This window comes from Thalassophryne amazonica, chromosome 10 (genome assembly GCF_902500255.1).
Source record: "Thalassophryne amazonica chromosome 10, fThaAma1.1, whole genome shotgun sequence".
Lineage (NCBI taxonomy): Eukaryota > Metazoa > Chordata > Actinopteri > Batrachoidiformes > Batrachoididae > Thalassophryne > Thalassophryne amazonica.
This window is the reverse complement of record NC_047112.1, coordinates 67228581-67516938: the sequence shown is the minus strand read 5'-3', so window position 1 is coordinate 67516938 and position 288358 is coordinate 67228581. Positions and strand designations below refer to the sequence as shown.

Sequence of the window (288358 nt, the reverse complement as noted above, 5' to 3'; positions counted from 1 at the left end):
TCCCATTGGCCGTTCAATTGCTGGGTGATGCCCCTCGGAGTCCATGACGCTGGCCGAGATATCCTGTTGTGAAAGTGTAGTGACACGGACCCACAACAGGGGGCGTAAATGAACGGACAATAGAAGGAGTTAAATTTGAACACTTTACTGTTGTGAATGCCACAACCACACACAGCAGATTATAGAATAAATGCAAAGTCAATGGATAAAGGTGTCGTGTGGGCAGGCTCGCCGATAGGAGACGTCCGTCTAGAGAAGAACCGGAACCACACGATTTCCTCCGCCACCGAACCCGAAGGATACTGGAGCCGCCAGGTCCCGAGTCCCCCAGGTGGCCACCGTCTCCGCGTGTCGGATCTGGTACTGCTTGCGAAGAGCAAAGACAGTCAAGTGTGGGTGTGTGTACACCCAGTAACAACAACGGTGGGAATTCCACCTCTAACACACACTCGTGCAGCGTCTGTCTATTCACTTATCTGGCGGAAAGCAGAGCGAAGCAGTCGCGGGCCACGCCGGTCCTCCGGGCAGACAGCTGCAACAATGTATCTACTGGAATCAATATCGGAATATTCAGGCTGAGAGTATTACCTCCGTAGAAGAACGATATCTCGGCGACGTGGTGGAGGTGTCATCCTGCTTTTATCCGGGGTGAAGTGCAGATGATCGTTGACAGCTGTCATAGTTGATGAGTGACAGCTATCACCTCGGCTGTTCCTGTGAGGCGGCAGGGCCCTCTTGTGCCTGAAGCCCGCACTTCAGGCAGGGCGCCCTCTGGTGGTGGGCCAGCAGTACCTCCTCTTCTGGCGGCCCACACAACAATCATGTATTTATAAATTCTTTAGGTTTCTGTTATCATATACACACTGTTAATATTATCATTATTTTTGTTATTATTAGTATTATCTGTATTATTAATATTGTTATTTTCTTTTAGTATTGCATCTATTTTGTCATTTGATTTTAAATGGACCACAGTGGAAATAAGTGTGTTCACTTTCTTGTGTCATCCATGTATTTTTAATATATTTACAATTATATTGTGTACTCACAATGAACACACTAAATAAACTTACACACACTTTTAATATTGGCATGTGAATGATGTGCGTTCAAACATTTGTAATAATTCATTTAATTTCCTGGGTTTCGTCATCATAATAAAGTTATCCTCACGATTACGCATCTTAATGCAGTTCAGGTTATATGATCGGTTGATCTCATTGTCCATTCAAGGAGGACGGAGCGCATTTGTTTTTATTTCTCCTCCCCCTTCCATTACAACCAATCACAAGTCTTAGAGGACTGCATCATACCTAGCAATGAGGTCAACCCCACCTCCTCACAAAGATAGGAGTTTCTGTCCCCTCCTTGCTCAGAGTTGCTCTCAGACACCTGCTGGCTCACTATTATGCTAAGATTCCTTGCCAGGAAATTTTAGGCTAAAGCCCCTTTCACACTTGCGTATTCGTAGAGCTGCGTATTGTGGCATATCCTCTACACCGAGTTGAGCAACTCTACGCCCATTTTTAGCAGCTCTATGTCGAGTTTTTTCTCCCTATGCAGCAGTATGTTGAGGGCTATGTGCGTAGGACAGAAGAAATTAAACATGTTTAATTTTCTTTGGCATAGAGCACTGGATACATAAAATATGCAGTTTTAAACAGGTCTGCGCAGCACGGCATTACTGCATGCAAGTCTGTGCAACACACCATTCCAGTACACATCCAAAAACTGAGTGCATGCACCCAGAGTCAGAATCAGCTGGAGGACAGGATCATGCAGCCCACAGTGCCTCTGTGTGCTCAGAACAGCTGATGTAACTGATGGACGTGTGTGTGCTCAGAACAGGTAATCAAACCTCAATTCAGAAATCCAGAAACAACAGAAACAGCAGGTTGGACTCTCTCTCTGTTGCTCTCTCTCTTTCTCTCTGTTTCTGATCGAACCTGAATCAGCGCTGTGACTTTAAAATAAAAGCCTTGTCGCTGCATGCCAGTGCGCTCATCAGATGTCATGATCGATCAGGTCTGATCAAACCTGAATAAGCGCTGTGACTTTAAAATAAAAGTGCCCTTGCTGCATGTCGGTGCAATCATCAGACGACCTGATCGATCAGGTCTGATCAAATCAGCGGACCTGATCGGAGCAACCACAGCTTTAAAAGTTTAACGAGTCACAGCGCTTCATTCACAGCAGCCTTTACCACAGCCAGATTCAGCAGCATCTGTACACAATGAAAATGATCCACCAAGACAAATAATAATAATAATAAAGAAATAATAATGTTAAATGACTCTGTTTCTGACGTGCACCACGCCGTGCAGTAGAGAACAGAGCAGTAGAGAATAGCACCTTTGGCTACATACATGGCAGTGGTTCAACTGTAAAAACCTCATGATACAGTCCACTGTTTTCCAAGCACAATGATGTGTTCTGCACAGCTGGCAGGAGTGAACTGGTTTTAAATAGCGGCAAGATACACACGACTGTGTGCACACATTACGTAAAAAGCGAACACACGCAGCTGCAAGCAGATCTACGAACACGGAAAAAGGCTGAGTAAGTGCACATTTCAGGCGTACTTAAATGAAACGCAACGCCGCAACACGCAGCTCTACAAATACGCCAGTGTGAAAGGGGCTTAAGTTAGGAGCTCTTTAAGAGGACTTTGAGTTGCTTTGTGTATATGGGCCCTGGAGATTTGTGCTCAGCCATACTTCCAACTGATTGTGTTGTAATCCATGCAATGTTCTTAAAGTGAGTGTTAAAGACCCATCAAATGCACGTCAAATTTCGAGGACTACTCCATCACACCTGCACTTTACACACAGCAGCACTTGGTGTTGTGTGTCGCCCCCTACAGGCCAGGTCACGCAGACTCACCATAGCTGAATTTTTGCCCTTCAGACTCCTCCCACCTCCTGACTGCTGGCATCCACACAGTCATTGCCATAGAAACGGTCATTCCTCGATGAATGTTGATGTGCACCTAACCCCCTGCTGTGAGGAATTCAATAACACATTATTTCAAATGCACGTCCACGTATATGTATGTGATTCTGCGAACACCTGAAATTTGCGGTGAAAACCGTTTGGTGTAGTGACCATCGATATGAAAAGGATTAATCTCGGACCAGTTTCACTGGTGTGTTCTTGAAATTATTGCTTTGGAGGCAGAACTTCTCAGCCAACCCTTGCTTATAGGTTGAAACATTTTTTACACCTTATGACACATGAAGAATGTATATAGTAAGTCCCTTCGGCTGCTCCCTTGTTTGCACTCGGGGTCGCCACAGGAAATCCAAGGTGGATCTGCATGTTGAATTGGCATAGGTTTTATGCCGGATGCCCTTCCTGACGCAACTCCACATTACATGGAGAAATGTGGCAGGGGTGGGATTTGAACCCGGGACCTTCTGCACTGAAACCAAGCGCATTAACCACTTGGCCACCACCCCTACATGAAGAATGTATATAGTGAGCGGAATTCTCTCTCCCTGTCATTGTGACAGGGACACCAGGTAGAGATATGGGGGGAACATTTGGTCAGTTGTCCCCAAGCTCTGGGTCAAGTGGGAGGCAAAAACAACGTCAAACATTTAAATAAGCTGACTGAATAATAATTTGTCAAAAATGGAGTTTTGTGAAAGTGTTATGTAGAGGAGGAGGAGGAGTTTTTAGGAATCCGCTAGCTTAGTGCAGCTACTAGCTCTTAGCTGATTTAGCATGACGGCTTCTCCTGTCTCTCCCGCACTTTTCTGCTCTGGGTGTGAAATGTTTAGTTATTCCTTGGCCTCCTTTAGCAGTAATGGTACTTGTAATAAGTGTAGATTATTCGTAGCTTTGGAGGCCAGGCTGGGCGAATTGGAGACTCGGCTCCGCACCTTGGAAAATCCTACAGCTAGCCAGGCCCCTGTAGTTGTTGCGGACCAAGGTAGCTTAGCCGCCGTTAGTTCCCTTCCAGCAGATCCTGAGCAGCCGGGAAAGCAGGCCGACTGGGTGACTGTGAGGAGGAAGCGTAGCCCTAAACAGAAGCCCCGTGTACACCGCCAGCCCGTTCACATTTCTAACCGTTTTTCCCCACTCGGCGACACACCCGCCAAGGATCAAACTCTGGTTATTGGCGACTCTGTTTTGAGAAATGTGAAGTTAGCGACACCAGCAACCATAGTCAATTGTCTTCCGGGGGCCAGAGCAGGCGACATTGAAGGAAATTTGAAACTGCTGGCTAAGGCTAAGCGTAAATTTGGTAAGACTGTAATTCACGTCGGCAGTAATGACACCCGGTTATGCCAATCGGAGGTCACTAAAATTAACATTGAATTGGTGTGTAACTTTGCAAAAACAATGTCGGACTCTGTAGTTTTCTCTGGGCCCCTCCCCAATTGGACCGGGAGTGACATGTTTAGCCACATGTTCTCCTTGAATTGCTGGCTGTCTGAGTGGTGTCCAAAAAATGAGGTGGGCTTCATAGATAATTGGCAAAGCTTCTGGGGAAAACCTGGTCTTGTTAGGAGAGACGGCATCCATCCCACTTTGGATGGAGCAGCTCTCATTTCTAGAAATCTGGCCAATTTTCTTAAATCCTCCAAACCGTGACTATCCAGGGTTGGGACCAGGAAGCAGAGTTGTAGTCTTACACACCTCTCTGCAGCTTCTCTCCCCCTGCCATCCCCTCATTACCCCATCCCCGTAGAGACGGTGCCTGCTCCCAGACCACCAATAACCAGTAAAAATCTATTTAAGCATAAAAATTCAAAAAGAAAAAATAATATAGCACCTTCAACTGCACCACAGACTAAAACAGTTAAAGGTGGTCTAATAAACATTAGGTCTCTCTCTTCTAAGTCCCTGTTAGTAAATGATATAATAATTGATCAACATATTGATTTATTCTGCCTTACAGAAACCTGGTTACAGCAGGATGAATGTTAGTTTAAATGAGTCAACACCCCCGAGTCACACTAACTGCCAGAACGCTCATAGCACGGGCCGAGGCGGAGGATTAGCAGCAATCTTCCATTCCAGCTTATTAATTAATCCAAAACCCAGACAGAGCTTTAATTCATTTGAAAGCATGACTCTTAGTCTTGTCCATCCAAATTGGAAGTCCCAAAAACCAGTTTTATTTGTTATTATCTATCATCCACCTGGCCGTTACTGTGAGTTTCTCTGTGAATTTTCAGACCTTTTGTCTGACTTAGTGCTTAGCTCAGATAAGATAATTATAGTGGGTGATTTTAACATCCACACAGATGCTGAGAATGACAGCCTCAACACTGCATTTAATCTATTAGTAGACTCAATTGGCTTTGCTCAAAATGTAAATGAGTCCACCCACCACTTTAATCATATCTTAGATCTTGTTCTGACTTATGGTATGGAAATTGAAGACTTAACAGTATTCCCTGAAAACTCCCTTCTGTCTGATCATTTCTTAATAACATTTACATTTACTCTGATGGACTACCCAGCAGTGGGGAATAAGTTTCATTACACTAGAAGTCTTTCAGAAAGCGCTGTAACTGGGTTTAAGGCTATGATTCCTTCTTTATGTTCTCTAATGCCATATACCAACACAGTGCAGAGTAGCTACCTAAACTCTGTGAGTGAGATAGATTATCTCGTCAATAGTTTTACATCCTCATTGAAGACAACTTTGGATGCTGTAGCTCCTCTGAAAAAGAGAGCCTTAAATCAGAAGTGCCTGACTCCGTGGTATAACTCACAAACTCGCAGCTTAAAGCAGACAACCCGTAAGTTGGAGAGGAAATGGCGTCTCACTAATTCAGAAGATCTTCACTTATCCTGGAAAAAGAGTCTGTTGCTCTATAAAAAAAGCCATCCGTAAAGCTAGGACATCTTACTACTCATCACTAATTGAAGAAAATAAGAACAACCCCAGGTTTCTTTTCAGCACTGTAGCCAGGCTGAGAAAGAGTCAGAGCTCTATTGAGCCGAGTATTACTTTAACTTTAACTAGTAATGACTTCATGACTTTCTTTGCTAATAAAATTTTAACTATTAGAGAAAAAATTACTCATAACCATCCCAAAGACATATCGTTATCTTTGGCTGCTTTCAGTGATGCCGGTATTTGGTTAGACTCTTTCTCTCCGATTGTTCTGAGTTATTTTCATTACTTACTTCCTCCAAACCATCAACATGTCTATTAGACCCCATTCCTACCAGGCTGCTCAAGGAAGCCCTACCATTAATTAATGCTTCGATCTTAAATATGATCAATCTATCTTTATTAGTTGGCTATGTACCACAGGCTTTTAAGGTGGCAGTAATGAAACCATTACTTAAAAAGCCATCACTTGACCCAGCTATCTTAGCTAATTATAGGCCAATCTCCAACCTTCCTTTTCTCTGTGAGAAATCTTGGAGTCATTTTTGATCAGGATATGTCATTCAATGCGCATATTAAACAAATATGTAGGACTGCTTTTTTGCATTTGCGCAATATCTCTAAAATTAGAAAGGTCTTGTCTCAGAGTGATGCTGAAAAACTAATTCATGCATTTATTTCCTCTAGGCTGGACTATTGTAATTCATTATTATCAGGTTGTCCTAAAAGTTCCCTGAAAAGCCTTCAGTTAATTCAAAATGCTGCAGCTAGAGTACTGACAGGGACTAGAAGGAGAGAGCATATCTCACCCATATTGGCCTCTCTTCATTGGCTTCCTGTTAATTCTAGAATAGAATTTAAAATTCTTCTTCTTACTTATAAGGTTTTGAATAATCAGGTCCCATCTTATCTTAGGGACCTCATAGTACCATATCACCCCAATAGAGCGCTTCGCTCTCAGACTGCAGGCTTACTTGTAGTTCCTAGGGTTTGTAAGAGTAGAATGGGAGGCAGATCCTTCAGCTTTCAGGCTCCTCTCCCGTGGAACCAGCTCCCAATTCAGATCAGGGAGACAGACACCCTCTCTACTTTTAAGATTAGGCTTAAAACTTTCCTTTTTGCTAAAGCTTATAGTTAGGGCTGGATCAGGTGACCCTGAACCATCCCTTAGTTATGCTGCTATAGACTTAGACTGCTGGGGGGTTCCCATGATGCACTGAGTGTTTCTTTCTCTTTTTGCTCTGTATGCACCACTCTGCATTTAATCATTAGTGATTGATCTGTGCTCCCCTCCACAGCATGTCTTTTTCCTGGTTCTCTCCCTCAGCCCCAACCAGTCCCAGCAGAAGACTGCCCCTCCCTGAGCCTGGTTCTGCTGGAGGTTTCTTCCTGTTAAAAGGGAGTTTTTCCTTCCCACTGTCGCCAGGTGCTTGCTCACAGGGGGTCGTTTTGACCGTTGGGGTTTTTCCGTAATTATTGTATGGCCTTGCCTTACAATATAAAGCGCCTTGGGGCAACTGTTTGTTGTGATTTGGCGCTATATAAATAAAATTGATTTGATTTGATTTAGAGTTCAAAAGTCACAGAAAAGTTTTTTATCTTTTTAACTTTCCTTAACATGGTGATTGAAAGCAATCCTGAGCTACATTGTACCTCTACTTCCCTGAATACCAGTCCTATCTCTTTAGAGCAAGACAGCGTGCCTCTTCTCAGACAGCCAGTCAAGCCAACAGTCTCCAGCTCATTGTTTCAGTGATATTCTGTTTGCCCATCTGATTGGGTCCAGGGGTTCACCCATCCACCTGGTCATGTGCAGTGTTCTGGTTTCTGTCATCTGAGAGTTTCTACAACACAGACTGGTGTGTCTTTGAAGCTGCATCCACAGACATTCATGGACTTTGTGACACTGACATCTTACATCAGTTGTGAGGAGCTGTGTGTGCAGACCAAAACCTTCCGCACATTCAGCAACAGCAAACTTTAGTTTACTGGGAAACTGAGGCAGCTCCGCTACACCAAGGATGAGGCCTACAGAAGTGGAAACACACTCCTATACAAGAAGGCCAGGAACACACTGACAAAGGAGACCACAATAGCTAGGAGGAGTTACTCTGATCGGCTGAAAAAACAATTCTCAGCCAACTATCATGCAATAGTATGGAGAGGCCTTAGCATGCCACCAACTACAGGAGACCAACCCCTCAACCTGTGGAGAACCCCCGACTGGCCAAGGCACTGAACCTGTTATACACCAGGTTTGAAAGAGACCCTCTCACACACACCTCACCCACCCCAATGACAATGGACTTCCCCCTCCCCTCTGCAACACCACTCGCACGAACGATTTGTGAAGAGGAAGTATGCCAGCACTTTTGCAAACAAAAAGATCAAAAAGGCTCCAGGACCTGATGGTGTCTTCCCCTCATGTCTGAGAGCCTGTGCTTATCAGCTGGCACCCACCTTCACCCGGATTTTCAACAGATCTCTGGAGCTGTGCGAGGTTCCCTCTTGCTTCAAACGTTCCATGATTATCCCAGTTGCAAAGAAACCCTCCATAAAAGGATTAAATGACTACAGGCCCATCGCCCTGGCATTTATAGTCTTGAAGTCTTTTGAATGGCAGGTGTTGAGCCACGTGAAGGACATCACAGGTGCCCTGCAGTTTGCCTACCAGGCAAACAGGTCCGTTTAGGATGCAGTCATCATGGGTCTGCATTACATCTTGCAACACCTGGACTCTGCAGACATGTACGTGAGGATCCTGTTCGTGGACTTCAGCTCGGCGTTCAACACCATCATCCCAGACATTCCCCACAAAATCTCCTCAACCCCTCTGTGCCAGCTCCTACCCATTAGTGGATCTCCCACTTCCTGACTGACAGGACACAGTAGGTGAGGCTGGGGAGTATCACATCCAGCACATGGACAATCATCACTGGAGCCCCTCAGGGGTGTGTGCTCTCTCCGCTGCTGTTCTCCCTCTACACAAACGATTGCACCTAAGGGGACCCCTCTGTTGACCCCGTTGCTAGGTATGACACAGTCCTGTGAGAGCTGTGATTGGTTGTCACGGAAAGGGGAGGAGAAATTAAAAAAACAAACAAACAAATGCACTCTGCCCTCCTAGTCATGAGTGGAGAATGAGATCCGATCATATAACCTGAACTGCATTAAGACGTGTAATCACGAGGATAACTTTATTATGATGATGAAACCCAGCAAAATTAAATGAATTGTTGCACAGATTGAAAATGTTTGAATGAATGTCACTCACATGCCAAATATCTATATATTAAAAGTGTGCGTGAGTTTATTTAGTACGTTCAGTGTGTGTACATAATATAATTGTAAATACATTAAAAATACATGGATGACACAAGAAAGTAAAAACACTTATTTCCATAGTGGTCCATTTAAAATCAAATGACAAAATAGATGCAATAGTAGAAGAAAATAATACAACCCCAATTCCAATGAAGTTGGGACATGTTAAATGTAAATAAAAACAGAATACAATGATTTGTAAATCCTCTTCAACCTGAATACACCACAAAGACAAGATATTTAATGTTCAAACTGATAGATTTTATTGTTTTTGTGCAAATATTTGCTCATTTTGAAATGGATGCCTGCAACACGTTTCAAAAAAGCTGGGACAGTGGTATGTTTACCACTGTTACATCACCTTTCCTTCTAACAACACTCAATAAGCATTTGGGAACTGAAGACACTAATTGTTGAAGCTTTGTAGGTGGAGTTCTTTCCCATTCTTGCTTGATGTACGACTTCAGTTGTTCAACAGTCTGGGGTCTCCATTGTCATATTTTGCGCTTCATAATGCGCTACACATTTTCACTGGGTGACAGGTCTGGACTGCAGGCAGGCCAGTCTAGTACCCGCACTGTTTTACTACGAAGCCACGCTGTTGAAGCACGTGCAGAATGTGGCTTGGCATTGTCTTGCTGAAATAAGCAGGGACATCCCTGAAAAAGACGTTGCTTGGATGGCAGTATGTGTTGCTCCAAAACCTGGATGTACCTTTCAGCACTGATGGTGCCATCACAGATGTGTAAGTTGCCGGTGCCATGGGCACTAAAACACCTCCATACTTTTTCCTCTTTTGTCCAGAGGACACAACGTCCATGATTTCCAAAAACAATTTGAAATGTGGACTCATCAGACCACAGCACACTTTTCCACTTTGTGTCTGTCCATTTCAAATGAGCTTGGGCCCAGAGAAGGCGGCGGCATTTCTGGATGTTGTTGATGTATGGCTTTCACTTTGCATGGTAGAGTTTTAACTTGCACTTGTAGATGTAGCGACAAACTGTGTTGACTGACATTGGTTTTCTGAAGTGTTCCTGAGCCCACGGGGTAAGATCCTTTACACAATGATGTCAGTTTTTAATGCAGTGCTGTCTGAGGGATTGAAGGTCACGGGCATTCAGTGTTGGTTTTCGGCCTTGCTGCTTACTTGTAGAAAGTTCTCCAGATTCTCTGAATCTTCTGATTATATTATGGACTGTAGATGATGGAATCCCTAAATTCCTTGCAGCTGAATGTTTAAGACTGGGAAAGTTGATGAATGCTCAAAGAACACCTAATTGGAAACAGGTGAGTTTCATGATTGGGTATAAAAGGAGCATTCCCAAAAGGCTCAGCAGTTCACAAGCAAAGATGGGGTGAGGATCACCACTTTGTGAACAACTGCATGAAAAAAATAGTCCAACAGTTTAAGAACAATGTTTATCAATGTTCAATTGCAAGGAATTTAGGGATTCCATCATCTACAATTCACAATATAATCAGAAGATTCAGAGAAACTGGAGAACTTTCTACACGTAAGCAGCAAGGCCGAAAACCAACACTGAATGCCCGTGACCTTTGATCCCTCAGGCAGCACTGCATTAAAAACTGACATTATTGTGTCAAGGATCTTACCGCGTGGGCTCTGGAACACTTCAGAAAACCATTGTCAGTAAATCCAGTGGAACACTTCAGAAAACCATTGTCAGTTAATCCAGTTTGTCTCTGCATCTACAAGTGCAAGTTAAAACTCTACGATACTTAACATTTATTGGTTTTTGGTCATTTCTTTCCATTGGCATGTTATGTTGTTCACTATTGTTTTTTCTCTCTCTCTTATCTTTTGTCACTTTCTCACTGCAGTAGTCTCTGTATTTTGTCCTTGCTGTTTTTCTTTCTTCCTCAGGATTATCTTTTGGTTTTTGCTGTTCAGTCTTTTTGCACTTCGTCACGCCCACCTGAACTTTCCTGTTTGTTCTGTTTGCCACGCCCCCTTCTTGATTCTTCCGACACACCTGTTCTCACTTTCCTCATTTCCACCCTTGTTATTTAAGTCCTCTGTTTTCACTTGAGCCTCACCAATTCATTGATTTTCACAGTCCTCATACCAGCCTTTTTCATAGCTCTGCCTTGTCTTGCCGTGTACTGACCCTGTTCTGTTTTGTGACCTCGTCTTGCTACTGCCCACGTACTTTGTTTACCTATGTAAAAGATCTGAGCCTGTCTTTTTGACAACGCCTTTGCCTGCCAACTACCTGTACCTCTGCATCGACTGTCTAACTGTGTACTGAATCCCAGCTCATTTTGACCTTATAAAGCCTTTCTACTTCAACTCCACTGTGAGTTTTTGCATTTGGGTCCCACAACCTTCTGTGCCACGTCACCTCGAGTTCATGTCAAAAGATGGCATTGACCATGCCAAAAGGTCATGACCTTGATCTTTTTACAGCAATGCCAATGTCGTAGTTGAGTTTGTCATACCCAAAAACATAGGAAACCATGTATCATTTGTTGTTATACCATTTTTAAGATTTTCAGCTATCTCACTATTCTGCTTTGGTTCGTCCACAAAAATTTTCTCAACCTTAGTTTACATTACATGTGATAACTTGTAACAACTACTCTTCTCAGATGACCATCATATATCACTGAAAAGCTGAGATTTCAGGCTTTCAGAAAAGGTATGGTAGCTTTGCCACTTTCTCAGTAACGACCAACCCCTTTGGCTCACGGTCTAATCATCTTCTACACATCCATCATCCAGTCTGTCCTGTGCATCTCCATCTCTTACTTCCCTCTGGCTCCAAACATGAGAGACAGACTTCAACCAACTTTCAGGTCAGCAGAAAAAAATAAAATCATCGAGCCAGCCTGACCTCCATCCAGGACTTATATCAGTCCAGGAAGCGAACTGGTAACATCTCTGCAAACTCTGCAAACCCTCCCACCCTGGACACACCCTGTTTAAACTCCTCCCCTCTGGTCGACGTCAAAACAACCAGTCACAGGAACAGTTTCTTTCCACAGGCCATCACACTGATGAACAACTTAACCAGCCAAAAACTCACTTATTCGTGTACAGCTTCAATCTGTTCGTCTGTTTCACACATTTTTCCCCTCTTATTGCACTTTTTTACTTGCACATTTCATTACTGTGAATTATTCATTGTATATTTCTACATGCTGTACAGAGAGACTGCAGCTGAAACCAAAGTCAAATTCCTTGTATTCTGTGGATACTTGGTGAATAAATGCTATTCTCATTCAGATGTGAGGTCACTGTCAGTCAGGAACTACAGCCAAAGTTCACCTGTCGATCTGTTCAGTCAGGCACTTTTCTAGTTTCTGTTCTAAGGTGTTCTGAAAACTCACTCATGTGATGTCACTCCTGCAGGTGGATGCACTGCTCCCGCATGTCAATGAGACTGGTTTCTACCTGGAGCAGGCTGGTGTGGGTTTTGGAAGAGAAGAGTTACAGCGGATCTCTCTTGCACTAAAACAGCTTGTTGAGTCCCAGTTGCTGCAGCGCTGCCGACTATGGGGGAAGATTCTGGGCATGGAAAGCAGCTACATTGTTGCTGAAGCTGAGTCTAAAGAGGCTGAAGAAGATGTGGAGCAGAACACAGAGGAATTGGCTGAAGAAGAAAGTGAGGGGGATGCTCAGAGGAATGAGGTGAGGAAATGAGGTGAATCAAGTGGCTGAATTCCCTCCTCAGTATGCAGTCAAGTTCTCCAGAGTGCTGCTAATGACCTCAGGTGTGTTGAAGCAGTGATGCGTCTAAAAGTTACAGGACACTGGCCCTCGAGGACTGGAGTTGAAGACCCCTGCTCTATAGTGTTTTACTTGGATAGCAAAAGGTAGAGCAGGTCTAGGAACTGTACGGTACATAACATGGTAAATGTTATGTACCGTACAGTTTTGTCCCATACATTTCCTTCTTTTGAACAATTCAATTTTGCTTTTCCAATTTGCGTTTGTTTTACCTGTGCACCTGAAACAGGTGATTTCAGGTGCACAGGTAAAAGAGACACATGGTTGGATGTTACCCACCTGTGGGTGACAGGTGAATCCTTACATCCAGGGTCTTCTAAAACCTTTTGATTCATAAATACTGCTGCATTTGTTCATGAGTAAGCCTGCATTTAAAAAAAAAAGTGAAACAAAGGATGAGGGTGTAAACCTCCTCTGTGAAGAATGGAATTACTTTTTTGTTAGCTTTTATGTTAACTCTTGTGGTGGATTTGTTTGTAGATTGATCCACTTCCTCAGTCAACCTATAAGCCTCCATTGATTGTGCCAAAAGAAGCCCCTGGAACAGGTGCAAACACATTTGTATACTATGTGTGCAAAGAGCCAGGTCTTCCTTGGGTGAAGCTGCCTTCAGTCACTCCGGCACAAATCAGAGCTTCTCGACAAATTTACAAGTTCTTCACTGGGAACCTGGATGCTCCAGTTGTGAGCTACCCGCCGTTCCCTGGGAATGAGGCCAACTATCTTCGATCACAGATTGCCCGCATCTCTGCTGGCACACAGGTAAGCCCTCATGGGTTCTTCCACTTTATGCAAGAGGAAGGGGTTGAAGAAGATGAGGCACCCAGTGACAGCTATGAAGTCAATCCTGATTTTGAGGGCATTCCAGCTGTTGAAATGACTGAGTCACTGGCGACCTGGGTTCATCATGTTCAGCACATCCTTCAGCAGGTACTAATATACCACGTTCAGCATGTTGGCATCATCTTTCCATGATCTTTGAAAGTTAAATATGAATTCCTTTAGGGACGGTGTACATGGACTAACCCTGCTTTAATACCAGGGGAAAAGCCTAATGAGGAAGAAGAGGCTGAGGACATGAACGAGGTGGTCGAGGATCCCGACGTAGAAGTGGGACCACCTCTGTTGACTTCTCTTTTGCAAGACACAGGTGAGCCAAGCAGATCCAAGTCTGAATCTGCACATATTCCCTTCAAACACATAAGGACTAGCAAAGCACTTACCTCTTTAATGGAGTTAGTAAGGTTAGGTCTTACCATTGTAAACAAGGCTTTGAACCAGTTCATGTAATGAAAACCAGGAACTTTTGGTATTTTGCTAGGAACAAAAACTAAACCAGAAACTTTATATTTATTTACTTATTAATATTTTATGTTCCAGAACAGAACAGTTTATTTAAAATAATGGTAACCAGTTAATACTGTTATTTTTCCATTATTGAAAAGATTTATGTTTACAATGACCCAGTGAGGACATCAGACTCCATTAGCGCTATACGCCCAAACAGTTGGTGGTGGTAATGCACCGTGTCAGTTTGCAGGCTGCCGATAAAGTTGACGGAAGAAAAAGATGATGGTGAGATTCACTTCTGCCTGTTGTTGGCAGGACAAAGCGCTGTTGTCCTGTGTTTCATACTGAGAAACACACCTGGCACAGACAAACACTGAGGGACTTATTTAAAAACACTGTTTTTTCAATAATTTTCACAATAAGGAATTAAAGTATTTCCCAGACATCATCTTCTAAAACAAGGATGTTTTCTCGTCAGGTTGTGATAATGAATCCGGCTGAAACAGGTCAGATTAAGACTTTATTATATTTACTCATTGCATGAATGGTTTAGGAAGTGGCTATTCATACGTAGCCATATTACTAACATTCATACGTAGTGCAGCTTTGTTATGTTTAGGGGTTATTTTATGGTTATGGGTCATTGTTATAATTAGGGTCATTTTTATAGTTAGGGGTTACTGTTATTGATGGGGGTATTGTTATTGATAACGGTTACAGTTAGGGGTTATTGTTATGGATAGGGGGTATTGTGGTTATTGTTAGGAGTTCAATTCACTTTATATAGTGCCAAATCACAAAGTTGCCTCAAGGTGCTTCACATAAGCATGGTCTAACCTTTCAAACCCCCAGAGCAAGAACACAGGCGACAGTGGTAAGGAAAAACTCCCTCTGATGATTTGAGGAAGAAACTTCAAGCAGACCAGACTCAAAGGGGTGACCCTCTGCTTGGGCCATGCTACCGACACAATTGACAATACAAATATACAGAGAATTTTGGGAGTCCATGCTGGTGTCCAGGATGAGAGGCTGGCTGGGGATTGGGAAATGGGGTTGGTTGACAGATCATGTCTATTTCATGACCATTACAGAAGAAGACACTCACTTCAACTTCTGGATGGAACCGCACCTCCAACACAGAGGAGAAAAAAAACAAAAAACAAAACAGAATCAGGCGGCAGAAAGACAACAAATACAGTATAATTTGTCAGCATTAAGCAACAACAAAAACAAAAGAAATACTAAGGTGATCGCTGGCCACTAGGCCTAGGAGTTATTTTTATGGTTGGGGATTATTATTGTGGTTAGAAGTTATTTTTCACTCCCATAAAATCCCTGGAGGACTGTCTTCTATCAGTGAGAAGTTGGATGTCTAGTTACTTCGTACTTTTAAACTTTGATAAGACTGAAATGATGGTTCTTGGTCCAGCGAGACATCGACATCAGTTTGACCAGCTGGCGCTCAGCCTGGGTTCCTGTGTCATACATCATACGGACAAAATGAGGAACCTTGGGGTAATTTTTGATCCCACGTTGTCTTTTGACCTCCACATCAGGGATGTTACTAGGACTGCTTTTTTCCATCTGAGAAATCAATCAATCAATCAATCAATTTTTTTATATAGCGCCAAATCACAACAAACAGTTGCCCCAAGGCGCTTTATATTGTAAGGCAAGGCCATACAATAATTATGTAAAACCCCAACGGTCAAAACGACCCCCTGTGAGCAAGCACTTGGCTACAGTGGGAAGGAAAAACTCCCTTTTAACAGGAAGAAACCTCCAGCAGAACCAGGCTCAGGGAGGGGCAGTCTTCTGCTGGGACTGGTTGGGGCTGAGGGAGAGAACCAGGAAAAAGACATGCTGTGGAGGGGAGCAGAGATCGATCACTAATGATTAAATGCAGAGTGGTGCATACAGAGCAAAAAGAGAAAGAAACAGTGCATCATGGGAACCCCCCAGCAGTCTACGTCTATAGCAGCATAACTAAGGGATGGTTCAGGGTCACCTGATCCAGCCCTAACTATAAGCTTTAGCAAAAAGGAAAGTTTTAAGCCTAATCTTAAAAGTAGAGAGGGTGTCTGTCTCCCTGATCTGAATTGGGAGCTGGTTCCACAGGAGAGGAGCCTGAAAGCTGAAGGCTCTGCCTCCCATTCTACTCTTACAAACCCTAGGAACTACAAGTAAGCCTGCAGTCTGAGAGCGAAGCGCTCTATTGGGGTGATATGGTACTACGAGGTCCCTAAGATAAGATGGGACCTGATTATTCAAAACCTGATAAGTAAGAAGAAGAATTTTAAATTCTATTCTAGAATTAACAGGAAGCCAATGAAGAGAGGCCAATATGGGTGAGTTATGCTCTCTCCTTCTAGTCCCCGTCAGTACTCTAGCTGCAGCATTTTGAATTAACTGAAGGCTTTTTAGGGAACTTTTAGGACAACCTGATAATAATGAATTACAATAGTCCAGCCTAGAGGAAATAAATGCATGAATTAGTTTTTCAGCATCACTCTGAGACAAGACCTTTCTGATTTTAGAGATATTGCGTAAATGCAAAAAAGCAGTCCTACATATTTGTTTAATATGCGCTTTGAATGACATATCCTGATCAAAAATGACTCCAAGATTTCTCACAGTATTACTAGAGGTCAGGGTAATGCCATCCAGAGTAAGGATCTGGTTAGACACCATGTTTCTAAGATTTGTGGGGCCAAGTACAATAACTTCAGTTTTATCTGAGTTTAAAGCAGGAAATTAGAGGTCATCCATGTCTTTATGTCTGTAAGACAATCCTGCAGTTTAGCTAATTGGTGTGTGTCCTCTGGCTTCATGGATAGATAAAGCTGGGTATCATCTGCGTAACAATGAAAATTTAAGCAATACCGTCTAATAATACTGCCTAAGGGAAGCATGTATAAAGTGAATAAAATTGGTCCTAGCACAGAACCTTGTGGAACTCCATAATTAACTTTAGTCTGTGAAGAAGATTCCCCATTTACATGAACAAATTGTAATCTATTAGACAAATATGATTCAAACCACCGCAGCGCAGTCCCTTTAATACCTATGGCATGCTCTAATCTCTGTAATAAAATTTTATGGTCAACAGTATCAAAAGCAGCACTGAGGTCTAACAGAACAAGCACAGAGATGAGTCCACTGTCCGAGGCCATAAGAAGATCATTTGTAACCTTCACTAATGCTGTTTCTGTACTATGATGAATTCTAAAACCTGACTGAAACTCTTCAAATAGACCATTCCTCTGCAGATGATCAGTTAGCTGTTTTACAACTACCCTTTCAAGAATTTTTGAGAGAAAAGGAAGGTTGGAGATTGGCCTATAATTAGCTAAGATAGCTGGGTCAAGTGATGGCTTTTTAAGTAATGGTTTAATTACTGCCACCTTAAAAGCCTGTAGTACATAGCCAACTAACAAAGATAGATTGATCATATTTAAGATCGAAGCATTAAATAATGGTAGGGCTTCCTTGAGCAGCCTGGTAGGAATGGGGTCTAATAAACATGTTGATGGTTTGGATGAAGTAACTAATGAAAATAACTCAGACAGAACAATCGGAGAGAAAGAGTCTAACCAAATACCGGCATCACTGAAAGCAGCCAAAGATAACGATACGTCTTTGGGATGGTTATGAGTAATTTTTTCTCTAATAGTTAAAATTTTGTTAGCAAAGAAAGTCATGAAGTCATTACTAGTTAAAGTTAATGGAATACTCAGCTCAATAGAGCTCTGACTCTTTGTCAGCCTGGCTACAGTGCTGAAAAGAAACCTGAGGTTGTTCTTATTTTCTTCAATTAGTGATGAGTAGAAAGATGTCCTAGCTTTACGGAGGGTTTTTTTATAGAGCAACAGACTCTTTTTCCAGGCTAAGTGAAGATCTTCTAAATTAGTGAGACGCCATTTCCTCTCCAACTTACGGGTTATCTGCTTTAAGCTACGAGTTTGTGAGTTATACCACGGAGTCAGGCACTTCTGATTTAAAGCTCTCTTTTTTAGAGGAGCTACAGCATCCAAAGTTGTCTTCAATGAGGATGTAAAACTATTGACGAGATACTCTATCTCACTTACAGAGTTTAGGTAGCTACTCTGCACTGTGTTGGTATATGGCATTAGAGAACATAAAGAAGGAATCATATCCTTAAACCTAGTTACAGGGCTTTCTGAAAGACTTGTAGTGTAATGAAACTTATTCCCCACTGCTGGGTAGTCCATCAGAGTAAATGTAAATGTTATTAAGAAATGATCAGGCAGAAGGGAGTTTTCAGGGAATACTGTTAAGTCTTCTATTTCCATACCATAAGTCAGAACAAGATCTAAGATATGATTAAAGTGGTGGGTGGACTCATTTACTTTTTGAGCAAAGCCAATAGAGTCTAATAATAGATTAAATGCAGTGTTAAGGCTGTCATTCTCAGCATCTGTGTGGATGTTAAAATCGCCCACTATAATTATCTTATCTGAGCTAAGCACTAAGTCAGACAAAAGGTCTGAAAATTCACAGAGAAACTCACAGTAATGAGCAGGTGGACGATAGATAATAAATAAAACTGGTTTTTGGGACTTCCAATTTGGATGGACAAGACTAAGAGTCAAGCTTTCAAATGAATTAAAGCTCTGTCTGGGTTTTTGATTAATTAATAAGCTGGAATGGAAGATTGCTGCTAATCCTCCGCCCCGGCCCGTGCTACGAGCATTCTGACAGTTAGTGTGACTCGGGGGTGTTGACTCATTTAAAGTAACATATTCATCCTGCTGTAACCAGGTTTCTGTAAGGCAGAATAAATCAATATGTTGATCAATTATTATATCATTTACCAACAGGGACTTAGAGGAGAGAGACCTAATGTTTAATAGACCACATTTAACTGTTTTAGTCTGTGGTGCAGTTGAAGGTGCTATATTATTTTTTTCTTTTTGAATTTTTATGCTTAAATAGATTTTTGCTGGTTATTGGTAGTCTGGGAGCAGGCACCGTCTCTACGGGGATGGGGTAATGAGGGGATGGCAGGGGGAGAGAAGCTGCAGAGAGGTGTGTAAGACTACAACTCTGCTTCCTGGTCCCAACCCTGGATAGTCACGGTTTGGAGGATTTAAGAAAATTGGCCAGATTTCTAGAAATGAGAGCTGCTCCATCCAAAGTGGGATGGATGCCGTCTCTCCTAACAAGACCAGGTTTTCCCCAGAAGCTTTGCCAATTATCTATGAAGCCCACCTCATTTTTTGGACACCACTCAGACAGCCAGCAATTCAAGGAGAACATGCGGCTAAACATGTCACTCCCAGTCTGATTGGGGAGGGGCCCAGAGAAAACTACAGAAATATAGCGAGGATCCGCCCCATCCTGTCTATGGCTGAAGCTGAGACCCTGATTCATGCTTTTGTTTCTTTTAGACTAGATTATTGTAATGTTCTATTTTCAGGGTTACCACAGTCCAGCATTAGGGGTCTTCAGCTGGTTCAGAACACTGCCGCCAGACCTCTCACACGTAGCAGAAGGTCTGAACATATCACACCCATTTTGGCATCTTTGCACTGGCTCCCTGTCTCTGTGAGAGCAGATTTTAAGGTTTTGTTATTGACTTATAAGGTTGTTCATGGACTGGCGCCATCTTATCTGGCTGATCTGGTGGAACTCTACGTGCCGGCCCGGGCTTTGCGGTCGCAGGGTGCGGGACTTCTCTGTGTTCCCAGGGTGAAGAAGAAGTCAGCAGGTCAAAGAGCCTTTTCGTATCGTGCACCCACCCTGTGGAACAGTCTTCCTGTGACCGTGAGGCAGTCTGAGTCTGTGGAAATTTTTAAGTCAAGACTCAAAACCTATTTTTATTCCCTTTCTTATGGATAGTTTTTATTTTTATTTGTTTTATTCTTTTACTTCTGTTTTTATTTATGTATTTGAATTTTTTATTAATTTTTAATTATTTATTCAATTTTATGTTGACTTGTTTTATGTAAGGCGCCTTGAGACGGCTTTTGCTGTGATTTGGCGCATTATAAGCTAATTAAATTAAATTAAATTTTTATTTTTCTACTGTTTATTTAATGCAGCCGGTCTGCTCTGTGTCAGCCTGATCCCGTCAGATCTCAGAAGCTAAGCAGAGCAGGATCTGGTTAGTACTTGGATGGGAGACCTCTTTGGAACACCAGCGGCTATGTGTGTTTCTCCAGGTAAAACTGGAGTTGCGTCAGGAAGGGCATCCGGCGTAAAACTTGTGCCAATTACCAATGCGGATCTGGTTGTATCCGCTGTGGCGACCCCGAACAAAAAAAAAAAAACTGGGAGCAGCCGAATGAACAACAACAATACTTTTTATTTAACAGACTTTTCAAAAACAACAGTAACACATGAGCTAACACATCAAATCTATCATTTTGCTCTAAAATTCAGGAAAAAGCGGCTTCACAGCAGCCTGTGAACCAATTTACTGAGAATAGTCTTTTTGAGCCACTGCAGTCTGCTTTTAGAAAATATCATTCCACAGCGACAGCTCACTGAAGTGGTGAATGATCTTCTGCTTGCAATGGATTCAGACACCACTACGGTTCTGGTACTGTTAGATCTCAGTGCTGCATTTGATACCATGGATCATCATATTTCATTAGATAGGCTGGAGAATTATTTTAGGATTACTGGGATTGCCCTTGCGTGGTTGATGTCATACCTGACCAGTCATTCTCACTGTATTTTGTACAATAACACTACCTCTAACCGACATGAAATTTGGGGTTCGACAGGGATCCGTCTTACGCCCCCTGCTTTTCTCCCTTTATATAGCTCCTCTTGGGCACATATTGCAGCGTTTTGGGATTACCTTTCACTGCTACGCTCATGATACATGCCGATAATTGCTGGTAATCTCATCCACATAAAATCCTTAGAAGATTGCCTTGCATCAGTGAGAAGCTGGATGTCTAGCAACTTCTTACTTTTAAACTCCAGTAAGACTGAAATAATGGTTCTTAGTCCAATGAGACATCGGCATCAATTTGACCAGCTAACGCTTAGCCTAGGCTCATGTGTCCTACGCTGTCCTTTGACCTCCACATTAGAGATATTACGAGGACTGCTTACTTCCATCTGGGAAATATAGCAAAGATTCATCCCATCCTGTCTATGGCTGATGCTGAGACCCTGATTCATGCTTTTGTCTCTTCTAGATTGGACTACTGTCCAGCATTAGGGGTCTCCAATTGGTTCAAAATGCAGCTGGCAGACTTTTGACAGGAAGCAGAAAGTTTGACCACATTACACCCATGTTGGAATCCCTTCACCAGCTTCCAGTCCCAGTGAGATCAGATTTTAAGGTTCTGCTGCTAGTCTATAAAATTGTTCATGGACTGGCACCTCCCTACCTAGCTGACCTAATTAAACCGTATGTTCCGGCTCGGGCTTTGCGTTCTTAGGGTGCAGGACTATTTTGTGTCCCTAGGGTGAATAAAAAGTCTGCGGGTCACAGAGCTTTCTCTTATCGTGCCCCTGTTCTGTGGAATGATCTCCCTGCATTGATAGATTCTGACTTTCAAGTCGAGACTTAAGACACACTTATTTTATCTTTTGTATGGCTAGCGTAGTATGTTACTATGCTTGACTTTTTTACTGTGCTTTTTAAAAATCTTTTAAGTCATTTTATTTTGTTTTCTGAATTGTTTTATGTAAAGTTTATATTAAATTAAATGGAACTCCTGAACAAGCTAAAATCTTGTGGATTAAAGATGAGAATGATCTTGATGTGTTTAATTGATGTAAGTGTGATGAAATGCTTAATAATGATATGTATTGGTTGATTGTGATGACGAAATAATCTTAATATAATTTAATGATCACGGTTAATAATCAGGTTACCTCTGTAAAGGAGCTTTGTTTGGAAACATTTGATCATAGTCATTTTGCCTCTCGCCATTGTGAATTTGAATCAGATCCAGATTTTTTCTTTAATGATAATATCGATCAACAATGTAATTATTTTACAGAAGAACAATTTAAGGACTATAAAATTAATGATGGAGATTTTTCAATGATACATTTTAATAGTCGAAGTCTTTCTCGGAATTTTTCAAGAATAAATGATTGTTTAGACACAATTAGCAAAAGTTTTTCAGTGATCGCTATATCTGAAACCTGGTTAACTAAGGATAATTATGATTTTGTGCAGTTGAATGGCTATCAATTGTTTTCTGTAAATCGATCGAAGAGAAGAGGCGGTGGTGTGGCATTATATGTTAGGTCTGATTATGACTGTGAATTGGTTTATGTCATTTACAATTGATAATATCATGGAATGTGTTACAGTTAAGATCACATCTATAAATTCAAATAATAGGATTGTTAGTTGTATATACAGAGCTCCTGGAGCAAATATTGATAATTTTGAAGAAGTAATTATGAATATGTATAATAAAATAAATAAGAATTCTCATTTATTTATCTGCGGTGACTTTAATATTGATTTTTTAAATCCTCATAATCATTCACAAACTATTTCATTTATTAATTCGTTTTATTGCATGGGATTATTTCCGACCATCATTCATCCAAGTAGAATAACTTCGAATACTGCAACCCTTATTGATAATAATTTAACTAATGTTATAACTTGTAATCTTAATGCGGGAATATTGTTAAATGATATTAGTGATCATCTGCCTGTATTTACTGTCCTTGCATCTCAAGATCGAGGCTCCAAAAGGATTGCAATAGAAGGAGTAGGAATGTAACACCAAGGACTGTTGATAATTTTAGGGAGGATTTATTATGTCAGAATTGGAATAATGTTTATGTTGAGGATGTTGATGAATCTTATGATGGGTTTATTTCTATTATTTCTAAGTTATATGATAAACATTGTCCTCTTGTAAATAAGTTAGATAATAATAGATTTAGTAATAAACCATGGATGTCTAAGGGTCTTCAGAAGGCATGTAAAAAGAAGAATCGATTGTATAAGCAATTCATTAAATTGAGAACAAATGAAGCTGAAAGTAAATATAAAATGTATAAGAACAAATTAATTCATATTATGAGATCTAGTAAGAAAGAATATTACGGTGAGTTACTTGTTAAAAGCAACAACAATATAAAAAATACATGGAATATATTAAATGATATAATTAAAAAGAATAAAAAAGGTAGAGATTATCCTTCTTATTTTCTTTTTAATAATACTGTGATAGATGATAATGTGATGATTGCTGATCATTTTAATGAATATTTTGTTAATGTAGGTAGAAATCTTGATACTAAGATTGATCCAATGAGTGATAAATTCATTGCAAATAAGATAATATTTAATAAAAATGTGTCAATGTTTGTTGGTGCAACGAATGAAAAAGAAATTATTGATTTGGTGCAGAACTCAAAAAGTAAGAAATCTACGGATTTTAATAATTTGGATATGGCTCTTTTGAAAAAAATTGTTGATTGTATTGTAAAACCTTTTACTTACATTTGTAATAAATCCTTAAGTTTAGGTAAATTCCCTTCACGAATGAAAATAGCCAAAGTAATTCCTTTATTTAAGTCTGGTGACAAACATATTTTTTCTAATTATAGACCTATTTCACTTTTACCTCAATTTTCAAAAATATTGGAGAAAACATTTGTTAAAAGGTTAAATAATTATTTACTTAAGTATGAGATATTGTGTGAAGAGCAATATGGGTTTAGAAAATCTAGGACTACTTCACATGCACTGATGGATTTTGTGGAAAATATTGCGACTGCAGTTGATAATAAGCAATATACTGTAGGTGTTTTTTTTATTTGCAGAAAGCGTTTGATACTGTTAATTATGAAATTCTGAAAAATTGGTGAAATATGGAATCAGAGGTTTAGCATATGATTGGATTGATAATTTACATGGTCGGTATCAGTATGTTCAATATAATAGCATTGATTCTGAATTCAGGGAAATCACGTGTGGGGTGCCTCAAGGTTCGGTGTTAGGTCCTTTGTTGTTTATTTTATATATAAATGATATTTGTTTGGTTTCACGGGTATTGAGGTGCATTCTTTTTGCTGATGATACGACTGTGTTTTGTAGCGGGGATAATCTTGAACAGCTTTTGGACATTATGGAAGATGAACTGGGGAAATTTATGGCTTGGTTTAATGCTAATAAATTGTCACTTCATCTTGGAAAAACTAAATGCATGATTTTTGGAAATAAATTTATGTCCAAATGTAAAAATGTTACTATCAATAATATCGAAATACAGACAGTATCTGAGTATAAATTCTTAGGTGTTATAATTGACAATAGACTTTGTTGGAAACCCCATATAAATTATATAAAGTTAAAAATGTCCAAATCTATTGCTATTATGTATAGGGTTCAGGACATATTGTCCCAGGTTGGGTTACTTACATTATATCATGCTTTAATTGTACCATATATGATATATTGTATTGAACTTTGGGGTAATACCTATAAATCTAACACTAATCCTGTATTTCTTCTACAAAAACGTGCCATCAGAATTATTGGTAATATACATCATTTTGAGTCAACACATTCCATGTTTAGGAATTTAAATTTATTGAAATTTAGGGATTTAGTGGATTATATTCTGATACAAACTTTGTACAAAGCTAATAACCAGGCTTTGCCCTTTTATGTCCAGAACTTGTTTAAGAGTAGGGAATTGGGATATAGATTATGTGGTTGTATGGTATTTAAGAAGCCTCCTGTACGTACTAATGTTAAGGGGTTTTGTGCTTCAGTTAGAGGGGTGAAGATTTGGAATGAATGTCCTGTGGAAATTAAATTATGTGGTTCATTGGCCTGTTTTAAGAAGTGTTATAAAAAATTAATAATTTCTGGTTATAATAATGGTGAATAATATATTTGTTTCTTTTTTGCCTTTGTATTTTGGTTTGTTAATAGTGCTACATTTGTATTGTGTGTGATTGTGTTTGCATTTAAATATTGTATGATGTACGGGGTGGGCGTTTATAAGCTTCTGCTTCTGCCCACACCCTTTCAGTTGCATTGTTGGGTTATTTGTTTATTATTTGTTTGAGTTTGTTTTATATGTTTAAATTTTTTGTGTTTTTTGATGTGTCTTATAAATTACAGACTCTGTTGCTGTTGTAGTTGCTGCAGTTGCTGCTGATGCTGCTGCTGCTGCTGCTGCTATTTCTGTCGCTGAATAAATAAATAAATTCAAAAAAAAACAAACAAACAAAAAAAAGCCCCTTGAGACGACTCTGTTGTGACTTGGCACTATATAAGATGAATAAATTGAAAAAAAAAGGAAATTAAATTGAAACTGGGGGAGAATTTCACAGTCATATTCTTTATCAAGTCTGTTGTGGCTGGAACGTGGTCTTGAATGCAGTGCATTTCTTCCATTTTTTCCCCGAAGTCCTCTTCTCTGATTCTCAAGCGAAAAGTTAATCTTCCATAGTATATATCTCCTCCTCCAGCCATTGTTTTGTTGTTGGAATGTTGCTTTTCAGCCAGTTCCTCGTCAAGGCCTTTTTAGTAGCAATTCACAGAATTTTGAAAAGGTATGTATCTTTCTTTTTAATTATTTCACCAGGTATCAGTCCCAGATACACAGTCTGTGGATCCCTAGGTATTTTAGAATTTAAAATTTCCTCCTTCAATTGAATTACATTGTTCCAAAATGTATTTCTGCACATGACCAAAAGATATGGGAGTGATTGGCGTTCTCATGCCCACATCCTCTAACATTTCTGCTACTGCTGTAACTGTTTGGTCTTTATATGTAGGGTAATAATAAAAAAAGTATGACATTTTTCCATCCGAATTCTCACCATCTTCTCAAAATAGTTGTGGATTGTTGTGTGTTGCACTTGGAAAGCCAGTCACTTTCAGACAGTGATACATTAAATTCAAGTTCCCAATTTGATTTTACATATAAAGAATTCATATCATTGCTCTTGAAGACAGTTATACAATCTTAATGGGAGTTCTTTTATATGCATCTGTCAAAAATAAAATTGTGTCATTAGTCTCCACTGACAAGTGCTTCTGTACTTCCTTTTTCGTAAAAGTGTCGTAGCTGTAGGTACCGGAACAAATCTCTGTTTTCAAGTTTAAACTCCGAAGGTTATCCCTTCAACAAGTGTGCAAGTTGCTGTTATTCCCCTCTCTGTCCATTTGGTGAACATATCGTCAAGCATATTTGGGCCAGAATTCGAAGTCAGACAGGGCCATATCAGTAATTTACTATCTCCTTCCATTTTGTTTTTCTTAATCTCACACCAGGTTTTCAAAGTTTCTCCTAAAATAGTGTTAACTCCCTTATGGTCTGTATATTCTTTCCCTGATAATTTAGCAGGAGGTGGTACCTTACGTAAACTGAACTCAATATGTTTCCACCTTGCATAATATGCAGGTGAACACGAACATACCATATGTCGCAACTGGTCTGCACACTAATATTGTTTAAAATCAGGCAGGGCGAGACCTCCCTGAGGTGACTCATTATCTCTTGACAGCTGTCACCCCCGGCTGTGTCCGTGGCGGCAGCGCCCTCTCGTGCCTGAAGCCCGCACTTCAGGCAGGGCGCCCACTGGTGGTGGGCCAGCAGTACCTCCTCTTCTGGCGGCCCACACAACAGATCAGCTCTGTGAACACATTTAAAAGCAAGTTACACTTGCTATCAAGCAGGTTGCAGCAGTGTGACCTGCAGAACTTTCCACACATGGACACAGAACTTAAGTATCAGGGCAGAGACTGTGCAGCGCCTGAGAGTGCATATTATGCTGAGCAACTGCAGAGCATCTTGTCAAAATTTTACAGGTGCTTTACTGACTTTGCATCCATTGAACCTGTTCTCATTTTTCTCTGTTTTCCATTTGGGGAAAATATAGATGTGGATTGTATAATGTCCAAAGTGGCATCACTCTGCAACCTGGATATCTGTGCTGTTGAGAATGAGATCCTCACACTGAAAAATGACTGAGGTGAAATCCAGAGCAACACCTGACATAAACATCCAATTTTGGAATCTAATGCAGAAAGAGAAACACCCCAACCTCAGACAAACTGCACAGAATTTGACTGTACTTTTTTGATCAACATATTTGTGTGAGTCTGCCTTTTCACACATGAAAATCAAGTCAAAACACACAGATCCAACATGTCTGATGACCACCTTGCAGCCTACTTACGGCTGCACTCAGCTCCTACTGTCCAAAGTATGATGAGAGACGAGCTGCCTCCTCTCAGTGCCAGAAGTCCCACTAATGCTGCGTTTACACATAACGACGACAAGTCACGAATGCCACGAAGTACACATTCTTGGCTGCTGATCACGAATGAGATTATTCGGGGCAGAGGCGTCAGGTGTCCTCAGGAACTGCTGCAACCTGTTACCACACGTTACAATTAATGGCAGGTGTTGCTGGATAGCTGGGTCAAGTGATGGCTTTTTAAGTAATGGTTTAATTACTGCCACCTTAAAAGCCTGTGGTACATAGCCAACTAATAAAGATAGATTGATCATATTTAAGATCGAAGCATTAATTAATGGTAGGGCTTCCTTGAGCAGCCTGGTAGGAATGGGGTCTAATAGACACGTTGCTGGTTTGGAGGAAGTAACTAATGAAAATAACTCAGAACAATCGGAGAGAAAGAGTCTAACCAAATACCAGCATTACTGAAAGCAGCCAAAGATAACGATATGTCTTTGGGATGATTATGAGTAATTTTTTCTCTAATAGTTAAAATTTTATTAGCAAAGAAAGTCATGAAGTCATTACTAGTTAAAGTTAAAGGAATACTCGGCTCAATAGAGCTCTGACTCTTTGTCAGCCTGGCTACAGTGCTGAAAAGAAACCTGGGGTTGTTCTTATTTTCTTCAATTAGTGAGTAGTAGCAAGATGTCCTACCTTTACGGAGGGCTTTTTTTTATAGAGCAACAGACTCTTTTTCCAGGCTAAATGAAGATCTTCTAAATTAGTGAGACGCCATTTCCTCTCCAGCTTACGGGTTATCTGCTTTAAGCTGCGAGTTTGTGGGTTATACCACGGAGTCAAGCATTTCTGATTTAAGGCTCTCTTTTTCAGAGGAGCTACAGCATCCAAAGTTGTGCTCAATGAGGATGTAAAACTATTGACGAGATACTCTATCTCACTCACAGAGTTTAGGTAGCTACTCTGCACCGTGTTGGTATATGGCATTGGAGAACATAACAAAGAAGGAATCATATCCTTAAACCTAGTTACAGCGCTTTCCGAAAGACTTCTACTGTAATGAAACTTATTCCCCACTGCTGGGTAGTCCATTAAGGTAAATGGAAATGTTATTAAGAAATGATCAGACAGAAGGGGGTTTTCATGGAATACTGTTAAGTCTTCAATTTCCATACCATAAGTCAGAACAAGATCTAAAGTATGGTTAAAGTGGTGGGTGGACTCATTTACATTTTGATCGAAGCCAATTGAGTCTAATAATAGATTAAATGCAGTGTTGAGGCTGTCATTCTCAGCATCTATGTGGATGTTAAAATCGCCCACTATAATTATCTTATCTGAGCTAAGCACTAAGTCAGACAAAAGGTCTGAAAATTCACAGAGAAACTCACAGTAATGACCAGGTGGACGATAGATAATAACAAATAAACCTGGTTTTTGGGACTTCCAATTTGGATGGACAAGACTAAGAGTCAAGCTTTCAAATGAATTAAAGCTCTGTCTGGGTCTTTGATTAATTAATAAGCTGGAGTGGAAGATTGCTGCTAATCCTCCCCCTCGGGCCGTGCTACGAGCATTCTGACAGTTAGTGTGACTTGGAGGTGTTGACTCATTTAAACTAACATATTCATCCTGCTGTAACCAGGTTTCTGTAAGGCAGAATAAATCAATATGTTGATCAATTATTATATCATTTACTAACAGGGACTTAGAAGAGAGAGATCTAATGTTTAATAGACCACATTTAACTGTTTTAGTCTGTGGTGCAGTTGAAGGTGCTATATTATTTTTTCTTTTTTAATTTTTATGCTTAAATAGATTTTTACTGGTTATTGGTGGTCTGGGAGCAGGCACCGTCTCTACGGGGATGGGGTATTGGGGGGATGGCAGGCAGAGAGAAGCTGCAGAGAGGTGGGTAAGAGTACAACTCTGCTTCCTGGTCCCAACCCTGGATAGTCACGGTTTGGAGGGTTTAATAAAATTGGCCAGATTTCTAGAAATGAAAGCTGCTCCATCCAAAGTGGGATGAATGCCGTCTCTCCTAACAAGACCAGGTTTTCCCCAGAAGCTTTGCCAATTATCTATGAAGCCCACCTCATTTTTTGGACACCACTCAGACAGCCAGCAATTCAAGGAGAACATGCGGCTAAACATGTCACTCCCGGTCTGATTGGGGAGGGTCCCAGAGAAAACTACAGAGTCCGACATTGTTTTTGCAAAGTTACACACCGATTCAATATTAATTTTAGTGACCTTCGATTGGCATAACCGGGTGTCATTACTGCTGACGTGAATTACAATCTTACCAAATTTACGCTTAGCCTTTGCCAGCAGTTTCAAATTTCCTTCAGTGTTGCCTGCTCTGGCCCCCGGAAGACAATTGACTATGGTTGCTGGTGTCGCCAACTTCACATTTCTCAAAACAGAGTCGCCAATAACCAGAGTTTGTTCCTCGGCGGGTGTGTCGCCGAGTGGGGAAAAACGGTTAGAGACGTGAACGGGTTGGTGGTGTACAGGGGGCTTCTGTTTAGGACTACACTTCCTCCTAACAGTCACCCAGCCTGCCTGCTTTCCCGGCTGCTCGGGATCTGCTGGGGGACAGCTAACGGCAGCTAAGCTGCCTTGGTCCGCACCAACTACAGGGGCCTGGCTAGCTGTAGGATTTTCCAAGGTGCAAAGCCGAGTCTCCAGTTCGCCCAGCCTGGTCTCCAAAGCTACGAATAAGCTACACTTATTACAAGTACCATTACTGCTAAAGGAGGCCGAAGAATAACTAAACATTTCACACCCAGAGCAGAAAAGTCTGGGAGAGACAGGAGAAGCCGCCATGCTAAACCGGCTAAGAGCTAGTAGCTGCGCTAAGCTAGCGGATTCCTAAAAACACACAAAGTGAATAATGTGTAAATAATTTAGAGGTGATTCAGCAGAGGGAGTGCTTTAGTTAAGGCACATGAAGATTACTCTGTGAAACAAATCATTATCTAGTTATCTAGATCAATCTAACTATGCAGATTAAACAGCTAACAGATACAGCAAAACACCGCTGTGCTCCGGAACAGGAAGTGATACAATACTGCAGTGAGAGCCAACCACCAGTAGAGGCAAGCAAGAGCAAGCCGTCATGCATGCAGTCACAAGAACAGACTCATTCTCCCACTCATCGGTTACAACAGCAGGTGGAACACCTGCAGGAGAGCGCTGAAGAGCACTGAAATTACAGTTTTAGCCGACTTGGTGTCAGCAATCAAACTAAATGCGGTGCAGCAGGGTTTAATTGTGCGCACGCTTCTTCCTCTGCCGGACTGGAGGAGGTGCAGAGATGTCGGGCAGCACGTGAGTCTCCTCTCACTCCTCTGGTTCAGACTCGTTCTCCCGCTCATCGGTTACAACAGCAGGTGGAACACCTGCAGGAGCGTCCTGAGGAGCTTCAGCAGGAACTGTGGAACGACATTTGGAGCCGAGTTTAATTGTGCGCACGTGACAGAAAACTGATTCGTCGTGGCGCGCAGTGAAATGTGACACCGCATTACAAGTCGTGTCAAAACTTGACAGTTTCCATGTCACTTCGTAATAACGCGTGACAGTTTGGGCTCCAAGAACCATCACAGGAACCACTACGAACGTTGTCATGTTCTATTAAGGATCACTAATCATCAGGACGGATCAACACGCTCAGTTGCGACCTCCACGACACGAAATGAGGGTGGTGTGTGACATTCGTGCAAGATTTTTTGACAGGCAAAAACATGCTTCACGAAATTCAAGAATATCACGCACCAACACGCACTATTAAGAAACCTATTCAGATGCGTTAAGTCACAGATGCGATAAGAATGTTAGGAATGTGTCACGAATGACAGAAAAATGACATTCGTAACGCGTCTTGGTTATGTGTAAATTGCACCTTAAAGTAGGGAGCAACTTTTCCAACTTGAATTAGGCGTTGTATTTTTTGGGTTGTTTGTTGTTGTGTTGTTACAGGCCAGTCCGAGGCCTACCTGTGCTTATTCTTTGCACCACTCACATTCACTGCAATAATGTAATATGTACGAGGTCTGTTAGAAAAGTATCCGACCTTTTTATTTTTTTCAAAAGCTATATGGATTTGAATCACGTGTGATTGCATCAGCCAAGCTTGAACCTTTGTGCGCATGCGTGAGTTTTTTCACACCTGTCGGTTGCGTCATTCGCCTGTGAGCAGGCTTTGTGTGAGCACTGGTCCACCCCTCTCGTCGTTTTTTTATTGCGAATAAATGTCTGAATGATTTGGAGCTTTGCTGCATCAATTTTTTTCCAGAAACTGTGAGAGACCTCCAGGTGGACACCGTTCAGAAAATTAATATGGCTTTCAGGGACGATTTTATGGGGATTACACAGATTAAGGAGTGATCCAGGCGGTTTAAAGACCGCCCACAACTGCTGAGAGCGCGCCGCGCTCCAAGCGCTGATCGACAGGCTCAAACCCCGCTGAAACAACCAGATCATTTCCAACGTGAAGGCTTTGTTGATCCGGGACGTCGTCTGACTTTCACAAAAAGGCAGAAGGCGTGGATATCAGCACTTTTTTGGCACATTCCACTGTTACAGGAGTTTTTTTCATGGAAAGAAAAGCGGAGGGACGCGCCACGGAGCCGTTCATTACGCGGCACAAAACCACCTCCGTGTTGGTCTCACAGGACGGCTTTCAGGTGGATTTCAGACGGCTGTCGGTTGCTTTTCAGTCATGTGATTATCCGAGAAATTGAGCATGAGCTGGACATGCCCCAACATGTCCTGTGAGGCTTCATCACGGCGTTGCTTTGCGCCATGCGGCTCCACCGCGACGCGCGGAACTCCTCCGCACGTCTGTCTCAATGTGCCGAAAAAGTACTGATGTCCACGTCTTTTCACAATTCCTGTGCTAGTCAGATGACATACCGGATCAAGACAGCGTCCAGTTTAGAAATGAACGGCATATTCCACTGTTACAGGAGTTTTTGTCATGGAAAGAGGAGCGGACTTCAATACAATACAATAAATAAATAAATAAATACATTTTCTAAAAGTATCTTCCTCAAACTCAAACTGAAAGCAAATCTCTAAAACTTGATAAAACCTGTAAATAATAATCAGTTTTATTGCCAGTTTTCTTTAGACAAGTCAGGGGATGGAAACATGAACAATATGTCTTGGACTTTATTTACATTAATTATGAAGAAATACAAAAATTTCTTTCACCAAAACATCAAATCTAGGCTTTCATCACAAATGTATTTTCTGTCAAATTGTAGCTGAACTTTCAGGTCTTCTTTTTAAGAAAATCCTCCTCTACACCACTTCATCAGGAAGCTGGATTTTACATTTCTATTTCATTTATATCAAGTTGTAGAGATTTGCTTTCAGTTTGAGTTAAGGAAGATAATTTTAGAAAAAATGTATTTGAAATAGAATAAACAAATTAAAATGCGTGAAATACCAAGTGTTCCAATACTTTTGAGGGCAATTGAGAAACACTGAGAAGCAGCATCTTACTTTTAATATATAGTGCAGCAGATAAGAGAATATTTAGAGTGGAATCCTGCAAATGGTGATACAAACATCAAATATGGCACAAATAATCCATAGACATGAACTCTTTAAAAAATAAAAAATAAAACTGATTGGCCACTGATTGGTCAAAATCAGGGGTGTGCAACTTCTTCCAGAAAGGGCCAAGAGGGTATAGGTTTTCTTTGCAGCCACTGACTCCAACAGGTGATTTCACTCATTAACTGATTCCATCTGCTCAAAGTGATATAATCAGTCTTTGTGAATTCAGGAAAAAAAGTTAAAATTTTAAAAACGTTGGAAAATTACAGAAAGAGGAAAGTTTCTGTAATTTCACTATTATTTTGAAAAGTTCAGCTCGGAAGTTCTCTTAAAAATTCAAAAGACTTGATGCACCTTAAAGCGTCAGATTAAAACTTTGTTAAAAGTTTGTCAAAGAATAAAGGATGAATGAATGCCACGTGGTAGCCTTAGCTTCGCTTAGCTTAGCAATGAGGCCTTGTTGACCCAAAAAATAAAAATTAAGCATTTCAAAGAAAGGAAGAGTGTTGCAAGAGGCGAAGAAGCGAGAGAGACGAGTGAAGAGACAAAAAGAGAGAGACCAGCACTCTGTTCTAACTTTTTAAGGGGGACTGACATCACCAAGCTCCACCCATTTAGGGTTTAAACACACATCAGTTTAAACACACATCATTTACAAGGAACACATGTCACGGACATGAACGAGCGACTCTCTTCAACATCTCACCATGTCATTTAGGTCCTTCAGAGGTTTATTTTTTTTTTTTGAGTAAATGCTCCAGGGGAGCATGAGCATGGCAAAAACCTTTCAGCTTCTGGGGGGGCTCCACCCACCCCAGACCCCCCACCTTTTTAATCATGTTCTTTATTTTGCCTTTCAGCTTCTGGAGGGGCTCTGCCCCCCCATACCCCCACCTTTTTAAGCATTTTTTTCTTTTTTTGCCTTTCAGCTGACCCCCTAATTACAGCCCTCTTAACCCCCTCCCACTTTAAGCATTTTTTAAAATGTAGATGTAAATTAATATTCAAAGATTTCAGCTAGTTGACAGTAGGGCTGTACAGTATGGCCAAACTATCGTATCTCAGTATTGTCATATCAATATGATATACGATATGACTATGATTTGACACAAAGTGCAGCAACAGTGAAAATTAAACATTCTTAAACAAAACAGTAATAATACCACACTCATTTTGCACTCATCATAAGGATAGGATACTAGTAAGTCCCTTCGGCTGCTCCCCTGTTTGCACTCTGGGTCACCACAGCAAATCCAAGGTGGATCTGCATGTTGAATTGGCACAGGTTTATGCCCTTCCTGACGCAACTCCACATTACATGGAGAAATGTGGCAGGGGTGGGATTTGAACCCGGAAACGTCTGCACTGAAACCAAGCGTATTAACCACTTGGCCACCACCCCTGCCCATCATAAGGATAGGATACTGTGCCCTCCAAAAGTATTGGAATGTTTGGAATTTCACACATTTTAATTTGTTTATGCCATTTCAAATACAAGAAATACAAAATAATATAAAGAATAAAAAATTGTAAAATTATCTTCCTCAAACTCAAACTGAAAGCAAATCTCTAAAATTTGATAAAACCTGTAAACAAGTCAGGGGATGGAAACATGAACATTTCCAAGTCACTGAATATGTGTTGGACTTTATTAACATCAATTATGAAGAAATACAAAAGTTTCTTTCACCAAAATATCAAATCTAGGCTTTCATCTCAAATGTACTTTCTGTCAAATTGTAGCTGAACTTTCAGGTCTTCTTTTTAAGAAAATCCTCCTCTACACCACGTCATCAGGAAGCTGGATTTAATATTTTTAATTCATTTATATCAAGTTGTAGAGATTTGCTTTCAGTTTGAGTTTAAGGAAGATAATTTTAGAAAAAAAATATTTGAAATGACATGAACAAATTAAACTGTATGAAATACCAAGTGTTCCAATACTTTTGAGGGCAACTGAGAAACGCTGAGGAGCAGCATCTTACATCTCATATATAGTGCAGCAGATAACGAGAATATTTAGAGTGGAATCCTGCAAATGGTGATACAAACATCAAATTTGACACAAATAATTCATAGACATGAACTCTTTAAAAAAACTGATTGTCCACTTGAATTTTCAATAGGCAGCCAGGTAGGGGTCAATTGAAGAGTTACACAGGGGTCAAAATTAAAAGATGCTCCAAACATATTGAAAACTACCACATTATTTGCCTGATCATAAAGCAGGTATAGTTTGGACAATCTGTGACTGAATGTTATGGAGTTATGAGGTAAAAGCAGCAAGAATGGTGACAAAGGTCAGTTTCAGTTTGTACAGGGGTCAAAAGTTAAAGTTGCTCCAGTTGTGGTACAAAATGATGCAAATTATTGGTTGAATTAATCGGGTTTTAAAAAGTAAGAATGTGCATCGTGTCATGCTTAGATCGTGTTACAGGGTAACATATGTCACATGTCATAGAATCCAATGGACATTGACCTTGTTTGACCTTTACTTTGGAGACCAAGCATTCAACACTGTCAAAACTATTCCATTTATTAATCTTATTAACTCAACCAATAATTTACATCACTTTTTACCAAAATTAGAGCAACTCTTTAACTTTTGACCCCTGTCCAAACTGAAATTGACCTTTGTCACTATTCTTGCCGTTTTTACCCTAAAACTCCATAACATTCAGTCATAGATAGTCCAAACTACACCTTTTTGGACTCTTTATAATCAGACAAGTAATGTGATGTAGTTTTCACTTTGATTGGAGCATTTTTATATTTTGACCCCTGTATAATTTTTTAATTGCCCCCTACCTGGTCACCTATTGAAAATTCAAGTGGCCAGTCAGTTTTTTAAAAGTGCATTTGTGCTGAATTTGATGCTTGTATCACCATTTGAAGAATTGTTTCAGTTATGTGCTGCACTAATAAGCCAACAGAGCATGAACCAGCTGCTGTCTGTTAGCTTAAACGTGTATATAACACCCCCCAAATTCAAGGAGAAATGCTGCTTTTAACAACCTGGACCTCATTTCTGGCATAAAATACAGTCATTTACTCACCAATATAAGTTTCGTGTGATTAGAAGTCCAAGGTTCAAATGATGTGTTCAGTTCAAATCTGAGGCAAACATTTTTCTTCTTCTACTAAGGTGGATTAGAACTTTTTGTGTACACAGCACAAACTACTGGACAGGAGGAACCTAGCAATGTGACTCATTGATTACAAAAAAGGAGCTCTTTCAGCCAGATGTGTAGCGCCATGACATGTCATTCATCTGTGTCCAATCAAATTTCAAGGGAGTCCAGTGAAACCCTGGCCTCTGCTCTAGCTCCACCCATGCCAGAAGTGTTCAACATTTGACATTTCCTGTTTCACTGTTGACTCAAAATTTGGCACTTCCTGTTTGAGTGTGAGCTTGCCAGTGAGTTCCCATGAGATTCCATGGGATCTCATCTGTCAATCCAGGAAGTGTTTGACATTTCCTGTTTCACCATGGATTAAGAATTTGGCACTTCCTGATTGGGCCACAGTGTACCATGGGCGAGCTTCGCGCCACTTTGCTTGTATTATTACTGTTAAATCTTTATATTTGTGCCAGAAAATTGTGTTATTGTATTTCTGCACAATAAATTGTGGCTACGCTGTGGTGTTTGACATGGCTTTGGTAGATCTTTATATACTGTCAACTTTAAAAGTAGATCTCGGTTCAAAAAAGACTGGGCACCCCTGATTTAGGTCATTTGTCTGGTGGCAAAAAAAAAATCACCTAGTCATCAGTTTGGTGGAATGAGAGTGTGCAGCGTTTCTGGGGTTTGAACAGAAGATGAAACTGTCTATCAAACGTCCACTCCTCAGATACTGACCAAGTATGGGACAAAAACAGACTAACGGATGTCTAAATTTTGTTTCCTCAAGCCATCACAGTGTGACAGCTGCTTGAGCCACCGTGATGCCTTAAGTGCAAATCTATGAAATGATTAAACATATGAATTTAGCTGGGGGGGGGGGGTGCTGGTTCCAAAAAAAAAAAAAGGAACAAATGTATTAAACAGTAGTTCCCATTGGGTTTATTGACAGTGCAGAAAGTATTAAACAAATAAATATAAAAACCAGACATGTAATATAGTTTTAATAATGTAATTAATGAATTTATTCTGGCATGACCTTGCGTGCTTGTTGTTTTTATGTCATCTGTGGAGTTCACTTGTTGGATTAATCTGTAAATTTCTGCAGGAACAAATGTATGATTTTAGGCTTTGCATATGTTTTTGATTGTTGAAGTTCATTCAAAAATGATAGCAGCAATAGATTCAGGACCCAGGGCACTGAATGTAGCAATGATGCTGGACTTGACCCAAATGTCTACACCTCAGGTTGGTAGGTAGATCATTTTTGTTAATTTTTCATTGTGCCGTACAGACTTGTTTGACACTCCTCCTTGGAGCTCAAAGATGTCGTCCACTCTGATCCCGCAGCACGCCATCGCCGTGCTGCGTTCAAACCTCTGGCCAGGAGCCTGTGCATACGCTTGTGGAAAGTAAACGAAAAGATTTTAACTCATCATATTCCTATTTTCTCTTAGACCCCTGAATTTAACCTTCAGATTAAAACTGTGCCCTGCTTCAGGAAATTTGAGAACATCTACATTGGTTGGGGCGTGAAGTTTTCGGGTGAAGGATACGACCCGCCTGTGCCACCACCTCCACAGCAGCAGCACGCGAGTGGACCAGAAACCAGCGAATCCCTGGATCCAACTGTGGAAGAGGAGCAGGCTCTGAGAGAGGCCTTGGAGGAGAAGCACGCTGCTGAAGAAGAGATGTATGACACAGAGGAAGAAGATGACGACTAAATAAGGAGAGTTTTACTGCAAATAAATAAATCAGTTTCTTCAGCTCTTTGAACGTTTGTCATTTTAGTTAAGGTTAATATATTTGAAGGCAAAATGTCAAGTGGAGGCAGTGTGCTTACATTAAAGTTCTTGCTTTTGTGAATAAAGCATGAGCAGGTTCATTAATGGAGGATGAGAAACAAACCAAATCTATGTTTTGTCAGAATGTTTTGTGAACTAGATTTGTTACAAATCTAGTTGGCCTGAACCATGGTAATTAGATAACAGTAATGTAAATGCATCATGTTGACCCAGCAAATTTACACTTTGGTCACTGAGCAAAATTGTTTCTGGCTACATTAACACATTTTACTTGGGTGGAAACACTTAATACATCATTTTTTCACATTTTCACTGAGCAAGTTGTTTTTTTTTTTTTTTTTTTTTTTTTTTTTTTTGAGTGTGGACCGGGTCCCGAAGGGGTGGAGAGCAACAGACAAGTGATCAAATTGCTGCAGTTGAATGGTCAGTGGGAAGAGGATGGGATCTACATCGGTCTGGGTCCTCAGCCCCACACCCCTCTGACAAATGACCCTCCTCTGCAGCCCCACGACCCTGTCAACCCATCACTCCACATAATGGCAAGGACTATATTTTAATGATAAATATTACCAAAATACTACACCAGGTCAAACCAGTTGTTGTGAGAGATCATGTTATGAGGCGGATGAGGTGAGTCCTAGTGATGGTGCAGAGGATTCTGGCACTGATCCATGTATTACTGAGGAAATACAGCTGCGGAAGAGAGGACTGGCAGGGGCGTGGTCACAGCATCGGGGAGGAGTGAGGATGGAGGGAATAGTGAGGACACTGGCTACAAAAATAGCAAACATGGACATTTGGGCAAGAAACTGCAGTGGAGACGAAGGTGAGAGAAAACCCAAATCGGATCGAGACCATCCTCCAGCACGACTCCCTGCTGAAACTGCAGCCCAGAGGAAAAAGTCACGCACAGGCGCCACATGCACGTACAAAAAAAAACAAAAAAAAAAACAATACACAAACATAGAAAGTGAAATTTTGCTTTTTTCAAAGTATATTCAGTCACATGAGTTGGAGTTTGAATGAATAAAAGTTGATTTAACTGCACTTACATCATCACAGCAGCTCATTAGAACATATAACAGTTAGTCATGATTTCAGTCATCAGTAAAGAGAATAGAACCCCAAAAATGCAGATCTGCCAAAACACAAAGAACAGTTCAGAAAACTACAGGAGTTTATTTTCCACTGAAGAACAAAAAGCAGTGCAGAAATACTCTGGAACCCACACAAGGTGAAGAAAAAAAAACAAACAGGAACTACAGGAGTGGGAAGGCACAGACAGAAACACAATGTACAACCCAAACCCAGGGTGAGGAGGGAAAAAAAGCCACCACGAACAGAACAGAAAAAACACAAGGGTGCAGCAAATACTAAAACATCCACAGAAGGCTGAAGACAAGATAAAAAGCAAACAACATGAATGAACAAAACAACAAATGCAAGTAAAAAAAAAAAAGAAAACACTGATAGGGAACATCACAGCGACCCGGAGGGACGGAGACACGTCCGCAATCGTAGAGGAAGCATGTGCATGCCACGCTCACGCAAGGTGAGGCAGGGAACCAGAGACACACGTGACAAATGACCCACAACAGCAGGTGCACCTACAGACCAGACAGACGGATGAGGACAGAGGGGACATAAAAGATCAACCCACAAAAAGACACCAGCAGGCAGTGGAGCACAGACACGCAACAGTTTGAGTGTTAAGGTGGTGTAATCTGGCATGATGAAATATTGTTTGTCATTTCACCGTGATTGTGCACTTCTTATTTTTATTGTCACACGACGAGTGATGAGGTTACAGCAGTGGAGGCATTTGCTCTGTACCTCAATGTGCAAACTCACAAATAGTGTTACAGTTGACTGTTTAATTACTGACGAAATGAACCCCAAAGCAGGACAGCCGTGACACAGGTACGGATACAAGAACAATACTTTAACAGATAAGTGAGTTCAACTCAGGAGTAGTTTTCTTCAAACAAACAGGGGGCGCTACTGAGTAATCAATCTTCATTCAAAAGGTGAGTAAACAGAGGAATCTTCTTTATAAGGGTTTAAAACTACTGAGGAGTAGATTTCATACAAAAACAGTGAGTTCAACACAAATCATCTTCCTCACAGAAGGTAATCCAACATAAAAATTCCTTCTTCTAAAAAGGAGGGTTCTCCATCCATCCATCCATTTTCTTCCGCTTTATCCGGAGTCGGGTCGCGGGGGCAGCAGCTCAAGCAAAGCCACCCAGACCTCCCGATCCAAACACACCTCCCCCAGCTCCTCCAGGGGAACCCCAAGGCATTCCCAAGCCAGCCGAGAAATGTAGTCCCTCCAGCGTGTCCTGGGTCTTCCCCGAGGCCTCTTCCCAATGGGACGTGCCCGGAACACCTCTCCAGTGAGGCGTCCAGGGGGCATCCGGAAAAGATGCCCGAGCCACCTCAACTGACTCCTTTCGATGTGGAGGAGCAGCAGCTCGACTCTGAGCTCCTCCTGAGTGACCGAGCTCCTCACCCTATCTCTAAGGGAGCGCCCAGCCACCCTGCGGAGGAAACTCATCTCGGCCGCTTATACTCGCGATCTCGTTCTTTCGGTCATGAGCCAAATCTCATGACCATAGGTGAGGATCAGAACGTAGATCGATCGGTAAATCGAGAGCTTTGCCCTCCTACTCAGCTCTCTCTTCACCACGACGGTCCGATACAGCGACCGCATCACTGCAGATGCTGCACCGATCCGTCTATCGATCTCACGCTCCATCCGTCCCTCACTCGTGAACAAGACCCCGAGATACTTAAACTGCTTACCACTTGAGGCAAGGACACTCCACCGACCTGAAGAGGGCAAAGCACCTTTTTCCGGTCGAGAACCATGGCCTCGGATTTGGAGGTGCTGACTCTCATCCCGGACGCTTCACACTCGGCTGCAAACCGCCCCAGTGCACGATGAAGGTCCTGATTTGACGAAGCCAACAGAACCACATCGTCCGCAAACAGCAGAGACGAGATTCTGTGGTTCCCAAACCAGACCCACTCTACACCCTGGCTGTGCCTAGAAATTCTGTCCATAAAAATAAACAGAACCGGTGACAAAGGGCAGCCCTGGCGGAGGCCAACGTGCACTGGAAACAGGTTTGACTTACTACCGGCAATGCGAACCAAGCTCCTGCTGCGGTCGTACAGGGACCGGATAGCCCTTCGCAAAGGACCCCGGACCCCGTACTCCCGGAGCACACCCCACAGGGTGCCCCGAGGGACACGGTCAAACGCCTTCTCCAGATCCATAAAACACATGTGGACTGGTTGGGCGAACTCCCATGAACCCTCGAGCACCCGATGGAGCGTGTAGAGCTGGTCCAGTGTGCCGCGACCAGGACGAAAACCACACTGCTCCTCCTGAATCCGAGGTTCGACCATCAGTCAAATTCTCCTCTCCAGTACTCTGGAATAGACCTTACCGGGGAGGCTGAGAAGTGCGATCCCCCTATAGTTGGAACACACCCTCCGGTCCCCCTTCTTAAACAGAGGGACCACCACCCCGGTCTGCCAATCCAGAGGCACTGTCCCCGATCGCCACGCGATGTTGCAGAGGCGTGTCAGCTAAGACAGTCCCACAACATCCAGAGACTTAAGGTACTCAGGACAGATTTCATCCACCCCAGGAGCCTTGCCATCGAGGAGCTTTCTAACCACCTCGGTGACTTCGGCCTGGGTAATGGATGAGTCCGCCTCTGAGTCCCCAGTCTCTGCTTCCTCTTCAGAAGACGTGACGATGGGATTGAGGAGATCCTCGAAGTATTCCTTCCACCGCCCGACAACATCCCCAGTCAGGGTCAACAGCTCCCCACCCGCACCATAAACAGTGCTGGTGGAGAGCTGCTTTCGCCTCCTGAGGCGACGGACGGTTTGCCAGAATCTCTTCGAGGCCGACCGATAGTCCTCCTCCATGGCCTTCCCGAACTCCTCCCAGACCCGAGTTTTTGCCTCTGCGACCGCATGGGCTGCAGCACGCTTGACCTGCTGGTACCTGTCAGCTGCGACAGGTACCAGAGACCTTGTGACCACAGCTATGAGCGGCCGCATCAACAATGGAGGTGGAGAACACGGTCCACTCGGACTCCATGTCTCCAACCTCCCCCGGGATCTGGGAGAAGCTCTCCCAGAGGTGGGAGTTGAAGACGTCACTGACAGAGGGTTCCGCCAGTCCTTCCCAGCAGACCCTCACGATATGTTTGGGTCTGCCAGGTCTGACCGGTTTCCTTCCCTCCCAGTGGATCCAACTCACCACCAGGTGGTGATCGGTCGACAGCTCTGCCCCTCTCTTCACTCGAGTGTCCGAGACATGTGGCCGAAGGTCAGATGATACGACTACAAAGTCGTGCACTTATGGACACCCTTGTGCTCGAACATGGTGTTCGTGATGGACAAACTGTGACTAGCACAGAAGTCCAACAACTGAACACCACTCAGGTTCAGATCGGGGAGGCCGTTCTTCCCGATCACCCCCCTGCAGGTCTCACTGTCGCCGCCCACGTGGGCGTTGAAATCCCCCAGGAGAACAATGGAGTCCCCAGTCGGAGCGCTATCTAGTACCCCTCCAAGAAGGTCGGGTACTCTGCACTGCCGCTCGGCCTGTAGGCCGAGACAACGGTGAGAGACCTGTCCCTGACCCGAAGGCGTAGGGACGTGACCCTCTTGTTCACTGGAGTAAACTCCAACACATGGCGACTGAGCTGGGGAGCAATAAGCAATGCGACCCCAGCTCTCCGCCTCTCCCCATGGGCAACGCCAGAAAAATGAAGCGTCCAGCCCCTCTCCAGGAGTTGGGTACCAGAGCCCAAGCTGTGAGTGGAGGTGAGCCCGACTATCTCTAGTCGGTATCTCTCAACCTCCCGCACAAGCTCAGGCTCCTTCCCCCCCAGCAAGGTGACATTCCACGTCCCAACAGCCAGGGACTGTGAGCATGGACCGGGCCGCCGGGCCACCCGCCCTCCACCGCCACCCAATCCTTTCTGCACCCGACCCCCATGGCCCCCTCTGCAGGTGGTGAACCCACAGGAGGGCGGGCCCACAACGCTCTTTCGGGCTGACCCCGGCTGGGTCCCATAGGCTAAGGCCCGACCAGTTAAACTAACAAAACACTAGAGGAGACTTGAGGGTCAGGACAGACTAAAACATGTAGGAATAAAATTAATCACCAGAGGGGGCTAGTGAGTCAGATAAAAGATGACAGGAAAAAGTGAGGAGATCAATAATGAGACAAAGGCTGAAGTGAGAACAAAGACTGTGTGACAAGAACAGACATGACACAGGAGAGATGACGGGGTGCAGCCACAGAAAAGAAGACTGGAATTAACCATGACGTAGGATACGAAGGGGAGAGAGAGAAACAGAGCAGGGCTGAGCGAGAGCGACGCTCACTCATAGACCAGAAAGAACAGGAGCGTAGACGACCCAAAGGGGCCAGAGGGAGAACACAGAGGCAGCAAATCCCCAAAACAACCCTAACAGTATTAGTAAGACACATTATTATGTGTTAGCCTGTTGGAGGTGTTTATGTACCTTGAAGGGGCTGCGAGGTGACGGGATGTGTGACTTCATAAAAACGATGCAGAGAACCGCTCTGGATGTCATCTGCACTTTTGTACAACTTGTTTGCTTGCATCATTTTGAATAATCTCAAATTTTGACCAAGTAATTACTTATGGTAGATTATTAACTTGGATTGTATTACTTACATATTAAACTTTTGTTAATTGATTGTTAAACTCAGTGATAGTGTTGGGATCAGGAAAAAAAAAAATCTGGTGGAAAAAAAAAAAACAGCAGCTCTGTGGATGAAAAATTGCGATTTTCCTCATGTCTGCAGGACAGAACCTCATCCAGTCATCCCTTGCTTGCTTGTCTTTGTTGACATAACACATTGTGTTTCTCCAATTTCACGACTAAGTATCTGATCGTGGCCCAGACTAGCCAAGGGCCATGTTTGTATTATGATTTTGTTTTCATTACGGCAGAGGTCCTAACACAGCTCTCTGAGTGTGGAAAGCCAGAAGGCTCAGTGGGTATATTCCATGCGGTACCAATTGAACTTCTCCAGGTGCATCGGTTTATGCTTCAACCAAAAATAAATCTCTGCATTATGTCTGACTCCTGAGTGCTTCTTCATCGCCTGTCTCATTTTATGCTGACATCATCACAGAAATTCCACATCAGATTGTGCGCGGTCGTTGAAGTCAAACATTCCTCTTGGTCCACAGCAGATGGTCCCCTGCTGAGTCTGGTCTGCTTGAGCGTTCTTCCTGTAGCCCAAAAACCCTGAGGGAGATTTTCCTGACCAGAGTCATTGATGTCCCTGGTTTTAGCGAATGTGTGGCTGCTCACACTGCCATCTACTGGTAATTGTGTGTTATACCAACCAACCAACCACTGACGTCAGGAAACTAATGTACCCATAATGCAATGCGGCATGTGTGTCTAATCACGAAAACCTTCAAAAATTAGTACATTACTTTAAAACATACAGGTGCTGGTCATATAATTAGAACATCATGAAAAGTTTATTTATTTCAGTGATTCCATTCAACACAGACTGATATATTTCTTTTAATTTTTATGATTGTAACTGACAAGTAATGAAAATCCCAAATTCAGTACCTCAGAAAATTAGAATATTACTTAAGACCAATACAAAAAAAAAAAAAAAAAAAGGCAAGTTTGCTGGCCAATTAAGAACAGGGATACCATGGTCCTTAAACCAAGTAATGGTAGCTTTGGCACTGTGTGCAGGTGCCAAGTACTGTTGGAAAATGAAATCTGCATCTCCATAAAGTTGGTCACCAGCAGGAAGTATGAAGTGCTCTACAACCTCCTGGTAGACGGCTGCGTTGACCTTGGACCTCACAAAACACAGTGGACCAACACCAGATGACATGGCACCCAAAACCATCACTGACTGCGGAAACTTTACACTGGACCTCAAGCAACATGGATTCTGTGCCTCTCCTGTCTTCCTCCAGACTCTGGGACCTTGATTTCCAAAGGAAACGCAAAATATACTTTCATCAGAGAACATAACTTTGGACCACTCAGCAGCAGTGCAGTCCTTTTTGTCTTTATCCCTGGCAAGACATCAAGTCAGCAGTCTTCGCCATGATTAAGTAGCCTATAGAACTAGATTGAGAGACCTTTGCAGGTGTTTTGAGTTAATTAGCTGATTAGTGTGACACCAGGTGTCTTCAGTATTCAACCTTTTCACAATATTCAAATTTTCTGACACTGAATTTGGAGTTTTCATTAGTTGTCAGTTATAATCATCAAAATTAAAAGAAAAACATTTGAAATATATCAGTCTGTGTAATGAATGAATACAATATACAAGTTTCACTTTTTGAATGGAATTACTGAAATAAACTTTCATGATATATGACCAGCACCTGTATAGCTGATATTTTCACTTTGTAAAACGACAGACGTGATGTTAATTTCAGCAACTTGTCCGGAATTAGTTTGTTTAAAATTTATAACCATAAGTCAAAACTGTCTTCCTGTGCAAGACTCCAGTGAAATGACCGGTAGGTGTGTATGGTGTGAAGAGAAATTATCCCTTTTTTTCCTCTCTCCTTTCTATCTGGTCACCAGGTCTCTTTTGCTGAGAAGGCCGATCCGAGTGAGAAGCGCTGACTCGTTGTGTCAGTAGCTGCCGTGTACTGAAATCATTACTGAAAGTTATTTGTTTAGCTTTTATCTGTAACTTCCACAAAACTTTTAGGAATTTATCGGTTTAGCTTTATAAGTTAACTTTTCAGTTAGCAGATTAACGGTTATTGAAGCTAGCTTTTTGGTTAGCTGTGCCCAAAATGGAATTTAGACGTCACAGTCACAGACAGGACTTTAACAAGTTCACAAGAACCAGAATAAACCTTTACTAATGGCCGGGCCAGCCCACAGGCAGTCCAGACAATTGCTAAGGGCGCAGTCCATTCAGGAGGGGGTGCCACAAATAAGGAAAAAATAAAAAATAAAGTCAACTTTTACTGTTACATTAAAAGTAGTCAATACAATTTCCGCGTTAGTATAAAATACAACATAAACCCATATTGATTTAACTACAAAGCAGAACCTATTAAATAATGATAATAGCTGCATGGAAGAACAAAGAACAACTTGGCACTTTTGTCTTTTCTGCACTCTGCTACAAGGAGGTGCTATTATCTTTGCACACAACACAGAGGGGGAAGTTTTAACATGACACTCAAACTGACTAAACCGATTTTACTACAAAATGCAACAAATCAGCAACAACACTAACAACACTTTTAACCCCAACTCCCATAATGTATTGTTTTCCAGGTCATTATATCACTGTAACATAACAACAATGTCAAATGGCCAAAACTGTCTGGTGTCCAGGGGAGGGAAAAAGAAGAGGATGGAAAAACAGGTCCAAGACAAAGGTAAAGTAAAAATAATGAAGCGATCGCTAGACTGATCGGTTAAGACTGTAAATTGTTGTGCTGCAATGCATTATGGGAGTTCGGTACCCTAAGTGTAACGTGGTGTGTTTTATGACTTCTGCTATTGTTTCTGTCATGTTGTGTGAAAAGGTAACAGTGCCTCCTTGTGAGAGTGTGGAAATTGCAAAAGCTTTGGTCTTAGTTTTTTTAAATGCAGCTCCCCTCAATAACATGATGAATTATTTTTGGGGGGTACCATTAACAATATTGCCTCGGGCGACAAATTGGTTAGGGCCGGCACTGCACAGGGGTCAAAATTTAAAAATCCTCCTATTTGAAAACCACACATTATTTGTCTAATCATAACAATTCCAAAAAGGTATAGTTTGGACTATCTATGACTGAATGTTCTGGAGTTATAGAGTAAAAACAAGAAAAATGGTGACAAAGGTCAGTTTCAGTTTGTACAGGGGTCAAAGGTAAAAGTTGCTTTAATTTCAGTAAAAAGTGATGCAAATTATTGGTTGAGTTAATAGGGTTTTAAAAAGGAATAGTTTGCACCATGCGTCATGCTTAGTTATGTTACAGGGTAACATATGTCACATGTCATAGAATCCAATGGACATTGATCTTCTTTGACCTTTACTTTGGAGACGAAACATTCAACACAGTCAAAACTATTCCATTTATTAATTCTATTAGCTCAACCAATAATTTGCATCACTTTTTACAACTGTAGTTTTTTTAAGTTCTGACCCCTCTTGACCTCTAGCTGGCTGCTTGTCGAAAATTTAAGTGGCCAGGCAGTTTTTTGTAAGGCGTTGGTGTCTGAAGAGTATTCGTGCTGAGTTTGGTGCTTGTTTCACTGTTTGAAGGATTGTTTCAGTTATCTGCTGCGCTAACAGGAGCGAGTGGCGTTCTGTTATGCTGCTGATTGTGGTTCTTTCTCTCTAAAGCTTTAAACGCCACCTTCCACTGCGCCTGGTTTCAAACTGCACCAGCTGCAGCTTACACAGAAACGTGCCACCAGGGGGTGCGTGTCGTAAGTAGCACTGATAATGTGGCTCACCCACAACATGAAGTGAACCTTAGTTTGTTCATGACAAACAGGGTCTGGTTTGAAATGTGACCCTGTGACAGGCCGGCGTCCCGTCCGGGGCGAAGCACGCCTCTCGCCCTGTGACTGCGGTCTCCAGCCCCCCATGACCCCTGAGTGGAGTTAGTGGGTGTAGAAAATGAAGGAATAAATAGTCTGAAATGAATGAGTGAAGAACCTCAGTGCTGGACACGGTTTCAAAAAGTGCTTTAAGCAAACATTTAGATTGACACTTCAGTTTTCCACAAACACAAGAAGCTCCAATGTCCCCGAGTTCAGAGTCTGTCGGACCTCCAAAGTCCAGTTTGGGCCTCAGATTTTTTTTAACTACATATTTTATGTCTTGACTGTTATTCGGCAACATGGTCTCAATGTCCCACGTGAAGCCAGAGGACCTTCACAGGACGTCTTCTTGATCCCTGTACTCTCTGAGCCGTGATGTCCTTCAAACCTGCAACCTGACGAGTCCATCCGCGTACTGAAACTGGTCATTATTTTCATACTCCAGCATGTCCAGAGCCACTTCACAGCTCTCTTTGACGACACGCTCTCCGTCTCCGAGGTACTGCTGCAGCACTGCCAGACACTCCTGTTTGCCGATGGATCCGAGCGCCTCGGCTGCCTCGTGCCGGACCATGGGGTTTTCCCCAGGATGCTCCAAAGTCGCACACAATGCTGGGACCGCCGCAGGGTGCTGCATCTGACCCAAAACGTAGCCGATCTCATGCCGAAACAGAGCGCTGGAGCACTGCAGGCCTGAGGGGTCACAAACACAATCAGTCATCATCACAATAACCATAATCTGAATAATTAAGAAGCGCCATCGGAACTATAAAAACACGAGCACAAGATCCCCCACTGGCAAATACTGCTTTGGTACAAGTGCTGCTACAGTCTGATAACATTTCAAAATATGTGAGGAGTTGATTTCAGAATGCAGGCACCAACTCATGAAACTAATGGAGCCTAGATTTGTTAATCGAGGGTCATAACTGTCAAAATGTGCCACTCTTCTACAATATCAAACTACAACAAGGACTTTTACCAAGTTTCATGAAATTCTTCCTAAAAATGTGAGAGGAGTTGATTTCAGAACACTTACATCCTTTTCGGGACGGATGGACAGAGAGCAAGTGAGGACATAATCAGCCAGAGAGGGGGAAAAAAAAAACCAACACGAGAAGACACCAAATACCACCATACAGGACGTGTGCGCACTGGGATGGCACAGCAGGAGAAGGGACGTAAGGCTCCGGAGGCTCAGACAAGTGGGTGCACAAACATTCAGAATTCATACAGCAGGTCGCATGAACTTGTGTTCGTCCAAAACTTGAGGCGCGTTAGCGGTTCACTCTCCTGTCAGTGCTTCCTTGTGCTATGTCGCAACAACTTGAAACCTGGTGAGCGGTCAGAAAAGAGCTTCCGTCCCACAGAACAGCATTAAAATCCTTCATTTGTTAAGTGTTGGGTCACATCATAGATTCCTGTTTCACTGTGAGTTTTGCCTGCAGACACTGACTTGGTGGTGTGGAACTTCACACACTCGTTGAATGGCTCCCTCCTGACTGGGTGGAATCATTCAGGTGACCCGAGTATCTGCGTGCTTATTGGTTAGAGAGACACAGGGCTGACGGATGAGGACGGGAAAAGGAGCCGCTAAGCCACTGGACCTCATTCGCCAATATGACCGCAGAAATGTTCAGACCTTCAAACCAGAGCCGGATTCAAGACCCGAACACAGCAGCCCGGTGTCTCCTCCCCGCTGTGCACGGCTGTGAACAGACAGGCACGTTCCCACGAGAAGCAAAACAGAAGAATTTCACCACAGAAGAAAGTGAAATCACTGCGTCACAGGGATGGGTTACAAAAAGAAGCCGAGCGCTCTGTTAATCACATCTGCTAGAAAACTACTGTGTGATGTCATGTCACCTACTGATGAGGTCATGTTACTCCTGTGCTTTGTTTCAAATTCAAGTTAAAACAGATCCAAACCAGGTCAAAACTATTTTTACTTGCAAAATAAAATAAAAAATTGGACAATCTGGCAATGCTTTCTCCATGTAATGTGGAGTTGCGTCAGGAAGGGCATCTGGCATAAAATCTGTGCCAATTCAACATGCAGATCCACCTTGGATTTGCTATGGCGACCCTGAGTGTAAACAAGGGAGCAGCCGAAGGGACTTACTTTGGCAATGCTGTGCAAACACTCCACTGAGGGGAGCTAACGCGGCGTCCTGAGGGGCGCTAACTCAGCATCCTGAGAGGCGTTAATGCGGCTTCCTGAGAGGAGTCCACCATTACTCTGGCATACAGAATTAAGCTAACAAGGAGCTCTTAGGGGAGGTGATGGTCTAGTGGTTAAGTGTTGGGCTTGAGACCAGAGGATCCTCTGTTCAAATCCCAGCCTGACTGACTGACTAAAAAAAAAAAAAAAAAAAAAAAAAAAATCAGTAAGGGCCCTTGGGCAAGGTCCTTAATCCCCTAGTTGCTCCCGGTGTGTAGTGAGCGCATTGCATGGCAGCAGCTTGACATCGGGGTAAACGTGAGACATTATTGTAAAGCCCTTTGAGCCTCTGATGCAGATGGAAAAGCAGTTCATTTACCATTTAGCTCTGTGCTACTCACAACTCAGCTAACTGGTCTCTCTGCTAAAAGGTGTGAATGGTTTTCTTCCTTCCACCTGCACAGCAGTGAAGATGTCTTCCTGAGAACAGCCGCACAGAAAAGATGAAGGCTTCTGAGAGAAAGACCCTCAGCAGGAGAGAGAGAGAGAGAGAGAAAAAAAAACCTAATGACACAGGGCCATTACCTCCAGAAAGACTGATGCTTATCAATTTATTTGTGATCCAGGTTCAGATCATTAAATGGCCTAGGCCTAGCTGGTGCCCCCTAGCAGGCCTTCTTGGGCACTGACCCCTCATCTGTGTCTGTCTGGACTTCCCACATGGACTGTTTTTGAGAACGGACGGTTTTGTCTGTACAGAAATGGACTGTGAGTTCAAGCTACCTAATGAGTTGTGGTTCCTACCTTCTCCCAGTGCCAGCACCGCATCCTCACCGCCCAGGTTACGCAGTGCAAACATGGCCCGGTAGCGGTCAAATAGTGGCAGGCTCTCATTTAAAAGACATGAGCGTAGCTCTGGCACACTCTTCCTTACTGCCGGGGGGGCCGGATCCACCGAGCAGTAAGGATTCTGGTCTGTGCTTCCATCCTCCAAGGGTTTCTCTTCTTGGGTCTCCAGCCACTCCAGCCTTCCAACAGCCAACTGACACGTCTCTGCCACCTACAGGAGGGACGGGGCAGAACACAGTTTAAACATACAGCTGTGGAGTCAGAAGAGTGATGTCACCCTCATGATACCAGAACAAGTCAAACCCACAGAGACCAAAGATTAGAGTGGACGGGGTCATTAGCTAGGACAGGGAGCTTTGGCTGCCACCTTGTGGAAGGAATTGGGCAGCGCAGTCTCGTTTGAGAGCGGGCACTAAAGGGGTAAAATATGATGCACAAGATGTAACTCTTCTAATTCCAGAGACAGAAACACAGCATTTTCTCTGAGTTTTTGGACAAATTACACGCAAACAAAGTGAAAATGCAAAGAAAAAGTGATGATGCAGTGGAAAGTGGACATGTGTTGCTGTTTGTTTATGACCCAGAGCTCAAACGTGTCTAGGCAGTTTTGCAGGCGAGAGAATGCAGCTACTCTGGTTAGCTGTGTAGGCTAACACTTACCGACACGACGTTTCCCCACTCACCTCGTCTTCTCATCTCCACTGGGAACCAAAAAATGGCTTCAATAATTGCAGCCGAAAACAAAACAGTCCACCATTTTCCTGTTAGAATTGATGCTGTTTGTAGGAAGACACTAATCCCCGGGTGGAGTGTGAGAGTGTCAGCACAAACCATTCGGGGGATGGGGTTTCAGCGGAAACCATTTTAAACCGGCACGTCTGCTAGATGACAGCGAGTATGCTTTTGAGTTTACTGAACTGGGCTGAATGGTTTGTGCTCAAACCAGGATTCTCTGCGGTGTTTGTGCCAGCTGTCCCCAGATGTGGTCGAATCCTGCGATATCACGTAGGGGTTCAAACGAGACAGTGCTGCCCTACTGAATGGAAGTTTTATTTTTCGCTTAATAAATGAAGTTTTCATTTGAGTCAATGTTGTGAAGCACGATACAAATAAACATTATTGTTATGATGTGATGTGGTTCGACCTCACAGCACAAAAGCAGCAGAAGTGTTTGGAACATCCAGGCCACCAAATTCTGCTGCAAACAAAAGAACAATTCAGGTACAAAACACTGATTGGAGATCAGCTGTTCTCAGCGACTCGCCTTCACTGACTGTTCACTTCATTTTCTTTTGTTACTATAGTGAATTCTTTATATCACTTTTTCCTGCAAGTGAGTGAGATTAAAAGCAACTTCAAGGTCCTCACCAAGCACATTTCAACAGAACAACCGTTACACCATCACATGTGATGCTGATATTAGGGCAGACAGACTGATGACAGACTGGCGTCCTGTCCAGGGTGAACCTGCCTCATGCCCTATGACAGCTGGGACAGGCTCCAGGCCCTCGTCACCCTTAAATGGACTAAGTGCTTGAAGAGGAGTGAGTGTTTGCTGCCTTGCATTCTGCTGGAGATAAGCTGTGAAGATCAACATGTGTCACTAAAACTATCAGTATGATTAGGACACAATGTGCACATTGTGCAGTGACCTGGCTGAGATCAGACAGATCAGTGAGTGTCTCTTGTCCTGAGTGACACAAAATGCATTTCTTGGTGGCTGACACTCTGGAGCGCTTGTGTGTGTGTGAGAGAGAGAGAGAGAGAGAGAGAGAGAGAGAGAGAGAGAGAGAGAGAGAGAGAGAGAGAGAGAGAGAGAGAGAGAGAGAGAGAGAGAGAGCGAGCTCTGTGCACGTCAGAGCAACTAGCTGACGTGGTAACCTCATGGCTAAGAGAGAAAGAACTGGAAAAAGCCTCCCTCATCATTTACATCATGTGTGCTGGATGGACAGAAGTGGTACAGTGTATCATATGAACATGGCAACACGTGTGAAGCAACATCAGCCTGATGTGTCAGTAACAGGACCAAGAGACACACCAGCGTCTCACATTGACATTTAATCAAACCGGCCTCAAGCTGTTAGTAAATCTATCAGGATGCTTTTTACCATGTTGACAAAGGATATTTTTGTTCATGAGTAACGCTCATGTTACAATTTTTAGTGTAACAGTTAAATGTTAAGCATTCTATTTTATATTAGTTAAACAGTGAATGCCTTGTTTTCATTTAAAATCGCATGCAAAGGTTCCTTGTTTTTTTGTTCTTTAATAAACAGAAGCAGAAATCTAGGCGAGAGAGAGAGGAGGAGCCAGACGGAGAGAGAAAGAGAAGGCAGAAACTCCCTCCTTTTATAGCTCCCCTAACAGGAAGTCTAATCAGCGCCTCCCAGGTGGCCAAGACCCCAAGACACACAACAGGGACATTAAACAATACACAAATACATTAAGACGGCAGGCGCCGTCACAAAATTTAAACCACGTGATCAAAGAAGCGTGTGAGATCGCCACAGCGGCAGCTCTGCCTCTCTCTTGATTGTGGCACGTAAAATAACGTCCATGAACTCCTGGAAATAATGTATTCTGATTTCTTCCAATGTAACAAATCCATCTCTGTGTCCAGACAGTCTGTTCAAAACAGAGTCAGATGTCCACAGCTTCAGTAAACCAGCAACCACACAAACAGCATGTCACCACACTTTAGGCTCCAAAATCTGACACTCCGAAAAAGTTAAGAGTTTCAGGGTGAAGCGTGTCGTCTCCTCTCTGGAAATCCGAGCCATCACTTTCGAACAGCAGCTCAGAAGCTTCGTTTTTGGACGGAGCAGGTTCGTTTCCCTCTGTCTGTCACTGAGATGTTTTTGTTTTGCTAATAAGGACGTCACACACTGAAAAATGCAGGATTGCCGAGTGAAACGTTTTCCAGAAATGCACCTGCTAACGATCAGAGTGAGAGCGATCACTAATTATAAGCACGTGTACAGAGACACTTACAATCATGAGTGCTTTTATGTTGTCTTACTAACTGGGACGTTAAAAAACATGAGACATGTCCTTTAAAAATACATGGATGACACAAGAAAGTGAAAACACTTATGTCCATTGTGGTCCATTTAAAAATTAAATGACAAAATAGAAGTAACAACAAAACGATAATAAAGAACCTAAACAAGTTCTAAATATATTAAGACAGTAAATTAACATTAGAAAATTATGTAATTAACAGAAAATAAAAGGGTTGCATTCTTCTTCTAAAAGCTGTTGAGTTCTAAGGTTTTAAAAACATTCTGGACTCACACACCATTCATACTAATTTATTATACATATTCTTAATTTATCACCACCCTTAAAAAAATGTCAGCTACATATTTTATAAACACGACCCAATCTAGAGCCCATGGATCCCCACGGACAACACGCTAGTATATATATATATATATATATATATATATATACACACACACACACACACACACACACTCAACAAAAATATAAACGCAACACTTTTGGTTTTGCTCCCATTTTGTATGAGATTAACTCAAAGATCTAAAACTTTTCCACATACACAATATCACCATTTCCCTCAAATATTGTTCACAAACCAGTCTAAATCTGTGATAGTGAGCACTTCTCCTTTGCTGAGATAATCCATCCCACCTCACAGGTGTGGCATATCAAGATGCTGATTAGACACCATGATTAGTGCACAGGTGTGCCTTAGACTGTCCACAATAAAAGGCCACTCTGAAAGGTGCAGTTTTAATCACACAGCACAATGCCACAGATGTCGCAAGATTTGAGGGAGCGTGCAATTGGCATGCTGACAGCAGGAATGTCAACCAGAGCTGTTGCTCGTGTATTGAATGTTCATTTCTCTACCATAAGCCGTCTCCAAAGGCGTTTCAGAGAATTTGGCAGTACATCCAACCAGCCTCACAACCGCAGACCATGTGTAACCACACCAGCCCAGGACCTCCACATCCAGCATGTTCACCTCCAAGATCGTCTGAGACCAGCCACTCGGACAGCTGCTGAAACAATCGGTTTGCATAACCAAAGAATTTCTGCACAAACTGTCAGAAACCGTCTCAGGGAAGCTCATCTGCATGCTTGTTGTCCTCATCGGGGTCTTGACCTGACTCCAGTTCGTCATGGTAACCGACTTGAGTGGGCAAATGCTCACATTCGCTAGCGTTTGGCACGTTGGAGAGGTGTTCTCTTCACGGATGAATCCCGGTTCACACTGTTCAGGGCAGATGGCAGACAGCGTGTGTGGCGTCGTGTGGGTGAGCGGTTTTCTGATGTCAATGTTGTGGATCGAGTGGCCCATGGTGGCGGTGGGGTTATGGTATGGGCAGGCGTCTGTTATGGACGAAGAACACAGGTGCATTTTATTGATGGCAGTTTGAATGCACAGAGATACCGTGATGAGATCCTGAGGCCCATTGTTGTGCCATACATCCAAGAACATCACCTCATGTTGCAGCAGGATAATGCACGGCCCCATGTTGCAAGGATCTGTACACAATTCTTGGAAGCTGAAAATGTCCCAGTTCTTGCATGGCCGGCATACTCACCGGACATGTCACCCATTGAGCATGTTTGGGATGCTCTGGCCCGGCGTGTACGACAGCGTGTACCAGTTCCTGCCAATATCCAGCAACTTCGCACAGCCACTGAAGAGGAGTGGACCAACATTCCACAGGCCACAACTGACAACCTGATCAACTCTATGCGAAGGAGATGTGTTGCACTGCATGAGGCAAATGGTGGTCACACCAGATACTGACTGGTATCCCCCCCCCCCCAATAAAACAAAACTGCACCTTTCAGAGTGGCCTTTTATTGTGGGCAGTCTAAGGCACACCTGTGCACTAATCATGGTGTCTAATCAGCATCTTGATATGGCACACCTGTGAGGTGGGATGGATTATCTCAGCAAAGGAGATCAATCAATCAATCAATCAACTTTTTTTTTATATAGCGCCAAATCACAACAAACAGTTGCCCCAAGGCGCTCCATATTGTAAGGCAAGGCCATACAATAATTATGAAAAACCCCAACGGTCAAAACGACCCCCTATGAGCAAGCACTTGGCCACAGTGGGAAGGAAAAACTCCCTTTTAACAGGAAGAAACCTCCAGCAGAACCAGGCTCAGGGAGGGGCAGTCTTCTGCTGAGACTGGTTGGGGCTGAGGGAAAAAAACAGGAAAAAGACATGCTGTGGAGGGGGGCAGAGATCGATCACTAATGATTAAATGCAGAGTGATGCATACGGAGCAAAAAGAGAAAGAAACAGTGCATCATGGGAACCCCCCCACAATCTACGTCTAAAGCAGCATAACCAAGGGATGGTCCAGGGTCACCCGATCCAGCCCTAACTATAAGCCTTAGCGAAAAGGAAAGTTTTAAGCCTAATCTTAAAAGTAGAGAGGGTATCTATCTCCCTGATCTGAATTGGGAGCTGGTTCCACAGGAGAGGAGCCTGAAAGCTGAAGGCTCTGCCTCCCATTCTACTCTTACAAACCCTAGGAACTACAAGTAAGCCCGCAGTCTGAGAGCGAAGCGCTCTAATGGGGTAATATGGTACTACGAGGTCCCTAAGATAAGATGGGACCTGATTATTCAAAACCTTATAAGTAAGAAGAAGAATTTTAAATTCTATTCTAGAATTAACAGGAAGCCAATGAAGAGAGGCCAACACGGGTGAGATATGCTCTCTCCTGCTAGTCCCCGTCAGTACTCTAGCTGCAGCATTCTGAACCAACTGAAGGCTTTTTAGGGAACTTTTAGGACAACCTGATAATAATGAATTACAATAGTCCAGCCTAGAGGAAATAAATGCATGAATTAGTTTTTCAGCATCACTCTGAGACAAGACCTTTCTGATTTTAGAGATATTGCGTAAATGCAAAAAGGCAGTCCTACATATTTGTTTAATATGCGCTTTGAATGACATATCCTGATCAAAAATGACTCCAAGATTTCTCACAGTATTACTAGAGATCAGGGAAATGCCATCTAGAGTAACGATCTGGTTAGACACCATGCTTCTAAGATTTGTGGGGCCAAGTACAATAACTTCAGTTTTATCTGAGTTTAAAAGCAGGAAATTAGAGGTCATCCATGTCTTTATGTCTGTAAGACAATCCTGCAGTTTAGCTAATTGGTGTGTATCCTCCGGCTTCATGGATAGATAAAGCTGGGTATCATCTGCGTAACAATGAAAATTTAAGCAATACCGTCTAATAATACTGCCTAAGGGAAGCATGTATAAAGTGAATAAAATTGGTCCTAGCACAGAACCTTGTGGAACTCCATAATTAACTTTAGTCTGTGAAGAAGATTCCCCATTTACATGAACAAACTGTAATCTATTAGACAAATATGATTCAAACCACCGCAGCGCAGTGCCTTTAATACCTATGACATGCTCTAATCTCCGTAATAAAATTTTATGGTCAACAGTATCAAAAGCAGCACTGAGGTCCAACAGAACAAGCACAGAGATAAGTCCACTGTCCGAAGCCATAAGAAGATCATTTGTAACCTTCACTAATGCTGTTTCTGTACTATGATGAATTCTAAAACCTGACTGAAACTCTTCAAATAGACCATTCCTCTGCAGGTGATCAGTTAGCTGTTTTACAATCAAACAATCAATCAACTTTTTTCTTATATAGCGCCAAATCACAACAAACAGTTGCCCCAAGGTGCTCCCCTCTCAAGAATCTTTGAGAGAAAAGGAAGGTTGGAGATTGGCCTATAATTAGCTAAGATAGCTGGGTCAAGTGATGGCTTTTTAAGTAATGGTTTAATTACTGCCACCTTAAAGGCCTGTGGTACATAACCAACTAACAAAGATAAGTTGATCATATTTAAAATTGAAGCATTAAATAATGGTAGGACTTCCTTGAGCAGCCTGGCAGGAATGGGGTCTAATAAACATGTTGATGTTTTGGATGAAGTAACTAATGAAAATAACTCAGATAGAACAATCGGAGAGAAAGAGTCTAACCAAATACCGGCATCACTGAAAGCAGCCAAAGATAACGATACATCTTTGGGATGGTTATGAGTAATTTTTTCTCTAATAGTCAAAATTTTGTTAGCAAAGAAAGTCATGAAGTCATTACTAGTTAAAGTTAATGGAATACTCAGCTCAATAGAGCTCTGACTCTTTGTCAGCCTGGCTACAGTGCTGAAAAGAAACCTGAGGTTATTCTTATTTTCTTCAATTAGTGATGAGTAGAAAGATGTCCTAGCTTTACGGAGGGCTTTTTTATAGAGCAACAAACTCTTTTTCCAGGCTAAGTGAAGATCTTCTAAATTAGTGAGACGCCATTTCCTCTCCAACTTACGGGTTATCTGCTTTAAGCTACGAGTTTGTGAGTTATACCACGGAGTCAGACACTTCTGATTTAAAGCTCTCTTTTTCAGAGGAGCTACAGCATCCAAAGTTGTCTTCAAAGAGGATGTAAAACTATTGACGAGATACTCTAACTCCCTTACAGAGTTTAGGTAGCTACTCTGCTCTGTGTTGGTATATGACATTAGAGAACATAAAGAAGGAATCATATCCTTAAACCTAGTTACAGCGCTTTCTGAAAGACTTCTAGTGTAATGAAACTTATTCCCCACTGCAGGGTAGTCCATCAGGGTAAATGTAAATGTTACTAAAAAATGATCAGACAGAAGGGAGTTTTCAGGGAATACTGTTAAGTCTTCTATTTCCATACCATAAGTCAGAACAAGATCTAAGATATGATTAAAGTGGTGGGTGGACTCATTTACTTTTTGAGCAAAGCCGATAGAGTCTAATAATAGATTAAATGCAGTGTTGAGGCTGTCATTCTCAGCATCTGTGTGGATGTTAAAATCGCCCACTATAATTATCTTATCTGAGCTAAGCACTAAGTCAGACAAAAGGTCTGAAAATTCACAGAGAAACTCACAGTAACGACCAGGTGGACGATAGATAATAACAAATAAAACTGTTTTTTGGGACTTCCAATTTGGATGGACAAGACTAAGAGACAAGCTTTCAAATGAATTAAAGCTCTGTCTAGGTTTTTGATTAATTAATAAGCTGGAATGGAAGATTGCTGCTAATCCTCCGCCACGGCCCGTGCTACGAGCATTCTGACAGTTAGTGTGACTCGGGGGTGTTGACTCATTTAAACTAACATATTCATCCTGCTGTAACCAGGTTTCTGTTAGGCAGAATAAATCAATACGTTGATCAATTATTATATCATTTACCAACAGGGACTTAGAAGAGAGAGACCTAATGTTTAATAGACCACATTTAACTGTTTTAGTCTGTGGTGCAATTGAAGGTGCTATATTATTTTTTCTTTTTGAATTTTTATGCTTAAATAGATTTTTGCTGGTTATTGGTGGTCTGGGAGCAGGCACCGTCTCTACGGGGATGGGGTAATGAGGGGATGGCAGGGGGAGAGAAGCTGCAGAGAGGTGTATAAGACCACAGCTCTGCCTCCTGGTCCCAACGCTGGACAGTCACAGTTTGGAGGAACCAAGAAAATTGGCCAGATTTCTAGAAATGAGAGCTGCTCCATCTAAAGTGGGATGGATGCCGTCTCTCCTAACAAGACCAGGTTTTCCCCAGAAGCTTTGCCAATTATCAATGAAGCCCACCTCATTTTTTGGACACCACTCAGACAGCCAGCAATTCAAGGAGAACATGCGGCTAAACATGTCACTCCCGGTCTGATTGGGGAGGGGCCCAGAGAAAACAACAGAGTCCGACATTGTTTTTGCAAAGTTACACACCGATTTAATGTTAATTTTAGTGACCTCCGATTGGCGTAACCGAGTGTCATTACTGCCGACGTGAATTACAATCTTACCAAATTTACGCTTAGCCTTAGCCAGCAATTTCAAATTTCCTTCAATGTCGCCTGCTCTGGCCCCCGGAAGACAATTGACAATGGTTGCTGGTGTCGCTAACTTCACATTTCTCAAAACAGAGTCGCCAATAACCAGAGTTTGATCCTCGGCGAGTGTATCGTCAAGTGGGGAAAAACGGTTAGAGATGTGAACGGGTTGACGGTGTACACGGGGCTTCTGTTTAGGGCTACGCTTCCTCCTCACAGTCACCCAGTCAGCCTGCTTTCCCGACTGCTCGGGATCTGCCAGGGGGGAACTAACGGCGGCTAAGCTACCTTGGTCCGCACCGACTACAGGGGCCTGGCTAGCTGTAGAATTTTCCACGGTGCGGAGCCGAGTCTCCAATTCGCCCAGCCTGGCCTCCAAAGCTACGAATAAGCTGCACTTATTACAAGTACCGTTACTGCTAAAGGAGGCCGAGGAATAACTAAACATTTCACACCCAGAGCAGAAAAGTACGGGAGAGACAGGAGAAGCCGCCATGCTAAATCGGCTAAGAGCTAGTAGCTACGCAACCTAGCGGATTCCTAAAAACACACAAAGTGAATAATGTGTAAATAATTTAGAGGTGATTCAGCAGAAGGAGTGCCCCAATCAAGGCACCAAACAGGCCATGAAGCAGCACAGGCAACGCACGACAACAGCGAACGCACGACAACGGTGCTAAAATAAAATAAAAATCGACTAAACACGCTGTGGAGCAGCACAGATAACGCACGACAACAGTGCCAAAAAAAAAAATAAAAATAAAAATAAAAACGAAAGCGTTAGCAAGCTAGTTAGCTTGCCAACGCTGATGAAAGTTAGCTGATAAAAGTGCTCCGTCGCGATGTTTCGACCGTTAGAGGTCTTCCTTAGGCGTTGGAGCACAGTAAAAAAGTTTAAAAAAAAAGTAAAAAGGTAAAAAAGTCTTGAAAAAGACTGTGCTCACTATCACAGATTTAGACTGGTTTGTGAACAATATTTGAGGGAAATGGTGATATTGTGTATGTGGAAAAAGTTTTAGATCTTTGAGTTCATCTCATACAAAATGGGGGCAAAACCAAAAGTTTTGCGTTTATATTTTTGTTGAGTGTATACATATATATATATATATATATATATATATATATATACACATAAATAAATTTTGCTGATCAAAAAAACAGTCCAATTTGTGGACTAAAAACTGTGACTCGGTCCAAACCCAGGTTCGCGATCAGTGACACCCCTAATGGACATGGATATGAAGGCATCAAACCGAGGAGACTTATAAACTCAAGTCATTCAATGAGTAGATCTGTGAAGAGAGCAGGCGAGGAAGGGACAGTGCACAAAGAACAGTGACAAGCCAAGACCAGGAATGAAACACAGCGGTACGCAGGATACCACGTCTTTTTAAGGCACGGATCAGATACATTTAGAAGAAACAGGTCACCAAAGTCCAACAAAGGAAGAAAAGTTGCAGAAGTCAAGCATTTCCTTCAAAGAATTTGTATCTGAAGAAGAAGCCTATTTTAAGTTTTAACTTTGAGATGAGATTTTTAATGTGCAACTGATACAAGTTCGGATCAAGTATGATTCCTAAATACTAATATGTTGTGACCATTTCAATATGGAGCCCCTGAGCAGTTGAGATCTTTAGAAGATTCTTACAGCACTTTGGCATCTTGAAAGAGTGCGACAGCCACACTGATTCATAAATAAGAGAAATTAAGAAATCAAGAGCAATCACAGAATTCTGGTGTCCGCCAATCCAGATCTGGATCACCTCCAAAATTCTGTGGAGTCTTCCATGGTCTAATATCCATCGGTGGTGCAAATTTGGTGAGAATCTGTGAAGAGGTTTTTTTTTTTTTTTGAACTTTTTATTTAGCCGTTTAAAACATTGAACAGAACAATTCTTGACATCTCATTTCCCTTAAAATAAGAGGGTACACTCCATACATATATGATTTAGGGGTATAGTGAATAGAGTCTATACATGGTGCCTAGGGTAAACTTTTCACAATCTAATGGGGAGGTAATATTTTGTTACATTTCTCGTCAAACCTCCACGTATCTCGAGATGCATGTCCATTTTTGTTCAAAGATGTCCATAGATAGCTGGAGATTTGCAGTCAGCCGCTCCATTATGTACACATTTTTCAGTTTCTGTTTCCATTGTTCTATAGTTGGCGGTTTTACCTCTTTCCAATTTACCGTAATCATTTTCTTTGCTATCAGCAAGAGGATCCTCAATATGTATCGCTGATTAGTATTATATAGGTCTCTAGGAATAACTCCCAGTAGGAACAACATAGGTTCTGGGGTAATATTTATTCCTAGAATAGTGTCTATCTCTTTTTTAATGTTGTCCCAATATTCCTTTATTACCGGACAATCCCAAAAAATATGTGTTGTATCTCCTATATTTCCACAGTTCCTCCAACAGAGTGCTGTGGTAGGTTTCTTTGCAAATGAAGAGGTGATAAGAGGGGTATAAAAATATCTAGTTTTCGCTTTCCAGTCGAATTCCTTCCACAATTGGCTGTTAATTCCCTTATGGCAACCTATACATATATCATTCCATGTGGAATCTTCAATTATTATATTCATTTCCATCTCCCATTTTTCTTTGATATAGTTTGTGTTTTGTAGAGTGTCTGTTTTCAACCTTTTGTATATATTAGATATGTGTCTTTTTGTTGGAAAGTGTTTTTCCACAATGCTGATAAAATACTCCTCCATCTCATTTGGGGCTTCACTAATCATTTCCTTTTCTTTGTGGCTTGTAATATAATGCCTAATCTGAAGATATCTGTAGAAATCATTCGACGGAAGGTCAAATTGTTCTCGAAGTTGGGAGAAGGATTTGAGTTCTGTTTCTGTAAAAAGTTGGTTAATTATATGGAGGCCTTTTTTCTGCCCATCTTCTAAACCCATTGTCAAACACCGAAGGGGGAAAATCAATATTTCCTACTATAGGCATAGCCCTTGAGATTGACTGAGGCCCCCCAAGCGCTTTTTTAACTGTTGTCCAAATTTTTAAGGTGTATTTTATCCATTCATTCTTTAATTTAATCTTTTTGACTGACTTTGTGTCCATAAAGGGTAGTATTGATAAAGGAACACCCTCAGTTGAATTTTGCTCTATCTGAGTCTATATTGTTTCCTGATCATTTCTAAGCCATGCCACAATTGCATTTATTTGTGCTGCCCAATAGTAGTTTTTAAAATTTGGTAAACTCAGTCCTCCTCTATCCTTAGGCAGATGGAGGCATTTCAGTTTTATCCTCGGCCTCTTCCTTTGCCAAATAAATGTTGATATTAGTTTATCTAACATTTTTAAGGTGGAAGCAGGTACTCTTATTGGGAGGGATTGGAACAAAAAAAGAAGTCTGGGCAGTAGGTTCATTTTTATTGCCTCTACTCTACCAAATAAAGACAGGGGAAGCACCTCCCAACGTGTCACATCTTTCTTTAATTGTCTAATTAATTTGTTATAATTGGCCTCAAACAATTGAGTGGAGTTGGGTGTAAGAATAACTCCTAGATATCGGAATCCTTGTTTGGACCAGTGAAAGGAGACACTATCATTCAATTGTGTAGGCCAAGTACCCGAGATCATCATAGCTTCTGATTTAGTCTCATTAATTTTGTATCCCGATACTGACCCGTATTTATGCAAGCATTTTATAAGTGTGGGAATGGAAAGGACAGGGTTTTTTATAAAGAGCAAAATATCATCCGCGAATAAGGCTATTTTGTGGATTGTCCCTCCTTCATCTGCTATCCCTTGGATCTGCGTGTTTTGGCGTATTGCCTCTGCCAGAGGTTCAATACTTAAGGCAAATAAAATGTCTCCCTGTCTCACACCTCGCTCAATCCTGAAGGAGCTAGAGCAATGGCCATTGACTCTTACTTTGGAACGAGGTTCTTTATATAGAAGACTAATCCATGTCACAAATTCCTTTCCAAAACCCATTTCTAACAATGTCTGTCTCAAAAATATCCAGTCAACTCGATCAAATGCTTTCTCCGCATCTAAACCGAGAAGCATCGACGATTGTTTCTCCCTTGCTGCAATTGTTTGCAAATTCAGGGCTCTTCTAATGTTATTTGTTCCATGACGTCCTGGTATGAACCCCGTTTGTTCTGGGTGTATTAATTTCTTAATATTTTTTGAATTCTGGTAACTAATATAGAGGTCAGGATTTTATAATCCACACACAAAAGGCTTATTGGGCGGTAACTAGCACACTGAAGAGGATCCTTTCCCTCCTTATGTATAACCGTTATCATGGCTTCTGACCACGAATTTGGGGGATTTCCTGATTTCAGTGCTTAATTGTATACTTTACATAATACAGGAGTGAGTTCCTTCATAAATATTTTATAATATTCACCTGAGAAACCATCTGTTCCTGGTGATTTATCATTTTTCAGTTTAGTAATAGATTCTTTAATTTCATTTTCTGTAACAGGTTTTATTAATAGTTCTGCTTCCTCACTTGTTAGTTTATTCAATTTAAGTGGCTTTAAGAATTCTACGCTCTCCTGTCTCCTAGATTCTGATTCATCTGTCCTATATAATTGTTTGTAATATGTTGCAAAGGAGTCTGATATTTTAATTGGGTCGGTTTCTATCTGGTTAGTTTCTGGGTTCCTTATCTTAGGGACTGCGCGGTTAGATTGGGTTTTTCTAAGTTGGAAGGCCAGTAGCCTACTGGCTTTATTACCCATTTCATAGTATTTTCTGTTGGTGTATCTAAGAGCTCCCTCTGCCTTATATGTCAAAAGTTCATCTAATTGTTGTCTAACCTTTTTTATTTTGTTTAGGGTGTCTTTATTTCCATATTGTTTGTGTTCCCCTGTTAATTTTTTTATTTCTGCTTCCAATCCTTGTTGTTTTACATGCCTTTGCTTCTTTATTCTAGATCCTATAGATATAATCTTCCCTCTAATTGTGGCTTTACTGGCGTCCCATACAACTGAGGGTGAAACACTACCATCATCATTAATAGCAAAGTATTCAGTCAGAGCTTTTTGTATTTCTTGTCTAATATTTCATTTTCATTCATTCATTTTTCATTTATTTCATTCATTTAAAAGAAAGAAAAAAAAAAAACAGAAAAGCAGAAATAAAGCATCTCCATTACCAGAATGAAAAGGAGCAGAGAGAAGAACAAGTCTTATATTTTCTGCCCCTTTTTACAATATCCAGCGCCATTTTTCAACATTATTTAACAGATTGTATTTCTTTAACTTGTCACATACCACTGACTTATTTCATAATTATGACCATTATTAAATAGATTACATCTCTGACAGGTTACATTTTTAAACTTAAAACATTTTATACATTATTAACAAATTACATTTTTTTTAACTTCCTTACAGCCCACTAACTTATTTTATAGTTTCATACTTACTTAATACATCTAGTTTAATACGTTTTTTAAATAATTTAAGCGACCTTAATTCTTTAATTTCTTTGTTGAGATTGTTCCATAATTTTACACCATTTACTGCAATACTCCGTTCTTTTACTCTGGTTCTGTATCTTGGTTTTCTAAAGACTTCTATTCCTTTCAGTTTATAACTACTTACTCTTTTCTCAAACATATTTTGAATGTTTGTTGGTAAAGTATTTTTATTTGCTTGGTACATTGTTTGTAATATTTTCAAATCGACCAAATCACGAAATTTAAGTACCCTGTACTTAATGAACAGTGGATTAGATGGATCTCTAAAACCACTGTTGCTAATCACCCTTAAAGCCCTTTTCTGCAGAATAAACAAAGGTTGTATATAAGTTGTATATGTTGATCCCCAGATTTCTACACAATAAGTTAAATATGGGAAAATCAATGAATTGTACAATGTTAATAAACCATAACTATTTAATGAATATTTTACTTTATGCAAAACAGCAATGGCTTTCGCTATTTTTCCTTTTATGTAATTTATGTGTGACTTCCATGTAAGATCTTCATCAATTATGACTCCTAAAAATGTCATTTCTTTTACCCTTTGTATATCCATTCCATCTATTTGTAATGACACATTTTTTTTTGCTCTGTCATTAAACAATATGAAATTTGTCTTATTAATATTTAGTGACAGTCTGTTTATATCAAACCAATGCTTAACCTTTTCCAATTCTGTTTTTATCACTTGTGCTACTTCCTGTATATCTGATCCAGAGTAAAACAGCGTTGTATCATCAGCAAATAAAATGCTACCAAGCACATTAGATACATTCACAAAATCATTGATATACAAAATAAACAGTTTGGGTCCAAGTACTGATCCTTGTGGTACTCCATAAGCAATATTACACAATTCTGATTTGATATTATTTATCTGAACAAACTGTTTTCTGTTTTCTAAGTAGCTTTTTACCCACTGATGTGCAATACCTCTTATTCCATATTGTTGTAACTTGTGAAGCAATCTTGAGTGGTCAATAACATCAAAAGCTTTTTTCAAGTCAATAAAAATACTTACAAAATAATCCTTATTTTCTATTGTTGTTGATATTTTCTCTATTAATTCCATAACTGCCATAGCTGTCGAATGTTTTGTTCTGAATCCATACTGAGCATTATTTAAAATATGATGTTTCTCAGTGAATTTATCCAACCTTGTCACGAAAACCTTTTCCATAATTTTAGAAAACTGTGGAAGCAATGATACTGGCCTGTAATTAGAGAACTTATGTTTGTCTCCATTTTTATATAATGGGACTACCTTGGCAATTTTCATTTCATCTGGAAAAATCCCTGTTGACAGAGACAGATTGCAAATATAAGTAAATGGTTCAATAACAGTTTCTATTATACTTTTTACAGTCATCATGTCTAAATCTTCATGGTCAGTTGATCTTTTGCTTACACAGTTTTTTACAATAATTCTTATTTCTTCTTTTTCCACATTGTCCAGGAAAATACTATTGACCGTATTTACAAGTGTATGTAATGTATCTTCTACTATTGGTTTATTTCCCACCAGAGTTGATCCTACATTTGAAAAATAATAATTAAACCCATTTGCCACTTCTTTTATGTCATATATCTCTTTATTTTCTTTGACAAAGTAATTTGGAAAAGTTGCTTTCGCTCCATCACTTTTAATTACACTTTTTATAATTCCCCATGTTGCCCTCATATTATCTTTATTCTTATTTAATTGTTCACTATAATAATCTTTTTTTGTTTCCTAATTATTGTCAATAGTTTATTTTTATATTTTTTGTATCTGTGTTCTGTTTCCTTTGTTTGCATTTTTAAAAAGCACCTGTATAAATAGTTTTTCTTTGCACAAGCATTTTTTATTCCCTTTGTCAGCCATGGTTTATTTACTCTTTTCTTACTAATTTCTATTAATTTACAGTTTTTATTATATGATTTCATCAATATTTTCATAAATGAGTTATATGCTACATTAACATCACTGACATAAACTTCTTCCCAATTTTGATTTTTAAGATCATATTTTAATGCCTCTAAGGCTTTTACTGACTTGTCTCTTTTAAAGTTTATAACAGTTTTTTTCTTGTACCTATTTTTATATTTAAATATTGAAAAGACTGGTAAATGATCACTAACATCTGTCATCAAGATCCCATTCCTGATAATTTCATCTGTTCTATTTGTAAATATATTGTCGATTACCGTTGCACTTTGCGATGTGATTCAGGTTGGTTTTGTTATCAAGTGGAATAACCACAAACTATACACTGAATTCAAAAAATCACTTATTCTTTGGCAACTGGAGCTCTCTATGTTAATGTTAAAGTCTCCACATATAAAAAGCGTTTTGTTTTTAATTTGATGGAATAGCTCTATTATTCTATCTGTAAATTTCACAACACAAGTGTCTGGTGCTCTGTATACACAACTGAGTAAAATATTTTTAGATGTTTCATGTACAAGTTCCACTGTGAGTCCATTAATAATGAAACATTAAGTCTCCAGTGTTTAAAGTAGTTTTCTGCTCCCAGGTTAATTTTCATGGTCACAGGGCCAAGATCCGAAATAGTTATTGGTTCAATTGTACACTCTTTTACCCTGTGGAATTCGGTTTTTGATAAGCAGAAGAAGTCTATCCTCGAATAGCTTCCGTGTGCTTGAGACATAAACGTAAAGTCTCTCTCATTAGGGTGAAGTTGGCGCCAAATATCTACGAGGCCCAGTTCTTTCATCATGTCCGTCAGCCCCTTAGCCATTTTGGATTGAGATAATCTTATTGTAGGTAGCCTATCTAGCTTTGAATTTAGAGTGCAGTTAAAATCACCCCCTATCAGTATGATCCCCTCGCTTTTCTCCGCTAATAAAGCTGTTATTTTTTTAATAAAATGTGGACAGTCTTCATTTGGGGCGTACACATTAACTATAGTTATTTTCTTTCCTGCAATCGTGCCTATCACCATCACATACCTTCCTTCCTCATCTTGAAAGAGTTTCTCATTATTATAGTACACAGATTTGTGAAACAATATGGCAACCCCTCTCTTCTTTGCTCTCTCGCATGATGAGCTATAAACCTGATCTACCCATTCTCTCAATTTTAAATGCTCCACCGTTGATAGGTGTGTTTCCTGTATCAGAGCAACAGAGCAATGTAGTTTCTTTAATTGTCCCAGAATTTTTTTTCCTCTTGATCTGGTTGTTGATTCCTCTTATATTATAACTTATGAAATTCAACTCAGTCATAGTCCCCATAGAGTCTCACCATATAATTCTCTACCTGTTCACCCTTAAACATCATATTGAAGTTAACCCCAAACCAAGTGATATCAGTTATGTATGTCAAGAGAACCAAAACACAAAGAACATAAAAAAAAGAAAAAAATGCTTCCAATACATCAATCTGACATATCAGCTGAGCTATGACCATGTCAGATCCCCGTTGGTATTGGGGCAGAGAGGTGTGACCTACCTTCTCTGTGGAAAAAAGTACATACAATGCAAATGTGACCAATGTTACACTAAACTGTAAGAGAGGTCCAGCAGAGTGTATACCACTCATAGGGTCAGCGTATCCGCCTTGGACCATCTATCATATATCCTTGTTTTGTGACAACAAAATATACTCAAATCATAGAACATAGTGATGCTTATTGTGTTCCTTTAAGTCCGTTAGATGTATCTACTATAAGTCCAGAAACCTTATCTCTATGCTAGTTAGAATATGCTTATTGTCCACCTTAATGGTAGGGACCCTTCAGTCTTCTCCTTGCAGAAAGGTTTTGAGATCAGCTGAAGACAAAGGCATCCCTCTCCTTCTCCTTTCTTTGCTCCTCCATCCATCCTTCAGTTCTTCCTCAATGCGTTCCTTCTCCTCGTATCGCCCCTCGACCCCCAGCTCCTTCAGCAATGTGGCGGCGCTCATTAGTGATCTGAACGTCTTCTCTCCAGTGCTCAGCTTAATTTTCAGTTGTGCCGGGTACACACACTTTGCCTGGATGTTCTTCTTTTTAAGTTGTTTGATAACTTCAAGGACCCTCATTCGTTTCTGTTGCAGATCGGGAGAATAGTCCTGGTCGAAGTAAATCATTTTACCTTGGTAGACCACCTTCCCCTGGCTCCATGCCTGCTTTATAATCGTGTCCTTTATCGCTGCATCCAGGAATCTCACTATTATCGACCTCGGTGGGGCTGTTGGATCCTTGGGTTTGGCCGCCAGGGAGCGGTGTGCCCTTTTGATTTTTATGTCTAAGTTTGGTGGTAGTTTAAGCTCTTTCAGGAGCAAGTCTTTAACAAAGCCAGCTACATCCCCTCCTTCACTATCCTCTGGGATTTGAAAGATCCTGATATTGTTTCTTCTCAATCTGTTTTGGAGGTCATCACACTTTGCTGTAAGCTCAATATCGCGGTGCAGCAAATACCTCAGTGCTCTGTGGTGACGCGTCTCCGTGTCCTCCACTGTGCTAATTCTCTCCTCCAACCTCCCCATTTGTTGTTCGTGTTCAGCCAGTTGGTTTTTTTTTTTTTAAATCGGAAATAGATTGTTCCACACGGTTAAGAGACAGTTTAGTTTGACTGTGTCCGTCTTGGTTTTCTTTTCGAAGTTTTCTCAGTTCTTCCAGTACCATTGTATCTGGTTGATTTGTGCTGCTACTAGCCGAATTCTTGCTAGTTGGGCTCGGCGGGTTCAGCTTGTTATCGTCTTTTCCTCGTGTGGGGTCAAGTTTCTCCTGTCTTCTTTGTCCCGCAGAGGAACTCATGTTTTAGTATTCTGTTTCTAACGTTTCAGCGTCGAATTATTATAGTTGTCACCTTTATTTTCTTTTATGTCCGGCGGAGCTCCATTACTTTGCTACCGCTGCATCCACGACGTCACCGGAAGTCCCCCTGTGAAGAGGTTTTGACATAATCCTCCAAAGCTTATATAAAGTGAAATCTTGATCCAGAATCCGGATTCGGATCGAGATCACCTCCAAAAATTATTGTTGTCTTTCATGATCTAATATTTATCCGTGGTGAAAATTTGGTGAGAATCCGTGAAGTGCTTTTGACGTAATCCTTCAAAGCCTATATAAAGTGAAACTTGATCCAGAATCCAGATCCGGATGCAGACTACCTCCAAAATGTAATGGAATCTTCCATAGCCTAATATGTATCTGTGCTGAAAATTTTAATCAAAATCCATAGCTTTGACATAATCCTGCTAACAGTAATCCCTGAAAGCCTATATAAAGTGAAACATGATCCAGAATCCAGATCACCTCCAAAATTTAATGGGTTCTTCCATGACCTAATATGTATCTGTGGTGAAAATTTCATCAAAATCCATGCAGTAGTTTTGACATAATCTTACTAGCAGACAGACAGATAAATAAATGCCAATGATTTTATTATGTCCTTGGCGAACGTAATAAAATGCTTTTTACAGTTTAAGAAAAGCATACATTTTGCCTTATCTGCATTTAACACCAGATTAAGTTTAGTTAAGTTTGACTGTACAACATGGAAGGTTGATTGCAAGAACTCTGGAGTTTGAACAATGGAGGCGAAGAACAATAGGCAACTGTATCATCTGGATAAAAATGGAAAGCAACATTTGATATGTTGTCAGAGATTATTTGTATATATGGTGAAGAGCAGAGATCCAAGTATGGAGCCCTGAGGTACACCCTTCAACACCAAGAGGAAAGAAGAGTAGCAGCCAGCAAACTGGGCAAGGTTCAGGTGCTGCTGACTGACATGAACTCTGTGGCAGAAAATTGACCAACTGCACAAATTACATGTCTCTATATAAAGAAATCCTGGTGAGAACCCTGAACTTTAAAGCTCTTCACTGAACTTTGATCATTCATGACTCACCAATACTTTAATCAATTGAACATAACGAGCCAATGTTTGCTAAGTATTTGGAACAATGTACACAGAAAGGAAGGAAGCAAGGATGCAAGCAAGGAAACATGGAAGGAAGGAAGTGGGCCTTCTAATTTGGCGCACTGTCTTAGATATCACAGGTATGAAAACATGACGGCAAGGTCATATTTTACACCAAAAGAACCTCCAAAGGTTTGTAAAGGGGGGGGGGGGGGGGGGGGGGGGTCACATGCCTCTGAGCAAGCTGACCCAGGTTAGATTTCAAACTCCACGTAACACGGACACTCCACAAAGCAAATTTAACTCTAAGAAAATCCCCTTTATGCCCTTTAACCAAGACTTCCTGTTTATGTGTGTGTGTGTGAGTGCGCCCTGTGAGAAGTTCAGCGTTCAATCCATACCTCGATGACCGGATCCAGACTGTACTCTTTCAGGAGATCCAGGACCCCAGGGTCACCAATGGCTCCAAGAGCCTCCCCTGTAAACAGACACACGGCTGTTGTCAGTGCTCACATCTTCAAACTCATCAGTCCACATACAAGGACAACTCTGAAGACTGATCAGCACCGCATTTACAGGCTCACTGTGTGGATGTGAGAACTGGAAGCCAATCAGTGACTACAGCTTTGAGCACACGTATCAGGCTGATCCTTGGCTGTCTAATGCAGGGTTCTTGTGGCTGGTTCTCCATTAGCTGTGGACCACCAAACGTTGGTGAGATCACACAGGCTGTGAAACAGCTGTGGGTGGGGAAGCTCCAGAGATCTGCGGTACTAGAAACGAACTCCTCCAAGGAGTTGGGGGTGGAGATATTGTTCTCCGACACTACAAGTCTGGGAGCATGTGGTGGTGCTGCACTTCACTGCATCCACAACACCACAGAAACACCTTGGGTCCTGTATGGCAACTACCCAGGGAAACAACCGGTTCATTCCCACATTTCTAACATAACCATCTGTCTAAGGCAGCCAGGTGAAACAAGGGCATGTCCCCTGTCCTCCTCCAGCCACGGGGGCCTAGACACTCCGGATCATGCATGAGAAACAGGCCACAAGGTCAGAATGTCGAAACAGATACTCCTCATCCTAGTCTCTCGCAGTGAATGCTTCTTTGACATATTCATTCCAGTGGAACCCAAGGATCCTTCGAAGACAGCAAGTACCAAAGGCATCCAGCCCAAGCTCATTGGTTAGTCTCCATGTCTTGCAACCATACAGTAAGACAGGAAGCACCAGTTTCAATTTATATAGCACCAAATCACAACAAAGCTGCCTCAAGGCGCATAAAAACAAGTAAGATCTAACCTTACCAACCCCTAGAGCAAGCACACAGGCGACAGTGGTAAGGGTCCCTTCACACAGAGTGTGAATTTGGTCGATTTGCGCATAAAGTGCGCATGAAGCAGGAATCGTGTAAAATCGCAGCTGTCTCTTACACCTGTTGCTACAACTATTTGAGCACACCAGCGGCTGAAAGACAAAGTGTGCACTGTGAGAGCCCATCGAACCCTCTCCCACAGGTGTCGGCCAAATTCCAGGTGACACATACAAACATCTAACACCGCTCACATGGCACTTAGAAAATGTGTGGCCAGTTGCACTCTTGGGACGACAACAGACTGCAGACAATCACTGTCGTACTCTCAGTGAAATCTAAGTGCCCCAGGAGTGTGACTTTGCAAACAGACACAATGACACATTGGTGTGTGCGCTGAACTGACAGGAGGTGTGGTTGTCGACAGAAACAGCTGTGGAGATCTCTAGTTCTGGAAATCCCAGCGGGACAACACGTACTGTGTTTGGACAGATATGAACTAACTGCCCACTGTGATGCGCATGTCTGCTTTTTGTCATTACTTGGACATAAATAAAAACATATACCATTGTGGGGACGGGCTGTAGTGAGCGAGCACGCGCATGGCGCGGACACTGACAGGCTGCTCCCAGGTTTAAACGGACAGTCAGATCAGAACACGCAGCAGGCGATCTGACTGTCACCCCACCCATGTGAGCTCTGTTTCACATGATGCGGTGTCAGTCCTGCGGCACAGCGTCCACAAGACATGCGTGTCGGGCAGAACACATGCACACAGCCGGCTGGACGCACTGGACCAGTAGATGTGGACATGAGAAGAGATAACTGCTTCATCATTCATGTCATTTCATGACTGTATGTCTGTGACTATGGGTCATCCACAGAGGAACAGATGGATCATACTTGTATTGTCCGGTTGATAAGAGAGATTCAATATACGAGGTCTGTTAGAAAAGTATCCGACCTTTTAATTTTTTCAAAAACCTGATGGATTTGTTTCAAATATTGTTATTAGAGGCATGAACAGTATTAAAACATGCATTTTGACAGTTGCAGCGAAATTCATCGGCAGGAAGCTGATGGCACAGCAAAAGCGCCTTCGTGTTGAAGCCTCACAGGACATGTTGTGACATGCTCACCTCATCCACAATTTCTCGGATAGTCACACGACTGAAAAGCCACCAAAAGCCATCTGAATCTTCCGAAGGACCAAATCCAGGGTAACCCGTGTGTTGAACCCTGAATGCATTGCCGGAATCCTAATACAGCCATAATGTCCATAAATGATTTGCAGAGAGGGTCACAAGGCTTATTTATATGACTGTTGAATTCACCAATAATCAGAATTCTATCTGCACGGGTTGACAAATTACATATAAACTCACTAAATTCATCTAAGAATTCAGAATATGAGTCCGGGGGCCTACATATAGTGACAAAATAGCATAATTATTTTTATTCTTCTGACCTTGGCTATATGTAGTATCCTGAGCAGCACGTCAGATGTTCAAAGAAATTATATTTTAGACCCCCAACAGCCAGTAAATTAAACCCAGATTTAGAAATTAGAGCAACACCCCTGCCTTGCTTTGGGTTCATTTAAGGGGAGGACAGCAGTAGATTTAAGCCAGGTTTCACATAAGCCAATCATATCTAATACCCCCACCACACTAGAGACAGAATGAGCCCGAATCCCGTCCGAATGAAAAATGCAACCTCCATTCGGGCAAAGTCGAGGCGCATTCGAAAACGTCTGACAGCATTCTGAGTGCACTCCAAAGGGTTGGTCACAGTCATGCGGCCAGCCCGAATGTAGAGCACATGCTCTCTACTTCTGAGGTGCGTTTTGGGGTGGGAAAAATATCGAATGGCAGTCAAGGTGGCCTCTAACTGCATTCTGAATATTCTCACGGTGTCAAACAGCATTCGGAACAGTCTGATCATGCTTGAGAGACATTCGCCATGGTCAAACACATCAAATCCTGCCAGCATGTCCAGGACCGCACCCCCAGTACATACCGTTTGGGATGTGCAAAGAAAATATTGTAATGTGTAAAGTCTGTGGCACGCATTCATTTTGTGAAATAGATGTTAATATTGTGCAATCATACCAAAAACTCTGTGTGTCACTGTAGGTCAATGCGCCTCAGAGCCACGCACACATCTGGACAGGGTGTTACATCCACAATAATCATATTATCAAAGATATATTGTCAGTCCCTCTCATGGGTTAGACAATGTTTCTGTAATATTATGGACATCATACATAACACCATGTGCAGATGCGCTGTCATACACCGCTGCACCACAGTGAGGCAATGCGTTTCGGCAGCATAGCATGTTTGACCGGGGTGTCACAGCTGTAATAAACATATTACGACAGATACACCAACTAACACAGTAGAAGGAATGACTGTGCAACTATTTCACCAAGCCATTACAGTATGAATAAACTAATCACCATCAGAATGGCTCCAGATGCAGATCCCACCGCTCTGCACACACCAGCCAGCCTGCAGCCTGTGTTATAATCCATGCGATCCTGGGAGCGTCGTGAGATGGCTTCATTTGTGCGAAGCGTGACGGGGCCCTAAGTGGTGTTCCATAATTACATCATTTATCAACAGTGATTTTGAGGACAGTGACCTTATGTTAATGAGACCCAAACTATGGACCTCACTGGGGTAGACTATTGGGATTTGGGGGTGGTTCCAGAGTAGTATATATAAGATGCCTAAGAAATTAGGTTTGGATTTAAAAAGTTCCATGCGGATTGTAGGTAGCAGACACAAAATATTTGACGTTGCAGGAACAGCCAGTGGGGCATCCTCAATTTTACCATTTCCCAATGTAGTAATGGGAACTAAGTTTGCAAAACATATGCCCCTAAGCTCTTTATGGGTACATCTGCAGAAACAGGCCACAGTCTCAACTTGAAAAACTTCACCAGGACCTGAAACACTTGAACCTTCATTCACCTGTGAAGATAACAGCATCACCAAACAACTCTGACCTCATGACTCCATAAGATCTTCCCAGGTGTCTCTAGATCTCAAAGACCGAGGACCCAGAGACATGTATGTCACTGCCGAGATAAGTGAACGTCTCTGCATGTTCAAGACTTTCACCTCATACTGATACACTTCTGATGGGCGACTCCTGGAACTCACTGAATGCCCAGATCTTAGTCTGGATCCAGGACCTTTGCAAACCCAGACACTGATTCCTCACTCAGCTTCTCAAGTGTTGCAATCACACTATCCATTGATTGCAGAAAAATCAAAGCATCGTCTGACTGCCTGACTGCAGGGGATGCAACACATTTTACCCCCCTTGAAGTCTGTCCAAAGGGGATGTGACATTGTTTACCTGCTTCATGTCGGACCATAGGCTCTTGCTTGGTGTCTTTAAGCACTGAAATCAAAATGGGTATGGCCCGCCTATCCTGCATCTGTCCCAGACAGTAGGCCAGTTCATGCTTCAGAAGGGCAGACTCATCTGTGAACGTCCTGCTCATCCACTCAATAGCTTCGGCACCTGAGAGCACAAAACAAACAACAAAAATGCAAAAGCAGACCCCTGTTACAAATCACGATCTATGATACAGTCCCCACAGAGCCACTCCATGGCTTCTGTGGATGTGATGGCAGAAAATGCAGTTTAACTTTTGTCTTTTGCATCCTCAGTTATCCAGCTTCATGATGGAGTGGAACAGAGATGATGTGAAAATTCAGCTAAAGTTTGCCGGAAGATTTGTTGATGTTTGTCTTAAGTTTGTCTTTCTGCTGAAATGTTTGAGTGTCTGAGCATGCATTACCTCCAAGATTCCTCAAAGTAAAGAGAGCTCTGAAGCGGCAGGCCAGGTCCCTTCCTGGGTCAGCCAGGACTCGTCCTATTGCGGCCACCTGTTCACAACTAGCCATGCTGACACACAAGGAGACAGAGACTCATCAGCTTTTCATCCACAGTCAGGCAATCTGCAAACATTATCGGCCGGCACACTCACACAAACACAAGCGATCGGGAAGGGGAAAGGCGTCAATGAGACACTGTCCTCATGTCAATTTCATTGTAAATGAAATGGTCAATATTGTGGCAATTTATTTAAAACATCAACTTTCAGATGATAAGTTGTATTTTGTCTTTGTTGATAATATGCTCGACGTTCTGCCATGGTGCTCACTTGCTGTGCCAGGAAAGTTGGGAGTCAAATCTACTTGGCACACGGCAAGTAAACCAACTGAACAAGATGCTTGTTGACAAACCCAGAAGGTGAGACCTCTGTTATGTGGGCCTCCCGAAGAGGAGGTACTGCTGGCCAACGCCAGAGGGCGCCCTGCCTGTAGTCGGGTTTCAGGCACCAGAGGGCGCAGTCACCACCCAGGAGCCAGGACTACCAGCTGTCAGTAATCATCATCACGGCACCATAAAAGCCTGGAGGAGACACCACATCTCTGCCGAGATATCAGTTTACCACTCAGGTAATTCTCTCAGCCGTTGTTTCTGTGCCGAACGCACATACCTTGTTTGTTCTGAACTTTTTGCAGGAGTACCTGGAACTCTACTTACAGCTGGAGCTGGATTTGTGGACGGTGGGGGAGTGACGATCTTCACTCCTCATTCCACTTACGTTAAGTAGTAGTTCAGGCTCTGCCGTTAACTGGTTCCAGAGTTGGAGGTGGAGGTGTTCCCTCCAAGTGGATAAACATTGTGAGTTGCTGACTGCTTACTGGGTGTCCACACACCCACCATTAACCTGTTTTTGTTCCTGCCAGCAGTACCGGATCTGACAGCTGAAGTAGAGGCCACCTGGGGACTCGGGACTTGGTGGCTTCGGTGTACTGCAGGTCTTCGTTGGCGGCAGAACCTTGTGGGCCCCGGCTCTTCTCTGGATAGGCGTCTCCTACCCTCGGGCCTGCCCACACATCACCTGTTGTATTTTGTAATTGACTGTCAAAAAGCAGTATTCGACCTGTTGTGCACATTTGCCACAATAAATTGTATTTATTGGACTATCTATTGACCATTCATTTGCGCCCCCTGTTGTGGGTCCGTGTCATTACACTTCCCCAACAACCTCATTCATTAAAACCACCAGAAACTGGGTTTCACACAAACCTAACATACCCAATCCATGATCTAACCCCAGACCACTGAGCACAATCATCTGATGTCCAAATGTAGCGTCACTACTGACTGTGTAACGCAGAACATTGCTGTCAGTTAAGGACATCAGTTTTATCTTTATTTTGAGGGAGGTGATGGTCTAGTGCAGGGGTATTCAACTCCAGTCCTCAAGCGCCGGTATCCGCAACATTTAGATGTGTCCCTGTTCCAAGACACCTGAATAAAACGGTTGAATTCCCTCCTCAGTATGCAGTCACGTTCTCCAGAGTGCTGCTAATGGCTTCATTAATTCACTCAGGTGTGTTGAAGCAGAGACACATCTAAAAAAGCTGCAGGACACCGGCCCTCAAGGAATGGAGTTGAAGACCCCTGGTCTAGTGGTTAAGCATTAGGCTTCAGACCAGAGGATCCTCAGTTCAAAACCCAGCCAAAATCACCCTTGAGCAAGGTACTTAATCCCCAAGTTGCTGCCGGCGTGCAGTGAGCGCCTTGCATGGGAGCACCCTGACATTGGTGTGTGCGTGTGTTTGTGTGAATATGAGGCTTAACTGTAAAGCACCTTGAGCTTCTGATGCAGATGGAAAAGCGCTATATAAATGCAGTCCATTTATGGTCATCAGGTTCCTCTGTCTGAAGGTTTTAAATCTGGGGGACAGACACATAATAAATGGACTGCATTTATATAGTGTTTTTCCATCTGCATCAGACGCTCAAAGCGTTTTACAATAACGCCTCACATTCACCCGATGTCAGGCTGATGCCATGCAAGGTGCCCATTACACACCGGGAGCAACTAGAGGATTAAGGACCTTGCCCAAGAACCCTTAGTGATTTTGCAGTCAGCTGAGATTTGAACTGAGGATCCTCTGGTTTCAAGCACAACACTTTAAACACTAGACCATCACCTCCCATAAATACTGCACAATACACAATACTGCAGACAGCCAGTACCTTTGTGGTTTCAAATCCAGCTGGGGTGAGTGTGGTTTTTTTCTACCAGAAAAAAAAAAAGTCAGTTTGACCAACCACATGGACACACAGCTGAGCCTGTTTGTGGACAGTCATCACCCTTAAAGTCTGTCACACTTTAAAACCAGTCAGTCTGAAATTAATCTCTTACAAATAGGACTGTACGGTATGACCTAAAATTCATATCGCGGTATAAACTGAATCCCTTCAAGATAACGGTATCGCGATATAAACTTAAGTGTAAAAATTATGTGTTTCTGAATGTGTCCCTTAGCAAAGGTAAATTGATCAAAAATAGATAAATAAAAATGACAACAAAAAATAAAAACAGATAAAATGTAATTCTGAAAACATTTATTGTGCAGATCTCAAAACTACTGGTACAATTTGCCAGAAGGTACATCTAAGATGCAAACCTAGATCTGATGTTTTGGTGAAAGAATTAAATTAATTTATGGTCAGTGGCTGAAGTTTCATCTCTTGAACACTAGATGGCACACCCGCTCTGAATACATGAAGTGCTTTCAGGACAGTAACTTCCTCATTTACAAAACTCAACATTTTATAAAAAATACCTAATTTACTCATATTTGAAGTCAGTCTGGGTAAAGTGACATTACTTGGCTGATTTTGTCTTTCTAATCCGGTAAAATCACCCTTGTGTTATTTAACGTGGTGCTTTCTCAAATGATTGATTCAGGTCATGACAGAGCTTCCGCCTTCCCCCACTGCGTCGGCTGAAATAAATAAACAATGGCTTTGCAAATATCAGCGACAGAACAGCCCTCTCCGCCGCAGCAAACTGGTCCTCACACACACAGCCGCTTCACAGAGGAGTTTTTTTTTTTTAATCGAAAAACTCAGCAGGCGTTATCATGATTAGTCGGTGGAGTCCAAATCTCTACCGTCGGCCAAAATTATATCATGTACCGGCTAAACTGTGCTGGCCTACTTACAAACCACATTCCACTGAAGTGACACTTGTCTTCACAGAGGACAAAAGTTATTTTAAGTGCTACCCACTGACATGAGGCTTCTTTTCTCCACAGCAATAGTGAGGCAGCTTAAGTCAATATAACATAAGAATCTTTCACTTGGTGATACAAGCACCAAATTTGAAGTACTTCAGGACCTCCTCTCTTAGAAAAGGTCGCTATCCAGGTGAAAAAACAAAATGTCTGACATTTTTCAAGATGGCTGCCACGTTAAAGGTGAAAAAGGGTGTTTTCAGCTCAGAATGTCAAGGAATCAAAACATCTGAGTAATGCAAATATCAAAATGTATGTATTCTGACCAGGAGAACTTAATAGTATCAATGTCATTCCAAAATGGTCACCATTTTTAAAAATGGCAGCCATTTCATGACTGAAAATGCATATTTATGACACATCCAGCTGTCCGATCACGTTATTACATATTACATACAAAACCTTGCCATCATTGTTGTAATACAATGTTAACTAGCTCTTGTTTTCAATATTATGAATCAGAGTGATGCCATAGCACAACCAGGGCACACTGGTGGCATCACTGCTGTGAGACTCAGCATGGGGTTCAGTGTCGGCTTGTAGTACAGTAGCTGTAGTTTACTAACTATTGTAGTAGTATACTCACTACAGTTTTCAGTATTTCAGTGTCCCAAATGCTATCTAATAAGCCCCTGTATATAGCTTAACTAGAAATTTAGTTAGTTGAATCGACAGGATGTGCCAGCGTGGGAGAGCCGAGCCAAGGGTAATGGGGCATCAGTTACCCGGATTCTGTACAGATCGCATGGGACTTAAATGGCACTGGATGAACGATCGGGCTAGGTGTAGGGCACAAGAGGCCTGAACCTTGTTGTATCCCATACCTCAATGTGCTTTGATATTTCATACGGCTGGGTGGTAAAAGGATAGCCCCTCGGCCTTTAACCGTATTACGCAAGATGTCTACAAAAAATCCATTGAGTTGCAGTACTAGAACAGACTGGAAGAAGTGCTGCCTCTGTCAGACAGATACAAAAGAGGAGCTGAAATCTCCCCCTACTCATTATAAGTGTAGTTCTGATGGCTATTCCATGACAGCCACAAACATACCACTCTTTCAAGAAATCAACCTGCTGACAAGATAGTATCCCTGTGTGCTGAAAATGTTGTAATTGTGACCAAAGGCAAAGAAGCTCTGTCCAACAAACCCATCAGTCTGGAGAGCTTGAGCCCATGCAACCATGAAGAAGCTGACACCAGAATCTTCACACATGCTCTTGATGCAGCCAAGCAAAAGGCAAAATCTGTGTTAGTTAAGGCAAGTGATACAGATATTCTTGTTGTTGCAGTCATCAATTTTGCAACTCTCCAGGATGCAGGATTGGAAATGCTGTGGATTGAGTTTGGCCATGGTCATTCCCTCAGGTGGTTGCCAATCCATGACACTGTGTTGAATCTTGGCCCAGAGAAGTCCAATGGTATGCTGTTCGTCCATGCCTTCACTGGCTGCGATGTTGTATCATCTTTCCGTGGCAAAGGCAAGAAAACAGCATGGCATGCATGGGACTTTTGTCCTGAAGTGACCCATGTCTTCAATAAGCTCAGTAAATGTCCGGCAGTCATAGAAGATGTTGACTTGAACATTCTTGAGAAGTCTGTCATCATTATGTATGACAAGAACAGCACTGCAAACAAGGTTGATGAGGCAAGACTGGACTTGTTTGCTCAGAAACAGAGACCGTATGATGCCATTCCACCAACAAGTGCATCCCTCTTCGAGCATGTAAAACAGCCTGTCTTCCAAGCTGCCTGTATATGGGGCAAGGCTACTGTGTGTGAAATGCAAATTGAAAGCCCTGCCAACTGGGATTGGATAAAAGATGGTGAGATCTGGAAAGTTTTGTGGTCAAAGCTTCCTGCAATTGCAGAGAGTTGCCAGCAATTGACAAAATGTGGATGCAAGACTGACTGCCGAGGAAGATGCAAATGCTATCACTTCAGCCTCAAGTGTACACAGTTATGTTCCTGCAAATGTGATGAATGAAAAGAACTTATGCAAACTGTACATCAACAGAGACTTTGTTTCACACCAAAGCAACAAACATGTAATCATTGGTGTTATGTTTTTAGGAAATTTAGCAGATTGCAAACATCATTGAACGAGTGTTCATTTATATCGTTTACATAAAATGACCTGATTTTTCAATATTTTTTGTTTTTTGACTGCATAATTGGATTTTGTAGGCTCCAAATCATATATTTCCATTGCTACATCTTCCAGATATGGTTATTCAATTAAAATATAGGTAAAACAAGCTTAAAAACAAGTTTGATTGGTGGCCATCTTGGAAAATGGTGGCCATTTTGTTTTTTTACCTGGATAGCGACCTTTTTTAAGAGAGTAGGTCCTGAAGCACCTCTGTTCCAAATTTAGTGCTTGTATCACCAAGTGAAAGATTATTTGAGGTATATGCTGCACTACAAAGTTCAGTTTAGGGTTGCACCCTTTACCGATTCCTGGAAGCCTTTAATGATATTCTGCGTCTGTGAGGAACACTTGCTCCAATGTTGGCTTTCGGCCTTGCTGCTTACATGTAGAAAGTTCTCCTGATTCTCTGAATCTTCTGATTATATTATGGACTGTAGATGATGGAATCCCTAAATTCCTTGCAATTGAACATTGAGAAACATTGTTCTTAAACTGTTGGAGTATTTTTTCACGCAGCTGTTCACAAAGTGGTGATCCTCGCCCCATCTTTGCTTGTGAATGGCTGAGCCTTTTTGGGATGCTCCTTTTATACCCAATCATGACACTCACCTGTTTCCAATTAACTTGTTCACCTGTGTAATGTTCCAAACAGGTGTTCTTTGAGCATTCATCAACTTTCCCCGTCTTTTGTTGCCCCTGTTTCAGCTTTTTTGAAATGTGTTGCAGGCATCCATTTCAAAATGAGCAAATATTTGCACAAAACAAAGTCTATTAGTCTGAACATTAAATATATTGTCTTTGTGGTGTATTCAACTGAATATAGGTTGAAGAGGATGTGTAAATCATTGTTATCTGTTTTTATTTACATTTTACACAATGTTCCAACTTCATTGGAACTGGGGTTGTAAAGCGGTTGGCTTTGGTTTGTCACACCCAGGGATGTGTGTAAAACTTAACACCATATTACAGAGTAGGCAGCAAGCAGACGCTATCACCACAGCGCTCCACACCACGCTGAGCCACCTGGGAGCTATGTGAGGATGCTCTTCCTGGACTTCAGCTCAGCCTTCAACCACATCATCCCGGAGATCCTGGTCCAGAAACCGACACATCTGGGCATCTCCACCCCCATCTGCCAGTGGATCAAGGACTTCCTCACAAACCGCCCACAGTCCGTGAAACTTGGCCCCCACCTTTCCGCCACTATCACATAAAGTTTGCGGATGATACCACTGTGGTTGGGCTCATCTCATGGGGGGATGAATCTGATTATAGAGATGAGGTCAACCGACTGACAGCATGGTGTTCAGCTAACAACCTGCCGTTGAACATCACAAAACAAAAGAAATAATCCTGGACTTCAGGAAGGGCAGGGCTGACCCAGCTCTACATCCATGGGGACTGTGTGGAAAGGGTCAGCTCCATCAGGTTCCTGGGAGTGCAGCTCTCTGACAGCCTCTCCTGGACTGCCAACACCACAGTGATGGTGAAGAAAGCCCATCAGCGACTCCACTTCCTTAGGGTGCTCAGGAGGAACAATCTGGAGGAGAAGCTGCTGGTGTTGCTCTACAGAGCCATCATCAAGAGCATCCTGACGTACTGCATTACAGCGTGGTACGGGGGGTGCTCAGCAGCAGGCAGAAGAGCACTGCAGAGTGTGATCAACATGACCCAGGGGATCACTGGCTGCTCTCTGCCCAGCCTGGAGGACATTGCCAGCTCTCGTTACCTCAGCAGAGCTGCCAGCATCAGCAAAGACACATCCCACCCCAGCAACCACCTGTTTGACCTACTACCCTCCGGCCGACGGTATAGGTCAATCAAAACTAGGTCAAAGACTCAGGGACAGCTTTCTCCCCAGAGCGATCACTGCACTGAACAATAACAAACCAATTTAATCTGCACTTTTCAAGTTTCTTGTGCAATAGCTGTACCCATGTGCAATATTTTCCAGTGCAATATTATTCCACAGTTGTACATAATTCTCGTTTTACATTTTACTTTGGTCCACATTTTTAATTTAGTTGGACATATATTTAAATTATTCATTTGTTAAATTTCATTATCTTTTATTTGGCTAACAATTATTAGCACCTCAGAAAAGCACCTTTGGAGTTGCACTCAAAACCCGTCCTGCCTCAAAGCAACCACAATAATACCTGTGCCGAAGAAGTCTTCCATCACCAGCCTGAAAGATTACTGTCTGATGGCCCTTACTCCGGTAGTCATGAAGTGCTTTGAGAGACTAGTTCTCCAGCACATCAAGGTCTATCTTCCTCCAGACTTTGACCCTCACCAGTTCGCATACCGTGCGAACAGATCCACGGAGGATGCCATCGCCGTAGCTCTCCACTCTGCACTGAGCCACCTGTAGCAGCAGCAGAGCTACGTTCGGATGCTCTTTGTGGATTACAGTTCAGCCTGCAATACAATAATCCCGGACATTCTCACTACAAAACTGGCCATTCTCGGCCTCCCCCCCTCACATGTGCCTGGATCAAGGACTTTCAGACCAACCAGCCCCAGACTGTGAGACTTGGCCCCCACCTCTCCTCCACCTGCATGGTGAGCATCGGCTCCCCACAGGGCTGTGTACTGAGCCCCCTCCTATACTGCCTCTACACCTACGACTGCAGTTCGGCCCACCAAAACAACCTGGTCATCAAGTTTGCTGATGACACCACTGTGGTCGGACTCGTCTTTAAGGGTGATGACACAGCTTATAGAGAGGAGGTCCTGAAGCTGGCAGCACTGAACACCAAGAAAACCAAGGAAATCATCATTGACTACAGGAAGCACAGCATTGACCCAGCCCCCCTTTTCATCAATGGCGAGCGTGTGGAGAGGGTTCACACCTTCAAGTTTCTCGGTGTCCTCATCTCCGATGATATCTCCTGGTCTGTGAACATCACAGCAGTCACCAAGAAGGCTCAGCAGCGGCTACACTTCCTGAGAGTCCTCAGGAAGCACAAGCTGGACTCCAACCTGCTGCTGACCTATCGAGCATCCATGCTGACATACTACATCACAGTATGGTACGGCAGCTGTACTGCTGCAGACAGGCAGAGGCTCCAGAGAGTCGCAAAGACAGCCCAAAAGATCATTGGCTGCCCTCTCCCCTCCCTGATGGGTATTTACAGCTCCTGCTGCCTTAGCAGAGCCCTAAACATCACTAAACACAGCTCCCACCCTGGCTTTGAACTGTTTGACCTGATGCCCTCAGGGAAGCGCTACAGGTGTATTAAGACCAGAACAAACAGACTCAAATACAGTTTCTTTCCCAAAGCAGTAACCATCCTGAATTCCCACATGCACTGACGATAATGTGCAACATTCCATCCCATAATGTGCAATATTTAAATTTTTAACAATGTATGTATGTTTTTCCTCCCAAAATCAGATGTCTTGCGTTCTTTATGAATTATATTGATGCTGACGTGCAGCCGGCTGAGTTCAGCCGGCTGGAGTGACATTCATGCCATTAATGTCTGAAAGGAAATGCTTTTGACAACAACTACAGATTTTGTTTATTTCTATTTAAATCCTGGGCTCAAGGATCCAGTGGCCAATTTTATGTGAATTTACTTTAAAACTCAATAAAATGTTATTGACATAGAAAACCTGTAAATGCCTACTTTTAATACACAGAAAATTCACAGGAGGTATTGATAAAGGAATCGATAATGGCATCGATAGATAAAATCTTATCAATATGTTTAGCCTGTTCACGTGTCTTAATAAGAAAGAACTGGCTCGTTTGCAGGTTGTGCAAAACTCCGCTGCACAGCTTCTGACCTGCACCCACAGGAGAGCCCATACTAGCCCAATACTCAAGTCCCTGCATTGGCTCCCTGTCTCGTTTAGGACAAATTATAAAATCCTGGTGCTTACATTTAGAGCTCTGCATGGGCATGTATTTGTATTTATTGATTTTATCATGTGAAGCACTTTGTGACCCTGGTCTGTGAAAAGTGCTATATAAATAAAGTTTACTTACTTACTTAATATCCATCCCTATGTAAAAATGTGTTAGTTATGCCAAAAATATTTTTTTAAAAATGTGAGATGTTTAAAAAAAAAAACAATGTTTAAAATATGACAGAAGGTAAAAATGGAAGACAAGAAAGTTCTTTAAAACCATGTTTAAAATGTTTATAAAGGCTGTAAAATGTGTGAATGCATACAGTTCCTTATAAACACACAAATACTTTTAAAATGTGTTTTAAGATGTGTTAAAGAATAAAAGGAAACACAAAGATGTTGAATTTGTGTGTATGTGTCGGGGGGGGGCAGCTATTCATTTGTTCTCTGAGGGGGGCACACTCTCCCACACTTTGAAAACCCTTGCCCAAGAGCAAGCACACAGGTGACAGTGGTAAGGAAAAACTCCCTTTGATATTGAGGAAGAAACCTCAAGCAGACCAGACTCAGAGGGGTGAGCCACTGCTTAAGCCATTGTAACAGTTACAAGGTTTTTACAAAGTTTCATAAAGGTGAAGAATCAGAAAACAGGAAAATCAAACAACATAAAAAATAAAAAGTGCAGTTGTTGAGAATAGAATAGAATGCCTTTTATTGTCATTATACAATGTACAACGAGATTAAAAGCCAACTCCAAAATCAGTGTAGGCAAGTAACAAGAAAAGCAGCAATATCAAATAATAAGTATCAAAAAATATATATATGATGTAAACATTAGAAGGTAAGGTGCACGGTCCTGGATGGTATGTACATTGCAGAATAAGTATACATACTTATTCTTATATACAACAGACCTAAACATGTTTAGGTCTGTTGTAGTTTGTTGTCTGTGTTCCAAAGTTTGGAAAGAGGTGTCATTTGATTTAAAATGGCGATTCGCTTTGAAGTTATTAATTCCGACCGGACTCTAACTTGACTCGGCAGAGATCGGAGCAGCGTTTGGAGCTGTGCGAACAGAACAGAGGACGATTCTTGTTTCTTACCTGCAACAAGATCCCAGTTAGCGACTTTAATGCGCACAAAAGTGACTCACGATTGACATCTTTAAATGGCTTTGAGAGGGGTTAAGAAGCGGACTTGCTGCTTCTGAAAACCATCGAAGCAACAAAGCAGTGCTCCGGCCCACTGCTTCGTTGGTTCAGGCTTCAAGAACAGCCGCTGCAGAAGAGTTTGTTTACAGACCTGCTGCAGGGTCTGTAATCTAGTAGACAAATGATCATTTTCCTAGTACAACACCCTCAAAAACAAAGACTGCTCTGAAGGACCAATAAGGGAATCATTAAGCAAAAAGGCTATTGATGTCAGGAGAGCGAATCATTTCTTTATGATTCTCGAAAAGAAGCGGGCCTTGATAACCATTCCTTCCACCCCCACTGAAGAACTCTGGCGCCCCTCAGGGAAGGCGTGCCTCACAGTTTGAAAACCACTGCTCTCGGGGTTGGTAAGGTTAGACCTTACTCGTGTGAAGCGCCTTGAGGCAGCTTTGTTGTGATTTGGTGCTATATAAATGAAAATAAATTGAAACAGAAAAAAGTAAAGCCCGGGCTTTTAATAAAGAAAATACTGTACACTTATTTAACTCTGTCTTTTATTTATCAATTTGACACAATAAATGTATTCTCAAACTCATTCATCTGTCAATTATCTCACTAACGTTGTTCGACGTGGATGGGAACAGCAGGCTGTTTGTGATACAATGTTTCAGGTATGTGAGAGGCAATAAAAGAAAAATGCTTAAAATGGCAGGGGGTCAAAATTAGTACCCTTTTGGGTAAATATTAATCTTGGTGCAAAAAAACAAACAAAAAAAAAACACAGAAGATAAATAACATCCCTAGTTCTCAAGACCAGGCACCTAAGTGGCTCTACTCTTTTCTACTCTCCTATTTTAGTCTTTTTAGATATACCTTTGTATACTGGCATAGTTCCACCTTAGAATTGGAATATAATATACACCTTACTGAATTTTCATGTAAACTAAGTTATACAAACTAAATGTGTAAACAAAGCACATGATAACCAAAATACAACAAAGTATATTGGAGGATGAGTTTGAACCTTTTGGCATCCGGTAGATCCTGTGTCACTGTTACGTCACAGGCGGTACGTAAGGGTCGAGGGGCACAGAATCTTCTACTGCATCGACTGAAAATCCTTCAGCCGCGTTTCACGGCGTTCTGGCAGTTTGGACGCCCGTTTTTACATCGTTGTAAAGACACTTTTGTCATTAAATTTACGTTTTTAACCTGAGATTGTTAAACACTCACCTTCTGTGAAACGATCCAAAGCACACACGTTCGTTTGTTCTTCTTCTTCTGTCGGTAATGGCGGAGAGCAAAAAAAAACTCACACAGCGCCACCTGTTGCGCTGGAGCGTATAATTACATGGCTGCGTGTATATGGGAATGCGCATGCGCGACCTGGCTGGCTCAAAGGTCGGGAGGTGTAAAAACTAAGACGCTTCGTCGGTCAGTGACAGCCATACATGTCAACCTATATGGATTGTCCGTAAATTATACGTATTTTTCCGAGTTTCAGAGTCATACGGACGAACAAATAAAGTCTTACGGATATTCCGGGTTTGGTCTGCAACGGGTCTGTAATCAACCGTTTCTGCAGCGCGACTCCACTTTGATGCGTGAGCCATTGAAGCAATGCTTCGAACCACTGCTCTTCAGAAGCGGCAAGTCCGCTTCTTAACTCCTGTCAAAGCCATTAAAATATCGTGAGTCGCTTTTGTGTGGATTAAAGTCACTAACTGGGACTGTTGTCATGTTGTGGTCAAGAAACGAGAATCGTCCTCCGTTCCGTTGACACACAATTGCCGCTTTAAATAAAATGACACCTCTTTCCAAATGCTGTAATACAGAAAATAAACTACAATCGACTAAATCGACGTTTTTTTCTTCCCAAAATGAGACGTCCTGTGTTCTTTATGAATTAAACTGATGCTGACATACAGCACAGCCAGCTGTAAGAGCTCAGCTCATATGGAAAGACATTCAGGCCAAAATGAAAGGAAATGCTTTTGACAAAAACTACAGATTTTATTTCAGTTTATGTCCAGAGATCAAGGATCAACCATATAGAGTTTATTATGTCCAGAGTTTAAAGATCCAGTGACCAATTTCATATTTATTTACTTTAAATCAAATCAAATTAATTTTATTTATATAGCGCCAAATCACAACAAACAGTTGCCCCAAGGCGCTTTATATTGCAAGGCAAAGCCATACAATAATTACGGAAAAACCCCAACGGTCAAAACGACCCCCTGTGAGCAAGCACTTGGCGACAGTGGGATGGAAAAACTCCCTTTTAACAGGAAGAAACCTCCAGCAGAACCAGGCTCAGGGAGGGGCAGTCTTCTGCTGGGACTGGTTGGGGCTGAGGGGAGAGAATCAGGAAAAAGACATGCTGTGGGGGGGAGCAGAGATCGATCACTAATGATTAAATGCAGAGTGGTGCATACAGAGCAAAAAGAGAAAGAAACACTCAGTGCATCATGGGAACCCCCCAGCAGTCTAACTCTATAGCAGCATAACTAAGGAATGGTTCAGGGTCACCTGATCCAGCCCTAACTATAAGCTTTAGCAAAAAGGAAAGTTTTAAGCCTAATCTTAAAAGTAGAGAGGGTGTCTGTCTCCCTGATCCGAATTGGGAGCTGGTTCCAGAGGAGAGGAGCCTGAAAGCTGAAGGCTGTGCCTCCCATTCTACTCTTACAAACCCTAGGAACTACAAGTAAGCCTGCAGTCTGAGAGCGAAGCGCTCTATTGGGGTGATATGGTACTATGAGGTCCCTAAGATAAGATGGGACCTGATTATTCAAAACCTTATAAGTAAGAAGAAGAATTTTAAATTCTATTCTAGAATTAACAGGAAGCCAATGAAGAGAGGCCAATATGGGTGAGATATGCTCTCTCCTTCTAGTCCCTGTCAGTACTCTAGCTGCAGCATTTTGAATTAACTGAAGGCTTTTCAGGGAACTTTTAGGACAACCTGATAATAATGAATTACAATAGTCCAGCCTAGAGGAAATAAATGCATGAATTAGTTTTTCAGCATCACTCTGAGACAAGACCTTTCTAATTTTAGAGATATTGCGCAAATGCAAAAAAGCAGTCCTACATATTTGTTTAATATGCACATTGAATGACATATCCTGATCAAAAATGACTCCAAGATTTCTCACAGTATTACTAGAGGTCAGGGTAATGCCATCCAGAGTAAGGATCTGATTAGACACCATGTTTCTAAGATTTGTGGGGCCAAGTACAATAACTTCAGTTTTATCTGAGTTTAAAAGCAGGAAATTAGAGGTCATCCATGTCTTTATGTCTGTAAGACAATTCTGCAGTTTAGCTAATTGGTGTGTGTCCTCTGGCTTCATGGATAGATAAAGCTGGGTATCATCTGCGTAACAATGAAAATTTAAGCAATGCTGTCTAATAATACTGCCTAAGGGAAGCATGTATAAAGTGAATAAAATTGGTCCTAGCACAGAACCTTGTGGAACTCCATAATTAACCTTAGTCTGTGAAGAAGATTCCCCATTTACATGAACAAATTGTAATCTATTAGACAAATATGACTCAAACCACCGCAGCACAGTGCCTTTAATACCTATGGCATGCTCTAATCTCTGTAATAAAATTTTATGGTCAACAGTATCAAAAGCAGCACTGAGGTCTAACAGAACAAGCACAGAGATGAGTCCACTGTCTGAGGCCATAAGAAGATCATTTGTAACCTCCACTAATGCTGTTTCTGTACTATGATGAATTCTAAAACCTGACTGAAACTCTTCAAATAGACCATTCCTCTGCAGATGATCAGTTAGCTGTTTTACAACTACCCTTTCAAGAATTTTTGAGAGAAAAGGAAGGTTGGAGATTGGCCTATAATTAGCTAAGATAGCTGGGTCAAGTGATGGCTTTTTAAGTAATGGTTTAATTACTGCCACCTTAAAAGCCTGTGGTACATAGCCAACTAATAAAGATAGATTGATCATATTTAAGATCGAAGCATTAATTAATGGTAGGGCTTCCTTGAGCAGCCTGGCAGGAATGGGGTCTAATAGACATGTTGATGGTTTGGAGGAAGTAACTAATGAAAATAACTCAGAACAAATCGGAAAGAGTCTAACCAAATACCGGCATCATTGAAAGCAGCCAAAGAGAACGATATATGTCTTTGGGATGGTTATGAGTAATTTTTTCTCTAATAGTTAAAATTTTATTAGCAAAGAAAGTCATGAAGTCATTACTAGTTAAAGTTAAAGGAATACTCGGCTCAACAGAGCTCTGACTCTTTGTCAGCCTGGCTACAGTGCTGAAAAGAAACCTGGGTAGTAAGATGTCCTAGCTTTACGGAGGGCTTTTTTATAGAGCAACAGACTCTTTTTCCAGGCTAAGTGAAGATCTTCTAAATTAGTGAGACGCCATTTCCTCTCCAACTTACGGGTTATCTGCTTTAAGCTGCGAGTTTGTGAGTTATACCATGGAGTCAGGCACTTCTGATTTAAAGCTCTCACATTTAACTAACTGTTTTAGTCTGTGGTGCAGTTGAAGGTGCTATATTATTTTTTCTTTTTGAATTTTTATGCTTAAATAGATTTTTGCTGGTTATTGGTGGTCTGGGAGCAGGCACCGTCTCTACGGGGATGGGGTAATGAGGGGATGGCAGGGGGAGAGAAGCTGCAGAGAGGTGTGTAAGACTACAACTCTGCTTCCTGGTCCCAACCCTGGATAGTCACGGTTTGGAGGATTTAAGAAAATTGGCCAGATTTCTAGAAATGAGAGCTGCTCCATCCAAAGTGGGATGGATGCCGTCTCTCCTAACAAGACCAGGTTTTCCCCAGAAGCTTTGCCAATTATCTATGAAGCCCACCTCATTTTTTGGACACCACTCAGACAGCCAGCAATTCAGGGAGAACATGCGGCTAAACGTCACTCCCGGTCCGATTGGGGAGGAGCCCAGAGAAAACTACAGAGTCCGACATTGTTTTTGCAAAGTTACACACCGATTCAATATTAATTTTAGTGACCTCCAATTGGCGTAACCGGGTGTCATTACTGCCAACGTGAATTACAGTCTTACCAAATTTACGCTTAGCCTTAGCCAGCAGTTTCAAATTTCCTTCAGTGTCGCCTGCTCTGGCCCCCAGAAGACAATTGACAGTCACCCAGTCGGCCTGCTTTCCCGGAACTAACGGCGGCTAAGCTACCTTGGTCCGCACCGACTACAGGGGCCTTGCTAGCTGTAGGATTTTCCAAGGTGCGGAGCTGAGTCTCCAATTCGCCCAGCCTGGTCTCCAAAGCTACAAATAAGCTACACTTATTATAAGTACCATTACTGCTAAAGGAGGCTGAGGAATAACTAAACATTTCACACCCAGAGGTGATTCAGCAGAGGGAGTGCTTTAGTTAAGGCACGTGAAGATTACACTGTGAAACAAATCGTTATCTAGTTAACTAGATGAATGAATGAAAATGAATGAAAACTGTTTATTTCGAACATTTGAAACAACAATAATTACAAGATAGATCAGTAAAGACAACAAAAAAGTTCCTACTGTGTACCCAACATGTCCGAAAAGGGGTAGGGTGAAGCATCAGCTTATTTATCTCTACCCCCTCTTCCCCACAACCAGTAATACCCTTTGCCACATATACACATAGATTCCTACACACCTAAACCGATATCTATCTATCTATATATATATATATATATATATATCAACATACATACACACATATATACATACATACACACATACTCGTATATATACACAAACATAAATATACACCTACACATACCTACTTACATACAAAATACTATATATTTACAAGCCGAAGCAAAAAACAAAAACACCCTAACCCTCATTACCCTTCCTCCTCCCTATACCTAGAAAAAAAACATATTTTTGTACCGCTGTTTGAACTGGTTCATGCTTGGACATTGCTTGAGCCCCACTCCCAATCTGTTCCACATCCTCACCCCACAGACAGAAATACAGAAACCTTTTAATGTTGTTCGTGCCCACTGATGCTTTAAATTAAATTTCCCCCTCAGACTGCAATCCCCTGATGTTAAAAAACATATTTTTAATATTTGCTGGAAGTAAATTGTTTATTGCTTTATACACGATTTGTACTGTTTGAAAATGAACCAAGTCTGTGAATTTTAAGAATTTGGATTGTAAAAATAGTGGATTTGTATGATCTCTATAGCCAGTATTATGAATAATTCTTATAGCTCTTTTCTGCATTACTGATAGTGATTGTGTTGTACCTTTATAAGTATTACCTCATACATCTGCACAGTACTGTAAATATGGTAAAACCAGTGAGCAGTAAAGAATGCGGAGTGAGTTGTGGTCCAGAATATGTTTTGCTTTGTTTAGAACTGAAATGCTTCTTGACAGTTTACTTTGTATATGTTTTATATGAGTCTTCCAGTTTATCTTATCATCTATTATCACCCCCAGAAACTTATTTTCATGTACCCTTTCAATATCTACCCCCTCGACTTGTAACTGAACCTGTATGTCTGTATTACAATAGCCAAATAACATGTATTTTGTTTTACTGAAGTTTAATGATAATTTGTTTCTGTCAAACCCTATTTTCAGTTTTCCCATTTCTATACTGATCCTCCTCAGTAACTCCTGCAAATCCCCCCTGAACAAAAAAATGCTTGTGTCATCTGCAAATAATACTAATTTTAATATTTTGGAAACATTGACAATATCATTTATATAAATTAGAAACAGTTTTGGACCCAATACTGACCCCTGTGGGACGCCACAAGCATTGTCCAAGCAAGATGATGTATATTCCCCCAACTTCACAAACTGTTTTCTGTTACTTAAGTAGCTTCTCACCCAGTGCAACACCAACCCCCTAATCCCATACTGTTCAGGTTTATTGATTAATATGTCATGATTGATTGTATCAAAAGCCTTTTTAAGGTCTATAAATATTACAACTGAATGTAATTTGTGGTCTATGGCGTTTGTAATCTCCTCAACTGATTATATTAATGCAAGTGATGTTGAACTATGTGCTCTGAATCCATATTGACTATCAGTAAGTAATTTATGTTTATTTATGAATTTGTCTAATCTATTATTGAATAACTTTTCTAATAATTTGGAAAATTGTGGAAGCAAAGAAACAGGTCTATAATTTGTGAAGTGGTGTCTATCCCCAGTCTTATACAGCGGCACAACCTTAGCTATTTTCATTTGATTGGGAAATTTACCGGTTTGAAATGATAAGTTACAGATGTATGTTAATGGTTCTACAATCCATTCAATGACCTGTTTTACCACCACCATATCAATTTCATTTAAATCGGTAGATGTTTTATATTTACAATTATTCACAATGTCTGTAATTTCTTTTCCATCCACTGCTGTGAGGAACATTGAACAGGGATTTCTTTCTATGAGATTATTATCCCAATCCTCAGGTTGGGAATTGGGAATTTTTTCTGCCAAGCTTGGTCCAATATTTACAAAAAAATTATTAAAACCGTTGACTACCTCATCCTTATTTTCCTTCTTGACATTATTATCAATGAAATACTGAGGGTAACTCTGTTTTTTATTACCATTTTTGATAATGCTATTTAATATATCCCATATTCCTTTAATATTGTTTTTGTTATTATATAATATGTTACTATAATATTCCTTCCTACAAACCCGTATAATATTAGTTAATCTATTTTTGTATTTCTTATATCTATTTTCTGCCTCTTTAGTCTTTAGTTTTATGAATTCTCTATACAGTGTATTTTTCTTATTACATTAGATCAATCTAACTGCGCAGATTAAACAGCTAACAGATACAGCAAAACACCGCTTTTGACTCAATAAAATGTTGTTCAATTCAATTTCAATTTAATTTGCTTATAAAGTGCCAAATCACAACAAAAGCCATCTCAAGGCACCTCACATAGAACAGTTCAACATAAAAAAAATTAAATAAATAAAAATAAAAAAATTTAAATACATAATTAAAAACAGAAGTAAAAGAATAAAACAGATAAAAAAATAAAAACTATTCATAAGAAAGAGAATTAAAAATAGGCTTTAAGGCTTGACTTAAAAATGTCCACAGACTCCAACTGCCTCACGGTTGCAGGAAGACTGTTACACTGAGCGAGTGCACGATAAGAAAAAGCTCTTTGACCTGCTGACATAGAAAACCTGTAAAGCCTACTTTTAGGACACACAAAAAAAAAAACAATTTACAAGAGGTATCGCTAAGGAATCGGATCGATAATGGTATCGATATATTGCAGTACAAAAGGCTGCAATATATGGTATCGCCCTGTGTTGAAGATCATTGACATGCCTGTCTGCAACATTGGCACTGGCGAGGCGATTATCGATACACTTGAAGTTCTGAGGTATGTTTTATTTTGTTCATTATATTCGATTTATTTTTCATGATTTTATTAATGTATTTCCACTAGTGACAGTTCTTGTTTCTGTAAAAAATAGCTAAATTTGACACATTCAGTTCTATAAAATTCAGCTTGACGCATGAATATTAGATCTCTATTGTTTGAAATTCAACTGCGGAGGAAATACTAATATACTACCTGACTTTAATGTCATTGTGGCAACTCATAATATGTGGACAAAAACCCATTTACGTGATACCGCTATGCGGTTGTGCGTACTGTAATAAAACTCATTTTGGTGCGATTTGGAGGTTATAAGGATTTTGTGCTGATTTTATGGATTTTCTCGCTTGGTTATACAGGTGGACCCTCAAAGGGGTTGACATGTATGGACAGCATCATTTAAGCAACTGCTAAATCCATAATAAACACCATTTTACAGATACTTATAAGAAGGAGTGAAAACGTAAGACATTGCAATATAAATAATATAGATAATCCCAAACGTGTTCTCCACCTCATGAAGCACACAAGAAAAGCTGGAGCTGACACAACCTGTTTATTATACGGTTTGGAGGATTTAAGAAAAGGCCAGATTTCTAGAAATGAGAGCTGCTCCATCCAAAGTGGGATGGATGCCATCTCTCCTAACAGGACCAGGTTTTCCCCAGAAGCTTTGCCAATTATCTATGAAGCCCACCTCATTTTTTGGACACCACTCAGACAGCCAGCAATTCAAGGAGAACATGCGGCTAAACATGTCACTCCCGGTCCGATTGGGGAGGGGCCCAGAGAAATATATATATATATATATATATATATATATATATATATTGGTATATATATATATATATATATATATATATATATATATTGGTATATATATATATATATATATATATAGATATATATGGGTATATATATATATATATATATAGATATATATGGGTATATATATATAGGTGGTTGGCTCTCACTGCGGTATTGTATCACTTCCTGTTCCGGAGCACAGCGGCGTTTTTCTGTATCTGTTAGCTGTTTAATCTGCGCAGTTAGATTGATCTAGTTATCTAGATTACGATTTGTTTCCCAGTGTAATCTTTACGTGCCTTAACTAAAGCACTCCTTCTGCTGAATCACCTCTAAATTATTTACACATTATTCACTTTGCGTGTTTTTAGGAATCCGCTAGCTTAGCGTAGCTACTAGCTCTTAGCCGATTTAGCATGGCGGCTTCTCCTGTCTCTCCCGCACTTTTCTGCTCTGGGTGTGAAATGTTTAGTTATTCCTCGGCCTCCTTTAGCAGTAACGGTACTTGTAATAAGTGTAGCTTATTCGTAGCTTTGGAGGCCAGGCTGGGCGAATTGGAGACTCGGCTCCGCACCGTGGAAAATTCTACAGCTAGCCAGGCCCCTGTAGTCGGTGCAGACCAAGGTAGCTTAGCCGCCGTTAGTTACCCCCTGGCAGATCCCGAGCAGCCGGGAAAGCAGGCCGACTGGGTGACTGTGAGGAGGAAGCGTAGCCCTAAACAGAAGCCCCGTGTACACCGCCAACCCGTTCACATCTCTAACCGTTTTTCCCCACTCGACGACACACCCGCCGAGGATCAAACTCTGGTTATTGGCGACTCTGTTTTGAGAAATGTGAAGTTAGCGACACCAGCAACCATAGTCAATTGTCTTCCGGGGGCCAGAGCAGGCGACATTGAAGGAAATTTGAAACTGCTGGCTAAGGCTAAGCGTAAATTTGGTAAGATTGTAATTCACGTCGGCAGTAATGACACCCGGTTACGCCAATCGGAGGTCACTAAAATTAACATTAAATCGGTGTGTAACTTTGCAAAAACAATGTCGGACTCTGTAGTTTTCTCTGGGCCCCTCCCCAATCAGACCGGGAGTGACATGTTTAGCCGCATGTTCTCCTTGAATTGCTGGCTGTCTGAGTGGTGTCCAAAAAATGAGGTGGGCTTCATAGATAATTGGCAAAGCTTCTGGGGAAAACCTGGTCTTGTTAGGAAAGACGGCATCCATCCCACTTTGGATGGAGCAGCTCTCATTTCTAGAAATCTGGCCAATTTTCTTAAATCCTCCAAACCGTGACTATCCAGGGTTGGGACCAGGAAGCAGAGTTGTAGTCTTACACACCTCTCTGCAGCTTCTCTCCCCCTGCCATCCCCTCATTACCCCATCCCCGTAGAGACGGTGCCTGCTCCCAGACTACCAATAACCAGCAAAAATCTATTTAAGCATAAAAATTCAAAAAGAAAAAATAATATAGCACCTTCAACTGCACCACAGACTAAAACAGTTAAATGTGGTCTATTAAACATTAGGTCTCTCTCTTCTAAGTCCCTGTTGGTAAATGATATAATAATTGATCAACATATTGATTTATTCTGCCTTACAGAAACCTGGTTACAGCAGGATGAATATGTTAGTTTAAATGAGTCAACACCCCCGAGTCACACTAACTGTCAGAATGCTCGTAGCACGGGCCGGGGCGGAGGATTAGCAGCAATCTTCCATTCCAGCTTATTAATTAATCAAAAACCCAGACAGAGCTTTAATTCATTTGAAAGCTTGACTCTTAGTCTTGTCCATCCAAATTGGAAGTCCCAAAAAACAGTTTTATTTGTTATTATCTATCGTCTCTGTGAATTTTGAGACCTTTTGTCTGACTTAGTGCTTAGCTCAGATAAGATAATTATAGTGGGCGATTTTAACATCCACACAGATGCTGAGAATGACAGCCTCAACACTGCATTTAATCTATTATTAGACTCTATTGGCTTTGCTCAAAAAGTAAATGAGTCCACCCACCACTTTAATCATATCTTAGATCTTGTTCTGACTTATAGTATGGAAATAGAAGACTTAACAGTATTCCCTGAAAACTCCCTTCTGTCTGATCATTTCTTAATAACATTTACATTTACTCTGATGGACTACCCAGCAGTGGGGAATAAGTTTCATTACCCTAGAAGTCATTCAGAAAGCGCTGTAACTAGGTTTAAGGATATGATTCCTTCTTTATGTTCTCTAATGCCATATACCAACACAGTGCAGAGTAGCTACCTAAACTCTGTAAGTGAGATAGAGTATCTCGTCAATAGTTTTACATCCTCATTGAAGACAACTTTGGATGCTGTAGCTCCTCTAAAAAAGAGAGCTTTAAATCAGCAGTGCCTGACTCCGTGGTATAACTCACAAACTCGTAGCTTAAAGCAGATAACCCGTAAGTTGGAGAGGAAATGGCGTCTCACTAATTTAGAAGATCTTCACTTAGCCTGGAAAAAGAGTCTGTTGCTCTATAAAAAAGCCCTCCGTAAAGCTAGGACATCTTTCTACTCATCACTAATTGAAGAAAATAAGAACAACCCCAGGTTTCTTTTCAGCACTGTAGCCAGGCTGACAAAGAGTCAGAGCTCTATTGAGCTGAGTATTCCATTAACTTTAACTAGTAATGACTTCATGACTTTCTTTGCTAACAAAATTTTAACTATTATAGAAAAAATTACTCATAACCATCCCAAAGACGTATCGTTATCTTTGGCTGCTTTCAGTGATGCCGGTATTTGGTTAGACTCTTTCTCTCCGATTGTTCTGTCTGAGTTATTTTCATTAGTTACTTCATCCAAACCATCAACATGTTTATTAGACCCCATTCCTACCAGGCTGCTCAAGGAAGCCCTACCATTATTTAATGCTTCGATCTTAAATATGATCAATCTATCTTTGTTAGTTGGCTATGTACCACAGGCTTTTAAGGTGGCAGTAATTAAACCATTACTTAAAAAGCCATCACTTGACCCAGCTATCTTAGCTAATTATAGGCCAATCTCCAACCTTCCTTTTCTCTCAAAAATTCTTGAAAGGGTAGTTGTAAAACAGCTAACTGATCATCTGCAGAGGAATGGTCTATTTGAAGAGTTTCAGTCAGGTTTTAGAATTCATCATAGTACAGAAACAGCATTAGTGAAGGTTACAAATGATCTTCTTATGGCCTCGGACAGTGGACTCATCTCTGTGCTTGTTCTGTTAGACCTCAGTGCTGCTTTTGATACTGTTGACCATAAAATTTTATTACAGAGATTAGAGCATGCCATAGGTATTAAAAGCACTGCGCTGCGGTGGTTTGAATCATATTTGTCTAATAGATTACAATTTGTTCATGTAAATGGGGAATCTTCTTCACAGACTAAAGTTAATTATGGAGTTCCACAAGGTTCTGTGCTAGGACCAATTTTATTCACTTTATACATGCTTCCCTTAGGCAGTATTATTAGACGGTATTGCTTAAATTTTCATTGTTACGCAGATGATACCCAGCTTTATCTATCCATGAAGCCAGAGGACACACACCAATTAGCTAAACTGCAGGATTGTCTTACAGACATAAAGACATGGATGACCTCTAATTTCCTGCTTTTAAACTCAGATAAAACTGAAGTTATTGTACTTGGCCCCACAAATCTTAGAAACATGGTGTCTAACCAGATCCTTACTCTGGATGGCATTACCCTGACCTCTAGTAATACTGTGAGAAATCTTGGAGTCATTTTTGATCAGGATATGTCATTCAAAGCGCATATTAAACAAATATGTAGGACTGCTTTTTTGCATTTACGCAATATCTCTAAAATCAGAAAGGTCTTGTCTCAGAGTGATGCTGAAAAACTAATTCATGCATTCATTTCCTCTAGGCTGGACTATTGTAATTCATTATTATCAGGTTGTCCTAAAAGTTCCCTAAAAAGCCTTCAGTTAATTCAACATGCTGCAGCTAGAGTACTGACGGGGACTAGAAGGAGAGAGCATATCTCACCCATATTGGCCTCTCTTCATTGGCTTCCTGTTAATTCTAGAATAGAATTTAAAATTCTTCTTCTTACTTATAAGGTTTTGAATAATCAGGTCCCATCTTATCTTAGGGACCTCGTAGTACCATATCACCCCAATAGAGCGCTTCGCTCTCAGACTGCAGGCTTACTTGTAGTTCCTAGGGTTTGTAAGAGTAGAATGGGAGGCAGAGCCTTCAGCTTTCAGGCTCCTCTCCTGTGGAACCAGCTCCCAATTCAGATCAGGGAGACAGACACCCTCTCTACTTTTAAGATTAGGCTTAAAACTTTCCTTTTTGCTAAAGCTTATAGTTAGGGCTGGATCAGGTGACCCTGAACCATCCCTTAGTTATGCTGCTATAGACGTAGACTGCTGGGGGGTTCCCATGATGCACTGTTTCTTTCTCTTTTTGCTCTGTATGCACCACTCTGCATTTAATCATTAGTGATCGATCTCTGCTCCCCTCCACAGCATGTCTTTTTCCTGGTTCTCTCCCTCAGCCCCAACCAGTCCCAGCAGAAGACTGCCCCTCCCTGAGCCTGGTTCTGCTGGAGGTTTCTTCCTGTTAAAAGGGAGTTTTTCCTTCCCACTGTAGCCAAGTGCTTGCTCACAGGGGGTCGTTTTGACCGTTGGGGTTTTACATAATTATTGTATGGCCTTGCCTTACAATATAAAGCGCCTTGGGGCAACTGTTTGTTGTGATTTGGCGCTATATAAAAAAATTGATTGATTGATTGATTGATATATATATATATATAGTATATATATATATGGTAAATGGACTGCATTTATATAGCGCTTTTCCATCTGCATCAGACACTCAAAGCGCTTTACAATTATTATGCCTCACATTCACCCCGATGTCAGGGTGCTACCATACAAGGCGCTCACTACAGACCGGGAGCAATAGGGGATTAAAGACCTTGCCCAAGGGCCCTTAGTGATTTTCCAGTCAGGCGGGGATTTGAACCAAGGCTCTTCTGGTCTCAAGCCCAACACCTTAACCACTAGACCATCACCACACACACACACACACACACACACACACACACACACACACACACACACACACACACACACACACACACACACACACACACACACACACACACACACACACACACACACACACACACACACACACACTAAGCATACTGTGCAAGGAAGTGGTAGAAGCCAAAGAGGCTTATCAAAGACCCACTTCCAAACAAAAATACAAAAATATCACAACAATAAACAAAAGTATTATATCGATTCACAAAGTATAAAACAGTTAATAAAACCAAGTAATAGGTTGACATTATAAGTACTCATACTTTTACTTTTAATCCACTTTTGTATCTGTATAAAGTGATGGGTGGATTTAGAATTTATACTGTATCATTCCAAGATTTAACACCATGATATCTGATTTGACGCTGATAACGAGTTGTTCTATGGAAAAATAAATGCAAATATGAGGTCTGCCTTGTCGGATAATTATGAATTTGATGGTTGATGGTCATTCCACAGAAACAGCTCTCACTAAAATGGTGAATGTCCTGCTTTTCAATCGGCGGTCAGGTAGGGGTAAATTGAAGAATTACACAGGGGTTACAATTAAAACATGCTCCAATCATATTGAAAACTATACCACATTATTTGCCTGATCATAAAGATTCCAAAAAGGTATAGTTTGGACAATCTGTGACTGAATTCTATGGAGTTATGGGATAAAAACAGCAAGAATTGATGACAAAGGTCAGTTTCGGTTTGTACAGGGGTCAAAAGTTAAAGTTGCTCCAATTTTTGTAAAAAGTAATGCAAATATTGGTTGTACTCATTGGATTAATAAATAGAATAGTTTTGACAGTGCTGAATGTTTGGTCTCCAAAGTAAAGGTCAAACAAGGTCAAAATCCATTGGATTCTTTGAAATGTAACACACAGTTGTATGTAAAAGTTTGGGCACCCCTGATGATTTCCATGATTTTCCTTTATAAATCATTGGTTGGATCAGAAATCTCAGTTAAATATACAGAGTGATATTTGAGAAGTGAAATGAAGTTTATAGGATTTAAATATACAGAGTGATATTTGAGAAGTGAAATGAAGTTTATAGGATTTACATAACGTGTGCAACAATTCTTTAAACAAAATTAGGCAGGTGCATAAATTTGGGCACCCCAACAGAAAAAATACATCAATATTTAGCAGATCCCCCTCCTGCTGAAATAAAAGCCTTGAAATGCTTCCTATAGCTTCCAATGAGAGTCTGGATTCTGGTTGAAGGTATTTTAGACCATTCTTTACAAAACCTCTCAGGTTTGTTAGTTTACGAGCACGGATAGTCAGGTCTGGGGACTGAGATGGCCATTCCAGAAAGTTGTACTTGTTCCTCTGCATAAATGCCTTAGTAGATTTTAGCAAGATCCAGCCCCAGCACAACTTCAACTTTGTCACTGATTGATGAACCTTGTTCTCAAGAATCTGCTGATATTGACTGGAATACATGTGACCCTCAAATTTAACAAGATTCCCAGTACCTGCACTGGCCACACAGCATGATGGAACCACCTCCAAATTTTACTGTAGGTAGCAAGTGTTTTTCTTGGAATGCTGTTCTTTTTCAGCCATGCATACCACCGCTTTTTATGTCCAAATAACTCAATTTTAGTTTCATCAGTCCACAGCAGCTTATTCCAAAATGAAGCTGGCTTGTCTAAATGTGCTTTAGCATACCTCTAGCAATTCTGTTTCTGGTGTGTACACAGAAAAGCCTTCCTCTGCAATACTCCCTCATCCAGCATCTGTTCAAAGTGCGCTGTATAGAACCCCAATTCCAATGTGTTGGGATCCAAGTTGGGACCTTGTGTAAAATGTAAATAAAAACAGAATACAATGATTTGCAAATCCTTCTCAGCATATATTCAATTGAATGCACCACTTAGACAAAATATTTAATGTTTAAACTGATAAACTTTAATGTTTTGTGCAACTATTTGCTCATTTTGAAATGGATGCCTGCAACTGTCCCAGAGTTTTTGAAACTCTGGGACAGTGGTATGATTACCACTGTGTTACAACACTCCATAAGCCTTTGGGAACTGAGGACACTAATTGTTGAAGCTTTGTAGGTGGAATTCTTTCCCATTCTTGCTTGATGTACAACTTCAGTTGTTCACAAGTCCAGGGTTTCCGTTGTCGTATTTTGCACTTCAAAATGCGTCACACATTTCAAAGGGTGACAGGTCTGGACTGCAGGGAGGCCAGTCTAGTACCCGCACTCTTTTACTATGAAGCCACACTGTTGTAACACGTGCAGAAGGTGGCTTGGCATTGTCTTACTGAAATAAGCAGGGACGTACCTGAAAAATATGTTTGGATGACAGCATGTGTTGCTCCAAAACCTGGATGTACCTTTCAGTATTGATGGTATCACAGATGTGTAAGTTGCCCATGCCATGGGCACTAACACACCCCCATACCATCACAGATGTTGGCTTTTGAACTTTGTGCTGGTAACAATCTGGATGGTCTTTTTCCTCTTTTGTCCGGAGGACACATCCATGATTTCCAAAAAACAATTTGAAATGTGGACTCAGACCACAGTACACTTTTCCACTTTGCGTCTGTCCATTTCAAAGGACAGAGAAGGAGGCGGTGTTTCTGGATGTTGTTGATGTATGGCTTTCGCTTTGCATGGCAGAGTTTTAACTTGCACTTGTAGATGTAGAGGCGAACTGTTAACTGACAATGGTTTTCTTAAGTGTTCCTGAAGCCACGCTGTAAGATGCTTTACACAATGATGTTGGTTTTTAATGCAGTGCCACCTGGGGGTTTTCAGCCTTTCCGCTTACATGTAGAAAGTTCTCCTGATTCTCTGAATCTTCTGATTATATTATGGACTGTAGATGATGGAATCCCTAAATTCCTTGCCAGTGAACATTGAGAAACATTGTTCTTAAACTGCTGGACTATTTTTTCATGCAGTTGTTCACAAAGTGGTTATCCTCACTCCATCTTTGCTTGTGAACGGCTGACCCTTTTGGGATGCTCCTTTTATACCCAATCATGACACTCACCTGTTTCCAATTAACCTGTTCACCTGTGGAATGTTCCAAACAGGTGTTCTTTGAGCATTCAACTTTCCTAGTCTTTTGTTGCCCCGTCCCAACTTTTTTGAAATGTGTTGCAGGCATCCATTTCAAAATGAGCAAATATTTGCACAAAAACAATAAAGTTTATCAGTTTGACCATGAAATATGTCTTTGTGGTGTATTCAGTTGAATATAGGTTGAAGATTTGCAAATCATTGTATTCTATTTTTATTTACATTCAAAAAAGTTGGGATGGGGCAACAAAAGACTGGGAAAGTTGATGAATGCTCAAAGAACACTTAATTGGAAACAGGTGAGTGTCATAATTGGGTATAAAAGGAGCATCCCCAAAAGTCTCAGCAAAGGAGTGGCTCCGTAAAAAGCATTTCAAGGTCCTGGAGTGACCTAGCCAGTCTCCAGACCTCAACCTCATAGAAAATTTGTGGAGGGATGTTTCTGTGTAGGCTCTCAGTTGTCCAGGTGGTTTCCATAGTAGAGAAGCTCGAAGATTCAAGCTTCTCTACTTTGTGGAGGGAGTTGAAAGTCCGTGTTGCCCAGCAACAGCCCAAAAACATCACTGCTCTAGAGATCTGCATGGAGGAATGGGCCAAAATACCAGCTACAGTGTGTGCAAACCTGGGGAAGACTTACAGGAAACATTTGACCTCTGTCATTGCCAACAAAGATTATGTTACAAAGTATTGAGTTGAACTCTTGTTATTGACCAAATAATTATTTTCCACCATAATTTACAAATAAATTCTTTAAAAATCATACAATGCAATTTCCTCAATTTTTTTTCTCATTTTGTCTCTCAGTTGAAGTGTACCTATGATGAAAATTTCAGACCTCTCTCATCTTATTAAGTAGGGGTACTTGCACAATCAGGGACTGACTAAATACTTTTTGGCCCCACTGTAAGCAGCAAGGCCGAAAACCAACATTGAATGCCCGTGACCTTTGATCCCCAGGTGGCACTGCATTAAAAACCAACATCATTGTGTATAGGATCTTACAGCGTGGGCTCATATCAATAAAAAGTTATTTATAATTTAGTAAAGCTTGGTCTCAGCCGTCGTATACAATGGCGTCGGCCCCAGAGGGTTAAAATAACAAAATTAGAAATTTTACACTCTTCTATGACCCTTGTAAACATCTAGTGGTTATTCTGAGCATATTGAGTACCTTTGAAAATCTATAGCTGCTGCAGTTTAGAAAATACAGCTATATTTGAAATAACACTTGGGATGAGTGGTCGTTTTCTGGCTATTCCATGCATGTCTCAGCAAGGTCCTAGATTAACTTTGTTCATGTAAATGTGGAGCTGATGAGTAGGATTGAGAAAGAAGAGCCCAAAGTCCATCAAACAGTTGCCCTAAAGCCCCTTTCACATTGGCATATTCGTAGAGCTGCTCATTGCAGTGTATCGTCTACACTGAGTTGAGCAGCTCTACGTCGAGTTTTTGCTCCCGACGCAGCAGTATGTTGAGGGTTGTTTAATGTTTAATTTTCTTCTGCGTATAGCGCTGGACAGTTTTAAGCAGGTCTGAGCAGCAGTGTTACTGCATGCAAGTCTGTGCAACACGGTGCTCCTGTACACAACCAAAAACTGAGTGTGTCAGCTGGAGAACATGATCACACACAGCCCACAGCACCTGTGTGTTCAGAACAGGGAATCGAACCTCAACTCAGAAATCCAGAAACACAAGAAACAGCAGGTCAGTTGCTCACTCTCTTTCGAGCGCTCGCTCTCCCTCACCCTCCCCCCCTCTCTCTGCGTGTCTGATCAAACCTGTGACTTTAAAATAAAAGCACATTCGCTGCATGTCGGTGCGCTCATCAAATGCCCTGATCAATCAGGTCTGATCAAACCTGTGACTTTAAAATAAAAGCACACTTGCTGCATGTCGATGTGCTCATCAAACGCCCTGATCATGGCAGTAATGTAACTGTAAAAACCTCATGATACAGTCCAGTTTTCCAAGTGCAGTGATGTGTTCTGCACAGCCGGCAGGAGTGAACTGGGTTTAAATAGCGGCAAGGTACACACGACTGTGTGCACTGATTAAAAGAGCGAACACACGCAGCTGCAAGTATGAAACAAACACAGAAAAAGGTTGAGTATGTGCGCACTTCGGGTGTATTTAAATGAAACAACGCTGCAATACGCAGCTCTACAAATACGCCAATGTGAAAGGGGCTTAAAACACGTTCAGTTGAGCGGGTAGTTTTTTCTCCTTCCAGATTCCTCTGGTGCTGCTGTTGCATGTTGTCCAGGAAGGATCTCTGCTGGGCTGACTGATCACCCAGGAACTTGGCATCACCAGAACGATGACTTTCGTAATAGAAAGAATGTATAATTTCAGTTTGCAAAGAAAAAAAAAGTTCTTGTTTTTCTCTTTGTGGATCTCTCACAGTCTTGTATTCTACCAAAGAATCATCCTGCTTCTGTATTCAAATATGCTGTAACTCATCCACATGGCTTTTGATTTCACAAAGCTCAAAACAGGAAAACAAAATTGAAATGAAAATATGTTTGTGTCTCAACTGTCTAAACGACATTAACCGTCATATTCTGCTGGAACTTTGTAATATTACCACTCACTCACTCATCTTCAACCGCTTTTCTGGGCTTGGGTCGCGGGGGCAACAGCTCCAGCAGAGGACCCCAGACTTCCCTTTCCCGTGCCACATTGACCATCTCTGACTGGTCACCTTGGTTTGTGATATTCATGGACGGGATATTGAGGCGTAGTCGGGTGGACGAGGGTTTCCGGTTTGGTGGGCTCAGGGTCTCATCACTGTTTTTTGCAGATGATGTGGTCCTGTTGGCTTCATCGTCCGGTGACCTCCAACACTCACTGGATCGGTTCGCAGCCGAATGTGAAGCGGCTGGGATGACGATCAGCACCTCTAAATCTCAGACCATGGTTCTCAGCAGGAAACCGATGGATTGCCTACTCCGGGTAGGCAATGCGGCCTTGCCCCAAGTGAAGGAGTTCAAGTACCTCGGGGTCTTGTTCACGAATGAGCGGACAATGGAGCGTGAGATTGGCCGGAGAATCGGCGCAGAAGGGGCGCCATTACATTTGCTTTACCGTACTGTTGTGACGAAAAGGGAGCTAACCCAAAAGGCGAAGCTCTCGATCTGCTGGTCACTCTTTGTTCCTATTCTCACCTATGGTCATGAGTGTTGGGTCATGACCGAAAGAACTAGATCGCGGGTACAAGCGGCCGAAATGGGCTTCCTAAGGAGGGTGGCTGGTGTCTCCATTAGCGATAGGGTGGGGGTGTAATATTACCATTTCTAAAAAATAAAGCTCTCCAAATAAATAAATAAATGTGCAGTGACTTTGTACAATATTTTTTCAACAAGTTTGACAGGAAATTTCAAGAACCCACCGTGGTTTTATTTTTGCATCATATTACTCTTAAAAAAAAAACACCCTTTTTTTGGTCTTGCGCATGTCTGTTACGTCACATCATGACGTAATCCAGCTCTGTGTCGTCTTCAGGTTGTGGAGAGCTGCTGTCATCATCTCCTCCGACATGCTGTTATCATCTTTATATATGAGAGCAGTAATTAACGTGATACACTAAAGAGAATGAGGATAAAGCGCATTAACTCGATGACAGGCTGTTCATGCACTTTACAGTATCACTCCATTTTAGTCAGTGAACCACTCCGCTAATAAACTCCTGGGATAACTTAACATGAATCACCAACATTAACTTGAACTAAATCCACACATTTACATGGAGCTGTTTACATGGCACGATTTTGATCCGATTGTTCAATCAGATTACTTGTGGTCCATGTAACCGCAGCTACTGAGTTCATGTTTCAGCAGATATTTGTCAGGTCCCTGGAGAAAATATGTTGAAACCCAGAGTGGGAGCCACTGGGCACCTCTCACTTTTTAAACCATTTGAATAATTCAAACAGGAAGACTGCAGAAAACGCAGCACGCTGCATCTCTTCCCAGCTTGTGCACGCACATTTTCCGGTTATTGCACATTGGGTTCAGAACTGCACACATGTAGGATCCAGTGTAAACACCGGTGGAGTTGATTTTTGGTCATCAGTTGTAACTTCCAGTCTGACATGCTGATGGAGCGCGAAGACAAACGCAGACAGCGACTTTAGTGGCGCAAACAAGCACTCCGTTTGTCACTGGTTTGTTTTGGCATTTTTTTGGGGTGGTTTGTGATGTATAGTCCAGAAACAGACAGACCGCAAGCATGTAGTAACGACAGAGTAATAACAGCGTGGCTGCAGCTAGGCTGTGCAGCAAACATGTAAAACCAATTATTGACATTTGTCAACAGATTCAGAATCGTCTACGTCTGGAAAAGTGAAAACCAAACTTCAGCTCCGTCAGTGAGATTTTGTTGTTTTATTGGTGAAACGTCAGAGTTTGACTAAATTTCACAAACTTTACTGATTAACAGCATAAAAAGCACAGCTGCTTTAAGCTTTTACACTTCAGACTGGACCTGTTTGTAAGGTGCAGACCAAGCACCGGAAAAAGAAACATGAGGAAAAAAACAAAACAAAAAAAACCCACACACAATGAAAATGAGTTTCCACCGACTAAACAGTGGCCTCACTCAGCCACACTCCACTGGTAATGGGGGGGGGAGACGACTCGCGTGGAACCACACAGAACCAACGGGGCAGGTCCCGATCGGGTCCGGATCAGTCCGTGGGAGGGGCCTCTTGAGGTTCTCTGTTGACTGAATGAAAAACAACAGTTAGATTCCAAAGAGTGTTTGAGAAAACAGAATCAGAATGACATTAAACCACAGATGGACAAATTATTTCACAATGACTGTTAGAAATGAGTCTTTAAAAACCAGAACTCAATAACAAGAAAAACCGCCAACACCAACAAAAATCATCAACACCAAAAACCACCAACCCAACATCAGAAACCACCAACACAACAAAACCCACCAACACCAAAAACCACCAACCCAACATTGAAAACCACCAACACAACTAAAACCACCAACCCAACATCGAAAACCACCAACACAACTAAAACCACCAACCCAACATCGAAAACCACCAACACCAAAAACCACCATCCCAACTAAAACCACCAACACCAAAAACCACCAACCCAACATTAAAAGCCACCAACAGCTAAAACCACCAACCCAACACCAAAAACCAACAACTCAACATCAAAAACTGCCAACACAACAAATAAAACCACCAATACCAAAAACCAACAACAAAACCCACCAACACAACGAAACCCACCAACACAACTAAAACCACTAACCCAACATTGAAAACCACCAACACAACTAAAACCACTAACCCAACATCGAAAACCACCAACACAACTAAAACCACCAACCCAACATCGAAAACCACCAACACAACTAAAACCACCAACCCAACATCGAAAACCACCAACACAACTAAAACCACCAACCCAACATCGAAAACCACCAACACCAAAAACCCCCATCCCAACTAAAACCACCAACACCAAAAACCACCAACCCAACATTAAAAGCCACCAACACCAAAAACCACCAACCCAACATTAAAAGCCACCAACAGCTAAAACCACCAACCCAACACCAAAAACCAACACCAAAAACCAACAACCCAACATCAAAAACTGCCAACACAACTAAAACCACCAATACCAAAAGCCAACAACTACAGCTGCCACAACTAGTTGACTAGTCACAACTACGTGAACTATTGAAACCACCGACAACTAATTTAGTAGTCGACGAGTCATTTATTTTAAGTCTGTTTTTCTCTCAATTCATAGTTTTAGGGCAGTGAGCTGCCCTGCTGTCATTTGGACGTTCAAATTTTGAAAAAGACGGCCGTCTTGTTCAAAGCTGTCTAAAATGCGCAGCTTACCGAAGGAGCTGTCGGTGTGTGTGCGTGCGCGTGGAGTCAACTGGCTGCAGACTGCAAGGGAGGGAGATTCCGGAGGCAAGAGATGTTACATTCTGCTGAGAATCATCAGTGCATGTGCAATAGCAAACATGGAGCAGAGAAAGAGGATTTTAACCCAAGTGAACGTTAAAAAACCAAACCAAGCCAAACCATGGAGCTGCCTTTACTTCTCTCTACACTTTCTCTACCTGTGCGGTTCTGATGGCACTGTCCTGTTCACACCATGTGCACATGGTATGCTGAATTTATGAGATCATGAGATGAAATAAATGGTTAAATATCCTTAAAAACATCCTTAAAAATGAGAATATATAAATGAACTGAGCAAAAATTACACATATGGATTAAAAAAAACCCTGATGTAGAGAAGCTGTGCAGTGATGTTCAGAGGCACAGATCACATAAAGCAGGTGAGAACACTGAACTTCACCAGCTGTTATTTTCCAAAAGTATTTATTTGTTCAATCTTAAGCTTAATGTAGTGTTCAAGCACAAAACGTGACTGATGAGGAGGGAAAAAAAAGGACTTAAAAATGACTTCATCACACTAAAATGAACTGTAGTCAGAATAAAAATACAAGCTGCTGATTTTTGTTAGTTTTCAATGTTATTATGAGTTGCAGCTATATGTTCTATTCATTTTAAAGTGAGTTACCTCTTATTTTATTCTGATTTATACAAAAAATATGGGGAGTCAAATCAGCCTGCACTGTTCTGTTCAGCTTATATCAAAGTTTGCCTGCACGTCTATGTATTTTTTCCTTCTTTATAAGAGTTTGGTGTTTACATTTGCTCCACAAAGTTTTAAAACACAATAAAATGTTCACGTTTCTTTATAGCAGTTCTGTAATTTCAGAAATGCAACAGAAACAACCACAAATCAGAAAAAGTTGGGACTATATGTAAAATGAAGATAAAAAATAAAAATGTTGCACTATTTCCAGTTTCTCCACTCACAGAAGCCAAAAGTTCTTCCAGAGCTGTGTCTTGGTAAACTTCCCTTACTTGTCTCCTTCCAGCATGGACATTTAGTTTTGAGAACTGCCTACCTGAGACAGATTTACTATAAAGTACTACCAAAGTTTCTGAATTACTGATGTAAATGAAGTCTAAGAAATGGTCATTGATTAGGAAATGTTCATGTTTCATCCCCTGCCGTTTCTTGGAAAATGCTGCAGGCTTTAAATTTAGGAAATTACGTATGATCCGACTAGTCGTCTAATCGCAAAAATAATCGTTGACGAGTTGAGTATCAATATAGTCGTTTGTGGCAGCCCTACCACTAACACCAAAAACCAACAACCGCCAACACAACAACTAAAACCACCAACACCAAAAACCAACAACCAAACATCAAAAACTGCCAACACAACTAAAACCACAAACACCAAAAATAACCACCAAAGACAACAAATGCAAATCTCCCAACACCAACCCAACACAAACTGCCAATACGAACTCAACAAATCCACCAACCACCAAAAACAGAAAAACACTAAAAACACTAACCCAAAGTCAAAATCCACCAACACCAAAAACCATCAACCGAACACAGCGGCACTGTGGCTTAGTGGTCAGCACTGATGCCTCACAGCAAGAAGGTCGTGGGATTGATTCCCAGCCTTTCTGTGTGGAGTTTGTGTGTTCTCCCCGTGTCTGCGTGTGTTTCCTCTGGTTTCCTCCTACAATAAAAAAAAAAAAAAAAAAACCTGCTTATTTAGGGCCTGCTCATTTCTCTGCCCCTGACCAAGGCAGCATCTCTACATCTGGAGTTTGTCCCCGGGCACCGGACTGTGCCTGCCCACTGCTCCTAGTGGTTGGATTGTGTATAACTGTAATTAGGATGGTTAAATGCAGAGGACAAATTTTGTTGTATGTATGGACATATGTGAAATGACAAAGTTTCTATTCTGAGTTTCTATTCTATTCTGTTCTGAACAAAAACCACCAACACCAAAAACAAAAAACTACCGAATGAACACCAAAAACATAAAACAAACAACAACAAAAAAAACCCGCCAAAAAACCCACCAACACCAAAACAGCAAAACAAACAACAACAAAAAACTGCCAAAAACCACCAAAAACAGAGCAAAAAAAAAAAAAACAAACAAACAAAAAACCCCCCAGCAATAACCACCAATACCAACAAAAAAACAGCAAAATAAGAGTGCTCTGAGAGCACAATATCCCCATTGGTTAGAGGTGGGTGGATCGATCCTAATATAGATAATATCAATACCAACGCTGGTATTGATACTGAACGATCCTTGTGTAAAAAGATCGATACTCAACTTTTTTCTCTCCCGCACGCACTGACTGTTGTGTGCACAGATTCATCAAAGTCTACTCTCTGTCTGTAAGAGCAGTGCTGCGCTGTGTCACACAACATGGAGCAGCGTACTCTTGTATTGTGGTTTGTCAGCCCCCTGCCTCAGATTTTGCTTTAAGTTGTGTTGAGTGATATTTTTTAAACAAAAATGTTGATTGTGATAATAAAGTATTTTGTTGTCACGTACAATGTTTGGCGAAATTCTATCCTAGGTCTTTTGGATCGTTTGGATCTATGAAGCTTAAATATGAAAAAGTATCGTTATCGATATCGGCAATAGTGGGCCTGTATTTACTTGGTATCAGATCAATACCAAAATTCCCGGCATCGCCCACCTCTACCATTGGTAAATGCTGCTTTGCTACAGGTGCTTGCTGCATTCTGATAACATTTCACGGTATGTAATAGTTGATTTTAGAATACAGACGCCAACTTATGATACTCGGAGTGTCTTGGATTGTTAATCAAGGGCCGTAACTCTGCCAAAATGTGTCAGTTATTTACAATATTACAATAGGTGTATTATCAACCTATAACAAGGAACTCAGCCACATGGGGTGTGCATCCAGTACATTCTGAGTGCCGGTCCCAAGCCCGGATAAATGAGGAGGGTTGCGTCAGGAAGGTCATCCGGCGTAAAACAAGCCAACCCAACTATGCAGACTAAGAATCGAATTCCCATACCGGATCGGTCGCGGCCCGGGTTAACAACGTCCGCCATCGGTGCTGTTGCCCAACAGGGTGCCGGTGGAAATTGGGCTACTGTTGGGTGAAGACAACGAAGAAGAGGAGGAGGAGAACGATGCCACAAACAGCGGGAGAAGAAGAAACTAGAAGGGTGGAAATGAGAGTGGGGACTTTGAATGTTGGTAGTATGACTGGTAAAGGGAGAGAGCTGGCTGATATGATGGAGAGGAGAACGGTAGACATATTGTGTGTGCAAGAGACCAAGTGGAAGGGAAGTAAGAGCAGGAGCATCAGCGGTGGGTACAAGTTGTTTTACCATGGTGAGGACAGGAAGAGAAATGGTGTTGGGGTCATTTTAAAGGAAGAGTATGTTAAAAGTGTGTTGGAGGTTAAGCAAGTGTCTGACAGGGTGATGAGTGTGAAGTTGGAAATTGAAGGGGTGATGATGAATATCATCAGTGCATATGCCCCACAGGTAGGTTGTGAGATGAAGGAGAAAGATGATTTCTGGAGTGTGTTAGATGAGGTGGTGGAGAGTGTGCCCAAGCATGAAAGAGTGGTGATAGGAGCGGACTTCAATGGGCATGCTGGTGAAGGGAACAGAGGTGATGAGGAAGTAATGGGTAGATATGGTATCAAGGATAGGAATGGGGAAGGACAGATGGTAGTTGATTTTGCAAAAAGGGTGGAAATGGCTGTGGTGAATACCTACTTTAAGAAAAGGGGGAGCACAGGGTAACATGTAAGAGTGGAGGAAGGTGCACACAGGTGGACTACATTCTTTATAGGAGATGCAAGCTAAAAAGAAATCAGAGACTGTAAGGTGGTGGCAGGAGAGAGTGTCATTAGACAGCATAGGATGGTTGTTTGTAGGATGACTTTAGAGGTAAAGAAGAAGAGGAGAGGGAGAGCTCAACAAAGGATCAGATGGTGGAAGCTGAAGGAGGAAGACTGTTGTGTAAAATTCAGCGAGCAGGTGAGAGAAGCACTGGTTGGAGGGGAAGCAGTTTTGGACAACTGGAAAAGTACTGCAGATGTGGTGAGAGAGACAGCTAGGACAGTACTGGGCATCACATCTGGACAGTGGAAGGAAGACAAGGAGACTTGGTGGTGTAATGAAGAGGTCCAGGAAAGCATAAGGAGAAAGAGGTTGGCGAAAAGGTTTTGGGATAGTCAGAGATGAAGAAAGTAAACAGGAACACAAGGAGATGCGGCGTAAGGCAAAAGGGAAGTGGCAAAAGCGAAGGAAAAAGCATATTGGGAGCTGTACAAGAAGTTGAATAGTAAGGAAGGAGAAAAGGACTTGTACTGATTGGCCAGACAAAGGGACAAAGCTGGAAAGGATGTGCAGCAGGTTAGGGTGGTAAAAGATGCACATGGTGATGTGCTGACAAGTGAGGAGTGTGTGCTGAGAAGGTGGAGGGAATATTTTGAAGAGCTGATGAATAAAGAAAATGAGCGAGAGAAAAGGCTGGATGATGTGGTGAGAGTAAATCAGGAAGTACAAGAGATTAGTAAGGAAGAAGTGAGGGCTGCTATGAAGAGGATGAAGAGTGGAAAGGCAGTTGGTCCAGATGACATTCCAGTGGAGACATGGAAATGTCTAGGAGAGATGGCAGTAGAGCTTCTAACCAGATTGTTTAATAAAATCTTGGAAAGTGAGAGGATGCCTGAGGAGTGGAGACAAAGTGTGCTGGTTCCTATTTTCAAGAACAAGGGTGATGTGCAGAGCTGCAGTAACTACAGAGGCATAAAGCTGATCAGCCACAGCATGAAGTTATGGGAAAGAGTAGTAGAAGCCAGGCTTACAAAACAGGTGAAGATCTGTGAGCAGCAATATGCTTTCATGCCAAGAAAGAGCACTACAGATGCAATGTTTGCTCTGAGAATACTGTTGGAGAAGTACAGAGAAGGACAGAAAGAGTTACATTGCGTGTTTGTAGACTTAGAAAAAGCTTATGATAGGGTGCCAAGAGAAGAGCTGTGGCATTGTATGAGGAAGTCTGGAGTGGCAGAGAAGTATGTTAGGGTAGTGCAGGACATGTACAAGAATAGTGTGACAGCGGTGAGATACGCAGTCGGAACAACAGACTCATTCAAGGTGGAGGTGGGATTACACCAAGGATCAGCTCTGAGTCCTTTCTTGTTTGCAGTGGTGATGGACAGGTTGACGGATGAGATCAGACAGGAGTCCCCATGAACTATGATGTTTGCAGATGACATTGTGATCTGTAGTGAGAGTAGAGAGCAAGCTGAATCTAGTCTGGAGAGGTGGAGATATGCTTTGGAGAGAAGGGGAATGAAAGTCAGTAGAAGCAAGACTGAGTACGTGTGTGTGAATGGGAGGGAGCCCAGTGGAATGGTGCAGTTACAAGGAGTAGAAGTGGTGAAAGTAGATGAGTTTAAATACTTTGTGTCAACTGTTCAAAGTAATGGAGAGTGTGGTAAAGAGGTGAAGAAGAGAGTGCAGGCAGGGTGGAGTGGGTGGAGAAAGGTAGCAGGAGTGATTTGTGACTGAAGAATATCAGTAAGAGTGAAGGGGAAAGTTTACCAGACAGTAGTGAGACCAGCTATGTTGTACGGTTTAGAGACGGTGGCACTAACAAAAAGACAGGAGGCAGAGCTGGAGGTGGTAGAGCTGAAGATGTTGAGATTCTCTTTGGGAGTGACAAGAATGGACAAGATTAGGAATGAACATAGAGGGACAGCTCAGGTGGGACGGTTTGGAGACAAAGTCAGAGAGGCGAGATTGAGATGGTTTGGACATGTGCAGAGGAGGGACCCAGGGTATATAGGGAGAAGGATGCTGAGGATGGAGCCACCAGGCAGGAGGAGAAGAGGGAGGCCAAAGAGGAGGTTCATGGATGTGTTGAGGGAGGACATTCAGGTGGTTGGTGTGACAGAGGAAGATACAGAGGACACGGTGAGATGGAAACGATTGATCTGCTGTGGCAACCCCTAACAGGAACAGCCGAAAGACAAAGAAGAAGATGATCAACCTATAACAAGGAATTGTACCAAGTTTCCAAAAATTCCTCCTAAAAATGTGAGAGGAGTTGATTTCAGAATATAGATACCCTTTTTTGGGATGGACAGACAGACAGACAAGGAAACTGGCACAACATAATCCTCCTTCGGGCCATTGGCCAGCGGGGAAAAGAAAACCAAAACACAAAGCGGGAAAAAAACAAACAAACAAAAAAAACACACACACTCACATTGCCCCCTCCCCACAAAATAAACACAACAACAACAAAGTTGCTGAGAGAGTTGAGGTTATAACATCTGAATTTGCTTGACTAAAAGAGGGCTGGACCGTCCCAAGTCCCAGCAACAAAAGTTGCTGGGACTTGGGACGGTGATCAAGATGGCGCCTGTGTTTGGCTTCGCCGTCGCTGCTGTCCGCGTACCTGTTGTGTGTGTGTTGTTGATTGTCATCCTGCTGGTCTACGATGGTCTTGCTGCTCGCTGTGTGTATGACCGTCAGGCTCTGCTCAATATCCGAGCTTCTATGGAGAACTATGGGGCTTCATTCTCGTCTTCTTTTGGTGATGAGCTCTTTCGGTGGCCTCCGTTTGTGCCGTTAGCCGGTGATGCTAGCGCCAGTCAGCGCTACAGGAGCTCCCGCGGATGCAGACGAAGGCGGGGGAGAAGAGCCGGTGTGCAGGTGAGGCTGAGGCTGTTCTGGAAACGCGGAGTTGTGGGAAAATGTCGTCGATCCCGTTTGATCAACTTGCTTTCTCCGGACGTGTGGATGTACGGCCCATCTCCCTCGCTGGATCATCACCGGCGGCCCTGCTGTCTCCGTCAGGTGTTTCCTGATTTTCCCGTGGCTGTGGTGGCCCCCCCGCTGGCGTGTGAAACCCGCAGGTGAAGTGGTTCGTCTCCGTGGGTCCTGTGTGCCTTCCCCCGGCAGTCTGCTGCAGAGAATCCAGCTGCAGCTCCTCTCAGGATGGCGCTGTTAAATGCACGCTCCGTTGCTAACAAGACTTTCATTTTGAATGATTATATTCGCTCCAAGGACCTGGAATTTTTGTTTCTAACTGAAACCTGGCAGAGGGAAATGGAACATACCCCCCTCATTGAACTCTGTCCCAAAAATTTCCGATTCTTCAGCTCACCGCGTTTGTGTGGACGTGGTGGCGGACTTGCTGCGGTCTGTAGGACCAGCTTTGTGTGTCGACGTGCGAGTTCAGAATTGTTTCCATCTTTTGAATCACTGATTTTAAAAGTTGGGAGAACTAATCCTTTTTATTGTGTTTTAATATATCGTCCACCTGGTCAATGCACTTCCTTCCTCAAGGAGTTTAGTGACTTTTTATCTACAACTCTCAAGCTGTCCAGACTTTTAATTGTTGGTGATTTTAATTTCCATGTTGATGATGCTTCTGATAAATCTGCTGCTAAATTCATCAGTCTGATGGAATCTTTCAACTTGATCCAACACGTGTCTGGCCCCACACACAGCAAAGGTCATGTTTTAGATCTTGTTTTTACTCTGGGTCTTAATATTTAGTCTATTTATTCTGAGGATATTTTTATTTCTGATCATGTTTGTATTCTTTTTAATTTGTCTCTTAATCTGGATTGTCCGTCTGCTCCTCCTGTGATCTGCTCTCGCATTTTTAATCATTTTACTGCAGATGTATTTTCTGCTGCTTTTAACCTTGATGAGTTGTTTAGTTCAGATGATGTTGATATTTTAGTTAATTCTTTTAATCATCATTGTCTCTCAATTTTGGACAGAGTGGCTCCTTTTAAAACCAGACACGCCCCTCTGAATAACTCCTCCCCCTGGATGAATGACGGTATTCGTAGTGTTAAGAGATCATGTCGGAAAGTGGAGCGGTTGTGGAAATCTACAAAGCTCTAGGTCCACCTCCTTCATTTAAAGGAGCTTTTAATCTCGTAATAATATGGTGAAAGATGTGAGGGCTGCTTATTTTTCCACTTTAATTTCTAACAGCCGACGGAATCCAAAAATTTTGTTTGACACAATCAGAGACATTGTTACACCTGCATCTCCTGCTGCTATCATTCAGTCAAATGAAGACTGTGACAATTTTTTGTCCTTTTTTAAATCAGCAAAATTCGTGATATCAGGGCAAATATTAATCCCTCTCTTTGTTCTTCTGTTCCCTATCTTATCCGGCCATCAGTTCTGGATAGTTTTAAACCTATATCACTGAAAGAGCTCACTGGTCTGGTGGACAGATTGAAACCTTCCTCCTGCCCACTTGATATCGTCCCTACCTCCTTTTTTAAAAAGGTCTTCCATTCTATTAGCCCGGTTGTCTTATTGATAATAAATAGATCACTGCTTTCCAGCTATGTCCCTCAGTATTTTAAACAGGCAGTTATTCACCCTCTTTTAAAAAAGCCTAATGCTGATCCTTCACTCCATCAAAATTTTAGACCAATTTCAAAGTTGCCTTTTATTTCCAAAGTCTTAGAGAAAGTGGTGGCCAAACAGCTTAATGAGGTTTTAGCTGAACATAATATTCTTGATAAATTCCAGTCTGGGTTCCGCCACTTGCACTCTACAGAAACTGCCCTTCTCAGAGTTTCAAATATTTTAATGCGCTGAGATCCAGGTGAATGTTCTGTGCTTGTCCTTTTGGATCTCTCTGCAGCTTTTGACACGGTGGATCATGGAGTCTTAGTTGAGAGACTAAGGACTTGGGTGGGCATTTCTGGGTCTGCTCTGGACTGGTTTTTGTCTTATCTTTCACACAGGACTTTCGTTGTTGCTGCTGGTAAATTTATGTCCTCCTCTGCCATGCTATCCTGTGGTGTGCCTCAGGGTCCTGTTCCTATATTGTTTGCTCTATATTTGCTCCCACTTGGTTATGTCTTGAGTAGTTTTAAAGATGTCTCCTACCACTGTTATGCGGATGACATCCAGCTGTACATCTCATTCACTCCTCAAACGGTCTCTAGGGTATCTGCTCTTCAGAACTGTGTTGAGGTTATTGGTGACTGGATGGCGGCCAACTATTTGTCCTTAAATATAGCAAAGACTGAGGTCCTTGTTTGTGCCCCTGACGAGTTTGTTCCCACTGTGGTTGGGAATCTTGGTTCTCTGGCCCCTTTTGTTCGCTCAGCAGTGAGGAACTTGGGTGTTACTTTCGATCACTCCCTCAATTTTGACGCGTATGTTACCCGCCTGGCACAGCGCAATATTGCCCGTCTGCGCAGCATTGTGTCTCGGGCGGAGATGGAGATGATCATTCATGCATTTGTGTCATCACGTTTGGATTACTGTAACTCTCTATTTTTTAGCCTTAGCAAGTCCTCTTTGGACCTCTTACAAACGGTTCAGAATGCGGCTGTGAGGCTGCTGACGAGGTCATCAAAGAGGTCACATATAACCCCAATCCTCTCCTCCTTGCACTGGCTCCCCATCCATTTCAGACTCCAATTTAAAATTCTAGTACTGACTTTTAGAGCTCTGCATGGTCAAATGCCATCTTATATCACCGAGCTATTACATCCATATGTGACAAGTAGGTCTCTGAGGTCTTCGGACCTGGGCCTATTGGTTGTGCCTAGGACAAGACTGAAGACCAGGAGAAACTGTGCTTTCGAGGTGGTGGCACCTAAAATGTGGAATGCATTGCCTTTGGACCTACGCTCCGTGGACTCTGTTGAAACATTTAAAGTGAAGCTAAAGACCCTTTTGTATAGGCTGGCTTTTACCTAGTTTTTATGGTTTTATGTTTCTGCTGTTTTTAATTTCTCTGTTCTTATGTGAAGCACTTTGTGATTTCTATCTTGAAAGGTGCTATATAAATAAACCTTACTTACTTACTTACTAGGGCTGTGTGAGTTTGGGTGTTGGTCAGTTGTGGGATCAGTGGATAGTCTGACTGCAGGACTCAAGAACCTAAATGAGGAACCAAAGTGTCTGGGTTTGTGGTTGTCCTGGATCAAAAATGAAGATACAGGCTTTTAATTACTTCCAGGACTCAGCCATCAGAAGTGTCCCGTATGTGGTGAAAGTGTTGAGGTTTAAGGTCAGAGGTGTTTGGTGATGCTGATATCTTTGCAAAAGAACCAAGTTCCAAGCCTTTAGGGTCCTGGTACTTCCTGTCTTATTGACTGGTTGTCAGACTTGGACTCGAACAAGTAACCTATGGTGAGGACTGGATGCCTTTGGTAGCAGGTCTTGAACACTGGAATGACCGTGTCAAAAGAGTCGTTACTCAGGCAATCCCGGATTGGACATTTTGTCCATGTTGAGGATCCCCAGGGACTGCAGAAGGCCAAGGACATGCCTGCATTCTACCATGAGCTGGCTGGGTGGTTGCCATCCAGCACACAAGGCAGTTCTGTGGTGTGGTGGATGCAGTGAAGCATGGTACCAGTGCATCCTCCGAGACTTGATTTTTTTTCCCCCTTAAAGCTTTATTGTTTGTTAACTGGCCATAGCAAACAAAATGGCTCAGGTGAGTAGATGTGTGATCCTCATGCTGAGTGGTGAGCACAGACGTCTGCCTGGTGAGATGAGGTGCGGCTGCTTTTGTCTGGATTTTCTAATAAAAGTGTTTCCTTTTTGCAACAATGTGGGGCATCACCTTCTAAGCAGACAGCAACACACAGAGTAAAGACTGAGTGCTTACCTTCCTCCCGCGCCTTCATGCGGGCCACAAAGTTGTAGCTTTTGTTCCTGCGATAGTTCTCATAGGGGTCATCCAGGGACACGCCCACACCTTTGTACTGGTCCCATTTATCCCGGACATCTCCTCCCTTGATGGGATCCTGGATCCCCTGCTCCTTGGCTCCCAAACCTCCAGAACCACTCCAGCCTGCAGCAGAAGGTAACAGACACACAGATAATAAACAGGTCCGTTAGAGAACTTAAGGTTTATACAACCAAGAGTCTTCATTCAAAAACCGGACCTGCAGCCAAAGTGAACCTGGTAGAGATGGTACAATGTACAAAAACCACCACACAAAGTGGTCTTCACTGTCAGACACACACTTTTGAGCTCTTCTGTAGAAGTACCAAGCAACAAGCAAAAACAACTAGATTCAGATTCTTTAATGTTATTTTCATTTATATAGCGGCAAATCACAACAAAGTTGCCCCAAGGCACTTCACACGAGTAATGTCTAACCTTACCAACCCCCAGAGCAAGAACACAGGCAACAGTGATAAGGAAAAACTCCCTCTGAGGAAGAAACCTCAAGCAGACCAGACTCAAAGGGGTGATCCTCTGCTTGGGCGATGCTACAGACACAAATTACAAAACAATTCACAAAACAAATATACAGGAAATGTTGCCGGTGAAAAGGACAGGAGGGTAATGGCCCTCCTGGCGGAGAAATGGCGGAGGAGGAGCTTGGCAGACAAGGGGAAACCGAAAGTGCAAAGGCGGACGCAATACTGGCTGCTATCAGCTGTCTGAACTGTCAAAACTTGATGGAATTATGTCGGCGTTAGCAAATGTGAAGGAGATAAGCGACTGCACCGAACAAGTGTCACAGGCGGAGTTACGCATCTCAAGTGCCAAAGACGATGTAGTTAACCTACAAGCTAAAGTCCAGAAACTTGAGTCGAAAAATAAAACTCTGGAGGATAAGCTCTTGGACCTGGAAACCAGATCCCGAATGAACAACCTGAGACTAGTGGGACTGCCAGAGGGTGCCGAAGGAGAGAATCCATGCTCCTTTCTGGAAAAATGGATTCCAGAAGTACTGAATATTGCGACTGAACCACTTGTTATTGAAAGGGCACACCGAATCGGACCAATGAGGGGCAGCACAGCGACACCAAGGACCGCAATAATGAAATTTCTGAACCATAAGGACAAGCAAAAGAGACATTCGGTACAAAGACCAGCAACTACGGTTCTACTCAGACTTGGCTGCAGGAATACACCAATTGCGGAAACAATTCGACCCGATCCGCCAGGAGCTCCGCAACCACAGGATCCGACAGAGTGATTCACCCAGCAAAACTGTTGATAACATATAAAGAGCGCACTTACACCTTTAAAACACCAGCCGAAGCTCAGGAGTTTTTCCAGAGGATCCAGAAGGACACAGACGGGACTTAAATGCAAAAGACTAAAACGGTAACTCAGTGGGGGAACTAAATATGGAGAGGCAACATTAGTTTAATTGAGTTGAAACAGTGTGTGAAAATACTGCCTATGACAACTATAACATCATCTCAGCAAACATTTAGAATATATTTTACTGATAGTTTGGATGTGCTTTCAGGTATATGATAACATTATAAGCCCACACATCTGAAACACTGCATATCATGTTTTAAGTTGTGGCTATAATTTTTCATGCTAGCCAAAATATATCTAGTACACACACTTATGTTCAGGTACACAGGATTATCTGTGCAAGGAAGGAAGGGAAGAAGGGGGAAAAAAAGCATTCACACTAACACACTGAGTTCATAAAGTACCTTTTTTTTTTTTTGCTTTGCTTTAGTAGTGTTGAACATGTGGTACTAAGTACTCAGGAATTTCACTGTGCAGCTCAAACTTGGAGCACGCTGGTTGTATATGTTGTAAATGAGAGATAACTGATGTCACAATAGGAACAGCAGCAGAGAGTGTCCGACCAATGGAAGCTAGAGAGTGGACTGACTGTTCCTCACTTAGTGTGGAACTGTCACCAGCCTTAGCGGGAGACAGAATGTTTTGGGGGGGCTTCACGAGAGTGGGAGAAAGGGGAGTTGTTCATGTTCAGTGTGTTGGATGTGGGTTCAGACATCCAGGTTTGTTAAGCTTCTCATGTTTTTTTCTACATTACAAGGTAATCTACTAGTTTACGTTAAAGATGTCTGTAGGAGTAAATCTTAATTTTATTTCATGGAACTGCAGAGGTCTGCAAAAGCTTAAAAAATTAAACAAGTCATGAATAGAATTAAAGATTTAAATTCCAATATTGTTTTCCTACAAGAAACTTATCTCTTAAATGGAGGATAGGAGAATAAGGAGGAGGTGGCAGGGTCATGTATTTACAGCACCATTTTCATCTCGTGCCAGAGGAGTTATGACTCTTATACATAATACAGTCCCATTTCAGGTAAAAAATGTAATCAAAGATAAAAGGGGAAGATATTTGATAGTCCAAGGTTCTCTTTTATCAGAATATCTAAATTTGGTAAATTTATATGGACCCAACAGAGACGATGTAAAATTTTTTGAAGATCTTATTCTTACCCTTTCAACATTTGCGGGACAATATATAATAGGAGGAGATTTTAATTGTACACTTAATCCCAGTATAGATAGATCCACAGGACAAGATCAATCACACAACAGGTGCAGAACAATTATTCATCAGCTTATGTAAGATTTAAGTCTACAGGATATATGGAGAGAATTAAAACCACAAGAAAGAGCCTTTTCTTGCTACTCTAGCATATTTCAGACATACTCCCGAACTGATTACTTTTTAATTTCCTCAGGCTTGCGGTCCAAAATTAATAACTGTTTTTATAACATTGTGATTTCTGACCATGCACCATGTTGTTTAGTGTATGTGGATAAAAAATTTATGAAAGATCCACCTAGATGGTACTGTCAACATAAATGGTTAAAAGATGAGGAATTTGTAAAATATATAGGAAAACAGACATGAGTTTTTTGAGATTAATACTACACAAACATCTGCATGTATAAAGTGGGAAGCTTTTAAAGCTTTCCTTAGAGGACATATCATTAGCTATACAGGCTCAAAATCAAAAAAGGCATGCGAGGAGAGGGTCCGATTGGGGGAAAAAAAAACAAAAAACAAAACCCTTCAGGAAAAGGTTTATGAGGGAAGTAACCCAAGAATGGAAAGTGATTTGTTGATCATGAGAGCTGAATATGAGAAACTATCAGCCTTTAGAGCAGCTTCTAGTCTCTTAAGGTTAAAACAATCTTTCTATGAGCAAGGTGATAAATCGGGCAAACTATTAGCATGGCAAATTAAACAATTAGAAACTAAAACACCAATCACAATTATATCTAATGGTCATGTTGTTGTGGATCCTATAGAAATTAATAATGCTTTCAGAGAATATTATAAAAAATTATATGATACAAAAATTAAAATTGACTTACAAAAACCTCAACACATTTCTCGACAAATTATCTATACCATGCATTCCAAATGAATACAAAGAAGATCTGGAGCTAGAAATTACAAAAGAAGAAATTGGGCAAGCTACTGATAATATGAAATCAGGGAAAAGAGCGGGACCAGATGGCCTTCCAATTGATCTATATAAAAAAAATTTAAGAATAAATTGTTAATGCCACTTCTGGAAATGTTTTTAGAAGCATTTCAAAAGGAAAATCTCCCACCTTCTATGAATAGTGCTTTAATTACTTTACTACCAAAACCAGGCAAACCTTCTAACAAATGTGAGAATATGAGACCTATAAGTTTGTTAAATTCCGACCTGAAGATAATCTGTAAACTCTTAGCAAAACGTTTACAAATGATATTGCCAATTATCATTGATAGGGATCAAAATGGTTTCATAATGGGAAGGCAAGGATTCCATAATGTAAGATGCTGAAAAGGCTTTTGATAGGGTGGAATGGCCTTATCTTTTCAAAGTCTTACAAAAATTTAGGTGTGGGGATAATTTCATAAAATGGGTTCAGATAATATATAAAAATTCCACAGCAGAAATCCTAACAAATAGAAATATTTCAAAACCTATAAAAATCAGTAAAGGATGCTGACAGGGTTGCCCGCTCTCGCCCTTATTGTTTACATTGGCAATTGAACCATTTGCAATAAGTATACGTTCACATCCAGAATTCTGTGGAATTACAGTAGGACCGACAGAGCATAGAATATCTTTCTATGCTGATGATGTAATTTTATTTATGTCAAATTTAAATCAGACAATTCCGGCCCTGTTACAGCTTATAAAAATATTTGGAGACATTTCAGGATACAAAGTGAATAACACCAAATCCTTTATATTACTGCTCAATGCAAATGAAAGAAGGAGCCCAACCTCTGAGGTAACTCAGTTTAATGTTGTAGCACAGTTCAAATATCTGGGAGTACAGATTTTGCCTAGGTTAGAACATGTTGTTAATGCTAAATATGAACCTTTACTAAAATAAACTAATTAGTCAATTGATAGATGGATGTCACTACCTATATCTATAATTGGTAGAATTAATATTTTAAAAATGAATACCAAAATTCCTTTATTTATTCCAAAATGTCCTTCTGCCGCCTCCTATAGACTTTTTCTCAAAAATAAAAAAAATGATTGTGAATTTTATTTGGAATAAAAGGAGGTCAAGGCTTTGGCTGTCTTTACTTTATTTACCATTTGATTGGGGGGGGGGGGGGGGGGGGGGGGTTTAAAGTGTCCAAATTCCATGTGGTACTACTGGGCCGTGCAGCTGAGATCAGCCATATTCTATTTCTCAAAAAATGATCTCCCTCACTGGATTGAAATGGAATCTCACGGTTTAAAATTGCCTCTTCCCTTATACTCAGACACCATAAAAAAATTACAGAAACAAGCTAAAAATCCAATTGTAAAACACATGATAAAAATATGGTATGATGTGAAAAAATACTTGAAGGAACCATGCTCACTATCACAATATAGTCCAGTATGGGGCAATCAGTTTTTTGTTCCAGGAAGAGCAGATGCAACATTTAAATTATGGAATTCTAAGGGACTTAAAATGATTCAAGATTTATATTTGACCAACTCAGATATTATGATGTCTTTTGATGAGCTGAGGATTAAATATAATATCAATAAAAAACATTTCTTCAAGTACCTCCAGCTTAGAAACTTTGTTAGAGTGAACCAAAATAGTTCTCTTAGGAGACCCATACATACACCTCTTGAAGAAATGATGATAAAGGACAGCTTGAGAAGAGGTATCACATCAGAATTTTACAAGTTATTGGTGTCTAACTCACCAGAAAACTAGTAGAAGTTGAATGCTTGGAAAGAGGATTTGCAACTAAGGATTTCAGATGAAGATTGGAAAGCATCATGTGCTGGTGCTCATACTACATCTATAAATGCACGCCTTAAACTAGTACAGTACAAATGGATAATGCGCACTTATGTAACTCCAGTAGATTTAAACCGATATAACAAAAATATACTAGTTACTTGTACAAAACGTATGGAAGCTAGAGGCACACTTTTACACTGTATTTGGGAATGTAGGAAAATAAAAATGTTTTGGGAAGAAGTAAGAATTATAATTAAGATAATTTCAAAACAAATTGTACTTGATCCAAAATTTTTTCTGTTGGGCATTTATCCTGAAACACAGAATTACAGTAAGAATGACAGAGCATTCATAAACCTGAGCTTCCTACACGCAAAAAAAAAAAAAAAAATGTGTTGCAATGTTATGGAAAAACAATAATAGATCAAGTACCGTCCAATGGATGAGGCAGATCTTATCAAACCTTCCACTGTAAAGAGTAACTTACATATTAAAGGGTAAACCACAGACTTTTGAGAACATATGGATGCCTTTTATTAATTATGTTAAGGATTTAGATTTAACTGATGACCAAATGAATGATTAGAGCGGACAATGCGGTTCCCAAAACGTAAAATCTCTGTCCTGGATTTTCTTTAACATTTTTATGCAATGCATTTGCATATTTCAAGTTGTGCAGATTACCATTTCTTTAAAAAGGAGAAGCATTTTTTTTGTTTGTTGGTTTTCTTGGTTGATTGTTTTATATCTCTCTGTCATAAATACAGGAATCTGATGTATTGTTGTATATGTTATGTGAATGTAAAATGCTGTATTTCATGGTGCTAAAACGCCAATAAAAATATTATGGAAAAAAGAAAAAAAAAAAAGAAAGACAACAAATACAATATAATTTGTCAGCATTAAGCAACAAGAAAAGCAAAGGTGATCGCCGGCCACTAGCCCTAAGCTTCACTAAAAGACCCAGACTTTAGATAAAGTTGAGTCCATGGCCTGCTCCGTTTCCTAATAAAATGAATTTAAAAAAGTAAAAAGCAGAGAAACATAGCCTTAAGGGTGTGCATATCATGAATGCTTGGTCTTGTTGGATTTGTAAGAATCTACTGAATCTACTGGTACCTTGTTTCCCATGTAACAATAAGAAATATACTCAAAACCTGGATTAATCTTTTTAGTCACATAGCACTACTATTATTCTTAACACTACTGTACTATGCCAGTATGTTAGCCATACAAAAGGGAAAATAAGTGCATCTTAAGTCTGGACTTGAAAGTCTCTACAGAATCTGACTGTTTTATTGATGCAGGGAGATCATTCCACAGAACAGGGGCACAATAAGAGAAAACTCTGTGACCCACAGACTTTTCATTCACCCTAGGGACACTACGTAGTCCTGCACCTTGAGAACGCAAAGCCTGGGCCAGTATGTAAGGTTTAATTTGGTCAGCTGAGTAGGGAGGTGCCAGTCCGTGAACAATTTTATAGGTTAGTAACACAACCTTAAAATGTGATCTCACTGGGACAGGAAGCCAGTGAAGAGATGCCAAAATGGGTGTAATATGGTTGAACGTTCTGCTTCATGTCAAAAGACTGGCAGCAGCATTTTGAACCAGTTGGAGACCCCTAATGGTGGACTGTGGCAAACCAGAAAACAAAACATTGCAGTAGTCCAATCTAGAAGAAACAAATGCATGAATCAGGGTCTCAGCATCAGCCATAGACAGGATGGGACAACTCTTCGCTATATTTCGCAGGTGGAAGAAAGCAGTCCTCGTAATACCTCTAATGTGGAGGTAAGAGGACAATGTAGGATCAAAAATTACCCCAAGCTTCCTCACTTTGTCATTGTGATGTATGACACATGAGTCTAGGCTACGCATTAGCAGGTCAAATTGATGCCAATGTCTCACTGAACCAAGAACCATCATTTCAGTCTTATCAGAGTTTAAAAGTAGGGAGTTGCTAGACATCCAGCTTCTCACTGATGCAAGGCAATCTTCACAGGATTTATGTGGATGAGATTACCAGCAATTATCGTAATGTATAAATGAGAATTATCAGCATAGCAGTGAAAGGTAATCCCAAAACGCTGCAATATGTGCCCAAAGGGTGCTATATAAAGGGAGAAAAGCAGGGGGCCTAAGATGGACCCCTGTGGAATGCCAAATTTCATGTCACTAAGGTTAGAGGTAGTGTTATTGTACAAAACATAGTGAGAACAAGTGGTCAGGTATGACGTCAACCATGCAAGGGCACTCCCAGTAATCCCAAAATGATTCTCCAGCCTATCGAGTAGAATATGATGATCCATGGTATCAAACGTAGCACTAAGATCTAATTGCACCAAAACCGTAGTGGTGTCCGAATCCAATGCAAGCAGAAGCTCATTCACCACTTTAGTGAGAGCTGTCTCTGTGGAATGATATTTTCTAAAAGCAGACTGCAGTGGCTCGAAAAGATTATTCTCGGACTTCCGCTTCCGGTATGCCTGAGTGAAGACGCTTGGAAAGTGTGCTCTGACCAACTTACCTAAAACTGCTTCTAACAATGATAATACTCCACGTAGACATGTACTAAGGATCACGATAATGACCTCCTCACAGAAGATGACCAGAAGACACACGAAAGCAGGGAAAGGCGATGATATGAAGACTGTTCAAAAATAGCTAACGCTAGATGCTAACTTAGCTCAAAGTGACACTGGGAGCGAGATGCTAATACTTTCCGTAAGTTTGGAGAAGAATGAGGAAAAGCACAATGAGAGATAACTGAGTCTCAGACGCGGATGGAGGCTTCAATTGGGGAAATTAAGAGAAGAACTGACTCACTCGAGGAGAGATTGACCACTGCAGAAACCAGAGTAAGTAACACTGAAGACCAAGGTATACGGCAACAGAGAGTGTTAGCATACTTAAAAAAGATGCAAAGCTAACTGTCAAAGAAGACGACCTCAAGAACAGAATGCGCAGAAACATCATCAGACTGTACCGGATAAGTGAGGAGTCTGAAGGAAGAGAGATGATCCCGTTCATCACTGGCTTTTTCAAATCTGCTCTAAACTTGCCTGATGATTTTGACATTTGCATTGAGAGGGCACACAGAGCGACAATCCCAAAACCAAGGCCGACAGCGTCTCCGAGATCCATAATAGTTCATTTTCGGGATTTCAACGTCAAACAAGCGGTGCTTCTGCAGGCATGGAAGCAACGAGACGTATAGTTTCAGGGGAAAAGAGTTTATTTTGGCCAGGACTACTCTCCTGAGGTGCAAAGAAAACGGCAGCAAGTGCATGAAGTCATTAAAAAACTCAAGGAGCGCAATATCAAGGCACAGTCACCATACCCGGCTCAACTGAAGTTGTTTTTGGACACAGGAATCAAAACCTTCCCCTCCCTTGTTGAGGCCCAGTCTACTTTGAGAGACGGGGATTTTCATAGAGGTGGATGAACAGGATGTTTTGGAGAGAGAGTTGCTACGTGACAGATAGCAGATCCAGGGGAGAAGAGAGAAGGATGGACAGATGTTGAAAACCATAGAAATCAGAGCCACCATAAACTCTACGGTCCAACCTGTGGAGGAAGAGGACTAATCATTGTCATCAGTGGAGGAAAGTTATAGAATATACAATATAAGGACATGCAGGTGTTATTCTATAAGTAGGTTGAAATTATAGGTCAGGGTGTAAGTTGGTGAGTTTTTTCTCACTACCCAGGCATTCAAAGCAGCAAAGGTGGAGACTTTGTGGACTGCTGCATACACATCGCGTGTACCTTCTCCGGGGAGAAGGGTCTCCCTGCCGATTCTACATTGGGGGTGTGCTGCCTGTTACGTTTAAATGGGCGGCACATGGTATTATTGGAAGTGCTTGTTTTTGTGTTCATTCTGTTTGTGTTTCTCAGCAAACTATGTTTAAATGTCTTTTTTGTAAAGGTACCAAGATATTTTTGAAGGGAAGTAAAATAAGCACTGTTTATATCCAACAACAACTTTGAAAATTGTTAGTTATAATATAAATGGTATAAATCACGCTACAAAGAGGAAAAAAATTAACTCAGGTTTAAAGGTTTTTAATTGTACTATTAGGCTTCTACAATAAACCCATTTAAATGAAGAAGAGCATGCTAAATTAAAGAGGGAGTGGGTGGGATAGGTATTTAGTAAATCATATGGATGTTTTAAAAAAGGGGTGTAGCCATATTGTGTCATAAATCTCTAGGTTCTGCTGCAGAAAAAATTATACAAGATAAAATGGCCGCTGGATATTTGTAATGGGTTCAGTTGGAGGAAATACTATTACCATAATGAATGTTTATGCTCCGAATGGATGGATGGATGGATAGCTTTATTATCATTGTCATTACAACAACGAGATTGCCACACTCACATTCCACAAACAGCAATTAATCCACAATTATTACTTGTTTACCGTAATAATGGCACAAATCAGAATTAAGACAACACATATACATTTGACATTGTTTATGTGCACTAAACTTGAAACAGTCCGTTTTCCAAATTGAGGCGATATGAGTGTGTGGTAGCCGCTGCAACTGGAGTTGCACCGCCTGCCAGCTTGGGAAGAACGGGGGCCTGCCACAGGGGGGGGCAGGAAGGAGGTAAAGGGAAAAACTGGAGCATGCTTCAGTCCATGTGTAAGTCTGTCAGTTTATTGTCTTTGTGGGTTGAGATAAGAATGGAGCCGAATAATCTCACCATGGCCTGAATAAATTCCTCTGGAGGTAAACAGTGGGCAATTTGTCCTTGAGGCTAAAAAAGCCTGGAGTGTTGTAGCTGAGCAGTGAAAAACACTTTTAACAGTTCCATTTGAACAGCCAAATCCCAATTATGAATTTAGAATATTCCCAATTATGAATTAAGAATATTCACCGGCCTCCGAAACCTTCAGCTTCAACTGCAAGGCACGCATCAGCTCCAAGGTGTCATCCAATTTGCGTCAAGAGTCAACGCAGTCTGAGAATGCACTGCCTTGCCAACCTCGTTAATCATGATGGACAAGCGAGGGCCCGTGGTTCTTGATGCCGCCGTCTTACCAATTTTCCGGTAGATCAAGGCAGCACATAAGCCAAAAAGTACCAGCCCTGCTGCCAAGAGACCAAAAATGAATAAATCCTCGACGTCCTCAACGGAGAAAGGCGCCAAGCATGCAACACGCCAAGACCCCCAGGAGTCGAGGACATAGCCCGCAGGATACCTTCCATCTGGGCAGGTAGGATCCCCCGGTCCTAACCTTCTTGTAGAAAAAAATGGTGTCGATAGCGTTCATAGACCAGCTGATCAATTCCATGGTTAATCCAATAGTAGTCCAATAGATCCAGAATCCAATATAGTTCTGAAGAATTCACAGTCTGGTGAAGTAGGGACTTGAAGGTTAAAGGCAGAGAGATAAGGGAGAGTGGAGGAGATGCGACCGCCCTCGTCGGAGTCCCAAGCAGATGAGGACGAATCGGGTTCTTTTTAAAAGAGATAGCCCAATTTCTAGCAGGTAATTCTCAGGGAACAGTTATTTTGGGTGGGGACTTTGTGTCCTAAATCAATACGCCGACAAATTTCCAATTGAAAAAGAAAAAAAAAAAAAATCATCCAAATCGAAAGCACTAAGAAATATATCAGATGAGCTGGGGCTTGTTGACATATGGCGCACAAAAAAATCAGAAGGTTAGAGATTACACACATTTTTCAAGGGTACCACAGAGTAGCTAATTGTCATATTGGACCTCAAATGCTTTCAGATCATGGGTCTTTGCTAATGTCGTTAAATGTGGATCAAGATAAACCATTAAAACTATGGAGATTAAATGTATCACTTCTAAACAATCCTGAGATGGTTCAATATATAAAAGATGAACTAACTTATTTTTAGATACCAATTTTAAAGACATGATTTCCTCATCTACCCTATTTCTTTTTCTTCAAAAATTAAAAAAGAACACGAGATAAAACAAACCAAATTAGAAGAACAGATAAATAAAATAAAAGAACAAATAAGTTAGTATTACAGAAACTGAAATAATGCAGACAGGACCTGAATAACTTACTAACGTACAAGGCAGAGGGTGCTTTACGTTTTGCCAATCAAAAATACTATGAACACGGAAACAAACCAAGCAGGGTATTGGCATTTCAATTAAGAAAATCACAGGCATGCCCATCATCAAATAATTTGGTCTCATCCCAGGGAAGTAGCAAATGTATTTTCTAAATATTATGAAAAATTATATGAATCTGATACTACCCCCAATAAAAAAGAAAAAATTTGTAAATTCTTTCAACAACTTAATCTTAATAAATTAACCCCTTAAGTCCTGGAGCCTATTTCACCAAAATCACACCCATACATTATCATTTATTTCTCAGCTTGTACAAGGTCAAAAATGCAAAAGTTTGGATCAGCTAAAAGACAGGTCCTAGGTGATGTTGTGGATGCAAAAAAAATTGAAAGTAAATAATACTTGGTAGGAGTAAATGAGTTTTTTTTCCTCCCCAAAAAATTAATTCCAATTTATTTCTATTTGCTTGGCGTTTCAGCTGTGGTTAGTTGATATGTGATTGAAGTGGATACTTTTGTAGAGGAGACTTTGCTTGACATTTTGATGTATACGTGTATGTTGGTGTCAGCATTGGTTAGTTATGAGTGTTCAAATGTTCCAAAACGGCAAGTCCCCAAATTTGGGGACTCGGGGGTTTAAGAGGTTAAACGAAAAAGGAAGCTAAAGCTTTAGCGGGGAATATTAGCAAAGAAGAAATCAAATTTGTAGTAAAGAAACTTAAAAGCAACAAATCACCCAGTGTGGATGGGTTTCCTGGGGAATTTTATAATGCTTCATGGCAGAACTTATTCCCCTTCTAGATAGAGTGTTTAATTAGAGCCCTCTGATCCCCTTTGCAAGTCATTTATGGAACTTGTGGATGCGTTGGGATTCCAGCAATGCATTCAGGATTCAACACACATTAGTGGAAATACCCATGATTTGGTTCTCACACGTGGCCTTGCTGTCATAAACATTGACATTTTGCCTCTTGCCTCAGTGGTCTCTGACCACTCATTTATTAGGTGTGCATTTATGTTGCCGCATTTAGTGGACCAAAAGCCTTGTCTATCTCTGCGGCGACACATTAATCCCTCAACTATGACTGAACTCGAAGCCAGACTGCCTGAAATTTTGGCTTCAGGTTTGGAGAATGTTCAATCAGTGGATAGTCTTGCGGATGGCTTGAATTCAGCACTCAAGGCTACACTGGATAAGGTTGCGCCTCCTCTTCTAAGGCCACGCCTTCCCAAGGTGCAGTCGCCTTGGTTCAATGGTTACTTGCGTGACCTTAGGCAGAAGGCTCGAGGTTTGGAACGGAAATGGCGTAGTTCTAAATTAGAGGTGTTCCACCTTGCATGGCGTGATGCTGTCTTAGATTATAAGCATGCACTACTGGCTACAAAGCATGCTTGTTATTCTGATTTGATCAATAAAAACAAGCATAACTCAAAGTTTTGGCTTGAAACTGTAGCATTTCTCATTCATGGACAGCCACCTGTTATTCACTCTCCCTTTTCAGCACAGGACTTCTTGGACTATTTCGAGAAGAAAATTGAGGATATTAGGTTGAGCATATCTCAGAAGGCTTTGGTCCAACCACCGCATACTGCTATGGAGCTGGATGCGCCCACTGAGGTGTTACCCAGATTTACAGATTTTGATGCTATCTCACTAGGCGCGCTGACAAAGCTCATGACGTCTACTAAAAGCACAACCTGTTTATTTGAACCTATACCAACAGAACTGTTTAAGGACCTTTGGCCCACTCTTGGACCGACTGTGCTGGAAATTATAAATCTCTCATTAACTTCTGGATCTGTTCCTACATGTTTCAAGTCTGCAGTGATTAAACCATTACTTAAGAAATCCAATCTCGACCCTAGTGTATTGAAAAATTATAGACCGATATCACATCTATCATTTTGTTCTAAAATCCTGGAAAAGTGGTTTTGCGACAGCTCGTGGACTACCTCACTGAGAATAATCTTTTTGAGCCACTGCAGTCTGCTTTTAGAAACTATCACTCCACAGAGACAGCACTTACTAAAGTAGTGAATGACCTTTTGCGAGCAATGGACTCAGATACCACTACAGTCTTGGTGCTGCGTTTGATACGGTGGATCATCATATTTTACTCAACAGGCTGGAGAATCACTTTGGGATTACTGGAACTGCTCTTGCATGGTTGACATCATACCTGTCCAGTCGTTCTTACTGTGTATTGTGTAATGGCACCTCCTCTGATCGTTGGGACATGAAGTTTGGGTTCCGCAGGGATCCGTTTTAGGCCCCCTGCTTTTTTCCCTTTATGTAGCACCCCTTGGGAATATACTGCGGCGCTTTGGGATTCCCTTTCATTGCTATGCTGATGACACTCAATTGTACATGCCAATAACTGCTGGTAATCTCATTCACATAAAATCTTTGGAAGATTGCCTTGCATCAGTAATCAATCAATCAATCAATCAATCAATTTTATTTATATAGCGCCAAATCACAACAAACAGTTGCCCCAAGGCGCTTTATATTGTAAGGCAAGGCCATACAATAATTACGTAAAAACCCCAACGGTCAACACAACCCCCTGTGAGCAAGCGCTTGGCGACAGTGGGAAGGAAAAACTCCCTTTTAACAGGAAGAAACCTCCAGCAGAACCAGGCTCAGGGAGGGGCAGTCTTCTGCTAGGACTGGTTGGGGCTGAGGGAGAGAACCAGGAAAAAGACATGCTGTGGAGGGGAGCAGAGATCAATCACTAATGATTAAATGCAGAGTGGTGCATACAGAGCAAAAAGAGAAAGAAACACTCAGTGCATCATGGGAACCCCCCAGCAATCTAAGTCTATAGCAGCATAACTAAGGGATGGTTCAGGGTCACCTGATCCAGCCCTAACTATAAACTTTAGCAAAAAGGAAAGTTTTAAGCCTAATCTTAAAAGTAGAGAGGGTGTCTGTCTCCCTGATCCGAATTGGGAGCTGGTTCCACAGGAGAGGAGCCTGAAAGCTGAAGGCTCTGCCTCCCATTCTACTCTTACAAACCCTAGGAACTACAAGTAAGCCTGCAGTCTGAGAGCGAAGCGCTCTACTGGGGTGATATGGTACTATGAGGTCCCTAAGATAAGATGGGACCTGATTATTCAAAACCTTATAAGTAAGAAGAAGAATTTTAAATTCTATTCTAGAATTAACAGGAAGCCAACGAAGAGAGGCCAATATGGGTGAGATATGCTCTCTCCTTCTAGTCCCCGTTAGTACTCTAGCTGCAGCATTTTGAATTAACTGAAGGCTTTTCAGGGAACTTTTAGGACAACCTGATAATAATGAATTACAATAGTCCAGCCTAGAGGAAATAAATGCATGAATTAGTTTTTCAGCATCACTCTGAGACAAGACCTTTCTAATTTTAGAGATATTGCGTAAATGCAAAAAAGCAGTCCTACATATTTGTTTAATATGCGCTTTGAATGACATATCCTGACCAAAAATGACTCCAAGATTTCTCACAGTATTACTAGAGGTCAGGGTAATGCCATCCAGAGTAAGGATCTGGTTAGACACCATGTTTCTAAGATTTGTGGGGCCAAGTACAATAACTTCAGTTTTATCTGAGTTTAAAAGCAGGAAATTAGAGGTCATCCATGTCTTTATGTCTGTAAGACAATCCTGCAGTTTAGCTAATTGGTGTGTGTCCTCTGGCTTCATGGATAGATAAAGCTGGGTATCATCTGCGTAACAATGAAAATTTAAGCAATGCCGTCTAATAATACTGCCTAAGGGAAGCATGTATAAAGTGAATAAAATTGGTCCTAGCACAGAACCTTGTGGAACTCCATAATTAACCTTAGTCTGTGAAGAAGATTCGCCATTTACATGAACAAATGGTAATCTATTAGACAAATATGATTCAAACCACTGCAGCGCAGTGCCTTTAATACCTATGGCATGCTCTAATCTCTGTAATAAAATTTTATGGTCAACAGTATCAAAAGTAGCACTGAGGTCTAACAGAACAAGCACAGAGATGAGTCCACTGTCTGAGGCCATAAGAAGATCATTTGTAACATTCACTAATGCTGTTTCTGTACTATGATGAATTCTAAAACCTGACAAACTCTTCAAATAGACCATTCCTCTGCAGATCAGTTAGCTGTTTTACAACTACCCTTTCAAGAATTTTTGAGAGAAAAGGAAGGTTGGAGATTGGCCTATAATTAGCTAAGATAGCTGGGTCAAGTGATGGCTTTTTAAGTAATGGTTTAATTACTGCCACCTTAAAAGCCTGTGGTACATAGCCAACTAATAAAGATAGATTGATCATATTTAAGATCGAAGCATTAAATAATGTTAGGGCTTCCTTGAACAGCCTGGTAGGAATGGGGTCTAATAGACATGTTGATGGTTTGGATGAAGTAACTAATGAAAATAACTCAGACAGAACAATCTGAGAGAAAGAGTCTAACCAAATATCGGCATCACTGAAAGCAGCCAAAGATAACGATACGTCTTTGGGATGGTTATGAGTAATTTTTTCTCTAATAGTTAAAATTTTATTAGCAAAGAAAGTCATGAAGTCATTACTAGTTAAAGTTAAAGGAATACTCGGCTCAATAGAGCTCTGACTCTTTGTCAGCCTGGCTACAGTGCTGAAAAGAAACCTGGGGTTGTTCTTATTTTCTTCAATTAGTGATGAGTAGTAATATGTCCTAGCTTTACGGAGGGCTTTTTTATAGAGCAACAGACTCTTTTTCCAGGCTAAGTGAAGATCTTCTAAATTAGTGAGACGCCATTTCCTCTCCAACTTACGGGTTATCTGCTTTAAGCTGCGAGTTTCTGAGTTATACCACGGAGTCAGGCACTTCTGATTTAAAGCTCTCTTTTTCAGAGGAGCTACAGCATCCAAAGTTGTCTTCAATGAGGGTGTAAAACTACTGACAAGATACTCTATCTCACTTACAGAGTTTAGGTAGCTACTCTGCACTGTGTTGGTATATGGCATTAGAGAACATAAAGAAGGAATCATATCCTTAAACCTAGTTACAGCGCTTTCTGAAAGACTCCTAGTGTAATGAAACTTATTCCCCACTGCTGGGTAGTCCATCAGAGTAAATGTAAATGTTATTAAGAAATGATCAGACAGAAGGGAGTTTTCAGGGAATACTGTTAAGTCTTCAATTTCCATACCATAAGTCAGAACAAGATCTAAGATATGATTAAAGTGGTGGGTGGACTCATTTACATTTTCAGCAAAGCCAATTGAGTCTAATAATAGATTAAATGCAGTGTTGAGGCTGTCATTCTCAGCATCTGTGTGGATGTTAAAATCGCCCACTATAATTATCTTATCTGAGCTAAGCACTAAGTCAGACAAAAGTTCTGAAAATTCACAGAGAAACTCACAGTAACGACCAGGAGGACGATAGATAACAACAAATAAAACTGGTTTTTGGGACTTCCAATTTGGATGGACAAGACTAAGAGTCAAGCTTTCAAATGAATTAAAGCTCTGTCTGGGTTTTTGATTAATTAATAAGCTGGAATGGAAGATTGCTGCTAATCCTGCGCCTCGGCCCGTGCTACGAGCGTTCTGGCAGTTAGTGTGACTCGGGGGTGTTGACTCATTTAAACTAACATATTCATCCTGCTGTAACCAGGTTTCTGTAAGGCAGAATAAATCAATATGTTGATCAAAGTAAGAAGCTGGATGTCTAGTAACTTCCTACTTTTAAATTCTGATAAGACTGAAGTTATGGTTCTTGGTCCAGCGAGGTATCAGCATCAATTTGATCAGCTAGCACTTAGCTTAGGTTCGTGTGTTATACATCATACAGCTAAAGTGAGGAACCTTGGAGTAATTTTTGATCCTACGTTGTTCTTTGACCTCCACATTAGAGACATTATTAGGACTGCTTTCTTCCACTTGCGAAATACAACGAAGATTCGTCCCATCCTGTCTATGGCTGATGCTGAGACTTTGATTCATGCATTTGTCTCTTCTAGATTGAACTATTGTAATGCTCTATTTTCTGGTTTACCACAGTCCAGGATTAGGGGTCTTCAACTGGTTCAAAACGCTGCTGCCAGACTTTTGACACAAAGCAGAAAGTCCCTGCACTTGCTTCCAGTTGCTGCAAGATCGAATTTTAAAGTACAGTGGTCCCTCGTTTATCGCGGGAGTTACATTCTAAAAATATCCCGCAATAAGCGAAATCCGCAAAGTAGTCAGCGCTATTTTTTGCAATTATTATATATGTTTTAAGGCTTCTGTGTAGGCTCTCAGTTGTCCAGGTGGTTTCCATAGTAGAGAAGCTTGAATCTTTGACTGGACTGGGTTGCTTGACGTGAGGACATTTCGCTTCAAATTGCAGAAGCTTCCTCAGCTAAAATTCTTGCTCTGGTAGTCTGACTTCCGTCTTGACTCTTGTAGAGAAGAATAAAACAGAAGCCAACAAAAGCTGGAGTTTTTAACCTAACCAGACCCCTCCTACCGAGAGGCCGACTGCTACAGGCTAGTGTCTAAACAATAGCTCTAATTAGCACCTATTGTGCTCTAGTTAGCACCCTCCTAATGACAGGGCAGCTGTCCCTCCTAATGATGGGACAGAAGTCTCTCCTGATGGCTCCCTTGACGACTCTCCTGATGACGTGAATGACTCATTACCATGAACAAAAGACAAACTGCTTTGACCTGAGTACCCCATTGTAAACAGGGGACAAAGCGTGTCTGAGACGCCCTCCCTGGTTAAGGCTGGGTTTCAACTGTTTTACAAAGAATGCTTCCTTGACACCTCTCAAACCACTTCTTCTCTCTGGCTAAGATTTTAACTTCCTTGTCCTCAAATGTGTGGTTAGTGTCTTTCAGGTGGAGATGAACTGCAGACTGAGGTCCACTGGTGCCCTCTCTGCGGTGCTGGTATAGCCTTTTGTGTAAAGGTTGCTTAGTCTCACCTATGTAGTGTTCATTACAGTTTTCCTGACATCTGACAGAATACACAACATTGCTCTGTTTGTAACTAGGGATCCTGTCCTTAGGGTGAACTAATTTCTGTCTCAAGGTGTTAACCGGTTTAAAGTAAACTTGGATTTTGTCCTGTCTGAAGAACAGCACAAAATCCCAGTTTACTTTAGGCTTTACTGAGGCAGTGAGAGCAATCACGGTGATGCCGACCGGTGCCGCGACCGGCCCGCCTGATAAGGATGCAGAACACATTGCTCCGAAAAAAAAAAGCATGCAAAATTGATCTAAAAAAAATCTGCGAAACTGCGAGGCCGCGAAAGGTGAACCGCGTTATAGCGAGGGACCACTGCACTGTTATTAGTTTATAAAATTGTTCATGCACTTGCACCTCCCTATCTGGCTGACCTGGTAAGCCCCTATGTACCAGCTCGGGCCCTGCCTTCTCAGGGTGCAAGACTTCTGTGTGTTCCCAGGGTGAATAAAAAGTCTGCCGGTCACAGAGCTTTCTCCTTCGGCAGTCGGATACTGTGGAGACTTTTAAGTCACGTTTAAAGACTCATTTGTTTTCCATGTTTTATCATTAGTGTTATGATGTGCTTTTATTCTTGTATTCTTTTATGGTCATCTTTTTATTGTGTTTTAAATTTTTAATTCAGTTTTTTTTTATGTTGTGTGAGGCGCCTTGAGACGATTTCATCGTGAAGTGGCGCTATATAAATTAATAAATTTTAAATTGTAACAAGTTCAAACAGGTGCAATTAATACAGGTAAAGAGTGCAGAATAAGAGGGCTTCTTAAAGAAAAATTAACAGGTCTGTGAGAGCCAGAATTCTTGCTGGTTGGTTGGGGATCAAATACTTATTTCATGCAATAAAATGCAAATTAATTATTTAAAAATCATACAATGTGATTTTCTGGATTTTTTTTTTATTTATTTTTTTTTATAGATTCTGTCTCTCACAGTTGAAGTGTACCTATGATAAAAATGACAGACCTCTCCATTCTTCGTAGGTGGGAAAACCTGCAAAACTGACAGGGGATCAAATACTTATTTTCCCCACTGTATATGAATGTTAAAATCACCAATAATCAGAATGTTATCTGCACTAGTTGACAAGATGAACGCATCAAATTCATCTAAGAATTCACAGTATGGGTCAGGGGGCCTATATACAGTGACAATGTAATACAACTGATTTTTATTCTTCTGACCTTGGCAATACATGCATTGTGGGCAGCAAGGAGAATCAGATGTTCAAATTAGTTATATTTGTGACTCCAAGCTTCAAAAGTCCCAACTTCATTTCAGACTGTGAATTCTTCAAATTACATTTGGAATAACTATGGAATTGATCATCTGGTCTCTCAATGCTACTGACACCATCTTTTCAACAAGGAAATCAGGGGTGGAGAACCCTCCGTGCCCAGATGGAACCTATCCTTTGGGCTATGTTTTCAACGCCTGGGAGAAGTGGCGTGTCACATGCTTGGCACCACTCTCCGTGGAAGACATTGTGGATTTATTCTTATCTGCTTTTATGACAGGAGGGCTTTTGCTGATTAAGCGCTACTCTGACCTACCGGAAAATTGCCAAGACAGCTGCTACCAAAACCACAACCCCACACCTGTCCGTCATGATTAATGAGGTGGGCAAGGCGGTACAATCTCAGACTGCGTTAACTCTTTAATTTAAATGAAAATTGGAAATCATCTTGGAGCAAATGTCTGCCTTGCAAAGGAATTGATGTTGGAGACCAGTCAATATTCACAATTTGATCTGGACAGTTAAAGAGAGGCTGTACTGGAACTCTGTGCTTCTCTGCCTAACCCAAACAAGGCAGCCTTATCAGCTACCGAAGGTTAAAATGCCCCATTTGTTTTCCTCCAAAAGGATTTCATCTGCCTGGGTGAAGCATCTGGCTCCTTTTCATTTGCCCTCCCCTACAGTCTGTGGTTGTCAAGGCCACTCGAGACTGTACGCATACACGGACAGAGACTGAGTCGAGAACGGCCTCCAGTGATAACCAGCTGGCCAACATTGGGCCGAGACGGGCCTCCAGTGGCAGCTAACATCAGCCAGCCAGCAAAAACGCCGAGCCTTGACCACCCCCCCCCAGCGGTGGCCAAACATCGGGACGGGCCCTTCACTGTGGGACTCTTTGGACTTATGCAAAGCTTTCTCCATAACTGCTCATCATGCCAAAAATAGATAAATAAATAAAAAACATAAGTGGTGAAGATTTGGATGTAATTAAACTGTCTTTGAATTTCATCTCTGAGGAACTAAGTGGAGTGGTAAAAATACAAACAGAACTGCTTGGTTTATTGAAGGAAGTCCGAGCACTCATAAAAATGCTGCAGGAGAAAGACAATAAAATACAGATTTTGGAAAACCATGTAGACGAGTTGGCGAAGCATGGATGAGGTGACTGTGTCTGGATTGAACATTAAACATCTGTCATATGCCAGGGCTGCTGCTCTCGGCAGCGGTGCCAGTATGGATGAGGACACTCCGGGAGAAATTCACTCCCTGGAGCAACAGATCATTGATTTTTTTCATCTCAGGACATCCACATCAATGATATTGCAGACATTCAATTCCAAAAAAAGATAAGTCTGAACCGGTTATTATTATCCGGTTTGCAAACAGGAAATTTAATAACGAATTGCTAAGACAAACAAAAAAGCTGAGAGGAACTGAGGTGTATGTAAATGAACATATGACAAAGAAAAATGCCGATATTGCAAGACAAGCCAGAGCTAAAAAAAAAAAAAAAAAAAATACAAGCAACTTGGACCAGGAACTGTAAAGTATGGATTAAATTAATTAAATGGATCTCCAGAGGAATCAAAAATTATGATAAGGGAGCTCTTGGATCTGGATAAATTTAAGTGACTGCTCCCTAAGGAGGACAATCATTATTGGTTCCTTTTCATTTACTTGGAGTGATTTCTTTTATGGTTGTTTTGTTTGTCTTTCTTTCGTTATGGGACAAATTTTGTGAAAACTTATACCACAAATATATTTACATCTAGCAGCTAGACTGTTTAGCCGCATTTTTGGTTTGTGGATTATAATTTTTTTTAATAACTGATTCTTACCAATTTACTTCTGCAGAGAAGCTCAACTTAAAATTTTTTTGATTACACTGAACATAGATTTAATAATATTCAATATGATTTAGATCCGGATTCTTAAAAATATTACTCACCATTGCAATTATTTTTCTGAGGAACAATTTAGTAAATTTACTGTGTTAAATGGGACATTCTTCATCATACATTTTAATAGCAGAAGTTGTCAAAAATTCTGGATTGTTTAAATAGTGCAAATAAACATTTTTCAGTTATTGCAATTTCTGAGAGGTGGTTCAAAGAGGAACATATTGACACTGTCCAGTTTGAGGGTTATGAATTCTTTCCTATAAATAGGATGAATAAATGGGGTGGTGGTGTGGCACTTTGTTAGTTCTGCTTATCACTGTGAAATCATTCAAAATATGTTTTCTTTAGAAAATGTCATGGAACGTGTCACTGTGGAAATTAAATACGAAAAATAAAAAAAATATATAATTGTAAGTTGTGTTTACAGAGCATCAGGATCAACCACAAAAAATTGTGGGAAAGCTGACCGAGATGTACAACACTTAAAAATAATAAGTTTTTATTTGTTTGTGGAGACTAAATCCTCATGGTCAAATACATATAACTGAATTTATAAATTCTTCGTTTTGTATGAGAATGTATGGATAACTGCAAATACAGCAACACTTATTGACAATATACTTAGAATTGTTACCGTGGGGAATTTAGAGGGGGGATTACTTATTAGTGACATCAGTGATCATTTGCTGGTTTTTGTAGTTTTCAATTCTTTAGTTGATAAAACTGACCATACTGAAAGTACAAATTTCAAAAGGAAAATAACAGAGGAAACTTTGGAAAATCTTAAAATGGACTTAAGGAATCAAAACTGGAGTGACATTTACATTGAGGACACTGATCAATCTTATGAATCACTCATTTCTATTATCTCCAATTTATATGATAAACATTGCCCTTTGGTGTCAAATGTTGGAAATAAGCAAAATATTGACAAACCCTGGATCACTAAGGGGCTGCAAAATGCATGTAAAAGGAAAAATTTTCTGTATAAGCAGTTTTTAAAACTAGGAACATTTGATGCTGAGAAAAAATAAGACATAAAAACAAACTAACACTATGTGATCTTGTAAAAGGCAGTATTAAAGTGATTTATTGGAAAAAAAAAAAAAAAACAAACATTAAGGGTACTTGGAAGAGTTTAAATGAAATCATAAATAAGAGAAAAGGTGTTAAAGAACATCCTGCCCTTTTTTACACAAGTACTGGTAAATTATTAAGGAAAATACAGCTATAGCAGATCACTTTAATGATTACTTTGTAAATGTGGGTAAAAATTTAGCTGATTCAACTGTATCTTCTGGAGTGTGCTCTTTGGATTACAATAAAACAATTAATGAAATTCAGGATTCAATGTTCATTAAAGAAACTGATAAATACGAAATAATTGACATTGTTCGTAAACTCAAGGGGGGAAAAAAAATCAACTGATAGTGATAATTTTGATATGTTTTTGATTAAAAATATTATTGATTGTATTGTTAAACCTATTTGTAAATTGTTACTAATGGCTGGGAAATTTCCTTTCAGAATGAAATTAGCTAAAGTGATACTGCTGTTTAAATCTGGCGAAAAACATGTCTTCTCAAATTATAGGCCAATCTCACTTTAAAAATGTATTTTTAAATAGGTTACATGATTTCATAACTAAACATCTCATACTTGGGGAACAGCAATATGATTTCAGGGAAAAAAAAAAATCGCACTACTCGCTGGCTGTAATTGATTATGTTGAGCAGATTACAAATGCAATTGAAAATAAGCTGCTGTGGCAGTCCCAACTTTTTCTCATTTGTGGTTGTTTCTGTTGCATTTCTGAAATCGTTTCTCCTCATCGGTCACGTTTTATGCTTAAACACTACATTAAGCTCAAGATTGAACAAATGAATACCTCTGAAAAATAACAGCTGTTAAAATTCAGAGTTCTCACCTGCTTTTTGTGATCTGTGTGTCTGAACATCACCATAGCTTCTCCACGTTCATTCATATATTCTCATTTTTTAAATATGTTTTTAAAGATATTTGACCATTTATTTCATCTCAGGATCTCATAAATTCAGTATACGATGCGCACATGGTGTGAACAGGACGGTAACGGCAGAATCACACTGGGAGAGAAAGTTCACTCAGGTTAAAATCCTCTCTCTGCTCCGCGCTCGCTGTGCACTGATGGTTCTCAGACTGTAACGTGTCGTGCCTCAATTCAGGAATCTCCCTCCCTCACAGCCTGTTGACTCCGTGCGCGCGCGCACACACACACACACCGACAGCTCCTCCGGTACACTCCGCATTTTAGACGGCTTTGAAGAAGACGGCCACTGTTTTAAACGGCTGTCTTCTCCAAACGGCAGGACGGATCGCTCCTCACCCTCCATGTTATTGTCCTGCCTTAAGATGAGAGCGAAACAGAGTGAGCAAGGCTGCAGCACAATGACGTCAGATTCTGAGTCGTTTTATGCTTTGTGGATAAAATAAATAATTCACGGTAATCCCGAATATGAAAAATAATCGCGATTGGCGAATATTGTAATAACTGTGACTGCCCTACAAACAGCGTAGTACTTTATGGTAAATCTGTGTCAGGTAGGCAGTTCTCAAAAACTAAATGTCCATGCTGGAAGAAGACAAGTGAGGGAAGCCACCAAGACACAACTTTGGAAGAATTTTTGGCTTCTGTGGGTGTGAGTGGGAAAAATGGGAATAGTGCAACATTTTTATTTTTATCTTCATTTTACATAGTCTCTACTTTTTATTTGTGGTTGTTTGTTACATTTCTGAAATTAAAGAACTGCTATAAGGAAAAGTGTTAACATTTTATTGTTTTTTCAAACTCTGGAACAAACGCAAGCACAAAACTCTTACAAAGAAGGAAAAAATACACAAACGTGCAGGAAAAACTGAACAATGCAGACTGATTTGACTCTCGTGATTTTTGAAAATAATAAGCAGTAACTTACTTTGAAATAAATGAAACGCAGAGCTGCAGCCTAATAACGCTGAAAAAATCAGCAGCTTGTATTTTATTCTGACTAGAGTTCATTTCCTTCTTTGTTTCTCCTCCTCAGTCACGTTTTGTGCTTGAACATTAAACAACTACATTAAGTCATCTAAAATACATATCTTTGGAATATAACAGCCTGTTAAAGTTCAGAGTTCTCAGCTGCTTTATGTGATTTCTGCTTCTGAACATCACTGCAGCTTCTCCACACCAGGTATTGTTTTTTAAACACAAGTGTGTGTGATTTTTATTCTGTTCATTCATATGTTCTCATTTTTAAGGAATTCTGACGAATTTATTTAATCTCATAAATTCAGTAAAACTGTCACCGACACGTGCACACTGTGTGAACAGAATGCACCTTCTGAACACTCCAGGATGTAATCAAGGCAGCGCCACAGTTTTGTGTTGCTTTTCACTCTGTGCTCAGCGCGCCCTCTCCATGCACTGACTGAAGCGGCTCATAACCCTCCCCCGCCCCTCTCCCCTCCATCCTTACAGTGAGCCGACTCTCTCTCACACTCACACACACACACACACACACACACACACACACACACACACACACACACACACACACACACACACACAGCTGCAGCGATGGGACCCAGTCCTAATTTTACATGGCTTGAAGCAAAGCCGCCCGCTGTCTTTTCAAAAACTGACTGCTCAAATGACAGCAGGATGGCTCACTGCCTAAAACCTTGGTTCTATTTCATTCCTCCTGACCGCCAGAGGGCGGTGCTTTAGCACCTGGATAACTACATGTGCGCAGCACAGAGGTCGAGAATATATACCAACAAAGTCACACCATTGAATGTGACCTGGGTGACGTCACTGGTTGTCTTTATATACCAGACGCACCCAGCGCTCGCTTCTTTTCTACATTCTCGCATTCTTAGAGGTTGAGAACGCATTTAGCTGCGATTGCCGCTCTCGCTTGTAGCCTCGCAACCCACCTTCGGTTGGAGCTACGTGCACTGCACACGTCCTCCAGAGGCTGCGAGACATGGCTTCACCGTTTTTTGTATTCTTTGACGCCTGTTGTGAGTACACCTTCCTAAACGCCGGGTGCGCACCTTGCTGCTGCCCTGCTGGATATTTTCCTCTGTGCAAATTAGCTGTGTTGTTTCGATGAAAGCTGGCTATTTGTTTAGTTGTGTCGCTAACCACGTTAACTACGTGGTAGTGTGTATATCAGAACCAGTATAGTGTACTGTGTTGGGCTTGCCGTGAGTGTTTTCCACTCCTTGAAGTACTTTGTCTGCACTGCCACCATTTGCTAAGTTTAACAGCTCCGCTAGCAGATAGTGTTGTCGTCGTTGCTCTAAGTGACTTAGCACTTGGTCGGTGAGTTTTTTTCGGCTGTGTGCATCGTGTTATTACTGTGGCTGTGAGTGTTTCACGCTCCGGGCCTTGTATTAGCTTTTACACTGTGAGTGCTTCACGCTCCGTGCCTCGTGTCGAGTCTGCGGCTGTGAGTGCTTCACGCTCTGTGCCTCGTGTCGAGTCTGCGGCTGTGAGTGCTTCACGCTCTGTGCCTCGTGTCGAGTCTGCGGCTGTGAGTGCTTCACGCTCCGTGCCTCGTGTCGAGTCTGCGGCTGTGAGTGCTTCACGCTCCGTGCCTCGTGTCGAGTCTGCGGCTGCGAGCGCTTCACGCTCCGTGCCTCGTGTTACTATTTACACTGCGTGTGATTCACGCTTTGTCTTTCCATTTGTAACCATCAGGGCTTGCGTTAGCCATCTGCACCCAGTCCACAATGTTGACAGGGCCTTTGTTGCATGGCTGTAGTACCTGTTTGGCTCCCTTGAGCCCAGATGATGGACATATGTTTTGCCCCTCCTGTCTTGGGATCGGACACCTGAGGGAAGCCCTGACTGGCGATGCCTGCCTTAATTGTGCCAGCATGCCACTGGCAGAGAGATCTGCTAGACTTGCGGCATTGGAAAGTGGAATATCTAGTGCGACTTTGGCCTCCAGCCCCACGAAGGACCCAAAGCGCCGTAAACGCCCACATGCAGGAGCCCCTTCTGCTAAGAAGGTTACTCATGACCATGCTTTGGCTGAAAAGGTCGAAACGCTGACTTAGACAACTTAGACTTAGACAACCAGTGACGTCACCCAGGTCACATTCAGTGGTGTGACTTTGTTTGTATATATTCTCGACCTCTGTGCTGCGCACATGTAGTTATCCAGGTGCTAAAGCACCGCCCTCTGGCGGTCATCCGGAATTCATAGAACCGTAGTTACATTCATAACTCTCGTTCACGCTCCCGTCTGCTCCCATGAACTTTTAATCCCGTACTGTCCCAATCACGTGATAAATAGCAAAGTTTACTCCCATCCCATGGGAATCCCGTGACCTGTGGGATTCATGAAAAAATGTCAGCCTCTCTCTCTCTCTATAGTGTTTATGTGTGCATGCGTGTATATATTTCTTATTTTTTAGTATCAGGGGTGGGTATTGATAAGCTTTGCTTCTGCCCTCACCCTTTCAGCCACATGGGATCACTGTAGAGTTGTCTGTTGTGAGTTTTTTTTTTGTTGAATTGTGCCGTATAAACTCATTCATTCATTCAAATATTAAGCACATAACTATTGATATTGTGATACGTGTAGAGTACAGTGGGGCCAAAAAGTATTTAGTCAGCCCCTGATTGTGCAAATTCTCCTACTTAGAAAGATGAGAGAGGTCTGCTAGCTGTTACCTGTATTAATGGCATCTGTTGGAATGCATTATGTGTATAAAAGACACCTGTCCACAGTCTCAAACAGTCAGACTCCAAACTCAACCATGGCCAAGACCAAAGAGCTTTCGAATTGTAGATGTATACCAGGCTGGGAAGAGTGAATCTACAATAGTCAAGCAGGTTGGTGTGAATAAATCAACTGTGGGAGCAACTGTAAGAAAATGGAAGACATACAAGCCCATTGATAATCTCCCTCAATCTGGGGCTCCACGCAAGATGACATCCTGTGGAGTCAAAATGATCATGAGAACGGTGAACAAAAATCCCAGAACTACACGGAAGGACCTGATGAATGACCTGCAGAGAGCTAGGACCAAAGTAACAAAGGCTACACACTATGCAGAGAGAGACTCAAATCCTGCAGTGCCAGGCGTGTCTCCCTGCTTAAGCCAGTATATGTCTAGGCCCGTCTGAAGTTTGCCAGAGAGCATGGGTGATCCAGAATAGGATTGGGAAAATATCATGTGGTCAGATGAAATCAAAATAGAACTTTTTAGTAAATGCTCACACGAATGCTGAGTTGCATCCCAAGAACACCATATCTACTGTGAAGCATGGGGTGGAAACATCATGCTTTGGGGCTGTTTTTCTGCAAAGGGGACAGGACGACTGCTCTGTGTTAAGAGAAGAATGAACGGGGCCATGTATCGTGAGATTTTAAGACAAAACCTCCTTCCATCAGTGAGAGCACTGAAGATGCAACGTGGCTGGGTCTTCCAGCATGACAATGACCCTAAACGCACCACTCGGGCAATGAAGGAGTGGCTCCGTAAAAAGCATTTCAAGGTCCTGGAGTGGCCTAGCCAGCCTCCAGACCTCAACCCCATGGAAAATTTGTTGAGGGAGTTGAAAGTCCATGTTGCCCAGCAACAGCCTCAAAACAACACTGCTCTAGAGGAGATCTGCATGGAGGAATGGGCCAAAAAAAACAGCTACAGTGTGTGCAAACCTGGTGATGACTTACACGAAACGTTTGACCTGTCATTGCCAAGAAAGTTTATGTTACAAAGTATTGAGTTGAACTTTTGTTATTGACCAAATACTTATTTTCCTCCATAATTTACAAATAAATTCTTTAAAAATCCTACAATGTGATTTTGTCTCATAGTTGAAGTGTACCTGTGATGAAAATTATAGACTTCTCTCATCTTTCTAAGTAGGAGAACTTGCACAATCAGGGGCTGACAAAATACTTTTTTACCCCACTGTATAGGACGTCCAAGGATACTTATTGTATTGCGTTCTGAGATATAAATCCCTACTCTTGACTAATTAAATAAATAATTCATCCCTATTGTGTCCAGGATGGAGTGTTATCTCAACAGCAAACAGACCTTGGACAGGGCCCATTTGTGCCATGTAGTCAAGCTAGGACCGTTGTACCACTGATCAATTGTTTGAGGGACTCAGATGAGGTGCAACACTTGCATTGTGAAAGAATGTCAATTATGACACTATGACCACCTGGCTGTGACGATTCGGTGGATACTTACAGGGCATAGGAATATACTACTGGTCTTCCTACATGGTCGCAAACCCAGCATGCCAGAGTGTGGCCACCTGCAATTATCAACTGACCAGACTGGATCAACTCCACCAATTTTTGCCACCTTTCAAAGATTCTTAGTAAAAAAATATATCCTCCTTGGTGGAGACGAAGAGTCGATAACGTACCCATTTTCATCAGCAGTTGGTGGCCCTTGTTCTCCTCCCCCAGCCTGGTATCTGCAGAAAGTTTGGAGGAAGGGGCACCCAAAACTGACGTAGACCTGTTCAGAGAGCATGTGGGTCAATTATTGTGTCCACAAGAAATGGGGGCCTTTACCAAAAGCCAGTGGGGATGACTTACGGAGGAGGAGAGCTAGATGACTGAGGGGCGTGGCGTGGCTTAGAGGGTGAATGTGAACGAGACCGGGATCTGGAGCGAGAGCGACTGCGAGACGACCTGGATCTGCTCCTGGACCTGAAGAGAAATGTGTGAAGACAGATTAGGTTGAGCTGCAGCTCAACTTGTGGCCCCAAAGCACAAATTTGCTTTCCATCAATATTTTTCCCTGTCAGAAACCAAACCAACAAAAATAAAATGCTGGAGCCTGGACCACATCTGACCGCTGGTGCCAGTATTGCACCATCTGACCCGAATGGAATCCTCAAGACGTGTGATGACCAGGGGCCTCATGTACAAAGACTAACATGGACATTCTAATGTACAAAGACTAACATGGACATTCTACTAAGAGTTGGCGTTTGACAAAATCCTGAATCTGGAGTAAGCATAAATATATTCGGATGTATGAAAGTGTGCGTAGGCATGAATCCACAGACATTCCGTTTGTACATCTCACTCAACGTGGAATTGAGCGTGGAACCAAACTCTTCCCTGGCCACACCCATTTAAATATACAATTTCATGTAAATAGGCACTTTGAGCAGGGATCCCCCACAACGTCACATCAGACAACATGAACACAAAAGAAATTATACCACAGATGACTGGAAATGACGTGGAGACACGCAGGACAATTTATTCAGTACGCTGTTAAATGGATTAATCAAGAAACTGGAAAAATGCTCGTGGGAGCTACAGAGCGTGTGAGAGTGTGAGGTCGACACAGAGAACAGCGCACAAACACTGATGTTAGAAAGGTGAGGCGCGCCTCCGTTGACAGTGTGACATTCACAATTTACACACGCGTGTATTGGCAAATACTGAACACAGGAAGCCTGTTAAGAAGCTCTGTAGCTCATCATCAAGCAAAAAAAAAAAAAAAAAAAAAAAAGACAATCATAATAAAAAAACAATTGAATCAAACAAATATTTGAATGTGCACATGTCCAAATGCATGCGCGCTGGTTTTCATTCGGAACAATTACACGAATAAACTATTTTAACACAAGTACCCCCCCCCATGGCTCGCTGTGCCAGCCGCCTGATGCACATTTGCACATCACATATGATTTGAACATTGATGGAATGAAAATATTTCCTATTAACAGAAACAATTTCATCATGTGATGGCGCCTTTATAGCAATATGTGTGCAGTTAATAGCTCCGAGTACATTCGGGAAACCGGCTGCAAAATGCGCTGTAATGTTGGAATGTGATGTTATACAAATAATGAATGTTTATGAGTTCAGTGGTACAAATATTTCATGAGGTGAAAGCTGGAACATACCATTCAACTCAGCTTCGCCTCATTGAATGGTTTGTTCCAGCTTTCACCAAATTAAATATTCGTTCCATTGAAAGAATGTAAAAACATTCATTATTTGTTTTATATAACAGCTAAAATAGATCCATGTCATTTTATATTTTATTAATTTATAAACAACAGAAAAGGGACTTACAATTTGGTGTTCCACTGTAACGTGTAGTCCAGTGATGCTGTGCACTGAGTCCGGACTTCCAAAAAAAAAAAAAAAAAAAAAGACTGTAGTTCCTCAGTCCAGCCAAAAATCACGTCAGCGTTTCATGAGAACAGTTCTTCATGCATCCAGACGGCTTACAGCAGAGTGGATTGTGCGTGTGTGTGTGTGTATGTTACAAGTCTTAGCAGCGTCAGTTAGCTCAATCAAATCACTGTGTTGTTGTCCCGTGCGCATGCGCACACATACGCAATCAGGTCGGTCGACTGTGTACGTCCTCAGTGCAGCAAAAAAAAAAAAAAAAAAAAAAATCATGTCAGAAATGACTCCAGTTTTTCTTCTTTCTTCCTGCTAACAGTCTCCAGACAGCACAGTGGATTTGGTGTGTGTGTGTGTGTGAGACAATTAGCAGCGTCAGTTAGCTCAGTCAAATTATGTCTCTGGAGAGTCGCTGTCCACGCGTGCGTGTGCTTCTTTCCAACTTCCTGCCAACAGCCTCCAGACAGCACAGTGGATTTGTTTTGTGTGTGCATGCGCAATCACGTGCGCTCCTGTGTGTGTGCAAAGTGCAACTGCACCAAACGTATGGAACCAAACTGCACTCTAAATGCAATGCAACACAAATGGGATGAATTAATCCATGTCATGTGACATACAAAGCACCAATCAAATGACAAGGATCCACTCAGCTGCTATATAAACCTGTATAACATTCAGATTATTGTGTGCCACACAGCTGGTGTGGCTCGGAGCAAGGTTGCCTGGCACACTCCTGACTGATCAGTCAGCTCCCGCTGATGCCAGGAAGCGCAGCGTCAGCGTGGTCTTATTCTGCGCACAGACAACCCCTGGGCACACACTTTATTGCACTCTGGGCCGCCGGCAGTTCTGTGCTCACCTCCAGTAACAGTGGCCTTGGTAATCGAAATCGGTTTATGAGCCAATTATCCTCACTTGGAAGTAAATCCTTGCGTTCCTTGAATACACGCTCATGTCAGATTGCGGCATTTGTAAGGTCCTCTAACAACGCCAACGCAGCCACTGTTAGTGCCATTTTATGCCTCACTGTGTGTGCTTTTATATCCACACATATTGCAAACACCCAAGTGTTTGCAATTATTCATCAGTGGGTAATTGTTCATCAGTGTGTCTCTGATGTGTGGACATCACTCTGACAGGGGTCAAAACACATTTTTTAACCTACTTGCACTGGTGCTAGTAACAAAAAAATTACTTGCACCAAAAAAAAAGTTACTTGCACAACCAAAAGTGAGTCTTATATCAACCTTAAAACTCCTCCTCTGATGTGTCAGACTCTTCCTCTCTGGGGAGAGTTTGAGGGGAGAGCGGCAACAGCAGCAGACAGTTTTTTTTTTCAAGCGTGCGCGCGAACGAATCATCCATGAAGATTATTTTATTTATTAACTACACAGACGTATGTTAAAACAAATGGTGACTGGTTTATAACACAATTATGACAGTTTGAGGGGAGAGAGAGCGAGGAACCACAGCGGCAGCCAGCTTTTTTTTTTTTTACGTGCGCGTATGAACTAATCATCCATGAAGATAATTTTATTAATTACACAGATGTATAATAAAACAAATGGTAACTGGTTTATAACGCAATGATGACAGAGTCTGAGGGGAGAGAGAGAGGAACCGCAGCAGCAGCCAGTTTTTTTCTTCCTTTTTTGTTTACATGTGCGCGCGCGAACGGGACAGGAGGTCCTCAAACTGGAGCTCTTGCAGCTCCAGTTATTTGCTGCAGCTCCAGCGATGTTTGTCAGCTTTCCACAACAAATAGACCACAGCAACTCGCTCCGTGCGTGAGAGTAATAAAACGTAGGGAAGATGAAGACAACACACTAGAAATTGTTTTTTCCTTATTTCTTCCTTTATTTGTTCATTCTACTGGTGCTTATAGTTGATAAAACATGGATAAAGTTACTTGCACCAGTACTAGTGCAGTATGAAATTATGTGCACTGCTTGAATAACACGTGCACAAACTAGCACATGCACATACTAATTCGACCCCTGCTCTGATGACTTCTTGTTTTCACACTATTAATTGTTCCCTGCATTACCTCTACGTGTTGGCAAAGGAGCAATAGCTGTAGAGATGTGCGCATGCCAGCCAGGATTTTTGCGTGATACACCGCACATTTCCAGCTCAAGTCACTTTTGATAGATCTGCACATGGACGTGGAGACGGACGGACGCACAGCAGGTTTTTATGCGGACGCACACTTTGTACATGAGGCCCTTGATGAGTGTGGTCTTTCCGCTGGCATCTACTCATGACATCTCAAATATAGTTTAAAACTTCTGTCTTCATCACGTCAGCAGAGGCTGAGATATGTAACAACACACTCCATTACGCTGAGACTGCTTCAACAAGACCTCACGTAAGTACTTTAACTCATATGCATATTTTATGACAATTTACAGAAAACTCAATCTAACAAAATGGATGTTTTTGCATTGCTGGGTTGTATATTTGTCTGAAGAGGCAACTCAACATTTAGTTGTGGTGACAGGTTTGCATGACGTCCATCTCATCATGCAGACATTCCATTTTATCAAACGCGAGTTAACTAAGAATATATGTACATGTATACATGGCCAAAATCAGAATGAATACATCAATATAATCCAAAACTGACATGATGTATCCCAGGGTCTCATTCAGCACCAGAAAATCTGACTCCAGCCCCCATACCAATTGTCCTGACAATGGCAGAACACTGGTCTCCCTAAGTACTCTGGATTTTTTGTTGGTCTGTTTTCAACCCAGGTGTATGTCATCCTACGCCCACCACCGTACTTGTGCACAGACCTGGATCGTGAGTAGGAACGGGAGCGGCTGCGGGAGGCAGAATGGGAGGAGCGGGACCGTGACCCAGAAGACTTGGAGGAGCGAGAGCTGGAGCGAGATGAAGACCTCCCTCTACTGCGAGAGCGACTTCTGGACCGACTGCCTCCACGCCCACTGGAAGGAGGAGCCAAAAGGGGGGTAGACAGGACAAAGTCTGAGACCACCAAAACGATGAGCCATGTCTTATCATAAGAGAGCACACACACACACACACACTTCATCCATTCCATCTATGAAAGCCTTTCCCTGTGTATATTCTGGACACGACCGAGAGACCACCTTGGACAGGATTCCATTCCACTGCGGGACCCACGTCAACACAGATGATCACAATCATATCAATCAATTCACAGCCACAACTTGACCTAATCTGCATGCTTTTGGGCTGTGAATGGAAGTCTGGGTCCCAGCTGGCTTCAGGTCAGTTGTGAACCCTGAAACCACTATCCACATGGACCAGAGCTTAGCCATATGTGAAAGCACAGAGAAACAGTAACTTATCATTTTCAGGCAAAACACAGAAGTATTGGCATTTTGACACACTGCTAGTTTAAAAAGGAATTTGTTGCATATCTCCAATCAAACCTGGATTCACTGCCTGACCATCCACAGAGACCGGATCTGATCCGTGTCTTTGCGTGGCAGCCCTCACCGGCAGTCCAATCCTCATCGGTTGCTATAGTAATTACAGTCACACACATGGAAACCCCAACATGACTGCTGTCCAGTCTTAAAAAATAAATAAATAATGCGGCAGAGCTCTGTGACACCAGGACAATCAAAGGTCATGGTAAGTTTATATGTATTTACAGTACATCTGGTAAGTACTTGCAGCACTTCACTTTTTCCACATTGTTAACGTTACGCCCTGATTTCAAAATAAGAAAATTCATTTCTTTCCCCTCAAAATTCTACTCACAAAACCCCAAAATGACAACATGAAAAAAAGTTTGTTTTTTTTTTGTTTGTTTTTTTACAAATTTATTAACACAGCCATTTTCGGATATCTAAAGAGATGTACAGTCGGATTCAGGTCTGGGCTCTGGCTGGGCCACTCAAGGGCATTCACAGAGTTGTCCTGAAGCCACTCCTTTGATATCTTGGCTGTGTGCTTAGGGTCATTGTCCTGCTGAAAGATAAACCGTCACCCCAGTCTGAGGTCAAGAACGCTCTGGAGCAGGTTTTCATCCAGGATGTCTCTGTACATTGCTGCATTCATCTTTCCCTCATTCCTGACTAGTCTCCCAGTTCCTGCTGCTGAAAAACATCCCCACAGCATGATGCTGCCACCACCATGCTTCACTGTAGGGATGGTGCCTGGTTTCCTACAAACATGACACCAAAGAGTTCAATCTTTGTCTCATCAGACCAGAGAATTCTGTTTCTCCTGGTCTGAGTCCTTCAGGTGCCTTTTGTCAAACTAAAGGTGGGCTGCCATGTGCTTTTTACTAAGGAGTGGCTTCTGTCTGGCCACTCTACCATACAGGGCTGATTGGTGGACTGCTGCAGAAATGGTTGTACTTCTGGAAGGTTCTCCTCTCTCCACAGCTCTGACAGAGTGACCATCAGGTTCTTGGTCACCTCCTTGACTAAGGCCCTTCTCCACTTCTCCAATGGAATTGGAGTTGCATTTCATATAAATCACACAAACCCTCAGAGACAACTCAGACCCAGAAAGGTTCAGGGTGCACAAACTGTTCTGAGATGAAGACGGACTCCATCAACAAAAATGATACTTGCTGTGCCCAGCATGGCTGATTTCTGATTGAATCCAGGGTGGGCCCTGCCTGACAGTGTCCCACAGTTAGGAGTTAAACTCCTACTCACACACAAACCTCACACTCACAACTGTCAAGTAGAAAACATAAGGACAGTTGACCAAAAGGATACCTGTTGCGTTTCTCCTGGTCCTTTTTCCGCCTGGCTCTCATCTTGGCTCTGAAGAACTCGTACAGGCCGTTCTGCTCCCATCCTTCACTGGTTTAAAAAACAAAACCACAGCCAGGTGTAAACCACAACCAGCAAAATAACAGCTCCACAAACTCAGCATCTGTAACTCGAAACATAAAAGACCATAGTGGAAGTCTGTACAGTGGCAACAAGCTCAGGGGCTGTAAGGGCAGACACCAGGGACAGACTGTGGACTCTAAGGTGAGGACTGGATATCGCCGGTATCAGCTGTCTCTGGAGGATCTTTGGGTACAGCTGGAATGACAGGTTTCAGAACAAGGCGGACGTTCGCCTTTCTCCAGGTTTATTGACAATGTTTTTGAATCATTTAAGGCCAATCTTTGCTGGTATCCAGTCGTAACTAGTAGTCGTAATAACTGTTAAGAAACAGGTAGAGGTCTCAGGGGCAGGGCACCTTCATGTTGGCCCGAAAACCTGATGAATGATTTTGTTTTTGGACATGCTGATATCAGAGATTACAGCAAAAATAATAAATTAAATCTTCTGACTGTATTTTTTTTTATGGCCAAATCATAAGCTGTTCACCATTTACCTTTTTATAGAAACCTTTTTGCAATCGCATTCCAAGGATTTAAGGTAAAAACAAAGTGGAGGCAGCTAAGAAAACAGCAAAATGTTCTTCTATCCACCTGCATGTAGACTATTCCATTGTTATAATGTGAAAGAGGCAGTCAGAATTCCCCGACTTTAGACAGAAAAAGCACTGAAAATAATGAATAATAAACAATAATGAATAATAATTCAAAAAACAGGAAGAAAAGTATGAACAACTACTCACGGACTTACAGAATGATGTCCAAGAGCTGCAATTCTCAACTTCGCTTGATGTCCTCACAGACAATGAAAATAAAAATAATAAATCGGAGTCGCCTTGTGATTTTCGACACAGGTGTAGCCTGCCATCGCTGCATGCACAGGGCTCGCTACAGACCCAGCAGTATTACACTTATTTCCACAGCACTCCTCAGAAAATAAATGAATAAAAAGAGAGAAATACAATAAATCCAATTCGTGCGGTGACTCTGTGGCTGAACACCATATGTGCACAGCCGGACTGTGCGTGCACAGCCTGTCCATGCATAATGGATGGCACCGCTCCTCCATGGCCATATAAGATGCATGGGCCCTGTGATCCCTTGGGAGCGTGCCAATAAAAATTCAGTTTAATCAATAATGTAGTGTATTTTAAAGCTAAAGTTTGGTTGGAATGGAAATGACTATTCAAAGAAATGTCTTGTCTGTTAAAACAAGTGCACTTCAAACTCAAGCATCAGTGTTATGTGAATAATAATTGTTTGCTTGAAAGAGGTCATCACTGTCTGTGATGCCACAAAAGGATGTGTACCAAATTCACTCAAATGTCTTTAATATTGGGGTTTAAGTCTCCGTCTGTCAAAAACTGTTTTCTCCAGAAATGCTGATAGTCCATCACTATGTGAGAATGCAGAAACACAATAGCAATTGTATACTCTGAGTACATACTTACCATCATCTGTTTGTAGTAGACAGGATATATGGGTAGACTGCACTAATCTTAGTCTGTATAATTTACACAACAGTTAAATCATCATTGCAGCAATGAAGAACTTTTAATCCCTGTGATATTAATGCATGGGTGCTGGTGAGAACATTTTTTTGGCTGTGGACGGTTTATGAGCGCCGCAGGCGCGAAGTCTACTAGGGGGTCTGGGGGTATGCCCCCCTGGAAATTTTTTTAAAAAATGGTGCATTTTGGTGCATTCTTGGGAATTCTGGACACACAATTCTTAATTAGAAAAATCACTTTTTCTCAGTGATTTTTCTAAATAAAAAAGTGTACCTCTGACTGAAAAAAAAGTTGTACACTGTGATACTTACCAATTTTTCACTGGCACTATAACTCAATATATAATACCAAAATAAGACATCCAAATAAATCTGCTTAGAAAATTTTAGATGTAATAATAAAACCTCAGATCAACCATCATTCTCATCAAAATATGATATCAAGGAAAAGTTAACTATATGTACATATTTTCATTTTTCTGCCAATGATGCATTCTTGGAATACTAGTAACTTATGTCAGCATTGTTCCAGATGATTCAGTTTCTTGTGATTTTTAATATCTAATGAATTTAAATTAAAATAAATTAGCAACATGAACACTACAGGATTAAACTGACAGTCATTAAAACTTATGATCATCTGACTTCAGTTCTCTTTGATATCATATTCAATGTTTATTCACAGTTTTCAGAGTTTTTCATTTATCTGAGCTTTTAAACCACTTGTGAAGTGTTTGACTTGATGGGGAAGGGGCTGCAAATTTTATCTCTTGGATTACCAGCAGAACATAAAAGAATCTTCTTCAAAAACAAAGAAGACTAAATCCTTCTCTGTTCCTCTCTACCATGAAGCTTGGAAATGTAATGCAACAAACAAACCTCGCCCTGTGCAGTGTAAATCTTAAAAATTCAATGTGGTTAAGCCTGATGTCTTTTATCATAACAAAATTAAGTGCGCAAAAACCGCTGTCAATGCTTTAGACAACTTAATTTGTTTTGCTGTTTTTGCAAATGATTTTAAGAAATTTCACCTCATAAATCGACGTACGCATATTGTCAAATGCTGTAAGGGTTTATTGACCATTATCTTTATCTTACAGGCAGGTTCACTGGCGGTCAGTCAGCTCCCTCTATTTAATTCACCTCACGCATAAAGATCAATACCATTAGTATCAGATTAGCCAGCATTTTACACACAGGGTCAAGACTGCAAACATTAATATCAAATGTAAAACATGAACAGCTGAAGTTTAGCCTCATTTACAGGCCTGTGAAATGAAAATTGTGAAATCCGAGGAAAATTTGCAGGGGGTCTGGGGAGCATAGGCCCCAGGAGCTGAGGTCTCAGGCCACGTGGGATCCCAGAAACCAAATTAAATATTTTTTTAATCTAATGATACATTTTCAGGATCTCCTGAAACAAAAAATTCAAAATTAGTACATATTTAAATGGCCCTGTATTCAACCTTCCATTTGAACAGTCATGTTGAAATAACAGAATATGATGTGGAAGTAGGACCTGGAATGATTTTCCTCTTAATTGTAAACCAAATAATGCATTAACTCAGAACAATTAAACTACATGAAATTCATGAAAACTGAAAAGACTGTTAAATCATTTCAAAAACCACAGCTAAAGCTTGAAGAATATTTTGAAAATCATAGTAAAATATCAACAACATATCTTATAGTAAAAAAACCACATATTCTTGTGTAAATTCCTGTAAATCCATAGTGTCTTTTTCCCATGAAAATTCTACATTAATAGAAACTCATTTACATTCTTTTGTAAATTCATGTAAATACCTGAAAGCCACAGTCTTTGATTCCAATGAAAAAAGTTAAGATTAATGAAAAAACAAAAAAAAAAACAAAAAAATCAAAAAAAATTTTTTTTTAAATCCTGTTTGAACAGCACAATGTCTATTTCCAGAGAGAGAAAAATTCTTACCGTGTTTCCTGATGGCACAGTTCCCGTTTCTTTTATCTTTCAGGTGTGTTGATGAAGCCACGAATTCTTGCCCTTATCAGACTTTTTCAAACTGTCTTTCTCGCCATCTTCCCTCTCTCCGACGTTGTTCCGTGACACAGACATGCTGCACAATTCTTCTTTTAAAAACTTGAGAGCTCTAAAGGTTTGCGATGTCCACATGCTATGTTTAGCTTTAGCATCTTGCAAGAGCCGCACAGCATTGCCCCAGCAACCAACCAGTCCTGCTTTACGACAACTGTCACAACAGCCAGGCTTTGAGAGAGATTTTTCTCCTCGACTGATAAAATGTGCACAATGCCGTTAAAAAAAGAACACTTTGCGATAGACATTTTAAAAACTCAGTGACCGTCACGATTACAGAATAAAACACTAACACCCTCCCTTCTATCCCGCTCACCAACGCAGTTCAACAGCCGCACCGTCTGCTCTCTCTTTAAGTGTCAATTTTCCTTTTTAAAGAACGTTTCTATCAAAGAGAAACATGGTGGTTCGTTTGAACAGAACCCAGCAGCATCCTGAGCCCCGCAGTAGCCTCAGTCAGACTCCACACTGACAGAAGCCGCAGCTGCTGAAACCAGCCAGCGCCAGACACAGAACGCCCCCCTCGCGCACAGCTGCATGGGTATCATACCCATGCAGCTGCATGTAGTAAAGTAAGTAAAGCATTAAAATAGTTTTTTAACTTAGCGTTTGACAACTTCTGACAGAAATGACGGAAACTGAATTTTGATTTTGACGGATTTCCATCATTTGACGGAAAACTAGCACCCCTGTTAATGTGAGCTGTGGCTGAAGCTGCAGTTACTTATTTGTTTCAGCAGACATGGCACACTGGACACAAGAAGAGGAACTGTACGGCGACAGAGGATTACACAAAGACGAAGACCGTGAGCATGTGTCATCCTCTAAAGCTGAGGAAACTGTTGACAAATGACCGTAATCCCTACCAATCACAGTGTTACAGCTGGAGTGACACAACACACACACACACACACACACACACACACACACACACACACACACACACACACACACACACACACACACACACACACACACACACACACACACACACACACACACACACACACCTGTTTCTGGGCCTGTCATGGGATGGCGGGCTGTAGAAGGCTTCGACAGCAGCAAGCAGCCGATCACTGGGGGGCATGGGAGGAGGCAGCCGGATGTCTTTGGGGTCCAGTGGTTTGTAGTCACAGTCCTCAAGCTGAACAAAACACAAAGTCAGGTTTCAGACACGCAATCCAGGTTTTTGTCAAAGTCAAAGGTCCACCTGATGCTGCAATCATGTTTACACCCATCCTTGAGGGTTTTGTCTCAAGGACAAAACCCTTGAAGTCCTGCTGCAGAGCGCACGTGTTTAACTTATAGATGAGTGCAGTGGGTTTTGTCTGGCAGAGATACACATGTGCGAGCGCTCAGCCACACAGCCAGAAGGCGTCCTCATAGCACTGTGTACCTGGCACACGCCACGCTAATGGCAAGGACACGTCATGCTGGTTGGCTGAGATCATGTTCAGGCTACAAAATACCCGATAATAATGAATAGTATTGAGCCATAAATTCTGAACAGTTTTTACTGTTGTGTAACCCTCAAGGGTCCAGAAACACACGCACTCTCTGGAGAGTCCATGGACTCCTGAGGGTTGGACTGCAAAGTAAGCTGAGATGCAGTCCAAACACATTACACCAACAGCTGCTAGAGTCCTAAATGCCTTTTCATCATCTCCTCTGTTGGGGTGTCTACAGTACACTGGCAGTTCTGAGTCACCGTTTTTATCCTGTTTCATCTTAAATGTGTTTGTACGTCCTTGTCCTCATGTGACAGGTGGCTGACTTACTTTCACTAGTGGAGCCATGAGACCAGCAGGCAAGTCAAAGTAGGGTACATTGGGCACCAGGCTAGGGTCATCTTGGACTGGGTGCTGCCGATGGCGCACTTGGGGTGAATGGCCGTTGAAGCCGTGGGGAGGTGGACCAAAGTCTGGATGTTGGCCTCCACCCCAAGGAGGATGCTCAGCCGCCATACCAGGAGGAGGAAGTCTCTGCGTAGGATGATGGTGTGGAGGTGGGCCCATGTCTGGCCAACATATGAGAAAACGTAATGTAAAGAGGAAGGTGCATCAGAAAAACAAGCAGAGTCCAGTACGGTTCCTGCACTCACCTCCGGTGTAGTCTCCGTGAACATAGTCAAAGCGGTGTGAGCTGTAAGGAGGCCTGTCGTAGTGGTGTCGGGGAGGAAAGTCATCCTGCATGAAGCGTGGTGGGAAGCGTCCAAAGCTGTGCGGGGGTGGAGGGGGCTGGTTAAAAGGAGGTGGCTGCTGATGCGGCGGAAAGGGCCCTCGGAAATGAGGAGGTCTCTACAAAAACAAAACAGAGGATGGCCCATAGAGTTACATATGCGAAAGCTAGAGTGAGGACTCACACCTGGCCGTGTGCTGGCAGGAAGCATGCTGTGGCATTACTAAATAGGGCAAACAGCTGTGTTTGTCATGCGTTTTTATTTTTATTTCATTGTTCTTTTTGTTTTCTTTCTGGCAAAATAAATAAATGGACTGCATTTATATAACACTTTTTCATCTGCAGACACTCAAAGCATTTAACAATAATGCCTCACATCCACCCTGATGTGAGGGTGTTGCCATGCAAGGCGCTCACTACACACTGGGAGCAACTAGGGGATTAAGGACCTTGCCCAAGGGCCCTTAGTGATTTTCCGGTCAGGCTGGGATTTGAACAGAGGATCCTCTGGTCTCAAGCCCAACGCTTAACCACTAGACCATCACATCCGCATTCACTCAATACTAGACATGGGCCGATAACCGGTTTCACGGTATACCGTGGTATGAAAAGTCCACGGTATGAAAACCACTAAAATTTTCCCTTATACTGTCCCTACGGTATGAGCGGGTTACGAGAATTCTTGATAGGGAAGAGCGGAGGCGGCCGCTGCCGCCCTTCCCCGACACACACCTCTGTCTCTGTTTACAAACAGACAACTAACATTAGCTAGCTCTGCATCATGGCTGAAGGAGGCAAAGCCTGCATTGAACTTTTCCCTCCGTCTAAAAGGACCAAATCGGCTTTCTCGTTTTATTTTCTGCAGAACAGCCCTTCAAGCCAAAACGGTGTCCACAAAGCACCGTAGATATGGCCTGTGTCGGACATGGAGCAATTCAAGATACCCACAAAGGATTACATGGAAGGAGTAAACTTTATCCCATCTTTGAAACCACTGGGAAGTACAAGTGGTAGACTCAAGTCGTGCTTGTGGTTGACCAAATTTATCCCACAAACATGTCAAGAAGGACAAATACATCTATTCCAAGCACTTTGTTGGTGAAGCTGGGCCAAGTATTGAGCATCCGGAGTTCCGGACGCTATTCCAGCCACGTTTCTCCAAGCAAGTAAGTCATGTTTCCCACGGGGCAGATGCTACATGTCTAAAAGAGTGACTATTATTTTGGTATTTTCTCTAAAGTTATCAGTAGGGATGAGTATCGAGAACAGGTTCCTTTCAGGTATCGTTAAGAAATGGTTCGATCCACCAACATCAATAACCTTTTTACTTAACGATTCCCTTATCGTTACTTCAGAGTGGCCATTACTTTCGGGGGTGTTTGTCAGGAAAATTACAATTTCTCTACATTGATTACAGACCCTGCAGCGGGTCTGTAATCAACTTTTCTGCAGCGTGGCTTTGCTTTGAACCTTGAACCAATCGAAGCAGTGATTCGCAGATCGAAGCAGTGCTTCGATCATTGCTTTGTTGATTAATTTTTTTGTTTCACTTTCCCCCACTAAAACCCTAAAGAGCATATGGCTGGGAGTATTATTTACCTTTTTTATGTTAAACCGACCTGTTATGGTCTTCTGAAACAGTCGATAGATGTATTTTCTAACTTAAAAACGGGACCGATGCTAACGCGTTAGCATGTCTATGGCATTTTCAATGTTAGGTTAGCATTAAGCAGTTGCAGCTGTCAAGCGTTTGTTGTAAAAGAGTCAAATGTATTACAAATTGTAATATTTTTTAAATTAATTTTTGTTTATATATTATTAATAATAGCAAGCACAACAATAATAGTAATAATAACTAATCTAATGATTATATACAATTTTAGAGAAAGAGACAAAAAGAACCTGAATAAAAACACAACAGAAAACAGAAAACCAACTAACAATGAACATACAGAAATAAATAAATACATACATACAGAAATAAATAAGTGTTTCCTGTGAGCACCTAGTGACTCTTACACCTCCATTTCATTCCTGTCTTATTTAAGTTTAATGACAGTTTGTTTCGGTCAAACCATATTTTCAATGTGTTACTTTCTTCAGTGATTTCCTCCAGAACTATCTGCCAAGCTAGAAAACTGCTGCATCCTAGTAAGAGCAGAATACTACTGGAATAAGGAAAGTTGTTTTTTTTTTCCCTCATTAAATGGATGCTGCTCTCACTGCAGTTTATTGTCTGGAATAGTCCCAGATTGCATTTCAGAGCATCTAGAATTCAAACATTTTCGTGTGGGTGGTGTTGGGGGGTAATTTTGGGTTTCAGCTTTTTGTTTTTCACCACTTTCATCCCCGAATATGTGAAATCGTGAGTCACTTTTGTGCCGATTAAAGTTACTAAATGGGCCTCCTGTCTTGTTGTGAGAAACGAGAATCGTCCTCCGTTCTGTTCACACAGCTCCAAACGCTGTGCGGCTCTCTGCCGAGTCAAGTTAGAACGATAGAGTCCAGTCGGAATTAATAACTTCAAAGCGAAACACTGTTTTGTTTATTTTTATTTATGTCCAGAGATCAAGGATACAGTGACCAACTTTATATTTATTTACTTTAAGACTCAATGAAATACATAGAAAACCTGTAAAACGAGAGTTACAAATGTAACTACGGTTCTATGAAAGCCGGATGACCGCCAGAGGGCGGTGCTTTAGCACCTGGATAACTACATGTGCGCAGCACAGAGGTCGAGAATATATACCAACAAAGTCACACCACTGAATGTGACCTGGGTGACGTCACTGGTTGTCTTTATATACCAGACGCACCCAGCGCTCGCTTCTTTTCGGAATGAACTCGCAAGACTCTGAGTGACAAGCAACTCTGGCGGTCATCCGGAATTCATAGAACCGTAGTTACATTCGTAACTCTCGTTCTATTTCATTCCTCCTGACTGCCAGAGGGCGGTGCTTTAGCACCTGGATGACTTAATACCAACAAGGTCACGAAGAGTCACACTCACCTCGCATCAGCAGTGGGGAGTGGAGGCAGACAACACTGCCGAAGTCACCGCAGGAGGAGCGGCCACATTCAGTCTGTAATAGCGGGCGAAGGTACAGGACAAAGCCCACGTAGCAGCAGCACAAATATCACTCAAAGGGACACCTCTCAGTGCAGCCCAGGAGGTGGACACCCCTCTGGTGGAATGGCACATAACCTTAGGAGGCTGAAGACCTCTGGACCTGTATACTTGTAAAATGGCATCACGACCCAATGCGAGAGTCGCTGCTTTGAGACAGCACAGCCTCTTTTGTGATCACCGTAATACACAAACAGGGCATCCGTTTTCCGGATCCCGGCAGTCGCACTAATGTACTGCTTCAACATTCGGACAGGACACAGGGAACCAGAAACAGATAATCCTGGATCAGAATGCGGGATATACACAGCCAAGGAAACTGGCTGGTTAACATGAAAAGTTGAAATTCTCTTGGGTAAAAAGGACGGATTAGGCCACAGCGTAACCCCAGATCCATCAGAATTCCATCGCAAACAGTCCTCAGCGACTGATAGGGCATGGAGCTCTCCCACCCGCTTAGCCGAAGACAGTGCAAGTAGAAAGGCAGTCTTCACTAACACCCATTTAAGATCAGCACTTTCAACTGGTTCGAAAGGGGATAAGCTTAAACCTTCCAGGACTAGAGGAAGGTCCCATGAAGGTACGCGTGCAAGCCTTGGAGGCCGCAAACGTAGAGCACCTTTCAAAAAACGACACACTAAGAGGTGTGAACCCACTGACCGGCCATCAACGTAGACGTGCCGGGCAGAGATTGCAGCAACATAAACCTTCAAGGTAGCAACAGAACGTCCTTTCTCCAGCAGTTCTTGTAAATATTTGAGGAGAAGAGGCACAGGGCAATGCTCCGGGTCTAACTTTTGTTTCTCACACCACCGTGCAAACAGCTTCCATCTGTTGTCATACAAAGCCCTGGTAGAAGCAGCACATGAATTAAGGATAGTCTGAACAACAGTCTGGTCACAAGAACTTAAAAAGGAGTCTGGCCCCTCAACGGCCACATATACAGTTAAAGTCGTTCTGGGTGAGGGTGCCAAATCCTCCCCTGTAGCTGTGACAACAAATCCTTCCTCTCCAGGAGAGCCCAAGGTTCTCCCTCGAGGAGTATGTAAATCATGGGAAACCAAATCCTCCCAGGCCAGAATGGAGCAACCAGCAGCACCCTGTGGCTGCTCTGATCTATCCTGTGCAGTGTCAACATCAGCAGCGGGAGAGGAAGGAAGGCATAAAGGAGGCAATCCGGCCATGGGTGAGCCAATGCATCCTGCCCCAGCAGGCTGTCTGGTTCCAAGAGGGAGCACCATCATGGGCAATGTGTCGAGGTGCTTGAAGCGAAAAGGTCCGCTTCCGCTGCACCATATTTCTGCCAGATCATTTGGACCACAATCGGGTTCAGTCTCCACTCTCCCGGTGGTGGTTTCTGTCTGGAGAGTAAATCCGCTGCGCTGTTCTGTACACCGGGCAGATGAACTGCTCTGACACTCTGAAGGCGAGGCAACGCCCATAAGAGAAGCTTCCGAGTTTCTGCCAATGAGTGATTGGACCTGGTGCCCCCCTGATGGTTTATGTGATAGACTGTTGATGTGTTGTCCGACCGGACAAGAACATGTCTTCCTCTCAGGGCTGGGAGGAAATGCTTGAGAGCCAGTTGCACAGCGCGAAGCTCCAGCACGTTTATGTGTTGGAGTCTCTCCTGGGGACTCCAGACACCCCTCACCATCCTGTGATTCCACACGGCCCGCCAACCTTTGAGTGATGCATCTGTAACAACCACCTCTCGGCGAGAAGGAACAGAGCCTAGAGGGACACCCTTGCAGATGAAGTCCACATTCCCCCAGGGTTTGAGGTGCAGAAGGCACTGGTTGGAGAGTCGCACAAGCCTGTGCTGATGCAACTTCAAGTTGAGGCCTAGGTTGTTGATCCAAATCTGTAGGGGACGTAAGAACAGAAGTCCCAAAGGTACCACTAGCGACATTGCAGTCAATTTGCCCATCAACCGGAGCAGCAAACCAAAAGGCAGCGTCACAGCCCATTGAATGTGTGAGACGAGACGAATTACATCGTCCACTCTCTGCGGGGATGGTGATGCAGTCATAGTCAGGGAGTTGATGGCAATGCCGATGAAGGTCGTTTGTTGACTGGGAACAAGAGAACTCTTTGCCAAGTTCACTGTGAGTCCTAAATGAGAGACATGGTTCAGTAGAAGAGCTGTGTCGTTGTGAGTCGGAGCGCAGACAAGCCAATCGTCTAAGTAAGGTAGGATTCTTAATCCAAGAGCTTGCAGTGGGGCTAGTGCTGCAGCCATACATCTGGTAAATGTACGAGGGGCAAGAGAGAGGCCGAAAGGAAGCACCCTGAACTGGTATGCCTGACCTTCGAAAGCAAAGCGGAGAAACTGCCTGTGATGAGGAGCCACTGGCACATGGAAATAGGCGTCTTTTAAGTCGACACTTGTCAACAAGTCTCCTGGTGTGATAGTTTGAAGGACGTCTACTGTGCGGAGCATGTGAAACTGCAGCAGTTTGATATAACAATTCAGACGTCGGAGATCGAGGATAGGACGAAAGCCGCCATCCTTCTTTGGAACAAGGAAGTAAATTGAATAGAACCCCCTGAGCTGGTCTGATCTGTGAACTGGCTCTATGGGCCCCTTCTCCAGGAGTTCCAAAATCTCCTGTTGTAGGGCAGACTGCACCAAGTTGGAAACAACAGTCATCCTCACCCCATTGAACTTTGGAGGACGACATCCGAACTGAATTCTGTAACCTTCGAACAAGGTTGAAATGACCCATGGGTCTTGAACTTCAGCCTCCCAGTGGCTGAGTTGATTTCGTGAAAAACAGCTGGCGGCCAAACGTTGGCAGTCAGACCCGACTACCTCTGCCTCGCATCCCTGAGGACCTCTGGGCGCGATTACTGGAAGCTCTGCGAAACCGTTCAGTTCTCGGGGGTCTGCTCGTAGGCTCACGAAAGGCAGGCTGCTGGGAGAGCTGGCCCTCAACTACAAAAGCACGTGCAGCTCTGGGAGTCGGCGGAAGCCTGGATGTAGAGTGAAAAGCTGTAGCACGTCTGACTGGCTGAGGTCTGGAAGACCGGTGTAGGTCAACAAACTGTTGCCGAGATTTACTAGCCTCAACAGCACGCTCTAAAGTTTGTTGGGCCGCAGGTCCAAATACTTGGCCTGGAAGAACCGGCAGCGAACGGAGTATGCCTCTGCAGGATTCGGAAAGGGGGGACTGTGCAAGCCACACCTGACGTCTAGTGATGGTAAGGGTTGACATCAGTCTGCCAAGCTCTCTGGACATATAAGCAAAGGTTTGGAGTGAGGCATCACTAAGACTTTGCGTAGCATCATCAACCTCTGCCTCCCTCAAAGACTTTGAGAGGGCAAGGGCTAAATGGGACAGCGAGTTGCCTAGGCGACCGATGCGAGCAGCTATGTCATAGCTTTTGGTGAGGAGGTCATCAGTGACCCTACACTGAGGGCGTGGGCAGCGGGCATCCAGCCGAGCAGCATCAGCTGGAGCCACAACCAGGTTCGCAATAATGCTGTCAACGGCGGGCATATGGTTCAGGCCATACCGCGCTGAATCACACATAGAGCTAAGGGCTCTGCAGTCCTGTGACAGATGGGTCAATGATTTGGGGTCCGCCCAACATTGGTGGAGCTCCTCGATATATGGTTGTGAAACTGGAACGTTGAACTCAGGCTTCTGAGTGACTTTGAAAAAGGCACTTGAAGCGGTGGTTTCTGCAGGGGGATTGTCGACCCCAAGCCTGGATAAAGCCAACTGAACAGCTTGCTTGACAAAGGATAGTCCAGGTCCGGTTTGCGGCATGGACTCTGCCTCGGAGGTATGAGAGCCCACTAATGAATGGCTTGGAGAAAGACTCCTCTCATCCTCCACACAGTTTATATCACTTGTCATGTACAAGGAATCAGTTGCAGCAATAGACACAACATCGTCCTCCTGCTGAGTAACTACATTGGTCTGATCAGCTTCATTAGGGACAGCAGGAACTGTCACTGCATCCTTAGGCTGTAGATTCAGAAGCAAGGACTTAATCTGAGCAAACTCAGAAGTCAACGTTTCGACCTTTTCAGCCAAAGCATGGTCATGAGTAACCTTCTTAGCAGAAGGGGCTCCTGCATGTGGGCGTTTACAGCGCTTTGGGTCCTTCCTGGGGCTGGAGGCCAAAGTCGCACTAGATATTCCACTTCCCAATGCCGCAAGTCTAGCAGATCTCTCTGCCAGTGGCATGCTGGCACAATTAAGGCAGGCATCGCCAGTCAGGGCTTCCCTCAGGTGTCCGATCCCAAGACAGGGGCAAAACATATGTCTATCATCTGGGCTCAAGGGAGCCAAACAGGTACTACAGCCATGCAACAAAGGCCCTGTCAACATTGTGGACTGGGTGCAGATGGCTAACGCAAGCCCTGATGGTTACAAATGGAAAGACAAAGCGTGAATCACACGCAGTGTAAATAGTAACACGAGGCACGGAGCGTGAAGCACTCACAGCCGCAGACTCGACACGAGGCACGGAGCATGAAGCACTCACAGCCGTCGGCTTGACACGAGGCACGGAGCGTGAAGCACTCCAGCCGCAGACTCGGCACGAGACACGGAGCTTGAAACACTCACAGTGTAAAAGCTAATACAAGGCCCGGAGCGTGAAACACTCACAGCCACAGTAATAACACGATGCACACAGCCGAAAAAAACTCACAGCCCAAGTGCTAAGTCACTTAGAGCAACGACGACAACACTAGCTGCTAGCGGAGCTGTTAAACTTAGCAAATGGCGGCAGTGCAGACAAAGTACTTCAAGGAGTGGAAAACACTCACGGCAAGCCCAACACAGTACACTATACTGGTTCTGATATACACACTACCACGTAGTTAACGTGGTTAGCGACAACTAAACAAATAGCCAGCTTTCATCGAAACAACACACTAATGTGTACAGAGGAAAATATCCAGCAGGGCAGCGGCAAGGTGCGCACCCGGCGTTTAGGAAGGTGTACTCACGACAGGCGTCAAAGAATACAAAAAACGGTGAAGCCGTGTCTCGCAGCCTCTGGAGGACATGTGCAGTGCACGTAGCTCCAACCGAAGGTGGGTTGCGAGGCTACAAGCGAGAGCGGCAATCGCAGCTAAATGCGTTTTCAACCTCTAAGAATGCGAGAATGTAGAAAAGAAGCGAGCGCTGGGTGCGTCTGGTATATAAAGACAACCAGTGACGTCACCCAGGTCACATTCAATGGTGTGACTTTGTTGGTATATATTCTCGACCTCTGTGCTGCGCACATGTAGTTATCCAGGTGCTAAAGCACCGCCCTCTGGCGGTCAGGAGGAATGAAATAGAACCTACTTTTAGTACAAAATTCACAAGAGGTATCGATAAGGGAATCGATAAGGAATCGGATCGATATGCAGAATCGATAATGGCATTGATATCGATAAAATCTTATCAATACCCATCCCTAGTTATCAGTGGTATAGCGATCGTAGCGGTAGACATCGCGTCAATTAGTGCGCCTGAATCACGCACGCTTCATATGCAAACTGCCATAATGTTGTTAAAGCACATTTTAAAGCTATACATAATACCGTGAAACCGCGGTATTTTTGCCCACGGTTATCATACCGTCCAAATCTCATACACACACTATATTGCACATTCGGGTACTTCGTCTCGCTTTTTTCCCTCTTGGGCAATGACGGCCGTGTCCCCATGTATGGCAGCGTTACATTAGCTGCATAGGGAGTCCTCACTCTAGCTTTCATATATGTAACTCTATGGGATGGGCACACCTACAGAAAAGTTCAACCCAAGTATGTCTTGTTACCGCGCTAAAAGTAAGATCACACGCTTCAAGATAGCTATCTGCTACGTCTACACCCCGAAGGTCCACTGTCTTTGTTACTGTATTCAGCAGGTATATACAAGGTATTACAGCCTTCAGGACACGGTTCTTAGACATGCTCACAGAATGGGTACTCAGCAGCTTAAGCAGTTAGTACAGTACCTGGTTCAAGCCCCTGTGCCCCAGTCATCAAGTCACACAGGCTTTTCTTACCACGCACCTCTTCTGTGGAACAGTCTGCCGACTAAGAGAAGCGAGTCTGAGTCTGTAGAGTCATTTAAATCCAAATTAAAGACTCATCAGTTCTCCCTACATTATAATGAACATACAGTCGCATAATGAATGTTTTTGCATCCAACTTCAAATAGTTCCAAGACTGGTGGAGTGGGACTCTATCTCATCACATCCAAATTCTGGGGAACGCTAGCAAAATGTTGGACTCTACTGCAGGTGAACATGTTCACACTTTGTCTGTTTGTAGGATGGAGTGACAGTGAACCATTCATTGTCTGTGTGAGTTCCGCTTGATCTCTGCCTGTCTGTCAGACTAGTCAACCTTATACTCCCCTAAGATCCTTCCAGGACTGGAACATGTGAGCTCTACACTGTAAAAAATGGGTGTCTAAAAACATGATAAAAACCATAAATCTGAGGGAAAAGGTACTCAAGTCAAATTATCTGTCCATGCAGCAAGATAATTTCACTTGACAAGATTCTTGATTTGAGACTGTTAAATCTGGAAATAAGCATGTTGAACACTTAAAATAAGAAATGAACACAAAACAAGCTAATTTACCTAACATTTTTAAATCTAAGTTTTTTTTTTCTTGGTAAGATCAAGAAGTTACTATGATGTGTCAAAACGCTCCCAAATTTGCTATTCAGGATTAAAGAGGAAGGAACAGTGCTCTGTGGAATAGCTCCATAAAAGGGTTTTGACTGGCACTAAATGATGTCAGCCAGTGTGCAAAAAGAAAGAACCTTTTCAGTGCCACTGGCTTTTTATGAGCAAACCATCTAAACACTGGGGAGCACAGATCACATGCCTGCATGCGTGGAGGAAACGGGGGCTCCCTCTGGCCCCAGGGAGGCTGCTCAGCCTGGTTCCCCCATGGGGGTTGTTGCTCAAATGAGTTCCACGATGGGGGGCCTGGGTCGGAACCTCCTGGCCCAGTCCAGGGTCCTCCTTCTCTGGGTGGGCCGCCGCTCCAGCTGCCTGGGTCCCTCTGCTCATTCCACATCCCCTCATGCGTGTTCCAAGGAGGGCAGGGTGGCGGAGGCTGATTTGGGTCAAAGGGGGGCTGGAGAAAGAGAGAGGCTTCAAAACAGTTTTATGGTAAACAGCTTATTTGCTTATCATGCAGCAGTAATTATTTACAAACACTGTTCGCTCCTTAAACACAGCAACAAAGAAGAAATCTGACAAAGCAACATGGTTTGTTTTTCTGATGTGACCCTGGGCTTTTGTGGCTCTGCATCTTCAGGACGGCAACATCTGATTAACTACATCTGATGAAGCATGCCTGAAGCAGATCAGGACTAGGACCAGACTGAAGGAGCCATACCGCGCAACCTCCGACGGCAGGCAGACACGGGAGAGAGACCGTGCAACCTCCAACGGCAGGCAGACATGGGAGAGAGACCGCGCAACCTCCGACGGCAGGCAGACACGGGAGAGAGACCGCGCAACCTCCGACGGCAGGCAGACACGGGAGAGAGACCGCGCGACCTCCGACGGCAGGCAGACACGGGAGAGGGACCGCGCGACCTCCGACGGCAGGCAGACACGGGAGAGAGACCGCGCGACCTCCGACGGCAGGCAGACACGGGAGAGAGACCGCGCGACCTCCGACGGCAGGCAGACACGGGAGAGAGACCGCGCGACCTCCGACGGCAGGCAGACACGGGAGAGAGACCGCGCGACCTCCGACGGCAGGCAGACACGGGAGAGAGACCGCGCGACCTCCGACGGCAGGCAGACACGGGAGAGAGACCGCGTGACCTCCGACGGCAGGCAGACACGGGAGAGAGACCGCGCGACCTCACACAGCAGGCAGACACGGGAGACAGACCGCGCGACCTCCCACAGCAGGCAGACACGGGAGACAGACCGCATGGCCTCCCACAGCAGGCAGACAGGACACAGGCTGCATTACCTCCTCCGGCCTCCCACAGCTGGCAGACAGGAGACAATCCGTGTGACCTCCTCCGGCCTCCCACAGCAGGCAGACAATGGAATCTTCCTTGCTTCCTACACTACTATAGTTTTCTGATGTTGATGTTGTCTTTCTGTCCAATATATCAGTTGGCCAGTAATATCCGCTGCTATGGGGCTTTCAAGAAAGTAACAGCATCTGTCTATTTTATTCAAATGCTGAGTGATGCAAAACAGCAACTGCCAATCCGAGTAAAGCACGATGGCAGAGTGATATCCTCTAAACACAAAGTAAAAAACGCAGCTGCTTACCGGCTGGTTGGGGTTCCAGGGACCCATGTGTTGGGGGTCATACCAGGCTGGCTTGTTGGAGGGGAGATCTGAGGCTCCACTTGCATTGCTGGGATCCTGCTGCCTGGATGACGCACCCTCAAACTCTGCTGGAGGAGGACCTGACAGGGGAGGATTCACATCTCCTGTTCACAGAAAAAAAACACCCATTCAGGGGGCCATGGGAAAAAAACAAATCCTGAAAATTTTTTGGCAAGGGCCAAAGGCCCAAAGCCTCTGGCTGGAAGGAGGTTCTCCCCCAGAAAAACTTGAAATCTCAGATCCATTCTGGTGCATTTTCTTGTCTATTTACCCACCAACAAAAATCTCCATAAATGTAATTTTTTGTTGGGTTAGGTCAATTTTTCCACCCCAGTCTTTTCACATAAAAAAAAAACAAAAAAAAAAAAACATACAATGCGGTTCAGAAAAGTACAAAGGAAATGATAATTCAAAGAACTCAAAAATAATAACTCTCAGTATCAATTCAAATGGAACAATAAGAGTATTTATGGCACATTAATGCATCAACTTGTTAAACCTTCACTCACTCCTGAGTTTTCCTAGTTTTGAGCTATTGATTATCTCTGTTTTCAAATTCTTGAACACCTTAAAATCCTTATAAATGTGTTCTTACGTCAAGATTAATTTCTGATTATATTTTTAAGTTAATAAAACTTTCTTACATTAGAAAACTTGTAATTAAAATAGTTTTAATAATAATAAAAAAAGATTCTTTAGAAATCGTTGATGTTCATCTGTAAATTAAAGCCAACTCATCTGTTGAGATAATTTCATGATTAATATAAGGAATAAAAAAGTATGAAAAGTAATGTGTACATTAAACACAATGAAATATGAAACAGCGCTGTGCTATTTTCTTTGATAACTTGTTAGTTAAAAAAATTGAAGTTATTTAAAGTTGAGACTTTTCTTGCAGTTGTGGCGGTAACAATTAAACTGCGTAGCTTTATTTGGTCAAAATAAAAATAGGTTGAACAATTTACAAACATACAATGTTCACTCAGCTCGACATTGACTTGATTTAACCTCCTGCAGCTAAAAGCTAAAGGTAGCTGATAAACATCGGCATGTGTCACGTATCATTTTCAATTACTCAGCTCAGACAAATTTTTGTGCATTGCTCAAACTCATTAATCTAAACTCTTGTCTGAATGCTAACGGCATTAGCATTGTTAGCAGCTGGAAGCTTCATGTCCACAACAAAGTACACCGTTAGGAAAACAACCAAGCAGTCCCCAAAAATATGACTTAATAAACTCCAAATACAAAAAAATATCCCTTCATCTTCTTTGGTGATTAATGGCGGCTTGCAAACCAACATGGCGCATTACTGCCACCAACTGCTTGGCGTGGAACTGAATGGAACTGAATGAATGGATTCTGATGTGTGCTTTCAAAAAATAACCAGGAAGCATTCACCACATGAGTAAAAACCTGAATTTCCGGTCATTTCCGGAAAACTTTCATTGCTGAAAACCAAACACTGGGTTCAGACTGTGGTCACAACTTCATGTCAACTCCTCATGGCAGTGACCATGAGATCTGAATGACTTCTCTGAAAGGTTCATAGTCTCAGTCAGAACAATTGCATAACATCATCATCTAGTAATCAACTTTTAATTCACTGTGGACTGGAATTATATGTGTACATACACGTATATGACGTCTCCTTTAAACCGTAAACACAGTATCTACCGCTACTCCGGCGCCTCCTTTAAACCGTAAGCACAGTATCTACCGCTACTCCGACATCTCCTTTAAACCATAAACACAGTATCTACAGCTACTCCGGCATCTCCGTTAAACTGAAAGTGCACTATCTACTGCTACTCTGACGTCTCCTTTAAACAGCAGCACTGTGGCTTAGTCGTTAGCACTGTTACCTCACAGCAAGGTCATGGGTTTGATTCCCACCTGTGGCCTTTCTGTGTGGAGTTTGCATGTTCTCCCTGTGTTTGTGTGGGTTTCCTCCCACATTTAACGACATGCAGGTTAGGTGGACTGGAAACTTTAAAATTGTCCAGGTCTCCCTTGCAAAAGAGGTCTTGATCTCAATGGAACTAACCTGGTTCAATAAAGATTATATTAAATTGAATTAAACCGTAAGCACGGTATCTACATATCTACCACTACTCCGACATCTCCTTTAAACAGTAAACACGGTATCTACCACTACTCCGACATCTCCTTTAAACAGTAAACACGGTATCTACCACTACTCCGACATCTCCTTTAAACAGTAAACACGGTATCTACCACTACTCCGACAACCCCTTTGAACAGTAAACGCGGTATCGACCACTACTCCGACAACCCCTTCGAACAGTAAACGCGGTATCGACCACTACTCCGACAACCCCTTCGAACAGTAAACGCGGTATCGACCACTACTCCGACAACCCCTTCGAACAGTAAACGCGGTATCGACCACTACTCCGACAACCCCTTCGAACAGTAAACGCGGTATCGACCACTACTCCGACAACCCCTTCGAACAGTAAACGCGGTATCGACCACTACTCCGACAACCCCTTCGAACAGTAAACGCGGTATCGACCACTACTCCGACAACCCCTTCGAACAGTAAACGCGGTATCGACCACTACTCCGACAACCCCTTCGAACAGTAAACGCGGTATCGACCACTACTCCGACATCTCCTTCAAACAGTAAACGCGGTATCTACCACTACTCCGACATCTCCTTTAAACAGTAAACGCCGTATCTACCACTACTCCGACATCTCCTTTAAACAGTAAACGCGGTATCTACCACTACTCCGACATCTCCTTTAAACAGTAAACGCGGTATCTACCACTACTCCGACATCTCCTTTAAACAGTAATCGCGGTATCTACCACTACTCCGACATCGCCTTTAAACAGTAATCGCGGTATCTACCACTACTCCGACAACCCCTTTGAACAGTAAACGCGGTATCGACCACTACTCCGACATCTCCTTTAAACAGTAAACGCGGTATCGACCACTACTCCGACATCTCCTTCAAACAGTAAATGCGGTATCTACCACTACTCCGACATCTCCTTTAAACTATGACGCAGTATCTACCACTATGACATCTCCTTTAAACTATCAACACAGTATCTAGAACTACTCTGACATCTCCTTTAAACAATGACCTGGTATCCACCACTACCCCAACATCTCCTTTAAATGGTAAATGCAGTATCTACAGCTACTCCAACATCTCCTTTAAATGGAACACTACTCTGATGTCTCCTTCAAACCGTAAGCACGGTATCTACCATTACTCCGACATCTCCTTTAAACCATAATTACTGTTATAAGTCACTCCCATGCACAACTAAAGTACACACTGACTTGGTGATCATTGAGGTCATTGAGGTGCAGACTGGCACTCTCAATGAGTAGACTAAGTTTGATCCGCATCTGGAGTGAGATTGCATCAGAATTTTGGCTCTCTGTTGGGACTGTTTACACAGAGACTGCTACCTGCTGCTTTGGACTTGAACTAACAGTCTTTTTCAAGACTTTTCTACTTTTTACTTTTTTTTTAATACTTTTTTACTGTGCTCCAACGCCTAAGGAACACCTCTAATGGTCGAAACATCGCGACGGAGCACTTTTATCAGCTAACTTTTATCAGCGTTGGCAAGCTAACTAGCTTGCTAACGCTTTCGTTTTTATTTATTTATTTATTTTTTAGCACTGTTGTCGTGCGTTGTCTGTGCTGCTCCACAGCGTGTTTAGTCGATTTTTATTTTATTTTAGCACCGTTGTCGTGCGTTCGCTGTTGTCGTGCGTTGCCTGTGCTGCTTCATGGCCTGTTTGGTGCCTTAATTAAGGCACTCCTTCTGCTGAATCACCTCTAAATTATTTACACATTATTCACTTTGTGTGTTTTTAGGAATCCGCTAGGTTGCGTAGCTACTAGCTCTTAGCCGGTTTAGCATGGCGGCTTCTCCTGTCTCACCCGCACTTTTCTGCTCTGGGTGTGAAATGTTTAGTTATTCCTCTGCCTCCTTTAGCAGTAACGGTACTTGTAATAAGTGCAGCTTATTCGTAGCTTTGGAGGCCAGGCTGGGCGAATTGGAGACTCGGCTCCGCACTGTGGAAAATTCTACAGCTAGCCAGGCCCCTGTAGTCGGTGCGGACCAAGGTAGCTTAGCCGCCGTTAGTTACCCTCTGGCAGATCCCGGGCAGTCGGGAAAGCAGGTTGACTGGGTGACTGTGAGGAGGAAGCGTAGCCCTAAACAGAAGCCCCGTGTACACCGCCAACCCGTTCACATCTCTAACCGTTTTTCCCCACTCGACGATACACTCGCCGAGGATCAAACTCTGGTTATTGGCGACTCTGTTTTGAGAAATGTGAAGTTAGCGACACCAGCAACCATTGTCAGTTGTCTTCCGGGGGCCAGAGCAGGCGACATTGAAGGAAATTTGAAATTGCTGGCTAAGGCTAAGCGTAAATTTGGTAAGATTGTAATTCACGTCGGCAGTAATGACACTCGGTTACGCCAATCGGAGGTCACTAAAATTAACATTAAATCGGTGTGTAACTTTGCAAAAACAATGTCGGACTCTGTAGTTTTCTCTGGGCCCCTCCCCAATCAGACCGGGAGTGACATGTTTAGCCGCATGTTCTCCTTGAATTGCTGGCTGTCTGAGTGGTGTCCAAAAAATGAGGTGGGCTTCATTGATAATTGTCAAAGCTTCTGGGGAAAACCTGGTCTTGTTAGGAGAGACGGCATCCATCCCACTTTAGATGGAGCAGCTCTCATTTCTAGAAATCTGGCCAATTTTCTTGGATCCTCCAAACTGTGACTGTCCAGGGTTGGGACCAGGAGGCAGAGCTGTGGTCTTATACACCTCTCTGCAGCTTCTCTCCCCCTGCCATCCCCTCATTACCCCATCCCCGTAGAGACGGTGCCTGCTCCCAGACCACCAATAACCAGCAAAAATCTATTTAAGCATAAAAATTCAAAAAGAAAAAATAATATAGCACCTTCAATTGCACCACAGACTAAAACAGTTAAATGTGGTCTATTAAACATTAGGTCTCTCTCTTCTAAGTCCCTGTTGGTAAATGATATAATAATTGATCAACGTATTGATTTATTCTGCCTAACAGAAACCTGGTTACAGCAGGATGAATATGTTAGTTTAAATGAGTCAACACCCCCGAGTCACACTAACTGTCAGAATGCTCGTAGCACGGGCCGGGGCGGAGGATTAGCAGCAATCTTCCATTCCAGCTTATTAATTAATCAAAAACCTAGACAGAGCTTTAATTCATTTGAAAGCTTGTCTCTTAGTCTTGTCCATCCAAATTGGAAGTCCCAAAAACCAGTTTTATTTGTTATTATCTATCGTCCACCTGGTCGTTACTGTGAGTTTCTCTGTGAATTTTCAGACCTTTTGTCTGACTTAGTGCTTAGCTCAGATAAGATAATTATAGTGGGCGATTTTAACATCCACACAGATGCTGAGAATGACAGCCTCAACACTGCATTTAATCTGTTATTAGACTCTATTGGCTTTGCTCAAAAAGTAAATGAGTCCACCCACCACTTTAATCATATCTTAGATCTTGTTCTGACTTATGGTATGGAAATAGAAGACTTAACAGTATTCCCTGAAAACTCCCTTCTGTCTGATCATTTTTTAATAACATTTACCCTGATGGACTACCCTGCAGTGGGGAATAAGTTTCATTACACTAGAAGTCTTTCAGAAAGTGCTGTAACTAGGTTTAAGGATATGATTCCTTCTTTATATTCTCTAATGTCATATACCAACACAGAGCAGAGTAGCTACCTAAACTCTGTAAGGGAGTTAGAGTATCTCGTCAATAGTTTTACATCCTCTTTGAAGACAACTTTGGATGCTGTAGCTCCTCTAAAAAAGAGAGCTTTAAATCAGAAGTGCCTGACTCCGTGGTATAACTCACAAACTCGTAGCTTAAAGCAGATAACCCGTAAGTTGGAGAGGAAATGGCGTCTCACTAATTTAGAAGATCTTCACTTAGCCTGGAAAAAGAGTTTGTTGCTCTATAAAAAAGCCCTCCGTAAAGCTAGGACATCTTTCTACTCATCACTAATTGAAGAAAATAAGAATAACCCCAGGTTTCTTTTCAGCACTGTAGCCAGGCTGACAAAGAGTCAGAGCTCTATTGAGCTGAGTATTCCATTAACTTTAACTAGTAATGACTTCATGACTTTCTTTGCTAACAAAATTTTGACTATTAGAGAAAAAATTACTCATAACCATCCCAAAGATGTATCGTTATCTTTGGCTGCTTTCAGTGATGCCGGTATTTGGTTAGACTCTTTCTCTCTGATTGTTCTGTCTGAGTTATTTTCATTAGTTACTTCATCCAAAGTGAAGGTTACAAATGATCTTCTTATGGCTTCGGACAGTGGACTTATCTCTGTGCTTGTTCTGTTGGACCTCAGTGCTGCTTTTGATACTGTTGACCATAAAATTTTATTACAGAGATTAGAGCATGTCATAGGTATTAAAGGCACTGCGGTGGTTTGAATCATATTTGTCTAATAGATTACAGTTTGTTCATGTAAATGGGGAATCTTCTTCACAGACTAAAGTTAATTATGGAGTTCCACAAGGTTCTGTGCTAGGACCAATTTTATTCACTTTATACATGCTTCCCTTAGGCAGTATTATTAGACGGTATTGCTTAAATTTTCATTGTTACGCAGATGATACCCAGCTTTATCTATCCATGAAGCCAGAGGATACACACCAATTAGCTAAACTGCAGGATTGTCTTACAGACATAAAGACATGGATGACCTCTAATTTCCTGCTTTTAAACTCAGATAAAACTGAAGTTATTGTACTTGGCCCCACAAATCTTAGAAGCATGGTGTCTAACCAGATCGTTACTCTGGATGGCATTTCCCTGATCTCTAGTAATACTGTGAGAAATCTTGGAGTCATTTTTGATCAGGATATGTCATTCAAAGCGCATATTAAACAAATATGTAGGACTGCCTTTTTGCATTTACGCAATATCTCTAAAATCAGAAAGGTCTTGTCTCAGAGTGATGCTGAAAAACTAATTCATGCATTTATTTCCTCTAGGCTGGACTATTGTAATTCATTATTATCAGGTTGTCCTAAAAGTTCCCTAAAAAGCCTTCAGTTGGTTCAGAATGCTGCAGCTAGAGTACTGACGGGGACTAGCAGGAGAGAGCATATCTCACCCGTGTTGGCCTCTCTTCATTGGCTTCCTGTTAATTCTAGAATAGAATTTAAAATTCTTCTTCTTACTTATAAGGTTTTGAATAATCAGGTCCCATCTTATCTTAGGGACCTCGTAGTACCATATTACCCCATTAGAGCGCTTCGCTCTCAGACTGCGGGCTTACTTGTAGTTCCTAGGGTTTGTAAGAGTAGAATGGGAGGCAGAGCCTTCAGCTTTCAGGCTCCTCTCCTGTGGAACCAGCTCCCAATTCAGATCAGGGAGACAGATACCCTCTCTACTTTTAAGATTAGGCTTAAAACTTTCCTTTTCGCTAAGGCTTATAGTTAGGGCTGGATCGGGTGACCCTGGACCATCCCTTGGTTATGCTGCTTTAGACGTAGATTGTGGGGGGGTTCCCATGATGCACTGTTTCTTTCTCTTTTTGCTCCGTATGCATCACTCTGCATTTAATCATTAGTGATCGATCTCTGCCCCCCTTCACGGCATGTCTTTTTCCTGGTTTTTTCCCTCAGCCCCAACCAGTCTCAGCAGAAGACTGCCCCTCCCTGAGCCTGGTTCTGCTGGAGGTTTCTTCCTGTTAAAAGGGAGTTTTTCCTTCCCACTGTGGCCAAGTGCTTGCTCATAGGGGGTCGTTTTGACCGTTGGGGTTTTTCATAATTATTGTATGGCCTTGCCTTACAATATGGAGCGCCTTGGGGCAACTGTTTGTTGTGATTTGGCGCTATATAAGAAAAAAGTTGATTGATTGATTGATTGACTGACTGTGCACTGTTAAACAGAGAGCGTGAAATAAAATTCATCATAAAGAGTCAAAGACAAATGAAGAGTAAAGACTGAGCCCACAAACACAGTTGATCTGCTGCCTGGACTAAATACACTCTCACATGCGCAAGCCCGTCTGCGTCTGTGACTGTGTCCTCACCGGTCTGTGCTGCGATGGGTGAGGCACTGTCGGGCTCTGCAGGTGGAGGCAGCTGGCTCACAGCGGCAGGCTGTGGCTGCTGCTTCAGGCTGCTGATAAACTCCTCGTGCTGCGTCTTCAAAGCCTGGATCTGCTGCTGGAAGGCCAGCTGGATAGGCTGCACGGCTGCAGCGTATTCCGTGATCAGAGAGGCCTGCAAACAGCCCAGAGGTCACACAACATTCTCACACACTACTGTCCACGCTCAATCTAACACAACTCACCTGGTACTGGCCCAGGCCCAGAGCTGGATTCTGGAGCTGTTGAATGGTCTCCTCATCAAAGTAGCCGTTCTTCTCCCACAGCTGTAACAACTGCACAGAAGGTGTAACAACATGAGCACAGATGACTGATTCCTCTCTACACTGTCAGGGATGTGATGGGGGTGGGGGGCAAGTAAAAGAGCGCTTAAAAATTCAAATAACATTCGCATTAGACCTGTGACATTCAGAAAAGTACGCAAACAAAATAAGATGAAAGTAGCTGCAAATTTGACTTTGAACACAAAGAGGGGCTGTAGTCAGGTGGTGGATACATAAAATATTTGGGAGCAGTTGGGTGTTTGTTATGACCGGCATACACAGACTATGCCGGTCATAAGAAACGCTCAAGGAAACTCTCCAGACGTGCTGACATACTTCACGACATCATCCTATTTTCAGTTAGCTGTTGTAAAACAGCTAACTGATCACCTGCAGAGGAATGGTCTATTTGAAGAGTTTCAGTCAGGTTTTAGAATTCATCATAGTACAGAAACAGCATTAGTGAAGGTTACAAATGATCTTCTTATGGCTTCGGACAGTGGACTTATCTCTGTCCTTGTTCTGTTGGACCTCAGTGCTGCTTTTGATACTGTTGACCATAAAATTTTATTACAGAGATTAGAGCATGTCACAGGTATTAAAGGCACTGCGCTGCGGTGGTTTGAATCATATTTGTCTAATAGATTACAGTTTGTTCATGTAAATGGGGAATCTTCTTCACAGACTAAAGTTAATTATGGAGTTCCACAAGGTTCTGTGCTAGGACCAATTTTATTCACTTTATACATGCTTCCCTTAGGCAGTATTATTAGACGGTATTGCTTAAATTTTCATTGTTACGCAGATGATACCCAGCTTTATCTATCCATGAAGCCAGAGGATACACACCAATTAGCTAAACTGCAGGATTGTCTTACAGACATAAAGACATGGATGACCTCTAATTTCCTGCTTTTAAACTCAGATAAAACTAAAGTTATTGTACTTGGCCCCACAAATCTTAGAAGCATGGTGTCTAACCAGATCGTTACTCTGGATGGCATTTCCCTGATCTCTAGTAATACTGTGAGAAATCTTGGAGTCATTTTTGATCAGGATATGTCGTTCAAAGCGCATATTAAACAAATATGTAGGACTGCCTTTTTGCATTTACGCAATATCTCTAAAATCAGAAAGGTCTTGTCTCAGAGTGATGCTGAAAAACTAATTCATGCATTTATTTCCTCTAGGCTGGACTATTGTAATTCATTATTATCAGGTTGTCCTAAAAGTTCCCTAAAAAGCCTTCAGTTGGTTCAGAATGCTGCAGCTAGAGTACTGACGGGGACTAGCAGGAGAGAGCATATCTCACCCGTGTTGGCCTCTCTTCATTGGCTTCCTGTTAATTCATGAATAGAATTTAAAATTCTTCTTCTTACTTATAAGGTTTTGAATAATCAGGTCCCATCTTATCTTAGGGACCTCGTAGTACCATATTACCCCATTAGAGCGCTTCGTTCTCAGACTGCGGGCTTACTTGTAGTTCCTAGGGTTTGTAAGAGTAGAATGGGAGGCAGAGTCTTCAGCTTTCAGGCTCCTCTCCTGTGGAACCAGCTCCCAATTCAGATCAGGGAGACAGATACCCTCTCTACTTTTAAGATTAGGCTTAAAACTTTCCTTTTCGCTAAGGCTTATAGTTAGGGCTGGATAGGGTGACCCTGGACCATCCCTTGGTTATGCTGCTTTAGACGTAGATTGTGGGGGGGTTCCCATGATGCACTGTTTTCTTTCTCTTTTTGCTCCGTATGCATCACTCTGCATTTAATCATTAGTGATCGATCTCTGCCCCCCTTCACGGCATGCCTTTTTTCCTGGTTTTTTCCCTCAGCCCCAACCAGTCTCAGCAGAAGACTGCCCCTCCCTGAGCCTGGTTCTGCTGGAGGTTTCTTCCTGTTAAAAGGGAGTTTTTCCTTCCCACTGTTGCCAAGTGCTTGCTCATAGGGGGTCGTTTTGACCGTTGGGGTTTTTCATAATTATTGTATGGCCTTGCCTTGCAATATGGAGCGCCTTGGGGCAACTGTTTGTTGTGATTTGGTGCTATATAAGAAAAAAGTTGATTGATTGATCCTGTTCAGTGCAACCGTCGTGGTTTTAGCTCGTCTCCTGCAGTAAGTCTGTGACCACTGTCAACTCTCAAACTAGCAATGCACAATTATATGGGGAGACACTGGCAGCACTTTCGTAATGTTTCTGTCATGGCCGCGCTGTTTTAATGTTTTTAACGTGCACGTTTGTAATGTTTTTGTCGTGGCCGCGCTGTTGTAATGTTTTTAACGTGCACGTTTGTAATGTTTTTGTCGTGGCCGCGCTGTTGTAATGTTTTTAACGTGCACGTTTGTAATGTTTTTGTCGTGGCCGCGCTGTTGTAATGTTTTTAACGTGCACGTTTGTAATGTTTTTGTCGTGGCCGCGCTGTTGTAATGTTTTTAATGTGCTGGCGCTGTTGTGGCGTTTTGATATTACATTGTGATCAGGTGCTGGTTACCCTGGTGATCTTCTGCTGCTTCTCCTCTTCCACAGCCAGGAAGCTTGTGCAGTAGATGGGAACAACAACCTTCTGCAGTGCTGCCAACAAGTCCTTCTGCTGCTTCCGTTGGCTGGAGGGACACATTGCAACAACAGATGTGACAAAAAGATGATAGTCTGATCCACTCTTTTGTCTCTTCTATATTGGATTACTGTACGTCCTCTTTTCTGGATTACCACAGTCCAGAGTAGTTCAAAATGCTGCCACTAGAATTCGGACAAAAAGCAGAAAGTCTGACTGTATTACCCCAAGTCTGGCTTCCTGTCCCCATTAACTCAGATTTTAAGGTTTCGTTATTAGCATACAAAGTCCTTCATAGACTCGTACGTCCCTGTCTGGCTGATCTAATTAAACTTCATTTACCGGCTGTTCTGTGTTCTCAGTAGGCAGTATTACTGTGTGTCCTAAAGGTTAAAAAGAAGTCAGTAGGCCAAACTGCACCTGCATCCTGAGATAAGACAGTCTGATTCTCTGGAGAAATTGCAGTCCAGATTAAAGACTCATCTGTTTTACCTTTTTTTAGGCCTTTTCAAACCTGTTTGGAAAGCTCTCAGAAACACCCAATGTTAAAGATTTTAAACAATCATTATCATCTTTGAGGTCAAGTGATTTGTTTTACAATGCAGTTTTCGAAAGCAAAAATAAAATAACCACAAACAATGAACCTATAAGAACTGTAATTTAATAAAACATAAACAACATAACCAGTACTGTAGTTAATCAGAACATCAGAGCAGTGTTTGTAATGAACTAAACTTTACAGACTAGAATATAAAATGGCTTTTCATAACTTTGTTCATATAGATACACATATTTGATACCAGTGGTGTCAAAACATAGATATAAAAAAAACAAAATACTACTTACGACAATCGGCTGCACTGGTCAAAATTATATCCACTAAATAATCTCTTTAATTTGATCACTTTGTTTAACAGGCGCCTGCAAAATGCTGACAAGATTTTTGTTCTGATACAGATCGAGCCACATTAAAACACGTTCAATGATTGGTTATCACATCGAGCTAGACCAATGAAAAATTGTGTTATTAAACAAAGAACAGGGTATATTTCACGGCTCTTATCAAACAAGAAACCAGTATATTTCCCAGTGCTAAACGTCATTCGCGGACCATCCCCTCAAACTCTGCCATAATTGTGTTATAAACCAGTCACCATTTGTTTTATTATACATCTGTTTAATTAATAAAATTATCTTCACGGACAATTTGTTTGCGCGCGCAGGCACTTGAAAGAAAAAAGCAAAAAAAAAAAAAAAACCACCGGCTGCTGTTGCACTTCATGTGTCTGGGAACTTGTCCTCTTAGGATCTGAGACATTTACAAAAAGGTTCCTCGCACTAATGGGAGTCTTTCATTGCAATGACCAGAAGAAACTCAGCAAGGTCCCTGTGTTCAACAGGACTTTCAAAGTGCACACCATTTGCAGGGAAGCACGTTACATGACAGCACACCTGGAGGACAAAGGTTCAAGTCATCTGCGTAACGGTGCTTCCGGTCTTTGAGAATGGTCGGGAGACCTGGACTCCACACAGTGACCCAAGATCACCACTGGATATATTTGATGCTGGGTTCCGCTGAAGACTATCTGGGTAACACTGGAATGACTTTAGTCAAATAGTCAATGAATATGAACGCAATGTTCACTTAGGGAGTCCCAGACGAGTCATCCTACTACCCATGGTATTACCCTCATACTATTAGTCACTGTCCAGCCTTTGAAACATTGTGTTTTTCAGCTATATGACTAAAACTGAAATTAGCCATGAGATTTTGAAGGTGATCTGCCTGTGACACATTCACAAACCTATGTAATTGTGCATACCAATGATGGAGAACATCGTTGGTTAAATAGATGAGATGCAGGCGAAGCTCAAAGTGTGCACCATCGGCAGTGATACGGTTGCGAAGATGTGATGTCATGAGTTCACAGTGCTGCGGTGTCTTGGCATTATTGAACATCCAGTTCTTACCAGCCTGGGGAAAAAAAAGGTGACAATAGTTCTGTCATGTCACATGGCCATCATTTAAGACTGTGAGAAGGTGCCACACGGTGGCCTTACAGAGATAGCATCTTTAGTGCAGGTGTCTATGATGGGCTGCAGCAAGCTGTCAAACTCTTTGATGTCCAACTGAGTTTCCAGGAGCAGTTTTTGGGTCTGTTGCTCCATAGCCAGCGTTATGGCAGCGGTCACTTGTTCCTAAAACAGAAAAAACAAAAACTGCCAATCATCCTGCGACCTCAGCTTCAACCTCTTATGCAAGTCATCAGACTGTGATCTTCACCATCACCAACCCTGCTCCCCAGAGATGTTTCCCATGCAGGGATTTCCTACATTACTATAGGCCTGGCGGCCCAAATGGCCCCTAATATTTTGGTAATAGTATGAGGGGTTGACCAATTATCAAACAGGTCAATAACCGGTCAACCCTCGTACCATTACATAGTATTAAAAAAAGAAAAAAACAAACAAAAAAAAAACTGTGCACTCCCCTTTGGAATCAAAGGGGGGTTGCACAGTTTTTTTTTTTCTGACACCTTCTGTTGCAATATTATTATTTAAGCTTTAATTAGTGTGAGAAAACAAAAGAAACGAAAAACTGCTGGTGCATCAAAATGACAACATCCAAATTAATGGATATTTGACGATTGATATTAAAGTATTTGTGGCTTGATCAGTGTTTCTGCTGGCCAAGTGGCCTGCCAGGCCTATAATACAAGGGGAATCACTGTTTATAGCTGGGTGGACAGCATAAGTGTCCTGTCTAGGGACACAAACAAACAGCATGACATGGACTTGAAGCTCGCTCTATATATTGATAGTCGAAACAGCTGTCTGAGCCGCTCTCACTTAGAAGAGAGTCAAAGAATGTGCACAGTAGGTAACTATCATCATTCGTGAGTTGTTTTTGTCTTTTCTCTCAGGTGATATTGGTAACTCTCCACCTGTCTGAGAGAGTGCAGATGCTGCTCCTGCTGCTGCAGGTTCCACTGGCTTTGTTGGATTAGCTCATCAACAGAGGGCGCTGCAGGTGGTGGAACAGGAGGTGGAGTGATCATCGGAATAGGTGGAGGGACGTCAGCCACATCTTTGGCAGTTGGGTTGTATGTGTCTGCAAAAACAGCATCAAGAGTACCAGAACGGAATTTAGGTCTGAAACTGCCTGGACATCAGGGTTCCGACAGGAAGACCGTCTCTATTCTGAAGAATCTTATCCCCCTTACAAATACAGTTGTATGTAAAAGTTTGGGCACCCCTGTTGATTTCCACGATTTTCCTTTATAAATCAGCAATTTCAGTTAAATATATCATATAGCAGACAGTGATATTTCAGAAGTGAAATGAAGTTTATAGGATTTACAGAAAGTGTGCTATAATTCTTTAAGTAAAATTCGGCAGGTGCATAAATTTGGGCACCCTAACAGAAAAAATACATCAATATTTAGTAGATCCTCTTTTTTTCCAGAAATAACAGCCTCTAAACACTTCCTATAGTTTCCAATGAGAGTCTGGATTCTGTTTGACGGTATTTTGGGCCATTCTTCTTTACAAAAGATCTCAGGTTTGTTTGTTTCCGATCATGAACAGCCAGCTTAAAATCAGACCACAGATTTTCAATAATATTCAGGTCTGGGGATTGAGATGGCCATTCCAGAATGTTGTACTTGTTCCTCTGCATGAATGCCTTAGTAGATTTTGAGCAGTGTTTAGGGTCGTTGTCTTGTTCAAAGATCCATAGCTTCAACGATCATAGCTTCAACTTTGTCACTGATTCATGAACATTGTTCTTAAGAATCTGCTGATATTGACTGGAATCCATGTGACCCTCAACTTTAACAAGATTCCCAGTAGCTGCACTGGCCACACAGCATGATGGAACCACCTCCAAATTTTACTGTAGGTAGCAAGTGTTTTTCTTGGAATGTTGTGTTCTTTTTCAGCCATGCACACGACTCCTTGTTATGACCAAATAAGTCAATTTCAGTTTCATCAGTCCACAGCACCTTATTCCAAAATGAAGCTGGCTTGTCCAAATGTGCTTTAGCATACCTCAAGCGACTGTTTGTGGTGTGTATGCAGAAAAGTCTTCATTCTGCATTACAGCATCTCTTTGTGCAAAGTGCGCTGTATAGTTGAACGATGCACAGAGACACTATCTGCAGCAAGATCATGTTGTAGGTCTTTGGAGAAGGTCTGTGGGTTGACTATGACTGTTCTCACCATCCTTTGCTTCAGCTTATTTGAGATTTTTCTTGGCCTGCCACTTAAGGCCTTAACTAGTACTGTGCCTGCGGTCTTCCATTTCCTCACTATGTTCCTCACAGTGGAAACCGACAGCTGAAATCTCTGAGATAGCTTTTTGTATCCTTCCCCTAAACCATGATGTTGAACAATCTTTGTTTTCAGGTTATTTGAGAGTTGTTGAAAGGCTCCCACATTGACACTCAGAAGAGATCCAAAGAGGGGAAACATTTGCAAATGGCCACCTTAAATACTCTTTCACATGATTGGATTCACCTGTGTAAGGAGGTCAAGGGTCAATGATCTTACCAAACCAATTCTGTGTTCCAATAATTAGTGCTAAATGTATTCAAATCAATAAAATGACACTTTCTGTAAATACTAGAAACTTCATTACACTTCACAAATAGTGTGTTCTTCTGCTATATATTTAACTGAAATTTCTGATCCAGACAACCAAACTTTTGCATACAACTGTATACTCTACAAATATACAGACCTCACTGACACCCTGAAATATTATAGAACATCTGTGCATGATGGGGTGGGGTGTAAGATATCGTGACCTGAATATCTCCTCCACGCCCCCACCCCAATATCAAGAATTCTGTACAATATATCACTATATTCAGCCCAAAATAACCTTGGCAGTATTATACGAGGTCTATTAGAAAAGTATCTGACCTTATTATTTTTTTCAAAAACCATATGGATTTGAATCACGTGTGATTGCGTCAGACAAGCTTGAACCCTCGTGCGCATGCGTGAGTTTTTCCACGCCTGTCGGTTGAGTGAGGAGTGGTCCAGCCCCTCATCGGATTTTCATTGTCAGGAAATGGCGGAATGATTTGGGCTTTTTTTCCATCAGAATTTTTTCAGAAACTGTTAGAGACTGGCAGCTGGAAACCATTACAAAAATTTATCTGGCTTTCAGTGAAAATGTTACGGGCTTGGTAGAGAATAAGGAGTGTTACTGTCGCTTTAAGGATGGCCCCCAGTGGTTGTGAGGCGCGCTGCGCTCTGAAGCCGCCATCGACAGGCTGAACAACCATTTCATTTCTAAACGGATGGCTGTCTGGATCCGTGACCATCGTGTGCCATTTCTCTGGTTATCACAAGAGAAGATGGCGTTCAGACAGCTGTCGGTGGTTTTTCCATCGAGTGATTATCCGAGAAATTGTGGATGTGCCTGGACATGCCAGAACATGTCCGGTGAGGCTTCATCACGGCGTTGCTGTGCGCCATGCGGCACCGCCGCGACGTGCGAAGCCTCCGCTCCTCTTTCCATGACAAAAACTCCTGTAACAATGGAATGTGCCGTTCATTTCCAAACTGGACGCTGTGTTTTATCCGGGACGTCGTCTGACTAACACAGGAATTGTGAAAAGACGTGGACATCAGCACTTTTTCGGCACATTGAGACAGACGTGCGGAGGAATTCCACGTGTCGCGGCGGTGCCGCATGGCACACAGCAACGCCGTGATGAAGCCTCACGGGACATGTTCTGGCATGTCCAGGCACATCCACAATTTCTCGGATAATCACTCGATGGAAAAACCACCGACAGCTGTCTGAACGCCATCTCAAAGCAGTCCTGTGAGACCAAAACGGAGGTGGTTTTGTCTCGCTCCAGTAGCGAATCCATCGTGACGCGCAAAGCCTCCGCTCGGCTTTCCATGACAAAATCTCTTGTTAAAAGTGAAATCTGCCGGAAAATGGTTGATGTCCAGCTCTTGTGATAACCAGAGAAATGGCACACGATGGTCACGGATCCAGACAGCCATCCGTTTAGAAATGAAATGGTCGTTCAGCCTGTTGATGGCGGCTTTGGTGCGCGGTGCGCCCCACAGTCGCTGGGGCGCCGTCCTTAAAGCGACAGTAACACTCCTTATTCTCTACCAAGCCCGTAACATTTTCACCGAAAGCCAGATAAATTTTTCTAATGGTTTCCAGCTGTCAGTCTCTAACAGTTTCTGAAAAAATTCTGATGGAAAAAAAAAGCCCAAATCATTCCGCCATTTCCTGACAATGAAAATCCGACGAGGGGCTGGACCACTACTCACTCAAAGCCTGCTCACAGGCGATTGACACAACCGACAGGCGTGGAAAAACTCACACATGCGCACGAGGGTTCAAGCTTGTCTGACGCAATCACACGTGATTCAAATCCATATGGTTTTTGAAAAAAATAAGGTCGGATACTTTTCTAATAGACCTTGTACAATGATGTAGCAACCTTCAAAACGTTAATATTTTCAACCTTGAAAATATTGACAAAGCACCAGCTACAGGAACGAAACTGGACGAAGGTTAAACAATGCCTCCTAAAGTTAGCGTAAGTCCAGACCTCTTTTTTTATTTGGGCTTTGGTGTCAAAGTACTTAAGAACCACTGTCACAACTGGCATTATTGCAGAGGCCTGTCACAACACACACATGACTGACATTTCACAACAACTTGACCCAGTTTGTGTGTAAACATGTCCGTCTCCACGGTGAGATTTTGTTGGTGTACATCCAAGAAAATGAGAACCACCTCTGGCTTTGCACATTTAGCTTTCACTGTGTGCAGAAAGGGCAAGCAGTAAAGAGGGCAGCTGTGATGCTTTCACCCCACTAACACCTTATCTCTAGGAAAACTCAGAATCGTTGCAGAATCATTAATATATAAATGACTTTCAGCTCAGGAATCCTGAGCATTCCACTGACAGTCAGCTGAATTCATGAGGTTTCCAGGGTGATGGTTTGATACCATGAGATGCATTAGGGCAACGGCTGCAGGTTAAGAACACAATTCTCCCAGACATTTGTTAGATTAGCCTGACATACCTGTCTTACAGTATGTGAACACTGCGGAGAAAGCTAACACCCCATTTACACAGAGTCCATGACCGAGTTGCGATCGAAAAACGGCCTCTGCTTGCCGTCACGGACTCCCACCAGGGTTGCAGGCAGGTCACACTGGGGTCTCCATGGTTGGAAAAAACATCCCTCTTGGTCACCATCACTCTCCATCGGTCTCCAACAAGTGGGTGAGTGTACTGAATGGTTTAAAACATTCACATAAGTTGTGCGACCAATAAACAGATGCATGGGTCTCATAATCGGTCTTGACGAATTCTCACGTGTCAACTCCCTCCGAACTTGATCCTATTGGTCGTAATAGACTCTCAGTTGACTCTGCGTTAGGGTGCATAAATGATCGCAGATATTATATTTCTCACTCTCACAATTCAGTCGCAGTCCAAGCCAAGACTTGTGAGAGTTGACAAAATGTCACGATCTTGTAGATTGATATAATTCGATTATAAAAAAATGAACGTTGCAGTACATGTCAGGCCTGTGTGTGGCGCTGTAATGATCGCAGAAAAACAACAGAAGAAGACTAGCGCATGTGCTCAGGCTGTGCAACAGCCAATAATTTAGCTCTTAAACCTACCACTTCCCAATGTGACAGAGTAAAATAAATCCTTTTAAGAGAAAGAGGGTCCACACTGATCATCTGAAATAGACTGAGCATTTACAGTGAAGCAGTGCGTTTGTCTATTTTTAAAAAACACACGGTCTGCTCTATGTGGTGAGCAACTATTGACCTTGACGGCCGGGTACCCACAGTTGAAGCTTTTTAATGTTCGCATTTTTTGGGTAACACACAATGCTTCACAAACACGATTACTTAAACAGTGACTGCGAGGCTTGCATGTTCAACCTCCAGCTGAAATGCATCTGCTGAATCGCAGAGAAAAAGGGATTAAAAAAAAAAAAAAAAAACACACAGGGATCCAGTCCACCAGAGTTTAAAAACAATTTTAAAAACTCAAAATGGTTAAATTTTATAAGTTGGAGAAAAAAAACACAACAGAAAGCCATATCCCATTGCCATTTCAGCAAAATGTCAAGACTTTGGCACAGCGACATTGTGCCACTGCTTAGGGAGAGCCCTGGACTATTGATGTTTAAAAACACAAGAGTACTTTTTATCCGATTACTCGATTATTCACCAGAATAATCGATAGAATACTCAATTACTAAAATAATCGATACCTGCAGCCCTAGATCCCAGGTGGGTGTAAACAGGGCAAAAGCAGCTCCTACACACTCGTTGACCTAAACCCTCTCTTAACATTCATTCATTCACTCATTCATTTTCTGTAACTTGTCATTGCTGTGTTGGCAGCAGACCAAGCAGCTCATTCAATACTTCCTTATCCTAGGCCAAGACCACCAACTCTTCCCAAGTCAGTAGAAACAGTCCTGAAATAAAAACAAGCCCTCTTATCAGTTTACTGTCAAGCTGGTAGTCCCAGGGACGGGGTTTAGGGATCACCACCAGGAATCAAGACCACAGCCAGACCCGGCTCTGCCTTCAGCCATCAAGTCAACATCAGAAAACATACTAATAATGCAACTGAAAGCTTTCAGGCTCAGGTGGAGCAATGCGCTGTAAAAATGCACCAAACATAAAACCAGCGGTTGCAAATGTCTTTTTAGCGTCCTTGGACAGATTTGGTTATAAATACCTTCAGATTTATACTCCTCCCTGTCGTGGGTAGTGGGATCTAAGTGGAGAAAAGAACACTTTAATGCATTTCAATGGTATTACATGAATGTCATGAATTCCCTGCAACCCTGCACAACACTGGACATGGACTGGTCATGTGACCGTCAGCGGAGCCAATGACTATAAACTTTAAGACGGGAAAGGGTTCCAACGTGCTGAAGACACGATTAAGGTTGGAACCGGGAGTGGGTTTAGTACCGCTTTCAAACCTGATGAAGTGGTTGGAGTCAGGCAGCAGTGTGGAACAATGCAGATGTTGCACAGACTTCAGCAGTGTTTCATTACACCCAATTTTTTTTTTTTTTTTGGAATGGCTAGCGTGCTAAGAAAAGTTACCCACTTCCTTGGACACTCACATCCATTCTGGCGGTCTAGATTTGATTTGAGGTTTATGATTACATATCTCCAAACCCCTCACACACGTCGGCCTGCACTGAACATGTTTTAGCCCTGACACAGCTTGTTTCAGACCTCTGTAACATTTGTACAGGGATGGGTCCTAAAACCCGGTATCACACAGACCAAGACCAGAGTACTGATACACACCACACCTTAACAGTACTGCTTTCTACTGGAGTATGGGGGAAAGCAAGGAAATAAATGTATGCTCACTCTCTGACTGTGAAGCGCCACTTAGGTCTCCATCTCTCTCTCTCTCACTCTCACTCTCACACACACACACACACACACACACACACACACACACACACACCCCTGGTGTTTCAGGGGTCATAGTGTTGGCGGTACTGCACCACCCATGTCTTGGCACACTATCGAAAACGCCATGTGGGCTCAGTTATAATGGGTAAATGCAGTGGCAGCCTGGCTCCATGTGCTGGATGTAATTCCCATTAAGGAGTCTATCTTGAGGCTCAGACTTGAGCATTAGCTGGGTGTTGTGTCTGTTACACTCAGACCTCAATCTTGGTCAGGGAAATCTCTTATTACAGCCTCACTCTGTGATTGATGACTGCCCCAGGGGTGGCATTCTACTGGTCCTGGGGGATTTGGACCCACTAGCACCGACAGGGCTGACTACAAGGCCCACATTGTTCCTCATGGATCTAGCAACTGTGGTGAAATTAGCTCAGTGCTCCTTGACTTTGCAAAAAAGTCAGAGGCTAAGAGTTGCTGGAACCTGGCTTCAACATCCAGAGCCTGGACTTGGTATTTTAATACTAGTGGTGCTGCTGAGAGGACTGACTGGGTTCTCATGGAAAAATGTTGGACAATTTGTAGAAGTATAGGGTCTGTAGTGGTAACCAGACTGTGACTTCAGACTACAGATTTACTGAGGCTTCCTTGAGGAATTAAAGTCTCCCAGACTGCTGTCTGCTCAGTGCCCAAGATTAAATCTTAACAGACATCAAGATCATGCCATTTCTCTGGAAGATGCATGCCATGTAGCTTGAGTACTTGCAGACAGACATAACTGGAGAGGCAAATGGAATGTAAGATTTCTTCCTCAACCAGACCCTGTGTGTTGCTGGAGATTGTACTAGAGTTGCCAACATCCACAGAAGAAGGCATTTCATATCTGAATGTCATCCAGAGATGTTGATGAGTCCGGCTTGATGGAAGTTCCAGGCTGTACCCGGAGCTGACAGAAGAGGCTGTGATGGCCCTGAGAGTAGACAGGGAACCGGTCATCCCCAGATTATAATAACTACAGGGGTGTTACACTGCTCTCTCCACCGCCAAAGGAAAGAAAGAAATATCACAACAAATAACTACAAAAAAACAGAATTATATGACTTCACTAATAATGCAGATAAGCTTGATATTTTGCCAGGGGAAGCCGATGAAGAATAAAGTCCCTGAAAGATTTTCAGATTAGGCTACTGCCAACCGTCACAATGAGAAGACCACAGACTGCCCAGAGTTGTACTGTCCAGGCAGCGTGTGTCTGTGAGTGAGCCTCTGAGGTGTAGCTCCTTGTGTTGGAGATTCAATAGACTGTCAGTGCACAGGGTAAATGGTGTGAGACAAAAAAAATTTAAAATACTGGGTTGGGGGGGGGAGTTGCTTTGCCAGTACTCTTAGCTAATGCTGAGTATACTCATCCAGCGTGTTGTACATCAGGTTATCTACAGATTGGCATATGCGCACAACGCAGTATAACACAAACCATGATTAACTGTTTCTGAATTACACCCACTTTTACATATCCCTCCATTCTCAGTCCATAAGTAAAGCCCTGGTCACAACCCACCGTGCGTTTTTCGCCGTACGTTTTCTGCGGATGCCACAGGCCACGTTTTTGTGAAAACGTACGGAGGCAGTAGCAAGAGGAGGGAGGGAGTACGTTCAACGCACGTCTCTAAGAGTGTAACGATAAAGAGAGTTGATAATAAAGCTGTGTGTGTGTGTGTGTGGGGGGGGGTCGCTTTTCTTTTTTATGAGCGGTACCGGAGCGGCAGGTGTTTTTCGGCGTCGGCAATGCATGAGCATGTCCAGCCTGCAGCGGTCAGTTGTACGAGTGTTTACTTGCCTCGAAAAGTTACAGCTAGTTAACAGACTGAAGCTGTGGAGTGTGTGTTGCTGACATTTGGAAATAAAGTCCAAGTTCAAGTGAGAAGCTGCGTTGTGCATGCAAGTCTGTCGGCCTCCATAGTATGTGGTGAGTGCTGTAATCCGTACTGCCTACGTACGGATTTGGTTAATTCAATAGTAATTGAATGAAAATGTGCTGCTTTGAATCTGTACTGAGGCAGTACTCACGTGTGTCATCTGTACTGCTGGTGAATCCGCAGCCTGACCGCAGCGAAAGTTCTGCATGCACTAAAACCTCTACGGCGTGTCTGCGTGTGTCTGTGTGCTCCTAAATTCGTACTGAGGCAGTACTTACGAAGTACGGATCTCCAAATTTAACCCACGTTTTTGCAAGTAGACTGCACACACGTGCAAGTACGGCGGGTTGTGACCATGGCTTAACTGGACAAACAAAACATGAGAATTACTTTGTAATACAAGACACTTTTACAGCCAGTTTTAGTTTGATAATCAGGGGGTGGACACATGGACATTTTTGTGGCCTTTGTTTCCATTAAGGCTGGGATGGTACACTCATCTCTCAAAACGTTACACATCATGTATGTATGTGACCAGCCATCTGTTTGGACACACGTTCCCATTCAACTGTATGGATTCAATGCAAAGTTTATAAACCCACGTGAAATACATATTCTAATCCAATTACATTTTTTCCACAAATCTGATTGGTTAATCGTGTGAGATTTCAGACCACAAAATATTGCGTGGACAGTGGCAAAATATGAGACCGTTTCATTTAATGTATTACTCCACGCCCTGACTGTGCACGCTGCTACGCAGATGTCAATAATGGCACCGTCAGCTGAGAGCGAGAGAAAGTGGCGTAGCGACAACGATGGTGAAATGGATTAGTTTAAGATACCATACAAAGTATCAATGTGGATTCTACTCACAGAATTTCCAGTTTAGCAAGAAGACGCTGTGGCTACGGTAAGCTTTGACAAGCTGCCCACACCCATTGTCTGCGTAAAAGTTTTATCGAACATAACCGTTTTACCAGCTCCGCCTCTCATGTGTTTTTATGCAGTCTGTGGCATGTGTCCAGGAAGACACAGAACAGTTTAGCTCAGGCAGATCACTCTTTCTCAGTCTCTCAGCCCCTCCCTCTACCTCTTCGCCTGCCTTGCATGCATGATCCCCCACAAGAACGATCAGTGAAGAAATATAACATCATGCTTTCATGGTGAACTCGGCTCCAAACCCAACACAAGTTTGCACCCGTTTTTCGCACTTCTTAAGCCCTGGTCCCACCGAATAATGAAGGATGAATAATGAGCCATGTAGCAAGTTTTTTTAGCCACGAGTGCAGTTATTCAACAATCATGGAAGAATAGTGATGCTTACAGGCAGAATATTCAGCTAACGAGGCTCATCTCTGAGTGTGGTGCTAATTTCAAGAAGTTCAAAATTTAGCAACAACAGCGTGGGGCAGTTTGTGTACAAGGTACTACGAGGACAAACGAGGATTTTAGAGGCATGTTTGTGGTGAGGACGAGGCTGTTAGAGGCACATTATCTGAGCACCTGGCAGCTACGAGGACAGGAGAGGCCATTTTGGACAGGCTATTTTGACTCCGCCCTCTCGCACACTTCGTCATGACAATCCCATCGGCTTTGTGCACTGGAAACTGTATATAAAATTATTTTGTAGCGGATTAATCATTTTCTGTCAGAGTTTGGATGTTGAAAACACCTCTAATCGCTTCTGGAATCACAGAGGACTGTTTCATCTGGACCCTTTGTTTCCTCTCTCCCTCATGCACTGAGGGGAAGAACGTATTTGAAACAGCCTAAAAGGTAATTATTTGTAATGTTTATATTGGAATAGCTTGGTAAAACAGTTGCATGTTCATTCTTTCTTTATAAGCAGTTGTAAAAGTATGTTTATGATAGATTAAACATCTTGTTATAATGGATCAGATGAACTCCGCTGTGTGCACACTGGCACAATGACTGGCACTCAAGACGAGCATTTACACAGTACACAAGCGCGCAAAAGAGCGATTTTGCAGACAATAAAGGCCCCTTCACACAAAGTGCGAATATGTACAACTCCAGGGTGACATTTTTTGGAGCAGCTGGTATGTGTGCACCACAAAACATCGCAGACGGGCAGGCGTGCACGATGCTGGAGTGACGATTCGTGCACACGGGAACACAGTGCCACCAGCTACAAAAAGTGGTTACACATCGTGCAGCTGGTGTGAAGAAAAAAAATAAATAAATACAATACAATACATGCTGCGATGGTTACGTGCACACGGAAGACCGCAGCTTTTCCCCAGCAGCTGCACCATTTGTAAGCACATCGCGCAGCTGGGGGGGGAAAAAAAAAAATACGTCACCCACGGAATTCAAACTCACGCCTTCCAAAAGCTCTGACTGCAGTCAGAAACTTTACCTAGTGAGCTACCTGTCCTGAAAAAGGTGCTAAACACTGCCTCATATAAGGAAGTACATGGGCGTATTTCAAAAAAATAAAAACGATGCACCATATAAAAACACTGTATTGTATTAAATCCCTCTCATCAAGCTGGCAATACAAATATGATCCATCTGTTCCTCTGTAGATGACCCATGGTCACTGACGTACAGTCAGTCATGACCACATTTGCTGGTGCGCATCTTGCCGAAACGCGTGTCTTGTGGATGGGGTGCCGCAGGACACCGCGCCATGTGGAACAGAGCTCACGTGGGTGACGTGACAGTCAGATTGCCTGCTGCGTGATCTGACGGTCCATTTCAACTTGGGGGCAGCCTGTCCATGCACTCGCTTGCTGCAGCCCGTCGCCACAGTGATATGTTTTTATTTATGTCCACATGATGACAGCAAACAGACACACGCGCATCACAGTAGTCAGTTGTTAGTCCATGTCCATCCAAACACAGTACTGTCCAGCAGGGATGTCCAGAATGAAAGATCTCCACAGCCGCTTCTGTCATAGCCACACCTCGTCAGTTCAGCGCACACACCAAAGCCCCACTCGTGTGGCACTTAGACAAATTTCACTGCGAGTACAGCAGTGATTGTCTGCAGTCTGTTGTCATGTCAAGAGTGCGAATGGCCAGACATTTTCGAAGTGCCATGCGAGCAGTGTTAGATGTTCGTGCGCGTCAGCTGGAATTTGGCCGACACCTGCCGTGAGAGGGGTCGATGGGCTTGCACAGTGCACACTCTATCTTTCAGGCGTTTGTGTGCGCAAACAGTTGTAGCAAGAGGCATTAGAGGCAGCTACGAAATTACATGGCTTGCATACGATTCCTGCTTCATGTGCATTAAGTGCGCATGAAGCAGGAATGTGCATTAAAGAATGCGCGCATGCGATTCAGCCAAATTCATACTATGTGTGAAGGGGCTCTAACAGACGAAAACAAAGTTAAAAGTTAGATCACCAGTGTCAAAATGAAGACAAGCATTTACGCAGAACGCAAGTGCACAAAAGAGCGATTTTGCAGACAATAACGGACAAACACAAAGTTACAAGTTGCTTCACCGGTGTCAAAATGAAGACAAGCATTTACGTAGAACGCAACCACACAAAAGACCGATTTTTGCAGACAATAACAGATGAACACGAAGTTAAAAGTTGGATCACCAGTGTCAAAATGAAGACAAGCATTTGTACAGAACACAGCCATGCAAAAGACCGATTTTGTAGACAATAACGGACGAGCACAAAGTTAAAAGATGGATCACCAGTGTCAAAATTAAGATGAGCATTTACGCAGAACGCAATCACACAAAAGACCGATTTTTGCAGACAATAACGGATGAACACAAAGTTAAAAGTTGGATAACCGGTGTCAAAATTAAGACAAGCATTTACGCAGAACGGGAGCACGCAAAAGAGCGATTTTGCAGACAATAACGGAAGAACACAAAGTTAAAAGTTGGATCACCAGTGTCAAAATGAAGACGACCATTTACGCAGAACGCGAGCACGTAAAAGAGTGATTTTGCAGACAATAACGGACAAACACAAAGTTAAAAGTTGGATCACCGGTGTCAAAATTAAGACAAGCATTTACGCAGAATGCGAGCACGCAAAAGAGCGATTTGGCAGACAGTAACAGATGAACACAAAGTTAAAAGTTGGATCACCAGTGTCAACATGAAATCGAGCATTTACACAGAACACGAGTGCGCAAAAGAGCGATTTTGCAGATAACAGACAAAAAACAAAGTTAAAAGTTGCATCACCGGTGTCAAAATGAAGACAAGCATTTACGCAGAACACGAGTGTGCAAAAGACCGATTTTGCAGATAACAGACAAAAAACAAAGTTAAAAGTTGTTTCACCTGTGTCCAAATGAAAACAAGCATTTGCACAGAATGCGAGTGTGCAAAAGACCGATTTTGCAGAAAATAACAGATGAACACAAAGTTACAAGTTGCTTCATCTGTGTCAAAATGAAGACAAGCATTTGCGCAGAATGCAACCATGCAAAAGACCGATTTTGCAGACAATAACAGAAGAACACAAAGTTAAAAGTTGGATCACTAGTGTCAAAATTAAGATGAGCATTTACGCAGAACGCAACCACGCAAAAGACCAATTTTTGCAGAGAAAAACGGATGAACACAAAGTTAAAAGTTGGATCACTGGTGTCAAAATTAAGACAAGCATTTGCGCAGAACGGGAGCACGAAAAAGAGCGATTTTGCAGATAACAGACAAAAAACAAAGTTAAAAGTTGCATCACCGGTGTCAAAATGAAGACAAGCATTTACGCAGAACACGAGTGCACAAAAGACCGATTTTGCAGATAACAGACAAAAAACAAAGTTAAAAGTTGTTTCACCTGTGTCAAAATGAAAACCAGCATTTACGCAGAATGCAAGTGCGCAAAAGACCGATTTTGCAAACAATAACGGACGAACACAAAGTTACAAGTTGCTTCATTGGTGTCAAAATGAAGACAAGCATTTACGTAGAATGCAAGCACACAAAAGAGCGATTTTGCAAACAATAACAGATAAACACAAAGTTAAAAGTTGGATCACCGGTGTCAAAATTAAGACAAGCATTTATGCAGAACGGGAACACGCAAAAGAGCGATTTTGCATACTTTCCTCGTGTTGACAGCAGCGCGCGCGGTTCGAGAACACTGTATTTCCATAATTTCTGTAAATATTCCTGAGAATTGTCAAATTGAAAAGCGTGGACATGCTTTTCACTGTTGCAGCACAAGTAATGTGTTGCTTTCAGTGTGTTTGTGCACTTATTGATTGAAAAAACATGGCAGATAATGGGATACGTGGTGCACCGGCAGATACTAATTTTGGGTGGCCTCGATCAAAACCACTGATTTATGAGACTGTTGATAGCAAAATAATTGTAGAGGATGAGTTTCTCAACTTCCTCGCGATTAAAAGAAGGACTATGAGTCAGGACGAATTAGTCTTGCTTGCAACAAACAATTTTGACTCTGAATGGATTGAGTCCTCAAGGAAAGTGCTGTTTGAACTATGCCCCGAGACTAAGCAGCGGTAAGTGGAATTTAAAGGTAATCAAAAGGATGCCAACATTAAAAGTTGTCTCAAAGTTCTTAATGAGTGCGGGGAAAGCATTCCGCGATTTGTTTCGCACTACTTGGATGAGCTGCCACCTGTGACATTCAACAACATGGACGTGTGTAACCTGCTTTCCAAGGTGGAGCGTCTGCATAGTGAGATTTCTGCGCTGAGGCACACTGTAAAACTCCAGGCTGAGAATGGTGAGGATTTGCGGTCTGTAACAGCCACTACTGATCGCAGAGTTGCGACAACGGAGAACCATCTGCTGGCCGTTGATGGAGGGAGCCATGGCCTAGCCAGGCCGAATGCTGATGGGATCACCTGTGCTAACTTGCTGGTTGGCGCCTCAGCGGAGGATGCTACTGCTACTGGGGAGCTGCTAACTGTGGATAACAACAACTTCAGCCCCCCGGACCTCAATATATCCACGACCGATGCCCCGGCTGCGTTCCCGGTGGTGGCTCAGGTCCAGCGGAGACGTGGGGGATCGGTGAGCATCATGGAGAACGTAGAAGGTACTGTTGCACCCTCAATGTCTCTGAAATGGAGCCATGTTTTGAAATATGGGAAGCGCAAGAAAGGCGATAACTGTGATGTCTTGGCGAAACGGCACACAGGCAATGTTGTGCGCAAAAGGGATAAGCCTGTTGTGGGCACAAGTACGCAAAGTAATATAAAAGTGGTTCATACAAAATTGGTAAGCGTCTTTGCCACCAAATTCTCACCAGATGTTGACGCAGAAACACTGGCAAATTACCTTAAAGACAAGCTTGGCCGCGAGGTCCTGTGTGAACGCATATACACTGTGAGTAAGAGATGCAGCTCTTTTAAAGTGTGTGTGTTGAATGTAAGGATGCTGCAAAGATGTATAGACCTGAACTCTGGCCCGAAGGCTCTGTTGTGCGGCAATTTTATGAACCGCGCAAAACGAAAGGTCCTGGTAAGGCCGCCCCTGCGTCTGATACAAGGGCTCCTGGGGGAGTTGCGGTTCTACCCTAATCATGCGTGTTGTGTCCTATAACTGTCGGGGGCTGCGTGTTGGCAATAGCGCAGGTGACAGAGCTTGTCCGGAGTGTAGTAGATAATCTACTGCAAACGTGACATTTTATGTCTGCAAGAAACTTTCTTAACCAAACAGGATCTGGGAAAATTGAATTCTTTTAATGAGAACTTCCATGGTGCTGGGGAATCCACAGTGGACATTACTGTGGGAATAATAACAGGACGGATTGCAAGGGGTGTGGCCATACTGTGGCATAAAAAGTTGGACTCTGTGATTAATGTCATAAGGACTCAAGTTGACTGGTGCATTGCTGTACAACTAAAGCTTAGGAATAAAGAGCTCATTATTCTCAATGTATATACACCATATGAGTGTCCACAGAATGAAGATATTTATATGGAAAGGCTTGGGTTTTTTAATTCCTTTATACATGAAAATCAGTTTACAAGTGTGTATGTGGTTGGTGATATGAATGCTGACCTGTCAGATGGTCATTCTTTGTTTGCTAAACATATGCTACAATTTTGTGAAGATAGTAATCTCATATTATCTAGTCAATTGCTCTTACCTGCTGATAGTTATTCCTATATAAGCGAGGCTTGGCATTCAACTTCAACTTGACCACTGCATCAGCACTGCTGATGCCCATGCAGCTTTACAGTCTATAGAAATCTTGTATGGGACAACCATGACTGACCATGTGCCATTTGCCATGATGTTTGAATCTGAAAGTCTCCCTGAATTGATTCATGAAGTGGATGGTAGATGCAGGGACAAGCTGGACTGGTCAACACTTACAAATGATGATCTACTGGCATATTGTATGGAAACTGATGCAGGTATAAGTAATATATATATATACCCCGGGATGCTATTGTGTGTTCAAATGTGGGCTGTAAGGATATATGTCATGGTAAGGCCCTTTGTGACATGTATGATCATACTGTTGAAGTTTTATATGAGGCCAGTAAGGCATGCTGTAGCCACACTGTTAAACGTAATGTCAACAAGCCAGGATGGAATACATTTGTGGCAGCTTACCATGCTGAAGCTAAGGAGGCTTTTAGGGCATGGGTACAGGCAGGCAGACCCAGAAATGGGCCTATTCTGGAGTATAAAAAAAAACAAAACAAAAAAAAAAACACTTAAATGCTAGATATAAATATGCCATCAGGTACATTGACAAGCATGAGCAGGCCATGAGAGCAGATGCTTTAGCTGGCCAACTCCTATGTAAGAACGTTGTTGGTTTCTGGAAGGAGGTGAGAGCTCTGAACAGGACTAACACATCACTTCCTGGTGTCATAGAGGGTGTCTCTGGGAGTGACAATATAGCTGAGCTGTGGAGACATTATTCTGCTTTATTTAACTGTATTAAGAGTGATCCTTATGAAGTGAATGATATATCCAATAAGGATACATTAATTACTTTTAATGAAGTTTATCAGGCAATAAAAGATCGACGCACGACGCAACTGGTAGCAGCCCCGGTGTGAAAGGGGCTTAAGAGCACAAAAAAAAAAACAAAAAAAAAACGCTGCTGGCTCCTCGATCTTCTCTCACAAATGTGTTTAAATACAGTCCATAAAAGTCCTGCTCACAGACTGATTAACAGAGACAGGATATGTCCAGGTTCAGTAAAAAGTCCAGACATCTCACTCACGGACGATTCGTTCGTGTGTGCACATGTGAACAATTAAAAGAAAGAAAAGGCTGCCTGCACTCCTCGCTCTCCGCAAACTCTCTCATCACTGTGTTAAAGAAAGGACATAAGTCCTGCTCACAGACTGACTGCCAGAGACAGGACATGTCCCCATCAAGTATAACTCTAGACATCTCCACATTTACTCACAGACAGGTCATTCGCGCACGCGCATCTCGCGGTCAAAGCAGGAAAGATAAACTATAACGCAGAGCACAGGCCTGCAGCTCAACACAAGAACAAATATAAAGTAGAAGATAAATCAGAGTGCACTGTCTGTCTGCAGCCAAACTGCACTCTGATTCCTCTGTGCAGAGAACCTGCAGGCTGCGTTCTCACCTTCTCTCTGCCCCCTGCTGCGCGCAGCTGACACAGGAAGCTCGAGGCAGCCCCGGTGCGAAGGGGGCTTTAGAAATTGTGCTCATGAAGTATTTTGGACCTGTTGGTGCAGTGTGACAGTAATAATAAAGAGTTGAAACTTGAGATTGATTTTTCAGTTTTAGTATGTTTGACAAACATCCAGTTTTTTTGTTTACATATAATAAAACAGTTATAGACTTATGATGAGGTGTACCCGTGATTATGCGGACCTGGTCAGGATGGGGTTCACCGAGGCCTTGGCTGAGGGTACACCTCATCAAAAGTCTATAATCACTGACAAATCCATGCGTGGCTCATGACTCATGGCTTTATTATTTGGTGGGACCAAAGCTATGATCTTTCAGCTCTGCTATTCCAACAAACCCCGACTGAGGTTGCCCTGTGAGTGGCCAATCACCCTGTAACACAGTTTTTCTCTTCCTCTGACAGCGGGTTTTTCTGACTCTGTCATGATTATGAACATGTCATAAATAAAGTCTTCGTTTTCTTGTTCTTCAACAATGAATGGTGCCAAAACCTAACACTGATATGGCTAATATTCTTAAAGAAGCTATATATGGACTTCTGGTGGCGCAATGACGGAGATGGCAGCATAAGGTTTCAGCTCCTGACTGATCTACCATTAACCCCCTTAAATCCAGGAGTTTTACAACCAAAGTGTCTTTTGGTCAATAATGTCAGGGGGAGAAGAAAGGGGTCTTGGAATGGCATTAAGAAGAAGAAAAAAAAAAAAAAAGGTCGACGGCGAAGATACAAGCGGCAGTGACGAGGCTATGCTAGCAGAAACAGTAACGTTAGCCTCCATCCGCGACACCATTAATGAAACCATGATTAAAGCCATGTCTGGACTACAAAACAATATTTCCAAACAGTTAACGGATATTAATCAGAAGCTGGGGGAAACTGCAGGGAAAATAGAGACCACTTTAAAAAGACTAGGTGAAGCCGAGAAGCGCATCGGAGAAGTGGAAACTTTTTGCGTGGAGGTGCAGGAGGTTTTAACCCAGATGCAGAAAACCCAGCTGGAGCTGAAAGCAAAGATTACGGAGCTTGAGGGACACTCACGCCGCAACAATATTCGTATTTACGGCATCAAGGAGGGAGCTGAGGGGACCTCAATGCTCCGCTTTGTGGAGAACTTTATAAAAACTGAACTGGGTGAGAGCACCGGCCTGAATGACCTCGGCATCGAATGCGCACACAGAGCAGCCGGACCTAAACCTGCTGACACTGTGCCCCCAAGATCGACGGTCGTCAGATTTCTGAAATACACCATTAAGGAGAAGATCATCAGCGCAGCATGGAGGAAAAAAATAATCCTGGATGGGAAAAGGGTGTATTTTGACCACGACTACGCAACAGATGTGATGGAAAAAAGGAAGGAATACACACCGATCAAGAAAGTTCTGAAAGAAGAGGGAATCAGATTCCACACACCGATGACTAAAATGCGAGTCTTCCTGGAATTGGGGACAATCACTTATTACAGCGCGGACCAAGCCGCCCTGGATCTATGAGCAAGGGGCCTCCCGATACCACCGAGACCTGAGAGCGGAGAGCGAGAAGCACCGCGACTGGGTCCCCGCTGGGAGAAGGTGAAGAGCGGCTGGCGCGGAACAGGAGGTGAATACCAGCAAAGGATCCGAGACAAGCTCCACGGATTTAACCGACAGATCGGCGCAGACAACAAGGAGTGTTAAGTTATTCTTTTTTCCTATTTGGTAACCTGAAAAAAGGACAGTGAGCAGATTTTTTTTTTTCCTTTCTTCTTCCCCCTCTCCCATCTTTAAACTGTTTAGATTGATCACGATTAACATACAGAGGAGATTAACTGATTTAATCCTGCCTATTCTTATTTAAGAACGAGGTAGTCAGTCTACAGAGTCTGAATGACAGCCACCCACATAAATGACTTGAGGGGGCCCTGCCACCTAGTGGGCAAAACATCCCTCTACACAAGAGGTCCACGGACAGCCTCTTTGATGGAAGCCCAGTTTTTATTATTTACTGTATTTCTTCATTGTTGCAGCCGTTCTGTGCTCATTGTTCATAGAAACTGTTCATTGTTTGGGTTTGTGAGCATACGTTTGAGAGAATTCTGGTACACACACGCATAACAAGGAATTTAAGGTTGTCACTCTTAATGTAAATGGTCTGACTAGTCCTATAAAAAGGAGTAAAATAATATCTATGGTAAAGAGGGAGAAGGCACAAATTCTATTTTGGCAAGAGACCACCTAACAAGACAAGAGCATGAGAAAATAAAGAAAATGGGTTTTAGACACACCTATTACTCATCGTTTAAAACAGGGCGAAAAAGGGGTGTAGCTATCCTGATTCCAAATTCTGTTCATTTTGAGCCTCTGTCAGAAACCAAAGACAAAGAGGGCAGGTTCATAATGGTGAAGGGTAAGTTAGATGATAAAGAGGTGACTTTGCTGAATGTTTATGCACCTCCAGCTAGTAATAAGGTGTTCTTTAAAAAAAAAATTGAACTAATTGCACTCCAGACAGGAGCTCTGATTTGTGCAGGTGACTTCAACAATGTTTTTAAATCCAAAGATGGACACTAACAAAAAAAGGAAAACCACCAATATTGAAAAATGGTTTAAAAGAAGAGTTCAGGACCTTGGTTTGATAGATGTCTGGAGAGATTTTCACAACCAGGTTCGACAGTATACATTTTACTCAAATCGACATAATGCCTACTCAAGAATTGATTATTTATTTATGCATAACTCTGAAAGACACAGGTTAAAAGAATGTGAAATAAGTCAGAGGGACATATCAGATCACTCTGCTATCCACTTAAAATTGCACTTAGTGCATATAAAACAACAACATGGAGATTAAATATTAGTATGCTAAATAACCCTGGGTTCAAGGAAAAAATTAACAACGAACTTAAAATGTACTTAGAGGATAATGACAATGGAAATGTGAACCCGGTCATACTGTGGGATGCTGCAAAGGCAGTTTTGAGGGGGAAAATTACGTATATCAGAAATTGCTTTTGTTAAAAAGATCAAAACTCAAAGACTCCTAGAACTGCAAAAAATACTTCTAGAGCTCGAACAACAGCACAGCAAAAAGAAGGATCCACAATTACTTCAGCAAATGAGACCAATTAAACAAGAAATTGATGTTATACTGTGATGAAGTAGAGAAAAAGTTAAGATTTACAAAACAGAAATATTATGTATCAGGCTCTAAAGCCTCAAAGATACTAGCATGGAGGCTGAGAAAACAGCAAACAAAATATAATCTATAAAATTAAAGATCCCATTACTAAAAATTTAAAATACAAATTAGAGGAAATACAAGCAGCATTTGAGAAATACGTATTACCAGGCTTTATACACCCAACCTACAACATTTAATGCCTGCAAGGTTGAAGAATTCCTGAACCAGCTGGACCTGCCCTCTCTTGGAAAAATGCAAAATGATAAATTAATTAAAGAAATATCTTCTGAAGAAACTGATAGGGTAATTTCTTCCTTGAAGTCCGGTAAGTCTCCAGGGACTGATGGATTCCCAGGAGAATGGTACAAATCACTTAGAGAGCAATTAATATTATTACAAAAGAGCTTTAATTACACCCTGAAGGAGGGAGTTCTCTCCCATCTTGGAAGGAGGCCACAATTACAGTTATTCCAAAAGAGGGTAAGGACTTAACAGAATGCGGAGCATACAGACCCATTAGTGTCCTGAACCAGGACTATAAAATATTTGCATCTGTTCTTGCCAAAAGAATGGAGGAGATGATGCCCTTCCTGATCAATGAGGACCAATCTACTTTCATCCAATGCAGACAGACTCAGGACAATATAAGAAGGACCTTGCATATCATTGAGTATATAAACAAAGAAAAATGTGGAGCAATTTTATTGAGCATGGACGCTGAAAAAGCGTTTGATTCCGTGGGATGGCAGTTCCTCTACAAAGTTATGGAAAAATTTGGTTTCCATAAGAAGTTTATAAATATCATCAGAACATTATATACATCTCCTATGGCCAGAATCAAAATAAATGGGGGCCTCTCCAGAACAATATATCTGCAACATGGCTGCCGCCAGGGTTGTCCGGTCAGCCCGCTGCTCTTCAACGTGTTTATTGAGCCACTCGCTCAAGTCATTAGACAAGATATAGACTTAGAAGGTATCATAATAAGAGGGACAGAGTACAAAATATGTCTTTATGCGGATGATGTTCTAGTCAGCCTCAAGAACCCAGCGTCTGGGGTTCCTAGATTAATGGATCTGCTGCAGACGTTTGGCACTTTATCAGGCTACACTCTCAATATTGATAAAAAACAGACTTTGGTGTTTAACTTTATTTCATCTCTAGATCTTAAAAATAAGTACAAGTTTAATTAACTCTGCCTCGCTTAAATATTTAGGTGTGACATTAACTAAAGATATATCTCAGTTGTATCCAGAAAATTACACCCATATTAATAAACACATAAAAGATGATCTTGATAGATGGACCCCTCTGCCCCTGGATCTGGGCAACAGAATAATGGCAATAAAAACAAATATTTTGCCCAGGTTGCTTTACCTGTTTCAGTCCCTACCCATTCATATTCCAGATAAACAATTTAGAGAGTGGGACAAGGTGATTTCTCGGTTCATTTGGAATGGCAAAGTCCCTAGAGTGAGACACAGAACTCTGCAGCTGCCGAAACATAGCGGAGGGATGGGCTTACTGAACCTTAAAGATGATTATTTAGCAGCTCAGATAAGACCTCTGATGCTCTGCTGTAATCAAGAATATGTTTCAAAATGGAAAGCCATGGAGCTGCCACAGTTAGATAGGCCTCTGCAGAGCCTGCTAGGATGTCCACTGACTGCCAAACAGTATGATATCCAGAATCAGTGGGTAAGGTGTTCTTTGGAAATTTGGTCTAGAATAGTAAAACAGCTCAAGATTCAGAAAGAAATCAGAATCTTAACGTGGCCAATACGACCCAGACTTTAAGCCTGCTGTAGAGGGTGTAGGTTTCACTCAGTGGGAGAGACAAGGTCTCACAGCACTGTGCCTCATACTCAATAATGGGGAACTCCTAGATTTTAAAACCGTGTCAGACAGATATGGCTTTGCACGACAAGATTTTTACAGGTACCTCCAACTACGTCATTATTTTGAAAATAACATTAAAAGACTTTTACCAAGAAATCCATCAGGTGTAACACAAATGTTTATTAGGGCTTACAATACAAAATTGTTTAGAAAGATTATTGGAGAGTTATACAGGTACATAGGTGAATTAAGAGGCCACTCAACAGATTATGTAAAGGCAAAAAGAGAAAAAGAGTTAGGGATTGTAATTACCCCTGAAAAATCGATAAACATAATTAACACACAAATCACAACTACTGCTTCACAAACATGGAGGGACTTTTCATGGAAAAATTCTATTAGATATTTTATAACTCCAAAGCAAAAGTCCAAACAGACTGGGACAGAAGCTAAATGCTGGAGGGGATGTGGCTGTTGTGAAGCTGATCACACACATATTTTGGGGATGTCCTGATCTTAAACCTTTCTGGGATAGTGTTTGTGGTGCTGTCAGAGACGTCTTGTGCTATGATACCGAATTCATATGCATGTCTTTTTATTTGGGGGATATAGACTTAAGTTTACCCAAAGGTGATGAATACCTCTTAAAAATATTTATGGCAGCAAGTAAAAAGGCTGTAACAAGACAATGGCTATGTGGGGAACCTCCTACTACTGACCAATGGGTAACAATTATCTCAAACATCCAGTGCATGGAACGCATGACTTTCAATTTAAGACACCAAAAGGACAAATCGAGAGTTACGAATGTAACTATGGTTCTATGAATTCCGGATGACCGCCAGAGGGCAGTGCTTTAGCACCTGGATAACTACATGTGCGCAGCACAGAGGTCGAGAATATATACCAACAAAGTCACGCCACTGAATGTGACCTGGGTGACGGCACTGGTTGTCTTTATATATCAGACGCACCCAGAGCTCGCTTCTTTTCGGAATGAACTCGCAAGACTGAGTGACAAGCAACTCCGGCGGTCATCGGGAATTCACAGAACCATAGTTATATTCGTAACTCTCGTTCTATTTTATTCCTCCTGACCGCCAGAGGGCGGTGCTTTAGCACCTGGATGACTTAATACCAACAAGGTCACGAAGAGTCACACTCACCTCGCATCAGCTGTGGGGAGTGGAAGCAGACAACACCGCCGAAGTCACCGCAGGAGCAGCAGCCACATTCAGTCTGTAATAGTGGGCGAAGGTACAGGATGAAGCCCACATAGCAGCAGCACAAATATCACTCAAAGGGACACCTCTCAGTGCAGCCCAGGAGGTGGACACCCCTCTGGTGGAATGGCACGTAACCTTAGGAGGCTGAAGACCTCTGGACCTGTATACTTGTAAAATGGCATCACGACCCAATGCGAGAGTCACTGCTTTGAGACAGCACAGCCTCTTTTGTGATCACCGTAACACACAAACAGGGCATCCGTTTTCCGGATCCCGGCAGTCGCACTAATGTACTGCTTCAACATTCGGACAGGACACAGGGAACCTGAAACAGATAATCCTGGATCAGAATGCGGGACATACACAGCCAAGGAAACTGGCTAGTTAACATGAAAAGCTGAAATTCTCTTGGGTAAAAAGGACGGATTAGGCCACAGCGTAACCACAGATCTGTCAGAATTCCATCGCAAACAGTCCCCAGCGACTGATAGGGCATGGAGCTCTCCCACGCGCTTAGCCGAAGACAGTGCAAGTAGTAAGGCAGTCTTCACTGACACCCATTTAAGATCAGCACTTTCAACTGGTTCGAAAGGGGATAAGCTTAAACCCTCCAGGACTAGAGGAAGGTCCCATGAAGGTATGCGTGCAAGCCTTGGAGGCCGCAAACGTAGAGCTTCCATCTGTTGTCATACAAAGCCCTGGTAGAAGCAGCACATGAATTAAGGATAGTCTGAACAACAGTCTGGTCACAAGAACTTAAAAATGAGTCTGGCCCCTCAACGGCCAGATATACAGTTGAAGTCGTTCTGGGTGAGGGTGCCAAATCCTCCCCTGTAGCTGTGACAACAAATCCTTCCTCTCCGGGAGAGCCCAAGGTTCTCCCTCGAGGAGTTTGTAAATCATGGGAAACCAAATCCTCCCAAGCAAGAATGGAGCAACCAGTAGCACCCTGTGGCTGCTCTGATCTATCCTGTGCAGTGTCAACATCAGCAGCGGGAGAGGACGGAAGGCATAAAGGAGGCAATCCGGCCACGGGTGAGCCAATGCATCCTGCCCCAGCGGGCTGTCTGGTTCCAAGAGGGAGTACCATCGTGGGCAATGTGTCGAGGTGCTTGAAGCGAAAAGGTCCACTTCCGCTGCACCATATTTCTGCCAGATCATTTGGACCACAATCTGGTTCAGTGGTGGTTTCTGTCTGGAGAGTAAATCCGCTGCACTGTTCTGATCCAAATCTGTAGGGGACGTAAGAACAGAAGTCCCAAAGGTACCACTAGCGACATTGCAGTCAATTTGCCCATCAACCGGAGCAGCAAACCAAAAGGCAGCGTCACAGCCCGTTGAATGTGTGAGATGACACGAATTACATTGTCCACTCTCTGCTGGGATGGCGATGCAGTCACAGAGAGTTGATGGCAATGCCGATGAAGGTCGTTTGTTGACTGGGAACAAGAGAACTCTTTGCAAAGTTCACTGTGAGTCCTAAATGAGAGACATGGTTCAGTAGAAGAGCTGTGTCGTTGTGGGCCTGCTCCTGAGTCGGCGCGCAGACAAGCCAATCGTCTAAGTAGGGTAGGATTCTTAATCCAAGACCTTGGCTAGTGCTGCAGCCATACATCTGGTAAATGTACGAGGGGCGAGAGAGAGGCCGAAAGGAAGCACCCTGAACTGGTATGCCTGACCTTCGAAAGCAAAGCGGAGAAACTGCCTGTGATGAGGCGCCACTGGCACATGGAAATAGGCGTCTTTTAAGTCGACACTTGTGAACCAGTCTCCTGGTGTGATAGTTTGAAGGACATCTACTGTGCGGAGCATGTGAAACTGCAGCACTTTGATATAACGATTCAGACGTCGGAGATCGAGGATAGGACGAAAGCCGCCATCCTTCTTTGGAACAAGGAAGTAAATTGAATAGAACCCCCTGAGCTGGTCTGAACTGTGAAGTGGCTCTATGGCCTCCTTCTCCAGGAGTTCCAAAATCTCCTGTTAGAGAGCAGCAGACTGCACCAAGTCGGAAAAAACAGTCATCCTCACCCCACTGAACGTTGGAGGACGACATCTGAATTGAATTCTGTAACCTTCGAACAAGGTTGAAATGACCCATGGGTCTTGAACTTGAGCCTCCCAGTGGCTGAGTTGATTTCGTGAAAAACGGCTGGGGGCCAAACATTGGCAGTCAGACCCGACCACCTCTGCCTCGCATCCCTGAGGACCTCTGGGCGCGATTACTGGAAGCTCTGTGAAACCTGCTGGGAGAGCTGGCCCTCAACTGCAAAAGCACGTGCAGCTCTGGGAGTCGGCGGAAGCCTGGATGTAGAGTGAAAAGCTGTAGCACGTCTGACTGGCTGAGGTCTGGAAGACCGGTGTAGGTCAACAAACTGTTGCCGAGATTTACTAGCCTCAGCAGCACGCTCCAAAGTTTGTTGGGCCGCAGGTCCAAATACTTGGCCTGGAAGAACTGGCAGCGAACGGAGTGTGCCTCTGCAGGATTTGGACAGGGGGGACTGCGCAAGCCACACCTGACGTCTAGTGATGGTAAGGGATGACATCAGTCTGCCAAGCTCTCTGGACATATAAGCAAAGCTTTGGAGTGACGCATCACTAAGACTTTGCGTAGCATCATCAATCTCTGCCTCCCTCAAAGACTTTGAAAGGGCAAGGGCTAAATGGGACAGTGAGTTGCCTAGGCGACCGATGCGAGCAGCTATGTCATAGCTTTTGGTGAGGAGGTCATCAGTGACCCTACACTGAGGACGTGGGCAGTGGGCATCCGGCCGAGCAGCATCAGCTGAAGCCACAGCCAGGTTCGCAATAATGCTGTCAACGGCGGGCATACGGTTCAGACCATACTGCGCCGAATCACACATAGAGCTAAGGGCTCTGCAGTCCTGTGATAGATGGGTCAATGATTTGGGGTCCGCCCAACATTGGTGGAGCTCCTCGATATATGGTTGTGAAACTGGAACGTTGAACTCAGGCTTCTGAGTGACTTTGAAAAAGGCACTTGAAGCGGTGGTTTCTGCAGGGGGATTGTCGACCCCAAGCCTGGATAAAGCCAACTGAACAGCTTGCTTGACAAAGGATAGTCCAGGTCTGGTTTGCGGCATGGACTCTGCCTCAGTGGTATGAGAGCCCACTAATGAATGGCTTGGAGAAAGACCCCTCTCATCCTCCACACAGTTTATATCACTTGTCATGTACAAGGAATCAGTTGCAGCAATAGACACGACATCTTCCTCCTGCTGAGTAACTACATTGGTCTGATCAGCCTCATTAGGGACAACAGGAACTGTCACTGCATCCCTAGGCTGTACATTCAGAAGCAAGGACTTAATTTGAGCAAACTCAGAAGTCAACAATTCGACCTTTTCAGCCAAAGCATGGTCATGAGTAACCTTCTTAGCAGAAGGGGCTCCTGCATGTGGGCGTTTACGGCGCTTTGGTTCCTTCCTGGGGCTGCAGGCCAAAGTCGCACTCGATATTCCACTTTCCAATGCCGCAAGTCTAGCAGATCTCTCTGCCAGTGGCATGCTGGCACAATTATGGCAGGCATCACCAGTCAGGGCTTCCCTCAGGTGTCCGATCTCAAGACACGAGGGGCAAAACATATGTCCATCATCTGGGCTCAAGGGAGCCAAACAGGTACTACAGCCATGCGACAAAGGCCCTGTCAACATTGTGGACTGCGTGCAGATGGGTAACGCAAGCCCTGATGGTTACAAATGGAAAGACAAAGCGTGAATCACACGCAGTGTAAATAGTAACACGAGGTACGGAGCGTGAAGCACTCACAGCCGTCGACTTGACACGAGGCACGGAGCGTGAAGCACTCACAGCCGCAGACTCGGCACGAGGCACGGAGCGTGAAACACTCACAGCCACAGTAATAACACGATGCACACAGCCGAAAAAAACTCACAGCGCAAGTGCTAAGTCACTTAGAGCAACGACGACAACACTAGCTGCTAGTGGAGCTGTTAAACTTAGCAAATGGCGGCAGTGCAGACGAAGTACTTCAAGGAGTGGAAAACACTCACGGCAAGCCCAACACAGTACACTATACTGGTTCTGATACACACACTACCACGTAGTTAACGGGGTTAGTGACACAACTAAACAAATAGCCAGCTTTCATCAAAACAACACAGCTAATGTGCACAGAGGAAAATACCCAGCAGGGCAGTGGCAAAGGCGCACACCCGGCGTTTAGGAAGGTGTACTCACGACAGGCGTCAAAGAATACAAAAAACGGTGAAGCCGTGTCTCGCAGCCTCTGGAGGACGTGTGCAGTGCACGTAGCTCCAACCGAAGGTGGGTTGCGAGGCTACAAGCAAGAGCGGCAATCGCAGCTAAATGCGTTCTCAACCTCTAAGAATGCGAGAATGTAGAAAAGAAGCGAGCGCTGGGTGCGTCTGGTATATAAAGACAACCAGTGACGTCACCCAGGTCACATTCAATGGCGTGACTTTGTTGGTATATATTCTCGACCTCTGTGCTGCGCACATGTAGTTATCCAGGTGATAAAGCACCGCCCTCTGGCGGTCAGGAGGAATGAAATAGAAACGATGCTCTCTGGGAAAAATGGGACATGTATTTCAAAACACAAGGTGATAACCTGTTTCATTTTTGATGTACGGTTTGTAAGAATAACTATATACGAGGTCTGTCCGTAAAGTATAGGTCCTTTTTATTTTTTTCAAAAACTATATGGATTTCATTCATATGTTTTTACGTCAGACATGCTTGAACCCTTGTGCGCATGCGTGAGTTTTTCCACGCCTGTCGGTGACGTCATTCGCCTGTGAGCACTTTTTTGTGGGAGGAGTCGTCCAGCCCCTCGTCGGAAATCCTTTGTCTGAGAAGTTGCTGAGAGACTGGCGCTTTGTTTGATCAAAATTTTTTCTAAACCTGTGAGACACATCGAAGTGGACACGGTTCGAAAAATTAAGCTGGTTTTCAGTGAAAATTTTAACGGCTGATGAGAGATTTTGAGGTGATACTGTCGCTTTAAGGACTTCCCACGGAGCGAGACGTCGCTCAGCGCTCTCAGGCAGCGTCGTCAGCCTGTTCAAGCTGAAAACCTCCACATTTCAGGCTCTATTGATCCAGGACGTCGTGAGAGAACAGAGAAGTTTCAGAAGAAGTTGGTTTCAGCATTTTATCCGGATATTCCTCTGTTAAAGGAGATTTTTTAAATGAAAGACGTGCGGGCGGATTGCAGCGTCAGGACGCAGCCGCCGCGACGCTCCGCCACAGGAAAAACACCTCTGTTGGAAGCCTTGAGGACAAGTTGGAACATCTCCAGCTGATAAACAATTTCTCATATACTCACTCCACTGAAAGCCATCAAAAGCCAACTGGATTTTAACAAATGGTTATCAACACGGAGGTGTTTTTCCTGTGCCGCCGCGCCGCGTCGGCTGCGTCCCGACGCGCGGACCCGTCCGCACGTCTTTCATTAAAAAAATCTCCTTTAACAGTGGAATATCCGGATAAAATGCTGAAACCGACTTCTTCTGAAACGTCTCTGTTCTCTCACGACGTCCTGGATCAATAGAACCTGAAATGTGGAGGTTTTAAAGCTTGAAACAGGCTGATGACGCTGCCTGAGAGCGCTGCACGACGTCTCGCACCGTGGGAAGTCCTTAAAGCGACAGAATCACCTCAAAATCTCTCATCAGCTGTTAAAATTTTCACTGAAAACCAGCTTAATTTTTCGAACCGTGTCCACTTTGATGTGTCTCACAGGTTTAGAAAAAATTTTGATCAAACAAAGCGCCAGTCTCTCAGCAACTTCTCAGACAAAGGAATTCCGACGAGGGGCTGGACGACTCCTCCCACAAGGAGTGCTCACAGGCGAATGACGTCACTGACAGGCGCGGAAAAACTCACGCATGCGCACGAGGGTTCAAGCATGTCTGACGTAAAAACATATGAATGAAATTCATATAGTTTTTGAAAAAAATAAAAAGGACCTATACTTTACGGACAGCCCTCGTACAACCCCTGGCAAAAATTATGGAATCACCGGCCTCAGAGGATGTTCATTCAGTTGTTTAATTTTGTAGAAAAAAAGCAGATCACAGACATGACACAAAACTAAAGTCATTTCAAATGGCAACTTTCTGGCTTTAAGAAACACTATAAGAAATCAAGAAAAAAAAGATTGTGGCAGTCAGTAACGGTTACTTTTTTAGACCAAGCAGAGGAAAAAAATATAGAATCACTCTGCATCAAATCAGATCTGCTCATTGACACTGACCCTATGTGTCTTTTTGCAAGGAATGTTTTTGCAGTTTTTGCTCTATGGCAAGATGCATTATCATCTTGAAAAATGATTTCATCATCCCCAAACATCCTTTCAATTGTCCAAAATATCAACATAAACTTGTGCATTTATTGATGATGTAATGACAGCCATCTCCCCAGTGCCTTTACCTGACATGCAGCCCCATATCATCAATGACTATGGAAATTTACATGTTCTCTTCAGGCAGTCATCTTTCTAAATCTCATTGGAAAGGCACCAAACAAAAGTTCCAGCATCATCACCTTGCCCAATGCAGATTCGAGATTCATCACTGAATATGACTTTCATCCAGTCATCCATAGTCCACAATTGCTTTTCCTTAGCCCATTGTAACCTTGTTTTTTTCTGTTTAGGTGTTAATGATGCCTTTCGTTTAGCTTTTCTGTATGTAAATCCCATTTCCTTTAGGCGGTTTCTTACAGTTCGGTCACAGACGTTGACTCCAGTTTCCTCCCATTCGTTCCTCATTTGTTTTGTTGTGCATTTTCGATTTTTGAGACATACTGCTTTAAGTTTTCTGTCTTGACGCTTTGACGTCTTCCTTGGTCTACCAGTATGTTTGCCTTTAACAACCTTCCCATGTTGTTTGTATTTGGTCCAGAGTTTAGACACAGCTGACCAACATGTTTTGCAACATTACGTGATGAGTTACTCTCTTTTAAGAGTTTGATAATCCTCTCCTTTGTTTCAATTGACATCTCTCGTGTTGGAGCCATGATTCATGTCAGTCCACTTGGTGCAACAGCTCTCCAAGGTGTGTTCACTCCTTTTTAGATGCAGACTAACGAGCAGATCTGATATGATGCAGGTGTTAGTTTTGGGGATGAAAATTTACAGGGTGATTCCATAATTTTTTCCTCAGAATTGAGTGATTCCATATTTTTTTCCTCTGCTTGGTCTAAAAAAGTAACCGTTACTGACTGCCACAATCTTTTTTTCTTGATTTCTTATAGTGTTTCTTAAAGCCAGAAAGTTGCCATTTGAAATGACTTTAGTTTTGTGTCATGTCTGTGATCTGCTTTTTTTCTACAAAATTAAACAACTGAATGAACATCCTCCGAAGCCGGTGATTCCATAATTTTTGCCAGGGGTTGTATATTCATCTCATTATCTCTAGTACTGGACTTATATGCTCGCAACCATTGTTGCTTTTAATAATGTTTTATACGTGTTATTGTGTTTTGTTACCACAGGCCTTTAAGGTGGCAGTAATTAAACCATTACTTAAAAAGCCATCACTTGACCCAGCTATCTTAGCTAATTATAGGCCAATCTCCAACCTTCCTTTTCTCTCAAAGATTCTTGAGAGGGTAGTTGTAAAACAGCTAACTGATCACCTGCAGAGGAATGGTCTATTTGAAGAGTTTCAGTCAGGTTTTAGAATTCATCATAGTACAGAAACAGCATTAGTGAAGGTTACAAATGATCTTCTTATGGCTTCGGACAGTGGACTTATCTCTGTGCTTGTTCTGTTGGACCTCAGTGCTGCTTTTGATACTGTTGACCATAAAATTTTATTACAGAGATTAGAGCATGTCATAGGTATTAAAGGCATTGCGCTGCGGTGGTTTGAATCATATTTGTCTAATAGATTACAGTTGTTCATGTAAATGGGGAATCTTCTTCACAGACTAAAGTTAATTATGGAGTTCCACAAGGTTCTGTGCTAGGACCAATTTTATTCACTTTATACATGCTTCCCTTGGGCAGTATTATTAGACGGTATTGCTTAAATTTTCATTGTTACGCAGATGATACCCAGCTTTATCTATCCATGAAGCCAGAGGATACGCACCAATTAGCTAAACTGCAGGATTGTCTTACAGACATAAAGACATGGATGACCTCTAATTTCCTGCTTTTAAACTCAGATAAAACTGAAGTTATTGTACTTGGCCCCACAAATCTTAGAAGCATGGTGTCTAACCAGATCGTTACTCTGGATGGCATTTCCCTGATCTCTAGTAATACTGTGAGAAATCTTGGAGTTATTTTTGATCAGGATATGTCATTCAAAGCGCATATTAAACAAATATGTAGGACTGCCTTTTTGCATTTACACAATATCTCTAAAATCAGAAAGGTCTTGTCTCAGAGTGATGCTGAAAAACTAATTCATGCATTTGTTTCCTCTAGGCTGGACTATTGTAATTCATTATTATCAGGTTGTCCTAAAAGTTCCCTAAAAAGCCTTCAGTTGGTTCAGAATGCTGCAGCTAGAGTACTGACGGGGACTAGCAGGAGAGAGCATATCTCACCCGTGTTGGCCTCCCTTCATTGGCTTCCTGTTAATGCTAGAATAGAATTTAAAATTCTTCTTCTTACTTATAAGGTTTTGAATAATCAGGTCCCATCTTATCTTAGGGACCTCATAGTACCATATTACCCCATTAGAGCGCTTCGCTCTCAGACTGCGGGCTTACTTGTAGTTCCTAGGGTTTGTAAGAGTAGAATGGGAGGCAGAGCCTTCAGCTTTCAGGCTCCTCTCCTGTGGAACCAGCTCCCAATTCAGATCAGGGAGACAGATACCCTCTCTACTTTTAAGATTAGGCTTAAAACTTTCCTTTTCGCTAAGGCTTATAGTTAGGGCTGGATCGGGTGACCCTGGACCATCCCTTGGTTATGTTGCTTTAGACGTAGACTGTGTTTCATAATTATTGTATGGCCTTGCCTTGCAATGTGGAGCGCCTTGGGGCAACTGTTTGTTGTGATTTGGCGCTATACAAGAAAAAAGTTGATTGATTGAGTTGATTGATTGATTCCATTACCTTTGAATTATCCTGCTGAAGCTCCTTTCAGAAGAATTCCACATGTAGAAGACAACTGGTGACAGAGTCGCCAAGTTTGACTTCATTCATTTTAATCGCTTGAGAGTCAAGGTTTTTTTGTTTGTTTTTTTAAACGTAACACACACACCCTCCTTTGTTGAGGTAATAATCGTGCAGTACAGCTACATTTACGAATATCCCAACTTCATGCTCAGTGCACTTGACAGGAATGCTTCACATTCACTCAATCATACATCAAGGTGCTCAACCGCACAGCCGAAGGAACATGAGTATGAGAAAAATCTATGTCTTGTATTATGGGATTATGAGAAATGTATGTGTCTTTTGTTTCTGTATGATCTTAAATATTATGTATATATTGTGCTAACTCTTGCATTTTTAATAAGACTGCTTAATGCTGAGGCTTCATGTGAAAGTACGACTTTTCTCAAAAGGGAGGCGATGTCTCTGCCCTCAAGGTCTAGCCTTGAGAAGATACTGACACATTCTTACAGGGGAGAGAAAAGCATTTGTAGGTGACTGGTTAAAAGATGTTGCTAGGTAACCACGACTCTCATATTATCCGCGAACTGCATATTAACTTTAAATTCTAACAGGCCTCCAATGAGAGGAAGTACATGCTGTGATTTTGGGCTTTGTACTGCTCGCTCCCCGGGTAACAAAGACTTCAACTGACGCAAGCTCTGTCATTCCTCTTCAAGTCGTAGAGTCAGTGATGGCGTAGAATTTTTCTGACTATGGGGATTAAGGATCTAGCCCGAGGGCCCTGGTAGCGTACGCACGACTGTTGAAGCGTGCACACTTTACAACAGTCACACTGACACCAGGGGTGGATCTACTATCAGACCTGTAAGGGGGTGCAGCCCCTAACAAGGCAACAACATGTGTGCTCTACCCACTAAAATGTTCCATCCCTTCATTTAATCCCTCATTTCACAGCACAACACTTAATGATGGGGACATTTCATGGATGATATCTGACATTTCAACACAAATGAGCAGGAAACAGATTCCACTGTGCATCAGGCATCTTTCTTTTGGACATCCACTTGTCCTCTCGTTGACTTGTTTCTGAATTCTAAGTGCGCACACAGGTTTGTTACTCTCATGTGTGTCTCCAAATGTGTTCTTTAAATGTTGTGTCTTTGTAAGCACTGACAATTACACCATTTGAACTCATGTCTGTCCTACACTAAAATAAATTCTTGTTTTATTTTTCAAGCTCTGAATTGTTTGAGCTGAGTAGATAATGTTCAGGATGCGACAGGCTACAGCCACACTGGGCTGATTTCTGAAGCTGCAGCTGCTTATTTGTCACATGAGTGCTGTCAACTGTGGCTGGTGACGGTCACTCCAGGACCGGACTGTGAAATCTGCGCTGCGGCAGATTGACCTTTGAACTACATACGTTGCTGCTGTTCCATAGCAAGCTTGCACTTGTAGTAGCTGAAGAACTCTCCCCCAAAAAGAAAGGAGAACTTGGGGTTGTCCTTTTGTTTCTCCATGGTCATCTTCTCAAACTCCGGCCCATTCCGAGCGACAAACTGAGCCAGTTTGTCAATCACATTTCTCAACTCTTGATCTGCAACAAGACAAAAGTAAGTAAGTAAATTTTATTTCTGTAGCACCTTTCACAGATAAGACTTCACAAAGCAAACAACACATAAAATACAGAGAAGGTACATTTAAAACAATGATTTTAAAAACAAGAAAACACAATAACAATATATACAATGCAATGCTAAAATACCCTCAGCCGCACGTGCATAAAAATAGGAGAAAGAATGCAACCTTTTGACCTCTTAAAAAAGGTCAAGGTTAGCCATCTTTGAACTTGTCCAAGGTCTGTGTCCTAAGAATGTTCTATGTGAATTTGAAGACCCTGGCAGTAACAAGACTGGACTTATGCCGAGCACAGACAGACGGACAGAGGGACTGAGGGACAGACAAACGGACGGACGCAAAGTCTTTGCAATGCACGTTGGCCATATTTTGGCCATGGGTAAAAGCCTATTTTAAAAGACTTCCCTTTTGAAATAGGCTTTTACTTAGACAAAGGTTTTTACCCTGCTTTTTAAATACATCAATGATGTTTATGCCCCATTTACACCGGACTGAGACCCATATAAGACCAACAAGACCATGACATTCTGTCAACTCTCACAGGACTTGGCTGCTCTTCAGTTTGATCTGTTATTTGTGTTTACACCGAGCGTACACTGCGACAGAATTGTGCGAGTGAAATATATGTTAATATCTGCGATCAATGATGCAACCCCATGCAGAGTCAATTGAGAGTCTATTACTATTATTAGTGACTCGATCATGAGGTTTTGACTCTGCCAAATTGTACAGGACACATTGGCTTGATGGATTAAGTGACTGAGGCCCACATGACACCAGTAAAGCGTGCTCTTACCTGGACATTGTACATGTGAACATTATGCTTTCTCTCATATTGGCTTGGACACTTCTTGATAGATATGAAAATGCTACTAAGTGATTGCTTTGTAATGACATCAGTGTGCGAGTGTGAACGTGAGGCATAATTGTAAAGCTCTTTGAGCATCTAATGCAGAAGGGAAAAAAGCGCTATATAAATGCAGTCCATTTATTACGAACAATAGGATCAGGTTGGGAACTATGGGAATTAACGAGACCCATTATGAGACATATGTATCTTTTAACCGATCGCACAACTGCTGCGAGTGTTTTAAACAGTTCAATACACTTGCACACCTGTTGGAGACCGACGGAGAGTGATGGAGACCAGCAGGGATCTTTGTTCCAACCATGGAGACCCCACTGTGATCAGCCTGCAACCCTGGTGAGATTTAGCTAGAGTGATGGCAAGCAAAAGCCATTTTTCGATCGCACATCGGTAGTGGACTCGGTGTAAACGGGGTGTCAGACAGCGAAAGTAAAGAGGCAGAGCATCACACAGCCTAGGTGCTGCTGGGTCATTCCATATGTAATCACCAAAGGTTCCAGTTTTATGGTTTTAGAATTGCCTGATATATTTTGTAGCCATTGTTGACAGAAGAAGAATGGTCTTGGCTGCAGCTCAATATCGTATTTTGTTTAGATTCTATGGAGGTTTCAAAAAGGGGGCGTGTCCGTGTTAACCCTCTGTGTTCCGTTTGTGACCATGTTTACTTGGCCATAAATCAAAAACTAGAAAAATATTAACTTGATATTTTCAGAATGTGTTTTTTCTGTCTTAAAGTTTGTGTAAAATGTACAGTTGAAGAAATTAATACCCTGGGGGCCACGCCATTAATTACCAAAAAATGGAATTTGAAAAAAATGTTCCGAAAGTGTGCTGACTTTGATGTGCATTTAACCATATTTGCCTTGTCATGTAAAAAATGCTGTTTGGCATATTGGTAGTACTAATGTTAGGCTTCCTTGGGATGCAAAGAACACCACCACAATGTCCTCAGATTTTGCCCAAAATTAACCCTTGTCCGGCTATTTTTACCAAATATGTTCCTTTGGCACACCCTTTCGGGCATGTGGGCATCTTTTGATTTTTGTTTTGTTGATCTCAAATGAAAGGTCTTCATTGGAAATTCAAATTAAACCTGGTACCAACATCTAACAAAGAGGCCTGATGGGAAAACAAGTGCCCTCTTTACTGGTAATCTTCAGTTTTTTCAGCTTAATCAAAATGTACATAAATGTACAGGAAATATATGACAGTCTATACAATAGCCATTCTGAAATCCATCCAGCATGTATACACATACATTGCTACATTATAAACAATGTCTGTATCAGTGAATAAACAAAGCACAGTAACTAAAGTGTAACTAGCTGTACATAAGCTATGCCCATGCATGGACTAACTGAAGTTCATGCAAAGGTGGTTATTAATCATATGAATGGAATTTTTCCTTAATGCTGACTTCAGACTCACCTTTCATAGGTAAAAACTCCAATTGGTGCTTTTAAAGAATGATCCCTGTCACAAGCAAACCTATCTGAGGACATTGTGGTGTTATTCTTTGCATCTCAAGGAAGCCTAACATTAGTTACCAACATGCCAAAGAGCATTTTTCACATGACAAGGCAAATAAGGTTAAATGCACATCAAAGTCAGCACACTTTCGGTACATTATGCCCAAATTCCATTTTTGATAATTAATTGCATGGCCCCCAGGGGGTTAATTTCTTCAACTGTACATTTTACATAAACTTTAAGACAGAATAAACAAATTCTGAAAATATCAAGTGAATATCTTTTCTAGTTTTTGATTTATGGCCAAGTAAACATGGTCACAAACGGAACACAGAGGGTTAACACAGACATGCCCCCTTTTTCAGACCCCCACAGAATCTAAACGAAACAAGATACTGAGCTGCCGCCAAGACCATTCTTCTTCTCTTAACATGAACTAAAAAATATATCAAAACCAGGCAATTCTAAAGCTATAAAACTGGGACTTCCCCTAATTTTGGATGATTTCATATGGAATGACCCTGCTACTTAAAGGAATGATCACCTCAGATCTTAAAACTGGTTTTTGGGGCCACAAGTAGCATTTGACCTGCTGATCTCAGACTGTGAGTTGGAGTGTGCAGCTGTAGCAGGTCAAATGGAAGGAGGAGCTCTGCCATGTAAGGCTCTAAAAGTTAAGGTCAAGACTGATTTTGCATTGAAATGCATTCTAAACTTCACAGGTAACCAGTGAAGGGAGGCTAAAACAGGCAAGACATGGGCCTATTTATGTTTCAGTTCCTCGAACCCCAGGTATAACACTTCCAGGACTGACTGCAGTTTGCATATGGTGCAGGTGTTGGTGTGGAGGATGCCATCCTCGACCTGCTACACCAAGTCCTCTCACACCTGCATATGGGAAACGGCACAGTGAGGATTCTCTTCCTGGACTTCTTAAGTGCCTTCAACACCATCCAGCCTTTAGGACAAACTGAACAGAATGCAACCGGACCCCTGCCTGGTCACTTGGATCTCCAGCTACCTCACCGACAGGCTGTGGGACACCACGTCTGACACTGTGATCAGCAGCACCAGCGCACCCCAAGGCACGGTGCTGTCCCCTCTTCTCTTCACCCTATACACCTCTGACTTCTGCTACAACTCTGAGCTGTGTCACATCCAGAAGTTCACAGATAACACAGCCATTTGTGGATGCATCAAGGATGACAGAGAGGAGGAATACAGGACCCTAGTGAAGGACTTTGCTGCCTGGTGCCACACAAACCATCTACAGCTCAACACCACGAAGACAAAGGAGCTAATCAATGACTTTGGGAAATCCAGACCAAGTCCGTGACCAGTTCTGATGAAGGGAGCTGAGGTGGAGGCTGTGGATTCCTACAAGTACCTCAGGTTGTGACTGGACAGCAAACTGAACTGGACAACCCACACCAACCACCTGTACAGAAGGGACACAGCAGGCTGGACTTTCTGAGGAGGCTGTGTTTGTTTAACAACTGCAGGAAACTCCTGTGGATGTTCTACCAGTGAGTAGTACCCAGCATCCTCTTTTACAGCGTGGTGTGCTGGGGGGGAACACATCCAAGAAGGACAGATCCAGGCTGGAGAAACTGATCAGGTGGACTGGCTCTGTGGTTGGCATGAAGCTGGACTCTCTGGTGACAGTGGCACAGAAGAGAAGACTGCTCCTTACCAAGTGCAGGACCAACAGACTGAAAAACTCCTTTGTCCCTCAGGCCATCAGACTGTACAACACCTCACTCAGGGGGAGGAGGAGTAACAGGAAGACAGAGGACATGAAGGAGAGCAACAGTAGAAGCCAGTAAACTAGGGCTGAAACGATTAATCAAGCAACTCGAAAAATTTGATTACAAATAATGTTCAAAGCAAATTCTTTACCTTGAGGCTTTGTTTAACACTGTAGTATATACGCCATATAGTAGTGTGTGGCGCTGTAATGCTCCCACAAAAAAACAGAGAAGAAGACCATAGAGCATGTGCATCACCAATGTAAGAGCTAATCAATGTAGCAGGTGACAGTCCAACTTCATGAAGCCACACACTGAGCAAAATAAAGCCTTTTAAGAGAAAGAGGGTCAGCACTGATCATCTGAAACAGACCTATTGCACATTTAAAGTAAAGCAGTGTGTTTGTATATGTAAAAAAAAAAAAAAAAACACGGTTTGGTCCACTGGCTGCTCTCCACCTGAACAGACGAAGCAAAACGGCACGTACTTTAAGTGAATCATGTGTAACTATTCCAAAAAAAAAAATCCCTTTATTTCGATTTGACAAGAGTTTTTATCAACAGGCTCCACAATTGATTTATCAGTGCGGCTTTTGTGGAAATGGTGCACTCTACAGCTGTTTTTTCACAGGCTGTGTTCACCTTCACATACAGAATCACAATCACATTCACATGCAGAATCAGAACCAGAACGCCGTACAAGAATGCCTTGTACGGCATGTACAAATATACACTAAACACTGAATAAATCACAGTAATAAAGTAAAATACAATAAAATGTGCAATAATAGAAAAAAAAAAGAATGTCTGTCCACAGACTGAAGATTTCACAGACCACCCAGGCTTATGGTTCAGCAAAGCTCCAAAACTCTTAATCTGAAAAAAATAATTACCCAGGAAAACAAAGAGAGGGAACACCCTAAACTTAAATATCTGATGGCAAAAATGATGGCACAGTGACATTGCTTAGGTAAAGCCCTGTCACTATTGAAAGTGTTTAAAAAAAACAAAAGTACTTTTTATCCAATTGCTCAATTAACTGATTAAATAATCAAGAGAATACTAAATTCCAAAAATATTCGATAGCTGCAGTCCTACAGTCAACTAGCATTTGGCATGTCTGGTATTTATATTTGTGTATTTAGATTTATTAGGCTGAAACGATTAGTCAAGTAACTCGAATAATTTGATTACAAAAAATGTTTGAGGCAAATTCTGTGCCTCAAAGCTCTATTTAACGTTGTAGTACATATGCCAGGCCTGTGTGTGGTGCTGTAATGTCCCCAGAAAAATAAAAACAGAAGACTAGAGCATGCGCAAATGCTGTGTAGGAGCTAATCAATGTAGCACCAAAAGCTACAACTTTCCGACGTGACACAGAGTAAAATAAAGTCTTTTAAGAGGATCCACGCTGATCATCTGAAACAGCTTATAGTGGAGCAGATATGCGCAATATTTGATGTGAATTGTGACTTTGATGATAAAAGCATGAAATTTGGCACACAGTTAGAGCATACCAACCAGATAATTTTTGGCTATAGGAGCATCACAGAGGTAGCCATTTTCCAAGATGGCTGCCACGAGTTTTATCAGTTGCTCAGGCTCTAGAGTAGACCATCTTGATTTCCGTGGCTAATCCTACATATGTAAGGATGAGGAATGCAGTAGTACTATTTACAACATGCTAGCACCTATGTAACAACACATGGCTAGCATTCAGGCAACTAAATAACTGTAAAACCATTAAAATTTGTAATGTTGATATTATACATTCTGGAACTGTGACTAATGAGAGTACAACACAGTATCCCAGTGTTTCATTAATTGCCGTTTACAAGAATTATCCAGTAGAGGGAGCTGTAAAAATAGTCTGACATGGAGTAGCTTTTTGCCATCCACCATTCTCTGCAGCAAGACTTGGTGGTGCAGATTTAATTGCTGCAAGAAACGTATGAGCAGTTTTTCTCAATACTCAACAATGGACATGTGAAAGTTTTTAATTAAATGCATTTATAGGAGCACTATGTTTATTAATCCTCATTATTAAGCAAGCTAGCTAGCTAATATATTTGGCTAACATCAGCAATCTAGCTGAGAAGCCAGCATCACCCTGCTCAGAGTGCTGCTCTCGTTGGAGCAAGACACAGACTGTCTCTTCCCAGAAAGATCTCTTTCAGTGCAGCTTCTTGATCTGACTTTAACACAGAGTTAACACCTAAGTCTTTATCGCTAACTGTAAATGGTAATCAAAACATTCCAATCGTATCTTTTTGAACTCTTTCGCATCAAACTCCATCATGTCAATGTAGGGACGAGACAATCTACTGATCGAGGCCCACATGCGCATTCCATCGATGCGTGTTTATGGTTGTGCGCAGTGTGCAGAGGATTCCCCACAAAGATCGCTTTTTCATTGTCTTGCTGGGGTATTTCCCATGGAATTCCTTGTAATGACGTAGGCAGGAAGTTCCTCTTTGACCTTGTTTTTGTCCGGTTCAATTCTGCCATTTCCTTCATGTACTTCGTTCGTGCTGACAATTTTGCTCAACTTTACCAAGCGTAAAAACCACGACTGCCTTTACAGCAACTCATTCAAAGGTAAGTAGCCCTAAAATATTATAATTATAAAATATTATACAATTATAGACTTTTGATGAGGTGTACCCGTGATTATGCCAAGGCCTTGGTGAACCCCATCCTGACCAGGTCCAATATGTAGAGCCAGGATTAATATGTAGGTCTTCAGAGACGCTCTGTGACGTCATAGAGTCTCCTCTTCCCTCTGAAGTGTTCTTCAAGTCTTTCCTTTTAGCTCATGACCTTCTCCACGCCGATGTTATAGAAAAGTAGAGTTACGGTTAGTAGTAGACAATCTGAATTCAGACGTTTATTTTTCTTTTTCTGCGACTGATGGCCGGAAACGTGTTTTCATTCATTACGGCACCCCCTAGCGGCCGCCGCAGGCCTTTTTGTATTTGTGCGTGTTAGTTATCGGGGGAAATAAATGAAATAACATCGTAGGTGTCGAGTGATCTGATACTAAGAAAAAGGCTTTTCCAGCCGCAGTGCGAGGGTATACCTGTGTTGTTCTCATGAAGCACATTTAGCATGTAGCCAGCTAAAGTTAGCCTACAGGCTAACGACACTTAGCACAGCCGCCGGCTGAAGAAAAGAGCGCGCTGCTCACCTTCTGGAGGAGTGGGAACATCCATGACTTCACACCAAACAAAGACACTCACTCTTAATGCACAGAACTCACTAAATCTACCGAAACATCGCACGCACTAAGACTTTAACATGCCCCGGAAAGAAATTCATACAAAGAGCGCCACCAACAATCACACTGTAACCTGCCTGCAGCGCCTCCAGTGGTCAAGAGGATTACTTCAACACTACAACGTCGTCATTTAGGGACGTGACGCATCAGAGAAAAACATTCTGTTGATAAATTTACACGAACTAAATGGCAACGTACATAGTTATATACAAATGTAAGAAAGAAAGACAAATAAAATACACTCTGATCAACAAAATTCAATATAAAAAATATAAATTTACAAAATAATGGCAAAAACACAAAGCAGAGAGCGCAGATTTTTCTGTAAGATTAAATTCTTGAACTCAAAGTTTCACTGCTTACTTCTTGTACATATATTTCAGATGGAAATAGTGACAAAGGTCATTGTTGAAAACAAAGAAATTTGATTTTGTCTTCAAGAATCTTCTATTTTTATGCTGAGTGTCAGCAAAGCAGTGACAGCAGGGAAGTGTTTCACTGGCGTGGGTGTGGTCACGATAACCCCAATAGCACTGGACGGATTTCCTTCAACCTTAGTGGGAATATTCCTTGGATGGAAAACTGCAGGTGATTAGATTTTAAGACTTCAGACAACTTTATTGAAAGTTTATTATTTAAAGTTATTTAATTTTAGTTTATTATTCAAAGGTTATTTAAAGTACTTTGGTCCCAGGTCAAGAAACCATGGTTTAAAAAAACAACCTTTTCTGGATAGTACAACAACCAAGGAGGCGAGATACAGTGGGGCAAAAAAGTATTTAGTCAGTCCCTGATTGTGCAAGTTCTCCTACTTAGAAACATGAGAGAGGTCTATAATTTTCATCATAGGTACACTTCAACTATGACAGACAAAATGAGAAAAAAAATTCCAGGAAATCACATTGTAGGATTTTTAAAGAATTTATTTGTAAATTATGGTTGAAAATAAGTATTTGGTCAATAACAAAAGTTCAACTCAGTGCTTTGTAACATATCCTTTGTTCGCAATGACAGAGGTCAAATGTTTCTTGTAAGTCTTCACCAGGTTTGCACACACTGTAGCTGGTATTTTGGCCCATTCCTCCATGCAGATCTTCTCTAGAGCAGTGATGTTTTGGACCTTGAAATGCTTTTTACGGAGCCACTCCTTCATTGCCCGAGCGGTGCGTTTGGGATCATTGTCATGCTGGAAGACCCAGCCACATTGCATCTTCAATGCTCTCACTGAAGGAAGGAGGTTTTGGCTTAAAATCTCATGATACATGACCCATTCATTCTTCCTTTAACACAGATCAGTCATCCTGTCCCCTTTGCAGAAAAACAGCCCCAAAGCATGATGTTTCCACCCCATGCTTCACAGTAGATATGGTGTTCTTGGGATGCAACTCAGCATTCTTCTGCCTCCAAACACGACTTGTTGAGTTTTTACCAAAAAGTTGTATTCTGGTTTCATCTGACCACATGATATTCTAAATGGCAACGTACGTAAATGGCAGCTGGTCTGAAGATACTGGTGGTTGGCTCTCACTGCGGTATTGTATCACTTCCTGTTCCGGAGCACAGCAGTGTTTTGCTGTATCTGTTAGCTGTTTAATCTGCGCAGTTAGATTGATCTAGTTAACTAGATAACGATTTGTTTCACAGTGTAATCTTCACGTGCCTTAACTAAAGCACTCCCTCTGCTGAATCACCTCTAAATTATTTACACATTATTCACTTTGTGTGTTTTTAGGAATCCACTAGCTTAGCGCAGCTACTAGCTCTTAGCCGGTTTAGCATGGCGGCTTCTCCTGTCTCTCCCGCACTTATCTGCTCTGGGTGTGAAATGTTTAGTTATTCCTCGGCCTCCTTTAGCAGTAATGGTACTTGTAATAAGTGTAGCTTATTCGTAGCTTTGGAGGCCAGGCTGGGCGAATTGGAGACTCGGCTCCGCACCGTGGAAAATTCTACAGCTAGCCAGGCCCCTGTAGTCGGTGCGGACCAAGGTAGCTTAGCCACCGTTAGTTCCCCTCCAGCAGATCCCGAGCAGCCGGGAAAGCAGGCCGACTGGGTGATTGTGAGGAGGAAGCGTAGTCCTAAACAACAGCCCCGTGTACACCGCCAGCCCGTTCACATCTCTAACCGTTTTTCCCCACTCGGTGACACACCCGCCCAGGAACAAACTCTGGTTATTGGCGACTGTTTTGAGAAATGTGAAGTTAGTGTAGCAGGATGGATGACCTTAATGATGTTAGCTGGTGGATTGAGTGCAGCTGGTTGTGGCAGAGGAGTGTTTGCATAAAAGAGGGAGTGTGTGTGTGCTCTTCTTTCTCTTTCTGGAGACTGACTTCAGACAACTTTACTGATCCCAAAAAAGGGCAATTATGTTTACACTCCAATTACCTCAGACAAGATACAGCAATTAATCCACAATTATTACTTGTTTACCGTAATAATGGCACACATCAAAATTAAAGACAACACATATACATTTGACATTGTTTATGTGCACTAAACTTGAAGCAGTCCGTCATCCGAATGGAGGCAAAGTGGGTGAAGGCCGCTGCAACTATAAGTCGCGCCGCCACTGACTGCAGGTGTTTGGACGTGTTCACTTCCATGTTCACGTGAAGACAGGTAGGCGCCGGCCACACCTGCAGGCTCGTTGAGGTGTAGTGGTGAGTGTTTAAGGAGGTGGTTTTGTTGTACAGAGACCTCTGTGTGGGCTGTCGTTGGTGGTGCGCTGCTGAGTTTGTGGTGCTCTTGACGCTCTGGGGTGGTGTCGAGTTACAGCTGATTGCTGTGACGGACGGTTCGGTATGTACAGCACAAAGTAAGCTCCTCTTTCAGATATTTGTTTTATATTTATTTGTTTAAAATGTAGGATTTTAGACCAAGCTGTGGAAGGAGGCCCTGCTGCTTTGCTCTGGTGCTCTGCTGAAAGATTTTGTCCCGTGAGACCAGTGGATGTGCCCTGTTTGCTGCGGCGGCTTTATGCTCAGTGTGGACATTTGGAAAACTCTGACAGCTGCTTGTGCTGCCGGGCTGCGTGATGCAAGGGCGCCCTCATGTGGTCATAATTGGGGGGTGTTTTAAATGAGTTTTTTACAAAATTGTGTTTTTAACTAGAACTTCAATTGTTAATAAATTATTTGTTTGTATTTGGGAACCACGTCTCTGTCTCAATTACAACGAACCTGTGTGTCTTAGGTTGAAGTTATTCAATTGTCGAATTCCCTGGGTGAAATTCCCAGGGTGGTGTCAGAAGTCCGACATACCGTGTTCATTCATGATTTCTAATTGCCTTGACGATTGAGGAGTAAATTGTCTGCGTTGCCACATTAGCAACACCAGCAACCATAGTCAATTGTCTTCCCGGGGCCAGAGCAGGCGACATTAAAGGAAATTTGAAATTGCTGGCTAAGGCTAAGCGTAAATTTGGTAAGATTGTAATTCACGTCGGTAGTAATGACACCCGGTTACGCCAATCGGAGGTCACCTAAATTAACATTGAATCGGTGTGTAACTTTGCAAAAACAATGTCGGACTCTGTAGTTTTCTCTGGGCCCCTCCCCAATCAGACCGGGAGTGACATGTTTGCCGCATGTTCTCCTTGAATTGCTGGCTGTCTGAGTGGTGTCCAAAAAATGAGGTGGGCTTCATGGATAATTGGCAAAGCTTCTGGGGAAACCTGGTCTTGTTAGGAGAGACGGCATCCACCCCACTTTGGATGGAGCAGCTCTCATTTCTAGAAATCTGGCCAATTTTCTTAAATCCTCCAAACCGGACTATCCAGGGTTGGGACCAGGAAGCAGAGTTGTAGTCTTACACACCTCTCTGCAGCTTCTCTCCCCCTGCCATCCCCTCATTACCCCATCCCCGTAGAGACGGTGCCTGCTCCCAGACCACCAGTACCCAGCAAAAATATATTTAAGCATAAAAATTCAAAAAGAAAAAATAATATAGCACCTTCAACTGCACCACAGACTAAAACAGTTAAATGTGGTCTATTAAACATTAGATCTCTCTCTTCTAAGTCCCTGTTAGTAAATGATATAATTGATCAACATATTGATTTATTCTGCCTAACAGAAACCTGGTTACAGCAGGATGAATGTTAGTTTAAATGAGTCAACACCCCCGAGTCACACTAACTGCCAGAACGCTCGTAGCACGGGCCGAGGCGGAGGATTAGCAGCAATCTTCCACTCCAGCTTATTAATTAATCAAAAACTCAGACAGACCTTTAATTCATTTGAAAGCTTGACTTAGTCTTGTCCATCCAAATTGGAAGTCCCAAAAAACAGTTTTATTTGTTATCTATTGTCCACCTGGTCGTTACTGTGAGTTTCTCTGTGAATTTTCGGACCTTTTGTCTGACTTAGTGCTTAGCTCAGATAAGATAATTATAGTGGGCGATTTTAACATCCACACAGATGCTGAGAATGACAGCCTCAACACTGCATTTAATCTATTGTTAGACTCTATTGGCTTTGCTCAAAATGTAAATGAGTCCACCCACCATTTTAATCATACCTTAGATCTTGTTCTGACTTATTGAAAAGACTGTATTGAAAAGAGTTGTTGCACCGGTACAGAGTTATCTCAGCGCTGGGATCTTGACCTGGCCGCATGCAAACATCAGGAACAAAGAACCCAGACTTTCTTTGTTCTCTAACTTTTATAATCAGCCTAAGCCCCCCCCCCCATATGGGTGGTCCTGAACCTGGCTTGAATCAGTGGCTATGTGAGCTGGAGGGTGGTGAAAGTGGGCGGTGTCTTCGCGGTGTGTTCATGGTTGTTACGTAAAAATCTTGTAGTGTGTGTTTATGTATGTAGTGTAGTTTCACGCAATAAAACAGAGTGTTCCATCATACTGATTCTTTTTCTAAGATTCTTTTTCTATGAATGCTTTGGTTGTATCAATTAAACATATATAAAAAGATCAGATGGTTTTATCAATTAGACAGCTGTAAAAGGATCTGATAGTTTTGCAAAATACAAGGACATTTTGGATGTGTGTCAGCCATTTTGTGTTATGAATTATGGAACACTCTTACACTACCTTAGTCATGTGGTTTATTCAGTTCATTTATTTATTGATTCACTTTTTTTATTGTAGTTTCTGTCCAGGTATTGTTTTTTTCTATTGCATGATGCTTTCGTTTTTGGTTTTATTTTCTGCTTCTTATAATGTAGTCTTTAGTTGTTTCATATGTTTTTGTTATGCACATTATACGGTTGTCTTGGGTTTTGTTTGCAGTTCTGCTATTTATCTATAGAAAGAATCGCGATGACGTCACGTACGCGCTGTCTGTATTTTTTCTTTTCTTTTTCTTTTCTCTGTGCAGCTCCACATTTAGGCGATAAACTGTGACTGAAGTTATTAGGAGGGCTGCAAACTAACAACCATCTGATTTGCGATTTTGCAGACAAACGGACGAACACAAAGTGTAAAGTTGGGCTCACCGGGGTCAAAATGACTGTAAGCCGCAGAAGAAATAAATCCAGCGTTAAGAAACTCAGAGGAGACTGACCAGGAACCCAGGGTTCGGTTCTAACTGGTCTGATGGCTTTCAGGTTGTGTAGCTTTCAGGTTGTTAAGATGTGTACGCACGCGCACGCACGCACCTTTTCGTTTTTTTTATTTTTTGGGGGGGAAGTCATGTGATCCACACAGGTGTCTGTAATCAACGTGCGGGTGTAAATAATTAAATCGGCCACCTCATTGTGGTGTTTTATTTATTTATTTATGTCACAGAGAAACCTTTGGCTCGTTTTTTCTCCATCATTTTTTCAACCATGCACACACAGAGAACAGCATTTAATGACACAGGTGACCTGCAGCCTGACGCACCATGCGCACCGGGAACGCGCATTTGAACCTCGTCGCCTTTTAACTCACATTTAACAGCACAGATACAAATATGATCCTTATTCCATGTCACGTTCTCTCCAGACACGTGTGAAGAAGTGAAGAGAATATGTTGTGGCCACACAAAATTTTGCACAAACAGCCATTTTTTTTTAAATATTTCATTTATTTTTAATATTTTAGAAGTGCCCCTGAAATTGCAATTTAAATTAACATCAAAAGACAGCAGCTTACTTTTTTCATGGATTGTAAATTTGAGTAAACACGCCCTCACATGCTAAATGTCTGTCGTTAGACTCTTATTAATCTGTCTTTCAGGGAGGAACAATTAGCTCTTTTATTAAGGTGCATATTTGTCTCAACATTTAACTAAATATGTAACTTGATGTTTGTAAATATTAGGCTAAATGTGTAAATACTTAGCATTAACTAATCTAAAAAAAAACGTTTTAGGTTTGACAGAAATGTGACACTGTAGTGTTTTCCTTTTTTTTCCCCCCTAATTTTTGGTCTTCATCTGTGGGTCAAAAGAAAATCTAAACTGAAATGTTATCAGCATTCCCATCCAATGAAATAAAATGTGATTATTTTTTCTCCATCAAATAAACCAGTTAATTATGAAGATCAGCCTCATTTTAATTATTATTATTATCATCAAGTGTGTGAAATATATTTTCTGTCTACATACACTGAACAAAAATATACGAGGTCTGTCAATAAAGTATAGGTCCTTTTTATTTTTTTCAAAAACTATATGGATTTCATTCATATGTTTTTACGTCAGACATGCTTGAACCCTCCTGCGCATGCGTGAGTTTTTCCACGCCTGTCTGTGACGTCATTCGCCTTTGAGCACTCCTTGTGGGAGGAGTCATCCAGCCCCTCGTCGGAATTTTTGTCTGAGAAGTTGCTGAGAGACTGGCGCTTTGTTTGATCAAAATTTTTTCTAAACCTGTGAGACACATCGAAGTGGACATGGTTCGAAAAATTAAGCTGGTTTTCGGTGAAAATTTTAACAGCTGATGAGAGATTTTGAGGTGATACTGTCGCTTTAAGGACTTCCCACGGTGCGAGATGTCGCGCAGCGCTCTCAGGCGCCGTCGTCAGCCTGTTTCAAGCTGAAAACCTCCACATTTCAGGCTCTATTGATCCAGGACGTCGTGAGAGAACAGAGAAATTTCAGAAGAAGTCGGTTTTCAACATTTTTTCCGGATATTCCACTGTTAAAGGAGATTTTTTTTAATGCAAGACGTGTGGACGAATTGCAGCGTCGGCTCCAGCCGCTGCGACGCTCCGCCACAGGAAAAACACCTCCGTTGGAAGCCTTAAGGACAAGTTGGAACATGTCCAGCTGTTAAACAATTTCTCATATACTCACTCCACTGAAAGCCATCAAAAGCTGCCTGGATTTTACAAATGGTTATCAACACGGAGGTGTTTTTCCTGTGCCGCCGCACAAAATCTCCTTTAACAGTGGAATATCCGGATAAAATGCTGAAACCGACTTCTTCTGAAACTTCTCTGTTCTCATCATGACGTCCTGGATCAATAGAGCCTGAAATGTGGAGGTTTTCAGCTTGAAACAGGCTGACGACGGCGCCTGGGAGCGCTGCACGACGTCTCGCTCCGTGGGAAGTCCTTAAAGCGACAGAATCACCTCAAAATCTCTCATCAGCCGTTAAAATTTTCACCGAAAACCAGCTTAATTTTCGAACCGTGTCCACTCGATGTGTCTCACAGGTTTAGAAAAAATTTTGATCAAACAAAGCGCCAGTCTCTCAGCAAATTCTCAAAGGAATTCCGACGAGGGGCTGGACGACTCCTCCCACAAGGAGTGCTCACAGGCGAATGACGTCACCGACAGGCGTGGAAAAACTCACGCATGCGCACGAGGGTTCAAGCATGTCTGACGTAAAAACATGAATGAAATCCATATAGTTTTTGAAAAAAATAAAAAGGACCTATACTTTATTGACAGCCCTCATAAATGCAACAATTTTGTTTTTGCTCCCTTTTTCATGAGCTGAACTGAAGATCTAAAACATTTTCTATATACATGTTGTGAAGGTGTAGGAACACGGACCCACAACAGGGGGCGTTAAATGAACAGACAATGGATAAGCCAAACAGTAACAATTTAATGTTGTGAAGTGCACAACGGAATACAGACAAATACAGTTTTGGTACCACAGACAATTATATGAGTGACGTGTGGGCAGGTTTGAGGATAGGAGACGTCCGTCCTGAACCGAGCCGGATCCCACACGGCCTTCACCGCCAACGGATCTGAAGAACACCAGAGCCGCCAAGTCCTGGATCCCCAGGTGGCCACCGTCTCCAGCTGTCAGACCTGGTACTGCTGGCAGAGAACAGAAAGTTTTGATGAGTGTGAGTTCGCACACTCAGTAATCCCACCGTCTGTGTTCTTAGGAGGGGAGCACCTCCACCTCCAATCACACACTCGTGCAGCTCCTGTCTAACCACTGATCTGGTTGGGGTGTAAAGCGAAGCCGTCGCTGATCACACCAAACTCCAATCCCACAGATAAGGGAAAAAAACCACCAACAGGAACAGCAGCTGCAAAAGAGTTTAAAAATAAGACACAGTTTTTCAGTTTAGCAGAGAATTAACCTCTTCTAGGGGCTGATTTCTCAGCGAGGGAGGTGGAGTTGCAGTCCGGCCTTTAATGGTGATGTTGATGATTGGCTGCTGAAGTGACAGCTGGTTCTGATGAGGTGTGACAGCTGTCACTCCAGTGGCTCCGACCCCTGGGCCTCGTGCTTGAAGCCCGCACACGTCAAGCAGGGCGCCATCCTGGTGATGGTGGCTCAGCAGTACCTCCCTTCAGCGGCCCACACAACAAGACACAAAAGACATATTTCTCTCAAATATTGTTCACAAATCTGTGTTAGTGAGGCACATTCTCCTTTGTTGAGATAATCCATCCTCACCTCACAGGGCTGGCAGATCAAGATGCTGATTAGGCAGCATGATTATTGCACAGGTGGGAATCAATCCCACAGCCTTCTGGCTGTGAGGTAACTGTAGCTACGTTTACATGCCATTAATATTCGGGATAAGGTCAATATTCCGGTTTCTGAATCATTAGGAATAACCCGTTTACATGCTTAAGCAGACAGAGTTACTCCTGTATACTTGGTCATTAGTATCATTTGGAATATCCCCATTCTAAACAACGATGCATGTCTTCCACCGGTGCTTGATTTAGTCTGCAGACTTCAAGCCAGCCATCGGCCATCTTTGTACTCCTCATAGAAGCTGTGTGATAACATGCGCAATGGCCAATCGGAATTGGTTCACCGTCACATGGTTTTCCAAAATCCAATTGTAGGGCAGATTTATCTCACGTGAAAAGCCAAAGATCATTTTCAGGAGTGATATGTTACTAGCTGGCCTGTTTGAATAGCCCCCTGGGTGCTCCAATGAATACATACTATTAGGCTCCAATGCGCCCTGCGCCATTACGCACAGAGATCATGTAAAGCAGACGGAGAGCCTCTGATGACAATCTCACGTGCTCAAACAAAGAGTGTGTAACTATCAGGATTGCTCCACTAGTTTGCATTGTGAATGTTACTGGATAACTCTGTTGCTTTCTCAGCATAAAGCATTGTTTACCGTATCAATGGAGCGAGGGGGAGGGCCACTGCTCAGACTGTAAGGAGCCAAAGTGGGCCAAAGTGTGAATGAAAACTGCTTTAGGAGCAGCACAGAACACTCCAAACACAGTAGAAGTTTGTGATGTAACCACTGTGTAATAGCAGACAGAAATTGCTTTGAGATGAAGACAACAAAATGCATAAACCATTTTGTATACATTGTTCAAAATGTGCATTTGTGTTTATTGTTTGAACCTTTTTTGTTGTACAGTCTTTCACACAAGACCTCAAATTACCTTTATAAAGTGTCAAAACAGTTGTTATTATAGTTTGCTGTGTGTTTTGAATAAATGTGTAATTATTGTAAAATATTATATATGTAAAATTATTTTCCGCTTTACTTTTTCCTTTATTTTGATTTTAAACCTTTATTACACTTATAAACACAACAAAGGTATATATTCTGAAAGCACAGGTTGTCCTAAAAAAAGAGACATAAAACCTGATTGTGGGATGCAGGGAGAGCTGTTAACAGCAATAATAAAACATTTACGCCAGGCGAGTGAACTGTCCAAAAAATGCCCTTGGACCCCAGAGGGTTAAGCATTTTTCTTTTTTTGCCTTTCAGCTGACACCCCCCCCCCCCCCCCCCCCCTTAATTACAGCCCTCTGAACCCTTGCGACTATAAGCATTTTTTTTTTATGTAGATTGACAAGTCAGTTGGCACCAAGTGGTCGGACACAAATGCAGGATTCAGGTCTCAGCTTTACAGAGTTAATGTCAGGGCTTGCGTGAGTCGGTACACAAAAAGACAGTCCAAAAATAGCACAGTAACCGAAGCATTTGGCAGAAACAGGTTCCAGAAACAGGCAAACAGGTCGATACATGGTAAAGCAAAAACTGGGACTATGAAAACTCTGAAGACAAACACTCGAAAGAGGCACAAGGCACAAGAAGGTGTGTCTAATAAAGGGGATGTGATCAGGGTAAATGCACCGCAGGTGTGTGAGGAAAGATCCAGGAGACGTGGCCTACAGGAAGGACAAAACAGTAAAACAATAAACCCCACAGACCCAATCGTGATAAGATGTAAATTAATATTCAAAGTTTTCAGTTAGTTGACAGTATGGCTGTACAATATGGCCAAATTATTGTATCTCAATATTGTCATATCAATATGAGATACGACTATAATTCCACAACAAAGTGCAGCAACAGTGAAAAATGAAACATTCTTACAACCCCAATTCCAATGAAGTTGGACGTTGTGTAAAATGTAAATAAAACAGAACACAATGATTTGCAAATCCTCTTCAACCTATATTCAATTGAATACACCACAAAGACAAGATATTGAATGTTCAAACTGATAAATTTTGTTGTTTTTGTGAATTGTTGTTTTGGACAGTGGTGGGCACAGATACCAAAAAATTAACTTCGATAACAGATAATCAGATAACTGAAAGGTTATCTTTGATAAAGATAAACCGATAACCACCCCAAAAATGTATCGGAAGTTACAGATAACCGATAAATTCCAGTATTGGTTTCTAGTACATTGTAGAGAAAGCTTGAATCTCGACTGGACTGGGTTGCTTGATGCGAGGAACGTTTTGCTTCAAATCGCAGAAGCTTCCCTCAGCTAAAATTCTTGGCTCTGGTGGTCTGACTTCTGTCCTTGACTCTTGTAAAGAAGAATAATCAAGAAGTCACAAAAGCTGGAGTTTTAAACCGAACCAGACCCCTCCTACTGAGAGGCAGACTGCTATAGGCTAGTGACTAAACAATAGCTCTAATTAGCACCTATTGTGCTCTAGTTAGCACCCCTCCTAATGACTAATGTCCCTCCTAATGATGGGACAGACCCTCTCATGATGGCTCCCTTGACGACTCTGCTGATGACGTGAATGACTCATTACCATGAACAAAAGACTGAAACTGCTTTTACCCCATTGTAACAGGGGATAAAGTGTGTCTCAGACCCCTCCCCGGTTAAGGCTGGGTTTCAAACGTTTCACAAAGAATGCCTCCTTGACCCCTCTCTCAAACCATTTCTTCTCTCTGGCTAATATTTGACTTCCTTGTCCTCAAACGTGTGGTTAGTGTCTTTAAGGTGGAGATGAACTGCAGACTGGGGGTCCACTGGTGCCCTCTCTGCGGTGCTAGTATAGCCTTTTGTGTAAAGGTTGCTTCGTCTCACCTATGTAGTGTTCGTTAGTTTTCCTGACATCTGATTTAATACACTACATTGCTCTGTTTGTAACTAGGGATCCTGTCCTTAGGGTGAACTAATTTCTGTCTCAAGGTGTTAACCGGTTTAAAGTAAACTGGGATTTTGTGCTGTCTGAAGATCCTCTGTAGTTTTCCCCTACTCCTGCTAAATAAGGGAGAGACACTCTCTTCTTCTTGTCTCTGTCTCCTGTCTATCTGGCCTCTTTGTTCTCTGGGACTTCTGCACTTTGTACAGGGACCATCGTGGGTACCCACATACTGTGAGGGCTTTCCGGACAAGTTGTTGTTCTTTAGCCCTTCCCTCTGCAGTTGTGGACACCTGTAGGGCTCTGTGTTGAAGCGTCCTGATCACCCCGAGCTTGTGTTCAAGGGGGTGGGTTTGAGCCAAAGACAGATATTGGTCAGTGTGAGTTGGTTTTCTGTAAACCCCTGTCTGGAGCTGCCTGTTCTCTCCAATCGTAACATCACAGTCCAAGAAGGCTAAATGGTTGTTTCTGGCATCCTCACGTGTGAACTTGATATTGGTGTCCACCGAGTTGATGTGTTCTGTAAAGTCTTCACCTTCCTGTTGCTTGATTTTAACCCATGTGTCATCAATATATCTGAACCAGTGACTGGGAGAGATGCCCGTGAAAGACGTCAAGGCTGTCTTTGTTGGGAAAGTGTAGGGATACGGACCCACAACAGTGGGGCGCAAAGGAACCGGACAATGAATAAGCCAATAAATAACAATTTACTGTTGTAAATGTGCACAACGGAATACAGACAGAACCAGAATTTGGATTACAGACAATTACACGAAGATGACGTATGGGCAGGCTCGAGGATAGAACACCGTCCAGAGAAGAGCCGGACCCCATACGATTTCCACTGCCACCGGATCTGGAAACACACTGGAGGACGCCAAGTCCTGAGTCCCCAAGTGGCCACCGTCTTCAGCTGCCGGATCTGGTACTGCTGGCAGGAAGCAGAAAACAGATGTAATGAGTGTGTGAAACACACCCAGTAAACAGTCAGCACGTCTTTCTTTCCAGGTGGGAACAAACACCTCCACCTCCAACACAGTTCAACTCCGGATGTCTCTGCAGTTCGGTGTGACAAGTGAACGCCCTTCACTTTGTCACCACGCCGCACTCCGCCAGACGACAACAGTGAGTAGACTCCTGAAACAATATCACAGAATAGAGAAGTAATGTGCGCATGGCACAATCACGGCTGAGGTATTACCTTAGAGGTAGACATCTCGGCAGTGAGGTGGAGATGTTGTCTGGCTTTTATGGGATGGTTGATGAGTGACAACTGTCACGCCGGTGGCTCCTGCGTGGTGGCAGCGCCCTCTCATGCCCGAAGCCTGCACTTTGGGCAGGGCGCCCTCTGGTGGTGGGCCAGCAGTACCTGCTCTTCTGGCGGCCCACACAACAGTCTTCTCCACTCGCTCCATGTACAGATTGGCCACAATGGGGGATACCGGAGACCCCATCGCACAACCATGAATCTGCCTGTAGTAATTCCCCCTAAACAGGAAATACGTGGTGTTAAGACAGATCTCCAAGAGTTGGCAGATGTGGTCTGGTGTGAGTTTGGTCCTTTCAAGTAGAGACACATCCTCCAGCAGTCTCTGCCTCACAGCTGAGACGGCCTCAGCGGTGGGGATGCAGGTGAACAACGAAGTCACATCAAATGACACGATTGTTTCATCTGTGTTCTCCACATGGTGGTCTGAGTTACCCACTAGAGGAGCCAAAATCCACTTGAGGTGCTTGGCCAAATTGTACGTGATGGAATCTGTGCTACATACAATAGCCTGAGTGGCACGTCCTGTTTGTGGATTTTGGGCAGCCCATAGATGCACTGAGTGGCGTCCCCAGGGTACAGTCTGTAGTATGTCTGTCTGTTGATGAGTCCCTCTTTCTCCAGGTTTTGGAGGTAGCTAATGATTTTCTTCTTATAGCCGCTCGTGGGGTCTCTCTTCAGACGTTCGTATGTATTGGAGTCACTGAGCAAGTTGAGCAAGAACTAATCTTAATTCACACAGATAATTTTCAAGCAACCATATATAAAAACTCATTGAACCGTGCCTACCTGGTGTAAAAATCAACAATGCACACTTATTAGTGCTATTCAATGCAACTGCAAACAGGGCACACATCTGTGTAATGCAGACAAAAGATCACCATCTTTAAGGCATCAGACACATGTTAAGCTAGTCAGCATTAGCTTAGCTCAGACACAAAGTGTAGCTCGTGAATAAAGTTACTATTTCTGCACGCAGGTGTCTGTAACTTTCACATTAATTTCCACTCGTATTTGTGGTCAACATGCATGTACGGAAACTTTCTAGAAGAACTTCAAAGAACTTAAGTATTAATGTCGGTCTGAGCATTACACACACACACACACACACACCTACCATCAGCTCAGGAGAGATTTCCTTTGCTGAGGTAAAACAGCAAACAGCCCAGAGCCCTGCAGCTGCAGTTACGCGGTTTAACCACCAGGTGGCAAATACAAAACATACAGTATGACATTCACATCAATTTTGTAGAAATTCAACAGAGGTCATTTCCAACTCTGTTACACAAGCAATTAGGCAAAACTATGTCACGAACTGTCAAATATATGTAACATGGTGGAATGGGGCTGTGCAAAGGCACGATGAGCTCCAACTCTCTCTGTATTTGATAATTTTTTATTCATTTTTAATTATTTATTTAAATTGTATGTTGAATTGTTCTGTGTAAGGTGCCTTGAGATGGCTTTTGCTGTGATTTGGCGCATTATAAGCTAATTAAATTGAATTGAACTCTCATCCAAACCCACATGTGCACATTTTAACTTAAAAAAAAATAAAAAATTAGGGTTGGGCAAGCTAACGCGTTATCACATTAACACATTATTAACAGCGACAATCACGGATTAACGCAGGTTTTTAAATTTTTATTATTATTATTGTTAGTCATTTTGGAAGTCTGTTGGTCACTGGGTCTGAATACATATACAGACAGCCATGGGTCACAGGAGGGCTGGGATGTTGATCAGAACTGGTTTGGGATGGTTGTGGTCAAATGTCTCAACCAATGACAGCATTTGGGGATGGGCCTAAGACTGCTGCAGGGCTCACACACGAACTGGAAATGGAGAGCGGTACTAAACTCTTACATGAACATTTTCATCTCAATGTCTTCCAGATAGTGGAAATGATAGAACCAAAGTTATTTGTAACCACTGCAAAGCTGACTTGTCTTATCACTGTAGTACTTTGAGTCTGAAGTATCACTTAAATGCAGTACACACCATTGATGGTAGTGAATCACCCTCAGACGAACCACGACATGATTCCAGTGTGTCTCTGGACTCTTCGGGTCACGTGTTTTTCTATAACAAACTACACTCAACAAAATATAAATGCAACACTTTTGGTTTTGCTCCCATTTTGTATGAGATGAACTCAAAGATCTAAAACTTTTTCCACATACACAATATCACCATTTCCCTCAAATATTGTTCACAAACCAGTCTAAATCTGTGATAGTGAGCACTTCTCCTTTGCTGAGATAATCCATCCCACCTCACAGGTGTGCCATATCAAGATGCTGATTAGACACCATGATTAGTGCACAGGTGTGCCTTAGACCTGCCCACAATAAAAGGCCACTCTGAAAGGGTGCAGTTATGATTTATTGGGGGGGGATACCAGTCAGTATCTGGTGTGACCACCATTTGCCTCATGCAGTGCAACACATCTCCTTCGCATAGAGTTGATCAGGTTGTCAATTGTGGCCTGTGGAATGTTGGTCCACTCCTCTTCAATGGCTGTGCGAAGTTGCTGGATATTGGCAGGAACTGGTACACGCTGTCATATACGCCGGTCCCAGAGCATCCCAAACATGCTCAATGGGTGACATGTCCGGTGAGTATGCCGGCCATGCAAGAACTGGGACATTTTCAGCTTCAAGAATTGTGTACAGATCCTTGCAACATGGGGCCGTGCATTATCCTGCTGCAACATGAGGTGATGTTCATGATGTCTAATCAGCATCTTGATATGGCACACCTGTGAGGTGGGATGGATTATCTCAGCAAAGGAGAAGTGCTCACTATCACAGATTTAGACTGGTTTGTGAACAATATTTGAGGGAAATGGTGATATTGTGTATGTGGAAAAAGTTTAGATCTTGAGTTCATCTCATACAAAGTGGGAGCAAAACCAAAAGTGTTGCGTTTATATTTTTGTTGAGTATAGATAAAATATTAATGCCCTGACACACAGCTTTGGTTTTATATTTGATTTGATTACATTCGTGTTTGAATTGAGATTTGCAAGAAATATTTTACCTGCTGCGGTGTAAAGGGAATTCTGCTGTTAAAAAGCAAAGCAAATGTTACTGCACTTTTATTCATTTAACAGTACTTTCATTAATGCATTAAACATAGAAAATCATACAATTAATCATGATAAAAAAAAATTTTAATCGTTGCCAAGCACTAATAAAAATACACTTTTGGTAAACAAACTTCATGAAATCCAAAATGGCGTGAAGATGGAAAAAAAAAAGTATCTTGTAAAAATGCAGTGCAGCACCTTGTTAACAAAGGCTGTAGGGCCTCGTAATATGGAGCTGACCAGGTAATTTTCCCCTCAAAATTCTACACACAACACCTCATAAAGACAATGTGAAAAAGTGCATTTGAAAAAACTAAGCAATCACATGTACATAGTATTCCTAGCCTTTGCCATGGTAGCGTATTGAAATGCCCTCACACGGGGCACCAGAAAATGTATTAGTTAAAACAATGTTTAATTAATACCTCAAAAGGGGCAACACCTGCATACCACAGGAACCTGATCATGTTATTATCGATATTAATCAGTCTTCAATCTAGACGTCAACTTCTGGATACGTCTTCAAATGGACAAAAGAAAAACATCTGGTGTAATATTTACAGATTTATTTGCATATGTACAGGTACAAACAAATGTAACAGATTTTGACCATGTGAATAATGATTCATAGTTATATTACTGAGACAATGTTGATGACGAGACATGGAAAACAAGAGAAATGAAAGAACAAAATATAGAAATTTAATAAGAATAAACCTGTTTGGAATTCAGCTGTAATTTTGAGTTCACCAATTATCAAAAGAATTAAGAAAATTGACAAAGAACACCACTTTTTATCATTGACAGCAGAAACTGTCTGAACACTTGGAAGGTTCACCTTATCTGGGTCTGTTGGATCGAGTGGAGTGAGCAGTCCGACTCGGTTGCTGACCTCGTTTCACCTGCATCAGGGTAAAGCCACTGGGTCTTTCCAAATGACTACAGGCCTGGATTCGGCTTGTTTTCCCAGCAGGGCCAACGTGATAGTTTGAGGTCCTGCAGAAGCTTGGCTCCAACCAACCCAGGACGAAAGTTTCGCTATTTGCTATCAAAACTCCTCCAGTCATAGAGAACATTCAAGATGGCTGACGTAGCCAACCACCTGAATCAGGCGGGCATTAGTACACCAGAGCGAGGCAACAGCGTGTGATCAGCCCTTTTTGAGGATTTCTAACCCTGCTATCTGATCCATAGACTGAATTAGGTGCGTCACAGCATCTGAGCACAAACGTGCCCAACAGGAATTGTCTTGTAACGAAGCCATCGAACATGATATAGATGCTGTAAAACCTTCAGCAGGAGGATTACAAACACTGAAATCACTGGCTGACAGATGGACAAAGGAGGATGATCATGTATGTTCGTAACCACCAACTGTAAATTCAAATGGTGCAGCATCAAGACTGTTAAAAGAAACTGGTGATGCTGCAGATGTTCATGAACGATGTGTGAGGTTTCACACAAGGTTGGCAAGTAAGAAATCTCAGTCTGAAAAAAAATGAGAAACCAGCTGCAGAGGCAAGTGATGCTAATTAGACAAGTGAGACGCCATCACTTCTGTACGCGCATGGCCTCGATTCGCCCTTAATTAAATAAATACATTAATGCTTTCCCAACAAAAACCTGAGGTTTGAACTGAGGACAGACTGTGTTTCACTCTCAACTGAGAAATTCCTGCTTGTCCATCTGGATGATAAGCTTGGACACCTCCCCCCGAGGGCCCCAACTCTTGCTCCACAACAGGCCTGTAACTCAAATTTCTTCAAAGGAGCCCTTGCTTGGTTATTCTGTTAAATTTCAGTCACTATGAATTACATGGCATTATAATGGCTTCATGTCAGAATCTGAACTTACCCAGACCCGAAGAGTCTATCTTTCATGGCCTCACACCAAGGCCAGAACCTCTAGAGACTGCAGGAACATCTCCCCCCATGATAAGACATGGTCATAAACTTTGGGTCTGACAACCTGCTATTATCTTTGGGGTCTAACTAAAGGAAAATACCTTTGCTTAAAATAAAAAAATGCATCAGTATTCTTTTATTCATAGACAAAAATTTCTAATGTTTGTGTTGATTAATCAAACAAAATGCGTTGCATATAATCATTCCATTTTACTAACGTGTTCCTTGTAACTGATGTGTGTTTAAGTGTGATCTTCTGCATTACCAATATGTTGATGAAGTATCCTGTTTATCCAAAGGATGTGTTTAAGTGACTATTAATAATGTGTATCCATTCGAGTATCTTAGAACAAATAGCATGCCAAAACAGTTAATGTGTTTAAATAGACTCATTTTTGAAGTTTTCAGTGAGATTACACACCCTAAATGGGTGGAGTTTAATGATGTAAGTCCCCTTTAAAAAGTTAGAACAGAGGTCTGCCCTCTCGCTCTTGAAACTCTCTTGGAGCGCTCTGCAAAACCTCTCTTGCAACTCTCTTCCTTCTTTAAAATGCTTAACTTTTATTTTTGGATCAACAAGGCCCCATGCTAAGCTAACCTAAAGCTACCACATGTCTTCATTCGTTCATTCACTGCTATTCTCTGATAATTTAACAAAGTAATAGCCTGACGCTTATAAGGTTCGTCAAGTCTTTTGAATTTTTAAGAGAACTTCCGATCTGAATTTTCAAAATAATAGCGAATTTACAGAAAAGCTTTTTTAAAGTTTTTACCTTTTTTCTAAATTCACAAAAACTTATCTGGCTCCAACAAACTTTTTAAATGCTACCGAAACCATTTTCAACAAACGCCTTCCACCACTGATTTAACCCCTGACCCAAGTGAGCACACTGCAAAGAGCATCAACACATCGACAAACAGAGAACCATCTCTTCAACAGATCAGCTAAGTGACCCAGTTAAAGGTTCCAGAAAAAGGGTTTTGTTGTCAATGGATGCAAAGTGGCTTCTTTTTAAACATATTCATATGTTTAATAATTTTATTAAAATTAATTGGCTTCAAATTTCATCACTAAATTCTAATTAGATTTATTTACCTAAAGTCTTTAAGCTTCATCTCTCTTTCACATCTCATGAGTAAGCAAATTATGTCCATAAATTAACTTATTTAATCACTGTCCACAAAAATGCCAGCAAACTGTTCATTTCTTGTATATTGTAAATATTTCTGCTGTGGTTCATTTTGTGTTCAGAAGGAAACCTTGGTCAATCCTATCATATGTAGAATTCACTTTCAGACCCGAGACTGATCAATTAAATTGAGACTGATTAATTAAATTGACTGATAAATTAATGAATGTTTAAATTAAAGTACCTATGCTTTAAATAGGTGGTGCCCTGAGGATTATAATAATTATTAAACCCTAAAATTGTTAATTATTTTGGTGACCCATTAAATGAGTCTAGGCCAGTCTAATTCAATTGGGAGTTTAACAATACTTTCATTACATTAAATTGGTGCCTCAGTGTGAGGTGCCATTCATTCCAAATAATTAAATTAATTTAGTAATTTCGTTACATGTATTTTGGTCCCCCGTTGCAAGTCATGTAATTTTGCTACATGTATATTGGTGCCCGTGTGTGAGGCGATTTAGAATTTTGCTACATTTAAGTGTTCTGGCTGTAACAGTTTACAGACAAAACAATGGGAAACCACCCAATGACAGAGGCCTGGCAGACATACAGAAGAAAACAATCATCAATCAATCAACTTTTTTCTTGTATAGCGCCAAATCACAACAAACAGTTGCCCCAAGGCGCTCCACATTGCAAGGCAAGGCCATACAATAATTGAAACACAGTCTACGTCTAAAGCAACATAACCAAGGGATGGTCCAGGTCACCCGATCCAGCCCTAACTATAAGCCTTAGCGAAAAGGAAAGTTTTAAGCCTAATCTTAAAAGTAGAGAGGGTATCTGTCTCCCTGATCTGAATTGGGAGCTGGTTCCACAGGAGAGGAGCCTGAAAGCTGAAGGCTCTGCCTCCCATTCTACTCTTACAAACCCTAGGAACTACAAGTAAGCCCGCAGTCTGAGAGCGAAGCGCTCTAATGGGGTAATATGGTACTACGAGGTCCCTAAGATAAGATGGGACCTGATTATTCAAAACCTTATAAGTAAGAAGAAGAATTTTAAATTCTATTCTAGCATTAACAGGAAGCCAATGAAGGGAGGCCAACACGGGTGAGATATGCTCTCTCCTGCTAGTCCCCGTCAGTACTCTAGCTGCAGCATTCTGAACCAACTGAAGGCTTTTTAGGGAACTTTTAGGACAACCTGATATAATGAATTACAATAGTCCAGCCTAGAGGAAACAAATGCATGAATTAGTTTTTCAGCATCACTCTGAGACAAGACCTTTCTGATTTAGAGATATTGCGTAAATGCAAAAAGGCAGTCCTACATATTTGTTAATATGCGCTTTGAATGACATATCCTGATCAAAAATAACTCCAAGATTTCTCACAGTATTACTAGAGATCAGGGAAATGCCATCCAGAGTAACGATCTGGTTAGACACCATGCTTCTAAGATTTGTGGGGCCAAGTACAATAACTTCAGTTTTATCTGAGTTTAAAAGCAGGAAATTAGAGGTCATCCATGTCTTTATGTCTGTAAGACAATCCTGCAGTTTAGCTAATTGGTGCGTATCCTCTGGCTTCATGGATAGATAAAGCTGGGTATCATCTGCGTAACAATGAAAATTTAAGCAATACCGTCTAATAATACTGCCCAAGGGAAGCATGTATAAAGTGAATAAAATTGGTCCTAGCACAGAACCTTGTGGAACTCCATAATTAACTTTAGTCTGTGAAGAAGATTCCCCATTTACATGAACAAACTGTAATCTATTAGACAAATATGATTCAAACCACCGCAGCGCAATGCCTTTAATACCTATGACATGCTCTAATCTCTGTAATAAAATTTTATGGTCAACAGTATCAAAAGCAGCACTGAGGTCCAACAGAACAAGCACAGAGATAAGTCCACTGTCCGAAGCCATAAGAAGATCATTTGTAACCTTCACTAATGCTGTTTCTGTACTATGATGAATTCTAAAACCTGACTGAAACTCTTCAAATAGACCATTCCTCTGCAGGTGATCAGTTAGCTGTTTTACAACTACCCTCTCAAGAATCTTTGAGAGAAAAGGAAGGTTGGAGATTGGCCTATAATTAGCTAAGATAGCTGGGTCAAGTGATGGCTTTTTAAGTAATGGTTTAATTACTGCCACCTTAAAGGCCTGTGGTACATAACCAACTAACAAAACAGATAGATTGATCATATTTAAGATTGAAGCATTAAATAATGGTAGGACTTCCTTGAGCAGCCTGGCAGGAATGGGGTCTAATAAGCATGTTGATGGTTTGGATGAAGTAACTAATGAAATAACTCAGACAGAACAATCGGAGAGAAAGAGTCTAACCAAATACCGGCATCACTGAAAGCAGCCAAAGATAACGATACATCTTTGGGATGGTTATGAGTAATTTTTTCTCTAATAGTCAAAATTTTGTTAGCAAAGAAAGTCATGAAGTCATTACTAGTTAAAGTTAATGGAATACTCAGCTCAATAGAGCTCTGACTCTTTGTCAGCCTGGCTACAGTGCTGAAAAGAAACCTGGGGTTGTTCTTATTTTCTTCAATTAGTGATGAGTAGAAAGATGTCCTAGCTTCACGAAGGGCTTTCTTATAGAGCAACAAACTCTTTTTCCAGGCTAAGTGAAGATCTTCTAAATTAGTGAGACGCCATTTCCTCTCCAACTTACGGGTTATCTGCTTTAAGCTACGAGTTTGTGAGTTATACCACGGAGTCAGACACTTCTGATTTAAAGCTCTCTTTTTCAGAGGAGCTACAGCATCCAAAGTTGTCTTCAATGAGGATGTAAAACTATTGACAAGATACTCTAACTCCCTTACAGAGTTTAGGTAGCTACTCTGCTCTGTGTTGGTATATGACATTAGAGAACATAAAGAAGGAATCATATCCTTAAACCTAGTTACAGCGCTTTCTGAAAGACTTCTAGTGTAATGAAACTTATTCCCCACTGCAGGGTAGTCCATCAGGGTAAATGTAAATGTTATTAAAAAATGATCAGACAAAAGGGAGTTTTCAGGGAATACTGTTAAGTCTTCTATTTCCATACCATAAGTCAGAACAAGATCTAAATATGATTAAAGTGGTGGGTGGACTCATTTACTTTTGAGCAAAGCCGATAGAGTCTAATAATAGATTAAATGCAGTGTTGAGGCTGTCATTCTCAGCATCTGTGTGGATGTTAAAATCGCCCACTATAATTATCTTATCTGAGCTAAGCACTAAGTCAGACAAAAGGTCTGAAAATTCACAGAGAAACTCACAGTAACGACCAGGTGGACGATAGATAATAACAAATAAAACTGGTTTTTGGGACTTCCAATTTGGATGGACAAGACTAAGAGACAAGCTTTCAAATGAATTAAAGCTCTGTCTAGGTTTTTGATTAATTAATAAGCTGGAATGGAAGATTGCTGCTAATCCTCCGCCCCCCCGTGCTACGAGCATTCTGACAATTAGTGTGACTCGGGGTGTTGACTCATTTAAACTAACATATTCATCCTGCTGTAACCAAGTTTCTGTTAGGCAGAATAAATCAATACGTTGATCAATTATTATATCATTACCAACAGGGACTTAGAAGAAAGAGACCTAATGTTTAATAGACCACATTTAACTGTTTTAGTCTGTGGTGCAATTGAAGGTGCTATATTATTTTTTCTTTTTGAATTTTTATGCTTAAATAGATTTTTGCTAGTTATTGGTGGTCTGGGAGCAGGCACCGTCTCTACGGGGATGGGGTAATAGGGGGATGGCAGGGGGAGAGAAGCTGCAGAGAGGTGTATAAGACCACAGCTCTGCCTCCTGGTCCCAACGCTAGACAGTCACAGTTTGGAGGATCCCAAAAAATTGGCCAGATTTCTAGAAATGAGAGCTGCTCCCTCTAAAGTGGGATGGATGCCGTCTCTCCTAACAAGACCAGGTTTTCCCCAGAAGCTTTGCCAATTATCAATGAAGCCCACCTCATTTTTTGGACACCACTCAGACAGCCAGCAATTCAAGGAGAACATGCGGCTAAACATGTCACTCCCGGTCTGATTGGGGAGGGGCCCAGAGAAAACAACAGAGTCCGACATTGTTTTTGCAAAGTTACACACCGATTCAATGTTAATTTTAGTGACCTCCGATTGGCGTAACCGAGTGTCATTACTGCCGACGTGAATTACAATCTTACCAAATTTACGCTTAGCCTTAGCCAGCAATTTCAAATGTCCTTCGATGTCGCCTGCTCTGGCCCCCGGAAGACAATTGACAATGGTTGCTGGTGTCGCTAACTTCACATTTCTCAAAACAGAGTCGCCAATAACCAGAGTTTGATCCTCGGCGAGTGTATCGTCGAGTGGGGAAAAACGGTTAGAGATGTGAACGGGTTGACGGTGTACACGGGGCTTCTGTTTAGGGCTACGCTTCCTCCTCACAGTCACCCAGTCAGCCTGCCTTCCCGACTGCACGGGGTCTGCCAGGGGGGAACTAACGGCGGCTAAGCTACCTTGGTCCGCACCGACTACAGGGGCCTGGCTAGCTGTAGAATTTTCCACGGTGCGGAGCCGAGCCTCCAATTCGCCCAGCCTGGCCTCCAAAGCTACGAATAAGCTGCACTTATTACATGTACCGTTACTGCTAAAAGAGGCCGAGGAATAACTAAACATTTCACACCCAGAGCAGAAAAGTACGGGAGAGACAGGAGAAGCCGCCATGCTAAAACGGCTAAGAGCTAGTAGCTACGCTAAGCTAGCGGATTCCCAAACAGGGAATCCGACACTAGACAGGCTGTGGAGCAGCACAGGTAACGCACGACAACAGCGCTAAATAAAAATCCACTGGACAGGCTGTGGAGCAGCACAGGTAACGCACGACAACAGCGCCCAAAAAATAAAATAAAAATCAAAATCCACTGGACAGGCTGTGGAGCAGCACAGGTAACGCACGACAACAGTGGTAAAAAATAAAATAAAAATCCACTGGACAGGCTGTGGAGCAGCACAGGTAACGCACGACAACAGTGCTAAAAAAAAATAAAAATCCACTGGACAGGCTGTGAGCAGCACAGGTAACGCACGACAACAGCGCTAAAAGGAACATCCATGACTTCACACCAAACAAAGACACTCACTCTTAATGCACAGAACTCACTAAATCTACCGAAACATCGCACGCACTAAGACTTTAACATGCCCCGGAAAGAAATTCATACAAAGAGCGCCACCAACAATCACACTGTAACCTGCCTGCAGCGCCTCCAGTGGTCAAGAGGATTACTTCAACACTACAACGTCGTCATTTAGGGACGTGACGCATCAGAGAAAAACATTCTGTTGATAAATTTACACGAACTAAATGGCAACGTACATAGTTATATACAAATGTAAGAAAGAAAGACAAATAAAATACACTCTGATCAACAAAATTCAATATAAAATATAAATTTACAAAATAATGGCAAAAACACAAAGCAGAGAGCGCAGATTTTTCTGTAAGATTAAATTCTTGAACTCAAAGTTTCACTGCTTACTTCTTGTACATATATTTCAGATGGAAATAGTGACAAAGGTCATTGTTGAAAACAAAGAAATTTGATTTTGTCTTCAAGAATCTTCTATTTTTATGCTGAGTGTCAGCAAAGCAGTGACAGCAGGGAAGTGTTTCACTGGCGTGGGTGTGGTCACGATAACCCCAATAGCACTGGACGGATTTCCTTCAACCTTAGTGGGAATATTCCTTGGATGGAAAACTGCAGGTGATTAGATTTTAAGACTTCAGACAACTTTATTGAAAGTTTATTATTTAAAGTTATTTAATTTTAGTTATTATTCAAAGGTTATTTAAAGTACTTTGGTCCCAGGTCAAGAAACCATGGTTTAAAAAAACAACCTTTTCTGGATAGTACAACAACCAAGGAGGCGAGATACAGTGGGGCAAAAAAGTATTTAGTCAGTCCTGATTGTGCAAGTTCTCCTACTTAGAAACATGAGAGAGGTCTATAATTTTCATCATAGGTACACTTCAACTATGACAGACAAAATGAGAAAAAAAATTCCAGGAAATCACATTGTAGGATTTTTAAAGAATTTATTTGTAAATTATGGTTGAAAATAAGTATTTGGTCAATAACAAAAGTTCAACTCAGTGCTTTGTAACATATCCTTTGTTCGCAATGACAGAGGTCAAATGTTTCTTGTAAGTCTTCACCAGGTTTGCACACACTGTAGCTGGTATTTTGGCCCATTCCTCCATGCAGATCTTCTCTAGAGCAGTGATGTTTTGGACCTTGAAATGCTTTTTACGGAGCCACTCCTTCATTGCCCGAGCGGTGCGTTTGGGATCATTGTCATGCTGGAAGACCCAGCCACATTGCATCTTCAATGCTCTCACTGAAGGAAGGAGGTTTTGGCTTAAAATCTCATGATACATGACCCATTCATTCTTCCTTTAACACAGATCAGTCATCCTGTCCCCTTTGCAGAAAAACAGCCCCAAAGCATGATGTTTCCACCCCATGCTTCACAGTAGATATGGTGTTCTTGGGATGCAACTCAGCATTCTTCTGCCTCCAAACACGACTTGTTGAGTTTTTACCAAAAAGTTGTATTCTGGTTTCATCTGACCACATGATATTCTAAATGGCAACGTACGTAAATGGCAGCTGGTCTGAAGATACTGGTGGTTGGCTCTCACTGCGGTATTGTATCACTTCCTGTTCCGGAGCACAGCAGTGTTTTGCTGTATCTGTTAGCTGTTTAATCTGCGCAGTTAGATTGATCTAGTTAACTAGATAACGATTTGTTTCACAGTGTAATCTTCACGTGCCTTAACTAAAGCACTCCCTCTGCTGAATCACCTCTAAATTATTTACACATTATTCACTTTGTGTTTTTAGGAATCCACTAGCTTAGCGCAGCTACTAGCTCTTAGCCGGTTTAGCATGGCGGCTTCTCCTGTCTCTCCGCACTTATTGCTCTGGGTGTGAAATGTTTAGTTATTCCTCGGCCTCCTTTAGCAGTAATGGTACTTGTAATAAGTGTAGCTTATTCGTAGCTTTGGAGGCCAGGCTGGGCGAATTGGAGACTCGGCTCCGCACCGTGGAAAATTCTACAGCTAGCCAGGCCCCTGTAGTCGGTGCGGACCAAGGTAGCTTAGCCACCGTTAGTTCCCCTCCAGCAGATCCCGAGCAGCCGGGAAAGCAGGCCGACTGGGTGATTGGAGGAGGAAGCGTAGTCCTAAACAACAGCCCCGTGTACACCGCCAGCCCGTTCACATCTCTAACCGTTTTTCCCCACTCGGTGACACACCCGCCCAGGAACAAACTCTGGTTATTGGCGACTGTTTTGAGAAATGTGAAGTTAGTGTAGCAGGATGGATGACCTTAATGATGTTAGCTGGTGGATTGAGTGCAGCTGGTTGTGGCAGAGGAGTGTTTGCATAAAAGAGGGAGTGTGTGTGTGCTCTTCTTTCTCTTTCTGGAGACTGACTTCAGACAACTTTACTGATCCCAAAAAAGGGCAATTATGTTTACACTCCAATTACCTCAGACAAGATACAGCAATTAATCCACAATTATTACTTGTTTACCGTAATAATGGCACACATCAAAATTAAAGACAACACATATACATTTGACATTGTTTTGTGCACTAAACTTGAAGCAGTCCGTCATCCGAATGGAGGCAAAGTGGGTGAAGGCCGCTGCAACTATAAGTCGCGCCGCCACTGACTGCAGGTGTTTGGACGTGTTCACTTCCATGTTCACGTGAAGACAGGTGGCCACACCTGCAGGCTCGTTGAGGTGTAGTGGTGAGTGTTTAAGGAGGTGGTTTTGTTGTACAGAGACCTCTGTGTGGGCTGTCGTTGGTGGTGCGCTGCTGAGTTTGTGGTGCTCTTGACGCTCTGGGGTGGTGTCGAGTTACAGCTGATTGCTGTGACGGACGGTTCGGTATGTACAGCACAAAGTAAGCTCCTCTTTCAGATATTTGTTTTATATTTATTTGTTTAAAATGTAGGATTTTAGACCAAGCTGTGGAAGGAGGCCCTGCTGCTTTGCTCTGGTGCTCTGCTGAAAGATTTTGTCCCGTGAGACCAGTGGATGTGCCCTGTTTGCTGCGGCGGCTTTATGCTCAGTGTGGACATTTGGAAAACTCTGACAGCTGCTTGTGCTGCCGGGCTGCGTGCAAGGGCGCCCTCATGTGGTCATAATTGGGGGGTGTTTTAAATGAGTTTTTTACAAAATTGTGTTTTTAACTAGAACTTCAATTGTTAATAAATTATTTGTTTGTATTTGGGAACCACGTCTCTGTCTCAATTACAACGAACCTGTGTGTCTTAGGTTGAAGTTATTCAATTGTCGAATTCCCTGGGTGAAATTCCCAGGGTGGTGTCAGAAGTCCGACATACCGTGTTCATTCATGATTTCTAATTGCCTTGACGATTGAGGAGTAAATTGTCTGCGTTGCCACATTAGCAACACCAGCAACCATAGTCAATTGTCTTCCCGGGGCCAGAGCAGGCGACATTAAAGGAAATTTGAAATTGCTGGCTAAGGCTAAGCGTAAATTTGGTAAGATTGTAATTCACGTCGGTAGTAATGACACCCGGTTACGCCAATCGGAGGTCACCTAAATTAACATTGAATCGGTGTGTAACTTTGCAAAAACAATGTCGGACTCTGTAGTTTTCTCTGGGCCCCTCCCCAATCAGACCGGGAGTGACATGTTTAGCCGCATGTTCTCCTTGAATTGCTGGCTGTCTGAGTGGTGTCCAAAAAATGAGGTGGGCTTCATGGATAATTGGCAAAGCTTCTGGGGAAAACCTGGTCTTGTTAGGAGAGACGGCATCCACCCCACTTTGGATGGAGCAGCTCTCATTTCTAGAAATCTGGCCAATTTTCTTAAATCCTCCAAACTGTGACTATCCAGGGTTGGGACCAGGAAGCAGAGTTGTAGTCTTACACACCTCTCTGCAGCTTCTCTCCCCCTGCCATCCCCTCATTACCCCATCCCCGTAGAGACGGTGCCTGCTCCCAGACCACCAGTACCCAGCAAAAATATATTTAAGCATAAAAATTCAAAAAGAAAAAATAATATAGCACCTTCAACTGCACCACAGACTAAAACAGTTAAATGTGGTCTATTAAACATTAGATCTCTCTCTTCTAAGTCCCTGTTAGTAAATGATATAATTGATCAACATATTGATTTATTCTGCCTAACAGAAACCTGGTTACAGCAGGATGAATGTTAGTTTAAATGAGTCAACACCCCCGAGTCACACTAACTGCCAGAACGCTCGTAGCACGGGCCGAGGCGGAGGATTAGCAGCAATCTTCCACTCCAGCTTATTAAATCAAAAACTCAGACAGACCTTTAATTCATTTGAAAGCTTGACTTAGTCTTGTCCATCCAAATTGGAAGTCCCAAAAAACAGTTTTATTTGTTATCTATTGTCCACCTGGTCGTTACTGTGAGTTTCTCTGTGAATTTTCGTACCTTTGTCTGACTTAGTGCTTAGCTCAGATAAGATAATTATAGTGGGCGATTTTAACATCCACACAGATGCTGAGAATGACAGCCTCAACACTGCATTTAATCTATTGTTAGACTCTATTGGCTTTGCTCAAAATGTAATGAGTCCACCCACCATTTTAATCATACCTTAGATCTTGTTCTGACTTATTGAAAAGACTGTATTGAAAAGAGTTGTTGCACCGGTACAGAGTTATCTCAGCGCTGGGATCTTGACCTGGCCGCATGCAAACATCAGGAACAAAGAACCCAGACTTTCTTTGTTCTCTAACTTTATAATCAGCCTAAGCCCCCCCCCCCATATGGGTGGTCCTGAACCTGGCTTGAATCAGTGGCTATGTGAGCTGGAGGGTGGTGAAAGTGGGCGGTGTCTTCGCGGTGTGTTCATGGTTGTTACGTAAAAATCTTGTAGTGTGTGTTTATGTATGTAGTGTAGTTTCACGCAATAAAACAGAGTGTTCCATCATACTGATTCTTTTTCTAAGATTCTTTTTCTATGAATGCTTTGGTTGTATCAATTAAACATATATAAAAAGATCAGATGGTTTTATCAATTAGACAGCTGTAAAAGGATCTGATAGTTTTGCAAAATACAAGGACATTTTGGATGTGTGTCAGCCATTTTGTGTTATGAATTATGGAACACTCTTACACTACCTTAGTCATGTGGTTTATTCAGTTCATTTATTTATTGATTCACATTTTTTATTGTAGTTTCTGTCCAGGTATTGTTTTTTTCTATTGCATGATGCTTTCGTTTTTGGTTTTATTTTCTGCTTCTTATAATGTAGTCTTTAGTTGTTTCATATGTTTTTGTTATGCACATTATACGGTTGTCTTGGGTTTTGTTTGCAGTTCTGCTATTTATCTATAGAAAGAATCGCGGATGACGTCACGTACGCGCTGTCTGTATTTTTTCTTTTCTTTTCTTTTTCTCTGTGCAGCTCCACATTTAGGCGATAAACTGTGACTGAAGTTATTAGGAGGGCTGCAAACTAACAACCATCTGATTGCGATTTGCAGACAAACGGACGAACACAAGTGTAAAGTTGGGCTCACCGGGGTCAAAATGACTGTAAGCCGCAGAAGAAATAAATCCAGCGTTAAGAAACTCAGAGGAGACTGACCAGGAACCCAGGGTTCGGTTCTAACTGGTCTGATGGCTTTCAGGTTGTGTAGCTTTCAGGTTGTTAAGATGTGTACGCACGCGCACGCACGCACCTTTTCGTTTTTTTATTTTTTGGGGGGGAAGTCATGTGATCCACACAGGTGTCTGTAATCAACGTGCGGGTGTAAATAATTAAATCGGCCACCTCATTGTGGTGTTTTATTTATTTATTTATGTCACAGAGAACCTTTGGCTCGTTTTTTTCTCCATCATTTTTTCAACCATGCACACACAGAGAACAGCATTTAATGACACAGGTGACCTGCAGCCTGACGCACCATGCGCACCGGGAACGCGCATTTGAACCTCGTCGCCTTTTAACTCACATTTAACAGCACAGATACAAATATGATCCTTATTCCATGTCACGTTCTCTCCAGACACGTGTGAAGAAGTGAAGAGAATATGTTGTGGCCACACAAAATTTTGCACAAACAGCCATTTTTTTTAAATATTTCATTTATTTTTAATATTTTAGAAGTGCCCCTGAAATTGCAATTTAAATTAACATCAAAAGACAGCAGCTTACTTTTTTCATGGATTGTAAATTTGAGTAAACACGCCCTCACATGCTAAATGTCTGTCGTTAGACTCTTTATTAATCTGTCTTTCAGGGAGGAACAATTAGCTCTTTTATTAAGGTGCATATTTGTCTCAACATTTAACTAAATATGTAACTTGATGTTTGTAAATATTAGGCTAAATGTGTAATACTTAGCATTAACTAATCTAAAAAAAAACGTTTTAGGTTTGACAGAAATGTGACACTGTAGTGTTTTCCTTTTTTTTTTCCCCCCTAATTTTTGGTCTTCATCTGTGGGTCAAAAGAAAATCTAACTGAAATGTTATCAGCATTCCCATCCATGAAATAAAATGTGATTATTTTTTCTCCATCAAATAAACCAGTTAATTATGAAGATCAGCCTCATTTTAATTATTATTATTATCATCAAGTGTGTGAAATATATTTTCTGTCTACATACACTGAACAAAAATATACGAGGTCTGTCAATAAAGTATAGGTCCTTTTTATTTTTTTCAAAAAACTATATGGATTTCATTCATATGTTTTTACGTCAGACATGCTTGAACCTCCTGCGCATGCGTGAGTTTTCCACGCCTGTCTGTGACGTCATTCGCCTTTGAGCACTCCTATGTGGGAGGAGTCATCCAGCCCCTCGTCGGAATTTTTTGTCTGAGAAGTTGCTGAGAGACTGGCGCTTTGTTTGATCAAAATTTTTTCTAAACCTGTGAGACACATCGAAGTGGACATGGTTCGAAAATTAAGCTGGTTTTCGGTGAAAATTTTAACAGCTGATGAGAGATTTTGAGGTGATACTGTCGCTTTAAGGACTTCCCACGGTGCGAGATGTCGCGCAGCGCTCTCAGGCGCCGTCGTCAGCCTGTTTCAAGCTGAAAACCTCCACATTTCAGGCTCTATTGATCCAGGACGTCGTGAGAGAACAGAGAAATTTCAGAAGAAGTCGGTTTCAACATTTTTTCCGGATATTCCACTGTTAAAGGAGATTTTTTTTAATGCAAGACGTGTGGACGAATTGCAGCGTCGGCTCCAGCCGCTGCGACGCTCCGCCACAGGAAAAACACCTCCGTTGGAAGCCTTAAGGACAAGTTGGAACATGTCCAGCTGTTAAACAATTTCTCATATACTCACTCCACTGAAAGCCATCAAAAGCTGCCTGGATTTTACAAATGGTTATCAACACGGAGGTGTTTTTCCTGTGCCGCCGCACAAAATCTCCTTTAACAGTGGAATATCCGGATAAAATGCTGAAACCGACTTCTTCTGAAACTTCTCTGTTCTCTCATGACGTCCTGGATCAATAGAGCCTGAAATGTGGAGGTTTTCAGCTTGAAACAGGCTGACGACGGCGCCTGGGAGCGCTGCACGACGTCTCGCTCCGTGGGAAGTCCTTAAAGCGACAGAATCACCTCAAAATCTCTCATCAGCCGTTAAAATTTTCACCGAAAACCAGCTTAATTTTTCGAACCGTGTCCACTTCGATGTGTCTCACAGGTTTAGAAAAAATTTTGATCAAACAAAGCGCCAGTCTCTCAGCAAATTCTCAAAGGAATTCCGACGAGGGGCTGGACGACTCCTCCCACAAGGAGTGCTCACAGGCGAATGACGTCACCGACAGGCGTGGAAAAACTCACGCATGCGCACGAGGGTTCAAGCATGTCTGACGTAAAAACATGAATGAAATCCATATAGTTTTTGAAAAAAATAAAAAGGACCTATACTTTATTGACAGCCCTCATAAATGCAACAATTTTGTTTTTGCTCCCTTTTTCATGAGCTGAACTGAAGATCTAAAACATTTTCTATATACATGTTGTGAAGGTGTAGGAACACGGACCCACAACAGGGGGCGTTAAATGAACAGACAATGGATAAGCCAAACAGTAACAATTTAATGTTGTGAAGTGCACAACGGAATACAGACAAATACAGTTTTGGTACCACAGACAATTATATGAGTGACGTGTGGGCAGGTTTGAGGATAGGAGACGTCCGTCCTGAACCGAGCCGGATCCCACACGGCCTTCACCGCCAACGGATCTGAAGAACACCAGAGCCGCCAAGTCCTGGATCCCCAGGTGGCCACCGTCCTCCAGCTGTCAGACCTGGTACTGCTGGCAGAGAACAGAAAGTTTTGATGAGTGTGAGTTCGCACACTCAGTAATCCCACCGTCTGTGTTCTTTAGGGAGGGAGCACCTCCACCTCCAATCACACACTCGTGCAGCTCCTGTCTAACCACTTATCTGGTTGGGGTGTAAAGCGAAGCCGTCGCTGATCACACCAAACTCCAATCCCACAGATAAGGCACACCACAGGAAAGCAGCTGCAAAAAGAGTTTAAACTAAGACACAGTTTTCAGTTTAGCAGAGAATTACCTCTTCTAGTGGCTGATTTCTCAGCGAGGAGGTGGAGTTGCAGTCCGGCCTTTATGGTGATGTTGATGAGTTGGCTGAGTGACAGCTGGTGCTGATGATGTGTGACAGCTGTCACTCCCAGTGGCTCCGACGCCCTCTCGTGCTTGAAGCCCGCACTTCAAGCAGGGCGCCATCTGGTGATGGTGGGCCAGCAGTACCTCCTCTTCAGCGGCCCACACAACAATACACAAAAGACCTATTTCTCTCAAATATTGTTCACAAATCTGTGTTAGTGAGCACTTCTCCTTTGTTGAGATAATCCATCCCACCTCACAGGTCTGGCAGATCAAGATGCTGATTAGGCAGCATGATTATTGCACAGGTGGGAATCAATCCCACAGCCTTCTGGCTGTGAGGTAACTGTAGCTACGTTTACATGCCATTAATATTCGGGATAAGGTCAATATTCCGGTTTCTGAATCATTAGGAATAACCCGTTTACATGCTTAAGCAGACAGAGTTACTCCTGTATACTTGGTCATTAGTATCATTTGGAATATCCCCATCTAAACAACGATGCATGTCTTCCACCGGTGCTTGATTTAGTCTGCAGACTTTCAAGCCAGCCATCGGCCATCTTTGTACTCCTCATAGAAGCTGTGTGATAACATGCGCAATGGCCAATCGGAATTGGTTCACCGTCACATGGTTTTCCAAAATCCAATTGTAGGGCAGATTTATCTCACGTGAAAAGCCAAAGATCATTTTCAGGAGTGATATGTTACTAGCTGGCCTGTTTGAATAGCCCCCTGGGTGCTCCAATGAATACATACTATTAGGCTCCAATGCGCCCTGCGCCATTACGCACAGAGATCAGTGAAAGCAGACGGAGAGCCTCTGATGACAATCTCACGTGCTCAAACAAAGAGTGTGTAACTATCAGGATTGCTCCACTAGTTTGCATGTGAATGTTACTGGATAACTCTGTTGCTTTCTCAGCATAAAGCATTGTTTACCGTATCAATGGAGCGAGGGGGAGGGCCACTGCTCAGACTGTAAGGAGCCAAAGTGGGCCAAAGTGTGAATGAAAACTGCTTTAGGAGCAGCACAGAACACTCCAAACACAGTAGAAGTTTGTGATGTAACCACTGTGTAATAGCAGACAGAAATTGCTTTGAGATGAAGACAACAAAATGCATAAACCATTTTGTATACATTGTTCAAAATGTGCATTTGTGTTTATTGTTTGAACCTTTTTGTTGTACAGTCTTTCACACAAGACCTCAAATTACCTTTATAAAGTGTCAAAACAGTTGTTTATTATAGTTTGCTGTGTGTTTTGAATAAATGTGTAATTATTGTAAAATATTATATATGTAAAATTATTTTCCGCTTTACTTTTTCCTTTATTTTTGATTTTAAACCTTTATTACACTTATAAAACACAACAAAGGTATATATTCTGAAAGCACAGGTTGTCCTAAAAAAAGAGACATAAAACCTGATTGTGGGATGCAGGGAGAGCTGTTAACAGCAATAATAAAACATTTACGCCAGGCGAGTGAACTGTCCAAAAAATGCCCTTGGACCCCAGAGGGTTAAGCATTTTTCTTTTTTTGCCTTTCAGCTGACACCCCCCCCCCCCCCCCCCCCCCTTAATTACAGCCCTCTGAACCCTTGCGACTATAAGCATTTTTTTTTTTATGTAGATGTGACAAGTCAGTTGGCACCAAGTGGTCGGACACAAATGCAGGATTCAGGTCTCAGCTTTACAGAGTTTAATGTCAGGGCTTGCGTGAGTCGGTACACAAAAAGACAGTCCAAAAATAGCAACAGTAACCGAAGCATTTGGCAGAAACAGGTTCCAGAAACAGGCAAACAGGTCGATACATGGTAAAGCAAAAACTGGACTATGAAAACTCTGAAGACAAACACTCGAAAGAGGCACAAGGCACAAGAAGGTGTGTCTAATAAAGGGGATGTGATCAGGGTAAATGCACCGCAGGTGTGTGAGGAAAGATCCAGGAGACGTGGCCTACAGGAAGGACAAAACAGTAAACAATAAACCCCACAGACCCAATCGTGATAAGATGTAAATTAATATTCAAAGTTTTCAGTTAGTTGACAGTATGGCTGTACAATATGGCCAAATTATTGTATCTCAATATTGTCATATCAATATGATATACGACTATAATTCCACAACAAAGTGCAGCAACAGTGAAAATGAAACATTCTTACAACCCCAATTCCAATGAAGTTGGGACGTTGTGTAAAATGTAAATAAAACAGAACACAATGATTTGCAAATCCTCTTCAACCTATATTCAATTGAATACACCACAAAGACAAGATATTGAATGTTCAAACTGATAAATTTTGTTGTTTTGTGAATTGTTGTTTTTGGACAGTGGTGGGCACAGATAACCAAAAAATTAACTTCGATAACAGATAATCAGATAACTGAAAGGTTATCTTTGATAAAGATAAACCGATAAACCACCCAAAAATGTATCGGAAGTTACAGATAACCGATAAATTCCAGTATTGTTTCTAGTACATTGTAGAGAAGCTTGAATCTTCGACTGGACTGGGTTGCTTGATGCGAGGACGTTTTGCTTCAAATCGCAGAAGCTTCCTCAGCTAAAATTCTTGCTCTGGTGGTCTGACTTCTGTCTTGACTCTTGTAAAGAAGAATAATCAAGAAGTCACAAAAGCTGGAGTTTTAAACCTAACCAGACCCCTCCTACTGAGAGGCAGACTGCTATAGGCTAGTGACTAAACAATAGCTCTAATTAGCACCTATTGTGCTCTAGTTAGCACCCTCCTAATGACTAATGTCCCTCCTAATGATGGGACAGACCCTCTCATGATGGCTCCCTTGACGACTCTGCTGATGACGTGAATGACTCATTACCATGAACAAAAGACTGAAACTGCTTTTACCCCATTGTAAACAGGGGATAAAGTGTGTCTCAGACCCCCTCCCCGGTTAAGGCTGGGTTTCAAACGTTTCACAAAGAATGCCTCCTTGACCCCTCTCTCAAACCATTTCTTCTCTCTGGCTAATATTTTGACTTCCTTGTCCTCAAACGTGTGGTTAGTGTCTTTAAGGTGGAGATGAACTGCAGACTGGGGTCCACTGGTGCCCTCTCTGCGGTGCTAGTATAGCCTTTTGTGTAAAGGTTGCTTCGTCTCACCTATGTAGTGTTCGTTAGTTTTCCTGACATCTGATTTAATACACTACATTGCTCTGTTTGTAACTAGGGATCCTGTCCTTAGGGTGAACTAATTTCTGTCTCAAGGTGTTAACCGGTTTAAAGTAAACTGGGATTTTGTGCTGTCTGAAGATCCTCTGTAGTTTTTCCCCTACTCCTGCTAAATAAGGGAGAGACACTCCTCTTCTTCTTGTCTCTGTCTCCTGTCTATCTGGCCTCTTTGTTCTCTGGGACTTCTGCACTTTGTACAGGGACCATCGTGGGTACCCACATACTGTGAGGGCTTTCCGGACAAGTTGTTGTTCTTTAGCCCTTCCCTCTGCAGTTGTGGACACCTGTAGGGCTCTGTGTTGAAGCGTCCTGATCACCCCGAGCTTGTGTTCAAGGGGGTGGTTTGAGCCAAAGAGCAGATATTGGTCAGTGTGAGTTGGTTTTCTGTAAACCCCTGTCTGGAGCTGCCTGTTCTCTCCAATCGTAACATCACAGTCCAAGAAGGCTAAATGGTTGTTTCTGGCATCCTCACGTGTGAACTTGATATTGGTGTCCACCGAGTTGATGTGTTCTGTAAAGTCTTCACCTTCCTGTTGCTTGATTTTAACCCATGTGTCATCAATATATCTGAACCAGTGACTGGGAGAGATGCCCGTGAAAGACGTCAAGGCTGTCTTTGTTGGGAAAGTGTAGGGATACGGACCCACAACAGGGGGCGCAAAGGAACCGGACAATGAATAAGCCAATAAATAACAATTTACTGTTGTAAATGTGCACAACGGAATACAGACAGAACCAGAATTTGGATTACAGACAATTACACGAAGATGACGTATGGGCAGGCTCGAGGATAGAACACCGTCCAGAGAAGAGCCGGACCCCATACGATTTCCACTGCCACCGGATCTGGAAACACACTGGAGACGCCAAGTCCTGAGTCCCCAAGTGGCCACCGTCTTCAGCTGCCGGATCTGGTACTGCTGGCAGGAAGCAGAAAAACAGATGTAATGAGTGTGTGAAAACACACCCAGTAAACAGTCAGCACGTCTTTCTTTCCAGGTGGGAACAAACACCTCCACCTCCAACACAGTTCAACTCCGGATGTCTCTGCAGTTCGGTGTGACAAGTGAACGCCCTTCACTTTGTCACCACGCCGCACTCCGCCAGACGACAACAGTGAGTAGACTCCTGAAACAATATCACAGAATAGAGAAGTAATGTGCGCATGGCACAATCACGGCTGAGGTATTACCTTAGAGGTAGACATCTCGGCAGTGAGGTGGAGATGTTGTCTGGCTTTTATGGGATGGTTGATGAGTGACAACTGTCACGCCGGTGGCTCCTGCGTGGTGGCAGCGCCCTCTCATGCCCGAAGCCTGCACTTTGGGCAGGGCGCCCTCTGGTGGTGGGCCAGCAGTACCTGCTCTTCTGGCGGCCCACACAACAGTCTTCTCCACTCGCTCCATGTACAGATTGGCCACAATGGGGGATACCGGAGACCCCATCGCACAACCATGAATCTGCCTGTAGTAATTCCCCTAAACAGGAAATACGTGGTGTTAAGACAGATCTCCAAGAGTTGGCAGATGTGGTCTGGTGTGAGTTTGGTCCTTTCAAGTAGAGACACATCCTCCAGCAGTCTCTGCCTCACAGCTGAGACGGCCTCAGCGGTGGGGATGCAGGTGAACAACGAAGTCACATCAAATGACACGATTGTTTCATCTGTGTTCTCCACATGGTGGTCTGAGTTACCCACTAGAGGAGCCAAAATCCACTTGAGGTGCTTGGCCAAATTGTACGTGATGGAATCTGTGCTACATACAATAGGCCTGAGTGGCACGTCCTGTTTGTGGATTTTGGGCAGCCCATAGATGCACTGAGTGGCGTCCCCAGGGTACAGTCTGTAGTATGTCTGTCTGTTGATGAGTCCCTCTTTCTCCAGGTTTTGGAGGTAGCTAATGATTTTCTTCTTATAGCCGCTCGTGGGGTCTCTCTTCAGACGTTCGTATGTATTGGAGTCACTGAGCAAGTTGAGCAAGAACTAAATCTTAATTCACACAGATAATTTTCAAGCAACCATATATAAAAACTCATTGAACCGTGCCTACCTGGTGTAAAAATCAACAATGCACACTTATTAGTGCTATTCAATGCAACTGCAACAGGGCACACATCTGTGTAATGCAGACAAAAGATCACCATCTTTAAGGCATCAGACACATGTTAAGCTAGTCAGCATTAGCTTAGCTCAGACACAAAGTGTAGCTCGTGAATAAAGTTACTATTTCTACACGCAGGTGTCTGTAACTTTCACATTAATTTCCACTCGTATTTGTGGTCAACATGCATGTAACGGAAACTTTCTAGAAGAACTTCAAAGAACTTAAGTATTAAATGTCGGTCTGAGCATTACACACACACACACACACACACCTACCATCAGCTCAGGAGAGATTTCCTTTGCTGAGGTAAAACAGCAAACAGCCCAGAGCCCTGCAGCTGCAGTTACGCGGTTTAACCACCAGGTGGCAAATACAAAACATACAGTATGACATTCACATCAATTTTGTAGAAATTCAACAGAGGTCATTTCCAACTCTGTTACACAAGCAATTAGGCAAAACTATGTCACGAACTGTCAAATATATGTAACATGGTGGAATGGGGCTGTGCAAAGGCACGATGAGCTCCAACTCTCTCTGTATTTGATAATTTTTTATTCATTTTTAATTATTTATTTAAATTGTATGTTGAATTGTTCTGTGTAAGGTGCCTTGAGATGGCTTTTGCTGTGATTTGGCGCATTATAAGCTAATTAAATTGAATTGAACTCTCATCCAAACCCACATGTGCACATTTTAACTTAAAAAAAATAAAAAATTAGGGTTGGGCAAGCTAACGCGTTATCACATTAACACATTATTAACAGCGACAATCACGGATTAACGCAGGTTTTTAAATTTTTATTATTATTATTGTTAGTCATTTTGGAAGTCTGTTGGTCACTGGGTCTGAATACATATACAGACAGCCATGGGTCACAGGAGGGCTGGGATGTTGATCAGAACTGGTTTGGGATGGTTGTGGTCAAATGTCTCAACCAATGACAGCATTTGGGGATGGGCCTAAGACTGCTGCAGGGCTCACACACGAACTGGAAATGGAGAGCGGTACTAAACTCTTACATGAACATTTTCATCTCAAATGTCTTCCAGATAGTGGAAATGATAGAACCAAAGTTATTTGTAACCACTGCAAAGCTGACTTGTCTTATCACTGTAGTACTTTGAGTCTGAAGTATCACTTAAATGCAGTACACACCATTGATGGTAGTGAATCACCCTCAGACGAACCACGACATGATTCCAGTGTGTCTCTGGACTCTTCGGGTCACGTGTTTTTCTATAACAAACTACACTCAACAAAAATATAAATGCAACACTTTTGGTTTTGCTCCCATTTTGTATGAGATGAACTCAAAGATCTAAAACTTTTTCCACATACACAATATCACCATTTCCCTCAAATATTGTTCACAAACCAGTCTAAATCTGTGATAGTGAGCACTTCTCCTTTGCTGAGATAATCCATCCCACCTCACAGGTGTGCCATATCAAGATGCTGATTAGACACCATGATTAGTGCACAGGTGTGCCTTAGACTGCCCACAATAAAAGGCCACTCTGAAAGGTGCAGTTATGATTTATTGGGGGGGGATACCAGTCAGTATCTGGTGTGACCACCATTTGCCTCATGCAGTGCAACACATCTCCTTCGCATAGAGTTGATCAGGTTGTCAATTGTGGCCTGTGGAATGTTGGTCCACTCCTCTTCAATGGCTGTGCGAAGTTGCTGGATATTGGCAGGAACTGGTACACGCTGTCATATACGCCGGTCCAGAGCATCCCAAACATGCTCAATGGGTGACATGTCCGGTGAGTATGCCGGCCATGCAAGAACTGGGACATTTTCAGCTTCCAAGAATTGTGTACAGATCCTTGCAACATGGGGCCGTGCATTATCCTGCTGCAACATGAGGTGATGTTCATGATGTCTAATCAGCATCTTGATATGGCACACCTGTGAGGTGGGATGGATTATCTCAGCAAAGGAGAAGTGCTCACTATCACAGATTTAGACTGGTTTGTGAACAATATTTGAGGGAAATGGTGATATTGTGTATGTGGAAAAAGTTTTAGATCTTTGAGTTCATCTCATACAAAGTGGGAGCAAAACCAAAAGTGTTGCGTTTATATTTTTGTTGAGTATAGATAAAATATTAATGCCCTGACACACAGCTTTGGTTTTATATTTGATTTGATTACATTCGTGTTTGAATTGAGATTTGCAAGAAATATTTTACCTGCTGCGGTGTAAAGGGAATTCTGCTGTTAAAAAGCAAAGCAAATGTTACTGCACTTTTATTCATTTAACAGTACTTTCATTAATGCAATTAAACATAGAAAATCATACAATTAATCATGATAAAAAAAATTTTAATCGTTGCCAAGCACTAATAAAAATACACTTTTGGTAAACAAACTTCATGAAATCCAAAATGGCGTGAAGATGGAAAAAAAAAAGTATCTTGTAAAAATGCAGTGCAGCACCTTGTTAACAAAGGCTGTAGGGCCTCGTAAATATGGAGCTGACCAGGTAATTTTCCCCTCAAAATTCTACACACAACACCTCATAAAGACAATGTGAAAAAGTGCATTTGAAAAAACTAAGCAATCACATGTACATAGTATTCCTAGCCTTTGCCATGGTAGCGTATTGAAATGCCCTCACACGGGGCACCAGAAAATGTATTAGTTAAAACAATGTTTAATTAAATACCTCAAAAGGGGCAACACCTGCATACCACAGGAACCTGATCATGTTATTATCGATATTAATCAGTCTTCAATCTAGACGTCAACTTCTGGATACGTCTTCAAATGGACAAAAGAAAAACATCTGGTGTAATATTTACAGATTTATTTGCATATGTACAGGTACAAACAAATGTAACAGATTTTGACCATGTGAATAATGATTCATAGTTATATTACTGAGACAATGTTGATGACGAGACATGGAAAACAAGAGAAATGAAAGAACAAAATATAGAAATTTAATAAGAATAAACCTGTTTGGAATTCAGCTGTAAATTTTGAGTTCACCAATTATCAAAAGAATTAAGAAAATTGACAAAGAACACCACTTTTTATCATTGACAGCAGAAACTGTCTGAACACTTGGAAGGTTCACTTATCTGGGTCTGTTGGATCGAGTGGAGTGAGCAGTCCGACTCGGTTGCTGACCTCGTTTCACCTGCATCAGGGTAAAGCCACTGGGTCTTTCCAAATGACTACAGGCCTGGATTCGGCTTGTTTTCCCAGCAGGGCCAAACGTGATAGTTTGAGGTCCTGCAGAAGCTTGGCTCCAACCAACCCAGGACGAAAGTTTCGCTATTTGCTATCAAAACTCCTCCAGTCATAGAGAACATTCAAGATGGCTGACGTAGCCAACCACCTGAATCAGGCGGGCATTAGTACACAGAGCGAGGCAACAGCGTTGTGATCAGCCCTTTTTGAAGGATTTCTAACCCTGCTATCTGAATCCATAGACTGAATTAGGTGCGTCACAGCATCTGAGCACAAACGTGCCCAACAGGAATTGTCTTTGTAACGAAGCCATCGAACATGATATAGATGCTGTAAAACCTTCAGCAGGAGGATTACAAACACTGAAATCACTGGCTGACAGATGGACAAAGGAGGATGATCATGTATGTTCGTAACCACCAAACTGTAAATTCAAATGTGCAGCATCAAGACTGTTAAAAGAAACTGGTGATGCTGCAGATGTTCATGAACGATGTGTGAGTTTTCACACAAGGTTGGCAAGTAAGAAATCTCAGTCTGAAAAAAATGAGAAACCAGCTGCAGAGGCAAGTGATGCTAATTAGACAAGTGAGACGCATCACTTCTGTAGCGCATGGCCTCGATTCGCCTTAATTAAATAAATACATTAATGCTTTCCCAACAAAAACCTGAGGTTTGAACTGAGGACAGACTGTGTTTTCACTCTCAACTGAGAAATTCCTGCTGTCCATCTGGATGATAAGCTTTGGACACCTCCCCCCGAGGGCCCCAACTCTTGCTCCACAACAGGCCTGTAACTCAAATTTCTTCAAAGGAGCCCTTGCTTGTTTATCTGTTAAATTTCAGTCACTATGAATTACATGGCATTATAATGGCTTCATGTCAGAATCTGAACTTACCCAGACCCGAAGAGTCTATCTTTCATGGCCTCACACCAAGGCCAGAACCTCTAGAGACTGCAGGAACATCTCCCCCCATGATAAGACATGGTCATAAACTTTGGGTCTTGACAACCTGCTATTATCTTTGGGGTCTAACTAAAGGAAAATACCTTTGCTTAAAATAAAAAATGCATCAGTATTCTTTTATTCATATACAAAAATTTCTAATGTTTGTGTTGATTAATCAAACAAAATGCTTTGCATATAATCATTCCATTTTACTAACGTGTTCCTTGTAACTGATGTGTGTTTAAGTGTGATCTTTCTGCATTACCAATATGTTGATGAAGTATCCTGTTTATCCAAAGGATGTGTTTAAGTGACTATTAATAATGTGTATCCATTCGAGTATCTTAGAACAAATAGCATGCCAAAACAGTTAATGTGTTTAAATAGACTCATTTTTGAAGTTTTCAGTGAGATTACACACCCTAAATGGGTGGAGTTTAATGATGTAAGTCCCCTTTAAAAAGTTAGAACAGAGGTCTGCCCTCTCGCTCTTGAAACTCTCTTGGAGCGCTCTGCAAAACCTCTCTTGCAACTCTCTTCCTTTCTTTAAAATGCTTAACTTTTATTTTTGGATCAACAAGGCCCCATGCTAAGCTAACCTAAAGCTACCACATGTCTTCATTCGTTCATTCACTGCTATTCTCTGATAATTTAACAAAGTAATAGCCTGACGCTTATAAGGTTCGTCAAGTCTTTTGAATTTTTAAGAGAACTTCCGATCTGAATTTTCAAAATAATAGCGAATTTACAGAAAAGCTGCTTTTAAAGTTTTTACCTTTTTTCTAAATTCACAAAAACTTATCTGGCTCCAACAAACTTTTTAAATGCTACCAGAAACCATTTTCAACAAACGCCTTCCACCACTGATTTAACCCCTGACCCAAGTGAGCACACTGCAAAGAGCATCAACACATCGACAAACAGAGAACCATCTCTTCAACAGATCAGCTAAGTGACCCAGTTAAAGGTTCCAGAAAAAGGGTTTTGTTGTCAATGGATGCAAAGTGGCTTCTTTTTAAACATATTCATATGTTTAATAATTTTATTAAAATTAATTGGCTTCAAATTTCATCACTAAATTCTAATTAGATTTATTTACCTAAAGTCTTTAAGCTTCATCTCTCTTTCACATCTCATGAGTAAGCAAATTATGTCCATAAATTAACTTATTTAATCACTGTCCACAAAAAATGCCAGCAAACTGTTCATTTCTTGTATAATTGTAAATATTTCTGCTGTGGTTCATTTTGTGTTCAGAAGGAAACCTTTGGTCAATCCTATCATATGTAGAATTCAGACTTTCAGACCCGAGACTGATCAATTAAATTGAGACTGATTAATTAAATTGACTGATAAATTAATGAATGTTTAAATTAAAGTACCTATGCTTTAAATAGGTGGTGCCCTGAGGATTATAATAATTATTAAACCCTAAAATTGTTAATTATTTTGGTGACCCATTAAATGAGGTCTAGGCCAGTCTAATTCAATTTGGGAGTTTAACAATACTTTCATTACATTAAATTGGTGCCTCAGTGTGAGGTGCCATTCATTCCAAATAATTAAATTAATTTAGTAATTTCGTTACATGTATTTTGGTCCCCCGTTGCAAGTCATGTAATTTTGCTACATGTATATTGGTGCCCGTGTGTGAGGCGATTTAGAATTTTGCTACACTTAAGTGTTCTGGCTGTAACAGTTTACAGACAAAACAATGGGAAACCACCCAATGACAGAGGCCTGGCAGACATACAGAAGAAAACAATCAATCAATCAATCAACTTTTTTCTTGTATAGCGCCAAATCACAACAAACAGTTGCCCCAAGGCGCTCCACATTGCAAGGCAAGGCCATACAATAATTATGAAACACAGTCTACGTCTAAAGCAACATAACCAAGGGATGGTCCAGGGTCACCCGATCCAGCCCTAACTATAAGCCTTAGCGAAAAGGAAAGTTTTAAGCCTAATCTTAAAAGTAGAGAGGGTATCTGTCTCCCTGATCTGAATTGGGAGCTGGTTCCACAGGAGAGGAGCCTGAAAGCTGAAGGCTCTGCCTCCCATTCTACTCTTACAAACCCTAGGAACTACAAGTAAGCCCGCAGTCTGAGAGCGAAGCGCTCTAATGGGGTAATATGGTACTACGAGGTCCCTAAGATAAGATGGGACCTGATTATTCAAAACCTTATAAGTAAGAAGAAGAATTTTAAATTCTATTCTAGCATTAACAGGAAGCCAATGAAGGGAGGCCAACACGGGTGAGATATGCTCTCTCCTGCTAGTCCCCGTCAGTACTCTAGCTGCAGCATTCTGAACCAACTGAAGGCTTTTTAGGGAACTTTTAGGACAACCTGATAATAATGAATTACAATAGTCCAGCCTAGAGGAAACAAATGCATGAATTAGTTTTTCAGCATCACTCTGAGACAAGACCTTTCTGATTTTAGAGATATTGCGTAAATGCAAAAAGGCAGTCCTACATATTTGTTTAATATGCGCTTTGAATGACATATCCTGATCAAAAATAACTCCAAGATTTCTCACAGTATTACTAGAGATCAGGGAAATGCCATCCAGAGTAACGATCTGGTTAGACACCATGCTTCTAAGATTTGTGGGGCCAAGTACAATAACTTCAGTTTTATCTGAGTTTAAAAGCAGGAAATTAGAGGTCATCCATGTCTTTATGTCTGTAAGACAATCCTGCAGTTTAGCTAATTGGTGCGTATCCTCTGGCTTCATGGATAGATAAAGCTGGGTATCATCTGCGTAACAATGAAAATTTAAGCAATACCGTCTAATAATACTGCCCAAGGGAAGCATGTATAAAGTGAATAAAATTGGTCCTAGCACAGAACCTTGTGGAACTCCATAATTAACTTTAGTCTGTGAAGAAGATTCCCCATTTACATGAACAAACTGTAATCTATTAGACAAATATGATTCAAACCACCGCAGCGCAATGCCTTTAATACCTATGACATGCTCTAATCTCTGTAATAAAATTTTATGGTCAACAGTATCAAAAGCAGCACTGAGGTCCAACAGAACAAGCACAGAGATAAGTCCACTGTCCGAAGCCATAAGAAGATCATTTGTAACCTTCACTAATGCTGTTTCTGTACTATGATGAATTCTAAAACCTGACTGAAACTCTTCAAATAGACCATTCCTCTGCAGGTGATCAGTTAGCTGTTTTACAACTACCCTCTCAAGAATCTTTGAGAGAAAAGGAAGGTTGGAGATTGGCCTATAATTAGCTAAGATAGCTGGGTCAAGTGATGGCTTTTTAAGTAATGGTTTAATTACTGCCACCTTAAAGGCCTGTGGTACATAACCAACTAACAAAGATAGATTGATCATATTTAAGATTGAAGCATTAAATAATGGTAGGACTTCCTTGAGCAGCCTGGCAGGAATGGGGTCTAATAAGCATGTTGATGGTTTGGATGAAGTAACTAATGAAAATAACTCAGACAGAACAATCGGAGAGAAAGAGTCTAACCAAATACCGGCATCACTGAAAGCAGCCAAAGATAACGATACATCTTTGGGATGGTTATGAGTAATTTTTTCTCTAATAGTCAAAATTTTGTTAGCAAAGAAAGTCATGAAGTCATTACTAGTTAAAGTTAATGGAATACTCAGCTCAATAGAGCTCTGACTCTTTGTCAGCCTGGCTACAGTGCTGAAAAGAAACCTGGGGTTGTTCTTATTTTCTTCAATTAGTGATGAGTAGAAAGATGTCCTAGCTTCACGAAGGGCTTTCTTATAGAGCAACAAACTCTTTTTCCAGGCTAAGTGAAGATCTTCTAAATTAGTGAGACGCCATTTCCTCTCCAACTTACGGGTTATCTGCTTTAAGCTACGAGTTTGTGAGTTATACCACGGAGTCAGACACTTCTGATTTAAAGCTCTCTTTTTCAGAGGAGCTACAGCATCCAAAGTTGTCTTCAATGAGGATGTAAAACTATTGACAAGATACTCTAACTCCCTTACAGAGTTTAGGTAGCTACTCTGCTCTGTGTTGGTATATGACATTAGAGAACATAAAGAAGGAATCATATCCTTAAACCTAGTTACAGCGCTTTCTGAAAGACTTCTAGTGTAATGAAACTTATTCCCCACTGCAGGGTAGTCCATCAGGGTAAATGTAAATGTTATTAAAAAATGATCAGACAAAAGGGAGTTTTCAGGGAATACTGTTAAGTCTTCTATTTCCATACCATAAGTCAGAACAAGATCTAAAATATGATTAAAGTGGTGGGTGGACTCATTTACTTTTTGAGCAAAGCCGATAGAGTCTAATAATAGATTAAATGCAGTGTTGAGGCTGTCATTCTCAGCATCTGTGTGGATGTTAAAATCGCCCACTATAATTATCTTATCTGAGCTAAGCACTAAGTCAGACAAAAGGTCTGAAAATTCACAGAGAAACTCACAGTAACGACCAGGTGGACGATAGATAATAACAAATAAAACTGGTTTTTGGGACTTCCAATTTGGATGGACAAGACTAAGAGACAAGCTTTCAAATGAATTAAAGCTCTGTCTAGGTTTTTGATTAATTAATAAGCTGGAATGGAAGATTGCTGCTAATCCTCCGCCCCGGCCCGTGCTACGAGCATTCTGACAATTAGTGTGACTCGGGGGTGTTGACTCATTTAAACTAACATATTCATCCTGCTGTAACCAAGTTTCTGTTAGGCAGAATAAATCAATATGTTGATCAATTATTATATCATTTACCAACAGGGACTTAGAAGAAAGAGACCTAATGTTTAATAGACCACATTTAACTGTTTTAGTCTGTGGTGCAATTGAAGGTGCTATATTATTTTTTCTTTTTGAATTTTTATGCTTAAATAGATTTTTGCTAGTTATTGGTGGTCTGGGAGCAGGCACCGTCTCTACGGGGATGGGGTAATAGGGGGATGGCAGGGGGAGAGAAGCTGCAGAGAGGTGTATAAGACCACAGCTCTGCCTCCTGGTCCCAACGCTAGACAGTCACAGTTTGGAGGATCCCAAAAAATTGGCCAGATTTCTAGAAATGAGAGCTGCTCCCTCTAAAGTGGGATGGATGCCGTCTCTCCTAACAAGACCAGGTTTTCCCCAGAAGCTTTGCCAATTATCAATGAAGCCCACCTCATTTTTTGGACACCACTCAGACAGCCAGCAATTCAAGGAGAACATGCGGCTAAACATGTCACTCCCGGTCTGATTGGGGAGGGGCCCAGAGAAAACAACAGAGTCCGACATTGTTTTTGCAAAGTTACACACCGATTCAATGTTAATTTTAGTGACCTCCGATTGGCGTAACCGAGTGTCATTACTGCCGACGTGAATTACAATCTTACCAAATTTACGCTTAGCCTTAGCCAGCAATTTCAAATGTCCTTCGATGTCGCCTGCTCTGGCCCCCGGAAGACAATTGACAATGGTTGCTGGTGTCGCTAACTTCACATTTCTCAAAACAGAGTCGCCAATAACCAGAGTTTGATCCTCGGCGAGTGTATCGTCGAGTGGGGAAAAACGGTTAGAGATGTGAACGGGTTGACGGTGTACACGGGGCTTCTGTTTAGGGCTACGCTTCCTCCTCACAGTCACCCAGTCAGCCTGCCTTCCCGACTGCACGGGGTCTGCCAGGGGGGAACTAACGGCGGCTAAGCTACCTTGGTCCGCACCGACTACAGGGGCCTGGCTAGCTGTAGAATTTTCCACGGTGCGGAGCCGAGCCTCCAATTCGCCCAGCCTGGCCTCCAAAGCTACGAATAAGCTGCACTTATTACATGTACCGTTACTGCTAAAAGAGGCCGAGGAATAACTAAACATTTCACACCCAGAGCAGAAAAGTACGGGAGAGACAGGAGAAGCCGCCATGCTAAAACGGCTAAGAGCTAGTAGCTACGCTAAGCTAGCGGATTCCCAAACAGGGAATCCGACACTAGACAGGCTGTGGAGCAGCACAGGTAACGCACGACAACAGCGCTAAATAAAAATCCACTGGACAGGCTGTGGAGCAGCACAGGTAACGCACGACAACAGCGCCCAAAAAAGTAAAATAAAAATCAAAATCCACTGGACAGGCTGTGGAGCAGCACAGGTAACGCACGACAACAGTGCTAAAAAATAAAATAAAAATCCACTGGACAGGCTGTGGAGCAGCACAGGTAACGCACGACAACAGTGCTAAAAAAATAAAAATAAATAAATAAATAAAATAAAATAATAAAATAAAAACACATTTCAAAAAGTCAGATGATCACGATGCAAAACTCAAAAATGAAAGCAACATACATCATGATGCGTCAAAGCGATAAGAAATACGGCTTGGCGGTCCGTCATATGTCTTTGCTGTCAATGTTTTCTATCACAGACTTTGACAGATTCACATACATGTATGAACAAAAGCACCCTAAGGTAAAGATGGCTGAGCTTGAGAGATTTGTGATGGATAGGTTCTTCAATCTGTTCGAATGAAGTGTAATCAAAGATAGTTGTTTCTGACTGACTTACTGGGAGACATCAAAGACATAAGTGAGAAATGTGAACTTGATGAAACTCCAGTATTGAAAACCTACACTTACCTACAGCAACTCTCAGAGACTTGAAGATGATACTGATTTCAATAAGTTAGGCAAAGCAGATGCACATTCTTCGTGCATCAACACCCCCCCCCACCCCCCCCACCCCCCATCATATGCAGCAGCTTCAATTCGGGGTCATGGATTAAGGGAGACTGATTTGACAGTTGCTTTTGCAAAGATCATTAGATGGAAAATCACAGAAAGGCAAAGAGTGAAATGGCCCTTACAACCAGAGGAGTTGTTCTATCTTCTTGAAAGTCACAAGCTGCTTCACTGTATTCAGAATAGCATTTGCTGGTCAATAAATCGGAGAAGAGCAACGAATGCAACTGGGTACACCACAGTTCTGAACAAGACTGAAGCCGAGAACATTTCTGCCATATGCTACCATCACAAATGCTACCACCTAGCAGAAGCGCTCACATAGCATTTGACAACTCGGATGGTAAACAGACTGACTGGTTCTGATACGACTCGTCACAGTACTGGCACCATATTCCAAACTAAACATCTGGGTGATACCAAATCTATTGAGAAAGCCAGAGATAAGACATCTCATCAACCAAGACAAGCCTGTTTACAGATGAGTCGAGCTTCCTCCTTCCTGATACTTCTTGCTCAAGGGGATTAACAGGAAGAGGAAGACAGAGGATGGGAAAGAGAGGAACAGTTTTAGCCAGTAATCCAGTGCTTTTCAGATGTGGACAAAGAACAGATTGGACCAGTCAGCTCGTGGACCCAGTGGTGGACCTAGAGTGATTTACTCCCTGGGTGAAACCCCCTGTGTGCCCCCCCCCCCGCACACACTAACGTGGCCACCACCTCCACCCCACCACCCATGAAAACACTAACTTCGTCCAGAACACCCACATTCCCACAAATTAACTCACAACAGCTATTTTCAAGAACAAATTTCCAGTTTTAATGACTACTGCAATAACAAACACAAAGAAACTGGCAGAGTCTAATGTGTCATCATCCATGGACTTATCTGCAATGATCATCTCAAAAGTTTGCAGGAGGGCATCATAATTGTTTGCCCCAGTGCTCACTATCCGTGATGTGAAATTCCATCGAGTAGGAACATTTCTGGGCAACCTTGAGCAGCCTGCAGACTCCAGAAAAGACATCCTCTGTGGATTTTGAGAAAAATGTGGCAAACCCAAAGAATGACCCAAAGAGCCTCAGACAGATCATCCAATCATCATGCAGAAGCTGAACGTCCGGGCCGGCCGAGGCCAGCCCACTGCCCCATATACCCCCAGACACACTGAGCGTCCGATGGGCAGGACAAAGCCCAGTATTTATCCAATGACTCGTCGTCTCGTTTCGCTGCAGTCTTTGCTTCGCTACTGTTTAGCACTGTGAAGCTGCGGGAATGAGTGAGAGGAAAGCCGCCATGGGACGGGAAGGTGGGGGCGCCGCTCTGCCATAACGTAACCACGAACCCCCCCATCAGGACAATCCCCCCACTCCATTTTTTTTTACCTTTTTTTTCCCACACGGTCGTGTGCCCGGTCGGCCCGCCTCCAGGACCGCCCCTGCGTGGACCCCCACCCCCAATAATACGCAACCTGTGTTGCTTTGGAGAAAATACATTGCCTGAAAAATGCTTACTGATCCTGATAATCTATGGTCAGACCAGGTACCAGGATATCATTTGTAGGCTTTGACAAACCTGATTCAGGTGGTTGGCTATGTCGGCCATCTTGAATGTTCTCCATGACCTAGTGGTCTAATGTGGAAATAAATACTGTTATGCGGAGTCCCTCAGGTTTCTGTATTGGGCCCCATTTTGTTTTTATTGTACTTGATCCCTTTAGGTAGGATCATTCAAAGATTTACTGATGTCTCCAGTTATTTGCGGATGACATCCAGCTTTATTGCTCCTTTAAGCCATCTGAGATTAAGAGGCTTGATTCCCTCCTCCATTGTTTGGCGGAAATAAAACAATGGCTAACGAATAACTTTCTTCAGCTCAACGCAGACAAAACAGAGACATTGGTTATTGCCCCTGATGCCCATATTCCAGGTATTCAGGAGTACTTGGGAGACCTGGGCCAGTCTGCTAAATCATGTCTTCGAAACTTGGGTGTCATCTTTGACAAAGACATGACTTTGGTACAGCATTGTAAACAGCTGACGAGGAACTGCTTCTTTCAATTAAGAAACATCTCTAAGCTCAGGAAAATGGTGTATCAAACTGATTTAGAGCTTATTATTCATGCTTTTGTGTCAACATGTTTAGACTACTGTAACAGTTTGTTTTCATGTGTAGCGGGATGAAAGTCCCGGGTCCCAATTGAAAAGACGTTCCCGCTAGCTTGCCTAACGGGGAGTTCCCCTTTGGCTGACCTGGTAGAGGAACGGTCTTTTGGTGCGAGCCGCGTGGGTTCGATCCCCCACCGTCGTCCCGGCCACAGAGGTCCTGCTGCTTCAATCTGGCGTCACGAACAGGATGTGGGTCACAGAGTATGCTAACATGCACCTGTGACTTCGGGACAAAGTCAAAAATGGTGGGGAGATGTGTAGCGGGATGAAAGTCCCGGGTCCCAATTGAAAAGACGTTCCCGCTAGCTTGGCTAATGGGGAGTTCCCCTTTGGCTGACCTGGTAGAGGAACGGTCTTTTGGTGCGAGCCGCGTGGGTTCGATCCCACACCGTCGTCCCAGCCACGAAGGTCCTGCTGCTTCAATCGTCTAAACAAGGAGTTGCGTTGACTGCAGTTAGTACAGAACTCTGCAGCAAGAATTCTGACACAAGCTAACAGGAGGACTCACATTTCCCCAATTTTAAAGGAGCTTCATTGGCTGCCAGTGTCCTTCAGGATCAATTTTAAAATTTTGGTTTTAACCTTTAGAGCTCTACATGGCCAGGTGCCTCCCTATATCTGTGACCTTATCCAGCCTTATGCCCCTGCCAGGGCGTTGAGGTCTGTGGACCAAAATTTGTTGATGGTTCCTCGCACCTGTTTTGCAACCAGAGGAGAGCGATCTTTCCAGGCTGTTGCTACCAGGCTTTGGAATGGTCTCCCGCTCTCTCTGCGCTCACTGGACTCTGTCATCACTTTTAAAAGCCAACTTAAGACCTTCTTTTTTACACAAGCTTTTGCTTAGCTTTTGGGCTGCTTTGCTATCCTATGTTATGTTTTTAAATGTCTCGGCCATTGTCTGATGTACTGTGCTTTTATGTTGTGAATAGGGTTGCCAACCGTCCCTCGAAAAACGGAATCGTCCCTTATTTGGAAATAAGTGTGCGTTCCGTATTGACCTGAAACGGGACGCAGTTTGTCTCGTATTTCTGTGAGAATCAAAAAGTCTGTAAAATGTCAATGGGATTGACTGGCGCGTTATATGGAAACTTACGGTAAATTTGATCCCAGCCTGTCTCCTGCTTTTCACCAATGAGCTGACAGACACGAATTGACAATACAGAATCACTCTTATCTCATTGGTCGAGGGACATCTGCTCGCAAGAAGATACCGACGTCATGAGCCGACGACGGTCGCTGGACGACAATAACAAAGCAGCATGGCTGATATCGATACAGACACCGACACTGGCACTGCAGATATGCCTACGGACAGCAATGTCTGTAATGTCGTTACTCCTCCTCCTAAAAAAAACAAACAAACAAAAAAGAATGCAAAAATACAGGGGAGAATGAGAAAAGGAAAATGGCTGGGTGGAAAAGGTGCGGGACAACAGTATTGTTTACTTTTCAGACTTTATTTTTTGCACTTTTTATTACACTAAATGTGTAAATGTGCACTGTTACATTGTTTTGGATGATGCAAATTTTCTATTTTTTTTTGTTGTTAATTTATACAATTTTAAGTTAAGCAATAGCACTACAGAGTTTTATTTTTAAAGACAGAATGCTCATATTGAAATTGTGAGTGAAAATTTATTTTGCACTAAAAATAAATTGCTAAATAATTTGTTTTCCACGTGTTCATATCAGAACAAATGCATGTATGCATCTACCTAAATTCAGGGTCAAGTCAACAGTCAAATGGTTAAAAATCGTTTCACAGACGCTGGGAAGGATGAAGGCAATGGTCAGTCGGCCGGTCGGCCCTGGCAGTGAGGTGTCCCTTATTTATTTTTCAGAGAGTTGGCAACCCTAGTTGTGAAGCACCTTGTGGCTCTTGTCTGTGAAAGGTGCTATATAAATAAAATTTACTTACTTACTTAAATGGCACAAATGAAATCCTTGACCCCAAAAATCAGAGGATAGACACCAATTTTGTTATCAAACCCCAAACAGGAGAGTAACTACTTCTCTGGTCCAGGGACTGTGTGGTGGCCTTCTTGGATTTTTAGACCAATGCATCACCAAGAAAACTCAATCTTGATATTATCCTATTTATGCATCCTCACTATCAAATATTACTGAGAAATTTTGAAATTGCCTAAACTGAACTGCTGCAATAGACATTTTAGGTATTTTGGTAGCCATTTTGGATTTTAGATGCTATATTGAATTTGAGTCAAAAATCCAGGATGCCCAAGTTTTTATTTCAGTGAGTGGTCTCACTGGGCAAAATCAGGTGAGAAAACCTTGACTGGAAAAAAAAAAAAAAAACAGCAGTTTTTCTTGGCATGGACTTGTCTACATTTCTAACCTGCATTGTTTATAAGTGTAACAGACCTTATTTCTGCCATTTTCTCAGATTTAAATTCTTCCTAAACATTTTAGTTGTCAAAATTATTATTATTGTAAGTAGTAGTAGTAGTATGGAAAAAATATCTTCAAAAGTGGACCTTTAATGTAGGGGTGTCATGGGGGTAATGTATTTATGCAGAAATTACGACCAGATTGTCAGGTAAGAAAGTTTTATCAGCATTTTTTTTACATCATGTTGTCCTCAGAAAGAGACTTTAGGTATATTTGGGTGAAAAAAAAAAAGCGCTCATATTTGTTGTTAATGCGTCGTGGGTCGTCAGCTGCGTAAAAATATCTTTAAAGCTCAGTGCAGGCGTGCTGCCATCACCACGCTTTGAGAGATAACTGTTTTTTTCAACTCGGAGCTTTAGTAACTTTAATCTGATTACTGATTTTGAAAGATTAACATGTTAGTGTCATGCCCCGCCGTGATCTAGGCTTTATTAGTGCATCTTCATCTGCCCCAGCTTTGTTTTAGTAGTTATTTTCATCATGTGTTTATTCTATGTCCTAATTTTGCTTTGTCACTTTCTTTGTTACCTTTATACTTTGGACATGTTTCAGTTCCGTTCTATCAGTCTGTGTTTTCATGGTTTATAATTTAGTTATCATTTGCCTATTTTTGCTGTTCTCATTTCTGTTTGCACTTTGTCAGGTTTTGTTTCTGTTCTACTTAGAGTTTATGTCTGCCTGTTCCAGTTTAGTTTTGTCATTGTGTTAAAATTCTTACAAATTCTCTGAGCAGTTTTATCTAGTTTATCTCTGGTTTGCTTTTCTGTCCTGTTAAAGTCCGTATTGCCAGTTCATGTTTAGTTTAGTTTTATATCAGTTCTCATGTTCACCGTAATATTATACTCAGTTGTAGCTTTGTGCTTATTTCTGTTTCACTCCACATCCTGCACCTGCATTCCTGTCTCCGTCTCTCACACCCAGTTGATTATGTTCTTTCTGCACCTGCCATGTGTCCGTCTCTTTAACTCTGTCTGCTTTGTGTTTCCTTTCACTCACACTCTGTGCACCTGTTCACATATCTTTCTTTTCTTCACTCCACCTTGTTGTCCTCCCTCACTGACTACGTTTACATGCAGCCAATAACCCTTTCATAATCGATATACGATATATTGCTCGTATTAGCAATAACCCGGTTGCACATGGCCATGTAAACACCCACAAAAACTCGAATATGCTCATATTCCGGTTTTTAAAAACCTGAATATGACCCCTGGGTTACTCCTTTTCTAACCCGAATATCAGGTCATATAAACGCGCATCGGGATATCCCCATAGAAAGGAACATTATTTTCTTTATCTTGGTCTTTTGAGTATGGCAACTACTTGTATGTGGCGCGCGCAACCCACCGGACACCACAGAAGCAGATGTAAACAGAGCATTGTGTTCTGCGTCCTTATTAGGCGGGCCGGTTGCGGCACCGGTCTGCATATCACTGCGATTGCTCTCGCTGCCTCCGATGTGCTTACTGTGTCTGCAGGCTCGGTAAACGCTGCAGCGGGCCACTCACACCGCCCACCCTCTCTGCTGTGCGGACCTGCGCCAAATCTGGCAACAGGTCCAGAGACTGCGCTCGCTGCTTTGATGCGCAGGCAGCCCACAGGAGAGAAAAGTGAGAAAAATGTTAATGCCTGTTTGAGAAGTGTAGTGAGGGGTTTTACACGAAGCAGGATTTGCAGGAACGCCAGACCGGTGGAAAACGTGCGTCACTCGTGCAATGACCATGTATACAGGAGTAACTCTGTCTGCTTAAGCATGTAAACGGGTTATTCCTAATGATTCAGAAACTGGAATATTGACCTTAACCCGAATATTAACAGCATGTAAACGTAGTCACTGTCTTAGGGCCCTGTCCCACTGGCGTTTAGGATTTGCGCATGAAATGAGGAGACCAAAGGTGGGCGGAAATGACAAATGTCCCGGGGTGGATCAGCGAATACATGAGGAAGAAAAGCGGATATAACAGGGAACAGAAGCGAAGGCGACCACGGAGGCGCCCCCATGAGGGGCACAGCAGCTGTGATGCACTAGCTTCATCCGTGCCCACTCTGTCTGCATGCGCAACATACCATTTGCGACCGTCATGTGGCCGTGCTGGGCACGCATCATATCTGTTTTGCACGCTGTCCCGGTCCGCCGCCAAGCCGCGCCAACCCGTCGGTTGCGGATATCAGCGGATGACGGGGGATATGCGGCGCGTTGGTTGTGTATGTCCTGTGTATGTCTTCAGTATGTGTTCAGGCAGTGATGCAGATCTCATGCGCAGCAGGATTTTTGAGCCGCTCAAAAATCCTGGCTGCGGACATGCGTGCCTCTGCGGATGATCACGGACGTGTTTGGATGGCGGCCGACTCATACAGGAATGTTACACGGTTATTGCGGTTGTTTGGCAGATGTGGGCCACTTCTGTGCGCATTCCATCCGCAAATCCTCCTAAACGCCAGTGGGACAGGGCCCTAACACATAGTAGTATCTTTGTTCACTAGCCACGCCCCTTCTCAATTGTTCCTCACGTGCACCTTGTTAACTTCTCTTATTTAATCTCCACCCAGCCACCACACCCTTGCTCGTTTGTTGTCTTTGTACACTCACCAGCTGTTTCCAGTCCTGTTTTTGATTTGCCATGAATCCTGATCCTGCTTTGTATTTTTGACTTTGCCTTTTGCCTCGTCCATGATGTCTGTGTTTGCTTGTGCCTTTGAACCCTGCTTATCCATGACTGCGTTATTGCCTGACCCTGTTTGTGCTTCTGTCTCACTGACTGATCACCTGTGTACCGAACTTGGGCCTGAATTAAAGACAATGATTTCTTCTACATCCAAGCATAGTCTGGGAGTTTGCATTATGGGTCCTAACACTTTGGGTGCCTGGCGCCCGCTGTGCCTGACAGTTAGATTACTCGTTACTGGAAAAAGTGGTCAAATTAGAGTAACGTGTTACTAAGTAATGCGCAATTCAAACAAATAATGACTTAAAAATGGAATTCAAGAGCCAATACCACTCCCAAATACACAATGTATCTCTATTGTAAACACGTTGACAGCCAAGTATCGTCACACTAGTGACTGATCTGACACAGAAGCATACTGGAAGTGATGTTGCTGAAACCAAATCAATTCTTCCCCTACGCTATTTTAGATCACATCATGTGAACATTAAAAATGGCAGTGCCCTTAAGTCAGGGGTGCCCAAGTTCGGTCCCCAAGATCTTGAATCCAATGAAAGACTCGTTAGCAGGCTTTTAATGAGCCTTTCATTGGATTCAGGTGTGTTGGAGTAGGGAGACAACCAAGAGTGTCAGAAAGGTAGATCTCGAGGACCGAACTTGGGCACCCCTGCCTTAAGTTCTTCAGTAGCGTTTAATCATCAATCCCACCTTCAGTGCCAAAAGAGAGGATGGTCACTCTGCTGGACTTTTCTGCCATCAGTGGGTGCACTGCTGCCACAAAAATGATTTTTTATTATTTTATTTTTTATAGCTACAGTCTGGGGGGATTTCCACAGCCTTGTTTCACACAGTAGCAGCATTATAGCAGTCCAGTCATCATGAGCACTTAGTTCACAAACATGTCTGTGAGAGTGTCATGCAGCACTCACAAGCAAATCCTTGCATCTGAAAACATTGTGCAAGTGGCACTTGACATTTACGAGAGTGTCACATGGCACTCGCACGCTATGTATGTAGCCTACTTGTGACTTTTGGCCCCATTTTCACCGCCAGTTCGTGCGACATTCAGCCCACATATGTTAATGTGTTATAATTACCATGAGATTCCAACTGAAAAATTAATTTGCCTGTTTTGCTGCAAGTACAGTGAGATAGCACCCTTAACTCTAACTCCTTCAGGTTACTTTATTTTCATTTAACGCCTTCACGTTACCACTTTATTTTCCTGTAACTTCTTCAGGTTATTTTATTCACGCCTTTAATTTCTTCAGGTTGCCACTTTATTCTCCTTTAATTTCTTCAGGTTGCCACTTTATTCTCCTGTCACTCTTTCAGGCTCCCACTTAATTCTCTTGTAACTCCTTCAGGTTGCCACTTTATTCTCCTTTAATGTCTTCAGGTTAGTACTTTATTCTCCTTTAATTTCTTCAGGTTAGTACTTTATTCTCCTTTAATTTCTTCAGGTTCCCACTTTATTCTCACTTAACAGCTTCAGGTTACCACTCAATTTTCCTGCAACTCCTTAAGGTTACCACTTTATTCTCGTGTAACTTCTCCAGGTTACCACTTTATTCTCATTTAACTCCTTCAGGTTACCACTTTATTATTCTCCATTAACTCCTTCAGGTTACCACTTTATTATTCTCCATTAACTCCTTCAGGTTACCACTTTATTATTCTCCATTAACTCCTTCAGGTTACCACTATTATTCTCCGTTAACTCCTTCACGTTACCACTTCATTCTCCTTTAACTCCTTCAGGTTCCACTGTATTCTTCTGTGGGCAATTAGTCACTGTTCATGTTTCTGACCTTCAGAAAATGTGAGTTCAGTGTTGTGTGAATTTTGTGTATCAACCAGCTGTGACTGCTAACGGTCAGAGCTTAACATTAGCTCACATGTTCACAACCAGGAACACAAAGAATGTCCTTTAAGGAAACACAAAGTCCAGATTTCAACAGTCAGTGCTGAAGCAAACGTTGCGCCGGACATCCAGACCAGCTCTGCTTTCACAGCAGAGGTCAGAGGGCACAGCTGCACCTGTCTGCTTTGTTCATTCATTCACTTTGACACCTGGTGAGGTCGGCCTGCAGGAACACTATGGCTCAGATCTACACGTGTTATTGTGTGTGTGTGTGTATATGTATGTATGTGTTTGTGCATGCGGTGGAGTCTGGGTCATGCATGGGACATCTCCGCCTTGCTGAGGGCGATGGCCAGCTCCAGGTCTTCCTGCTCTTGCTGGCGGAGCCGTTTGAGGCGTTCCCGCTCGGCTCGCTCGCTCTCCCGCTTTGCCCACTCCAGCTGCTGAGCCTCGTTTCCAAACTGTGGAGAGAGAGAGAGAGAGACAGAGAGGATGACCTTGTCGACCCCACTTTTAACAGTGGAGTTAAAAGTATGCAAAGTGACCATGTAACCAGAGCTCAGTCGCTGCTCGTTTTGGTCACAAAAATGATTGTCAACAACAGACACAGAAACATTGTCAACAACATACATTCCAGGACTGTGTTTGAGAGAGAGACAGACAGATGGAGAAAGAGATCTACACAATACACAACCAAAATAAGGAGTAAAAACCTTTTATTGGACAAAATCACCTGGAGGGACTCACAAAGACTAAAGGTTCCCTGACACTTGCACGACTTTGATCCATGCACTTGCACGCACTCTGCCATGCAGGAGAGTAAACTCGTCTTAAGCTCAGTGTAAACTGTGCTGCAGGTGTGCGCTCTGATTTCTCTTCTAGTTTATATTTCTTCTTGTGCAGCGCTACAGGTGTGCACTCTGATTTCTGTTATAGTTGATCATTCTTCCTGTGACCGTGGAGCTGCAGCTGGCGATCGCGTGCGCGAACCATCTGTGAGCAGACGTGGAGATGTCCTCTGTGAGGAGTTATATGGATATGGACATGTTCTGTTGCTGGCGATCGGTCTGTGAGCAGGAGTTAATGGACTTTATTTAACACAATCGTGAGAGAACTTGAGGAGGTGAGCGCAAGGAGGTGGAGCCAGGCTGTAATGAACATTTTTTTTTTTTCTTTTAATTGTTCACATGTGCTCTTTGAGTGGTATCATTACTGCATTGTGTTACAGTGTAAAACAGGGGTAGGCAACTTGTTCCAGAAAGGGCCAAGAGGGTGCAGGTTTTCTTTGCAGCCACTGACTCCACCCGGTGATTGCACTGATTAACTGATTCCATCTGCTCAAAGTGATATTAATCAGTGAAATCACCTGGTGGAGTCAGTGGCTGCAAAGAAAACCTGCACCCTCTTGGCCCTTTCTGGAACAAGTTGCCCACCCCTGGTGTAAAAAGTTCAACAACAATCCTGCGTGATTTACAGCTCGGCAACAATGGAGCACAGCAGGAATCATAAATTGGCGTCGGGTGTCGCATACAGTCACCTTAAGTACCATAATGTAGCGTCACCCTTTGTGTCCCCCAGCGTAATGTGGTGTTAGGCTGCATAACTCAGCATTGTCATAACGCCACATGACGCAACACTATGTTGGCCCGGTGTGAAAGGGACCTTAGAGGTCAGACAAGTGGAGATGAAACATAAACTCATCACAATTCAACCTGGGCAGACAACAACCAAAGACAAAAGCACCCCAACCCCCCGCCAAAACTCGGTGACAATGCGGGGGGGAGAGAGAGACCCATCTGCTCTCTGGTGAGTGGAATGTGGGTGCAAACACTTCAAAATAACCAGGAGATATTAAGATATTAACCCTCCTGCTGTTTTCACCCCCTCCCCTTACTTTAATGTTCCTGGTCAAATTTGACTGGTCTGTTTTAACTGCTCTGAAATTATCACAAAAACCATTAATCACCACCAAACAACCATTTTTTAATTTAACACTTTTTAATGATGAACAATGTTTCAGAGTCGTGGTTCACATGTATAACGGCAGTGAAAATACACACAGGA

General features: G+C 42.2%; 4 protein-coding genes across 9 annotated transcripts in view; 1 reads left to right on the top strand and 3 right to left on the bottom strand.

Annotated features, from left to right (window-relative positions):
* LOC117518919 (radial spoke head protein 4 homolog A-like) overlaps nt 1-37988 on the top strand; it is a 53611-nt gene extending 15623 nt beyond the window's left edge. The window contains exons 3-7 of one of the 2 annotated variants that reach the window (XM_034180187.1): nt 12555-12833; nt 13413-13862; nt 13938-14082; nt 37389-37506; nt 37596-37988. In XM_034180187.1, the coding sequence (XP_034036078.1) occupies nt 12555-12833; nt 13413-13862; nt 13938-14082; nt 37389-37506; nt 37596-37818 (1215 nt within the window). In that variant the 3' untranslated portion in view covers nt 37819-37988. The remainder of the gene's footprint in view (nt 1-12554; nt 12834-13412; nt 13863-13937; nt 14083-37388; nt 37507-37595) is intronic. The other variant, XM_034180188.1, reaches the window with a different exon arrangement.
* A 9586-nt stretch (nt 37989-47574) lies between these two features.
* dohh (deoxyhypusine hydroxylase/monooxygenase) lies at nt 47575-87615 on the bottom strand. The gene is made up of 6 exons (XM_034180186.1): nt 87568-87615; nt 75864-75970; nt 75416-75583; nt 71134-71210; nt 50477-50732; nt 47575-48204 (listed from the first exon to the last, which is right to left on the bottom strand). Exons 2-6 carry the CDS (start codon nt 75967-75969, stop codon nt 47894-47896), a joined length of 918 nt encoding a protein of 305 aa, XP_034036077.1. The 5' UTR covers nt 75970; nt 87568-87615; the 3' UTR covers nt 47575-47893.
* Nucleotides 87616-108004: 20389 nt separating this feature from the next.
* cherp (calcium homeostasis endoplasmic reticulum protein) lies at nt 108005-228310 on the bottom strand. Of its 2 annotated transcripts, XM_034180184.1 has the most exons (20): nt 228146-228310; nt 220658-220831; nt 192710-192748; nt 186893-187059; nt 186009-186146; nt 185771-185922; nt 183885-183996; nt 181322-181411; nt 181059-181251; nt 172882-173045; nt 171461-171715; nt 161400-161595; nt 161077-161315; nt 160309-160442; nt 155599-155685; nt 153670-153822; nt 149314-149427; nt 149139-149233; nt 120207-120392; nt 108005-108370 (listed from the first exon to the last, which is right to left on the bottom strand). In XM_034180184.1, the coding sequence occupies exons 1-20, from the start codon at nt 228168-228170 to the stop codon at nt 108333-108335; spliced, it is 2751 nt and encodes a 916-aa protein (XP_034036075.1). In that variant the 5' UTR covers nt 228171-228310; the 3' UTR covers nt 108005-108332. The 2 variants fall into 2 exon arrangements, with proteins under 2 accessions (XP_034036075.1, XP_034036076.1); XM_034180185.1 differs by lacking the exon at nt 192710-192748.
* Nucleotides 228311-286450: 58140 nt separating this feature from the next.
* eps15l1a (epidermal growth factor receptor pathway substrate 15-like 1a) overlaps nt 286451-288358 on the bottom strand; it is a 260935-nt gene continuing 259027 nt past the window's right edge. For 2 of the 4 annotated variants that reach the window (XM_034180180.1, XM_034180179.1), the window contains exon 24: nt 286451-286755. In XM_034180180.1, the coding sequence (XP_034036071.1) occupies nt 286529-286755 (227 nt within the window). In that variant the 3' untranslated portion in view covers nt 286451-286528. The remainder of the gene's footprint in view (nt 286756-288358) is intronic. The other 2 variants (XM_034180181.1, XM_034180183.1) reach the window with 1 other exon arrangement.

Excerpts from the sequence above, each read along its gene's own strand:
- cherp (XM_034180184.1), bottom strand. The coding sequence starts at position 228,170 with ATGGATGTTCCCACTCCTCCAGAAG. Across the intron at positions 185,923-186,008 it reads GCACTAAAGATGCTATCTCT|GCTGGTAAGAACTGGATGTT; the intron begins GTAAGGCCACCG and ends TTTTTTCCCCAG. Across the intron at positions 149,428-153,669 it reads CGTTCCTACTCACGATCCAG|GTCCAGGAGCAGATCCAGGT; the intron begins GTCTGTGCACAA and ends ATTTCTCTTCAG.
- dohh (XM_034180186.1), bottom strand. The coding sequence starts at position 75,969 with ATGGCTAGTTGTGAACAGGTGGCCGCAATAGGACGAGTCCTGGCTGAC. Across the intron at positions 71,211-75,415 it reads TATGGTCCGACATGAAGCAG|GGGAGGCTCTTGGAGCCATT; the intron begins GTAAACAATGTC and ends GTCTGTTTACAG. Across the intron at positions 50,733-71,133 it reads GTCTGGATCCGGTCATCGAG|GTGGCAGAGACGTGTCAGTT; the intron begins GTATGGATTGAA and ends TCCCTCCTGTAG.